This window comes from Lepidochelys olivacea (assembly GCF_965140295.1).
Source record: "Lepidochelys olivacea isolate rLepOli2 genome assembly, chromosome: 3".
Classification (NCBI taxonomy): Eukaryota; Metazoa; Chordata; order Testudines; family Cheloniidae; genus Lepidochelys; species Lepidochelys olivacea.
Window position 1 is genome coordinate 141514278 of NC_140413.1, and position 288358 is coordinate 141802635.

Consider the following 288358-nt stretch of genomic DNA (forward strand, 5'->3'; position numbering starts at 1 on the left):
TGTCCATTTGTACACATGAAAACAGCCCACATAAAACTCATCCACTGTGCACGCAAGTGATCAGGCTTAAACAATGTGTTTGCAAGCATCTGTGCACACATTTTGAAAATAGGGCCCTTAACATGTGCACAGAACAGAATTTTTAACAACTTGATGGCAGGAATGAAGATTTCTAGGTACAAGTAACTATTAAGTTGCAGTGGGGGAGGTTTAGATTGGATATTAGGAAAAACTTTTTCACTAAGAGGGTGGTGAAACACTGGAATGCGTTACCTAGGGAGGTGGTAGAATCTCCTTCCTTAGAGGTTTTTAAGGTCAGGCTTGACAAAGCCCTGGCTGGGATGATTTAACTGGGAATTGGTCCTGCTTTGAGCAGGGGGTTGGACTAGATGACCTTCTGGGGTCCCTTCCAACCCTGATATTCTATGATTCTATGATTCTATGATTACTGCCCCTAGATAAACTGTCAGTGCCAAGTCTAAAATACTCCCAGTCATTAAGATGAAATAAACTTCCCTCTCTCCTGAACAGCACCTAACTCTCTAGCACCAAGACAATTTATGTGCTAGCAGCTTTAGGAGAAAGCACTCTTAAGGCTAAACACACAATAATTGCAAATGGAGAGAGTGGGGGTGAGGGAGGGAAAGGAGATGAAAGCAACATTGGTGCTGCTGACAATGAAGACAACAGTTATGCAGAATTGGCTGTCAGGGATATGGAAATGTTGGTAAATATAACAGTGAATCTCAACAGCTCATATTGTGTGTGCGTGTTGGAGTTGTCACATTTATATGTTGTATAGCTACATTTTCCAAGACTGACTAAAATTAACTAAGGCTTGAAAAGTCTTTTGTACACTAAGCTGGATAGCAGCAAGTAAAATTCCTTAACATAATTAAAATGAGGAGGATGCGGTATTACCAACATAATTTTTTAAAAGCTAGGTCATGCTAGTAGCCAGAGTAAGAATCTGGGATTAAGCTAGTTTCCGGGGCAGATGTTTTAACATCTAACTCAAACGGCAGGGTTAAAACACCCTCTAGTGAATTAGATGCCATGGCAAGACCACATAGCATAATTCACTGGTGCTATTGAAAGGCAACAAAATACAGAACCTGTCCCATCTTTTCCAAATACTGGTGAGTCAATGTTTGTATAAATCAGCCACATTTCATTCCTTAGCTGACAGAGTAAATTACTGCTTAATTATGGCACGTTTGCCATAATTGCAGATTGGTCTGATTAATAAATGAATCTGACAATGAAATTCTGCTTTCAGAGTCGCAATACAGTGCTACAATATTTAAATTATTGCCTCAGTTTCCTTTATTCATTTCTGTTCTAAGACCTGTATGTATTCTAAGATCTGCAATAGCATGACCCAAGGACCTCTTGATGCCATCTCAGAGGGCCCCAGGGGTGCATCTGGGTTACAGGGATCCCCTGGGTCTGGTATTTAAATATTAGTTCACAAGAGTGCCATGGAAGGCTGTAACATGCTGCTGGGGTTACCCAGAGCTATTTTACCTCTCTACCTCAGCAAGCATAGATTTTGCTGGTGATTAGTTTGAGAGCTCCCTGCCATGCCAATCTCTTCCTCACCAGCAAACTCCTCAAGGCTCTCCCAGACCAAGCCTTGCCTAGCAGGTGGTAATCAATGAACTCCAGCCCCCAAGCTCCTCCAATGTTTCTCTGAAGTGCCCAGCCCCTACCACTGTGCATGTATAGAAGGTATTAAGTTTGCTGCTCTGTTAAAGTCAGTATATCACAGCTTGTTAATTTAACTGAGGTAAATACACCCTTCCCTTCACACAGCACTGAATTGGATTATAGTAAAAATAAAAACAGTTTATTAACAAAAGAGCATGTATTAAGTCAGAGATTCTCAAACTTGGGGGCATGCAGAATGTATTCTGGGGATGTGTGAGAAGCTTTTAGGGGGGGAAAACCTTACTGCACACATTCAAAGCTGGGCAGTTGAAGAGCAGCAGCTGCTGACTGGGCACCCTGAGGGGCATGGGTGTAAACCACTACAGACCCAGAAGGGGCGGCGGGGGGGGGGGGTAGGGGAGTGCAATCAAACAAATTTTGAGAACCACAGTATTAAGTGATATCAAGTAAAAGAGAAAGGTAGAGATGGTTTCAAGCAAATGAAAGTGAAAACATCCATCTAAAATTTAATCTAGAAAGATTCTTTGTTCAAGATGGTTTCTTTTACCCCAAGTCTCCTTTCTAGCTTTTTGTAGGCTAGCACCCATCAGAGATCGTAGAAGTATAGGCCTGAAAGGGACCTCAATAGGTCATCTAGTTCAGTCCCCTGCACTTAAGGCAGGACTAAGTAATAACTAGACTATTCCTATCAGAAGTTTGTTTAACCTGTTCTTGGAAAACCTCCAGTAACAGATTCCACAACCTCCTTAGGCAGTTAGTTCCAGTGCTTAACTACCCTGACCATTACGAAGTATTTCCTAATGCCCAACCTAAACCGCGCTTGGTTCAATTTAAACCCATTGCTGCTTGTCCTATCCTCAGAGATTAATGAGAAATTTTTCTCCTTCCTTCTTATAACAACACCTTTATGTATTTGACAGCTTATGTCTTCACCCCAGTGTTTTCTCTGGACTAAACAAACCCAATTTTTTCAATCTTTCCTCATAGGTCATGTTTTCAAGGCCTTTAAAATCATTTCTGTTGCTCTTCTCTGGACTTTCTCCAATTGTCCACATCTTTCCTGAAATGAGGCATCCAGAACGGGACACAATATTCCGGTTGAGACCATATCAGTGCAGAATAGAGCAGAAGAATTACTTGTCTATCTTGCAACACTCCTGCTAATACATCCCAGAATGATGTTTGCACTTGCTTCCCCAACAATGTTACATTCAGCCATTTAGCTTGTGATCCACTAGAACGCTCACATTCCTTTCCACAGTAATCCATCCTAGGCAGTCATTTCTCAATTTGCATGTCCAAGTGATTGTTTCTTCCTAAGTGAAGTATCTTGCATTTTTCGTTATCAAATTTCATCCTATTTACTTCAGCCCATTTCTCCAGTTTGTCAATTATTTTTAATTTTAATCCTGTCCTCTAAAGCACTTGCAACACCCTCCTAGCTTAGTACTGTCCACAAACTTTAAGTGTACTCTATGCCATTATTTTCATAAATGGTTTAGATATTGAACAGAACCAGATCCAGGACAGATCAGTGTGGAACCCCACTTGATACGCCCTTCCATCTTGACTGTGAACCGTGGATTACTCTCTGGGAATGTTCTTTCAACCAGTTATGCGCCCCCCCTCCCCCCCTTATGCATCTAGGCTATATTTCTCTTGCTTAAGGTCATGAGACAATATCAAAAGCCTTACTAAAGTCAAGATAGATCACACCTACCACTTGCCCCCTATCCATAAGGCTTATTACCCTGTCAAAGTTATTAAGTTGGTTTGACATGATTTGTTCTTGACAAACACATGTTGACTGTTACTTATCACCTTATCTTCTAGGTGTTTGCAAATTGCTAGATTTGCTCCATTATCTTTTCAGGTACTGAAGTTAAGCTGACTGGTCTAATTCCCCAGGTTGTCCTTATTTCCCTCTTTATAGACTGGCACTATATTTGCTGTCTTCCAGTCCTCTGGAATCTCTCTGGCCTTCCATAAGGTTTTGAAAACGATTGCTAATGGCTCATAATCTCTCAGTTAGCTCCTTGAGTACTCTAGGATGTATTTCATCAGGCCCTGACTATTTGAAGACCTCTTACTTGTCTAAGTAATTTTTAACTTGTTCTTTCCCTATTTTAGACTCAGATCCTACTTCATTTTCACTGGTGTTAACTATGTTAGACATGTGATCACTAACAATCTTTTTGGTGAAAACAAAGGTATTCAGCACTTCTGCCACTTCCACATTTTCTGTTTATTGTCTTTTCCCACTTATTGAGTAACAGGCCTATCCTGTCCTTGGTCTTCCTTTTGCTTCTAATGTATTTGTAGAATGTTTTCTTGTTACCCTTTGACTGTAGCTAGTTTAATCTCATTTTGTGCCTTGGCCTTCCTTTAAACTTGTCCCTACCTGATTATGTTAACTTTTTATGTGCAAAATAATGCCTCTTGGAAAACAACCCCAACTATACATACAAAATGATGGGATCTAATTGAGCTGCTACCACTTCAGAAAGAGATCTTTGAGTTATTATGGACAGTTCTCTGAAAACATCCACTCAATGTGCAGTAGCAGTCAAAAGCTAACAATGTTAGGCCCTATTAGGAAAGGGATAGATAATAATAAGACAGAAAATATCATAATACCACTATATAAATCCATGGTACACCCACATCTTGAATACTGTATACAATTCTGGTCAACCCATATCAAAAAAAATATTCGAATTGGAAAAGTACAGAGAAGGGCAACAACAGTGACTGAGGGCATGGAACAGCTTCTGTATGAGGAGAGATTAAAAAGACTGGGACTTTTCAGCTTGAAAAGCAGACTGGGGAATATGATAGACAACTTTCTCCATACCAGTCACAATTTTAGAGAAGAAATGTACTCCTTTACATAACGCAAGAACTAGGAGTCACCCAATGAAATTAATAGGCAACAGACTTAAAAACAAAAGGAAGTACTTCTTCACACAACACAGCTGAATCTGTTGCCAGGGGATGTTGTGAAGGCCTAAACTATAATGAGGTTCACAAAAGAACTGGCTAGGTTCATGGAGGATAGATCCATCAATGGCCATTAGCCTAGATGGTCAGGGATGCAACCCTATGCTCTGGGCATTATAAGGCCTCTGACAGAAGCTGGGAGTGGATGATAGGGGATGGATCACTTGATTGCCTGTTCATTCCCTCTGAAGCACCTGGCATTGGTCACTGTCGGAAGGCAGGATACTGGGCTAGATGGACCATTGGTCTGACCTAGTATGGCCATTATATTCTATATTCATCCTTTTGTAATTTGACCTATCACTTTTTGTAGAGCTTTTTCTTGAGCTTCAGATCATTGAAGATCTCTTGGTTAGGCTAGAGTGGTCCCTTGCTATACTTCCAATCTTTCCTACACCAGGAGATAGTTCTGCTCTTGTGCCCTTAATGTCTCTGAAAAACTGCTAACTCTTTCAAACTGTTTTTCTCTTTAGACTTACTTCCCATGATATCGTACCTACCAACTCTGTCTTCTTGAATCCATTCTTTATTCTGCTGTTTTCCCTCCTACCAGCCCTTAGAATCATGAACTCATCATTTCATGATCACTTTCACCCAACCTGACTTCCACTTTTAAATTCTCAAGCAATTCCTCCCTGTTTCTCAATCAAATCTAGAACAGCCTCTGCCCTAGTTGCTTTCTCCACCTTTTGAAATAAAAAATAGTCTCTAATGCACTCCAAGACCTAGTTGAATAATCTGTGCCCTGCTGTATTTTCCCAACAGATGTCTGGGTAGTCTCCTTCCACCTCTTCCCCTTCAAGTCCTGTGCTTTGCATGATTGTTAGTAGTTTAAAAAAAGCCTCATTCACCTCTTCTTCTAGTTTAGGTGGTCTATAGTAGACCCATGACATCACCATTGTTTTTTTTTTATCCCCACCCAGGGACTTTGAACAAGTCTGTCTCCTATTTCCAGCTCAGCCTCAGTGCAAGTGCATAACTCTGATATACCAGGCAATACCACCTCCCTTTTTCCCCTGCCTGTCCTTCCTTTGATGTAGCTGGTAAGCTGAAGCATACTGTTTCTTTGGGCGCAGAGGATCTGGTAATTCTGTGAGTGTCCACGGAATAAGGGACTGGGCACTTGGGGGGCTGCCCAGAGGACTCTGGGTTGTGGGGGTGGGGTGGACTATATCGCTAATCTGTAAAGGGACAGTAGAGCTTGAAAGAGTGCGTGTGTTGCCTGTGCCTAGTGGAGTCGGGGAGCTGACTCCTGGCAGGCACAGACAAGACTTCCTCATGCTAAGGGCAGGTGGTAGTGAGACTCACAACCTGGGTAGCTCAGGGAAGCATCCTAGAATGATACCGGGGAAGATCTTTTGTGCTTTTAAAACAAGCCCAACATTTTAAAAACCATTCATTTGCTTGCTAGCCTTAGCTTTTGTTCTTCAGTATCTTATTTTTCCTCCAGATATTTCCAGATAATGCCTAATTATTCCTTTTCTTCCAATATCTTAATTTCAATTTTTGTGCCCTAAAAAAGATTAAATTATTGACCCTGAAAGCAAATTGTCTTAAATATTTCAAGAGCTCCTTATTAAGAATCTAATATTTTTATGATCTCTTCCAGGATTTTTCCATGTCGTGCACAGCCATAAGACTACGTCAATTTATAGATTCTACACCCTACCTCCCTCCAGGGTAAGGTATCTGGACACAGAGAAGTCACATGTGCAAAAACATCAGGATGTCGGTGGCCAACCCTCCTGGATTGTCCCAGAGTCCCCAGAATCTACCTCAATCTCCCAATGGCTATTAAAATCAATCCGGGAGATTTTAATAGGCCAAAAATCTGGTTGGCGGCGCAGCGGGGCTAAGGCAGGCTCCCTATTTGCCCTGGCTCCACACAGCTCCCAAAAGTAGCTGGCATGTCTGGCTCTTAAGTGTAGGATGGCCACAGGGTCTCTGTGCACTGCCCCCACCCCAAGCACCAACTCCACAGCTCCCATTAGCCAGGAACTGCGACCAATGGGAGCTGCAGGGGCAGTGTCTGCAGCACACAGACCTGCCTGGCCACTCCTCCACCCAGGAGCCAGAGGGAGTGCCAGTCGCTTCTGGCAGCAGCCAGAGGTAAGCGCCACCCGGCTGGAGCCCAAACCCCCTCCTACACCCCTGCCCCATCCTTCAGCTCCCTCTCAGAACCTGCACCCCCACCCACACCAACTCCCTGCCCCAGCCTGGTGAGGGAGAGCGAGCAATGGAGAGAGGGGGATGGAGTGAGCAGGGGTGTGGCTTCAGAGAAGGGGCAGGCAGGGGTGTGGCCTCATGGAAGGGTCAGAGAAGGGGGCAGGGCAAGGGTGTTTGAGTTTGTGCAATTAGACAGTTGGCAACCCTAACAATGGTACAAATATTCTGTTTAAAACTTCTTGTGGTTTAGGAAAGGATCTTTGTCAAAATAGCCTGCCCAATGCACATTTTACAAATAAAAGCATTGAGTCTGTTTGCAGGTTACATACTGTATCTGTAGATTTTTAGTTTTAAGCCATTAATATCTGTGCAAGTTTCATATAAGACTTCACAGTTAACAAATTCTACTATATTCTTTCAACTATGTTCCTAAATCACTACATGATCAAAACTGTCCTTGTTTAGAATTACTCCATCTTAGATTCATCTGCCAAGCAGACTATTCCCACCTCCTTTATGTGCAGCGTGGAATTAAACATACAAGGAATCAACACCAGCTAACAGGGTGGGACCGAGGAATCCAGTCACTCTGTTAGGATCTGCATATAGAAAAATGTTACTTTACCTTGGGTAAAACTTGCCAAGCATTGATTAATGCAAAATGTAGTTCTTCTTTCTCCTTGCCTATTCTACTCCTCTCCCCGCTCTTCCTCCCTCTCCCTCCCCTCCCCTCCCCCAGCCATTCTTACCAGCCACTAAGGGTAACCTTTTCAAAAGCATCTATTGGGTTGACCTCACCCAGCTACATTAAAGTTAAAAACTACCTGTTTGTTATCTTCACTAGCACTTTATAGTGAGATAATTAACAAAAGGTAGCTATCCTGCTGTGGGGGTGGGGGAACCACACACTTTCTGGCAGAAGATATTTGCAGTGTTAGTGTAGTCATGTTGGTCCTAGGATATTAGTGAGACAAGGTAGGTGAGGTAATACCTTTTATTGGACCAACTTCTGTTGGTGAAAGACAAGCTTTTGAGCTTCATGGAGCTCTTTTACAGGTCTGAGAAAGGTACTCTATGTCTCAGCTAAATACAAAGTGGAACAGATTAAGTGAAACACACCTTTCAAGATACAGGGGTCCTACGCATGCCTATCACAACACATGGTGTATTTCATCTAGGGCACTAGATGCTCCAGTTACAAGTATGTGGGTGAAACAAGACAACTGCTACACTCTCAAATGAAACACATGCAGGGCTGCTGGAACAATTTGCATAGTGGGGGTGCTGAGAGCATGTAAACCTTGTATATGATGGAAATCACTTCAAGCCAGGGGGTGCTGCTGCTGTACCTCCAGCAGCCCTCATTCTAGCACCTATGCACACACTGAAAAGTGACAAGACAAAAACACCATCCCCTCTGGATGAATGAAGTGATCACTCTATATCTGACCCCTTGGATACTCCTCCTCAAAGGAAACCTACACAACACCTACAAAAGATGAGCACAGGGGGCTCAAATTCAGAACTTTGCCAAACACTAAAAATCATGGACTCCAAGGTACTGGATTTATGGCTTATTACCACAATCTGCAACCCTCCTTTGTCCTACAACTGCAGAAGTGTTAATTGCCCACATCACTTTGAATGGTCTTTTGCATCTTGAATTAACTCCTTACACTTAACAATCTGTTCAACCTTCTGTTTAGCTGTGACACTCCAAACTTGAAGAGCTCTGTGTAAGCTTGAAGGCTTCTTTCACCAAAAAGATTACCCATCTTGTCTCAGAATAGTTAATAACTTAGGCACCTTTCAAAAATTTACCTTGTCCCCACTGCAGCGCAAGTCAAACCATGTCCTGATTCAGCTTCCATGTTTCTAGCCACTCCCATATCATAAGTCCTGCAGTTACTCTACATACTAGCTTTTGTGCTACAAGATGGGATAAAGCAGTTTGCAAACTAATTTAGTTTATGCTTTCATTCCTCATGAAATGCATGGGGCAGAATGTCTGCTGGTAGCTTTCATTGTTGTAATTCTTGGGTCAAGAAATTCTGTGTCTCGTGTTATCTGCTCTTCCGCCTGCAACACCACTTATTTTGCATGTGTGTGTTACTTACTAGTACTGTTGTTCGTCAAGGAAAGGACATTCAAGGGTTCTATCCTGGGCAACTAGGACGGGTACATAAAGTATGCCTGCCTGAAACAGCTCCAGGGTAAGAGAATAGCTTTATACAACTTTTCCTAAGAGAACCTTATTCTGAAATTCTTATCATTCAAGTTCACTATGGGGAGTGGTAGTCACTTCCCGTGGTGCCCGGCCGATATTCCTTTTCAACCTTGACATTTGAAGAGAACCCAGGAAGAGAGGAAATGGTCTACTAGTCAAAGCACAGGATTGGGAGTCTGGAAATTGGGTTTATATTTCCAGCTTGGCCATACCTATCTATTTTTGTGTGTGATATCTTAATTCATCAGTGTTTGAGAATCCCCAATGAAAGCTGCTAGAAAGTGCAGGTGATTCTCCATTTTACTAGCACTTTTAATCCTTAGCTTCTCAACTGAGATTGCTAACCAGGTTACTAAACAAAGCAGAATTTTTTATTGAAGTATAACAGTAGGTTTTTTACAACAGAATTAATGAATGCAGTTTATACTGGTTAACTGCAATATTCACAGACCCACTCCCTAATTTCAAAAGTGCAGTGAAGCCAATTGAACAATACTAAATTATGACAGCTTTACTGTATGTAGTCATGCTGTTAATACCTATTAGATAACTGCATTATACTGAGTGCTCCATTTCAGCAGGAGATTAGAAAGAACATTTGTTGGCTACCCTAGGGTTAGTCAGTGCTATTCACATACCGTGTGTCAGCATGAGATTACAAAACTATTTATGCCTTTCATTTAGACCTTTCATAAAACTGCACCCAGCTCCAGTGCTGCATGAAGTTGAAACTCAGTACCAACATGACTTTGATAATTTAACTCTTACAAGGTATGTCCTTTTTCAAAGAACAAAGAAGGCAACTAATGACTGGTACAAGCAAACCATGTACAAACAAGAATTTGCACTGCCATTTTACAATATGGGTAAGTAGGCTTTACTAGTAATGTAAATCTTGGCTTTTTCTAGGAAGACTGACCCTAGTCTACTTATAGTCCTTATAAAATGTTTAACACATTCAAATGGATTAACTAATCCTTACAGCATCCCTGTGAGAGAGAAAAGTATTATCCCCATTTTATGATAGGGAAAAATGACAGATGTCCTGTCTACACTAGGTAAAGAAGAGCCAAAGTGAACAGTTGCAGTATGTCCAGTTCCAAAGAGATAGGAAGAAGGCAACCAATGAATTGGAACACAGCAAATCACATGTATAATTAGATATCAATCTGTATACAGCAGCTGCTCAAATGCACTGCAATTAGGTGCAACAAGCAGTTCAATTTTAGGTTCCTAAGTTATTAAAGTAACCCCATTACGAAGACACTTGATTTGATCTAGTCCGTTTAAAGCACTGTGTAATGCAACCTATGAACATGTTGGTTCATTTTGGGATATCTGAGAGACGAGACCTCTCAAATAAGGAGAGTCCTGTACTGAAGCGAGCAAGTACAAAGCAGTTGGTCACACTTCCAGTCTGTGTGTAGTAGGTATATTTTTTTAATACAAATAATAAAGACTAAATTTAATCATGGCACCGAGGAGCCCTAGTTATGGACCAGGACTCTGTTTGTGCTAGGTGCTGTGCAAACCCAGAACAAAAAGACAGTCCCTGGCCCAAAGAACTTATGATCTAAGTGTAACAGACAAGTGCTGGAAACTGAAAGAGCCATGGGGAATACAAGGGAACAATAAGGCAATACTGATCTGTGTGACAGGAATGGTCTCAGTCTAGCCCTTGTCAAGTTTTTGATAGCTTCATAGCAAAGGAGAGTATTTAAGGTGGGTTTTGAGGGAGTTAGTTTTGTGGCTGTTTATAAGGCGCTTCTCCTAACTATGAGGGGCAGCATGGGAGAAAGCTTTCCAGTTTAAGGTGCCTTTTTGTCCAACTTTATTATGCATTAAATGTGCTTAATTTGGTTTAGTTATTTATCCATGATTCTTTGTGCCAAAGCCAGTATTAGGGGAAATTCACTGGATACTTAAATTTTCATGCCAGAAAGACACTTACTGTTCTTGTTTTTAGAAAGGAGCTATGAGATACAGACCAGCTCCCAGGGGAAGGAAGATTTTTTTTTCCAGAAAGATAACCTCTAAGTGGTGCCTTTGATAAGCACTGGCCAACAACTTTGAATTTGCTGTGCCTTTTGTGAAGGCACAGGCTCTTAAGCCTCAATGGCCCAGTTCTGATTTGGATAATTGTTTTCAGCTTGAATTCCAGCTGCAGAGTCCTATGGAGATAGGAATCATGTAGGACAAAAAGAATACTAACAAAATGAAACCATAAGAACAGCCAAATACTGCAGTGCAGCATGAAGCAAGGAGCAGTGTCAATATGGCTGATAGAAACAGGCAGCTGGCAAGTTTAAGTGGCAGCAGTAATAGCTCAGAATGAGAGCAGACAACTTATTGATTTCTTCTAGCTTCCACATTTTGCAATACAAACATGATAGGAGGCACAGACTCTTGCCTAAAGGCTGCCTACTGCACTCAAGTGTAGTGAAAGCTAGAAGTGTGCACATGCTCTTCCTCCTTCCTCTACTCTAGGTTTTTTCTTTGATTTGAGAAAATATGGCAGAAATTGCTGACTTTCAAATCAAGGCATTTATTTTCTCCATTTTAACTATGAAAAACTGTTAAGTCCCTTTATTAAAATTTATGTGATTATAAAAACCTCTTCAGTTCCCCCAAATAATTTTTCTGGCTTCAGAAGAAAAAACAGACAAGACCTCTTGACACCTCTGCTAAAGGCCTGCACCCAAAAGCCCAATCTGTCTTCTACACCCAACTAGTTGGAATCATTCAACTTTTTCTAGAGGTAATTGGTAAAACTACTCTGATCAGTTTGTCAGGTCAGCCAATTGCCTTATCTACTCTGGTACCCTACCTCGATAAAGTGCCCACTTAATTGGCAGAAAGTGAACCCTTCTTTTTACACTACAGTAACATCTTGCCTATGTGTTGGGCCGGTGGATGGCTTTTTTTTAAACCACATCTTCAAGGTCTCCCTCTTGCTGCAGCTTGCTTATTGTGGACCACAGCTTGTTTAGGATTGCCCCCCTGGAGTAGGCTAGTTGAGGGGAGAACAACAGCATAAAGAGGCAGAGGTGGGTTTTTTTTGTTTTTTTTTTTAAGGAAAGTTGTATGATCCTCCCTGTACTTAAACATGTCTCTGCAAACATGCTGCTGTGAATAACGCTGCAGGCAGTTCCTGGAAATCCACTTTCCATCCTTGCTCGTGTGGTGTTCCTTACTTAGTATAGTTAGTCACAAGAACAGCTCATGCATCTAGGGCTATAAGCATAGAAAGCAGCTTGGCAACCAAGCTGCAATTCTGCTTTCACAACATTCAGCTCAGTAGAGAGAACAAATTCTAGTCTTGTAGAATGACCAGTGGACACCTCTCCCCCAAGCACTATTCCCATAAAGAATGGGAAGAAGAGCAAAAATGAATTTAAAAAAAAATAGAAATAAAGAGGCTAAACCCCACACCCCTCCACCAAAAAAAACCCAACAAAACCATGGAGAGCACAAGATAGGTTGTGGTGACATGCTACTCCAGGAAAAGAGGCTGGGAATCATATAAGGGCCACAGGAAAGCTTTAAAAATACTGAGTATTCCTGAATTTAGATCATAGGGATTCAGAAAGGAAATGCTTTATTTTTAATTTCAGACTGCGATGAGGATAAATACACACCAAGAACTGATCCTGGACCGCTGACAATCTGGAGAACCACTGCTGATCCAAAAAAGTATAACCTGCCCTTGCTTGTGAGAGAGAAGTATTTCAGCTGGCCTTTAGGAAAATAAAAGCAACCTGTTGAAGTTGATCCTATTTACATAAGACTTTCAGAAATCTGCTTCTGTTAAGCTATACTGTATCATTTTACAGTGTAGTTTGAGTTGGTGATGCTGCTTGGAAACTTTAATCAAGTTTTATCTGTGAATATGACTATATGGATTACTTTGTACAATGGAGTCAACAGTGGGGAATAGACATACTTAATTCCCAGTGCATGTTCTTGTTAGCTGTGCATCTTGGGAATATAGTAATCCTTATTTAGTTACATCAAGGGGAGAATCATCTATCCAGGGCAAGGACAATTGCCGAGACCACCCCTGGTATAAGTGGGGAGCTCCCATAGCACCAAAGGCCTCTAGCAGCCCTTTCCTGCCCCACACGGCTGTGAGAAAAGCAACAGTGCTGGCTGGCAGTTTAAGAAACCTCAAAGGTTGTGAAATAAAGATATCAGCTTTTTCTTTTTCTTTTAAATTGTTCTTCCACCACTGAGGGAGCAGGGAGGCTTATTGCACTATATAATAGTCTTGAAATCTAACATTACCCACCCATGCTACAAATTAAGCTTTCCATTGATTCTCATGACAGCTGAAGCTAGGGCCTACTTACCCCATTCTCCTATGAAGCAGCTCAAGGGAGTGTGTCAAAACTGCAGGAAAATAGAAGTGAACACGGGAGATCTTTCTCTACAACATACCCAGTAGAGTGAGGGGCTTTAGCAACTGAGTTTGATGGAGAGAAGGCCTCCAAATCCCACAAAACCCCCACATTGCTTAGTCCAGCAGCAATTGGGCTTTCTAGATGGATGGCTGCTCAATACAGCTCCACTGCAACCTTCTCTCTAGCAGCACTGGCCTGAATGCACAAAAGGAGCTAGGCCCTTAAGTGCCAGTTTTGGGAACACAGAAATGCCCAAGACTCCCACTGAAACCCTGTAGGTGCCTAAACTCACTTGGCTCTTAAGTTTGGGGGTTTTTTGGGCAGTAAAACATCCCTAGGCACCTATCTTTCTGCCTCTGGGCATGTACACTTCTGAGTCCCTGTGGTGTCTGGACACCTATCTCCCACCTACAGCCCACCATAATTCATGAACCAGGGAAGATTGGTGGGAGAGAGAGAAGGCACCTTCCCTCAACCTTTAATCCAATGGTTAGGGCACCAACCTGGGATGGAGGAGTTCTTCCTCCCTCCTCCCCCCAGTTCAAGTCCCACCTCCTTCTGCAAGTAGGAATGTCACTGAACTGGGGCTTGCTAGCTCTCAGGTAACTGCTCTAACCCTTGGCTGTGGAATATTCTGATGTGGGAACTTCCTCAAGCAGGAGTGTTGAAGCTGTTGCACAATGGATAAATAGTCATTAGAGCAGGGGTGATCCTGGGTTTCCCACAGCCCAGGTGAGTACCCTAACCACAGGGCTAAAAGTTATGATGGAAGTCCTCAAATCTCCCACCCCAGGCTTCTTGCTAAAATGGCATAAGACACCTAACTCCAAGGAGGGTTCCCATCTGTGAATTGCAGAAATGGGCACCAAAGGCTAGGCTGCAGGAAGGAGCCTATCTGAGACCGGGGCGGGATGGAGGGTTTATCACAGCTCCCCACTCAGCATCTCCCATTGGCTGGGCAGCTCTCTCCATCTCATGCTAGCTTTTGTGAACTGCTCTACAGTCTCTGCTGTTCAGCCTAAATCAGCCTTTGTATCACATGATTTTTCCAGGTGCCTAACTCCTTTTGTGTAGTCTGGGCATTGTTCCTTCAAAGTGCTTTACAAACAGTAAAATGGCACTTATTGCTCATATTGTGAAATCAGTTGCAACAACATTTACTGTCTTCAAAAGGGTTCTAAATCTCAAAATTCTCTCTCCTTCCCCAAAATGAAGTGAATTTAGACTAAAAACAAACCAAGTGTTTCAACTCCCACTATTAACTTTTACAGGATGATTTAATTCAATCTGCAGGGCTAAAGTTTGGGTAAAGACTTCATTCCTCTGTATTGCAAAAGTTTACAGCAGTTTAGGGAGGCAAGACTTTTGGATGGCCAAGATAGATGAGGAAACAAGAGGCCCTTTTACTTCTGCGTGCCTCTGACACTAGTTCTGTGGTGATTATCAAAAATCTCATAACTGAGGTTCTCTCTCTCTATTTTTCAGTCTTCTGTCATGCTGTGACTTCTTCACCCACCCCCTACATACTCATTACAGATTACTCTATGTAATGTCTAAACAGTTAAGCAGGAAGTGCTTCATGAATAGCAGTAAGATAAGGACTATCCTTCATAATTATCCTCCCATAATTCCCTCCCCACTTACTTTATCCTGGACACAACACATCCTTTTTCCTTAGTGATATTCTTGTAATACAGCACCCATTATTAAAATTACTTTGTTTCATTAATTTATTTTCTTCTGGGGAATATTCCTGCTAACTTTCTCAATCCAGAGACAAGTTGATCTTATTTGCCACTTATTGCACATTTAATTTTGTGATTAAGATTTGTCACCAACTTTGAATGTATTTGCCATATTAGGTGAGATTTTAGGTATTTACAAATACAATGAATATATTCAGTCTTTCACAAAATTTAACCACCTACATTTGACTATGAAAGCTATTTTCTTGTTGTTCTAAGTTTCCTATATTCCCCTTTGCAGCTTGATTCAACTAATCCATTACAGCAAAGTCAGTATCTAAATTTGACCAGTTTATCATTTGGAAATAAACTATGCTTATTTCCACCCGACTGAGAGGGGAGTACTCAAACTTCACAATGCAATGTGTGTATTTACCTAAAAAACAGAATAAAATCATGCTGTAAAGGCCACTTTTTTTTTTTTAAATTGGAAACTTTAAGACTCTTATTAGATCAAGTAAGTGTTACATACCACACTATCAAAATAAATAGGTCTCCTTCACTTGTTTACAGCTCCAAGATTATTCATGGAAATACTTCCAGGACGTAATCCAATGACATTAAGCAGAAACATTGCCTTCAATAGGTGTCAAAAGGTGAATTCTGAATCACATTTTCAGAATACATTAAATATCTCAACTGTGCCTTTGATTTATATGGTTTTTAGGGCTGTTGATTAACTACAGTTAACTGACATGATTAACTCAAATTAATTGTGATTAAGCAGTTTTAATTGCACTGCTAAACAATAGAATACCAATTGAAATTTAATATTTTGGATGTTTTTCTACATTTTCAAATATATTGATATAAATTACAACACAGAATACAGTGTCCAATGCTCACTTTTACAAATATTTGCACTGTAAAAACAGTATTTCAATTCACCTCATACAAGTACTGTAGTGCAGCCTCTTTATCGTGAAAGCACAACTTACAAATGTAGATTACATAACTGCACTCCAACAAAACAATGTATAAATTCAGAACCTACAAGTCCACTCAGTCCTACTGCTTGTTCAGCCAGTTGCTAAGACAAACATGTTTGTTTACATTCACAGGAGATAATGCTGCCCTCTTATTTCCAATGTCAAAAAAGTGAGAATAGGCACTCTCATGGCACTATTGTAGCCAACCGTGCAAGGAATTTACGTGCCAGATATGCTAAACATTTGCATGCCCCTTCATGCTTTGGCCACCATTCCAGGGGACATACTTCCATGCTGATGACGCCAGTTAAAAAAATAACGCATTATTTAAATTTGTGACTGAATTCCTTGGGGGAGAACTGTAGGTCTCTTGCTCTGTGTTTTACCCGCATTCTGCCATATATTTCATGTTATAGCAGTCATGGATGATGATCCAGCACATGTTGTTTGTTTTAAGAACTCTTTCACTGCAGATTTGATAAAATGCAAAGAAGGTACCAATGTGAGATTTCTAAAGGTAGCTACGGAATGTGACTCAAGATTTAAGACTCTGAAGTGCCTTCCGAAATCTGAGCGGGATGGGGTGTGAAACATGCTTTCAAAAATCTTAAAAGAGCAACGCTCCACTGCGGAAACTACAGAACCTGAACCACCAAAAAAGAAAATCAACCTTCTGCTGGTGACATCTGACTGAGATGATGAAAATGAACATGCATTGGTCTGCACTGTTTTGGATTGTTATCGAGCAGAACCAGTCATCAGCATGGATGCACGTCCTCTGGAATGGTGGTTGACGCATGAAGGGAATATGAATCTTTAGCAAATCTGCCCCAAATATCTTGTGATGCCAGCTACAATGCCATGAGAGTGCCTGTTCTCACTTTCAGGTGACATTGTAAATAAGAAGCAGGCAGCATTATCTCCTGCAAATGTAAACAAACATGTTTGTCTTAGCAACTGGCTGAACAAGAAGTAGGACAGAGGACTTGTAGGCTCTAAAGTTTCGGAGTGTTTTATTTTTGAATGCAGGATTTTTGTATATAATTCTACATTGTAAGTTCAACTTTCATGATAAAGAGATTGCACTACAGTACTTGTATTAAGTGAATTGAAATACATTTTTACAGTGCAAATATTTAGAATAAAGTGAGCACTGTACACTTGGTATTCTGGGTTGTAATTGAAATCAATATATTTGGAAATATGGAAAAAACATCCAAAATATTTATATAAATGATATTCTAGTGTTTATCATCATGATTAATCACGATTAATCTTAATTGCATGATTAATCACGATTAATCTTAATTGCTTGACAGCCCTAATGGTTTTCCTTTCATAAATTTCTATAGCGCCTTTGCCTAGTTGTGTGAAATCAAACAGTTCTAATCACTGATATACAAGAAAAAATTTAAAGTGGCACCTAAAGATTAAAACTTTAAACATACGAATAAACATGCTTCCTTCTAATTAGCAAGGAATTTACTTTTCTGTAATAGGCACTCAAAGTGGAGAAGTGCATAATTTTAAAACAATTTTAATTTAAAAAAATTAAATCAGAATAGTTCAATAACTGTAAATGAACTTTACACTATCAAATTTGGTTTTTTTGCACATTTTCTGTAAATTTGTCTTAAGAGCCCCTTGCACACTCCCAACAACTTGAATCACAAAGTTTTTGAACAAAAACCATCTCTCACAAAGTTTAGACAATGTTTATAGCATTATAAAATCATCAGAATCCCTCTTTAATCACTCACTACAACAGCAGCTATAAAGAATACAACATATTTAGGAGTACAAATAATGAGGATGTAAAATCATTTGTGCAAAACTGCATTATTTTTACTGTTTAAGATTTCAGGGAAGTAACACCGCCAGAAGCATGGATACAACAATCAAGACAAAAGTCAGGAAAATTTTACCTTCCATTTTCAAACATCAGGGATTATGTTATGGAGTAAATACTAGATGATAAAGAAAAGTCTGGTGGCACCATGTATAACAGTAATGGCAAGTGTCCTGGAGTTATTGCCAGTTGGATAGAGAGCTGATATAGGTAGAGGTCAAAGTCTTTCAGGAGTAGCAATCAGTTTGGGAGACCAACTCTAACATTTCTTTCCATGCAAGATCTATCCTTCCAGCATCTTTGCTTTGTAGGCTACTAATAATACATGTAAGACTAAGCAGTCTTTTATTGAGGGGAGTGCTTTCTTCCACGCATCTGAAATCTTTAAAATATCTGGATCATTGACTCTCTGGATTTACCTACTCCAATCCATTTAACTGCAAAAAAAGGAAAGGATAACAAAATAGTGTGCACTGTTTTACCATAGAGGAATTCAAACTCTAAGCATGACATTCTAGTAAAGGAGAAAAAAAAAGTTCTGTGGCCTAAGTAGAAGAATGTGTTGTACTGATAGTTGCTATTAGAGAATGACACTTTGCATTTCTGACAGGTTTCAGAGTATTTCTGTAGCACCACCACATTCACACATCTTTAAGCACTCTGAAGTGCCTGATCTTGTGCCACCGACTCCAAATGGAGAATGGCCTAAAATAATAATTTCTCAAAACCCTTCTGAAATATGGAAATATCAGTTTTACAGATGGGGAAACTAAGCATATAGAAGTTAAGTGATTTGCTGAAAGGTAACATTCTGTAACAGAACCAAGAATACAACTCATCTCCCAACTTCTAGTCCTATCCTTTGATCATAAAACCATCTTTCCACACAGTAAATAATTCGGTACTAGTTTAGGACAATAGTCTGCCCTCCTTACTAAGGAGTAAGATACTAAATCAGCGTAAGTCCCAAATGAAGTCAATAGACTACTCACAGATGAAAACACTGATAACATAAGGGTGGCAGAACTGAATCCTTACTATTATAACAGTGACTGAAAACAAAAGCTGAATTGCAATATTTGATTCAAGTCCTACAAATAGGACTTTTCCTATTGCACAAGAGTTGGGTTTTTTTTTAAACATGCAAACAGAACAGTGTGCATGTCAGTATTCAAAATCAGTTGGCGACTTAGGATAACCGAGCACTGCAAATTTAGACTACACGCATACTGAAATTGTTGTAGAGGTTGATCCTCTTCTAGATTTTGCAGCTAAAATGAGGCTCAACAGCATTAAAATGTCAAAGTACAAGAGTCACTTTAAAGCTTATAATTCTAGCTCTCTGGGTGTTCATTAAGTCCTTTTTAGCATCAGAAGGTCAAGGGACTTAAATTTAAATTATTTCTATTTCAGATAGGTTTCTTGAAGCAGAAAAGTTTGCTTTACTTACCAGGAATACCAAGCTCCAGTTCTATAAAGCGAACATAGTTCTGTGCATTTACAGGCAGTTCATCAAATGTTCTTGCATTTGATATGTCCGTGTTCCATCCTGGGAATGTCTCATACTGAACCTCTACTTTATTTAAGACTTCCTGGTTTGCTGAGGAAACGAAGAATAAGTACTTATATAGAATCATAGAATATCAGGATTGGAAGGGACCTCAGTAGGTCATCTAGTCCAACCCCCTAGTGAATGTTAAATTATCCAGAAGTTCTACATATTTTTTACAGAACCAGTCATACAGCTAGAAGTCATTTTATCAAGCGTCTTGTTTATTGATGGGGAACCTCAGAAAAGGAGCTTGCGTAATATTGCCTGAGCTTGAGAAATACTGCAACCACAATAATGTGAAATTGTCCATAGTTTAAAGGAGGTGAAATAATGGGAATTCTCTTAATCAGCAGTGGATTTCATTGGCCTACATTATTTTAAACCATGGGTGTCTGTTCAAGAATACTGAAGAGCTTATTACATAGTAAAAAGTTCTGGTATGTTGAAATCGAACCCACTCTAACACAAATTCAGATTTAAGGTGACCGCCATCCCGTATATACCAGTATTTCACAACGGCACAGGTATTAAAAACAGACTTGTATGTTGTTGCAAAATGTTGGGACTTATCTTCATTAGCATGAGGGACTGCCAGAGGCACCCCCTGACTTCTAGTGAGACACATTACAACTGAGATCAGCTGAGGCACTCGAGCTAGTAGCCCTCTGTATGAAACAAGAGAAGACTGTAGGTGAGACATTATCAGTGAAGAGCCCTCATCTCAGAGACTCACTTCCCCTATGAAGTTCAAAGAATCCAAATCTGTTAACATTTAGAACACACTGCAACACTCCTATTTTCCATATCTGAACCCAGCTTCCCAGGTGAATAAAGGTGCAGTGAAGTTAATGCATGTTAGGGACTTCATTTCATATTCTTTTATTTTGAAATTTTATAGGAAAGTTCTGGATGTCAAAATAGATCAACTTAGAAGAATTACATCATGCCTTTTGGAAAAATAAAGCACATTTTAAAGAACTGCTCATGTAGTCCCAGGTTTTCAGAAGAATTCAGTAAGGCCAATGCTGAGTGCTTTTGAAAACCCTTTAGTGTCAATCCAGCCAGACCAACTGCCTTTGTTCTGTCCAAAAACCAGCAAAGTTAGCTAAATATACTATTTGTCAACTACATCAATAAGAATGTGCTAGGGGACAGCATTAAAAAACAACAACCTACACTAACTAGATGCCCTCAATAGCTCAGAATTCCTAAATAGGTACATTTTATTTGTCTGTTACTGGCATTACTTTGTTCTCTAGAAGAGGAACAGAAAATTTCTTACCAATAATTTCCTTTCTGCTAGCAACGTCTCCCACAATTCTTGATGTCTGGGCTGCTCTCCTCTCACTGCAGCTCATGGAGGCGGATCAGAGTTTTGGACCCGCATGTTCTGGCCATGCCCCCTTAGCTCCTACTTGCCTCCAGATGAGTTATTCCCAAGCTGTAAAACTTTCATAACATTATTAACAAACGTTCTAGAGATAACAAAAATAACTATGTACATTAGACCAAGGAAGATGGTCTTATGGTAACAATTCTGCTTAATATCTGACTCTTGACTCATGAGCCATCCATGGTGAATAGAATTGTGGGAGATGATGCGGCTAGCAGAAAGGAAATAATCAGTAAGACATTGTCTGTTCTGCATCCGAGCATCTCCCACAATTCCTGACGTTTAGGAAGTAGAGAGCAGTGAACAGATGTAGAGAGGGTTATAGAAAAAGGTCAGAAAAAGGAAAATTGTATCCCTACCCTAAATATTTTCCTCAAAGGCCAAAATCATATCCGGGCAAGCACCTGCAGCACTTTCCTGCCAAAGGATGCCTCTGCAGAGGACAGGATGTGCAGTGCGTGATAAAGGTGCATTGGACCTGGTGGCTGCCTTACAAATTTCCGTTGTGAATTCATTACCTCTTTCTGCCCACGAGGTCATCAGGGATCGCATGGAGTGTGCTTAGATTCCTTCTAGAACTAGGATCTCTGATGCCTTGTATGTTTCCACAATGCATAGTCTAACCCACCAAGTAGTAGAGGACTTGGAAGCTCCTAGTCCTTGGAATTTTGGCTGAAAGGATATAAACAGAACACCTGATCTCCTTATGGAGTCCGTACCTTTGAGGTACATTTTCAGAACCCTTTGGGCACCTAAGGTGTGCCACATCTCCTCAGTGAGATGCTGTGGCCTTGGACAGAATGAAGGTAGAATCACCTCTTGGGAAGAGCGGAAAGACCACCTCACCTTCAGGGAAAAATTATTTGAGTTCTGACCACCACCTTGTCCTCATGAAACATGCAGTAAGATTCCTGCATAGGGAGCGCTGATAGCTCCAACACTTGTCTGGCGGGACGCGAAGGCTATCAGAAAGCAAGTTGTGATGGACAAATAAAATGCTGACATTGACATCAAGGGAACCACGGGACCCTTTGTCAGGGCTCTCTGTACAACGGCCCACTTGGGAAAAGAGAGGTCTAATTGCTGGCTTGGATAACTGGATCGCCCTAAGCAATCTGGCTACCTGGGGGTTCTCTGCCAGAGAACTTGGGAATTATATGAATATCACTCAATTAAGGGAAGACACCAGACATGCAGTGGTGCTAGGTTAGAGACCTTTGTCAAAGCCTTTTTGAAAAAAAGGCAAGAATTCTGGTTGTCTTGGATTTCTAGGGTTTGCTTCACATTCCTGGCATCAGCTGCAAAACTAGGTCACAGGAGAGGAGTATGCTTTCAAGTCAGTACTCTTCTAGAAGAAAGAAGTGTTCTGTTGGCTTTGGAGGACAGACACAATGATACCACTGCTTCCCTTTCAATAACCAGGCTATTAGATGCAGCTAATTTGGTTACAGATGAAGAAGAGGACCTTGTGAGAGGATGCCTTGTCTCTTTGGGAGCTGCAGTGGTGGTCCCAATTTCAGCTCTCTCAGGTCCGAAAACCAGGTCTCCTTGACCAATGGGGCGTTACCAATATTACTGTCACCTGTTCTTATTTTATTTTCTAGACCACCTTCCCTAATAATGAGAAGGGTGGAAATGCACAGAGGAGGCCCTATGGCCATTTGTGTGATTGGGTATCTGTCCTCAGGGAAGTTGGGGTCTATTTCCCTAGTGAAGTACTTTAGTCTCTTTGAATTCATGTGGTTTGTGAATAGGTTGGTCGAGAGCAGGCTGAATGACTGGACAATTTGAAGACTTCCTGATTCATGCACCACTTGAAGTGGTTCACCTTGCTCCTGTTGAGCCAGTCCACCTTCTGGTTCAGATCTCCCTTTATGTGAGCTGCCCTGAGGGAGAGGAAAGAATGCTCTGCCCTCTGCATGATTTCCTTTGCTTCAGCATGTTGCACTGCCCTTCTTGTTACCACCTTGGTCATAGACATGTGACAGTGATGGTGGGGTCTGACCTAATCAGGACTGGTTTCCTTCTAAGCTGAACTGGAACATTTGTAGCACCAGCTTGACAGCTCTTAGTTCTAGAAGGTTTGTGTTATAGGTCCCTTCCTCCAGGTTCCAGATGTCTTGAGCTATTTGGGACCCCAGGTGTGCTCCCCAGTCCTCCAGCCTGGTACTGGTTGTGAGGATCAGGGGAATCTGGAAGGCGTATGAGCACCCTTGCAGGTACTGCCCTAGGTTGATTACCATTTTAAGGAGTTGATCACCTGTGTCAGAACCCTTACTTGATCTTTATAGCATTCTGGGAAGTAGTACCATACATTTAAGATGAAGCCTGGAAGGCTTCTGATGCGTGATTGTGCCCAAGAAGGCTCAGTGCAATGGCTAGCCTCTTGCAGTTCTAAAACAATGTGAGAAAGTCTTGAATTTTCTGGAACCTCTCTAGAGATGGATGTATCCTTGCCATCAAAGTATCTGTGTCCATTTCCAAGTGAGTTATTTGGGTGGACAGATTCAAGGAACTTTTCTTGACATTGATAATAAAGCCATGAGCCTGCAGATTCAAGGTCAGAGACATAGCTCTGTGTGCAGCTGCTGGGGATGGAGCTCTGGTTAAGACGTCATATAGGAAGGGATACATGTGGATCCCCTGTGACCTGAGTTTGCTATGATTATCTCCAACATCTTTGTAAAGACCTAGGGGGGCGAGGACAAGCCTAATCAGAGATATTGATAATACCTCCTGCCATAAGCAAAGCTTACAAACCTGCAATGGCATTGTCTGATAGGGATGTGGAGGTATGCATCCACCAGATTCACTGAAGTCAGAATGGCCCCCTGGCCTGACATTGTAGAGGTTAGGGTCTTCATCTGGAACTTTGTTTTCTTTATCCACTTGTTGAGCTTTTTGATATCTATAACAGATTCCCCCGTACCACTTCTCAACAATAAAGAAGATGGAGTAGAACCCTAAGAATCTTTCTTCTCAGGAAACACTCTCTATTACTCCCATATCCAGGAGGTGAGAAATCTCATTCTGGATTAGACTGCACTTTACAGGATCATTCAAGATTGGGGACTCGATGAAAAATGGATTGGGTGGAGCCCATAACTTGAAATATTTCTGACTCACTATATATCTTCCTGACCCACTGGTCCATCCATGGTCAAAGTAACCCATTCCTCCAGGGCTTTCTTCCCAAGCCACAGTTCCAAGCCTTTTCTCTGGAGAACCTGCTGTCTTTCTGCTGTTATTTCCACAAGGATGAAGGCTGAAAGGAATGCCTTTGCCTGATGGCCAGCCTGTACTTCCTCTCAAAAGCATGGTGTGGCATTCGAGAGGACTGTTTAGATCTTGCGGCATTGTCTGCCACTACCTTGTCTAGCTTCTCTCAGAAGGCTTCCCATGAATTTGGCAGAGCACTGAACTTGCTTCAAGTGGCTATCCATCTTCCAGGGATGGTACCATAGGAGGCACCTGGTCACTGAGCTGGAGGCCATGGCTTTGTCCAAGAATGTCATTGCTTCTTGACGCTGTTGCCAGGGAAGCTTTCTTTAAAACAGAGCCAAGTCAGGGTGATTTTGATACTTGAGGGCTCCGAGATCTTCCAGTCAGGAGAAAGATGCTCTCACAAAACAAGCAGCTGCTAAGAGTGTCCTGAGGGAGGCTGAGACGACCTCAAAAATCTTTGCGAGAAAAATGGAGGCAACTCTCTGTGGGGTCTTTAGAACTCCACTTCTAAGGGGATAACTATATATTTAACCAGGGATACGATGCAGCATCAACCTTTGGTATCTCCGTAATCAGGACTTTTGATTCCTGAATCTTATAGAATATAAGATCATTTCTGTTAATGTGCTTGCCCTTGTCTGGCTTATCTCATTCATTCTCCTATACTCCTCCTTTGAGGAAGTAATTGGGAATCACAGCCTCGGGAGGATTTTGAGGGGAGAAATTTGCTCAGGGGCTTACTCTTGGAATTGGCCTTTAATTTCTCAGGGGGAAAAGCTTTGCCAAGTCTTTCCCTGGTCTGATTGGAGACAAAGTCTAACAATTCACCATTCTCTGTGGAGGAGGGGAAGGAAAAGGTGTCAGAGGAGTCATACCTTTTAGATTTTCTACACCTTTCCTTACCATTTTCCCACTTTGATTTATTAGCTTTTTTAGCTTGCTTTGAGAGCTTACAAGCTCTGTCACAGCTTTGGGAAGGCCTTTTGCAGCTAGCCGTGCTGAGAGCCTGAAATCCTCTCCTGAGAGCTCTTTCTGAGTCCTCGCCTGCTGGGTCCAATTCCGTCATGGAAGGGGAAGGGGAACCCTTTCCAAAGCCCTCCTGGCCAAACTGGGAAGGATAGAGAGAGTGCTTCTGAGCTCCGCTTCTTTTCCCAGGGTGCTCTAGACCAATTTTAGAATGGCGTAGGGGGGAGTGAGACACTGCAAGTCTGCCTTTTGTTCCCCAGGGGGCCCCTGGGGCTACCCAGAGTTGACTGAGGTCCTCCTCATCCTTAGAGTTCTTCCCTGCTCTGCCCATAGACTCCTGGTCCATTTTTCCCACGTTGGAGCTGCAGATGCTCAGGTGGGTAGAGGAGGAGTACAATTCAACATCTGCTGAGCTTGCAGTCTCTCAGATGGAGCACCATTTGGATTTCATTTGTTGCTTTTTAGACTGCTCTACTATATCTGGAAGGTGCAGAGGAGCCAGTATGGAGCACTGCAGCTGATGTTCCAGGTGTTCCAACATCTGGCTAAAAATGGCCTGGGGGAGTAGGGGCAGGGAGGAAGATCACTATTCACTACTGCCCCAAATTTTGACAAAAAAGCACCCCCTTTAGGCAGATGTGAAGGCAGCAGCTGTAAAAACCGCCATCCATATGCTGCCACAGAGAAACAGAAACTAGAAGCAAGCAGGAGTTGAGAGGGGGTGGCCTGACCATAAGGCTTAAAACTCTGATCCGCCTCCATGAACTGCAGAGAAGAGCGCATCCCAGATGTCAAGAATTGTGGACTGCAGAAAAAAAAAAATTCAAAACTATACTGGAATAAGCTGATCAATAACTATCCAAAGGAGATATTTAATAATAATGAGATAAAGTCATCAAGTAGAGTTTCTAAGCCTTTTCTTTAAAAGATTTTGTATCACATATCTGTAAGTCATCACATATGTGGTAGTGATTTCCTTATACATGATTCATGCAATTACATTCGATCATCTCACCTGCTACTAATTAATCTTTACCAATACTACATTAAAACCCCCAAAGCAGCTTCAAAACATTCTTCAGGTAATAACTTCTGAGCTTTAGTACTAGAACTATACACACACTAAAAAGTGAAAATTCCTAGCTCTCTCATTCCAGGGATAGACGCAGCCATCAATATCTGGAGATATTTTTCCATGCATAGTAATATTGCATTTTTAAAGTTTAATACTATTTTGAATAATTTATAGTATCTAAATGTATTAGTTCCCTCTGAGACTTGTACAGTTAGATTCATGTAATAAATCAGGCTGAATTAAAGGTAGCAAAATAATAAATAGTATCAAGAGTAAAAAAAATTAGGCATTTTAAAATTATTTTTTCTGCAAAATATTTGGCAGCTATAAGAGCTACAGGATGCAGTGTGAATGCCTTTTAGGCACTCTATGAGATGACATGTATGGCTTTGGCACTTGTGCAATCACAAGCTCATGAGGCACAGAAGTTTTATCTACATGTACACCCTTTTCAAAGTACTCTGAACACTTTATGACCTCTCAACACAGTAATTATAAAACAGACTCACCAGGAAAATGAGGTATGATTTCACCATTTAGTATGTAAGCAACTCCAACTTTGATTTCTGGAAATACATCCAAGATATCCAATTTTGTTACAGCCAATCTATTTTTTTTTTTAAAGAAAAACAAAAACAAAAACAACAAGCCCTTCCTCTGTTAATGGCATTTTATAGACTCTGAGTTATTGGGCTAAAACTTAACTACATTTCTTTCCACTTGTCACATGCAAAATTAAGCTCCCAAGCAACTATGAATCAAATCAGGAATAATTTTAGTATGTTTAATAACCGGAAGTTGGAATTAAAATTTCTATTGTTTTTCATTGTTTTAAAACAAAGTTCAAGTCAATAAAGAAAGATACAAACAAGAAAGCTATTGGACTGATACCAAATCTATTGAAATAAATGGGAGCCTCTGGACCAGATCCTGAATTATGCCCTATTTCACACAAATATGAAAAGATCATAATCCAAGGGACAGATTTCCCCCTCTCTTAAACAGAATGAATGGTCTACAGTTTTAGTGGAACAATTACAGTGGACGTGAAGCTGGATAGGAGTCAACAGTGTGCCCTTGTTGCCAAGAAAGCTAACGGCATATTGGGCTACATTAGTGGGAGCATTGCCAGCAGATCGAGGGAAGTGATTATTCCTCTCTATTCAGCACTGGTGAGGCCACATCTGAAGTACTGTGTCCAATTTTGGGCCCTCCACTATAGAAAGGATATGGACAAAATTACAGCGAGTCCAGCGGAGGGCATATGGGGTTGAGGCACATGACTTCGGAGGAGAGGCTGAGGGAACTGGGCTAATTTAGTCTGCAGAAGAGTGAGGGGGGATTTGATAGCAGCCTTCAACTACCTGAAGGAGGGTTCCAAAGAGGATGGAGCTAGGCTGTTCTCAGTGGTGGCAGATAACAGAACAAGGAGCCGTGGTCTCAATTTGCAGTGGGCAAGGTCTAGGTTGGATATTAGGAAACACTATTTCACTAGGAGGGTGGTGAAGCACTGGAATGAGTTACCTAGGGAGGTGGTGGAATCTCCATCCTTAGAGGTTTTTAAGGCCTGGCTTGACAAAGCCCTGGCTGGGATGATTTAGTTGGTGATGGTCCTGCTTTGAGCAGGGGGTTGGACTAGATGACCTCCTGAGGTCTCTTCCAACCCTAATCTTCTATGATTGTAATTACATAGGTTGCTCTGTTTACTTTTTGACTTTTAATAGTCACATTAACATCTCTCACAGAAAGCAATAGGACAATTACATAGATTGAATGAGATGAAAATAAATGCTGTGAGCAAAGGAGCCAAGAAGGGTAGAACAATATATTTTATGATCACTTCCATATTTTGTTATTTTAAATGTGTGACTGACAAATTGTGAGTTAATCTAGTGCGCTAATTAAAAAGTCCACAAAAAACTTAGCTATACATCAAATGACTTCACTAAGTAACAAATATGTGGTGATAGCATTAACTGATTTTGGATAAATTTAGTTCAAATGAGATAAAACAATCCTGAGGTCTAATGCAGTGGTTCCCAAACTTATTCTGCCGCTTGTGCACAAAAAGCCCCTGCTGGGCCGGTTTGTTTACCTGCCGCGTCCGCAGGTTCGGCCAATTGCAGCTCCCACTGGCCGCGGTTCGCTGCTCCAGGCCAATGGGAGCTGCTGGAAACAGCGACCAGTGCGTCCCTCGGCCCTCGCTGCTTCCAGCAGCTCCCATTGGCCTGGAGCAGCAAACCCCGGCCACTGGGAGCCGTGATCGGCCAAACCTGTGGATACAGCAGGTAAAACAAACCGGCCTGGCCCAGCAGGGGTTTTCCCTGCTTAAGTGGGAGAACAAGTTTGGGAACCACTGGTCTAATGAATGGCTTCTAATATATTTGTTCAGCAAGCTGTTATATAACAGAGCTGAAATTAAACATTAAAAGCACTATTCAAACATGTAACTAGATCAGGGGTGAAAGTAGGGGGGTACCGGAAAAAGGTAGCCGCCAGTACTGGCCTGTACTGCTGACTTTAAAGCACTGCCACGGCAGCGCTTTAAGAACTCTGCTTAAAGCATTGCTGCGGCAGCGCTTTAACATTGCTGCCCCTTTTGCACCCCCTGATCGGTGGCCATGCCGGGTCCCTACCAGCAGGGCTGCCAATGGGGTGGCGCAAAAGGGGCAGTGACGACCCGGCAGGGCCGCCGCTGTGGGGGGCGCAAAAGGGGCAGCAACATTGCTGCCCCTTTTGCCCCCCAGCCGCCGCCGAGGAGTGCGGAAAGTAGCAGCTGCCCCAGGGCCGCGATTTAAAAGGGCCCTGGGGCGGCTGCTGCTGCTGCTACCGCAGCAGTGCCAGCCGGAGCCCCGGGCCCTTTTAAATCACTGCTGGAGCCCCGGGCAGCCCGGGCCAGGGAGCACAGATGGACTGGCTGGGGGATGCTGACCCCCATCCCCGCCCCTTCAGCCCGAGGTCCCGCCTGCCCCTTCCAGGTTGGCCAGAGCAGCCCTGTACTGGTAAGAGCTGCATTTTACTTTCACCCCTAAACTAGATGCACAGATAACATTTAAAAAGTTGCCCAGATTTGGTTATTTGTCCAAAAGTAGGCAAGGACAAGGAAAATGAATGGGAAAATTTAAATAAAGATTTACATCTACACTGGTCCACCTTTTATGCTAGACAGTTTCATCTAAGCTTTATTTCAATGCTCCTTGATTTTTTTAATTAAAAATTTCAGAGGTAATTTGCAGTTTTAAATTGAAAATTTTGTATTCATTTAAATCTACTCCTTGGCATCTAGTACCATTGGCTATTATATATTAAGGCTCCCCAGCTCTGGAATCATAAAAGTGCCGGCAGATGCAGTTTTGTTTTGTTTTTAAAAGAGGGAGGAGTGGGAGAGAAGTGCTAAGTAATGTAAACCAAATGCAAGCAGTTCTTGGAATTGCATGAATAGCGAGTCACTGTGTACTTTTATTAGGGAGACAGGTAGGGAAAACTTTAAAAAGTTATGTGAATCACTGAAATATAGACAGATAACACAAATTCCAGCGGGGTGGGGGGAGGAAGGTATTTTAACCTCCATGCAGTTTTTCTGTACTTGTATTTTTCAGAGCCATTTCTGCTGCTAGTTGTGTGTTAAAAATTCTACGTCATGGGGAAGCAACTCCGAAGAGTGGGGACAGGGAGAAAATGAAAGATGTGTTCAGAATATCAGGGAATCCCATCTGAGACTGACAAGATATGATTAAGTATATTTTTTAAAAACAACTTGCAAATATGTGATATTTCCAGTGTCTTCTGACATTAGCACTAACTATACACTATACTGACAAGTAAGACTAATATTAAAGTGTTAGCCTATTTCTCATGGCATACAAAAGCTGGAAACAAGTTTAGAAAATGTACATGTTGGAGTGTAGACTGAAGTTATTTTATACCTTTACACAATTGTCATAAATATAAAGGGAAGGGTAAACCCCTTTAAAATCCCTCCTGGCCAGAGGAAAAATCCTCTTACCTGTAAAGGGTTAAGAAGCTAAAGGTAACCTCGCTGGCACCTGACTAAAATGACCAATGAGGAGACAAGATAATTTCAAAAGCTGGGAGGAGGGAGAAAAAACAAAGGGTCTGTGTCTGTCTGTACGCTGCTTTTGCCGGGGACAGAACAGGAATGGAGTCTTAGAACTTTTAGTAAGTAATCTAGCTAGGTATGTGTTAGATTATGATTTCTTTAAATGGCTGAGAAAAGAGCTGTGCTGAATAGAATGACTATTCCTGTCTGTGTGTCTTTTTTGTAACTTAAGGTTTTGCCTAGAGGGATTCTCTATGTTTTGGATCTAATTACCCTGTAAGGTATCTACTATTCTGATTTTACAGAGGTGATTCCTTTATTTCTATTAAAAGTCTTCTTGTAAGAAAACTGAATGCTTTTTCATTGTTCTAAGATCCAAGGGTTTGGGTCTGTGGTCACCTACGCAAATTGGTGAGGATTTTTACCAAACCTTCCCCAGAAAATGGGGTGCAAGGGTTGGGAGGATTTTGGGGGGAGAGACATGTCCAAACCACGTTTCCCAGTAAACCCAGATAAAGTTTGGTGGTGGCAGTGGAAATCCAAGGGTAAAATAATTTTGTACCTTGGGGAAATTTTAACCTAAGCTGGTAAAAGTAAGCTTAGGAGGTTTTCATGCAGGTCCCCACATCTGTACCTAGAGTTCAGAGTGGGGAAGGAACCTTGACAACAATATTTTAGTGCAAATATTCAAAGTATTTTAGGACAATCAAATATACCTTAAAACGCTACATTGGACCCAAAAATGGGAAGTGTCATATACAAGTTCTGCTCTTTAAAAAACTTAAGTATGGAAAATGGAGGTATCATATATATTCACAATTCACTATCACTTTGCACACACACACACACACACACACACACACACACACACAAAAAGATGGAATCAATTGCCAAGCTAACTCGCAAGGTAGGTAACTTTTTAGGCTGATTAAACTTTTATAGTGTTCATTTGAATAGAACCATTTTCTACCAATGCTGGTGAGAGTTTCAGAAGAATTACTTACTAGGAACTATACAATTTGCTATAATCCATGTTATGCTACATATGAAAGCCAACTTGTCAGCACCACAGAATACTCACGCAGTAAATCCATTAATCATGTGGGCGTATCTGAGTAACACAAGATCCAGCCAGCCACATCTTCTTTTTCTACCAGTGGTCACGCCAACCTCCTTACCTCGTGTCTGCAGCAATTCTCCAATTTCCTGATGGAAGATTTTCATGTCTATTAGCACAGTTAACAGAATATAGTAATAACCTTAAAGTCCCCCCATGATGCACAAAGCTATCCACCAAGACAAAAATACAAACAAGTACCTTTACTATTGCTAGTGTTTTGTTTTTTTTAAATATAAGAATGCTAATTAAGCAAGCCATTTTCTCAACACTGCATTTTCATTCAGCTACCTACTTCTTCACAACAATGTTGTGAAGCTTAAAGAAGTCTGAGATACTTGGCAACCAGTGCTGCAAATTCAGCTAAGGATCAAAAAGGCAAGCTGCTTTTGGTGCAGAATCTTTACTCCTGGTGGCTTGCCTTTTTACAACTTGACTGCTGGTGCATGTGACAGAATAAAATTAATCTTCCTCTCTGTCAGCTTCAACAGTTCTGCAGAACTAAAAAATACGCAACAACTTTATAAAATAAGCACAGATGGATCACTGCACCCAGGCAGCAGATTTGTTAAATGAGAAAGTTACTTTTCTGAGCATAGCTGTATTTTAAGGCAAAAAATGCCACTAAGTCTCACACAGAATCTGATGCTGAGGATAGTTTTGTACAGGCCACAATATGCCCTTAGCTTTAAGCAGTATTATTGGCTAAACCTATGAAACATATCCAGTATTTTCCCACTTGTTGATCATATGAGTAATGCTTACGTTATCTTGTTCTGTAGGAAAGGCACCGATTCCAACTCTGGTTGTATATGCTTTTACAACTCCATATACTTCCCCAACATTCTGAGGTGGCATACCCAAACCTGTGCAAACGCCTCCAACTGTACAATTCGAAGAGGTCACAAAAGGATACGTCCCTAATTAAAAACAAAAACAACCACAACAAAAAAATAGAAGAGAACTGAAAAGTGCTATCACACTTTCTGAGAAAGAAACACACACTGGACCTAAATTATTTTTTCAAGTTAACCAACCTGGTAATTTCATACCTATTGGGAAGAGCTCATTGGTGGATTTCGTAAAGCTATGAAGAACACCAAAATAAGTACAGTTTGCAGTTAGGTTCTCTTTTTCATATTTAATAAAATTCCTAATTTTCTTCTGTGCAATGTGCATTCCTGCCCCACTAAAACCAACAGGAGATTTACCACTGACATCAATTGGCACAGGATCAAGCCCAGATAGTGAAGCAACTTTGAAGGGACATGCAAGTCAAAAATTGGCTTGCGTCACCAGAAAGTATTGTCTGTGTCTCTACTACATAGTACATTCACACACAGCAAAAATATGAAGATTTTGAAAGGAGACTGAAGGCATGTCTACACTGCACACCACTGGCATCAACATACGTGTAACTACAAACTGCAGCGTCCACACTTGTGTGTAGCTACATATGGCCATGAAAGTCTCTGGTGGGGAGTAGACAGTTGGGAAAGGCTTTGGAAGTTCCCCACTGCGGGAACCTTTCCTCACCACAGGAAGCTGCTGGAGCCTTTCCACACTGTCTGAGTCTTTCCCTGCGGTGGAGGGCAGAGAGACACTACATTGCTATGGAGTGGCACTGCTTGGGTGCATAGAGAGCTGTGTAGGATACATACCCTAAGGGTTCAGAGATGTCTTCAATTTTCTCGCCTAAGCAATGCCTCACTGTCTACACTACTATTTATACCTGTGTTATGGAGGCGTGGAGTGTATGTACGCTACATGTCGCTTGTTAGGATATAGATATTCAGGCCTGTCTGTAAAGGCCTATACTCTAAGAATTTAGGTGTATTCTTATCACTTGGCTAGTGATAGAGGTATAAAAGAAAGAATCAAAACCACTGTCTGCCAGTGTAAGGGCCTTCTCTTACTGTGACAGTTTGTGGCCCTGTGCTTAGGCTCAGGCCTTTGGCTAAGCAGCAGAGGCAGCCATAAGCTGGGAAGCGAACGGTCACATCCTCGCATTCCAAACTAGTCACATTGAAATAAGGTGCTATTGGGCTGTTAGGCACTATCAGGACAGGATTGTATTCCTATCACCTCCAGAGAAAGGGAAGTGCCTAGAAAATGTAAAAGGAAACTTAGTTTGATAGCATCCTGTCTGGCAAGAACTCACTTATCAATAGCTGGGATGTGAAATCCTCACTTCTGTATTGTTTTGTCATTATAGTTCCCACTTTGCTGTTGTTTGTCTGTATAATCTCTGTCTGGTTCTGTGATTGTTCCTGTCTGCTGTATAATTAATTTTGCTGGGTGTAAACTAATTGAGGTGGTGGGATATAATTGGTTACATAATCATGTTACAATATGTTAGGATTGGTTAGTTAAATTTCAGGAGAATGATTGGTTAAGGTATAGCTAAGCAGAACTCAAGTTTTACTATATAATCTGTAGTCAATGAGGAAGTGACTGGGTGTGGGTGTGGGTGGGGGTGGGCGTGGGCATGTGAGATGGGAACAGGGAATGGGGGTAAGAAAATTGGAATCATGTTTTGCTAAAGGGGGAGATGGGAACAGGGAATGGGAGTAAGGAAGTTGGAATCATGTTTGGCTAAGGGTAGGAATGGGAACAGGGACACAGGTGTAAGGCTCTGTGGTGTCAGAGCTGGGAAGGAGGATACTAAGGAAAGAAACTGGAATCATGCTTGCTGGAAGTTCACCCCAATAAACATCGAATTGTTTGCACCTTTGGACTTCGGGTATTGTTGCTCTCTGTTCATGCGAGAAGGACCAGGGAAGTAAGTGGGTGAAGGAATAAGCCCCCTAACATCGCTGTAAGGAAATGCAGCACAGATGTACACCCTGAGAAAACACTTTAACATCCAAGAAAATATAGAATTTGCTATCTCAAATGTAGAGGTATAGCATGGAGAAAGTAGTTCTCTCAGGTAGATAGTTCATAAGCCATGTAAGTAAAAAACACTATCTTTAGTTTAATAAGCTCACAATAGCCTGTAATATTGCATACTTTGAAGTATTGTAGTAATTTACACTAAAAATATCTTGTCATACTGTAAAATAAATGTATATAGAAAGAACATCACTGCTAGGTAGCTCAGTTCTTTTCATAAAGTATTTTCACAGCTCTGCTCCACAACTGTGAGCTATGAAATATGACTTTTATAAATGCTAAGGAAAGCCCATAGTAATTTACTCAGCTTTTTAACAGGACTGCTATATGCAAATTAACTAGTTAATTGCATGTGATTGGTTTAGCCAACTATAACACCAACACCATTCAACAAGTTATTCTTAAAAATCAAATCAAGGGCCAATTCCTGACCTCATGTGTGAATACTTTTACTGACTTCCAAAACACTTTAGAAGAATTTCCTAAATGTAAATTAACACCTCTTTTTTCTAAGACCCAAAACTCAAAGAGTGGTTTGATTTTTGGGGGGTGGGGGGAGAGAATTTTAATGTGGAGTCAAAATCTGACCTAAAATAGGAAGTCTAGTGCTTCCTCATAATACAAAACACACATTTTCCACAAGAGCACCTATGCATGGCACAGCCACTAGACATTTTCCCTTCATGGCACATACATGCCACCGTGTTTCTCAGAAAAAGTTATACCTACCAAAATCAATGTCCAGTAATGCTGCATTTGCACCTTCTACTAAGATTTTCTTTGGTGGTCCATGTAGAGCCTCATGTATGAAATAAACACCATCTTTCACCATGGGTTTAATCCTTTCTATGTAGCCCTAAGTAATACCAAATAATTTTTAAAGATTGATTTTAATTAGTAAGTTATAAATCCAGAAAGATTAGGTGTACAATATACTCTAGTTATACGTTGCACTATGATAAAGCCAGCCAGAGGCCTTATGAGTAGTGCTCTGCCATATAAGTAACCAGGTTAGATTTGCAGTCCAAGTGCTACTGCCCATACTGACAACCCACTCATTCCTTTGGCATAGAGGAAATGAAGTGGGGTACACATTCAGAAATAATCCTTCATAGACAATTCTAGAAAGATACTGGGCTTTCCTGTGGTGCTGGTCATCCCCCAGTTCTATTTGATCAGAAAGATGTGAGGGGCACTGTGTGTTGGTAATGGAGGCCAAGGGCAGAGATAATGGATATGAGGATCTCTTCCCACAAGGACAAAAAGCAAGCAAAAAATGAAAATCTAATCCAAAAATTCTTAAACACAGCATTTTGAATATTTTACAAATACAAATCTGAAAGACCAAATTAATACTCAAACATGTAGCTAAAAAGAAACATTTTATTACATTCAGCAACTTATTTGCAAGTGTTTAAGACTTCCCACAAAAGCCAGTACTCTGAAATTCCATTAGTGACAATCTGGAACCCATGGCCTAATGGCTCTATATTTTTATGCTAATGGAGAGAGGGGTTGTCTTACTATTACCTATCAGGAACTAAGCATTTTGTAACATGCAAATTAGTACTGAGCATACGTCCTGTCCCCCCTAAGTATAAATAGATGCTGTCCCATACTAATGACTTGGTTTACTTGGAGCACACAGCTTTACTCTTTCAACATTTTAGTATACCACTGTAAAAAGCACAATAAATACAAGTCACTTCCCCCCAGGCACTGTGATGTTTTTATGTTTCCACTCCACACAGTAAATTGTTGATCTATTGGCTCCCCCACTCCCACCGCCCCAAATATAGTGCATATGTAAGTATAAAAAAAGGATTACAGACAGGTAATCTTCAACTTCAACATGTAACTGATTCTCGATCAATAGGGCTCATAGATTTCCACAGATAAAAAAAGTACATAATTTTACAGTTAACTGGAAGGGAAGAACTCCAAATGCTCCACTCTTCAACTTATCTGTGTGTCAAGAAACTGGGTCCAATGATAATCAAGAAACTGCTAAAAGGATAACTTTTTCTCGTGGATGTTTGGTAATAAAGTCTTTGCTCAAGTCTCTTTAGAATTCTAACAATTAACTGCAGTGTTCAGACTTATGTTCTCAGTTCTCTCCCTGTTCTTCATCATAACAAATTTGCTTTCAAAACCCCTAATTTTAACGCTTACTTTTTTGGCTGATATATGTTAAGAAACTTGGTGACATTTGTGTTCTAAGCACCCAATTCCTTTTTAATTTAAAATAATCTTCCTGAAGTAGAATGTGCCAACAGAGCACAAAGTAAGACTGACAGTCTTCTTAAAATAAGAACTAGAAATCTATTTAACAATTGATATATTATCAGACATATGTGGGTTATTTATCAAAATAGAAACTCACATAAATGTTTCATGATCTGCATTCTAGGGATTCACAATAAGAGCACATACAGTTAAATAATTTGTTGTAACACAAATAGTTTTACCTTGAGTTTTTTCAATTCCCCTTCAAGGTCTATCTCTAAGGTTGGATATATAGCTTTGTACTGGTTAGCTAACACTTTGAACCTGAAAGGCAAAAACAATTCTTTCATAATTTTACTCAGCAACATTTTAAGATTTCATTTGCCACCTCTTGATATAAAGTTACTTTGTGATTACACTATTAAAAGAAAATTCAGATAGATGCATCCAGTTAAGACTTTCTGGAATATAAATTAGATATTTACTGGAACATGCCAAAAATATACCATTAATATAATTAGGGTACTGTTAGTCTAAAGTTATGCTTGAAAGGTTACATTTCAAATATAAACTAGAATTACCTCTCAGAAAATTCACCGAAATCGGAAACAAGATCACACATTCTGAGGCCACTTCGAGCTGCTTTTGAAGAATACACTGGACCAATCCCTTTTTTAGTAGTTCCCAAGCTTTCAAAAAAGTAAAAGTCATACATATTACTCTCAAAATGAGAGGACAAAGAGCTAATTTTAACTGAAGTGACAAAAGACACAGGACTACATTTAAAATATGTATGTGAAATCTTTCAATAAACACTAGAAAAGACCACCACCACATAGGACCAAGAAGAACAGGAACATTGCTCGGTATCAGAAGAGGAAATGCACAGACTGAAGTTTCAGAGATATGAAATACCTTCAAGAATTAATTGGATTTGCAGAACTGCTAGCATCTGAAAAATTAAGCAGCTAGTCTAAAACAAGAAGGTATCTAAATTGTTTCTCCTGAAACAATGTAGGACTGACACTAGTCTTCTTTTATCTGGAAGTAGAACTGCAAAATACAATTATTTGTCTCCACTGCTTTCAGAGAGGAAGAACAACAGAAAAACCTAGACCTGATCAGAAGAATGAGAAACAAGCTAATAAAATGGTAGTCTGCATGGCACTCGTGGCAGTTATATAATCAAACAGATGGTATACTGTATTGAGAGATTGCAAAGCAACTTTATTCTCAATTTCCAATTAGAAAACAAAACAGGGCTTCAAAAAAATCTAATCTTGTATTAAGTACATTGATATCTACTGATGAAAAACTCTATTATTCTAAATGTATTATTCATTGGTTATATAAAACTTGAATTTTGGCAAAATCTGATGACTTCAGCAAGGATTCCTCATATACAATTTTGTCCTAATTTTTAATTCTAAAGTCCTGTCATGACATTTCACCAAAATGAATGGTTTTTTTTTTTTAAAGTTTTAAAGGCATTTCTGAGAGGCATCATAAGAAAGCTCACCTAAAATGGGCTTAGTACCTGTGTCTAAACCATTCTAATTGGACTAATATACAGCCACAATATACAGCCTTCTGAGGCATCATCCACTGTTAATTGGATAGGGACATTAATGTTTAGGCTTCTAAATTCACACCAGTATTACTTTTGTGTGCCCAGAAGTGCCTGAAAAACAAAACTGGTCAAGCCTCTGAAAGTTTGCAATGTAAAATTAAGACAGAACAAATCAAGTGAAATCAGTAAAAAGATTAAGGATGAATTTGGAGTGAGAAATAGGGGAAAGGGAGCACAGAAGTTACATAATACAATGTTAAGTTTGTAGGTAGACAAGATGTAACACGAGCCTTTTGCTTATCAATATTAATATTCTTATTACAAATTAAATAAAGCTGAAAGTGAATTTTGAGGGAGAGCAGACTTGAGCAAAGGAACGGAGGGTATGTTAAAAGGGGAGAGGACAGAGTAGATGGAGAGGGAAAGAAACTGGAGGCTGGCAGACATGATCGGGCCAAGAAGATGAATGGTTTATATAGAGCCATTGCATTTTCTGATAGAAAACAGTTCTGGGACGTCTAGTGTTGGACCCGATGCAGGAGAGGGAGGTTTTTGGAGTTCTGTCCCCAGAAAGTACAGTGGAGAAGACAGCAGTTGTTAGATGTTGCTGGGACTTTATGTCCACTGTCTGTGGTAGGAAAAAGGGTGAACAGGCTATTGTTTTATTTATCTCACAAAAACTATGGGATTTGTTTTTTGGTGGGCACTCACTGGAGTTGAAATGGGAGGAGGAATGGTGGAGAGTGGAAGACGGGAAGAGTAGGGAGGCTACCCTTGAAGGATGTGCAGATCTTGCACTTACTAGGAACATGGGTATCACACAAAGAGCAGAGCCACTGGGAATGCCTGTCTCTGATCAGAATAGCCACACAGCAGAAGAAATGGCCCCTTTTTAATCCAGCATTCCCATGGAAAAAATAATAAAAAAAGAGAGACAACCCAAGAAAGGGAAGTTCTAGCACTTCTAGTTAAATATATCAAAGAATAAAAGGATTTTTTTTTTAAAAGAGAAAAAGGAAAAAAAAAGGAAAAACTAAGAGGTAAGTAACTATAAACAATCTAAATGCTAAACAGGTAACAGACACGTGCTGCAGACTTCATCTCAGGCCAATGGCAGTTGAGAAGGAACTTAGGGTGGTTCACCCATGCAGCCCCATATAGCCTTGTCACAGGGCACAAGGATGTATGTGGAGCATGCACAGTCCAGGCACCACTATCAAAAGATGCAGGCATACCTAGGCGGAGCAGGTGAGTACACAGACAAATGGGAGAGCACAAAGAAACTGAGATAATACTGATCAATATGATAGGCAGGAATCTCAGTAAACCAGCTACCTTATAGTTAAGTTTTTGTAGGTACCACAACAGATATGAGTTTTAAAGATGGATTTGAAAAAGGACAATTAAGTGACTTTGCAAATGCTTACACAAAGCTCCTCCCATTTGCCAGAGGCAGAATAGGAGAAAATGCAAAGGTACTCATTTGAAATTTTAACAAGTGGGTAACAAAGGCTGGCATTATTGGTAGCATGGAGGCAAAAGCATGAAAGAGATGATAGGTATATTGTTGGTCATTATCAATCCAGACTAGAGTCAAACCAGCAATCTAGAAACAAAAGTTTACTTTCTGTTAGTGTTGAGACTGGATCCCTCAGGGATAGATAACAATACTGTCTTCAGCCTCAGGTCACAGAAAATCTGACCCCTAAATATATTGTATTTTATTACTCACTTAACTAAAATAGTGAGAATTTGACAAGCTTTGTTTTACCATCAGCTTGAAGCATTACATGACTGCTGTGAGATTTCTACAACATATATCACCAGAGTGATACAAAATAGAGTGAAAGATCTTAATACTCAGATTTCTTGTTTGTAAATTAAAAAGGAAAATTAAACTAATATGTAGTTTGTACTGTTAATTTCTTTGAATGCAGATTAACACGGGGAAAATAATCATTTATTGGTTAGGTAACATAAGCCATTCTATTGAAGTGTTCTATGTTTGCTATAGAGAGGTTCTCTCACAGCTAAGTGAGGATCAACAGTGTTTCTATTACAAATGTCATCTTGCAGTGATTTGTAAGTGGGCCATAAAAAATTGTTCTTAGCTAAAAGTTAGCATGCAGATATCTGCTCATAAAAAAAAAAAAAGATTTTTTTAGTTTGCTTTTTCATTCTTAAATAATTGGAAATGAGAGCTAGCTAGCACTGGACAAAGACAAGCATGGAGTTTTCAGCGTGACCATGGGCAGAAGTAACTGAAATCTGTTACCATCCAATAGCGGCTTATGTGCAATGAGATTGTCTCAGTGCATTTCCCTGAGCACAAGTGTCCACTTCATGAGGTCAGTCATGAATGATCCCTTTTACTGGCAGCAACAGCAAAGAGTTACTCACTCATTCGTCCATATAGACAAATCTTCCATACCTGGGCTGAAATATACTGGCACCTTAGAAATTCACATAATATGTTTATTTTCATTTGCAGATATATGTTATGTTGTTCATTCAGCCAGCTGCTTCCATCCCAGAGCTGGCAAGTTACTGAAACTTACAAAAATACCTTGTGATTAGGTTGTAAGTTTTAAAATTCATAAAAAAGCTCAGATAGAACAGAGATAGCAGGTGGCATATAATGCACAGCATGAACATTCATGTTTCATGTGCACTTCTGAACAAAGCAAAAATTAGTCAATGTTACTTCAGTTCTGCCAGTCTTCATAATTTCTCAGCCCAGGAGACAACACTACTCAAAGATGGCTCTTTAGAAAAAGACCTAATTTAAGTTCTGGGAAGCGTCAGCTTTTTTGTCCCTTTCTGTACCAAAAATATTGTGGTATGACCCATACTTTAAGACTGTGATCCTATTATTTGTCATTGGTGGGACACTTATGTTAAGATATGTCTAAAAATGAATCCCAGAAAACTTCATGCTACTTTATCATTATTTTATTGTTTTAGGGTTTGTCAAGCTTTGAAAACTGGATTTTTTTTTTTGTTTTAAACTTCATACTCCCATATTTTCACACACAAAAGAAAATTACATACTTCTTTCCTGCTTGCTCTTGTCTTTGTTGTTCTTGAATGCCATCTGCAGCCTGATGAAAGTCAAATACTAAGGAAATTAAAGAAAAACTCTTAAAATGCAAATTTGGACAAGACTGCATGTGCAACAATTTGAAACTGAAATTAATGATATCCACATGATTTTTTCTCAATTTCTTTGAGTGCAGATTAACATGGTGAAAATAATCATATATTGGTTAGGTAATATAAGCCATTCTATTGAAGTGTTTTATGTTTGTGATAAGAGAGGTTCTCTCACAGCTAGCTGAGGATCAACAGTGCTTTTTTTCCTACATGGAGAACAAAATGGTGAACTCCAAGTAAGAAGCATGCTGTAAAGTTTGGAGCCTTCTTCCTTTTTGTAAGTTACATCTTCTATTTTGAATGGTCTTCAGTAGAAAAAAGAAGCCTCTGAAGCATCTAACAAGTCTGAAATTGTCTTAGTGTTCTAGTTGCCAAATACTGTACCACAGACCTGTGTATGCTTTAAAAAGAAAGACTTTCAGAGAGTAATTAGCATTTATTCCAATTTTATACTTGCCCAAAGAAGGAAGGAAAACACTATACAACCCAACAAATAATAGAATACCTTTTATTTTAAATATTTTTGGATGTTTGCTACATTTTCAAATATATTTATTTCAATTACACACAGAATACAAAGTGTACAGTGCTCACTTTATATTTATTTTTTATTACAAATATTTGCACTGTAAAACAAAAAACTATTTTTCAATTCACCTCATAGAAGTACTGTAGTGCAATTTCTTTATCATAAAAGTTGAACTTACAAATGTAGAATTATGTACAAAAGAAACTGCATTGAAAAATAGAACAATGTAAAACTTTAGAGCCTACAAGTCCACTCAGTCCTACTTCTTGGTCAGCCAATCACTCAAACAAAGTTGGTTACAATTTGCAGGAGATAGCGCTGCCTGCTTCTTGTTTACAAGGTCACCTGAAAGTGAGAACAGGAGTTCGCATGGCACTGTTGTAGCTGGCATTGCAAGAGATTTACATGCCAGATGTGCTAAAGATTCATATGTCCCTTCATGATTCAACCACCATTCCAGAGGACATGCTTCCATGCTGATGATCGGTTCTGCTTGATAACGATCCAAAGCAGTGTGGACTGATGCATGTTCACTTTCCTCATGTGAGTCTGATGCCACCAGGAGAAGATTGATTTTCCTTTTTGGTAGTTCTGTAGTTTCCGCATCAGAGTGTTGCTCTTTTAAGACTTCTAAAAGCATGCTCCACACCTTGTCTCTATCAGATTTTGGACGGCACTTCAGATTCTTAAACTTTGGGTCGAGTGCTGTAGCTAGTTTTAGAAATCTCACATCAGTACCTTCTTTGCATTTTGTCAAATATGCCATGAAAGTGTTCTTAAAACGAACATGTGCTGGGTCATCATCCGAGATTGCTAGAACATGAAATATATGCAGAATGTGGATAAAACAGAGCAGGAGACATACAATTCTCCTCCCAAGGAGTACAGTCACAAATTTAATTGACACTTTTTTTTAAACGAGCATCATCAGCATGGAAGCATGTCCTCTGGAATGGTGGCCAAAGCATGGAAGGAGTATATGAATGTTTAGCATATCTGGCATGTAAAAATACCTTGCTCCGTCGGCTACAACAGTGCCATGAGAGTACCTATTCTCACTTTCACGTGACATTGTAAATAAGAAGTGGGCAGCATTATCTCCTGTAAATGTAAACAAACATGTTTGTCTTAGCGATTAGCTGAACAAGAAGTAGGACTGAGTGGACTTGTAGGCTCTAAAGTTTTACAAATGTTTTGTTTTTGAGTGCAGTTATGTAACCAAAAAAAAAAAAATCTGCATTTGTAAATTACACTTTCATGATAAAGAGACTGCACTTCAGTACTTGTATGAGGTGAATTGAAAATGTTTTTGTTTATCGTTTTTACAGTGCATTTATTTGTAATCAAAAATAATATAAAGTGAGCACTCTGCACTTTGTATTGTGTTGTAATTGAAATCCACATTGAAAATGTAGAAAAACATCCAAAAATATTTAATGATTTACAAATGATATTCTATTATTATAAGTGCGATTAATTTTTTTTAGTTAATTGCGTGAGTTAACTGTGATTGACAGCTCTAATTTTAAGCTTTTTGTAACTCATTGTGGGGAGAGCTTAAACCCCATAAACTATCTATCAGGAAGACATTTATCAACAGAAAAATGACTGGGAGAGGGGGAATTTTGGACTAGTAAAGCCATCCTAGTAAAGATGAAGAAGGTAGACGAGTTTTACACAGTTCATCGGCAAATGTTTGGGAACAATACATTACTCCTAAAACAAAGAGAGAGAGCTTACTCAAAACACTGATCATGCTAAGCCTTTCACATTTGCTTTGTATCTTGTCAAACAAACAAACAAATGGTGGGGGAAAACTCATGCCAAATATAATTAAGGTACGGCACTGCAGGGGACTACTGGTCACCTGATGTCACTGTGTAAGTATATTTTTCTTAAAAACAATACATTCCTGAAGGTACAATAATGATTGCATTGGACCTGAAATCTTCTACTCAATGCACACAGAGGAAGGATAACAAAAAAAGCAGACTCAGCTTTAATGAGTACTCTAGTCTTTCTGCAATAAAATTTGCTTTTTTGGTATTCCTACCTCTTCCCCATATAGTTTAAAAATGATCAAATTCCTTAGATTACCCTAAACAGTTAGAACCATTTTTTTTTTTAAAGAAAATTATTTAGATTGATTAAAATGCTTATACCACATTAAGGCATTATAATATTTTAAATTACAATACACAGAACATGAGTGGAGGGAAACAAGAGCCAGAAGGCTGGTCAATGGGTGAAAAGATACCTATTAAAGAGCAATCTAACACCTCATGTTGACATTTTAACTATCCATACTGTGCAAATCCCTTTCCTGCAAGCTGGGCATAAGCTTTTACCTGAAGTTAACTAAAACTCACAGAAAAGTACACCTAGCTTTATGTTTTGTCTTTTAATAAACACTAATTCATCAGGGCCTTATGTCTCCAGGACAGCCATGGAATATGACTAGTCTCATATCCAGTTACAGGCTAGAAGGACAACTCAGAGGCCATGTATCAATGTTCATGAGGCAACCCTACTATGCAAGCAAACCTCGAGGCTGTTTCCATTCAGAAAAGTTCAAAACATCCACACTAAGCAGACCGGTTTCAGAGTAACAGCCATGTTAGTCTGTATTCGCAAAAAGAAAAGGAGTACTTGTGGCACCTTAGAGACTAACCAATTTATTTGAGCATAAGCTTTCATGAGCTACAGCTCACTTCATCGGATGCATGCTCCGATGAAGTGAGCTGTAGCTCATGAAAGCTTATGCTCAAATAAATTGGTTAGTCTCTAAGGTGCCACAAGTACTCCTTTTCTTTTTACTAAAGAGACCAATTACTGATAATGGTAGTCAGCAACTGGTCCTTCTGAACTAGGATCTTGTCTACACAGGGGACGTTAACTGGCATAGCTGTTCCAGAATAACTCCCTGTATAGATTTATTCTGGAATAAAAGTGATTTTATTCATTCCAGAACGATTATTCTGCTTTGTGAGCAGTATAATTATATTGGACTAAAGTCGCTTTTTATCTAGACCAGTGGTTCCCAAACTTGTTCCGCCGCTTGTGCAGGGAAAGCCCCTGCCGGGCCGGGCCGGTTTGTTTACCTGCCGCGTCCGCAGGTTCGCCCGATCGCGGCTCCCATTGGCCGCGGTTCGCTGCTCCAGGCCAATGGGAGCCGCTGGAAGCGGCGCAGGCTGAGGGATGTACTGGCCGCTGCTTCCAGCGGCTCCCATTGGCCTGGAGCAGCGAACCGCAGCCACTGGGAGCCGCGATCGGCCAAACCTGCGGACGCGGCAGGTAAACAAACCGGCCCGGCCCGGCAGGAGCTTTCCCTGAACAAGTGGTGGAACAAGTTTGGGAACCACTGATCTAGACTACTGTCTACACAGGAAGCTATTCCAGAGTTGCTGTTGTGGAATAACTTTTTCCGCAGTAGCTATGACAGTCAAGTTCCCTGTGTATACAGTGCCTAGATCTCAATCACATTTTTTTACATTATCAAAACTTTTCAGTTCTTCTCCAGAGAGACCCATTGTTGCTGAGTATCAACACTTGGTCAAATTCCCAGTGTAGACAGACTTAGAGAGGTCTCTACATACATTCATTAAACACTATTGTATAGATTTAGCCTCTAGACAGGTGAAGATCATCCACACGCTGTAGAAGGAACAAATGGTCAGAGAAGTCAGTAATTAAAAGGCCTCCAGCATAAAAAGCATTTTTGGATGATTGGGAGGGCCTCTCACTTTAAATCTGATTTTATTACAGGGACACTCTAAATCTGATTTTACTACAAGGTCTGTGTTCAAAGGGTTATAACTTGAAGTCACTGTTTAATTGGTGTTCTCCAAAAGCCTATGTGATCCCCGAGAGAAGCAAAAATATAAGGCAAGGCTTCCTATGAAGAGGAGAGCACAAATTCTATATTGAAATGGGCAATGAAGTCTTCAAACATTCAAGTAACTTTTGAACTGCTTTCTGAGAAAACATGATATGCATTTGGAATCAGCTTAATGAGTCAAACTAAAATGTTTGAGTCTAGAGTGGCTCCACATTTTTAAAAATAAAAAAAAAAAGGTTAATATTAAAGAAGCTATAGTGCCTAACATAATTGAGCCCTGATCCCTAACTGGAACCTTTGGCCACTGCAATAATGATAAATTATAGATAAAATAAAATTGCCAGCTATTCAGTTTCTTTGAAAAGTCTGAGGAAATTCTTATGGAAATCAATAAAAATAGATTCAGTATGGCATCTTACCAATATGAGCTCTGTCAGAAATTATTAGTCGTTTTTCCCAGCCTTCTAGTCCTTAAAAACAAATGAAAAAAAGTTTAAATTATGTTTTGTATATCACTTTTATTTTCATGATGGAATAAGCAAAACTTCTAAAGACTAATTATAGATTTGAAAATGGAAGCCATTTAAAAGAAGCACCAAACTGAGTCACCAGAAAAAGCAAACAATTTCCAATTGTTAAGGTCTAACTTGAACCTACAAAGCCAGGAAATGCAGGCTGCTTATCACAAGTTGAAGCTTCTAGGCATTCTACATACACTAGGGAAATTTTTCAAGTTTCTCACTGTTGCTAAAACAAGCTCAGCTGTTCTGTTACCAATGTTAGAATTTTCTTCCTTCTGGGTTTCTTTCAAGACCATTTTCTTTAAAAATGGCTACAGAAGTTGGATAAATACATTTTCTGTCAGGTTACTATCTGGCATTCCTATCATTTGCCCTAAATCCATTATTTGAAACTTAATAAATGCATCTTTCTAGGAGGCTCTAAGGAGACTCCTGATGGGAGCTGCAGGGACTAACAGAACTCTGTGAGTCCTTGCAGGATTGCTGCCAGAAGTGAGCAAGAAGAGCTCTGGTAGGACATGCCATATGGTTTCTCCTGGCCTCTATGCTAGGCGTAGCACTGCTAGCTAGATCCCTGTGAGAAAGCATTTATGCCCCCTTTTAAAATAATACCTTTAAAGGTTGTTCTCACCTTTTCCTTTTTTTACATTTTTCTCTGCTTCTTCAAACAGTCCTGGCAAGTGAATCACCACACCATTTCCTGAAGGAAATCAGGAATACAGAGTTTAATGTATGACACCAGACATGAAAAACTAGTTTCTTACATATCCATGATTCATTTTTCTGCATAAAGAATATTTTAAGACATACATTTCAAAAACTGTTCCATTATACTACCTTCATCCTTAGGAATTTAAGGTATAAGAAACTCCCTGACCTACAGCTAAAGTACATAGGTCCCTAGCTGCATGCACTAAACTCCTCTAAATTGGAAATTTAACATTCTTATTTAACAATGAAAAATAACTGCATTCCTGTCTGTTGCACAGCAGTATTTCTCTTTCATCACCTCCAAAAATTAATTCATTTCATAGACTTACTTTTCCTAGGGTAATACAAGCTGTTTTTAAAATATTCTTATGGTTTTTACAAGCCTTTTTTATTTATTTCTATTTTCACTAGAGATATTGATAATCTAATACGTTATTCTCACCCTGTGATGCAAAAACAAAGCCAATGTTGTCATTGTGCTAGCAAAAAGAGAAACTGTATCAATCAGTGAGTTGAGGTTGCTCATAGTCATTCTTTCCTATCAGCAATTTGGATCACTGCACTTACCTGTTCCCTAAAAAGGCACATAGTACATAACTGCAACAGTCACTAAGGAGTGCTGAAGTATATTGTTATGGAATGGCTTTCCCCAGCACAAAAACTGAACAATCTTAGGGTCATGCTAAGCTCAGTAGATGTGAAGTTGTTCTTAAAACACAGAATGCCTTCAGCACAGTAATACTCTCCTGAAAGATCAGGGGACTAGTCACTACACACACAAGTCACTAGTGGCCCTGGGGCAGAAGGACATCTGAAAGGAGTAATATGGTAGCAGGTGCCTCTTTTGGGACCTGGTGGCCCTGCACTCACGGCCCTTCAATCCATGAAGAGAGGGAAAAAAAATATCATTACTTATAACGATTGAGGGGATTTTTTGGTGGTCACTCACTGAGGTTGAAGTGGGAGAAAGAAATGGTGAGAAGGGATTCTGGAAATGAGTAAAGAGATAGAGAAACTGGGAAGGTGGTAAAGAAAGGAGAGAGAAGAACAGAGAAAGGTTACAGTGGTAGGAAAAAGAAAAGGAGGACTTGTGGCACCTTAGAGACTAACAAATTTATTTGAGCATAAAGCAACAGCAATAAAGCAAATAAGAAAAAAAGTGACCAGAGTCCAAATTTCAAAACTGAGTGAGGACAATGCAGTGAGGCTGCAAAGACTCTCTGGACCCAGGGCCCAAGTCCTTCTGAGCAAGGGGAGAAAAGGGTTGAGCAGGAGTAAGAAGTTCCTGACTCACTATGCTCTGAGCTGTAGTGGATGTTGATGGCTTCAAGAATAGAACTCCAAGAGTCTGGACTTGTATTGGTGTTAAAATTGCAGTTTTGGAAAATGCCATACTTACCAATGAATGCAATGACTTTTGGATTGATGATCCCACTGGGTAAGAGATGAAAATCATATTCCACGGAATCTACAACAACAGTATGCCCAGCATTGTTGCCTCCCTGCAAAATCAAACATCGATTTATTGCTTTCAGTATAATTGAAGATCAACAAGTATGGAGAACTGGAGTTTGGGCTACCTTGGTTCCCCTCCCAAATTTGCAGCTCCCATGTGTCTATTAACATAGGAGGGAGTCCAAGTGAATCATCGTGATTAACTTGACAATTTCAACGGCTGTTCTTTTTCTATACCTGCTTTTGACACTTACATGCTTACACTTTTTTTTAAAAACATATGTTCCTCCCCCAACCCCTCCAATTATCCAAAAAGCTTTTGGATCAGATTTATAAAGGTATAGTCTAAAGGGTAGGTCACCATTTCCATGGTAGAAGCATAAATATTCTAGAATTAGTGATAATACACAACTGTTCTTTGCAATTTTGAAGTCACATATGAATAGCTCCGTTGAATCCAAAATTCCTACTATAAACGCATATAATTTTCACTCCATGCATCTGAAGAAGTGGGGTTTTTACCCACAAAAGCTTATGCTCAAATAAATCTGTTAGTCTTTAAAGTGCCACCGGACTCCTTGTTGTTTTTGTGAATACAGATTAACACGGCTACCCCCTGACACTATAAACACATATGCACATTGCTGTGGACACTTAGTTAAGTCTTTGAAACTGCAACATGAATGGAGATGAGGCTACAAAATCATCATTGGCACAGTTATATTTCAAGTTTTCTTAAAATCCTCAAGGTGGACCAGACCAGCAATCTAACATGTGAGTGCTCACAATTTGTATTCTGAGCTCTGTCCCGTACATGTTTTTCTGACCAATGCTCAGTATGCATAAACTAGCCAAGCCTATTTCTTCAGCCAGAAGGGACATCCTGCCTTTCAAGGTGAAGAGAACCGAGCTGTTAAGGGGTAGGGATCCATGACAAACCAAAACATGATCTTCCTGAGGAACAGAAAGCCTGTTTACATAGAATGTATTGGTATGTGATAGTCTTGGCTCTTTCTACTACAGTATTAAAAGGATTTACTAATTGGGAAATATGGAAGTCTGAGTCTTAAAGCAGTTTTGGGTACATTCAGCATCACAAATTATGCTGAATGGCAGCATTTTACCCTTTAATCCCAAAGAGATTTGTGTCATGCATCTTATTTCTTTCATTCATACAGAAAACTGAAACGAGTTAGCTACATTACAGAGTGTTCTCCGTTAGTCATTTGAAACTTTAAAAAATCCAAACAAATAACTCTTTGTGTTTCCAATGAATACTGCAAGCTTATCTACCTTAATGCGTGATGCAACAAATCCCAAAGAATTCATTTAAAAGCTATTCATTGGAAATCCTTGATAACATGGCACTAGGATAAATCCTAATCAGCCAAATTTTCTAGGTTGAATGTACACTTATATTTTGTGCCAGATATGGGGAATAAAGAGTCAATGCAGATTTACCTTTAAATCAGCAAGATTTTGGCCAAAATCTTCAGCAATTTTTTATTTAGTTTGCATCTGTACTTGACCCTAAATACGCTGGAATAACTTACACAGCTATAAATGGGCAGAACACATTTAAGAGCAAAGACACTCTAGTAAGAGTGTGTTTATTAAGAAGTTATCAACTCATTTATTCTATTTTTAAATTTCACATAACAATATCTGAATAATTGTTTTAACTGATCCAAGAATTATATTTTATAGAAAAGATATTTTTATAAAATGTTAGGCCCGCTGTCTTTCTCGGTTGACATTTACATCTTTCTCTACCATTTTGGCAGATATGCAATATAGTGTATCAAATAACTCATAAAACAGGGAAGAAAAAAAAAGAAGGGCATTTTAAAAGATATATAAATCCTGCATCAGTTTTTCTGGTCTTCAGAAGCTTCCCCCCACCCTTGCTTTTTGCATTACAAATTCAGGTCTTGTCTACTGTTTTTCTGGGAACATACTTTGGCTTATTGAGGAGCTAGTCAGATTAAGCAGTTCCTTTAAAAAACTCAACATTTTTGGTATTGCATTACAACTACAATGCAGGTGAAACCTGACAAATTTAAATAAATTACTTTTGTTTATATTGTATTCTCAATTAAATGTAAATACACTTAACTGCCCCACAAACAACAAAAAGAAAAATTTTTACTAACTTGGAAATTTTAACTTTCAAAAATGGAGCACATTTTACATGGATATCTTTGAGACACAACTTTGAACACTGTGATTGCATTTTTTCCAAAGTAAATCTGTAGAATAGAAACACTTCAAATTGTTCTAATCTAACAGAAATCTAGTGGATGCTACATATATTGCAGTTTTGTAAAGCAACTAAAAAATTTAATAGGTGAGACTTAGAATATTTTGCACTTCTACCTGTTTCTGTGTAGTGAAATTTAATATTTTAATAGTTACCCTCTTTTATAATATGATCTGGAAGCATTTTATAGTACTTCTCATCTATAAAGAAGAATTAACACTGCTGCTTCTTAAAAGATAAACATACACCATACACACCGATCCCAAATTATTTATTTTGATTTTACAAGACCTCAGCAGAAACCTGAAAGACTAAAATTTATATTGGTAATACTTCTGAGTTTAGAGCCCCAAACACCCTTTTTTCAAAAGCAAAATTATTTCAAGCTCCTTATGCTTCATGACAAAAGGAAAAAGGCCAAACCAACAAATTTTACTTTACCAAGACTATTAATGATAAAACTTACTTTCTTTTCTAGTTACACTTCTTTAACTGGAATACGGAACTTGATTAAAGGACAGTTTTACCTGTGGTTTTGCCTTTTTTTTTTTTACATACTTGAATTAAATTCCCTCCTGCTTATCTTTTTGCACAAACCTCTCCCAATTCAGTTACTGACTCTCCATTAAATTTACCTTGCTTTAAGTGCTTATTTTAATTGAGTAAAAAAAACTGGAATAAAAAAAATTAGGAAAAGCTGGGTGGACCTGGTAACTATCTTCAAATGTGTAAAGGGTGGTTATAAAAAGGATGGTGATCAACCGTTCTCCATGTTCACTGAAGGTAGGACAAGAAGTAAGGGCTTAATCTGCAGCAAGGGAGGCTTAGGTTAGATATTAGGAAAAACTTTCTAGCTATAAGGGTAATTAAGTACTGGAATAGATTTCCAAAGGAAGTTGTGGAATACCCACAATTGGAGGTTTTTAAGAACAGGTTACACAAACACCTATCAGGGATGGTGCACAGGGGGCTGGACTAAATGACCTTGAGGTCCCTTCCAGCCCTATATTTCTGTGATTATTTTTGTGGATTGCTGCCCCAAAAACTTTAGTCCCTGTTAGCCAATTAGTAAGAGTCCAGAAACTACTTCTAAACCTGTGGAGTTTTCTGCTCGATAACATTATGCCAATTTGGAGTGGGCCAACTGTATGTTTTTTTAATAAGACTTTGATGGCAGCCTATTAACATTTCAAAAGCTGATAGTTAGTCACTGATAATAAAGTTTAAGCATCACCAGAAAAAGGTGCATGGGCATTTTTGATATTCTGTTCCACTGCTGTCCTTCCAGCATTCCTCCTTCCCCTTCCCCGCAAATGCTGATGACAGAAGTAACCATTGTGATAATCTAGTCTGACCTGTTGTATAACACAGACCACAGAAATTCCCCAAAAATAATTCCTACCTAGAGCATATCTTTTAGAAAAACATCCAGTCAAGATTTAAAAAAAAAAAAAAATTTAAAAAAATCTTGACTCCACCACAACTCTTGGTAAACTGTTTCAAGTCACCTCTTAACTTTCTCTTTGTTAAGCTAAAAAGAATTGAGCTCCTTGAATCTGTCACTATATACAGGCATATTTCTAATCCTTTAAATCATTCTTGTGGCTCTTCTCTGAACGCTCTCCAATTTATTCACAAATCATGAAGAATGTTGACACCAGAACTGGACACCATATTCTAACAGCAGTCACACCAATGCCAAATATAGAGGCAAAATAACCTCTCTACTCCTACCCAAGATTCCTCTGTTTATGCATCCCAGGATCACAGCTCCCAGTGCAATGCTGATTATTCTCTATCAACCCCAAATCTTTTTCAAAGTCACAGCTTCCCAGGAGAGAGTCCCCCATCCTATAAGTATGGCCTACATTCCTTGTTCCCAGATGTATACATTTAGTCATATTAAAAACATGTATTTCTTGCTTGCTCTCAATTTACCATGTAATCCAGATTGCTCTATATTGGTAGCCTGTCCTCTTCATTATTTAGCACTCCCCCAATTTTTGGGTCATTGGCAAACTTTATCAGTGGTGATTTTGTTTTCTTCCAGGTCATTGATAAAAATGTTATATAGTGTAGGGCCAAGAACTGATCCCTGTGGAACCCCACCCGAACACACCCATTCTACTATGATTTCCCCATTTACAGTTACATTGAGACCTATTAGCCAGCTTTTAATTCATTTAATGTATGCCATGTTAATTCTGCATCTTTCTAGGTTTTTAAATCAAAATGTCATGTGGTACCAAGCCAAATGCCTTACAGAAATCTTAGTGCATTACATCAACACTATTACCTTTATCAACCAAACTTTGTAAGCTCATATATATATAAAAAAAAAAAGTTAGCGAGGATCTATTTTCCATAAACCTGTGCTGACTGGCATTATATTACCGTCCTTTAATTCTTGATTAATAAAGTCCTGTATCAGCCATTCCATTATCTTGCCCAATTTAGGGGTCAGGCTGACATGACTATAATTACCTAGGTCATCCTATTTGCCCTTTTCAAATATTAGCACAACATTAGCTTTCTTCAAATCTTCTGGAACCTCCCTGGTGTTTTAACATTTATTGAAAATTCACATAACTAGTCCAGCGAGCTCCTCAGACAGCTGTTTTAAAACTCTTGGATGCAAGTTATCTGGATCTGATTATTTTAAAATGCCTAACTTTAGTAGCTGCTGTTTAACGTCCTCCTGAGATACTATTGGAAAGGAAAGAGTGTTATCTGATATGGCTACATCATGTTTTTCCCCAAATACAGAACAGAAATATTTATTGAATACTTCTGCCTTATTATTGATAATTCTACTATTTCATCTAGCAATGGACCAATACCATTGTTGGGAACAAAAAAAAACCCCTAATATATTTTAAAAAAAAACAAACACAACCCTTCCTTATTGTCCTTAATTCAGCTGGCCGTTGATTTCTCCCTGTTTCCCTTTGCTTTCCTTATCAATTTTTGACAATTCCAAGCTCCTGATTTATATTTGTTACTATAAATTTCCCCTTTCTTCCTTTTTTTTTTTTTTTTTTTTTTAAAAATAGCTGCCTTCACTTCCCCTCTAAACCAAAGTCTGTTTGTTCTCTGTTTGTTCTTTAAACCAAGACAGGCTTCTTCTTTGATTCTGGATTTTTGAGGATCTAGTAAAGTGTTCCTAAACAACTCCCAATTATCATTCATATTTTTGTCTGAATTCTTCCTTCCTTCCAGCCTTTAATCCCCTCTTCCGAGAGAATAGTTACAATGCCTGCCTCTGCTTTTGCTCATAGCTTCCAAAAGTGATACCAGAATAAAACTGACCAGGATCCTTGTTAGTTTTACTGCTGGAAAGGATATGAAACATGGCAGTGGAAACTGACAAGAATCCTGGTCATTTGCACTCTGCTGCAGCTTGTGGAAGCTGCCTGCAGCAATGCAGGCAGTGGAGCCCTCTGTCAAGTTTGGAAGAGCACTTATCACCTTAACCTCTGTTGATAAATTACTTTTGCAACCATAAGCACTACAACTGTTGTTAAAAGTTTAGATGCTGAAGAAGATGGCAGTCAGCCAAGAAAGTTTTCTAATCATCCTGCAAGTGGATTTTTCAAGCCCTGGCTACCCAAGCTCTAAATATATACATATTATGTATACATAAAAACGCACATATAGCTCAGTTAACTTGATGGATATAGTGGGGAAGTTGTTTTTTCTTCATATTGGGGTGGACTGCTGGATTAATGGATATCATTTATGGCAGTTGGCAATATGATTTGATACATGGTTTTAATTTTGTGATGTCCTCTAAAGAATTTAATGGACAAACAATATTTAGACACTGCAGTGATTTTTTTTTTTACCCTAAAGAGGATATCTGAAGCTATCAGATCATAGTACTCTTTTAGAACATTCTTAAATTAATTATTACAATGTTGATGGAATTCCGTTTTACACAAAGCATAGGCACAATGTAATCACTAGTCTACACGCCTTAATTATTAGTTACTCCATCTACAATCCTTTACTCAGAGATCGTAGTTGCAGGATGGTCAATACTGAAGAGAAATGTTATTTCAACTCAACAACTGCAGTCTGCTTATATAACTACATGAAACATAGTATGATCCCTGATCACTAGCTGATAATCCTGAAATATCCAAGTTATTCAACAAGCAGAGCAGTTAAGTACATGAATGTCTGATAAGAGGCATACCAATATTTAGACAAATTAACAAAAATATTGCCAGAAAGAAGACCATGGTATTCATAATACGGTATACTATCCGTTTAGTTAGTGCTATTTAGTTTCTAGAAACTTCCCCCTTTAAGTGGTTCCTTATGAACCATCAGTATTAGAATCATGCTGTTCTAACAGAAAATTCCTCAAAAGCAGATCCAAAAGTTTTTGGAACAACTAGTCTTTTCCCTATTTTAATGGTCTTTTTCCTAAAGATAGCATTATAGTGATAAGGATTTTAGAGACTAGCTCCCCACTCTGGACAAATACAGCGAGAACTCATAAGATTTCTTCTACTGAGATATATTGGACTTTATCTACTAGACAGTCCCAGAATCTCTTCTGAAAAATATACTACATGGCAAATGTGTACAGAATTATTTACAGACTGCACAGATGGGATATAAGAGATAGCAGTGCAAGCTGGAGGTGTTGAACATCAGGGGGCTATTTGATAAACATGCTACAGGAACACCCTTTGAGCAGAAAACTTTGAGAGGTTCACGCCCTCCAGAATTAAAATTTGCAACCTGACCATTCTATCATCAGCTAACTTTTTTATTAGAAGCAAACCCTAAGGTTTAACAATTTAGACTAGCAGCTCCTATTGGCCAAGATCCGATTCCTCAGTGTTGGAAGGGGATATTTTTCCACAAAACACAAGAATGGTACAACGAAATGATTAAGATAGCAGCTTTGGAGAGCGTTACTTATGAAAGACTGGACAAAGTCTGAAAGAGGGGTCTAATTTTTCAATGTATTCATTTTACTGGAAATTGTTCCTAATACGGAATGAATGGTAAATTATTTTGAACACGAATGATTTCAATGTTTAATCAAATTGCGTCATGTGGCTAGCCTTCATCCTCATTATTCACTGACTTGAGGGATTTCTTCACTGACTTTCTTGTCAGCATGGCATCTTTTTGTGGTGAAAGTTTCCTGGAATTCCAGTGACCCACTTTATTTCTTCCCAAATCCGACAAACAGTCCTATATTGCAGTGACACACCAATCAAAGGGTGGCTACTCTATGGTCTTTTTTCCCCTCCCCCAAAAAAATCTTGATTTGGAGAGAAATTTAAATGAGTTACAGCATAATTACCAGAGATTAATTCTAGCTCTACAAATAGTTGGTCTCCAACAAATTTAACTGATAAAACCTATTTGACCAATCTGTTTACATCATAGGCTGTATTCTCAGAAAAAAAATGGTTAAGGTTGAAAGAATATTTCACTGAAATAAAACAAAACCTTAAGATCATAATTTCCCAGTTAGTCTTGAAATTTAAAGTTCAACTTTTCAACTATCAGCCAAAACATGTACATACTCTAAAGCACAGTTAAGATCACCCAATCAACTTGAAAAGGAGTACTTGTGGCACCTTAGAGACTAATCAATTTATTTGAGCATAAGCTTTCGTGAGCTACAGCTCACTTCATCGGATGCATACTGTGGAAAAATACAGAAGATGTTTTTATACACACAGACCATGAAAAAATGGTTGTTTATTACTACAAAAAGGTTCTCTTCCCCCCCCCCCCACTCTCCTGCTGCTAATAGCTTATCTAAAGTGATCACTCTCCTTACAATGTGTATGATAATCAAGGTGGGCCATTTCCAGCACAAATCCAGGGTTTAACAAGAACGTCTGAGGAACGGGGGCGGGGGGGGGGGAAGGGGGCCAGGAATAAACAAGGGGAAATAGGCTTGAAGAGAGACTGGGAATGGTTGAATCATTATAAAAAGTAACCTAAGTTAATTGTATCCAATTTGCAAATTAATTCCAATTCAGCAATCTCTTTGGAGTCTGTTTCTGAAGTTTTTCTGTTGTAAGATTACAAGCTTTCACGTTTGTAATCGCATGACCAGGGAGATTGAAGTGTTCTCCGACTGGTTTATGAATGTTATAATTCTTGACATCTGATTTGTGTCCATTTATTCTTTTACGTAGAGACTGTCCAGTTTGACCAATATACAAGGCAAAGGGGCATTGCTGGCACATGATGGCATATATCACATTGGCAGATGTGCAGGTGAACGAGCCTCTGATAATGTGGCTGATGTTATTAGGCCCTGTGATGGTGTCCCCTGAATAGATAGGTGGGCACAGTCGGCAACGGGCTTTGTTGCAAGGATAGGTCCCTGGGTTAGTGGTTCTGTTGTGTGGTATGTGATTGCTAGTGAGTATTTGCTTCAGGTTGGGGGGCTGTCTGTAAGCAAGGACTGGCCTGTCTCCCAGATTTGTGAGTGTTGGGTCGTCCTTCAGAATAGGCTGTAGATCCTTGATAATGCATTGGAGGGGTTTTAGTTGGGGGCTGAAGGTGACAGCTAGTGACGTTCTGTTATTTTCTTTGTTAGGCCTGTCCTGTAGTAGGTGACTTCTGGGAACTCTTCTGGCTCTATCAATCTGTTTCTTCACTTCCGCAGGTGGGTACTGTAGTTGTAAGAATGCTTGATAGAGATCTTGTAGGTGTTTGTCTCTGTCTGAGAGGTTGGAGCAAATGCGATTGTATCGCAGAGCTTGGCTATAGACAATGGATCGCGTGGTGTGGTGTGGTCAGGGTGAAAGCTGGAGGCATGTAGGTAGGAATAGCGGTCAGTAGGTTTCCGGTATAGGGTGGTGTTTATGTGACCATCGTTTATGAGCACCGTAGCGTCCAGGAAGTGGATCTCTTGTGTGGACTGGACCAGGCTGAGGTTGATGGTGGGATGGAAATTGTTGAAATCATGGTGGAATTCCTCAAGGGCTTCTTTTCCATGGGTCCAGATGATGAAGATGTCATCAATATAGCGCAAGTAGAGTAGGGGCTTTAGGGGACGAGAGCTGAGGAAGCGTTGTTCTAAATCAGCCATAAAAATGTTGGCATAGTGTGGGGCCACGAGGGTACCCATAGCAGTGCCGCTGATCTGAAGGTATACATTGTCCCCAAAATGTAAAATAGTTATGGGTAAGGACAAAGTCACAAAGTTCAGCCACCAGGTTAGCCGTGACATTATCGGGGATAGTGTTCTTGACGGCTTGTAGTCCATCTTTGTGTGGAATGTTGGTGTAGAGGGCTTCTACATCCATAGTGGCCATGGTGGTCTTATCAGGAAGATCACCGATGGATTGTAGTTTCCTCAGGAAGTCAGTGGTGTCTCGAAGGTAGCTGGGAGTGCTGGTAGCGTAGGGCCTGAGGAGGGAGTCTACATAGCCAGAGAATCCTGCTGTCAGGGTGCCAATGCCTGAGATGATGGGGCATCCAGGATTTCCAGGATTACAGATCTTGGGTAGTAGACAGAATATCCCAGGTCGGGGTTCCAGGGGTGTGTCTGTGCGGATTTGATCTTGTGCTTTTTCAGGGAGTTTCTTGAGCTAATGCTGTAGTTTCTTTTGGTAACTCAGTGGGATCAGAGGGTAATGGCTTGTAGAAAGTGGTGTTGGAGAGCTGCCGAGCAGCCTCTTGTTCATATTCTGACCTATTCATGATGACAGCACCTCCTTTGTCAGCCTTTTTGATTATGATGTCAGAGTTGTTTCTGAGGCTGTGGATGGCATTGTGTTCTGCACGGCTGAGGTTGTGGGGCAAGTGATGCTGCTTTTCCACAATTTCAGCCTGTGCACGTCGGCAGAAGCACTCTATGTAGAACTCCTGAAGGTTGAGACAGCAGACTGGATGAGTCCACCTAGAATCCTTCTTTTTGTAGTGTTGGTAGAGAGGTCTCTGTGGATTAGTATGCTGTTCAGAGGTGTGTTGGAAATATTCCTTGAGTCGGAGATGTCAAAAATAGGATTCTAGGTCACCACAGAACTGTATCATGTTTGTGGAGGTGGAGGAGCAGAAGGAGAAGCCCCGAGATAGCCCAGCAGAAGCAGCTGTCCTAAGAGGATAGCTGGATAGGTTAACAATATTGCTGGGTGGGTTGAGGGAACCATTGCTATGGCCCCTTGTGGCATGTAGTAGTTTAGAAAGTTTAGTGTCCTTTTTCTTTTGTAGAGAAGCAAAGTGTGTGCTGTAAATGGCTTGTCTGAAGTCCAGCCACGAGGAAGTTTGTGTGGAAGGTTGGTTTTTTATGAGAGTATCCAGTTTTGAGAGCTCATTCTTCATCTTTCCTTGTTTGCTGTAGAGGATGTTGATCAGGTGGTTCCGCAGTTTCTTTGAGAGCGTGTGGCACAAGCTGTCAGTATAGTCTGTGTGGTATGTAGATTGTAATGGATTTTTTACCTTCAGTCCTCTTGGTACTATGTCCATCTGTTTGCATTTGGAAAGGACGATGATGTCTGTCTGTATCTGTATAAGTTTTTTCATGCAGTTGATAGATTTCCACTCCATACGGCTAAATGCAGTGCCTTGCATAATGACATATTTCAGAGTAACAGCCGTGTTAGTCTGTATTGGCAAAAAGAAAAAAGGAGTACTTGTGGCACCTTAGAGACTAACCAATTTATTTGAGCATAAGCTTTCGTGAGCTACAGCTCACTTCATCGGATGCATACTGTGGAAAATACAGAAGATGTTTTTATACACACAGACCATGAAAAAAAATGGGTGTTTATCACTACAAAAGGTTTTTTCTCCCCCCATCCCACCCTCCTGCTAGTAACAGCTTATCTAAAGTGATCACTCTCCTTACAATGTGTATGGTCTGTGTGTATAAAAACCATCTTCTGTATTTTCCACAGTATGCATCCGATGAAGTGAGCTGTAGCTCACGAAAGCTCATGCTCAAATAAATTGGTTCGTCTCTCAGGTGCCACAAGTACTCCTTTTCTTTTTGCGAATACAGACTAACACGGCTGTTACTCTGAAACCAATCAACTTGAAGTAACTCTGGCATACATCTTTGCATTTTATAAACTAATGACAGCTGAGGACATAATTTCATGATAAATCAGCTGTACCCTAAAACATTTCCATCCCATAAATGTATTTTAGTGATAGTGATTTGTGTATTAGTGCATTAAAAACCAAGATATGAAGCTAAATGTGGGTAAAGTTATGGCTAGTGTCAAATATACTATTACCAATGAAATCAGGTGAACTGTTTGTAAGATGAACCCTTACCCAAGTGCTGTAGACGTCTGACACAATAGGTATTAACATACAACTTGCATTTAAGACAGAGAACAGTATTAGAACAAGAGTGTTCTGTGGGCATACCTTAATATGGACTTTAACTAATGCACTACATAGCATTTTAAAAGTCAGCATAGCAAGATTAAAAGTGAGGTTTTTAAAAACATAAAAGTTGTACTGAAGTGTGAAGTTTAAGCAAAATAGGCAGGAAATTCAGAGATATCGCCAAAAATCTGTCCAGTTATTTGTAGGTATTTTAGGTCTCCAAATACTAGGTGATTTTACATTGTGTTGTGTATGTTGTATAAAGATTAGATGTCAGCAAGAACACTGAAATTCCTCACTTTATTATGCATATTTTTTCATAGTAGCATGCAAAGGCCCCAGTCAGGAATTAAGATCCCATCATGCTAGGCACTGTACAAACAATACAGTAGCTGCTGCAGAGAGCTAACAACTGGTTTAAAGCAGACAAATTAGAAGAGATTAATTTTTTCTTAATCTTTATTTTAAAAAACAGGATTAGAAATAAGACTTCAGGTATTGTTTGACAGATGACGAGAGACTAAAATAACAAAGAAGTCATAATATATGGATGGAAATACCATACATTTCCTTATTTAAACACAGGATATTTCTAGACCCCAAGAGTCAAAATAGCAGGTTGAAGATTTATCAGCAGAAAGATTCCAATGAAATCCAACATTCCATCTCTGTTTTAAGAAGTATAGGTTAATGTTCTAGTTCTCTCTTCTTCAGAATCAAGAGAAAAGTGAATATTATAGCAGGTGTTTCGAGGCCTCCACAGACTCTGACCTACAATATGCTGAGCACCTTCACTGTCAAATGAAGTTAATGAAAGATGTTACGCTTTTCTTTGCATTCTTGGATGGCATTTTCAGGAATTTGGATACATTATGTCTAAAAGGAAACAAAACTGTATTAAATGGGAATTCATTTCCCCTTGTATTTGCTTGTAGCCATTATTGGGTCATTTCTCATGGACTACCAGACATCTAACATTAATGTCAATAGCAGGGGGTAGCTACATTAGTCTGTATCCACAAAAACAACAAGGAGTCTGGTAGAACCTTAAAGACTAACAGATTTGTTTGGGCATAAGCTTTCCTGGGTAAAAAACCTACTTCATCAAAAGCATGGAGTGAAAATTACAGATGCAGGCATTATTATACTGACACATGAAGAGAAGGGAGTTACCTCACAAGTGGAGAACCAGTGTTGACAGGGCCAATACAATCAGGGTGGATATAGTTCACTCCCAATAATTGATGAGGGGGTGTCAATTCCAGGAGAGGCAAAGTTGCTTTTGTTGCCAGGTTTATAAGAAACTGCATTGGATGCCCTGCCCACCTTCCAGAAGTTTTAGCAAACCAACCCCCACAACAGCTTACAGCTCCCTTTACCTCCTCCCTCTTTTCAACTTCCAGTGACAGTTTATTCCACCCACTACCAATGCTGCTGTCTTCAATCCATAAGTCCATCCATTCCCCTGCCCCCAAGTGCTAGAAAGATTTATAAATGTCTTATTTTTTTTAATAAATAAAAATCCAGTTTTCATCTTTTCTTTTTTATCTTTCCAGAGTAAAGTTTTCATTCACAGACTGAAATTAGAGATTAATTTTTCTAGTATGAAAAAGCTCTTATGTTCATGTAAATACTCACTTTAGGAAGGAAAAAAAATAAATGCACAAATACAAAATGGGAAATAATTGGCTAGGCAGCAGAACTACAGAAAAGGATATGGTGATTATGGTGGATCATAAAGTGAATATAAGTCAATGTGATGCTATTGAGAAAAAGGCAAATGTCATTCTGTTTTAAACAGGACTGTCATATGTAATCTTGGGAGGTAGGAGATAGTTGTTCCACTCTACTCAGCCATGGTGAGGCCTCAGCTGGAGTACTCTGGGCACCACACTTTAAGAAAGATGTGAACAAATTGGAGAGAGCCCAGAGGAAAGCAACAAAAATGATAAAAGATTTAAAAAACCTGACCTGTGAGGAAAGTATTGGGCATGTTTAGTTTAGAGAAGAGAAAAGAAGCCTGCGGTGGAATATTTTAACAGTCTTCTAATATGTAAAAGGTTGTTATAAAGAGGACTGGGGCATGCAACCCTCTGAAACATTCTGGCGACCCAATTTGGGGTCCCAAGCCACAGGTTGAGATACCCCAGTATAGAGGATAGGCTGAATTGGTGTAGTAATATTACTGCTTCTTTCCTGTCATACTGGTTAGAAACTACCATAGTAAAACTGCTCTATTTGAACCGTATCTGAGCTAAAGATCTCATCCCAGATATCATAACCAATTGGCATGACATATCATTACAGAGCATGTGGGACACATGGTGGACATACCACAAAGCATCAAAAGCTCTTAAGATTCTGACCTACAGGTTTTGCAATGTCTTGTCAACTGGTCCTCTGTAAAAATTAAGCCATATTAAGAGACCTGATTTTATGCTACTTTATATTAGATTATGAACTCTTTGGACAATCTTTTTGTTCTATTTGTACCGTTCTTAGTACAATGAGATCCTGGTCCATGCATGGGTGGCTGAGGTTCTGTGGCCTGCAACGTGCAGATCAGACTAGATGATTGCAACAGTCCCTTCTGGCCTTAAAGTCAATGACTGGAGCTCCTAGGCACTACTGCTATACAAATAATACTACATAGTTTGCTTGGCCACTTTGGATCAGCCATAGCAGCTTTACAAACCCTCTAGACAATGGTTTCTAAACAGTTTAATATTTTATGCAATATATCATGTATTGCAAAGAGGAGTGTCCTTCCCCAGAGATCGACAGCAAGGGAGGCTCAGATGCCCCCTGGTGGGCGGAACAAGGAAAGCCATGCCCACTACACCAGGAGCAGATGGGCAGGACAGGAACAGGAAGTATAAAAGATGGGCTCATTTAGGGAGAAACCACTGCAAGAGGCAGATGTTTCCAAACTGATATTGGAAACAGAGCCTGCTGAAGTCTTCTGCTGACTTGAGGACTTGTCTGAACTACCAGATGTGGCTGATGATGAGGAGTGACTGGGATTACTGCTTGCAGTGTACCCAGGGGAGATGGAGGACAACCCAGAGATCCAGGTGCACCCTGAGGGTAGTGGCCCAGGGACAGCTGACTACCCTCTGGTTGGGTTGCTGCCCAAGTCTGGTTCAGTGTGCTGCAGCTGGATCCCTGCTGACCCAGTGGCAGACCACTCTGCCACTGTTAGGGCCCTGGGCTGGGATATGGTGGAGTCAGGTGAGCCCGTGGCAGCCTCCCCACCTTTGGCCAGGAGGCCTCTAGGAGTCTGTCTGCTGAGCTAGGATCCTAGCCTGTTGGGTGCTTGTCCTAGCCTGAGCTCCCCTACATTGTGTTGAGTGCTTGCTCCAGTCTGAAGCTCTAGACTGTTGCTACCTTGCCGTGCTTGTGTGCCAGGGTCCCTGGATTATTCACTGCTCTGCCCTGCCTGAGGTTGGGGCCCTAGACTGTGCTTGGTACCCTGCCCTGTCTGAGGGCCTGGGTTCCCAGACTATGGCTGGTTGGGCTTTAGACTGTTTAGTCAATACCACTAAAAGTATAAGTCCTACCTCCACCCTCCTGTGGGCTGCCAGCACCATTTTTTACATTCCTATTGATTTGGCAACAGTCAGTCAGCAAAAAAAAAGACTGAAGGATAACTTCCTTCTCTTCCCCCACCCCAACCTATCCATTGCCAGATAACTGGAAGAAATACACAAACCTTTAAGAGGACAATTAAAAAAACCTCACTTTTTAGCCCTAAGGATAACTTGTACTACAAGTTTTGAAATTCTAATTAATTTTCACATGTGCTTTGTTCGGACAACAACAACAAGTTGATCAGTTTTCACCATGGTTCTCGGCAATTAGTAAAATGTTGCAGAGTTTGCAACATCAAAAGAATTCATTTACCAAAATAAGTGTATTGAGCACACTGTTATTCAAACACTTTATGTCTTATAAAATATATGCAAAGACTGAACTTTGGCCCTAACCTACTTGAAAGTTGTTTTTTTTAAAAAGGTAAGTCAACTTAAAAAAGATCATTTAGGTTGTCTAAAATTCTGTAGACAGAACTGTTTTAACTGAAAGATTAAGAAAAAATTCTAGGCTTTCTTTCAGTTTTATTTGGAGCAGTTGACTGTATGCAAAATGCTGCCAATCTTATTCTTTCCCCTTCCACTACCAGTTTTCCTTTTACTTGTAGGGTGGGAAAATGGGAGGAAAAAATATCTAGACAAAATAGTATCATAGAATCATAGAATATCAGAGTTGGAAGGGACCTCAGGAGGTCATCTAGTCCAACCCCCTGCTCAAAGCAGGACCAATCCCCAATTTTTGCCCCAGATCCCTAAATGGCCCCCTCAAAGGATTGAACTCACAACCCTGGGTTTAGCAGGCCAATGCTCAAACCACTGAGCTATCCCTCCCCCCATGTAATGGCAGTATCATAAAAGCTGTCATAAAAGCTATCATAAAAGCTGTCAACATTCAAGGGCATCTGTAATTGATTTACAGAATGAATATATTTTAAGTGATTATGAGCTGACCAGAGAAACTACATACTAACCCACACATATTGTATGGCTCCTAGTTTTCAATAGGAACAAATGGAGTAGAACCTGTTTATGTTAAACTTAGGCCTGCAGGGAGGTATGATGAGAATTCTAGATTATTTCATTGCACTGCAATTAACCAATTATAATTCTATGCTCAGTAACCCTTGTTGTTGGAAATATTCCACACTTTTCATCTTCAAGCACCTTAAAGGCACAGAGTTACTGTGGCTGTGAAAACAGATTCCAAGCCTATCCCTCTCTCCATGACACTCTGCACGTCAACCTTGTCCTACTAAGGCACCTTCTTCCTCTTCCCTCTAAGCAAAGAGTGCACAAAGGAAGGCTTAGCCACTGCAATTTGTAAAAAGCCTTTCTCGCCCAGAGGTGAGCCTGGCCTGGCTTGGCCGGCAGCGGTGGGCTGCCTCATACTGCCGCCCAGCAAACGAGGGAGCAGCGGTGATGGATGAAGCGAGGGCTGCTCTGCGGAGCCCCGAGAGCACACAGCGGGGCCCGCAGCACCCAAGAGCTGCTCGCCCGCTTCCCAGTGTGCGAGGGACCGGTCACTTCCTTGAATTTAGGCTGGAGGCGCTGCCCTGGCTCAGCCTAGCATGTGCGCCGCTTCCGGTGCGTGAGGAAAGCCGGGGGCCCGCGCTAACAATAGGGCAGGCAGAGGCGGGCACCCCGGCGCTAGGGAAGTACAAGGGGCGGCAGGGGAGCTAGTAGCCGGGCAGGGCGCACGAGGCAGAGAGCGGGCTGCGAGGGGTGACGGCGGGGCCGGGCCGCCAAGGAGAGCGGGATGCTGGGGAGCGGCTCCCGGCGGCAGGACCGAGTGCGGGGCAGCCCCTCTCGGCGGCGGCGAGGGGGACCCGGGCTCAAGGTGACATCTTGGGTCGCAAGAGGAGGAGGCGGCGCCGCCGCCGCGCCAGGCCGCCCTTCCGGCCCCCCCCAGGTGAGCCCGGCGCCGTTCCTCACCTGGCACCTGCAGACGATGTCCGCGTCCTGCGCCAGCAGATCCACCAGCTTGCCCTTGCCCTCGTCGCCCCACTGGGCCCCCAGCACCACGGTCACCTTGTTGCCGGGCGGGCGCGCGGCGCACTCGCCGTTGGGGACGGGGGGAGCTGAGGCGCCCTTCTCAGACATGGTTGCCGCCGCCGGAGGCTCCTTTCCTGCTCCCAGGGCAGGGTACACATGAGGCGGCACAGGGGCACGCTCAACGCCGCCTCCCCCTCCCCAGACCCCGCCTCCTCCACGCCGGGAAATACCGCAACTGCAGCCGCCGCATCCAGTGGCGACCGCTGGCTCCCGCCCGGGAGCCCCGCCCTCTTCTCTGCATAGACCGATGCCGCCCTCAACCCCGCTCTCGCGGCAGGAACTACGCTTCCCGGCATGCAGCACGACGCTTCCCCGCAGGGCGCCGCACGGAGTTTGCGCGATGCTTGATGGGGCGAGTAGTCCCTATGGGTCGCACCTGCGAGAGGGGCGGAACAAGCCTTGTTGCTGCGGCGGCCTGGGGCTGACCCAGAAGGAGGGACCGGGTGTGCTAGAGGCGGGCGCGCGGCGGCTGCAGATGCTGCCGCTGCCTCCCCCCCTTCGAGAGGCGCCAGGCAGTTTCTGTTGAGCACCTCCGCCGCGGGTCCGGTGTCACGTGATCGGATGGGTGGCGGTTTATTGGGGCCGTTATTAGGCGGGCCCATGGCGCGAGCGCTGGAGCCGCTATGGGGCACTCGAGGCCTGGGGCTGCTGCTGTGCCTGGGTGGATGCTGCTGCCTGTGGAGGTGGGAGGCTGGAAAATGGATGGGAACAGAATGAGATGGGAGGCCTGAGGGGGCTGCACCTGTCAGGGTGCCCAGCTCATCGTTGTGTCCCTGCCCCCCAGTCTGAGTGGGGGAAGAACCCCAGGGTGGGCACAGAGAGCGCCTGAGCCACCGGGCGCCTGCTTCTGGCCTGCCCCAGCCCACGCCATGCGGCCCACGGGGCAACAGCTTCCAACACGCCCCAGCACAAGCCACGCAGCCCACCAGGTGACAGCTGCCAACACACCCCGATCCAAGCCATGCCACCCACAGGGTGACAGCTGCCAACATGCCCCAGCCCTCGCCCCATGGGGTGACAGCTGCCAACATGTGTTGACCCATGCCCAGCAGCTGACAGGCATAGTGTAGCACATGTATTCTCTCTTGTCTTGGATCAAGATGGATCATCATATGCTGGGCTCAGGCGCCTCTACATTATGAGCTGGTTGTGTGATTTCCTCCGCTCGCATACACATGCACTTGCTGTCATCAAGCTTGATGATGATCTGCAAAGAGCTGTCTGATCACATGGTCTTAGCTTCTTGTTGTCTGCTGGTTCTTGAGGTCTCTGGGCTCTGTCTTGCAAAGATCCTTACAGTCTATAATAGTCACTGGAAATAGGAAAGTCTAGCTGCCTCTACTAAGGACCATGAATAAGGATACGATCCTGTCATGGATTCTGGGACTTTGCAAGATGTCCATGACTTCTCCTGGGGCAAGGCTGGAGCAGCTGTCAGTCCCAGAGTAGCAGCCACTTGAACAACTGACTGGTAGGGAGGCATGGAGCAGTGGCCACTGGAACTGCCGGCTAGTGATCAGCCCCAAGGCTACCAGAGCAGTGGCCCCCAGAACAGCTGGCCGGCAGCCCCCAGGGCTGCCAGAATAGCTGACAGTCGGCCTTCCGCCAGAGCAGTGGTCCCCAGCCCACAGAAGTAGCGGCCAGGGCCAGGTCAGCCTCTCTAAGGCTGGAGCAGCAGTGGTCAGCCCCTGTTGCAGGAGCAGCAGCGGGGTTGGAGCAGCTGCAAGTCCTGGCAGCGCTCTATGTCCCCCACCTTCACCCCTCCAGGGTGTTTTTAGTAAAAGTTAGGGACGAGTCGTGCGCTTCTGTGAATTTTTGTTTATTGTCCACGACATGTTCCTGACTTTTACTAAGAATACCTCGGACAGACTCTTGACTTAACCAAGAATATATATGTATATAAGGGAAATTGAAATGAATAGCCAAAGTAGGAAGCCTGATTATGTTTTTTCAAAAAGATTAAACACATTTTGCATTAAAGACAGCTGAAAATACAGAAATACTTTCATTAAATCACTCTTCCATGTAAGCAACTGCTGCAGTTGATGTAGAGATGCTGTGTGATTGTGAATAACAGGTGAGGTGATCCATGTAATCACAGATTGCGGGGGAAAGAATTGGTAAGACACTCTGTTGTCCACAGTATGAAAACGTTTTAGGACTCCTGTACTTAGGCCTGGTCTACAGTACACAGGTTGACATAAGGCAGCTTACATTGATCTAATTATGTCAGCGTCTATATGACAGCTGTGTCCCCCTATGTAAGTGCTCTACTACATTGCTATAATAACTCCACTTCTATGAGAAGCGTAGGCCTTATGTCGGTGTAGTTAGGCTGGTGCAGTGTCTGTATAGACACTGCATTACTTAGATGGGCTGTTAACGCTCTTGTCAATTTCACAGCTCCAGCCCCTACCAGCAGCCCCAGCCGTGAAATTGACAAGAAAGCTCACAATTTCACAGCTCCAGGGGTGAAATTGACAAGAAAGCCTGGCAGCTAGAGCCCACCTGCCCACCCCTCCCCTGGAGAGCTGGGCAGCTGAACAGCACTCCTGGCTGGGAGCTGCAGGCATCTAGACTCCACTCCCAACTGGGATCTGGGGAGAGAAACCCAGAGGCTGGATCCTGCTCCCAGCTGGGAGCTGGGGCAACAAACCCAGGTGGCTGACCCGCTCCCAGCCGGGAGGTGAGAAGCCCGGGTTGCTTTCCCGCTCCTGGCTGGGAACATTGTCTGTCTTGTCAATTTCAAATTGAGAAAGGCTGCCTGGCTCCTGGCAGGGTGGAGCTGAAAAGCTGGGGCAGCTGGACCCCACTCCCTAGGGGCAAGAAGCCTGGGGCAGCTTCCCCCAACACACCCGCTCCCAACGGGAAATGGGGAGGCGAGAAGCCCCAAGCAGCTTCCCTCCGCTCCCTGTGGGGAACAGGGTGGCGAGTCAGGGTGCAAACCACTTCCCTGTGGGGCAGCCCAGCTCCTGGCAGGGAACTGCCAGCGGAACTGAGACACTTGGCTCTCAGCTCCCCACACTGCCCCTCTTAGGTCAGTGGAAGTGTGCCTGATGAGAACGCACACCACCAACCCAAGGAGCATAGTGTGGACATGCACCATCTCAGTAATTACCTAATATAGGTCGACCCAAGTTTTTAGTGTGAACATACCCTAAGTAAGCTATGATTGCTCTACCTCCTGGAGGCTGTGAGCCTAAGTAATGGTAAGCCTGTAGTTACATATATTGGAGACGACCCAGGAACCTGCAGAGTTGCAGGAAGTTTCCAGATGGTTCAATTGGTGACAGTTTCCCTCTGAGCCTACTGAACCAATGCCCAGCATTGCGTTAGGTTGCACTGTTCTGCTGTAGGTGCCAACTTTCCTGTTAAATGTAAAGCTGAAATGGTCATTCACGATTTTATGGCATTTTTAACAAAGTAGGGCCGTCATCCCTGATTAGATGTCTTGATCTAAATCTAATTTGGGTATTTATTGTGCTTACATAAATTTTCACTGCCGTTTCAATTGACTACTATATTCTTCACTTCCGATCCTAAACAGTTGTATAGTTTTGCTATGTGCTGTTAAACAGCTGACACAATACATCTAAGAAGTGGTAACGTACCATTGGTGTGTGAGTAATTCTAGTTTGTCATATACAAATATAGTGCCAAATTTGGCCCTCATTTACACCAGTGTAAATCCAGAGTAAGTCTACTGACTTTGAATTGATCCATGGTTTGTAGACTGTAATCTTATGCTTTCACACAGCTATTCCCTGGCTTCCTGAAATAGCTTTGGGACCTCCAGAATATTGTCACAACATGATATTGCTTTGTGATGTTATTCTAATGCTGCTCTCTAAGGGGGTCATAGAGTATCACTGCTTTACTATTTTTATTTGGAGAAGAAATTAATTTTGACATTCATACCTTTGTGCATTTTCTTTGCAGGTATAAAACTAATGTAGAAAACTATGCTGTCTTCACTACCAGAACCACCGTAAGTGTTATTTAATAATGATCAAAACAAATCAGTCTTGATTTGTAATACACTGCTTCCGGCTTTTATTTGTGTATATTAGGGACTGACAATGATTTGGGTCTGATTTCAAAGACCCTTTATTTTGTAATGTCTTAATATTGCAAAGTAGAGTAGATTTTGCTGTATATAGGAAGATTTTTCTGTAAGGATGTTTCAGGACTAATTCAATCAGGCCGACATGTTACTTCACAGACCCATGGAAAGCAGACAAGCCCTCTGCTTAAGCAGACAAACCACTGCTTACACCAAGTTCTTAGATCCAAGGACCAGGTTTTATTTGCATAGGTACAGAGCACTACACCCAGTGATCAAATGACGTGTAGCAGGCCAGTGAACTGGCTATATCACAAGGGGAAAGGCATTGATTCTAGGTTCTGACGTGATCTTTTATACATAGTATTACACATTATCTTTATCAACACGCCCTTCTATTCATTTGCTGTCCCAAATTTTTTCTTCCCTATTGGGTAATATTTATTGCTGTACATCATGTTCTGAATTATACAATAAGTTGCAAAAAGCATTGTTCCCCTTTTTAGCAATAATAAAACTATCATACTATTTGACAGGGATTTTGCTTGTTTTCCCTAGTCTCCCCAAAATCTTAATAACAGAACGTTCAGATCTTAATATTTTTGGTCAGGAACCTTTGTTCTCACTTTTCCATCTTGAAAAGGTTATACAGAGGTTATAAAAACCACACTTGAGTATGCAGGCCTACAAAACCTGCACATATGTTGTTTATACTTCTACTTATACATTCCTGATCAATTATCCACTAAATAAGCATTGGGTCTTTACCAGGTTATATAGAGTAAGCTCACCTAACCAATGCTTTACTCCTTTACATTTTCTCACATGGGTTTAATTAACCATACCATTCAATAATATGGCTATAAAATATGCTAAATCTTGACAAAAGTTCAAAAAATACAATTGCTGATACCCATTGTCAAGAACAAGCACTTTTTGTAGTCTAGAGAAAGCCCTAGTGCAAAACTGTTCAGAGATTTCCGTTTGCACTTGTTCATTTTGTTTTATTATTTATTTTCACTTTTAAGTGAGAGAAACAACAAAAATATATGTTACATAATAAGTGTAATAATTTAGGTCGTATTGTCTTTTCAAATTTAACAAAATTATTGGCGGAAGATGTATAGCCAAAACAGTCATATCTATTTCAAATTTCACTTTAATTTGGACACACTAAAGCTTTACATGCAAATATACTTCTTTGGGGGATAAGAGGCAACTCTCATATAGGAACAGTTAGTAGATAATCAGTGATTACAAGTGGAGGGGGTGGAGTGTGTTCATCACATTCCATTTAAATATACTGAAGAGATATTTAGAATGGTCACATCTGTAGGCCAAAGTATGTATTTCTGGCAGTCAGGTAAGGACATCTCAAACCAGCATGATTATATATCTGTTTAAATTACCCAGTAAGTATGTGTCTGATCAGTCATCAATTCAACTTTAACCTGTTCAGGGTTCAGTACTGCCCATATTGAGGTCAATGGAAGTTTTGCTAGTTATTTCAGTGGGAACAGGGTCAGACCCATAAATCAGAAAGGAAAGTTAAGGATACAAGTGGGAATAAAAGAAAAATGCTGTAACACAGTGGTTCTCAAATTGTGGCCTGCAGAGCAATTGCTGGTCATCTACAGAGCTGACTGGTTATATGGTACAGGCTCTTCCTCCTTATTAACTGCTGCTACATTGCATTAAAAGACAGCTGAAACAGATTTAATATTTTTCTAATGTTGCATTTCCATGTTAGCAATTTATGAGTTTTCCATAGCTTGCACCAGTTCAGTATCACAATGTATGAATAAATGGTGCCATTCTCAAAATCATTTGCAGTCAGCTTTAGTAATTGAATTAGAATCATTTTCTTGGCAAAAAATTCCCACTGTTGCTACTACCAGTGATTGTGAACACACTTGTGCACGCACTGTTGTACACGTCAACAGTTTAAAAAGCAAATGAAGTTGAAAGGGTTAGTAATTCTCTGCACTACTTGGAGGGAAATTCAGATTTTATTGAACTGCCAGTCCTAGTTTTTTGTTTCTGTGGCACCAGGCATGGGAGTTCAGTGGAGTAAAATTATGCATTGAGGGGAGGGAATGCCTTGTCTATTGACAACAGTTTATCTGGCCCATTTAGGGTGACCAGATAGCAAGTGTAAAAAATTGGGACAGGGGGTGGGGGGGTAATAGGTGCCTATATAAGAAAAAGCCCCCAAAATCTGGACTGTCCCTATAAAATCAGGACGTCTGGTCACCCTAGGCTCATTGCAGAGCACCATCTAAAGAGCTCGAAGGCAGTTTTGAGTGTGCTTTTGTTGCGTGATGATGGCCTTGGCAATAGTGAACTGTTCCCAGGGGGGAAAACAGAAATCTTTACTGATGTATTGAACTAAAGAATAAAGAGCAAGATGAAAACTAGTTTACTCTCACTGGCGCTACTTACTGTGAGTGTCACAAAGATTGCACTTTGCAACAAGATTTCCTGCCCTGCTAACAGGGACTTCAGAAATGGTAGTTGTAATTCAAAACCTTATTTGCTAGTTTTATAGAAGACATACCATTTTATTTATTTGTAGTGTGCTTTACATAATTTAGTCTGTTTTTTCCCATTGAAATTATTGACAAAACTTTTTTTGACAGTGGCAGAAGACTGGGTTTAAATACCATAGTCATTACAATTTTAAGTTTGAAGTTGTCCCTAGGCATTTTTAATATTTAAAGAATTTAATCATTTCTGTGTAATAATTAAAAACCTGGTAAAAGAACATTATGGTTTTAAAACCACTATACAGTTAGATATATTGCAACAGATTATATATTTGTATGTACTACCATAAGTTCTCTACTCTTTGTTTAGATATATTTAGAGTATGAAGGAGCTGAATTTGTGCAATGGGAAGTTTCTACGTTATGTACTGTTGCAAATAAAAGGTAAGGACTGCAAAAGTGAATAATAACAGCACAATGGTAACTCACATTGACTTTATTGGGAGCAGAGTTAGGTCAATTCTGAATACTTTTGAAAATTCCACCCAAAGTTTGATAAGGTCATGTTTGTATACACATACAAATAAGATGGGCTTCTGTTAAGCCTGGCACATGCATTCATTTGGAGATCTGTTGGAAAACAAAATGTTATTTTTATTTCCCTTAAGAATTATGAAGTACAGATCCTTTGTTTCAGAATAAGAGTTGTGGGTTGAGATTTGCGGAGGAGACAGAGATGCAGGTCCTGAGATTTCTATATAATTTATATTGTAAGTTAAATATTTATTGATGTAATGGAATATAGAATTAGGCATTGACATATACAATATAAAGTAGTTCTAAGTATGCTATTTCTCCTAAACTTCCTTGCCTATGTACTGTACATGTGAGGAAACCTTGAGCCAAAAAGATTGATAAATACTTTAAAATATGTATCTAAATTAAGAATTGCACATTTTATGTTCTTGGGTTTTTTAATTTTTTTTATTTGGCCCAGTGCATTTATATGAACAATGCCATGTAAACAGATATTCTTTCTATCTCAGAGATGTAAAGAGTCTGTCATTGTAGAACATAAATGCTGAATTGTATTCTATGTTTGTGTTATTTTTAAGTTGAAACGTGTCTGATTCCTTACATTTGGAGCAGCTAGGGTCTTCAGGAGGACCCTATTTAAGACATTAGACTGCACAAAGGTTTCTAGACACATAATGTTCAGGTAGTGGGACGGACAGGACACAATCTTTTTTGTCTAGGTATTCTTATTTGATCATTTAATGGCCAAGATACCTAATGCATTTGTGAGCTCCAGATTAGATCCAGCTACACTAGGAGTAAGAAACCCAAAATACCACTTTTTTTAAAAAAAGCATCTCTGCCCCTAAATGACTGTTTAGCCAGGATATGGTACAACCTTTAAAAAGATTTCAAATTAACAGAGGGATGTATTACAGCTATTATCTGCATAGCACTGAGATCCAACACTATCTACAGTATAGCGGGAGTACATAAAAGTTATACTCATGCAGCATTGTGGCTGAAAGTTTTGATAAGCGAAAGTCAGATAAAAAGTTGTGGTTTCCACTGCAGCTTTAATTTGTCTATCTTGCTGTGTTTGTGTTTATATGTGTTATGTCTTTGAAATTATTGTATTGGTAAGCTTATTTGAATGTACAATCAGGTATCACATATTTAAATAAACATTTGAATGATTGCACATTCAGGCATATACATCTGTGTGTTAACGTGAGCGTATTATCATTAGATTGCAAATTCAAATCCAGATGCAAAATGCAGTTGTTACTCCCAAAATCCAGACTTAAGGCACCCCCACAATGGTTTGCCTATTTCAGTAACTCAATTGTCAATTGTTTGTTTTGGTAGGTGAAAGGAGATGGCCCATCCTAGAGGAATTGCCAGGGTTTTACTAGGGGTTGCCCTGTGACCTTCAGAAAACTCCCCAGAACAGACTAACTTTGTTTACGCTTGGGAAGACATGGATATAGCCTTCGGCTCAAAGGATTGACACTCAGGCAGTAATCTTTGAAAACAAAAATTTTCTTTATTTAATGTACCAAGATTCCCTGATACAATAAAATCTTTTAAAAGAACAAAAACATATATCAAGAAACATAAACATAAATTCTATTAGCACAAGTATTCACATTAAAGTACTCAATACTGCAATGTCATACATTTGGAAATGGCTCCAAGTGGTTACATTCTACATGTCATGATCAATCACATGTAGGATGCTGACAGCAATTCTAATTAAAGCACTAAACTTTTATACATATTAACATATATACAACTTTAGTATCTCAAACACACTCATATGTCCTAGCTCCTTCTTATACCATAGGTCTCATGCTTACTTTCTACAGTCTTCTTTTCCCTCTGATCTGTCAAAAGGTCCCTGTCTGTCTCAGTGCCAAACTCCTGCTCTTCTTCTCTGTCTGCTGCTGCCGCACCTCTGCCACCCCTTCTGCGCTACTGCTGCTGTTGCTTGAGGTGATTTCTTGATCCATCACAACAATCTAGCTGCCTTCTTCCCTCTTCAGTGATTTTTCTCTCTTCCTGCTTCTTCTGACTTTTCTCCTGCTGACAACCTCTTCCTTCCAGTCACTCACACACATCAGTACCACCAACACCAAACTTGTCAGCTCTCTGCCTTATATATGATTTTGGCCTACTTTGGTTATTTCCTCAATCCTTATCATTAGCATACTTCTCCTCCAATCATCTTTAAGTTCTCTCTGATTGCTCCATTCTTATGAACCAATTAAAGCCGCTAAACCTATCTGTCAATCAAAGCTGGATCTGATTGAAAACCTGCACCTGACCTGACTGACCCCTCCCTTTAGGTTTTGGAGTAATCTTTATCTGACCTCCGCCTGCCAGCTTGCTATAGGCCAAATTACTCCAAGACCGCCACTTTAATCTTTGTGCTCTGATTACCTGCAACTACCATTTTATTATTCCTGGCCCTAACTGCTTAAACCTGTCTTTATTAGTTATTAAATTCTTATAAATATAAATGATTCTTATTTTCTTAATACATCCATGTGCATCTTAATATTAGGATGCACTGTAACCACTCCAGTTTTTACCTAATTTTAGATCATTTAATTTTGATATTTCCTTCACTTCAGCTAGCGGTGGCACAGCAGTGTTCTTAATGCTGTATTTCATACACAGAATAGAGCAGCTGAAAGATCTCTCATACCACAGTGTGCCTTACAAAGGTGTTGAGCTACAAAACAGGTAGACCGCTATTTTAAATGTAGTGTGGTTTATAAGAGTGTAGCACACTCTCTGGGCTTGTCTACATATAGTTTTTATTCCACTTTAAATATATCAGTGAGAAACTAATATAGTTGAAGCAGTGCAACCCCATCATATGGACACATTTATGTTGATATAAAGGTGCTTTATATTGTGATGTACAGCTTAGGGTATGTCCGGGCCGGCCCACAACATTTTGGCACCTGAGGTGGGGATCTCAAATGATGCCCCCGTGCTCCCTCGCTTGGGCCAAAACTTTGAAAGGTCTCATTTCTGCTTTCTCCCTGTTCTACTCCTCTCATGGTACTGCTCTGCTACCTACCCCAATAAAGGAGAACAAACAACTTAAAATGCCTTGTTCAAAAATTTTAAGTGACACTTAACTTTCAAACGCCTGAACAGCAAATGTAATTTTTCTTGTCTGCATAGTAAACACTGGCTTCTTTAACAGTTTGAATAATCAAAGTGGTGCTTTCCGTGCCTTCTTGGTTGCAAAGATTTGAACTGCTTCCTGAAGGTCCACAGTCTGGGCCAGCTCATGTTCTATTGAGATGGTTGCAAGGCCGACCAGCCTCTCCTGTGTCATTGTGGAGCGTAGATGTGTTTTTATTAACTTTAGCTTGGAGAAACTGCGTTCTCCACGGGCAACTGTTACAGGAACTGTTAGAAGTATGTGCAGAGCAACAAAAGCATTTGGAAAGAGGGTGATCATCTGATTTGTGCATATATATTGCAGAACAGCCTTTGGAGTTGATCCTGCTGAAATGTGTCTTGAAGGGGCATTCAGTTCATCACCTAAGTCACTCGCATCAATATCGCGCATATTATCATGTGTCAACACTGTCTCTAGTGCCCTGCATTGCTGGTGTAGGTCTTCTTCAGGTATAATGAGGAGTTTTGGAATATTATACAACATCCCAAATATACTGCTGTGTTCCTTGAGCTGCATGAAACATTCTTCAACTGACGGTATTGCACAATTAGCACCTGGTTAAAGAATTCAATTTTGCATTGTTGTTTGGGGTCTCTTATGGGATTATCCCGTGCCTCGTAATCAAAACGTCTTCTTCTTCGGTGACTTTTGTATTCTTGAATGGGTGGGAAAATAGCTTCAGTGTGAGGTTCCTCTGCCAACTTCTGTGCACTCTTCAGAACGTTTTGAAATCCCTCATCTGACCGGTAAGACTGTAGGTATGACTTTGCTTTGTCCAGTTGTTCCATTGCTCCAGATATATCAAGTTCAACACCTTGGAGTCTCTTGCTTACAACATTTATTTCAAACAGTATGGCATGCCACAACACTAAGCCACACACAAATATGAAATTATGTATGATTCTGGTGATTCCATTTCCCTCTGCCACTGTTCTCCCACGAACAGTTCCTGTCATAGCGTTATCCTCCATAATGGCAACTATGGCATCATCTATCTTCCCAATCTGGTGTTTGATAGACTTTATCGCCTCCACTCAACTTTCCCATCGTGTGGCACTCAGTGGTTTCAGTGTCAGAGAGGATGTTCCCAGACGTTGCTTCAAAATTTGCCATCGATGAGTTGATGCAGAGAAAAATACAAAGATGCTTTGAATGACATTAAAAAATTCAGCAGCCTCACTAGAAGCTGATGCTGCATCACTGACCACCAAGTTCAATGAATGAGAACTGCATGGCACAAAAAAAGCTCGAGGGTTTAACTCTTGGATCTGTGTCTGCACTCCTCTGTTCTTTCCTCTCATGTTGGCACCATTATCCAAGCCCTGACCTCTCATGTCAGCTATCGCAATTCCCGTATCTTCCAGCTTTTTAAGAAGCACATTGGTCATACCAGCTCCTGTAGTATCATCAGTGTCAATAAATTCTAGAAAATGCTCTTTGACAGTCACCACTGCAGGGACATTTTCCCTAGGTGCTGTTGTTGTTACAAAATGCACCATTAAAGTCATTTGTTCCATATGGCTGGTGTCAGGTGTGCAGTCCAAAATAACAGAGTAATATCTTGCTGACTTCAAATCTGCCACAATCTTCTGTTTGACTTTTGTTGCCAGTAACTGTATGATCTCATTTTGAATTGTTTTTCCAAGGTAGTGGTGTTTGTACGTTTCTTGGGTGGTGACTCTTCTTAGATGCTCCTGGAGTACAGCATCAAACTCAGCCATCAGCTCCACAATTTTAAGGAAGTTTCCATTGTTTGGCACATACAGCTGACCTGAAGTGCCACTCAGTGCTAGATTTTTGGTAGCAAGCATTCTCACAATGGCAATGAGCCTTTTCAGAACATTTTGCCAGTAAAGAGACTCTGATGCAATCTTCTCTTGATGCTGATCATCTATGGTGGCCTTTAACCTTCGTCTCATTGCAAGCTCTTTTCACCTATGGAAGGCTCTCTGGTAATTTGCTGCCTTCTCATGGCATGCCAGATTTCTAACCCGATTTTTCCAGTCCTTTGTTCCTGTAGAACCCAATGTGGCTGGAACATTAGACTGGAAGAGTTTGCAACAAAAACAATATGCAGCATTCTGGGTTTTTGAGTACATAAGCCATGGCCTCTCCACTTTGTCACCATTGGGGATTTCACGCCAGTAATGTGTTGGATGGAAACTTCTATTTTCACTGTCTTTGGGGAACATGAAGTTTTTCACTTGCTGTGGCCCATGCAGTACAAGGAAGTCCCTCAGGCTACTGCTCAAGTGGGTCCACAGTCCTGGATCATCTAGACTTAAGGAACTAAACTCAGCAGCAGCTGTTTCTTGCGCCTCCACCACACTCTTCTCTGATCTACACTTTTCTTCAGGAATGTGCATGGTTACATCCATTTGAGATGGAGATATGGATACTGCAGTAGCTGCCAGGTCACCTGCACTCTGACTAACTGGAAAATCAGGCATCTCCTCGCCAGTCACATCCTCACAAGGCTCACCGTGAACATTTGTGTCTATGTATCTCAGGAGGGCTCCTTCCTGCTTAGATAAAAAAGCTTCCTTTGCTTTCTTTCTTTCTTTTTCTGAATGCTGCCCCGGAGGGGCGTTTTCTTCTTTCACTCATGACTGCTGTTCTGTGCCAGCTATAGTGGCTCTCAACACTCATTTGAAGGGGACAAATAAGCAGGCTGGTAGCATTGCCTGAGTGAGGGAAGATATCAGCATCTTAAGGGCCTAACTGGCTCCAACTACTTCAGTTGACTGCCTGTTCAAGGAAGCAGCAGGAAACAGGAAGCTTCTTGAGAAGCTGATGTTAACCAGTCCAGGCTCCTGGGGGTGCTAGAGAGGTACATCAGAGGCTCCTCCTCCTCTCTCTCCCTACAGCTCCTGCTGCTTTCTGTTATTCCCTCTCACCTTTTCTCCTACCTGCCTGCTATGTCTCTTGTGCCCTTCTTCCTCCAGCACAGCACTCCACCATCTCTGTGCATCTAGAGCAGAGAGCATACATATGCACCAGCAGCAGACACAATTTTCTACACTCTGGGTCCTAGTGGCGCCCCATCCCCCCCCCAGTCTGGCACCTGAGGCGGCCACCTCAGTTCGCCTCATGGTAAGGCCAGCCCTGCTGGGACCGCGGGAGGATGCTACCCAGGGTCCATGAGGGGACACTACTAAGAGACCAGGCACCACAGGGACATGGTCCATAGGGCTGCTACATGCCCCAAACTAAAAGGACCACAGAAGGAAGTAGCCCAGGGCAAGGAACGTAGACTCCCTGCTGGGAAGTCCCCTACTACAGGGTGATTTACACAGAGCCCTGGACTGGGACCTGGTGGAATGGGACATCCTGGATCCCCCCTACCTGAGAGGCTGAGGCCCTTTGTCCACAGAAGCAGGGGCAGGAAGCCAGGTACTCCAACCACTAGGCTGACTGGCCCTCCAAGCCCCATCCCCTTCGCCCTGCAGTGCTCTTCAAAGAACTTCCATGATAGTTGATGCCAAGGTTTTGGTCAGCAGCCAAGTGGGCTCCATGCTTAAAGAAAGTCTGATCCCTAGTGAGTCTGTGATGGTATCCCACAAAAGGAGATAGCCAAGGTTCATGAACAACCTCAATGGACACAACTCTGTAGAGAGTTTTTAGCTTGCACGCTAGAGGGCCTAGACATAAAACATAGTGAGGACCCATGAAGAACAAAAAAAAAAAAAAAAAATTGATAAAAAGCTAAATTTATTTCTTCCCCTCTTTGGGGTGATTTAATGAGTATGTTTAAGTGTTCTTTATTGTATAAAACACCAATTGTTAGTAGAAACTTTTAAAATAACCACATCCCACTGAGCTCCCTCCTCCCACAATACTGTATATATTCTGGATAAAATAAAAAAATAATAATCATAGTCAAATCCCAGGAACTTCATGGCAAACTTAACCAAAATTCTGTGGCAAGATCCCTGCAATCAGTGGTATGCAAATGCAACAGATTGGAGATTCTGTGAACGGCACACATAAATTTAGAACTGAGGCTTCTACTTAACTAAATATGCAAATGAATAATGCATTCACTACAGTATCACATCACATTATTTAATTTGACATTAGACCCAATGTACACTGCTCCTAATTTGTTAACTTTCTTTGTATTGCAAAATTGGATATAAAAATCCCGAACACAGTATCATAGAAATGTAGACACCCAGAGCATCGGGTTGCATCCCTGACCATCTTGGCTAATAGCCACTGATGGGCCTATCCTCCATGAATTTATCTAATTCTTTTTTTAACCCAGTTATACTTTTGACTAGAGCTGTCAATTAATCACAGTTAACTCACGCGATTAACTCAAAAAAATTAATTGTGATTAAAAAAATTAATTGTGATTAATCACAGTTTTAATCGCACTGTTAAACAATAGAATACCAATTGAAATTTATTAAATATTTTGTATGTTTTTCTACATTTTCAAATATATTGATTTCAATTACAACACAGAATACTAAGTGTGCAGTACTCACTTTATATTATTAGTATTACAAATATTTGCACCGTAAAAATGATAAACAAAAGAAGTAGTATTTTTCAATTCACCTCAAAGAAGTACCATAGTGCAATCTCTATCATAAAAGCACAACTTACAAATGTAGATTTTTTTTGTTACATAACTACACTCAAAAACAAAATGATGTAAAACTTTAGGGCCTAGAAGTCCACTCAGTCCTACTTCTTGTTCAGCTTAGCGAAACAAGTTCGTTTACATTTATGGGAGATAATGCTGCCCGCTTCTTATTTACAATGTTACCTGAAAGTGAGAACAGATGTTCGCATGGCACTTTTGTAGCCGACATTGCAAGGTATTTATGTGCTAGTTATGCTAAACATTCATATGTCCCTTCATGCTTTGGTCACCATTCCAGAGGACATGCTTCCATGCTGATGACACTCTTTAAAAAAATAATGCATTAATTACATTTGTGACTGAACTCCTTGGAGGAGAATTGTGTCTCCTGCTCTGTGTTTTACAGGCATTCTGCCATATATTTCATATGATAGCAGTCTCGGATGATGACCCAGCATGCCTTCTTAAGAACACTTTCACTGAACATTTGACAAAACGCAACGAAGGTACCAATGCAAGATTTCTAAAGATAGGTACAGCACTCAACTCAAGATTTAAGAATCGGAACTGCCTTCCAAAATCTGATCGGGATGGGATGTGGAGAATGCTTTCGGAAGTCGTAAAAGAGCAACACTCCGATGACGAAACTAAAGGACCTGAACCACCAAAAAAGAATATCAACCTTCTGCTGGTGGCATCGGACTCAGATGATGAAAATGAACATACATTGGTTTGCTCTGCTTTAGATCGTTATTGAGCAGAACTCATCGTCAGCATGGACGCATGTCCTTTGGAATGGTGGTTGAAGCATGAAGGGACATATGAATCTTTAGCGCATCTGACAAGTACATATCTTGCAACACCAGTTACAACAGTGCTATGCAAATGCTTGTTCTCACTTTCAGGGCCTAACTGGCTCCAACTACTTCAGTTGACTGCCTGTTCAAGGGAGCAGCAGGAAACAGGAAGCTTCTTGAGAAGCTGATGTTAACCAGTCCAGGCTCCTGGGGGTGCTAGAGAGGTACATCAGAGGCTCCTCCTCCTCTCTCTCCCTACAGCTCCTGCTGCTTTCTGTTATTCCCTCTCATCTTTTCTCCTACCTGCCTGCTATGTCTCTTGTGCCCTTCTTCCTCCAGCACAGCACTCCACCATCTCTGTGCATCTAGAGCAGAGAGCATACATATGCACCAGCAGCAGACACAATTTTCTACACTCTGGGTCCTAGTGGCGCCCCCTCCCCCGCCGCCCCCCAGTCTGGCACCTGAGGCGGCCACCTCAGTTCGCCTCATGGTGAGGCCATCCCTGCGGGTATATCTACAGTACAAACACTACAATGGTGCAGCTGCAGCAGTAGCATAGACACTTACTACAGTGATGGAAGAGGTTTTCCCTTCACTGTAGTAAATCCACCTCTCTGAGAGGCAGTAGTTAGGTTGACAGAAGAATTCTTCCATCAACGTTTTGGTATCTATATGGGGCTTAGTTCAGCTTAATTATGTTGCACAGGGCATGACATTTTTCACAGCCCTGAGCAAGGTAGCTAGGTCCACCTAAGTTTTAGGTGTAGACCCGGCTTTTGTCTCATAAATGTACGGGAATAAGCTATACTGGTATAAAGCACCTATACACTGGCATAACTGGGTTCACAGTTGGGATTGTACTCATTTAACTATTATGGTATAAAAAATATCAGCTCTACCTGAAATAGTGTGTAGATTAAGGCTAAGCTAAAAAACTGAGCACATTGGTTTTGGACTGAACGGGCAATCTAATGATAGTACATTTAAAAAAAAACTGTTGGAGAATAAGGAAGAGAAAGGTTTGCTCAGTTTGAAAGATGGAGATAGGGGAGGAATTAGGTCCTGAGTCAAAGTTAAGACTGAATGGACCAGTCAGAACACCAGTCTGGTGTTAATTAGTATTAAATACCTGGCTGTTTGTTTTTTAATTACTGTAGTTCACCTACAACAACACTGAACTGTCCAGTTCCTGGAACTCACACAATTAGACCAAAAGTTGACAATGAGGTAAGCTGTCAGTAATAACTATAAGAAATTCATAGTGCACTGTAGTCAGGTCCATGTGTTCCTCGTATTTTGCAGAATTTGCCACAGAGTCCACTTCAGTGGATCACAAATTAAATGTGAGTCAATAGTGTAATACTGTTGCAAAAAATGTTAATGATCCTGGGACGTATTAGCAGGAGTGCTATAAGAAAGACACTAGAAGTAATTCTTCCATTCTACTCAGCGCTGATCAGGCCTCAGCTGAAGTACTGTGTCCAGTACTGGGCACTGCACTTCAGGAGAGATGTGGACAAAGTGGAGAAAGTCCAGAGAGAGCAACAAAAATTAGTAACAGTCTAGAAAACATAATCTATTAGGAAAGATTGGGGGAAAAATGGGTTTGTTTAGTCTAGAGAAGAAAAGACTGATGGGGGACACGATAACAGTCTTCAAGTACGTAAAAGGTTGTTATAAAGAGGAGGGTGATAAATTGTTCTCTTTATCCACTGAGGACAAGACAAGAGGTAATAGGCTCAAACTGCAGCAAAGGAGATTTAGGTTAGACATTAGGAGAAATTTCCTAACTGTAAGAGTAGTTAAACACTGGAACAAATCACCTAGGGAGATTGTGGAGTCTCCATTATTGGAGGTTTTTATTGTCATCTTAGGCAAACACCTGTTAGGGATGGTCTAGATAACACTTAGTCCTGACTCAGTGCAGGGGACTGGACTAGATGACTTATCAAGGTTCCTTCCAGTCCCATGTTACTGATTCTATGATTAGCTTCATAGTATTGTTCCAGAATCAAATCTTTCTAGCCCTAATGGTTGTGAAAGAAACCTTCCAAATGTCAGCTGAGTGTAACCAATGCAGTGATGTGTTCCTGAGTCTGCTAACAGACTGAATCAATAGCTCAGAGATGTCTGAACAGCCCCCATTCATTATATTGAGGTGTGTGATGTGGTATACAAACACCACATTGGCCAAGGTTAATAGGATGATAGGTTAATAGGATCAAACAGCTCCACCCTCTTATCCTGCAGAGCTTTCAGTCTTGGAGGGGGGCACTTGAACAAGGGAGAGAGCTCGTTTGTGAATGGACTTGAAAGGAGAACAGACTGGCAGCTCCCTTGTGTGAGAAGCCTAGGGAGAGCCAGGAGCTTACTAAACACTGTGATCTGCTAGGACCTCCCTGTGGGAGATTAGGCCTGTCACTGACTATTAGTTTGTTTTTTTACCATGAACCTGTCGGTGGGTGGGTGTTAAGATGAGCTGCTGCAGGTGGGGTCCTCCTGAAAGGAAGGAGGCTGAAAACTGAGCCCAACAGCACTGAAGATTCTTTTGGTTTGTGTTTATGTTGAACTTTGACTTGGAGGTTCCACTTCTCTGGAAGGGACTGAACACTGTCAGTGACCTGGCCGGCATCTAAGCCACATCCACAACTCAAATAATGCAAATTTCATTATCAACATTACCATTATCATTACCTATTTTATTAAGGGGGGACATAAGTCTATAAAATCTTGAATGGTGTGGAGAAAGTGAATAAGGAAGTGTTATTCACCCCTTCACATAACACAACAACTAGGGGTCACCCAATTAAATTAATAGCCAAAACAAACATAAGGAAGTACTTCTTCACACAACATGCAGTCAACCTGTGGAACTCGTTGCCAGGGGATGTGGTGAAGGTCAAAAGAAGGGCTGTCAAGTGATTAAAAAAATTAATCGCGATTAATCGCGTGATTAAAAAAATTAATCGTGATAAATCGAACGATTCATCGCGCAATTCATTGTGTTGTTAAACAATAATAGAATACTATTTATATAAAATTTTTTGGAAGTTTTCCACATTTTCGAATATATTGATTTCAGTTACAACACAGAATACAAAATGTACAGTACTTTGTATTTATTTATTATAAATATTTGCACTGTAAAAATAAAAGAAATAGTACTTTTCAATTTACCTAATACAAGTACTGTAGTGCAATCTCTTTATCATGAAAGTTTAACTTACAAATGTAGAATTATGTACAAAATATAACTGCATTCAAAAATAAAACAATGTAAAACTTTAGACCCTACAAGTCCACTCAGTCCTACTTTTTGTTCAGCTAATCGCTCAGACAAACAAGTTTGTTTACAATTACAGGAGATAATGCTGTCCACTTCTTGTTTACAATGTCACCTGAAAGTGAGAACAAGCATTTGCATAGCACTGTTGTAACTGGTGTTGCAAGATATGTACTTGTCAGATGCGCTAAAGATTCATATGTCCCTTCATGCTTCAACCACCATTCCAAAGGACATGCGTCCATGCTGACGATGAGTTCTGCTCAATAACGATCTAAAGCAGAGCAAACCAATGTATGTTCATTTTCATCATCTGAGTCCGATGCCACCAGCAGAAGGTTGATATTCTTTTTTGGTGGTTCAGGTCCTTTAGTTTCGTCATCGGAGTGTTGCTCTTTTACGACTTCCGAAAGCATTCTCCACATCCCATCCCGATCAGATTTTGGAAGGCAGTTCCGATTCTTAAATCTTGAGTTGAGTGCTGTACCTATCTTTAGAAATCTTGCATTGGTACCTTCGTTGCGTTTTGTCAAATGTTCAGTGAAAGTGTTCTTAAGAAGGCATACTGGGTCATCATCCGAGACTGCTATCATATGAAATATATGGCAGAATGCCTGTAAAACACAGAGCAGGAGACACAATTCTCCTCCAAGGAGTTCAGTCACAAATGTAATTAATGCATTATTTTTTTAAAGAGTGTCATCAGCATGGAAGCATGTCCTCTGGAATGGTGACCAAAGCATGAAGGGACATATGAATGTTTAGCATAACTAGCACATAAATACCTTGCAATGTCGGCTACAAAAGTGCCATGCGAACATCTGTTCTCACTTTCAGGTAACATTGTAAATAAGAAGCGGGCAGCATTATCTCCCATAAATGTAAACGAACTTGTTTCGCTAAGCTGAACAAGAAGTAGGACTGAGTGGACTTCTAGGCCCTAAAGTTTTACATCATTTTGTTTTTGAGTGTAGTTATGTAACAAAAAAAATCTACATTTGTAAGTTGTGCTTTTATGATAGAGATTGCACTATGGTACTTCTTTGAGGTGAATTGAAAAATACTACTTCTTTTGTTTATCATTTTTACGGTGCAAATATTTGTAATACTAATAATATAAAGTGAGTACTGCACACTTAGTATTCTGTGTTGTAATTGAAATCAATATATTTGAAAATGTAGAAAAACATACAAAATATTTAATAAATTTCAATTGGTATTCTATTGTTTAACAGTGCGATTAAAACTGTGATTAATCACAATTAATTTTTTTAATCACAATTAATTTTTTTGAGTTAATCGCGTGAGTTAACTGTGATTAATTGACAGCTCTAGTCAAAAGTATAACTGGGTTAAAAAAAGAATTAGATAAATTCATGGAGGATAGGCCCATCAGTGGCTATTAGCCAAGATGGTCAGGGATGCAACCCGATGCTCTGGGTGTCTACATTTCTATGATACTGTGTTCGGGATTTTTATATCCAATTTTGCAATACAAAGAAAGTTAACAAATTAGGAGCAGTGTACATTGGGTCTAATGTCAAATTAAATAATGTGATGTGATACTGTAGTGAATGCATTATTCATTTGCATATTTAGTTAAGTAGAAGCCTCAGTTCTAAATTTATGTGTGCCGTTCACAGAATCTCCAATCTGTTGCATTTGCATACCACTGATTGCAGGGATCTTGCCACAGAATTTTGGTTAAGTTTGCCATGAAGTTCCTGGGATTTGACTATGATTATTATTTTTTTATTTTATCCAGAATATATACAGTATTGTGGGAGGAGGGAGCTCAGTGGGATGTGGTTATTTTAAAAGTTTCTACTAACAATTGGTGTTTTATACAATAAAGAACACTTAAACATACTCATTAAATCACCCCAAAGAGGGGAAGAAATAAATTTAGCTTTTTATCAATTTTTTTTTTTTTTTTTTGTTCTTCATGGGTCCTCACTATGTTTTATGTCTAGGCCCTCTAGCGTGCAAGCTAAAAACTCTCTACAGAGTTGTGTCCATTGAGGTTGTTCATGAACCTTGGCTATCTCCTTTTGTGGGATACCATCACAGACTCACTAGGGATCAGACTTTCTTTAAGCATGGAGCCCACTTGGCTGCTGACCAAAACCTTGGCATCAACTATCATGGAAGTTCTTTGAAGAGCACTGCAGGGCGAAGGGGATGGGGCTTGGAGGGCCAGTCAGCCTAGTGGTTGGAGTACCTGGCTTCCTGCCCCTGCTTCTGTGGACAAAGGGCCTCAGCCTCTCAGGTAGGGGGGATCCAGGATGTCCCATTCCACCAGGTCCCAGTCCAGGGCTCTGTGTAAATCACCCTGTAGTAGGGGACTTCCCAGCAGGGAGTCTACGTTCCTTGCCCTGGGCTACTTCCTTCTGTGGTCCTTTTAGTTTGGGGCATGTAGCAGCCCTATGGACCATGTCCCTGTGGTGCCTGGTCTCTTAGTAGTGTCCCCTCATGGACCCTGGGTAGCATCCTCCCGCGGTCCCAGCAGGGCTGGCCTTACCATGAGGCGAACTGAGGTGGCCGCCTCAGGTGCCAGACTGGGGGGGGGATGGGGCGCCACTAGGACCCAGAGTGTAGAAAATTGTGTCTGCTGCTGGTGCATATGTATGCTCTCTGCTCTAGATGCACAGAGATGGTGGAGTGCTGTGCTGGAGGAAGAAGGGCACAAGAGACATAGCAGGCAGGTAGGAGAAAAGGTGAGAGGGAATAACAGAAAGCAGCAGGAGCTGTAGGGAGAGAGAGGAGGAGGAGCCTCTGATGTACCTCTCTAGCACCCCCAGGAGCCTGGACTGGTTAACATCAGCTTCTCAAGAAGCTTCCTGTTTCCTGCTGCTTCCTTGAACAGGCAGTCAACTGAAGTAGTTGGAGCCAGTTAGGCCCTTAAGATGCTGATATCTTCCCTCACTCAGGCAATGCTACCAGCCTGCTTATTTGTCCCCTTCAAATGAGTGTTGAGAGCCACTATAGCTGGCACAGAACAGCAGTCATGAGTGAAAGAAGAAAACGCCCCTCCGGGGCAGCATTCAGAAAAAGAAAGAAAGAAAGCAAAGGAAGCTTTTTTATCTAAGCAGGAAGGAGCCCTCCTGAGATACATAGACACAAATGTTCACGGTGAGCCTTGTGAGGATGTGACTGGCGAGGAGATGCCTGATTTTCCAGTTAGTCAGAGTGCAGGTGACCTGGCAGCTACTGCAGTATCCATATCTCCATCTCAAATGGATGTAACCATGCACATTCCTGAAGAAAAGTGTAGATCAGAGAAGAGTGTGGTGGAGGCGCAAGAAACAGCTGCTGCTGAGTTTAGTTCCTTAAGTCTAGATGATCCAGGACTGTGGACCCACTTGAGCAGTAGCCTGAGGGACTTCCTTGTACTGCATGGGCCACAGCAAGTGAAAAACTTCATGTTCCCCAAAGACAGTGAAAATAGAAGTTTCCATCCAACACATTACTGGCGTGAAATCCCCAATGGTGACAAAGTGGAGAGGCCATGGCTTATGTACTCAAAAACCCAGAATGCTGCATACTGTTTTTGTTGCAAACTCTTCCAGTCTAATGTTCCAGCCACATTGGGTTCTACAGGAACAAAGGACTGGAAAAATCGGGTTAGAAATCTGGCATGCCATGAGAAGGCAGCAAATTACCAGAGAGCCTTCCATAGGTGAAAAGAGCTTGCAATGAGACGAAGGTTAAAGGCCACCATAGATGATCAGCATCAAGAGAAGATTGCATCAGAGTCTCTTTACTGGCAAAATGTTCTGAAAAGGCTCATTGCCATTGTGAGAATGCTTGCTACCAAAAATCTAGCACTGAGTGGCACTTCAGGTCAGCTGTATGTGCCAAACAATGGAAACTTCCTTAAAATTGTGGAGCTGATGGCTGAGTTTGATGCTGTACTCCAGGAGCATCTAAGAAGAGTCACCACCCAAGAAACGTACAAACACCACTACCTTGGAAAAACAATTCAAAATGAGATCATACAGTTACTGGCAACAAAAGTCAAACAGAAGATTGTGGCAGATTTGAAGTCAGCAAGATATTACTCTGTTATTTTGGACTGCACACCTGACACCAGCCATATGGAACAAATGACTTTAATGGTGCATTTTGTAACAACAACAGCACCTAGGGAAAATGTCCCTGCAGTGGTGACTGTCAAAGAGCATTTTCTAGAATTTATTGACACTGATGATACTACAGGAGCTGGTATGACCAATGTGCTTCTTAAAAAGCTGGAAGATACGGGAATTGCGATAGCTGACATGAGAGGTCAGGGCTTGGATAATGGTGCCAACATGAGAGGAAAGAACAGAGGAGTGCAGACACAGATCCAAGAGTTAAACCCTCGAGCTTTTTTTGTGCCATGCAGTTCTCATTCATTGAACTTGGTGGTCAGTGATGCAGCATCAGCTTCTAGTGAGGCTGCTGAATTTTTTAATGTCATTCAAAGCATCTTTGTATTTTTCTCTGCATCAACTCATCGATGGCAAATTTTGAAGCAACGTCTGGGAACATCCTCTCTGACACTGAAACCACTGAGTGCCACACGATGGGAAAGTTGAGTGGAGGCGATAAAGTCTATCAAACACCAGATTGGGAAGATAGATGATGCCATAGTTGCCATTATGGAGGATAACGCTATGACAGGAACTGTTCGTGGGAGAACAATGGCAGAGGGAAATGGAATCACCAGAATCATACATAATTTCATATTTGTGTGTGGCTTAGTGTTGTGGCATGCCATACTGTTTGAAATAAATGTTGTAAGCAAGAGACTCCAAGGTGTTGAACTTGATATATCTGGAACAATGGAACAACTGGACAAAGCAAAGTCATACCTACAGTCTTACCGGTCAGATGAGGGATTTCAAAACGTTCTGAAGAGTGCACAGAAGTTGGCAGAGGAACCTCACACTGAAGCTATTTTCCCACCCATTCAAGAATACAAAAGTCACCGAAGAAGAAGACGTTTTGATTACGAGGCACGGGATAATCCCATAAGAGACCCCAAACAACAATGCAAAATTGAATTCTTTAACCAGGTGCTAATTGTGCAATACCGTCAGTTGAAGAATGTTTCATGCAGCTCAAGGAACACAGCAGTATATTTGGGATGTTGTATAATATTCCAAAACTCCTCATTATACCTGAAGAAGACCTACACCAGCAATGCAGGGCACTGGAGACAGTGTTGACACATGATGATATGCGCGATATTGATGCGAGTGATTTAGGTGATGAACGAAAGCCCTTTCAAGACACATTTCAGCAGGATCAACTCCAAAGGCTGTTCTAGAATATATGTGCACAAATCAGATGATCACCCTCTTTCCAAATGCTTTTGTTGCTCTGCACATACTTCTAACAGTTACTGTAACAGTTGCACGTGGAGAACGCAGCTTAAAAAAAAAAGCCAGTGTTTACTATGCAGACAAGGAAAATTATATTTGCTGTTCAGGCGTTTGAAAGTTAAGTGTTACTTAAAATTTTTGAACAAGGCATTTTAAGTTGTTTGTTCTCCTTTATTGGGATAGGTAGCAGAGCAATACCATGAGAGAGGAGTAGAACGGGGAGAAGGCAGAAATGAGACCTTTCAAAGTCTTGGCCCAAGCAAGGGAGCAAGAGGGCGTCATTTGAGTTCCCTGTCGCAGGTGCCAATGGCTGTGGTGCAGCAGTGATAAGCTTGGTAGGGTCAGAAAACACCTCCCCCCACCGACCGCGGTCTCTGCTTCAGTTACGAGGGTTCCTCTCAAGCCAGGTGTTCCTGGACGTCTTTCTCCATCTCCTTTGCCAGGACAACATTGCTTGGTCCCTGGTGGCTGCCTCACCAGGCTAGTGACCCTTCCCTCACATGGAGAGATAGGTAGCTCCTGCCTCTTCGCTGATCAGCCCCGAACTGAGCCAGGCTCCCTCCATTTTTGCCTGCCAGGCCTAGCATTGGCTGCAGGAATTAATTTTAAATTCTTTAAAATTACAACCATTTTAAAGAAGCAAAAGTCACAAACAGTGCAGCAAATAATTGGAATGTCTTCCAGCAAATATTTTCTAAAGATCCAAGGGAGGAATGTGATCAATGATTACTAAGTCCCCCCAAAACAATCTAGTATTCGTAGGCAGGGCTGCCCAGAGGATTCAGGAGGACTGGGGCAAAGCAATTTCAGGGGCTCCTTCCAGTGGCGTAGCCAGGTGGAGCAAACAGGGGGAGCGGACATAAGAAAGGTGCCAGCCGCTTATACTCACCCGGTGGCGCTCCGGGTCTTCGGTGGCACTTTAGCAGCGGGTCCTTCACTCGCTCCGGGTCTTCGGCGGCACTGAAGGACCTGCCGCCGAATTGCCGCCGAAGATCCGGGACGCCGCTGGGTGAGTAAAAATTAAAAAGGTGCCAAAAATTTTAAAAGGCGCCACTTGTGCTCAGTGGGAGAGTGACCACTGCCCCGCTAGCTACGCTACTGGCCCCTTCCCTGTCTCAGACCTCAGACTTCAGACATTCTCGTTGGGGCCCCTGCAGGGCCTGAGGCCTGGGGCAAATTACCCCACTTCTCCCCACCCCCCCACCCGGCAGCTCTGTTCGTAGGTCACTCCAATGTAGGATCCCCCCAAAAATAAATCCATACATACTGGACAGTGAACACATATGGACTTTCGACAGTTAATCAGATTAACAGAAAAAAATCTCTTCCAGTGCAATGTTCCTTGGAAGGTGTCTCAGATCTGGTCATGCTCCCCCCTGCCAACCACCCACCAGAGTGCTGTGAGCGGAATCCAGTCCTTTGGATACCTAGGTGTTCTAATCTTCTGTGGGTTTCAGCAGGCTGCTGCACTATTTTCTCCCTTGGCCTCTCTGGCACATTTCTTGGGCACTAACACTCAGTCTACTATGTCTTAGCCTACCTGCCTTAAGGCCCCAGGGTCAGTGCTAACCTGCAAAATACCCCAGTAAACACACCCTCTCCCAGTATCCCAGTGAGGGTGTGAGACTTTTGGGTTATAGTTTAACTCTCTCAGGAGGCAACTGGTAGTTGTGACGTATGTAACACACATGGACATTTTGCACAGGACTCTAATACCATTGCTCTTTTACTTAACAGATAAAGCACAGAAGAGTACAGATCATTTAGAAAATAACAGTAGCTCTCCCTTTCTTTGGGGGTTCATCAGTGCACAAGAAGGCAGGTTTCCCCCTGCCTCATCAGGCTCCTACATGCAGCTCCTCTCAGCTTGATTTGGTGAAAAATGGCTGGGAAGTCCCCAAGTAGAGTAGCTCTTGTATTATTATACCTTCTGTGAAATGGAGATTGCGATTCATGCTCCTTTGGTGGCACCATGAGGTCTGGTTCATTTTTTATTGTTCGATGCTGAGGAAAGAGAGAGCTGTAAGAGGAAATAAAAAGGGAATAGATAAGAGGAAACTGTGTCATGATTGAACCGCTCCTATGTTTCTTTCTTCACCAACATTGCATTAAATTGTAATTAAACAATACATTAACAAATGTAACAAACATGAGATATAAAAGTCCTATATGTAGTTACCTGGACACACAAAATACTTGGAGTGAAATCCTGGTTCAACTGAAGTCAACGGCAAAGCTGCCATTGACTGAATCGGGTCAGGATTTCACCTTTGGCCTCTAGGGCCCTACTCCTGCAAACACATACGCACATGGCTAGTTTCACTGAATTCAGTAGGACTACTTGTGTACATAAAGATACTTACATATATAAATGTTAACATGATCAGAGCCTAAAGGTGGTAGGTATCATGTCGATCATATACAAACATGAAGTATGTTTTTTTTTTCCTGTTTTAGACATTTGAGAATGTGGAACGCTATATGCCTATTTCTGAACATTTGAATTGCTTTTTGTGGTATGTGGTGAAAAGTTCTCCAGCACAGAGGTAGGTGTTTTCATATGAGACCTTCTCTCCATATGTATATATTTGGAGATGTATAATCTAATTGTATTTGGATGTCTTTTGTGATTTGACACAAAAATGGTCAATAATAATTTGTTATGCTGCTCAGTTAAGTTAAAAAGTATGGGCCAGATATAAGGGTTTTCTATAAAAGAAAAGTGGTAGTTAATTCAGGCTTGCAGCTGCTTTGCCTTACTTGAGTAGTGCAAGCAGGCTGGAGTGTTCCAGTGAATCTGGTCCAAAGTGTATGCAAGCAGTACGTCAGGTAATGTCTTTGTATCTTCTCAGATTTCAGGACAGTGCAAGACAACAGTGAATGAGAGTCGTCGTAGATAATTTGCAAAAAAGTATCTTTTTTTTTAAAACATCCATTACTTAAAAATGGTTTGACTAACTGCCCTAAAACTTTAAAAGAATATCTATTTTAGTTTACCCTGAAAGTAACTTAGAAAAAAATATTTTTTCCCATGCAAAGTTATAAGGGAAGTGAATATAGCCATACACTAAAATTCTAATTACAACTTAAACCATGGCCTGGTCTACACGAGGAAATTAGGTCAGTATAACTGCATCGCTCAGCGCTGTGAAAAATCCACAGCCCAGAGTGAACCAGTTAAACCAACTTAACTCCCAGTGCAGACATCGCTAGGTTGACAGGAGAATTCTCCTGTTGACCTAGCTACCACCTCTTGGGGAGGTGGAGTACCTATGCCAACCTATGCCAACCCCTCCTGTCAGCATCTTCACTGAAGCATTACAGCTGTACAGCTGCAATGGTGCTGCTATGCCACTGTAGCGGTTTATGTGTAGACAAGCTCTATGAAACTGCTCTTGAGTGGCTCAATATTTAGGGTCATTTTTAATTACTCAAAGAAAGCTTGACCAGTTTTCTTCCTACTTGGCAGAAAAACAGTTGGAAACAACAGAGCCATTGTTATAAATGATTAATTAGTGGCTAAACCACACACATGCACAGCTGGGACTAGTACTACTGTAATTTAGCTCCACGAATATACAGGTGAAATCCTGGCCCCACTGAAGTCAGCCCGGTTGCCCCATTGACTTCAGTGGGGCTAGGATTTCTCCCCAGGTCTTTACTTCCTAAGCTAAGGGAAATCTGTTAGAGTTGTAATGAATAGACAGAACCTTTTGTTATCTCTAAACTGCAGCCCACTGCCAGAGAGCAAGCTGCTCATAAACACAATGTAACTATTAAAATTAGCTCTCCTGGGGGAATTCTGCGACAAAAAATTAAGAATTCTATGCACAATATTTTAAAATTCTGCATATTTTATTTGTCAGAATAACACAATATAATCACACCAGTTTCAATTATTTTTGTAATTTATTTCAAAATACCTGTCAGCAAGTATGTCTGTAACAATACAGCCAACGAAAAAGATTCAGGAAATGATTTTTGACAAATAGATTCCTTATTAGGCATATTAATACAGAACTTTGAGTAATAATTTATTTAAACTACAATACAGAAATGTATTTCCTGCTCCCCTCAGAAGCAGTGCAAATCCTTAGGGGAATCAGGAGTAATGGAGGAACTGAGGGAGAGGAAAGTAATTTCTGGGAATGAACCTGGAGGGTTTTGATTGTGGGTGGGGTAAGTATGGAACAGGGGTTTTTTGGGGTGGGGGAGGAGACTGTTAGGAAGTTGGGGAGACTCCTTCATGCAGACCCTGGCTGACCTCTAGCTTATCCCATTCAGTCAGGCACATCTGCCCCAGTCCCCATGTGTCTCTGCTCCCCTCTTCGGCCTCCCTTCTTCCCCCATCCCCATGTGTCTCTGCACCCCCACTTGGCCACCCCTCTTCCTCCAGTCCCCATGTGTCCCTGCACCCCCTTCCCCCCATCCCCAGGCATCCCAGCACCCCCACTCAGCCACCCTGATCCCCATGTGTCCCTGTACCCCCTCCCTCTGTCCCCAGATGTTCCTGCACCGCTCCCCATGTGTCCCTGCACCCCCACTCAGCCACCCCCCACCCCCATCCCCATGTGTCCCTATACCCCCACTCCCATTCAGCCCCAGCCTCAGTCTGTCCCTGCCCACTAGCCCAGTCTGTGTGGCTCCCCCAGAAGCCCCATGTCCCTCCCATATCCTGTGCCTCCTCACCTGGCCCAGCGGGCATATTGCTTTGAGAAATGCAGCCACTGTTCCACCCACTTGGGTGCTACCACCAGTGAGCCAGTTGCCCTCTGTTCTGGCTCTACAGTAGCCCCTGGTGGGAAAAAGATATAATTGCAGCACCTCTCTGACAGAAAGTATTTTCTGCAGAGAAAAAAAACCTGCAGGGGACATACATTCTGCATGTGCACAGTGGTGCAGAATTCCTGGAGGAGTAAAATTAGATAAAACATTAATTAATAACTTTACTTAATTACAACCGATTTTGTTCATATAGAGAGTGTCTTCTTACTATGTGGAAAGTTTGTCAGGGTAGTAATAAGCCCTTTTTATGCTAGTGGGACATAAAGAAATGCCAGATGTGAGTCAATGTTTCTTATGAGGGTGATATTTTAATGACTTGTAACTCAAAACCTAACAATAAGACAGCTTAACCAATTTTCTTCAAACTTTGCTGAAAAATTCTTCTTAGCTTTCTGAATAAAACTGGCAAGGTCCAGGTCAAGACAGTAGCCTATGTTGCCCCTTTTTGGGCTAAACAGTTAGCCCACATTTGAGGACTTGCCAGGTTGTTTCCATACTTCTTCTTATGTGGCATCTCTGTAACTAGATGTTTGCAACCATGTTAGCCCATTCTGTATGGTCCTCTGCTAATCACTTTGTGGATGAATAGTCCTTTTGATCCACCCAGAATACATCGTCCATCCTAGCTCTTTTTTCTGTCTTGCATTCTTCTACTATCAACTTTCTCTTCCAGGGCCTGAAAACATGCATCACCTATTGAACCTCTTAAAATGTGTCCTGCAAATCAAATCTTTTTTCATAAGATTTCCAACTAATGTTTGCTGAGTTGTTTTTGGTAGGAGGATACATTGATGATGATACTAGTTGTATATTTATTTGATGCTGTCCTGTTTATTTACAAAGAATGTACAAAAAGTCCTGTTTCCTTGAACATAGTAGAAAAACAACAGCAGGCAGTTTCCTGGCTCACATTTTCCAAGCTTGTCTTTCTTGAAGTAATGTACTCCAAGGAACTCTGTCTCTCTGCTCCCCATCAGGGCCACACTCAAACTGCTTGTCTGGCTTTCTGCCTCTCACACACCCAAACAAACATAGCTGCAACCAATCAATCTCCTAACTCTTGCTTTTGCAGTCAGTCCCAGGGAAACCAATCAGCCTACATGCCGTCTGAGCTTCTGATAGACCTCGTCATACAGCCTTGGGTAATGTCTTCCTATTGTTTCCAGTTGTCAGTACATAAAGGTTGTTTGAAATATTGTTGTAGCCGTGTTGGTCCCAGGATATTAGAGAGACAAGATAGATGAGGTAATATTTTTTATGTGTTAACTACTTATGCTAGACAGTCTATTTCACCTTGTATTTAGCTGTGACTTTCTGGGTATGTCTACACTGTGATAAAAGCCACAGCTGTGGCTGGCTCAGGTCAGCTGGCTCAGGCTTGTGGTTCTCGGGCTACAGGGCTATAAAATTGCAATACAGATGTTTGGGCTCCGGCTGGACCCTGGACTATAAAACCCCACAAGGGGGGAGAGTCAGAACCCAGGCTCCAGCCTGAGCCCAAACATCTACACTTCAATTTGTAGTCAAGCTCTATGAGCCCTTGTCAGTTGACTTGGGTGCCCTGGGTTTTTTGATCACAGTGTAGATGTACCCTTTGAGTACCTTTCTCAGACCTGAAGAAGAGCTCTTTGTACATGGCTGCGCGTGAACTGCTGGCTGGGGGAGGCTAGCTCCCAGACCTGCCCCTTCAGCCTGAAGCCTGCCCCTTCCACCCCTCCAGCCCAGGCTAGCTCCCCCAGCCCCAGAGTGCTCCCTCCCCAGCCCTGGAGCGGGCAGCACGGCCCCTCCAGCCCCGGAGCACTGGGAGGGCAGGCAACACAGCCACAGCCCACCCCAGCCCCAGAGCGATGGGCGGGCAGGCTGCACAGCCCCAGCGTCCCCAGCCCCAGAGCACCAGGAGGGTAGGTAGCAAGGCCCAAGCTGGGGCCACCCCACAGGGAGCCTGGAGCAGCCAGACAGAGCAGAAGCAGGAGGTGGGAACTGGGGGCAGAGTGTGGGCAGCTAGATTCCCTCTGCCCCAGCCCTGAGCCCCCTCTCACACTCCAAACCCTTCCGCCCCACCCCCGCCACACATCACCTCCATATTGGTGCACATAACAAAATTAATTCTGCACACGGATGTAAAAAATTAGAAGGAACATTGGAGGGCGGGGCCATGCCTGACTGTCTGGGGAGGCACAGCCTCCCCCAGCCTATGGTACCCGCCGCCCGTGTCTGTGTAGCTCAAAAGCTTGTCTCCTTCACCAACAGAAATTGGTCCAGTAAAAGCTATTACCTCATCCACCTTGTCTCAGTACATAAAAGGAAATTTAATTGCTCCTTCCCGTTAACCTGAAAGAAAGGTGATTAACACACACATCATCAGTTTTAACAAGGTCTCTGTTTGTCCTTGATGGCAGCCATTAACGCCTTCCAATACAACAACAAATTAGAGATCAAATTTGATCAAACTTTTTTCTCCGTTGTGTAAGGGCATGCCTACCCTTAATTTTGGAGGGTATGTCTTCACTAGCAACATTAAAGTGCTGCTGCAGCCCCAGCGCTTTAGTGTGGCTGTGTAGTTGTGGCACCAGCGGTGGGAGAGAGGTCTCCCAGCACTATAACAAACCCACCTCCACAAGGGGAGTAGCTACCAGCTCTGGAAGCACAGCTATCAGTGCTGGTGCACTGTCTACACTGCCACTTCACAGCGCTGAAACTTGCAGCGCTCGGGGGGGTTCACACCCTGAGCAAGAAAGTTGCAACACTGTAAAATGGCCTAAGTTGATCTAACTTATGTCGTCATACAGCTGCCACAGTAATTACATCACTTGCACATGTCTACACTTTGCTCCTTGTGTGCGTCCTCACCGGGAGCATTTGTATCAATTGTACTGTCAGTGTGGGGCATTGTGGGATGGCGTTTGAGAGCCAGTAACAATGGTTGTAAGTAACACAGTGTCTACACTGACACTGCATTGACCTAACTACATTACTGTTGACCTATGCCTCTCATGAAGGTGGAGTTATTAAGTCAGCGTAGTGAAGCAGTTATGTCGGCGGGAGCAAAATGTTATTATAAATACTTACATAGTTAGGTTGACGTAAGCTGCCTTACGTTGACCTAACTCTGTAGCGTAGACCAGGCCAGAGTTACCCTAACTAGTTTGTCTAGGAAATGTTGTGACGGAGCTCACGTGCCCCTCATTGATATGGAGAGGGTTAACTCCACTCTCTGGGCCGAGGAGGCCATGCCCTCACGGCCCTGCTGGGCATGCTCCAGCTGCGGACTATGTATAAAAGAAAGCAGCTCAGCTCATTCAGGGCTGGCCACCAAAGAGAGGATGCATGCTGCAAGCTCCAGCCCAGGAATCGCAGAAGCCCCAGACGACAGGAGCCAGGGATGCTGAGACTCCAGAGAACACCCAAGGCGAGGCGGAGCTGTTGGCAGCCGCCCTGAGCGAGGAGTCCAGAGCCCACGGAGATGCCTGGGACCCTGGCATCAGGAACCGGGTAGGAAGTAGCTCAGGGAGACTAGTTGTGGTGCCAAGTGGAGTCAGTGTGTTTTGGGCGGATTCCCCGCTGACATACTTGCTACTAGGCCACACAGTCCCACGGAAGGTGCAGTGATACTGACTCTGGCTACTAGGCCACACAGCACTGACAGAGGGGACAGCCCAACTGACTCTTGCTACTAGACCACACAGCATTACTGAGCCAGGGAGCCACCTCGACTCTGACTACTAGGCCACACGGCCCTGAGAGAGGGCAACCCTATCAGTCCTGTCTATTGGGCCACACAGCTCTGAGAGAGGGCAGCCCTGACTCTTGCCACAAGGCCATACTGCCTTGCTGAGCCAAGCGGCCACACTGACTCTGAACACTCAGCGATACACCCCAACCGAACCAGAAAGCCATTTTGATTCGGGCCATTGGGCCCCATGGCCGTGTGGGAAGGGGCCGTCACCCTGACTCTGACCATTGAGCCATACAACTGAGAGAGAGAGAGTAGCCATATTGACTTTTACCATTTGTCCTCACCACGGTGGTCAAGACAAACCAAGTAAGCATTCCACTGCGGCAAAGTAATTACTCCACCCCACCCCACCCCAAGAGGGGACAGGGTGCACTTGCCCCACAACACATGTCTACAGTACAAAATTATGTTGACCTATGTTACGTCAGCATACAGCTGCCGCAGTAATTAAATTGCTTTTGTGTGTTCACACTATGCTCCTTGTGTCAATGTTGTGCATCCTCACTAGCAGCGCTTGCATCGATGTAGAGAGCAGTGCACCATGGGTAGCTATCCCTGTGTGTAACTCACCACAATCTAGCGCAGGGTGTTTGGGGAATATTTTGCCATGCCACATGGGGCCAAACTGAGTCATCCAGGAGTGACTGGGAGCATAATTTCAACATCCCGTAATGCATTGTTTTCTATCCCATAATTTCATCTGCATCCCATAACATTTCGCAATTCTTTTCAAAATCCCTGAAAACGCGCATGTCCTTCCTGACTGTACACCATCTGTGTCAGAAACATGAATCCTGCACAGCTCTGCACAGTTGTGATAAGTGTTGTGAGCATGGGGAACCTGATCCTGCAGTATCTGCAGAGCTGCCAGAGTAGCCGTGGGGAACATGATGATTCCTTGGAGGCTAGATTGCTATGTGATATAGAAAGAAATAATTCAGGATTGTTGGTGGCATTCACGAGGCAGCGGCAGACGGTGGAGCGCTGGTTCTGAGTCTGAGAAACAAGCACTGACTGGTGGGATCGCATTGTCATGCAGGGTTGGGATGACAAGTAGTGGCTGCAGAACTTTCAGATGTGCAAAGCTACATTCCTGGATCTGTGTGCAGAACTTGCCCAAGCCCTCCAGTGCAGTGACACCAAAATGAGATCTGTACTGACAGCGGAAAAGCAAGTGACTACTGCTCTGGGGGAACTTGCAGTGCCCAACTGCTACTGATCACTCAGGAATCAACTTGGACCCTCTACTACACAGCAGCCAAGGTCCGTTCCCTGCACCTTGCTGACTTTCCTTGAGCTGCTTCCATGATTCCTGACCCTCCCCATTCCTCTGCATTTGCCAGTCTCTTCACTCCCTCCTCCTAGGGAGTAACTTTAGGCAACTCGTCTCTGCAGTCCCCAAACACACCTCCCTTCTCCCAGGGAGTGACTGCAGACTCCTTCCCTGCAGTCCCCTCTGCTTCCAGTTTCCTGATTTTTGTAGATGTCCCACCTATCCCTCACAGATGAGCTTCTCCCGAATTACCTGCCTTCAGCCTATAGCTCCCCATTTGCAACCTAATTAGCTGATTGAGCCCATATGGCCCAATTCAGCTCTTGCAGGGCCATTTGGGGGAGCACACTGTATCATAGGGCTGCAGAAGGAGGCATGCACAGGACTGTTGAACCTGAAGGTCAACAAGAGTCTGCAGCATGGCTGTTTACTGCTTGAGAAGTGCTAGAAACTCCTGCTGCACATCCCTCTCCTTTTCCTGTGCCTTTTTCATCTCCACTCTATCCCTGGCTACGCTGTCTCCAAGCCTTCTGTTCGGTGTCCGAAGAAGCAGAGGCTTGCAGGATCTCTTGGAACATGTCGTCCTATGTCCTCTTCCTTCTTCTCCTTATCTGGCTGAGCCACTCTGCTTGTATGGATAGAGGGACCCCATCCTGAAATAAATCTTTCCTTAACCTCCTCTTCTGGCCTTCAGACCACCCCCTAACCTCTCCAAGCTCATCATCAGAAGCAAGCTCCCCACAGACCAGGGCACACCAACTCCAAGTGGCACCAGACTCTGCCAGAACAACAGATACAAAACCTGCAGATCTCCTACAGTGCTCAGCACCCTGCACAACCCCCCTTTCAAGATCCCTTGAAAGGTCCCTTGAAATATGTGTTAACTACTTATGCAAAACAATCTGTTCCATCTTGTATTGAGCTCTGATGCTCTGAGTATGTTTCCCAGACCTGAAGAAGAGCTCTGTGTAAGCTCAAAGACTTGCCTCTGTCACCAACAGAAGTTGGTCCAATAAAAAATATTACACCTTGTCTCTCCAATATATGGAATGAAAACATAAAGCAATTGTTCTGCTCCCAGCATAGCTGTGGGCCCCCTGGCCTTTGGCAGTTTAGTGGTCAGGGTCTCCTCACTACCTAAGGACATCCACAGGGCCTCCCACCTGCTCGCAGTCCTCCACTGCACTGTCTGCAGTCTGGACTGTAATTACAGGAGGGTGTTCTCCTAGCATTCTCCTAGTCCCAGTCACCCTAATGAAGCTAGGCCCTCATCTATATTGCCTAGCTAGTAATCATCAGACCCAATCACCTGACACTGCCCAGGTGGATCTGATGATTCCCAGCACCTGCTTTGGGATCCACCCTGGAACAGGGCTGGCTGTTCCTTGGCCCCCTTTACTGTTAAAGGTGCAGATTTCCCTTCCGAACCAATGCCACACCAACCAAAATTGGCAACCTCTAGGGTCATTCCAGTACCAATGGCTATGGTACCATCCTTAATATCTACTATAGTACCCACTAGGGAGAGATCTATGATGGCACTGACCATTGCACTGGTACCAATGTATATGATCCCAGTACTGTCAACTTCTACAGCATTCACTGATTTGACAGAACTTAGAATCACTCCGAAACTAGTGTCACCCTTGAATGCATCTGCTTTATCAGATATTTCATGATCTGCCCTGATACTGGAGACTATGGCATTGGTTATGAAAATTTCCCTCCATTTATCTTCATCTCAGGGGAAGCCTGTCAGCCCTCCTCAAGTTCCAGTGATTCCAAGGGGAACTGCACCTCCAGTTGAACAAGTCTACTCTTCATCTGCTGCCTCTAGCAACAGTACTTTTCCAAGCTCACAGCCATACTCTTCTAACTATTCAAGAGTTCGAGATCACCGCAAGAGAAGTTCTTAATCTGAACAATATACAGGACATGCTACAGATGCTTCTCATGTGCCTTGGATGCCACTTCCCCAACATTAAATGCCATACCTTTGTGATTTCCAGTCATAGTTGTACTGGCCTTCCTGGACCCCACAATTTCAGTATCCACCCCCTTTGAAAGTTCCTTGTGCAAGATCAAGGGACAAGTCACCATCTGCACAAACTCACAGAGCTCCACACTTGCCTTGCAAGCAGAACATTTTAACAGAGGAACAGGAGCACAAGACCAGAACAGGAGACCAGTCATTCCTTCTACCCCATTTACAGAGGATGACTTTAGAGCATTCAGAGACATTCTGAAGAGGATGGCAGAGATGCTTGAGATTCCTCTTGAGGTGATGGAGGGAAATCTTGTACATTTTCTTAATATTCTTCAGCCAGTAACTCAGGGTTGTGTTGCAATGTCAATAAATGAAGGTATTTTGGACTTGACAAAAAATCTGTGGGCTATACCTGTGTCACTCTCTGCAATATTTAGGAGAGAGGACCACAGATATCAAGTCCCATCCAAAAGGTATGAGTATTTTTATACTCCTCCTACCCCAGGTTCTTTGGTTATGACTGCCGCACAGGTTTGATTGATTTAAATCAAAGTGACTTAAATCACCTATTTTAATAATATTTAAATCAGCAAGCAGGAACTTTGATTTAAATAATCAATTTTAATCTTTTTTTGAATTTGTACTTTTTAGTTATTTTCCTAAAGAAAGATTGATTCTCATTGGCTAAAAGTTTATTTGCAACTAAATATAACCTCATCTCCACTAGAATTAGAAAGAAGTGTGGGACATATTTGGGACATGTACTCTGGATGCCAAAACACAGACTCCCACATGAAGCTGTCAAGTAGAAACCAACTGGTGTGAGGAAACATGGGCCCCCAAGAGAAACCTAAAGAAGAACTCTGAGCAGGGAGGGCAGAACAGTCAATCTCAACAACATTGAGCAGATGGAGGCAGGCAGCAGTACATGAGAGAAGGATGGAAGAGACTAGTTTCAGCCCTGTGCACCAGTACTGACATGAGAAGGATATAATAATAACCTTTACACTAAATTTGGTACTTCTATTTTCTCACCAGAAGGTGTGACCCTAACAGCCCCTAAATGCCCACTGGCAAATGGTTCACTGTCAAGTAACAGCAGTTCCTATCAAACTTGACAAATTTACTATGCCTAACATATTGCTGTCATTATATTTACCTATAAAGAATGTGGTGTGACATATCAAATGAAAGCAGGTCACAAACTGGTCATTAATGGCATTGTGAAATGTATGTATTAACAAGGAATTATGGATACTTACAGATACTATGCTTTAAAGTCTATACCCAAACAAAGGGGGAAACAGGTTTTCTTCCAGACAGGAGGGAAGATAGTTATCTCCCTTTCTGTAATGTAAATTGAGCATGATGATGCCAGAGACAATGGACAGCTTATTTGCATCAGAGGTAAGCAGGAGGAACAAATTAACATGTGGATGTGAAGTGAGCATGGGAAGTGTCAAGGTTCCTTCCCCACTCTGAACTCTAGGGTACAGATGTGGGGACCTGCATGAAAGACCCCCTAAGCTTATTCTTACCAGTTTAGGTTAAAAACTTCCCCAAGGTACAAACTTTGCCCTTGGATTAGGCAAAACACTGCCGCCACCAAGTGTTTTAAACAAAGAACAGGGAAAGAGACCACTTGGAGATGTCTTCCCACAAAATATCCCGCCCAAGCCCTACACCCCCTTTCCTGGGGAAGGCTTGATAATAATCCTCACCAATTGGTACAGGTGAACACAGACCCAAACCCTTGGATCTTAAGAACAATGAAAAATCAATCAGGTTCTTAAAAGAAGAATTTTAATTAAAGAAAAGGTAAAAGAATCACCTCTGTAAAATCAGAATGGTAAATACCTTACAGGGTAATCAGATTCAAAACATAGAGAATCCCTCTAGGCAAAACCTTAAGTTACAAAAAGACACAAAAACCGGCATATACATTCCATCCAGCACAGCTTATTTTACAAGCCATTAAATGAAAGAAAATCTAACGCATTTTCTAGCTAGATTACTTACTAACTTTACAGGAGTTGTAAGGCTTGCATTCCTGATCTGTTCCCAGCAAAAGCATCACACAGACAGACCGAACCCTTTGTTCCCCCGCCCTCCAGATTTGAAAGTGTCTTGTCCCCCCATTGGTCATTTTGGGTCAGGTGCCAGCGAGGTTACCTTAGCTTCTTAATCCTTTACAGGTGAAAGGATTTTTCCTCTGGCCAGGAGGGATTTTATAGCTCTGTATACAGAAAGGTGGTTACCCTTCCCTTTACATTTATGACAGGAATGCACTGGAGTCTGAACCCCAGGGCTTCATCCTGACTCTGGTGACAAAGATGATAAATTTTGGTGTATATAAGAAGAAGCAAAAAGACATTTTAGTTATCCATCACTGAGGAAACAAAGAGGTCAACGCTCTTTGCATCCATAAACAGTAGATCTCCAGTCATGTGGGTTAGTGGCACTGAGAAGTGGTTGTGGGTGAGCAAAAGTGCTTTAGACAAAGACTGGAGCCTGATAAGGTTATATGTAGTCTCTTAGAAGTGTTTTATACTTTTGTTTCATTTGTAACCATTTATGTTTCTATTATTTTTGCTTAGTATCACTTAAATCTTTTGTTATTTATTAATAAAAACTTATTCTTGGTTTTGCTATAAATTCATCTCAGTGCTGTAATATTAAAGTAAAGTGAAAAGGAGTACTTGTGGCACCTTAGAGACTAACCAATTTATTTGAGCATAAGCTTTCGTGAGCTACAGCTCACTTATGCTCAAATAAATTGGTTAGTCTCTAAGGTGCCACAAGTACTCCTTTTCTTTTTGCGAATTCAGACTAACACGACTGCTACTCTGAAACCTGTCATTAAAGTAAAGTGTTTGTGCTTAGCTGAGCTAACAGGATGGTGTGCATACTGTCTCTTTGGAGACAGCGGACCTGGTAATTTCTGTGGTATCCAGTGGCAGGCAGGATACGGGAGAGGAATGCTCTTCAAGGGGGCCCAAAAGGTTGGGGTGCACCTAATGTTAACCTGCAAGGCAAGGGTTGGACTAGCAGAGGCCTGAGGAGAGTGCTTGTGTGGCTGAAAGGTTGATGTTGTACTGGAGCTAACAAACCCAGCTATCACAAGATAGACTCTTACGCTGGAGGTAGGGGGTAACAAGGTCACCCACAGTCCTGCGCATATTAAGAAAGTGTCACAGGAGGATACACTATATTTGTACACAATTATTTAAGCAATTGTGTATCTTAACTGACATTTATTCAGATTCTTAACTTTTAGGTTTTATTATGTTAGAAAATGGTGAACAATGCTTTTCTTATTTACTAGATGGCGATTTATTTCTACAGGAATGGTGTATTCTGTATCAAGTCAACCTTTATGTATTTCAGGGGATAACAACTATTTGGCAGATCATCTGACCAAAAGAGTGATGCTGATGTCTGAGTGGTCCCTAAAAGACTTCCTTGTGCATCAGCTCTTTCAAAAATGAGTAGTCTCGTGGGTAGATCTGTTTGCGACCAGGAAAAACAGGAAGTCTCACAGCTTTTGCTCTTAAGGGGTAATGAGTCTGAGGTCTATATCCAACACTTTTCCAGGAATGCATGCCTTCTCACCATTTCCGTTTAGTCCAAGGATCCTTTGAAAACTGAGGCAAGACAAGACACGTCTGATTTTAATAGCTTCAGCATAGCCACGCCAATTTTTTTTTTTTAGAACTTCTATCTCTCCTGACAGGTTTCAGAGTAACAGCCGTGTTAGTCTGTGTTCGCAAAAAGAAAAGGAGTACTTGTGGCACCTTAGAGACTAACCAATTTATTTGAGCATGAGCTTTCGTGAGCTACAGCTCACTTCATCGGATGCATACCGTGGAAACTGCAGCAGACTTTATATATACACAGAGAATATGAAACAATACCTCCTCCCACCCCACTGTCCTGCTGGTAATAGCTTATCTAAAGTGATCATCAGGTGGGCCATTTCCAGCACAAATCCAGGTTTTCTCACCCTCCACCCCCCCACACAAATTCACTTTCCTGCTGGTGATAGCCCATCCAAAGTGACAACTCTTTACACAATGTGCATGATAATCAAGTTGGGCTATTTATTTGGGCTACAAATATTTGGGCTACAAATACAAATACATATACAAATACAATATACAAATACAAATACAAATATTTGGGCTACAAATAGCCCAACTTGATTATCATGCACATTGTGTAAAGAGTTGTCACTTTGGATGGGCTATCACCAGCAGGAGAGTGAATTTGTGGGGGGGGGGGGTGGAGGGTGAGAAAACCTGGATTTGTGCTGGAAATGGCCCACCTGATGATCACTTTAGATAAGCTATTACCAGCAGGACAGTGGGGTAGGAGGAGGTATTGTTTCATATTCTCTGTGTATATATAAAGTCTGCTGCAGTTTCCACGGTATGCATCCGATGAAGTGAGCTGTAGCTCACGAAAGCTCATGCTCAAATAAATTGGTTAGTCTCTAAGGTGCCACAAGTACTCCTTTTCTTTTTATCTCTCCTGAACAAACCATGGATAACATTTCTATCTCTGCCAGACAGTCTCACAAAATCATGGTCTAGTCCTTCATGCAGACCTGTTGCTTCTACATCTGACAACATGGCTGTTGCATGGCTAACATCAGTAGACAGAAGTTGCTCTGCACCGGTCTGAGATTTGCTTTTACAGAGCAGAAAGCCCTCCACTTGGCACACATGTGGTGCAGAATGGAAACATTTTTCCTCTTGGGCAGCTCAACAACAGCTTAGCCCATTACGATCTTCGATTCCTGATATATTGAATTATATCTTTAATGCATTCAGGACAATCGATTAGCTTGATTTAAGTGCATTTAACAGCAATATCTGCTCTTCACCAACCCATCCAAAATTACTCTGTCTTTTCACACACTGCTGCTCAAAGGTTCCTGAAAGGGTTATTACACATTTTCACACCTGATACTGTTGCGGTTCAATGACAAGACAGCACAGAGCTTTAAGCAAGCAAACAGGCTCGTCTGCCAACGGACTTCTGCCTGTCAGCTTTCCACCCTCTCCTTTATTCTTTTTCTCTCCCCCCGCGCATTACATTCTCCAACAGATAAAAGGAATACACTGGCTTTGTTTAACATTCTTATTTACCAATTTCTATTTACCGCATTCCTTGCTCTCGGGCCTTGAGCCCAGTCCTGGGAGGCTTCCCACGGTTCATGTCATCTGGGCGAGATTCCAAGGTTCATGCCCTTGAGAAGAGCTGTGTGTGCACAGCTCCTGCACAACACTCCGGGTGTGCCCTGAATGTTGCCAGGCGCATGAACCTTGTATGAATCCTACATGATACGAAAAGTTTTCGTACTTGGGATCTGAATTTAGTACTTACCTTGTTGATTGGTTGGCTATTTGAACCCATGCCATCGTGTTCACTTAATCACCTGACCATCACTATGGTGTTCCCAATGACAATCACTTATGCATGGAAATTGTATGAAATTCAGGCTCTGATTGCTGGTCCCCTATAGACAGTCTTCCATACAGACAGAGTAATTATGAGTATGACTACACTGCACACAAAAAAAAAACCTGTGTCAGCATGCCTCAGCACCTCAGCCAGGCTCACACAATGGGGCTAAAAATAGCAGTGTAAATGTTCCTATTCTGGCTGAAGCTTGGGCTCTGAGACCCTTAGCCCCATAGTGCAAGCTTTGTGAGCCCGAGAAGTGGACCTGGGCTTTAAGACTTGCTGATGTGGGTTGTTTTTATTTTTTGCAGTGTAGACATACACTTCATCCAAAGATTAAATTTAAGGTTGTCTCCAGTTTTCACATCAATCACATTGTCCATCTACCAGTTTTTTTACATAAGAATGGCCATACTGAGTCAGACCAATGGTTCATCTAGCCCAGTATCCTGTCTTCTGACAATGGCTAAGGCCAGATGCTTCAGAGGGAATGAACAGAACAGGGCAATTATTTAGTGATCCATCCCCTGTATCCAGTCCCAGCATCTGGCAGTCAAAGGCTTAGGGACATCCAGAGCACAGAGTTGCATCACTGACCATGTTGGCTAATAGCCATTGATGTAACTGTCCTCCATGAACTCTAATTCTTTTTTTAAACCAGTTATACTTTCCCCTAAATCTCATTCCTTTCTGGTAGAGGCAAGACTTCATAGCCTGAACATGAAGAAGGCAGCACTGTCCTATTATCTCCCCAGGACAAAACAATTTTGTAAACCCTTAAGACTCTTTGTGACATTTGGGGGCAGGTCCAAAGATCAGGTGGTTGTGAAACATAGACATTCTAAGTGGATTTCAAGCTGTATTAGGGTGTCCTATGATACTAAGAAATTGACTCCTCCCTCTCACATTAAGACATGTTCTTCCAGAACTCAAGCAGCCTCAGCAGCATGCCTTACCAGAGTCCCTATAGCTGAAATTTACAGAGCAGCTACATGGAGTTCTGCCCACACTGTCGCCAGCCATTACATCTTGGTGTAATCTTCCAGATTAGATGTTCAATTTGGTCAAGCAATGCTGCAATCTTTGTTTCAATAAGCTCCAAACTCCCACCTCCTAAAGGAGTTGCCTCCTAGCTAATCACCAAGAGTGGGATCCACAGGTACAAATACTCAAAGAAAGAAAGATTACTTTCCTTAAAGTAACTGTAGTTCTTCAAAAAGAAAAGGAGTACTTGTGGCACCTTAGAGACTAACAAATCTATTTGAGCATAAGCTTTCATGAGCTACAGCTCACTTTAGAGACTGGGAGCTCCCAAAAGCTTATGCTCAAATAAATTTGTTAGTCTCTAAGGTGCCACAAGTACTCCTTTTCTTTTTGCGAATACAGAGTAACACGGCTGCTACTCTGAAACCTGTAGTTCTTCAAGATATTCTGTACATGTAGATTCCATATGTGATGGGTTCGGTCACAGAGACCTGCTTGGTACTGTTACCTGATGTGCTGAAACTACCTCTGAGCCTGTTTTCCCTGTCAGCTTGGGACCCCAGAACCCTGTCTTGTTGAGCCTGACACGCTAGCCTGCTGCAACACAGACCCAGGGTCTGAACCATGTCCCCAAAGCTGCAGGCTTTAGCTGAACACCATTCAGCAGATACTCCTGTCTCCAGCACCCAGATATCCAGCTCCCAATGGGATCCAAACCCCAAATAAATCCGTTTACCCTGTATAAGCTTTATGCAGAGTAAAACTCATAAATTGTCTGCTCTCTATAACACCGACAGAGAGATATGCACAGCTGTTTGCTCCCCCAGGTATTAATTACTTACTCTGGTTAATACTCTGGGTTAAGCAAAAAGTGATTTTATTAAGTATAAAAAGTAGGATTTAAGTGGTTCCAAGTAATAACAAACAGAACAAAGTAAGTTACTGTTTGCTCCCCCAGGTATTAATTACTTACTCTGGTTAATACTCTGGGTTAAGCAAAAAGTGATTTTATTAAGTATAAAAAGTACGATTTAAGTGGTTCCAAGTAATAACAGACAGAACAAAGTAAGTTACTAAGTAAAATAAATCAAAATACGCAAGGCTAACTTAATACACTAAGGATCTAATTACTAATACTAACTTCTCACCCTAGATGTTATCTCAGGTACAATCCTTTTCAGACCAACGTTGTGGTGTATGGCCTGGTCCAGCAATCACTCAGACCCCCGTAGTTACAGTCCTTTGTTCCAGTTTCTTTCAGGCATCTCTGGGGTGGAGAGGCTGTCTATAGACCGAATTCTCTCTCTTGTGGGCGGAAACCTCTTTGTTTTTCTGTGCAAAGTCACAACAACAAGATGGAGTTTGTAGCCACCTGGGCAAGTCACATATCCATGAATGATTCAGCTTTTTGCAGGCCGATGCCATTGTCTACATATTAGTTTGAATGTTCCCAGGAAAGCTCAGATGTGGATTGGTGTCTCCCAAAGTCCATTGTCGGTTAAGTGTTTCTTGATTGGGCACTTACTGAGAGTAGTCCTTTCTCAAGAAGCTGACCAGATGGTTCACTGAGAATCAAACACATTGGGATACTTAGAATCCCAACACATTGGCAATCAAACACATTGGGATACTAGTACATAGCCAATATTCATAACTTCAAATACAAAAATGATACACACATATAGATAGCATAATCATAACCAGCAAACTACAGCTTTTCCATAGACAACCCACTTGACCTCCTTTCTGCAAGACCTTGTGCAACAATGATCTATACAGTCACAGTTCATGTCAATAACGTCACACCATGATCTACCCTTCATCTCTGTAGCTCTTGAGTCTTTAACTGGGATTCTGTGCAGTGAAGGAACACTGGGATTCTGTGCAGGAGTGGGGGGTGAAATTCTGTGGCCTGCGTTGTGCAGGAGGTCAGACTAGATGACCATAATGGTCCCTTCTGACCTAAATATCTGTGAATCTATGAAATTGAATGGTGGTTGTGGATGCTCTACCCTTTATGTGCTTGTGGAAGGGAGTGCACAAGGGCATCCAGGGCACATGTGCAGTGCCAAATGGACACTGCTGGTTAAAACATTCCGAACTCCAGCATATGGGGTGCATGTATGCTAAGAGTGGGGTCAACATGTTCAGAACATCTCAAAGAACTACAGTTACTGTAAGAAAGTAACCTTTATTTTCTTTTAAAAAGCAGTGGTTATTACTTATACTTAAAAATAACTGTTTTATTTTATTTTATTTTTTGCAGCTCTATTCCATCCTCAAAAAATGATAGCCAGGTAAATTTTATTTTTCAGTGCTATCTTTGGCCTAATATTTTAACTTACTTCAACTCAGAAGTTATTTCTCACTTCTCCAAAATAGTGATTTGATACAAATTTAGTCCAGTCAGAAGGAAAGGTCAATGGACTTCAGCCAACCCTTTCTTTATTCTTTATTCTTCTATATATTTGTGTTTTCTGAAGCTTTGTGAAATGCATGTTTCATGTCCAAGCTAGGGTTTTTTTAGTGAGTTTGGTTAAAAATTTCAATATACCGTAAAATGTTATGGCCTATCATTCAGTCTGTAAAATGTGTTGTTATTTCACAAAATTTGCCAAAGTTAGTATAAACAAATTACATATTTAATCATTTCTCATGCCCTCCCTCTTTCTTTTTTCTATGAGAGAGATTGTGTTTGGCTCAGAAAATATGGAAACTAAAAGAACATTCACCTTTATTGATTATGGACCAAATTCAGGGCACAGTTGCATCTGTATGTGGAGCCTGCCAAACAGGCACAGCCTGGTTGGATTCCACAGCAGTGGAAGTCTACTTATGTCCTTGGAATGAGGGGTATTGTGCTCAGCCGCCTCTGAAAGAGCAGCTTCACAGTTACCCAAACCTGCCCCTCTACTCAGGGACAGATTCCAAGATCCTAAGGGTACTTCTTCACTGCAGTTATACATCCTCGGCTGGCCCATGTCAGCTGGCTCAGGCTCGTGGGACTCAGGTTCCTGGGCTGTTTAACTGTGGTGTAGATGTTCAGGCTTGGGCAGGAGTCTGGGCTCTATGAACTCGTAAGGGGTTGAGTTCCTCCGTGGCTGACTGATATGGGCCACATGGTTGATCAGAAATGGTTGTGTCTTTGAGGAGCAAAATCCAAGGACAGTCAGGCTGAAGACCCATAGGAATCATGGAGGCAGGAGAAAAAGATACATATATCTTCCTGCTAAGAGACTAATTTGTTGTTTCTTTTTAGAGTTAAGTACTCATTTCTGATCCCTCTTTCTCCATACTGCAGTAGGATTGTAAAGTAGCATGGCCCCAGTAGAATAAGAGAGACTATGGTATGTGAAGTATTGCTGAGGGACGAATAGAAGAACTGAAAGGAAATAACTCCCTTTCTATGAGGAGTGGATCTGGATCCCCTCAGTGTCCATTGCCCACTGAAGTCAATGGGAGTTTTGCTTTTGTCTGAGTAAAATCAGGCTCAAGACTTAATTCTGACATTGTCCAAGTTAATGCTCCTTTATATGGTATTGTTACTACATTCTAGTATACATCTAGTCACCAAAAGAAATCAGACCACGGTGACAGAATATTAACGTGTTTATTAACAAAATATTATCATTTGCCTTTTTTATTTGCTAGGAGTTAATCTTATGGATATATGATCCAGAAAGTGCAGAACCCTCTGAATTGAATCACACTGCAACGTCTCCTCCACGGGTATGTTAAAATAGCTCTATATTTTCTTTTAAAAACATGGTATTGAAAGTGCATGTCTACTGTGAAAAGTTACAAATTAAAACTGGCACTGTCTTAATCATTAGATATGCTGCCTATATGCATCCATAGTCATTTCAACTTAAGGTAGTGACAAAAATAAGTTTTTGGTGCTTTTTGTTCCAGTTAATACTGCAGAGGTAACACAGCTGGGGGGGAGTGAGGTGGTTTTGTTTCCATCTCAGCATTAAAAACAGAATTATTAGCTAAATTTCAGTAGCAGAGCTAAATTCTACCATCAGTACACTTGTGTTAGGGTCAGAATTTAGCCCACAGCCGTTTTGCTACTGGTGGTAGTGGTGAGAAGGAAAGATCCAAGCTTGACTTTCACTTCCTAGAGTGAGTTTGCATGGCTGACACTCAGAAAAAAACTCTTTACTTTTTGTCTAAGTAATGATGATATGGCAGTAACAAGACATAATAAACAGTGAACCCATTATGTCATTTTTATAGAGCTGCATTTAACAGTAGAACTGAACTTTACTTTTTAAGGAGGTACATTATGGCCCTGATCCCACAAGCGTATATGTGAAGACGGATTCTTGCACCCAATGGGAATCCATGTGAGCACAAAGTTCTTCCCACATGGATCAGCTTGCAGGATTGGTATATGCAGTAAACGTTGTCAGAGTATGCACTCCTGATGCCTTTGTGGGGTGGTTGATGATATTTAGCCGTTGGCATCATACCTTACCTGAGGTGTGCATCCATGACCAAGGGATGCCCTTTAGGAGTTATTACTTTATTATAAATTGCCATGCTGGATTGCTTCTCTTTGGCATCTTTTAATATTCGTTTCATAACTGTGTTGATTTGCGTCAGAGTTACTAGAATTAAAATTATATTATTAATTGAAGTACTGGAATTTGGAGAAGAACATAATATTTTTATTATTAGATTTCTATGTGTCATTTTTTTAATTTTCTGCTATATATACTTTAGGAAATATTGCAAAGAAAGTTAATTTTGGTTCCAAATATACTATATTCTAGTGTGGATAAAATGTGTAAATGTGTTTAATAATGCGCCCTTATTTGGAAGTGTACTTTAGAATGTTATTTAAAGAATATTTTAACCCTGAGATTTCTCATATACAGCCTTAGGCTATATTGACATCAAAATGTATGATAACTAACAGCCTTTATTTTACTTTATTTTTACTTTATTTTAAACAGAATTCTAAGACACTTAGCAAGCAGTTTTGGAATTTGGGACAGGAACCTGTTGTTGAGACCTATTTTAGAAATACCAAATACTTTGCTACTGCATTTCCAGAGTTGGGGTACTGTATTTCATTTAATTTTTTCTGAACAGAATTTCATTTAAAATATTTTTTCACACACCCATATGATTGCACAGATTATGGCTATGTAGATATATTGTAATGTAAGCATCTTACAAAACACTTGGCTTAGTTGAATGTATAAATAAGCCATTCTGGCCTGTTTTTGTTAATGTATACTGGAGGAAAAGATACTGAAAGTTTATTATTATGACACCAACTAGTACAGAAATAACTAGTGGCCATATTGTACATGGTAGCAGAAAAACCTATGGGGAAAATAGCAGAACTTCCAGGGAACCTAAGGGGGTGTCCTTCTAGTACTCTTCTCAGTATGGAAGGGGTTGGAGATTTGCAAAGAGGGCAGTAGCCTCCAAGCCTGTTTGGATTCTGGGAATCTGTTGGGAATTCTCCTTTCAATTTCAGACTCTGCGGGGAGAGCTTGCCCCTCTGCAATGAATTATATATAGGCCCTTCTGACCTCCTCCGTAGGTGCAAAGTACTTTGGTGGCTTGGTGCCAAAGAACTCAACTGGAAAAAGACTTTCAAATTCCTTTGATCCAAATGTATAGTAATCACTGATGTACCTTGCCTGGGGAAGGAAGCCCACAGATGCCTACACAATATGGCACGTCTTTCAGTGGCTTTCACTGTGAGATCACAGTGCCCCAGCTCCCCAAAATATGAAAGCTCACTTAATGCTGTTGTGACACATCATTGGATAGAGACAGTGGCCCCATCCGGACCTCCTTTTCTAGTTTTAGGTAGCTTTTATGTGTGAGTAGTGAATACAAACTGTATATCCTTTCTTCCTTGAGGGAAGAGCCTGTCATATCCCAGCATGGTTAGTCAGCCGTTGCTCTCCCCCAAACTTAGCAGTTAAATCTAAATTATAATTTCATTTAAATAAGGAATTGTTTATTATTTTAGAAAGAGAGAAGAAACATTAAAAATAAAACATATGTTGGTTCTCATGTAGACCATGGCTCAGTCCAACACAAATGCACCACTGAACATGCATGAACACCATTGGGCAGTGTATTGCAGAACTGGGCCCTAAGATTGCACAAAACTTCACTATAATGGGCCGAGAAGCTTAATTATCAAGCTTATGGGTAGTTAGCATTTCAAAGGACCATTTTCCTTCCCCCAACTCATGTCAGTTCCCTGGAGCTCACAGCCTGTTTGTGGTGCTCTGCTGAACCCACCACCTTCTTAAAAAAATAAGTTATCTCAGTCAGATACTCCTTCCTTTTCTCTTTCTTACAAGTTATGTTTCTTTCCTTATTGGCTGGTTTCCAAGTCCTGTTTGAAAATAGGGATCATTCCTTCTCACTAGGGCAAACCTGTGTGGTGAGTAGGTCATCATCTTCTCTCATCCCTCCAGGAAGAATTGTTAGCTCAATACACACTCTACAGAGCATGTCTTGGCTGTTTCTTCTTTCCAGCAATCCGCTGAGACTCCCTGTGAAAGTAATATAAAGTTTCTCCCAAAGACATATCTGACATTATAGAAAACTTCTAATGGATGAGAATATCCAGATAATAGTAATTCATATGTCCAGGCATAGCTGACTGTTAAGAATACTTTAGGGACACTGCTTAATTATCCCCTACCTCTTTCTATTCCCCTCTGTGTAGTAGCAATATGCTGAATCCACAATGAAGCCCTTCTGCAATATTTCTTCTGGTATTTAGTTTTTTGTCAGTAGAAATATTAATCTTAACCCTAGAACTCTCCAACTGTCTATTTCTCTACTTTCTTCACTGTTTGCTCCATCTTCTGGCAACATATTAATTTTAATTTCTAATGCTATAATATTTACAAAACTATATAATTTATAACAGAAACACTAAGAGCCAAATTCAACAGGGATGTAAATGATAATATAATTTATACCTTGGTGTGAGCTGATCAGAAAATAGATATGTGGTGAAGGAGAATAACTTGCACTGATTTTTTTATTCAGTGGATGTACAAAGCAAGTGTGTTTTCCATCAATGTGGTACTCTGTAGTAACAACATTCTGCCCTGCACAAATGCTCATTGAAGTCAGTGGGAATTACACAGGCTTACCCCAGGGCTAGATTTGGCCCCAGGAGTATTGAGGATGATTCTGTTTTAGATTAGTGTAGCGGGCTCTTTTGTTAGCTTCATTTCCTGAAACATGTGCCCCATCTGTCCCTTTGACATTTAATTTGCAGTTGTTTTTACACACTCTGAATACCATATTAAAACAAGTTGCACTAATTTTCATCTTACTGCCTTTTTCTAACCAGTTTACACTCAACTAGTAACTTACAGCACTGTTTACATCACTGTTACATTTGGGTTAGAGACTGAATTTGGCTTACTGTCATCTCTGTCAGACATCTTTTTCAGTTGGATCTCATCCATTTCATCACTAGGTGGCAATATAGCAACATATCATTATATTAAAGAAATTTGTCGTCAGATAAAGCCTTTCTTGAATATTTCCACTTACTTAACCAAAGGAATAGAAGCATTTTTGGCAAATTGGGTAAAATCCTTTTATAAATGATGGCAGTTTTAGTAAATTGCTGTTATAGTGAAGTAAGTTGTAATATCTATTTTCTGTCTTATTTTTAACCTCTTCTTTCTCTATACAGCAATAGTATGAAGAACCAAATAAAAGAGAGTAAAAAACAAGATTGCTCATCATATAGAGTAATAGCGTTTGTTTCTCCAGTAATGCTAATGCATGCCCACATAGAAAGTTTTACTATTACAAGCCATTTGCAACACACACTTTGCTTCTCTACAAAAGAAAAAGGACACTAAACTGTCTAAATTACTACATGCCACAAGGGGCCACAACAGTGGTTCCCTTAACCCACCCAGCAATATTGTTAATCTATCCAACTATACTCTTAGCCCAGCAGAAGAATCTTCCTATCTCGGAGCCTCTCCTACTGCCCCTCCACCCCCACGAACATGATACAGTTCTGTGGTGACCTAGAATCCTATTTCCGACATCTCTGACTCAAGGAATATTTCCAACACACCTCTGAACAACATACTAACCCACAGAGACCTTCCTACCAAGACTACAAAAAGAAGGATTCTGGGTGGACTCCTCCTGAAGGTCGAAACAACAGACTGGACTTCTACATAGAGTGGTTCCGCCGACGTGCACGGGCTGAAATTGTGGAAAAGTAGCATCACTTGCCCCATAACCTCAGCCATGCAGAACACAATGCCGTCCACATCCTCAGAAACAACTCTGACATCATAATCAAAAAGGCTGACAAAGGAGGTGCTGTCGTCGTCATGAATAGGTCGGAATATGAACAAGAGGCTGCTAGGCAGCACTCCAACACCACTTTCTACAAGCCATTACCCTCTGATCCCACTGAGGGTTACCAAAAGAAACTACACCATCTGCTCAAGAAACTCCCTGAAAAAGCACAAGATCAAATCCGCACAGACACACCCCTGGAACCCCGACCTGGGGTATTCTATCTGCTACCCAAGATCCATAAACTTGGAAATCCTGGACGCCCCATCATCTCAGGCATTGGCACCCTGACAGCAGGATTCTCTGGCTATGTAGACTCCCTCCTCAGGCCCTACGCTACCAGCACTCCCAGCTATCTTCGAGACACCACTGACTTCCTGAGGAAACTACAATCCATCGGTGATCTTCCTGAAAACACCACCCTGGCCACTACGGATGTAGAAGCCCTCTACACCAACATTCCACACAAAGATGAACTACAAGCCGTCAGGAACAGTATCCCCGATAATGTCACGGCAAACCCGGTGGCTGAACTTTGTGACTTTGTCCTCACCCATAACTATTTCACATTTGGGGACAGTGTATACCTTCAAATCAGCAGCACTGCTATGGGTACCCGCATGGCCCCACACTATGCCAACATTTTTATGGCTGACTTAGAACAGCGCTTCCTCAGCTCTCGTCCCCTAATGCCCCTACTCTACTTACGCTACATTGATGACATCTTCATCATCTGGACCCATGGAAAAGAAGCCCTTGAGGAATTCCACCATGATTTCAACAATTTCCATCCCACCATCAACCTCAGCCTGGACCAGTCCACACAAGAGATCCACTTCCTGGACACTACGGTGCTAATAAGCGATGGTCACATAAACACCACCCTATACCAGAAACCTACTGATCGCTATTCCTACCTACATGCCTCCAGCTTTCATCCAGATCACACCACAGGATCCATTGTCTACAGCCAAGCTCTACGATACAACCGCATTTGCTCCAACTCCTCAGACAGAGACACACACCTACAAGATCTCTATCAAGCATTCTTACAACTACAATGCCCACCTGCTGAAGTAAAGAAACAGATTGACAAAGCCAGAAGAGTACCCAGAAGTCACCTACTACAGGACAGGCCCAACAAAGAAAATAACAGAATGCCATTAACCATCACCTTCAGCTCCCAACTAAAACCTCTCCAACGCATCATCAAGGATCTACAACCTATCCTGAAGGATGACCCATCACTCTCTCAGATGTTGGGAGACAGGCCAGTCCTTGCTTACAGACAGCCCCCCAACCTGAAGCAAATACTCACCAGCAACCACACACCACACAACAGAACCACTAACCCAGGAACCTATCCTTGCAACAAAGCCCGTTGCCAACTGTGTCCACATATCTATTCAGAGGACACCATCATAGGGCCTAATCACATCAGCCACACTATCAGAGGCTCGTTCATCTGCACATCTACCAATGTGATATATGCCATTGTGTGCCAGCAATGCCCCTCTGCCATGTACATTGGTCAAACTGGACAGTCTCTACGTAAAAGAATAAATGGACACAAATCAGATGTCAAGAATTATAACGTTCAAAAACCAGTTGGAGAACACTTCAATCTCTTTGGTCACTCGATTACAGACCTAAAAGTTGCAATTCTTCAACAAAAAAACTTCAGAAACAGACTCCAACGAGAGACAGCTGAATTGGAATTAATTTGCAAACTGGATACAGTTAACTTAGGCTTGAATAGAGACTGGGAGTGGATGGGTCATTACACAAAGTAAAACTATTTTCCCATGTTTATTTCCCCCCTGCCACCCCCCACTGTTCCTCAGACGTTCTTGCCAACTGCTGGAAATGGCCCACCGTGATTATCACTACAAAAGGCTTCTCCCCCCCCCCCCCGTCCCGCTCTCCTGCTGGTAATAGCTCACCTTAAGTGATCACTCTCCTTACAGTGTGTAGGGTAACACCCATTGTTTCATGATCTCTATGTATATACATCTCCCCACTGTATTTTCCACTGAATACATCCGATGAAGTGAGCTGTAGCTCATGAAAGCTTATGCTTAAATAAATTTGTTAGTCTCTAAGGTGCCATCGGTACTCCTTTTCTTATTTCATTATAGTTATTCCGTATGGACCAAATTTTGCCTTTGAATATGTGCATACAATTTGCATTGAAATCAATAGCAGTTGCATGTGTATATCTAAGACAAAATTTGGCTGTTTTTTCTCATATTCAACTATCTTAGCTCCGTTATTAAAACAACCCTATTTTTATAGAATTCTGGAAGTTTTGATAATTCTGTCACTAGCTAAACATTGAACCAAGTGAGTTTGTGACCAAATAATTCATATCCTGATATTAATAACTTAACTTTTTCATCCACTGGTGTCATCAGTATCACCTAAAGTTAGGAAACTCATTTTGTAAAGTAATGCAGCTTTTACTGTTCATGGCAAAAGTGACTATAATAATGGGTCTATCTGCTGTTGCCACAGTAATCCATGATGTCATAACCAGTCCTCGTTCTCCTAGCTCCAGAGCACGTACATTTCTTGCCTGTTTATGTGAGACCATTCAGAGATTTTTGATTCCCAGCATTTACTGAGGCACTGAACATTAGAGGCCTGGCTGCTGTTGCAGGTTAAAATCCCACTGGAGGCTGATTTTGGTCTCCTCCCCCACCCCCATTTTATTTTAATTTTATATTTTACATTTGGTGGGAATGGGGGAATAGCAGGAAACAATTTGGAGGAGCGGTATGAAATAGAACAAATAGAAATGATCGTGACCAGGAGTGCACAGCTTGTCTGTAGTAACAACAGTACAACCACTCTAATAGTTGCTGGTATATGTGCTGAACACTGTGATTGTAGGGTGTGCCTGAGAATATTGTGACTTGAAAAACGTAAAAGGTTTAGAGAAATTGTTAAAAAGAAATGGGAAATAAATTGTTTTGGAATTGCTACAAACTCTGAAATTTGTCAAGAATTATTTTGCTTAATGAATCTGATATAAAGTTTAATTCTTGCCAATTTATCTGTAATTTCTTCCATTTTCAGATTCTGGAAAATTAATGTACCTTCAATGTCAGATGACATCATTACTAATATCCATGGAAAGGCAATAGCTTTTCAGGATTGTTTTGTTCTAGATAGTCCCTTTATCATTTCCAGGCCTGAAGAGCTATTTCCAAACAATGTAAATGATAATTCCCTCTGTTCCGCAGCTGGTAGTGAGCCCTACATTGAGTGGTCTGCATGTATTCCAACAACTGCACTTTTGTTGTCAGAATTTGGAACTTTCCATACAAATGATGGATTCGTAACTTATAAAGAAATCAAAGCTCCATCACACATTTTGGACTTTGACTTAAGTCACAAAGTAACTGATATTGTTTTAACTGATGATGGAATCTTATTTTTAATAATCGGGACAATTTACAAAAGAGAGTCCAATCGTTTTTTTAAACTTGGACCTGAATACAATCTACCAGAAACAGGAATAATTGGAATACAGTCAAGAAGTTGGTGTTCATCTGCATATCCAGTACAGGTAAGTCTCACACAATTCTTGTTTTACATTTTGAAATATGAAAGTTCTTCAGTAGGCCTGGGGATTAACCCATTGGCCCCCTGTCGCCCGATCTAATAATAGGTTTGGAATTAGAAGTGCACTGAGTGCAACAAATTAATTTTCAGGTCATTTAAAAATAAGTACCTGATGCTGCAGTTGGGTCTACATGGATCAAGAGGAGTACCCACATGGAGCTAGTTCCAGGATGAGGACTTAAGTGTGTGACTATGATGTCCCAGGTCTAGGAACCCAGGCGTAGGAGTCCTCAAACAGCAGCTGCCTGCTGGTCTCCACCTAATGTCTTCTGAAATCTGATGGGCCAAGAAGTAGTAGGACTGTATCCTCACCCAAGGCACTAATATTGGGGAATCACCCAGCTCCACCAATTGGTCCAACCATGCTATTGAAGCCAGAAGGAGGCACAGGAAGTTTGTCTGAGCAACAAAGTGATTTCCTGTTGTGGCTGCTTTGGACCCTGCTTGTGCCTGCCTCCTGCACCCATCCCTTTTCCTGCTCTGCTCCCGGCTACTGCCTGACCCCTGCTTTTGCTCCTGTTTACACCATGCTCCTGCACAGTGCTTGATCCTTGCCTCTCCTCTAGTTCCTGCCCTTATGTCTTACCTCCAATTGTCAGTTATCACTTTTGGCTCTGACCCCAGCGTCTGACTTCAGACCCTGACTCTGCTTTGACCCATGGCCCTGGCATTTGGTCTCTGACCCTCAGCTTCAATTCCTAGTTCTGGCTCTGGCTTGACCCCTGGCTCTGATAACTGGCAGTTGACTCTGGTGCTGACTCTTGGCTTCATTATCCAAGCTGGATGCCTGCTCTGCCCACTAGACATGACTCCTGCTCTGACTACTAGGCCAGACCACCTACTTCCGAGTCCATAACAACAACTTCACTCTAGTGGAGCTAGGCTAATTACATCAGCTGAAAATCCTTTTTACTTTTTAATGGAGATACTGGTATCATTTATGCAAAGTTTGAGAGGGAATAGTTTGTACAGTATCTGAAATGTACTATTTATCTAATAGCTTTGTTCAATTTTTTTATTTTTATTTTTTTACAGAGTGGAAGAAAATTAAGTACAGTAGCAATATGGACACCAAGTGAACAATATCTAGGATATGGTGGCAATGTGTTTATTAAAATAACAGATACAACAAAGCTAAAGAAGGTCCTAGATTTGCCAGTGACTGCTTCTTTATCTATAGGCACTGTTTGCTATGACTCACGCCCATCTGAGGTTGTTTTGCTCATGGCCTGCGTTGGGTGCAGCTCCTCCAGGGTGTTTTATCTGTCAGCGTATAATGAAGACCGAGATTTGTGGGTCTTAAGAGACTTTTCCTTAAGTGCTCCTCTGCAGGGTTTTATGTTGATGGAATTTGTATATTCAGCATCACCATCTATGCTGCTGTGGGACAAGCAAACGGTCTATTATAGCTATAAAAACAACACAATTAATGGATTTCTTATAATACCTGAGTCAGTTAAGAGACAAGCGGAAAAAGCTCAAGGGAGCACTATTCACCAGCTGCTTATTGGTTAAGTATATTACATTTGAATACATAATAATTTGGGTGTAAGACAGCAACTTCAGAAATAAGAGGGTCCCTGAAGATATCTCTTTTCTAGATGATTATATTAATTATTTATTTGATTAAATTAATGGGTTCATAAGGACTGAAATCTACCATTTTTAGATGGATAGGCATATTTAAATTATAGTTAACAAAATTTTGCCCTTCAAGTATTGCCACATGGATCCCCATTCTTGAGAGTTGCATGCCGCAAGTAGGGAAGCTTGAAATCTTCCAGCCAACAGTATTTGTTTGGGAAATACATACATCTTTCTCAAGATCAAGAGTACATAACGGACTGCCACCACCCCTCAGTTCCTTCTGATTCCCTACAAACAAGGACTTAGTGGTATCTTGTACACATTTTTTCCATCATTTCTCCACCTTATTAGTGTTTTTAGTATTATTAAAAACAAAAACCTTTTATGTGCCATTGTGGGCATAATTGGGCAATTCCTCCCCCTCCCCCACCAACACACACACATTCACTCTCTGCCATGCTGGTTTTATTTTGGCCCAACCCCACTGAACAGTTTCTTCTGACTGATGGTACAGTTGGTTCTGTGGATTCTATTGTCTTAGCCACCACCAAGAAAATTGGCTGTATGCCTAATGTGTTATGCAATTTCATAATGTCACACATTGATGTTCATGAATGATGGCTGAAATGCCTTAGTGTGAGGCACAATATAGGCAGAAGTTGCATGTCTTTTTCAATACTATTCCCCAAAGGTTTAGAGATGCGAGTGTTGCCTTAAATTCTTACTGTTGAAGAGTTTAAGGCCAACTTGAGTAAGTGTGGTGCTGAGTGTCTGGCTACATTCACATTGAAAGGCACCTTGACACCATAGCTATTTTTGCCTAAAGTAAGCACCTAGTAAAATTGGTGTAGAGAAATCCCTTGACTATTTCTATCAAAACCAGATTATAAAAATTTGAAGCTAAGGCTTCCTCTGCATTGAGCTCTACTAAGAAGGCCCAGAGGTTGAACCAAGTGACTTTCTGGTGCCTAGACTTTGTCTTGTGAACAATGGGAGAGAGAAAAAGTACAGTCTACATTAGAAACTTTTGCCAGTATGATAAAATGTTAAGGGTGTGATTTTGATTGTTATTTTACGACATTCCTATACTGGCAAAAATCCTAGTATGGTGCAGTTATACCAGCATAAAAATGCTTTTATTTGCTTGGCTTCTTTTTTCCCAAGGAACCAGGATAAGCTATACTAACAAAAGTACTTTTTTGCCAGTATAAACTGCATCTACAGTAGGAATGTTTGCTGGTATAGCCATGCAAGCAAACTTTTTCTAGTGTAGATCTGAATTTAGACACAAGTCACTAATCTAATCGTAAAAACAAACATAAAAAAGTATTTCTCCTCATTCATCATAACTATTTGTTCTTCGTCAAGTGATTGTCTTTGATGGATTCGTCTCTTGGGTTGCATGTGCCCAGTGCTTGCAACATTGGACTGTTTTTGTTCAGCAGCATCCACTGGGGTCACAGCTGCATGCCAGATCCCTCATGCCTCCCTCACACCACAGCCTGAGTGCATAAAGGGCAGAGTGGGCCCAGCCATCCTCAGTTCCTTCTTACCAACTGTGGCAGCAAGATGGAACTCTTTCCAATGTCTGCCTGCTTCTCTGTAACTCTGTTGCAGTTAGTGTTCGTGATTAGTTAGTAGAGTTGCAAGTAGGTAGTTAATTTTTAAAGCTTCTTGGCTTTAAAAAAGGAAAAAATATTCATTTTTAATAGATAATTAGTAGACTTGGAGCTCTGTCCCTCCACTCCTTCTGCTGGGTCTTGAGTGGAAACCAAATCTCTGGGATATAAGATGCTTCTATGCCACTCAATTATAGGCACTCTAAGTGCCTTTTTTGTTGTTGTTTGTTGTTATTTAGGCAGGGGGTATATCCCTGAACATTGGTCAATCTGCTGTTTTTTTTCCAGATCAACTCAGAAAGCTAGGGATTTTTGCCTAAATTTATTTCTTCTGGAGCTCTCCATGAAAGGACTAATAGGTCAGATATAGAGTGATTGCTTTGTAAAAAAATGTTCAGCCACAGGTGATATGGTGGTTTTAGTCTTTTATCAGTTTCAGTTCTGAGTTCATTTGTGAGCATAGTAATTGTCTGGTTTCACACCACTATGTTGGAATACCTTTCCCCACCCCCTCTCATCTCCACTGGTATTTGGCATCCCTACCCCCTGCTTAGTGTGTGAGGTTCAGTTTAGGGTGACTCCCGCAACCAGGGGAAGCTAACTACAGTTCTGCTGCCTTTCACTCATACAATAAGGAGAACAACATTTTATTACCCCCACACTAAAGTGATTTGTAACCCAACGCCAGCCAAAAGTGATCATTTTGACAAAGCAGAGCCATCATGCTGTGCACCTAGGCAGAGTAGGTGTGTATATGCAAATATGATCTGTTCCTGAAGTCTTTTCCCACAACTCATCACTAGATGTCAGGGGGGAGCTCATTCACACCCTGCTTACATCCTATGTGGATGAAAGCAGCACCAGACTCTGCCAGAACAATGGATGCAAAACCTACAGACATATCTCCACTGCTACAATGATCAGCTCCCTCCCCCAGACTTCCCCTTTCAAGATCCATTGGTCCAACACATGCCTATCACAACATGTGCACTAAATCACATCACACGGTGCACTAAATGCCCCAATAGCAACTATGTGGATGAAACAGACAATCACTATGGTCTCAAATGAATTCACACAGCAAAATGATAAAAGACAAAAACACCATATCACCTGTGGGTGAACACTTTTCACAAATATCAGAAGGGTAGCCGTGGTTGTGTTAGTCTGGATCTGTAAAAGCAGCAAAGAGTCCTATGGCACCTTATAGACTAACAGGTATATTGGAGCATAAGCTTTTGTGGGTGAATACCCACAAAGTGATCCCTCTACATTTGACCTATCAGTCCTCATCCTCAAAGGAAACCTTCACAACACTTTTTCAAAAAATAAGCCTCGGAGCTTAAATTCATAACGTTGCTAGACACTAAAAATCATGGACTGAGTAGGGACACTGGATTTATGGCTTATTACAACAACCTATAACCCATTAACAACCCCCCCCCCTCCCCCAAGAGCTTCCTTCCCCCCATTTCCTTTCTCCCCCATAACTGGAGAGGTATTAATGGGTCACTTTACCTTAATGGTCCCTTGAAATATGTGCAAACTACTATTACTAAACAATCTGTTCCACCTTGTATTTAGCCATGACACTGAGAGGTTGTCTACACTTGCAGCTGTAGAGCGCTTTGGGTTAAATCAGCCTTCGGAGAGCGCACCACGGAAAGCACTCCAGTCTGTCCACACTAACAGCTGCAAGCACACTGGCGTGGCCACGGAAAGCACTCCAGTCTGTCCACACTAACTGCTGCAAGCACATTGGCGTGGCCACATTCGCGACGCTGGGAGCGGTGCATTTTGGACAGCTATCCCACAGAGCACCTCTTCCCATTCTGGCGCTGTGGCTTATGGGCAGGGCACATGGGGTGCGGGGCATTCTGGATCCTGTCCCAATGCCCCATGATGCATCGTTTCACATTCCAGCAATCCCTGTGTTTCCGTCCACATTTGGCACCATCTTTCAACGGTTTCTGTGCGGCGCACTTCTGTCTTCCCTTTCGGTCTGCGGGAATGGAGCCCGAACTGCTGAGGAATATGCAGACGAGTCTCACCAGCACGTCATGTTTAGCATTCGAGCGACTTCTTAAGATCCAAAGTGACAGTGAGGAGTCCAACGAGGATGTTGAGTCGTGTAACACATACAACACGAAATTGCTTGTCTCATTCATGGACATGCTCTCCACTGTGGAACGCCGCTTTCGGGCTCGGGAAACAAGCACTGAGCAGTGGGATCACATCATTCTGCAAGTCTGGGATGTTGAGCAGTGGCTGCAGAACTTTCAGATGAGAAAAGCCACTTTCATGGGACTGATGCATCCGATGAAGTGAGCTGTAGCTCATGAAAGCTCATGCTCAAATAAATTGGTTAGTCTCTAAGGTGCCACAAGTACTCCTTTTCTTTTTGCGAATACAGACTAACACGGCTATTACTCTGAAACCTTTCATGGGACTGTGTGCTGAACTCGCCCCACACTGCGGTGCAAGGACACAAGATTGAGAGCTGTCCTGCCGGTGGAGAAGCGGGTGGCTATTGCAGTCTGGAAGCTGGCAACTCCAGACAGCTACGATCGGTTGCTAACCAGTTTGGAGTGGGAAAGCTGACCATTGGAATTGTGTTGATGCAAGTTTGCAGGGCCATTAATCGCATCTTGCTCAGAAGAACTGTGACTCCGGGTAACGTGCATGACATTGTGGCTGGCTTTGAACAAATGGGTTTCCCTAACTGCAGAGGGGCGATAGATGGGACCCATATTCCTATTCTGGCACCAGACCACCTGGCCTCTATGTTAACCAAAAGGGGTATTTCTCCATGGCTCTCCAGGAGCTTGTGGATCATGTGGGCGTTTCATTGACATTAATGCAGGCTGGCCTGGAAAGGTGCATGACACACACATCTTTTGGAACACTGGCCTGTTCAGGAAGCTGCAAGCCAGGACTTTTTTCCCAGACCAGAGGATCACCGTAGGGGAAGTCAAAATGCCCATTGTGATCCTTGGAGACCCAGCTTACCCTTTAATGCCGCGGCTCATGAAACTCTACACAGGGAGCCTGCACAGCAGCTAGGAACGGTTCAACTACAGGCTGAGCTGGTGCCGAATGACTGTGGAATGTGCTTTTGGCCATTTGAAGGGCCGCTGGCACTCTCTTTATGGGAAGCTGGACTTGGCCGAAGACAGCATCCCTGCGGTTATATCCGCGTGCTGTACCCTTCAGAATATTTGTGAAGGGAAGGGTGAAAGCTTCACTCAGGCATGGGCCTTGGAGGTTCAACACCTGGAGGCTGAATTCACACAGCCAGAGAGCAGGGTTATTAGAGGGGCCCAGCGTGGGGCTGCAAGGATTAGGGATGCCTTGAGGGAGCAATCTGAGACTGAAAGCCACCAGTAATGTCTGTTGCTCTGCACAGGAGTTAAGTGCAGTGGCTGTGTTTGGTACACTGAATTGTAGTGCTTGTTGCTTTCCTGGGTTAAGGTATATTTTGCTTTATGCACTAATAAAGTATGTTTTCAAAGTGAAAACTCCATTTATTGAAAAGAAAATTCATTTATTGAAATAAAAACAAAGTAACACAATACCACAACGGCAAGGGGATGGGGTGGGGACCAGTTCACTGACAGACTTGAGTATGTCCTGATTTCATACTCTGGAATCCTGTCTGGAGTGCTGTGCACTGAGTGCTGCACTTCAGGATGGCTATAAGGCATGCTGAGGGGGGTTGAGTGCGGTGGATAAGGGTCGTAGTTTTCATGGGTGGATGGTGAAGCTAGGGGTGTAGGAGGCAGCTGGGGGCGGTAAGAACCCAGATGTTGGGGAAAGTGGGTTGGAGGGGACATGGGGAACATGGGAAAGAGTTCTGGGACAAGGGCTGCGGAGGGGGTGGGGAGGGCCGAGTGCAGTAGTGCTCCACCTGCATGGCGACGAGCGCCTGGATCGAGTCCGCGTGGCGCTCCATTATGCTAATCAGCCAATCCGTGCTTTGCTGTCAGAGCACCACGTTTTGCTGCCGACACTCCTCATTCTTCTGGCAGATCCTCCTTTCACTCTCCCTCCACTTCTGTGCCTTTCAATTCTCTTCCACAGATTGCCGCATTACTTCCTGCAGCATGTCTTCTTTGCTTTTACGGGGCCTCTTCCTGAGTGCTCTCAGTCTGTCGGCTGGTGATAACACTGGCAGCTGAGATCTCAAGGTTGCACCTATACAGGCAAAATGCAACACTTAACAGAGGAAGCATTGTACACACCAGACAGAGCAATGATTCCCCCACACTTAAGGAGGGCAATCACAGTCCATACAAAACCATACTTTGCCTGTCCCAAAGCGAGCGCACATAACCCATGGGAGCCCCAGAAATGGTGAGTAAACACAGGGTCCAGGGGGACTGATTGTTTCATGGATGTACTGTCCTCTGGGTTTCTGTGCCTTGGGGAGAGCCAACAGCTGCAGGGGAAACCTACACTGAAAACTGTCGCAACATTCTCCACAGGAGATCCACAGGAGTCCTGGAAGCTATCTCGCTGCTGAGGGTGACCGGGGAAGCAAGGGAAGGTCTTCTACTACAATGCGGCTTCCGCCCTGGCCCATATACAGCTTGCCTGTGTGTAGCAATGATCCCCCCACCCCTTGCGGCACAGTGGCGCGGACACGTTAGCCTGACTGGGACAAGAACCATGCTGGCTCTCCCAATAAACCTGTGCAGGCTCATTGCCCACGTTCTGTCTGAGACTTTTGAGGAGATCACCAATGTCAATTACCGTGATGTGATAGACCACATCAATGCTCTATTCCACATCTCGGCATGCATGCATCCCAAACCCTCCTCGCCCAAAGAGCCCGCACCAAAGAACTTCCTTCCTGAAAAAAAAAAAAAGCCGCTTACCAGGAGCCTCCTCTGGTGTTTGTCCTTCCCCAAACACCGGATGCCGTGACTGGCTGCCTTCCTCCTGGCTCGAGAAGAGCTCCTGGCTGCATGCATCTAGGGATTCCGGGGTGTCTCCCCCCACCTCAGCACCCTCGCTCACATTTTCCTCCTCCTCCTCCCCCTTTGCTGTGCTGGGCTCCAAAGTGTCCATGGTGGTCATTGGAGTGGAGGTGGGGTCGCCCCAAGTATCGCATCCAGCTCTTTGTAGAAATGGCAGGTCGCAGGGGCAGCACCGGAGCGGCCATTTGCCTCACGGGCTTTGCGGTAGGCATTCTGCAGCTCCTTTACTTTAACCCTGCACTGCACGGCGTCCCGGTCATGGCCCCTTTCCAGCATGACCCTTGATATGTTCCCAAACGTATCGTAATTCCTATGGCTGGAGCGCAGCTGAGACTGCACAGCTTCCTCCCTCAAACACTGATGAGGCCCAGCACCTCACCATTGCTCCATACTGGGGATCGCCTGCTGCGTGGAGCCATGGTCACCTGGCTGAGAGCACTCCACGCCTGGCTGAGAGCACTCCACGCCTGGCTGAGCAAACAGGAAGGGGATTTTCAAAATTCCCAGGGAATTTAAAAGGCGGGTCTGACGATTGGTCACCTGAGGATAGGGCAGCAGAGTTCAAAAGTGATGACCAGAGTGGCTAGAACATGCATTGTGGGACACTTCCGGAGGCCAATCAGAGCGCATTAGGTGTCCACACTAGCGCCGTTGCGCTCCAGCGAGAGCACAACAAACGTTATTCCTCTCGGGGAGGTGGAGTATGAGGAGCGCTCCAGCTGTGGAGTCAGAGCGCTCTACGTGCCTTGCCAGTGTGGACGGGTAGTAAGGTAGAGCACGCTTGGCAGCTTTATTGCGCTATAACGCGCAAGTGTAGCCAAGGCCTGAGTACATTTCCCTGACCTGAAGAAGAGCTCTGTGTATGTTTGAAAGCTTGTCTGTCCCACCAACAGAAGTTGGTCCAATAAAAGGTATTACCTCATCCATCTTGTTTCTCTAAGACATAGATCTCCTTCTCCGGGACCCTAAGAACCGGCACACAAGAGTCGATGTGTGTCTGACAAGTTAGACTCATGTTAAGCTCCACAGACGAAGGGCAGCCAATGGCCTAAGATGGGTTATCTAGTCCTTCATTTCTGGCTATGGAAAGAGTGTCTGTGGAAGTAACTAAATCTGCTGACCACCTTTCCTATGACACTAACTCATCACCACTAATGGTACTTTTTGGCACCAGGGGGCGCTACTGCCCCTGAAATGGATCTTTACTGGCTCCCAGTAGAGAAGATTACTGTCATACCAGTGAAAAAGGTCCACAGCAATTATCTTCAATGCACAGCAGTTTATTGAGAAGGAATTACACAAGCAGTAAAGGGTTACATTAAGCACATAACTCCTATATTAAACATTAAGAACTATACATTACGAGCTATACATTCCTCCTCCCCCCACTTCCTCAGACGTTCTTGTCAATTGCTGGAAATGGCCCACCTTGATTATCACTACAAAAGGTCCGTCCCCCCCCCCGCTGGTAATAGCTCACCTTATCTGATCACTCTCGTTACAGTGTGTATGGTAACACCCATTGTTTCACGTGCTCTGTGTATATAAATCTCCCCACTGTATTTTCCACTGAACGCATCCGATGAAGTGAGCTGTAGCTCACGAAAGCTTATGATCAAATAAATTTGTTAGTCTCTAAGGTGCCACAAGTACTCCTTTTCTTTTTGCGGATACAGACTAACACGGCTGCTACTCTGAAACCTGACATTCCTCTTAGCGAGCCTCTCTTTCACAAACATACACAAACAGGCTAGCTTCACGCAGTCCCTGCTTGGTAAACAGAGAAGGTGGTTACCAATTCTAGGGACTGATTCTTCTCTCCAGCTCTGGTCTCCTCAGCCCTCTGGTCTGTCTCGGATTCCTCGAGGCAAGGCCCTGGCTGCCTGGAAACCCCTCTGGTTGCAGTCCTACATGAGCCCACGGAGCTGAGTTTTGGCTACTCTGTCTAGCAGCTTCTTCAAGCATCACTTAAGGAATTCCCAACTCCAGTAATTTACTTTGCTTGATTCTTATACTCTTTTTCCTCAGAGGAGTTACATGTCTCAAAAGCATGCTCAGTGGGTGTGTGGTTATTAATTTTATCTGATTAATACTTTAGAATGTGTTGGGGGTGTGGTATCGATTGAAGATCACACCACGTTTACTCACTCATCAATCATTCACTCTGGCTCTCTGCATGGTGTCCTTGCTATAAGGTCACTACAACCAGGTCGACCTATGCTCCGTGCTGGAACTTTATACATGTGATATTTACTTTTGCATGGGCCCATATTTGCCGACCTATAGGTTCAATATCGATCACACATGCAGGCTTTGCCAGTCCTTTATCAAATCTGCTTCTGCTTAAAGGGGACCCTGCTCCCAGGATCCTCTTCAGCCATGTTTAAGTCATGTGAAGTTATGCTCACACCATTCATTCAGTATGGCCACACCAATTTGGCACCATCCCAACCCAGCACCTTGGTGGACAGCACATTGATGCCTGAAGTACCTGGCACCCATCTATGGCCTATTCAGCACCAAGTGACCTGTCCATGGGTCCGGTAGTGAAGTCCTTCTTGCTGGCTCGTACAATGTCAGCAGTGCTAACTAGGCTTTCAGTCTTCAAAATCATGATACCACATAGAGCAATTGAGACATCAGTACCATTTACCTCACTTGTTCAGCCACACTGGGAATTAGAGAGGGAGTCCAGAGATTGCTCTTTGAGCAGGAGAAGGCATGCGTCTTTTAGGGAGCAGCCCTTCTGATATCCTTTTCTGTATCCACCAGTCCAGTATCCATATACTTATCAGTCATAGTCCTACTGGGTGCCTTGGGGTAGGCAGCCATGTGTCTGCAAGCCAACATTCTCTATCCTCTTTCTAGGGTTATTTCCTTTTCCCTGAAGAGTGAGAACAATCAACAGGCAGATGTGGAGGAACAATTGATCCCAGCTGCAATTTTGTCATCCTTCCCTGATGAGGCAGCCAATCCCTCTACACCTTGTCCTGCAGACAACTTAAGGTCTTCCAAGACCTGCTGATGAAACATGTCTGAAACCTTTGACATCCTACTGAAAGTAGTGCAAAAGAAGTTACACAAACTACTAGACATTCTGCTCCTTTCCATGCTTGGTAAACTTTCCATGTCTATTCATGGGGGATTGTTACAACCTGCAAAGGACTTGTGGCAGAGTCCAGCATCAATAACTGCCACTTTCAAGAGGGTGGATAGATAGTACCAAATTCCTCCTAAGGACTCAGTGTACTTTATTTACATCAAGTGCCTGGCTCACTCATAGTGGCTGTTCAGGAAAGATCCAAACAAACATCAGTGAAAAAGAAACTGGGTGCGTACAGCAAAAAAACCCGACTCCTCTGCCATTCTTCAGATGCACATTTTTGACCAGGCACTTCAGTCTGTACTAGAAGAAATTGTCTCAGTTTTATGGAAAGGCTCTGGCAGGAGCACACAGAAGAATTAAAATCAATCATGTTTAGTGGGCAACTGATATCTAGAACATCCTTGCAGACTATTTTGGATGCATCTGAAACAGTGTCATGGCTAATCTGTACATAGCCAGATAGGTGGCAATACGATGATCCTCCTGGCACCAGTCAGCAGGAATACATAAGGAGAGCCAAACCATAGCAAAACATCTTCCATTCGAGGGCTGCAACCTCTTCAATTAAAAGAGCTAGGAAGCCCTCAACTCACCAAGGAATTTTAGAGCCACTTTGCATTCTCTGGACTTGCTTCCTCCTTTGGGTTGGAAAGTGCAAGTTGGACCTCAAACCTCCTTCAGACAGCATCCTTCTGTTCCTTACTATTATAAACCTGTAATAGGATTGTCTGCCCCTTTAAGGGCCACGGGGCCTGTGGCCACCCAGCCCTTTTCAATTATCAGATCCAGTTGGGAAGGGGTCGAGTGTTCTCTATAAAGGGCTGAGAGGACTCAGCTGAGAGGGAGTGGGGACTATAAGAGCAAGGTTGTCTCCTGTGACTAGCCTTGGAACAGAGAGAGGGAAGCAGAATGAAAGGCTTATGAGTCCCAGTATCCAGCTTTGATGTGAGTTTTGTGTTACTTTGCAAGTTTTGTTATATCAATAAAGTGGTGCTTTGGAAGAAGGGCCTGAAAGACTCTGGGCATAGAAGTGAGTTCTTCCTGGGCTAGAGAGACAGTCCAGCAACTCACAAACCCACAGGGGGCATTGGAGCTCCCAAGGGAGAAGCAGATGTTTCAACACAGATGACCCATCACCTCTTTCTCGGCTATGGTGCACTTGATGTTTTCCTCTCGACAGCAATTTACACACCACAGTCTAGAGCCTAGTAGAACTTTTGGAGGATCTCTACCCTTTTCCCCCAATTTTGGCAACTGCTATTATTTTTTCAGGAAGCATGGAGTAGGTTCAATATGGAGCAGTGGGTCCAAGAGATGTCAGCAATGTGTATTGCATACAATTTCAGTCCCGTCCTATCTACCACCCATCATCCCTGTTCTTCTTCAACAGTCCCTGTCACAAAATACTGTTGAAATAAGAGGTGCAGGCTCTTGCTTCATGCATGTCAGAACAGTGGAAGAGAGGCTCTTAGAGTTCAGGGGCAGGGAGTTTTATTCCCATTATTTTCTCATTCTAAAGCAGAAAAGGGGCTGGTGGCCTATTTTGGACCTTCGACATCTCAACAGCATACATCCGGCTCACAAGAAATATCCTCCAATTCCTACCAGGAACATCTCGCTACCTATACAGGGTCCTGCCCTTTGATCTTTCAGTAGCACCAAGGTTATTCACCAAGTACTTGGCAGTCATAACAGTTCACTTAAGAAGATAAGAACTCCAGGTCTATCCATATCCTATTGATAGTTGATCCAAGGAGCCACCACACCAGGTAACCAACTCGGATCAAGTAACCTTCAAGGTCTTTGCCATACTAGGCCTCAAAGCCGGAGAAAAATCCACACAAAGTATAAAGTTCATAGGAGCCGTGTTAGATTCCATGTAAGCAAGAGTTTGTCTTCCACAAGAAAGATTCCAAATGATAGTGGACCTCATCAGCCAACTTCAGGCTTACACAAAGACGTCTGTAAGAGCATGCCAAAGGCACATTGGGCATATGGCCTCATGCATCTATGTGACACAGTTTGCCAGAATTCGCCTATGCTTCATGTAAAGGTGGTTGGAATCAGTTTATCTACCCAGCAGGCACTACATGGACATGATGGTCACAGTCCCACAAAGAATCCTTTTCTTTTTAAACTTGTGGGAAAAGCCTACTTCAGGTGTGAAAGGAAATACCCTTCTTCTTCGAGTGATTGCTCATGTGTATTCCACAATAGGTGTGCGTGCTCGCCACGTGCACCGGTGCCGGAAGTTTTTCCCCTAGCAGTACCCGTAGGGGAGAGCCCTAGCGACCCCTGGAGTGGTGCCTCCATGGCGCAGTATAAGGGGCACTGTGTGCTCCCCCCACCCTCAGTTCCTTCTTGCCGCCAGTGAAGGTGCTTCGGAACTGTTCTGCTCCAGCTTGTCTGCAGCTTTCCTCCAGAATTCTTGTTCGTTCAGTGTAGTAGTACCTGTAGTTGAAGTAATTAGTGTAACTTAGTTTAGTTTAGTGTGCCCAGGCCGGGGCATGCCCCATGCCCAGGTTTTAAGTCATGCAACACTTGTAGGCAACCAATGCCAGTGGGTGATCTACACACGGATTGTTTACACTGTCTGGGCGAAACCCATCTCAGCGATCGCTGCAAGATTTGCAGGTCTTTCAAGCCTCGGACCAAGAGAGAAAGAGACATTTGGCTCTGGGCTATCCTGATGGAGTCAGTGTTGACCCCAACTCTGGCACACCGCTCCGAGTTGGCACTGGGTACCGCGGTGTCAGTGTGCAGTGACTCCTCGGTGCCATCTACCAGTCAGCACTGCTCCCCGTCTGTGGGGCATGCCAAGAAGGCTAAGAAGAGGCCTCCTCTGCCGCAGCACAGGAGCAAGACCGGGGGATAGGCTAGACCCATGTTGGGCAGTCCTCGGTCCCCATCGGCCTCCAGGCCTCCAACTCAGGTCGAGTGGAGTAGGCTGGCCCGTTCGGAGCAGGCTTCCCCGGATGTCCAGATGCCCTCCAGGCCCGAGGCCCTGCAAGCGACCTGGGACTTCATCTCCGAGGCCTACTGTAGCCGGTCGCAACACGAATGTCGATGCCTTTCCCATTAGTCGTCTTGCTCCAGGACCCTGCCATGGCACCACTCCCGCAGTTCCAGGCGTCGATAGCCGGAGCCTCGCCATCGCAGATATACCCGCCGGAGCCAATCGTGGAGCAGTGCTACCGGCGATACCATTCCTCCACATTGGGATCGCGGTCTCATGGTCGGCACTGTTCCCGATGCCACCACTCCTCCCGGTCCAGGGACAGTGGCAGGTCGTACACCAGCCCGGCCTCCCTTCGTAGTCGTCGATTGATGGAACAGGACAGTCAGGCTGAACAGCCTGCTCCGCCGGTGCCACAGCAGGTGCAGTGGTACCAATGGGCCCCGTGGTCCCTGATGCAGCCCCCGGTGGGAGCTCACTCAGTGGCCGGAGCCTTGGAACAGCCGTCAGCCTCCCTGTCCCAGCCTCCGAGAAAGGAGTCGGTGGGACAAGCATCGTCGGTGCCGTTCCCGGAGGGCAACCAAGTGGTGGGTCCTCCGGTACTGGCGGACATGCAAAGTACTGCACCTGCCTCCTCACCCTCCCCTGATGTGGCGATTACGGCCCCTCCTCCCTCCTTCCTCAGGAGGACTCTAAAGCCCACCAGGAACTATTGAGAAGGGTGGCATCAAGTCTCAACCTTCAGGCCAAGGACAGAGTTACTCTCAACACTCATCCCAAGTTTTTGCCCAAAACTGTTTGAATTCTATATGAAACAGTTTATTCATCACCCAGTTTTCTTTCCCAAACCTGACTCAACCCTAGGGGAAGCTAAATTTCATGCACTTGATGTAGTAAGGGTACTGTCATACTACCTGAACAAGACAAAATCATTCAGGAATATGCCTAGACTGTTTACAGCCTTTGTTGATAGGATTAAGGGTCAGGCAATAACCTCACAGAGATTATCAAAATTGGTCTCTGTCTGTATAAGTGCATGTTTCAAACTTGTCAAGTTACAGCCACCTAGCCACATTAGAGCTCATTCCACTAGCATCCAGGCAGATTCTGCTGCCTATTTGAAGAATGTCCTTAGCTCCCCTAAAAAATTCAGAAATACGTGGAGCCTGGTCCACACATTCACAAGATATTGCTCTTTGGTAGAGGCTTCCAGATCAGTCCATTTTGGTAGGGCTGTCCTTTAATCATTGCTTAAATGGAACTCCTTGTACACACCTCCAAATAAAAAGACAACTGCGTGTGAATCACCAAGAGTGGAATCCATGTGGACAATCATTCGAAAAAGAGAAAATGATTATTCATTCTACAGTAACTGGTTCTTCAAAATGTGTCATCCACATGGATTCCACAACCTACCCTCCTCTTCTGCCAGTACAGAATCCTACTGCTCTGAGATAATGTATTGGCAAAGGAACTGAGAGATGTTTTGGTCTACTCCGCCCTCAGCGTTGGGGGCATGAGGACATATAGAGCACAGGCATGACCTGAATACGTGCAGCTGGCCAAGAGAATACAATCTCACACATAGGGTGTATGCACGTTCAGAGGGGTCCATGTGAACTACATATTTAGGAGAACCACTGTTACTGTAAGGTAAGTAACCACTCTGTGATGGAGAAAAATGTTCATCATCAATTATACTTGATGACAAATGGATGCACGGTATCTAAGCTTTCATTAATTAAAAAAATAAAAACTTGTCTCTTCATGTTTGTGAAGAAAATGTTGAAAATGCGAATCAGGTGTTGCTCATCTCTGTATCACCAGGGTCACCATAAACCTGGTTGTTCACTCCTACTCTTTCTCCCACCTCCACACAGTCTCACTCATTCCCTGCTCCAATGCAGCACTTTTCATCCTGAAAGATCCTAAAGCACTTCATTGTTTAGACACTTACAGCATCATCTGTGTGGTAGAGGACAGCACCCAAAAAGCACAGATCACACTGCATGACAATATAATGAGCAGGAGAAATTTTGGCTAGGAACAAATGTGGAAAGTACAATAGAAACAGAAAAACAAATCTGTATTTTTTTAAAGAATTAGTATTTTCATCATCGGTCTGGAAATTTAAACTACACAGGAAAGATGACTCTTCTTTTTCCTTCCTGCAGACTATTTCGGGAACACTGTGATAAAGATGAAAAACAATGTCATGATTTTTTTAAAAGTTGAAATGAAAGATGCTGTGGTGCTCCCTCGATGGGAAAAGGAAAGCAAAAACATAGTCCTTTACTTGAATCCATCTGGTAACCTATATATACTGTATATCAATGGTTCTAGAATACACCGTGAGGACTATCCCTTGAAAACTGAAATATTTAGTTCCATACATGATTCTCAAGATATTTGCCCGTATCTCGTATTTAAGCACAGCATGGATTTAAATGTCTATTATCTGGACATGGGAGATGAAGTGACATTTTGGGCTCAAGTAGTCTATGTAGAGAATCTGGGGTTATTCACAGATGTGGAAATCTACAGGCCAGAATTGCTGATGCAGACAACAAATGTCGAATATGAAATAGCTCATGGAATCTGTACTAAAAACCAAGTAAGTTATACTAAAATGGTTCCTGTATACAATACAATTTGCTTTCTAACTACAATATATTTAGCATAATTTGCAGTATATATCTTCATATAGACTTCCATTCTTTGCTTTCTTTGGGCAATAGAGTGTGAGTGTGTGTGTGTGTGTGTGTTCGTTCAAGGGTGGGTGAGGGGCTGCTTCTCATCCCCACAAATTCCTTCCTTGGCAGATTTGCTGCTGTTGAGGCCCTGTGACAGCTCCTGCCAGCATAAATCCAATCTGAATCAGCCCTTAGTTTTCTGCTAGATTAGATATATTAAATAAAAATAATCTTTGCAGTTTAAAATATAATTATTAGCTTTCTAGTTTAGTAAGAAAAGGAACTAGTTTTGGAATCTGAATTATGGGATTCACCACAAGTTATTGGAAGCCAAATATCTTGTAGCTTTGCAGAAGTATATTTGCAAGGTAGGGGATAGAGCTTTAAAGAAGCTTGTTCCCCAAGAGAGGAAAGGGACTGATGTAGTAAAAGGTCTTATTTGAATAAGGGCTTTTCTACACAGTGGGGAATGAATGCTACCAGGTTGAAAATTCTAAAATGTACTAATGTGTTGTGCATTAATTGGTCGATGTAGACCCTGCTGGTGCGCACTAAAGGTTTCTCATGCACTTTAATGAAGTACTATGTTAAAACACTCTAGGGAACCTTTAGTGTGCACCAGCAGGGCCTAAACGGACCAATTAATGCGCAACACATTAGTACACTTTAGAAATCACACCCCTGTAGTGCACAGACGAGCCCTAAGAGAAAATTTAAGACAGAATTTGTTCGTTTTTTTTAACATTGTAAAACAAACTGATCGTTGTTTGTTTCACAAATAACATAAAATGACATTTTTTTTAATATTTGTTATACATTTATTCAGTAAGAAAACAATAACTTTCATTGCATTTAATCAGATGTCTATTTGTGTAGTGTGACTTGGGTGAAAAACAAGCTAGTATTCTTTATATCATTCAGAAGAGATAGCAAACTAGTGAGCTCATAATGTTTCAGACCTTCACCAGGAACACAAAGAGCCCACTGAAATAGTATCTTTAGTGCTAGATATTATGCCATATATACTGTTGTGGTAGGTGCTTTACTAGACAGAGCCTGGTTTTCATCCCTGCTCATCTTTTCTAAGGTATGCTCTGTTTATCATGAAAATGTCTGTGTTCAAATCAAGGATTTTTAAAGCATTTTTCTTAATTATCATTCCTCTTCATTCTGTCTCTTTTAGACAATGAAATTTTACCATAAAATGGACTATAGTCTTGAATCTAATTACACAGAAGCATTGTAAGTACTGTGTAATTGCTAAAGATACTTAAGATGTAGATGGTAATTTATACATATATTGAATATCACAGTCCATTGGTTCTGATGAGTATAAATTAAAAGTATTTTAAATCCGTAGAGCTGAAGACAAGTGTTAAATGATTTTACTGCTTTGCTTTTGAAATGTGAAATTGTATATTTCAATTTTATTTTAATAAGGTGGGCCTGATTTTAATCTAATGTACACAGTATAATCTCATTGATTTCAATGGAGTTGCATCTGATTTCTGATACAATGATGTAACTAAAGCCCCAGTTCTAAAATCTCAGCCTTTTTCTCTGATGTCGTTAGCTAAAGATCAGCCTGGCCAAAACAAAGCTCTTAACCTTTCCCCACAATCCCTCCGTGCTACTCATTTCTCAGTCACCGTGGTGGACAGCATCACCATCTTCCTGTCACTTAGGCTTGTACGTCTTCTTTTACTTGGCCCTCTTTCTAGATCCTCACACCCAGGCTTGCCTAAATCTTGCTGCTTCTTGCATAATATCTCTAAGATGCAGCCTTCCTCTATCCACACAGCTAAAACACTTGGCAAGGCCTTCATCATCTCAACTGTTGCTACCTCCTACCCTCTATCTGTGACAAATGCAGTCTTGTCCCATTTATATTCATTCCAAACATGGCTACAAAGATCATATCCCTAGCTTTTTGCTTTTTCCATGTCACCCTTCTCTTTGCATCCCCTCCAATGGCTCCTCTTTCTCTAAAACCTAAAAACATAAGCTACTTGTCTTTGCTTTCAAGGCCCTTTACCACTTATCTGCACCCTACCCGTCATCTCTGATGTGCTATCAAGATGTGACTTCCACCTTTCCTCTGTTAATGGGGCCAGCCTCCATTTTTCAGCTTCTTAAATTTTCAAACAAGCACCTTTGTGTTTTCTCCTATGCTGCCCTTCACATATGGGAGGAGCTCCCCGTAAACCTCTGAGAAGCTACCTCATTGTCCTCCATTTAAATCCATCTCTAAAATTCTCTTTGCTGTAATGCCTACAAAAAACTTAATAATGGTAAGGCAGCTGGTATGGTGAAACCACTGCTTTATCATGCCTACAAGTATTGTCTTATTATTTCCTTGTGCTCCCCTATCTGTCTGTCTCTACCCACACATTGTCTTTTACGCTTAGGTTTTAAGTTCTTTGGGGTAGGCACCATCAATTTAGGTATGTCTACTTGAGTTGGAAAGTATAAATTCCAGCTCATGGAGACATACCCACACTAGCACTGATTGAGCTAGCACGCTAAAAATAGAAGTACAGCCACAGCGGTGCAAGCAGAAAGAGGGGCTAGCTGCCGCAAATATTCGCTTAGGTTCTTAGATTGGATCACACTCAGAACAGCTAGTCGTTGTTCACATTGCAACAGCTACACTTTTAATTTTAGCACAGTAGCTTGATCAGAGTTAGGGTGGGTTAGGTGTCACTTTTGGAATTTACACCTTCCAGCTCCAGTGTAGACATATCCATTATTATGTGCTTGTACAACACCTTCAAAAGGCAAGCCTGGGAACTTAAATTCATAACTCTGCTAGCCACTAAAAAACAGACTCAGATCACTGGTTTTATGGCACATTACAACAATTTGTAACACACCCCACTGCCTGCTAACCCTTAACTGCCCACTTCATTTTAAGCAATCTCCTACAGTAGATGTGAACCCCTTATGCTTAACAGTCTGTTCCAACTTGTATTTAGCGGAGACACTCTGGTTACCTTCCCCCGACTTGAAGAAGAGCTCTGTAAAGCTCAAAAACTTGTCTCAGACCAAAAACTTTCGTCCAGTAAGAGATATGACCTCACCTATCTTGTCTCTCTCGTATCCTAGGACAAACACGGCTACAACAACACTGCAAACAAAGCATCCTTAAAATACAAATGGCTTAATGGGGGCTTATACTGATGCTAAACAAATACTTTGCTACAGTGCAATTGTGTAGTTCGTTTAGTTAGTGTATGTCTACACTGCAATAAAACACCTGCGCCCAGCCCATGGGCTTTCAGGGCTTGGGCTGCTGAGCTATAGATTTGCAGTGTAGACATCTAGGCTCACTCTGGAACCTGTGCTCTGTGACCCTGCAAGGGGGGAGAGTTGCGGAGTCCAGGCTCCAGCGCAACCCTGGATGTCTACACTGCAATTTTATAGCCCCACAAGCCTGAGTCAGCTGACATGGGCCAGCCATGGGTTTTTTATTACAATTTACAGTGTAGATATATCCTTAGTTTAGTTAGTTAAGTGCTGTTACTGATTTATTTTCAAACTTACGTAAATCTTAATATTAATTCTTGTTGTGGGTGGGGTGGGGTCCCATTTAGAATTGCATCCACAGGTGTTATGACAGTTGAACTGCAACCTAGTATGTCTGGGAAAATGTGTTCAACAAACAATAAGGTAAGTTTTTTTATCTTGAGAAGCTTATTTGGCTAAAATATAGTGGTGTTACATCTTAGATTCTTATGGTGAAATTCTGACCCCATTGATATTGATGGGAGTTTTACAGCTGAGTTCAGCGGGGCTAGGATTTCATCTTTAGGCTATAAATGCCAATTAATGTAGCTCCAGTTAACTAAAGTAAGGTTATATCTTCCAAGGGTTTCTGTATGCTGCCTAAGTAGAGCTGCAGAAGAGGGAGGGTTCACAGCAGGGTGCTGGTGAGAAAGTGTTCAAGACAGGGAGAAGGATTGATGTGTCCTGGACAAGGAGGAAGCCACAGAGAGAAGTAGAGTTCCCCCTATATCTAGATGAAGCTACTGGCCCGCATTAGCATCAATGCCTCCATTCAGACTCCTCAAGTCTTAAGGACAAAGACCCATTTTTGGAAAGCTTAAAAGTTCCTCAGGGCTTCTGAAGCTAAGCTCCTGTGGAACTTTTAAGCTTTTGGAGTGGAACTCCTCATAATTCAAACTACTGATTATCCAGATAGTTCAAATGTGCTCTTATACAGTTGGAATCAACTTATATAATTGAACTATTTTTTAATAATAAAACAATATTAAACATTTTAGGCTTAAGACTTGTTTTTTAATGATAAAAAAGCATAAACACATTTACACACTGCAGGTTGTATTGCAACAGATATACATTTTGACTCATATCAAATTGATTTACCCTGTTTGCGCATATGCATGTATGTAATTCTGTGCTAAAATCCATCACGGCTCAGCCTGACCTTTTTTCATTGATTAAAATTATGTAAATTAATTATGTATGTAGTAGATGTACATTAATTATGTACATGGTAGTATATACAAAAATATAGATATAGATCTATATATAATATAATGTATTTCTTTTCAGCTAACTCATTTATTTGTTGGTTGTCCTCCATCAAGGCATATTATCATTCAAAGGCAAGTTTTAATAATATTTTATTACTTCTGGTTTATTTAATTTTACAACAGAAGTTAAAATAAATGCTAATAAGGTAGTATTGTTAGCCTAATATGCCTCAGTTATCCCATTTGTAAAATGTTTCTTACTTTATATTGGTTTTATACATAATTAAAAGCAAAAACCTCTCCCATGCTGTAGACATCTTTTAAAAAATGTACATGACAAAATACATAGATTCAGCTCATTGCTGCTTAGTGCAAAAAACCCCCCAAAACAAACAAAAACCCCAAAATAAAAAATAGCTTTAAAATACACATTATCCCCTAATATACCAACTCTCAGTCACCTCCTCCTTCTATAGAGAAATTAAAAATAGATGAGCCTTGTAGCATAACCAGAAACTCAATAAATGTTAAGTTCCATAGTCAAGGAGATCTAATGAAAAAACAGCCCAGCTAGGTTTGCCACTGTGTGGACATCTCCACCACTGCACCAGTCTCCGACACTGGTGGGAGCAGCACTACTCTTGTCACTGGACAGAGATTCATCATCTTCCACGTCGGAGATCAGGTCTTACTTCTCCCACCCGAGGCGCTGTTCTTGTCACTCTTCTAGGCATTTCCACTTGTCCATGGTCCCAGGCACAGGAGTACCATCAAGTGATTGGGCAGGAACTCACTGGGGGCAGCAAGAGCAGAGCCAGAGGCTGCACCTGCCCCAGGTAGGCCCACTGGGCATTCCAGCAGACCAAGAACTCACTGCAATGGCACAATTGATCTGGAGCGTGGAGTCCCCAGGACAGAAGCATGTGCGCATGGTTCTCCCACTGTGGACTGGCCTGGCTGCTTCACCCAGGGGGTGTGCATGGCTGTGCAGGGGGCAACGCGGTGGGGGGCTGTGACCACTGCTCCCTCAAGGACCTGGGGATGAAGTTAAGTGTTGAGCTCGCCTCCCTTACTCCAGCTTTACTGCTCTGTGTGGATCCCAGACACAGGGCTATGCCACCAGCTGAGGCCCCGCCTGGCAACAGCCCAGGCTCTCCCTCTTTCTTTCTTCCCTCCCCCTCCAGTCTCGCACTGAGCTTCATCTTCTCCTGCCTGGGTGAGTCTGAGAGGGGAGGCAGGGCCAGATTGAAGCCTGGTGAGTCTGGGGGAAAAGGGGCCTGTTGTGGGGTAGGTACACCCCGCCACGGGGTGTCAAGTGATGTATGGTCCAAAAGAACGGAAAAGGCTGTACCACAGTCAGTTAGTTCTTATAATAATAACCTTTATTATGGCTGTGGTAGTTTGACCTACTGGCTGACATCAATAAGGCGGCCTTTCTAGTCAGGGTAACGTGGCCTAATGGCCAGAGTCAGAGACAGCCCTTCTACAAGGGGCAATGTGACCCAATGGCCAGAGTCATCATAGTATCCTGCCTCTGTGGTATTGCATGGCTGTTGGCCCATTGGGAGAGTGGGGTACCACTCAAGTGGATGGCGCCCTGGGTAAGGGGACTCGGGCCCTCCCTGCTCCTCCAAGTCCCAGCCCAGGTAGGGGTGCTGACCTCTGAGTCAGCAATGATCCCCCCAATACATCCTGACTGGTTCCCCAGTTCACTCACTGACAAAAAGTTTAAGTCCCCTGACCTGCTTCTTACCCTTTCCCCCCAGTTCCGCTGGGTCTCTAGGGTCCTCAAATGGCCAAGCTTCCACCAGTGCAGCCCCTTCTCAGGGCTCATCGGGCAGCCTAGAGTCTGTCTGGTGCTCTGCAAGCTGTGATTCCACAGTCAGGACCTGTAGCAACTCCCTGGAGAGAGCTCGCAGCCTGTGCCCTTCCTCTCCAACAGCCTGCCCAGACTGAGCTGGGCTGCTACCTTTTATATGTTGCCTCCCGGCGGGACTTCCTCAGCAGAGTTAACCCTCTTGGGGCTGGTCCTATTGGGATCCAGGAAGTGGGCGAGCTACTGCTAAAGGATCCCCCCTTCAGCCTAAGAAGGGGATCTACAGGACCTGGAAACCAAGTAATTCCGGGGGACAACTAATGAAATAACAGGGACAGGAGTGCGGTCAAAGGGTAAAATGAAGGGAACCAGACGGGGACACCGATAAGAGAACCCTGGACAGCTCTTGGGGCTGAGTCACAGGGCCCCAACTGGACCCTGGGATACAGACCAGACCCCCTTGCCCTATTGGCACCTCAAGATCTCGGCTCCCTGAGCTTCCATGGTGAGTGCCTCAGTGGGAGGGGACTGTGGCCCCTAAAGCTCTGGGGTGGGATCTGCTTTGCTGCAGAAGCCCCTCCTCTATTCAGTGTGTCTGTGGGGCCATAAAGGGGTTGGGACATGGTGCTGTCAGTGCTGTCAGTCTCCAGCGCCTCAGCCATGGTCAAGCTGTGATGGGGGCATGGAGGGGATCAAGGTGGCTGCCCAGGCCTAGGGGCATTGGGTCACTGAGGGAAGCATTGAGGGCAAGTTTGCCCAGTATGCCATTTTCCCTAAGGCTGGCCCTCATTACAATTTTGAATTGCAAACCAGCAGGTGCTGCTGGGCAGGTATGATTTTAACATGTGTGACTCCATGCAGAAATTGAAGGATTTGTTCCTACAAGAGGCCATGCAAGAGTTCTCCTCTCTAGTGGACGAGGGAGAATCAGCAGCTAAGGCTTCTTTACAATCTGCTTTGGATGCAACTGACTCGGCAGCCAGGTCCATGGTTTTGGCAGTTGCCATGCGCAGGAGTTCATGGTTATAGTCTTTGGAACTCCCTCGGGAGGTCCAGCAGACACTTCAGAACCTGCCTTTCGAAGGAGCTTCACGTGGTACCACACGCAAGGCTGCACCTCAGACCCTTCCAGACATGGCTGGCCTGCATGTACTCGCCAACATGCCACCATCTGTACTCACAGGTACCTCAACAGGCTCTCGTCTCTCTAAATTGGTGGTTGGATCCACTCACAGTTTGTGTGGGAGTCCCTTTTAAGCGCCCTCAACCATCAATGACCCTGGTCTCAGGTGCGTCAGTGCTAGGGTTGGGAGCTCACGTGTGGCCCCTTAGAATGCAAGGTCTTTGGCAGAGAGATCAGTCCACATCAAAGTCAGGGAACTCAAAGCAGCTTACCTTGCCTGTCAGGCCTTTCTGCCCCACATTATGGGCAGAAACTTGTTTGTTCTCACAGACAACACTGCAGCCATGTTTTATTTCAACAGGACAGGAGGAGCTAGCTCTTCCCTCCTTTGTTGAGAAGCAATACAGCTATGGCTATGTAAAACTGCCAATCAGTCTTGAGGCCTCTTACCTTCCAGGAATACAAAACTGACAGATCACCTTAGCAGGTCTTTCTCCAGTCACCACGAGTAGTCCCTTCGCCTGGATGTGATGAGAGATGTTTTCCAACAGTGCGGGACTCCCTGGATAGACCTATTTGCAAATAAGTACAACAGAAAGTGTCACCAGTTGTGACCCCCTAAGAAGCCACAGTTCAAGTTGTATCACGGATGCCTTTCTACTACCTTGGACGGGACATCTTTACTATGCTTTATCTCCTAGTCCAGTCATGCACAGGGTGCTGCTAAAGATCAAACAGGACCACGCCCAGATTATTCTGATGAACCTATCATGGCCTTGCCAACACTGGTTCTCTGCTAGACATCTCAGTGGCAACTCCAATCCCACTTCCAGGCCCAAGTTGGCTGCTCCACCCAAACCTGAGCCTCCTTCATCTAATGGCTGGAAGCTCCAAAGCTAAATCTCAGAGATCCTGCTAGGTAGTAGAAAGCCCTCCACCAGCCCTCCTGTCTTGAAGTGGAAGCAATTCTCTGAGCATCCCATCATAGAGTCTCACCCATGCATACATCCATACAAGACATATTTGAATATTTATGGCACCTGAAACAGCAAGGCTTAGCAGTCTCCTCTGTCAAGGTTCACCTTGCAGTGGTATCAGCTTTCCACCCTTGGGTGGATAACAGGTCAATTTTTTCAGATGACATGTCTGTCCAATTCCTCAAAGGCCTAGAAAGGTTATACAGTACCCTCGAGTAAGAGCCTGTTCCCCCCCTGGGACCGGAACCTGGTCTAATAGAAGCTTATGGGGCCACCGCTTGAACCTTTGGCAATGTGCTCCTTGTTATCTCTCTCCTGTAAAGTGGCTTTCTTAATTGCCATCACTTTGGCCAGAAGGGTCTTGGAACTCCATGCCTTCCCACCAGAACCTCCATTAAGGATAAGGTATATTTATGTCCTCACCCCCGTTTTCTCCCAAAAGTGGTTTTGCAATTTCATAGCAATCAGGCAATCTACCTACCTGTCTTCTACCCAAAGCCTCATGCAAATAGGAATGAACGGCTTTACTCATTGGATGTTAGACAAACCCTAGCTTTCTACATAGAAAGAACTAAACCATTCTGAAGGTCCACTCAACTGTTCATAGCTGTAGTTGACAGGATGAAGGGTCTCACAATCTCTTCACAGATAATTTCATCCTGGATAACTTCATGTATTTGCACTTGTTACGATCAGGCAGGTCAGCGTTTCACCACCAACAAACCTGACTGTTCATTCCATAAGGTCATAAGCATCCCCAGCAGCATTCCTAGCACAGATTCCTATTCAGGACATTTGTAAAGCAGCAACCTGGTCATTGGTGCACACATTCTCCTTCCATTATGCCATCACTCAGCATTCCGGAGATTATGCCAATTTTGGTCGAGCTGTTCTGCAGTCTGTGGGTCCATGAACTCCACGCCCTCCACCTATTCAACTGCTTGGGAGTCACATAGTGTGGAATGCACATGTGCAATAACTCAAAGAAGAAAAAACGGTTACTAAAAAACGGTTACTTCCATAACTGTTGTTTTTCGAGATGCACTGAACATGTCCATTACACGACCCCCCCTCCTGTCCCCGCTACGTTGGAGTTTTCCAGAAAGAAGGAACTGAGGGGATGTGGGGTCAGCTGGATGCTTTATACTGGTGCTGTTTGTGCACACTGGCAGGGGATGCCCTGATGGGTTCCACTGAGAGAAACATTTCCAGTGATTGTGTTTGTAGTGCACGTACCTAGAGTGGAATGTACATGTGCAACATATCTCAAAGAACCACAATAACCAATTTTTATCATTGAAATAGGTGCTCAATGCAGATGAGAAGTTGGGCCACCAAGGAGCCATGAAACTTTGCCCTGCACAGCTCCAGCTCTAGGTAGATTAGAGCAGCACTAGGGCTGCTCTAATATATGCCAGCTGGCAAAGGCCCCTGAAGGCAGACCACAGTGGCACTCCAGCTTCATCCCTTTCCCCCACTTGGCATGCTCCCTATGACATAGCGGGAGAGAAAGTGGAGTAAGAACCAGTTATGCTATGCTGGCTCCATGTCAGTTCAGAGCTTCTCTCTGCGGAGGGAATTCACAGCTGGCCAAATGTAGCCAGTGTATGGCCCATTTGCACTGCCAGAGTGGTGAAGAGGGGCCAGATTGAAAGAGAGAATCTGGCCCATATTTAATGTATCAAAGCTATTGAGAAAGTTTTGCTGAATAGAGGTCAAAATATAGAACAAATATTGGACTATGATAATTCTCTGACAATACTAGCATGATGAGTTCAGTCATTTACACTTTCATGCACTACTTCAGTAACAAATAAAAACCTTTACATTATACTGATTATTTGTTTTATTTCCACAGACCTTCATATGTAACCTGTATGAAACATAATTTTACTACTTACAAAATACGTGGGTAAGAAACTTGATTTATTAAATGACCATAAAAAGAAATATAGGGTCTTTTAGATATAATTTATATATGGAAATGCAGGAAGCCATTTATATATATACACAAATTATTATTCTAAATATCTGTAAAGAGACATTCTCAACTTGAAAGCTAGTCAACCAAAAAAAAAAAAAAAAGAAAGAAAATCTAGTTAAAAGTAGTTTGTTACTACACCTGTCCTTTAGTCCCTGAAACAGGGTTTGTGTTTGATCCAATCACATCATCCTATTTTTTAAAAATGTTTTTCTCTCCAATAAGAAAAGGAGGACTTGTGGCACCTTAGAGACTAACAAATTTATTTGAGCATGAGCTTTCGTGAGCTACAGCTCACTTCATCGGATCTCCAATGTTGCTGTCTGAAATATCCACACAAACAATAGGGGAAACAACTAAGGGCCCAATCCTTCATCCATAGAAGTTAATGGGAGTTCTGTTATTGGATTTCAATGGTAACGTGATCAAGCCTCAAATGACTATACAATGAAAGTGACTGTACAAAAAGAGTGAAATCCTGGCCGACTGAAGTCAAGGAGCAAAACTCCCATTGAATTCAATGGGGCCAGGAGAGCACCCAAATGCTCAAAGGGAAGAAACTTGGGATGAGGGGAGGAAAAAGAGCTACTGTAGTTACTAGTTATAAGTAATACTTATAACAGTAGTTGCTTACAGATTGTCAGATGCAAGTGTTATTTTTAAGTTGATGTCTCTTTAAGATGTCCAATGATATAGGAGAGTTTACAACTTTATAGCAGGAGGATTTGCAAAAGCTTGTTTCACATGTTTTTAAGCCATGAAGAAAAATTGCATGCTCAGTTTTAAATCTTCCTACTTAAACAATCCAATCCATTTTATACCAGAAAAGAGGGGAATATGGTTTTAAAAGGTGTAAAACCAACAATAAGTTTTTCCTTACACTAGGAAATATCTGTGGGTTCCAACAACGGAAGACCTGGTAAGAGAGTTACAGGGTTTTATTTTAGTTGATGTGTGTGGGCATGCAAAGAAGAAATATAGAGAAATATACAGTATATTACCACAACTTTTCTTTTTTTAGGTGGTAAATTATGATTGGGATAAGTATGGTTGCCTAATGGATCTTCATTATGCAATACCTTTTCACCCTGATATTGCCTTGTAAGTATAACGCTGAAATATTGTGTGGCAAGAGAAGGACTCCTTCCCACAGCGCTGCATAGTTCTCTGAAGCTGTAGTGGCTACTCCAGCTGAATGGCAAGCATAACAGTAGCAAGCCCAGTGCTGGAGGCAGGAATATCCACATTGCAGCAGAGCCTTTGGTCCCACCCATGATGCTGCATCCTATTTGCTCATAGTCCACTGTTGTGCAGGGAGTCCTCGGAGCAAAGCCTCTGGGCTGTACATTCCCTGCTTGTCCTTTTCTCCTTTTGCACAGCAGCACCGCACTGTCCATGTTTCCCTCCAGGGCCACGGAGTGAGAGGTATTTGCCCATTTATATGCTTTTACCAAAGCAGTATTTAACACCTGTATTGTTTATAGATATAATGGCAGCACATTTGTTAAAACAGTTGAGGCAAATTTTATTTTATGGGAGGTTCATGGCAGAAATGACTACAGCTACAACTCATCTATGAAGCAGGTATGGCATCTTTTTATTTAGATTATATTTGTTGCTATATATTGTGTGAAGTTGGGTAAATGCAATGCTTGATTTTATACATGTTCAGTCCTCTTCTGTCTGAATCACCCTATTTGAATGGAGATATTGTATAGTAGTTGTAAATTACATTACTTGTAACTTTCAGCGTCTAATGTATTGGTTTTAACAGCATCCACTGTTCAAAATGGAACACATGAATCAAAATCAAGAGGTAATCAAAGAAAAGAAAAAAGAACTCTGTGCATGGTAGTATGGTTCAGGAAGTGAAACTTCAAAACCATCTTTAAGTTTAGTCTGCCCTCTGTTTGGGGGAAATGGGAATACAGGACTATCCATACAGAATCATAGAAATGTGGGGCTGGGAAGCCCTTAAGAGATTTAGTCCTTCCTGCCATGCTGAAACAGGATTAAGTATACCTAGACCATACCTGATAGGTGTTTATTTAGCCTGTTCTTAAAAAGAGATTCTTTCAATCTCTGAAGTCAAATTCTGCCCTCAGTAATACCCATGCAATCCTATTGAAGGCAATTTCTATATAACTGAAAGCAGAATATAGCCTTTCATTTTTAAGCAGAGTGACATGCTCCCCAGGACTCTCAAAGCCAGATCATGCTGTCAAAGCAATGTGTAGAAGGCTGGGAAATGGAATTATTGCTAGACTAGGCCAGAATTTGGCAAAAATAGGGATGAGCCTTAGCAGAACTGAGGCTTCACAGTTTGGAAGATGGAAATGGCTGGCAGTGGAAAAGCCAGGGCTTGTGTGGCGTGGCTGCTCAACACATCATCATCCCTACCCTTGTGTAACGTTGCTGCCTTTGGTGGGACACTTCTGAGAATATCAATTCAGGACAAATTGCTTAGAGCAGGGCAGTTACAGCCCAAGGCTGGGGTTTCTTCACCTCTAAGGTGAGGAGCCAGCCAAACCAGCCAAACAGAGAGGACTTTGGTTTTACTGCACTGGCTAACCATAAGTCACACCCGCAATTCCCTCAGACACTCCAGTTTCCCAGTATCACCACCAGTGCCACTTGTTATGTGGACGAATGGTTATGAAAACCAATACCCCAGTAAAAGAAAAAGGTTCTCCTGATCCCAAAGGACCAAGCCCCAGACCCAGGTCAATATACAAATCAGATCTTACCCACAAATCATGCTGTTGCCAATCCTTTAGAATCTAAAATCTAAAGGTTTATTCATAAAAGGAAAAAGATATAGATGAGAGCAAGAATTGGTTAAATGGAATCAATTACATACAGTAATGGCAAAGTTCTTGGTTCAGGCTTATAGCAGTGATGGAATAAGCTGCAGGCACAAATCAAGTCTCTGGAACACATCCACAGCTGGGATGGGTCATTTAGTCCTTTGTTCAGAGCTTCAGTTTGTAGCAAGGTTCCTCCAGAAGTAAGAAGCAGGATTGAAGACAAGATGGAGGAGATGCAGTAGCCTTTTATATTCTCTGCCCTCTGGAAGATCACCGCAGCAAGAGGGAGTTAGGAGTCACATGGGCAAGTCACATGTCCATGCATGGCTCAGTTCTTTACAGGCCCATGCCATTGTTTACATTCAGTTGAACCTTCCCAGGAAAGCTTTGAAGTGGATTGGCATCTCCCACAGTTCATTGTCAGTTAAGTGTTTCTTGATTGGGCTCTTACTGAGAATAGTCCCTTCTCAAGAAGCTGACCAAATGCTTCACCGAGGCTACTTAGAATTAAAACACGTTGATATACAAGTACATAGCCAATATTCATAACGTCAACTACAAAAATGATACATGCATACAGATAGCATAATCATAATCAGCAAATCATAACCTTCCCATAGACACCTTACATGACAACCTTTGTACAATATTTGCTGCAAATATATAACAGTGGTTGTAACAATGATCTATACAGTTACAGGTTATCTCAGTAATGTCACGCCCTGCAGAAAGATACTAAAGCAAGATAGTACTAACATTGGGTTTGATTTAAAAAAAAAAAAACTATGGAAATCAATCGTTTACTTCAATGGCTTTGGGTCAGGCCTATTACCTTAATTACCTTTTGCTGAATCTTCATCCATAGTATGGGATTGTGGGAGCTCAGAGAACAGCAGACTGGATTCCTCTGACAACAGTTCATGAAAGAACCATAATGTTATGGGGACTGAAGTCTTATATAAGTGAAGTCAGACTATAGTCCTAAATGCTGCAATTGTCAGTACTTGAATGATCATGATTGATGAAAGAGCACCTGTGGAGGGTCACTGTCTGGCTCCTCAGCTGTGTTGCATCCCTCTTTGTTTTGATGTCTCATTGTTTCTTGGACACCATACGTTTTGCCTGAGGATATGTCTACACTGCAATTAAAAACCCACGGCTGGCCTGTGCGAGCTGACTTGGAGTCATGGGGTTCAGACTAGGAGGCCGTTTAATTGTGGTGGAGACATTTGGGGTGGGTGGACCTGGGCTCTAGAACCCTGCGAGGTGGGAGGGTCTCAGTGAGAGCTCAGGTTATAGCCCGAGCCCAAACATCTACACCCTATACCACAATTAAACAGCCTATTAGCCCAAGCCCTGCGAGCCCAAGTCTAATTGCAATGTAGACATATCCTAAGTGCTTCTTCTTCAGAATGCACAGCTCAGACATTGTAGATGCTGTAAGGGCTACAAGTCCACTTGTTCCTTTTCCTTCTCAGAATGTATTTTTGTTATGGCTACAATTTACATTAGTGCTATTTACATACCATGGTCAAGTCAAGCCCATTTTATTTGGCTCCCTTCATGGAGCATTTATTTTATTCTCATCGGTGCTGCCTACTTCACTCAGTACAGGTAGCTATTGAAACTTGACGCACCACTGGATGTTAACATTATTATTGCTAATATTACTACCCCAATATTTTATTTTAAAACAATGTACTCCCTAAGGGCAGAGTCTTTCCCCGAGTATGTTTTGTTGCCTTAGATTTATACTGTGGTACTTTCACTATAGCAGCTATATAAGATAAATAAATATACAGAACCACAATGCCCAATACCTATGTAAATACTGTATTACCCTTCAGAAAATAACAAAGGGATAGAGAACTAATATTTTTTTTAATTTGTACATTTGAATGATTTTGAATAGGTGGGTTGTTTGCGTGAAGCACAGACTTGGATTTCAATGCTTAAGGGACATGAAAACAGTACATTAGATGAAATATGGGGGCCACAGGTAGGAAATTATATATTTACAAATTGTTTATGAAAAATATGAATGAACTCTGCAGCTGTCTTACTTGGCATTCTCACACTATTAGTATCTCGAGCAAGTGGAATACAAGACAGATGGCAATACAGTAATGATCTGACAATGCTATGAAAGGATATTGTTATTCCGAAAGACACTAATCCCTCGTTGTCATGTGTCTGGTTGAATGAAAATCACAAACATCATTAAAATAAATGAGTGTACTAAAATATTGTATAGCTTTAGGAGCAACTGAAATTCTTTTGTAGTGGTAAACAGCTGGACACAAGGGAGGGGCTAACCCTTGAGAGATATGACAAGCCATGTGGCCAGAGGGAAAGTGTGGAACTAATGGAGGCTCCCCAGGCACAAATGCAGGGGCTGTGGGCTGTGAGAAGTTAGAATCAGTAAGCAGTGGCAGGGTGACCCTGTTACAGCAGTTTCTTGGGCACAGGTCTGGAGTCTGGCTTGAGATTTCTCCAAAAGCATGTGTGCTGTATGTTCAGAGAAACAGAACTTTGGGTGAAATCCTGGCCCCATTAAAGTCAATGAGAGTTTCATTATTGACTTCAGTGGGACTAGGACTTCACCAATATATTCTATGTATAAAAGAATTACCACCAAGGATTACCTCAATTTTGTCTCACTGATTTCTCATCCAAACAAAATCCTCTTACAAGGCCCCAAATTGGCTTTCTGCTGGGCCAAAGGGGCATTCGTATGATTCCAATTCACTAAACTATTGTAATCAGCACCTAAGCGTGAGCAGCCTAGTCCTGGAGGATCAATGGCCCAGAAGGGCAAGAAGCTGGAGGATTCCTGGACAGTTGGGAGGAACTTGGGGGCAGGCACTATCTTGGCAGGAGTGTGTGGTTGGAAGAGTGAGGGCTGTGGGGAGGGCTCAGTGAAAGAAGGAAGGACTGTGTTGCTCTAGGTGGGAGGGTGCATGAGCCTGGGGAAAGGACTATGATTGAAGGGAAAAGGTAGTGAACACTTTGCACTTAGACTAGCATGTGTTCCAAGAGAAGGTGAAGGCTGAGGAGCAATATATTCCACCAGGCCAGAGGTTCAAACTGAGCAGCCACCTAACAGCCACATCACCAGGCTGAGCATCTCATCTTAATGTGCGCCCCCTAGTGCAATTAGAGGCCTCAGGTTGGGGGTAAAGGTTTTGGACATCTTCGGATGTATGGGAAGTTAGTTCAAATTTTTTTTTTTTAACATTTCAGTGTTGGTGTTGAATGCCCTTATGTCCTCATGCCTTTTCAGCCCGTTGATCTGTTTTACCACGAACCCTGTAACTCTGGGTGCCTTCAGTGCTCTGCTGCTGTGGCTCGTAACCTGGACACTGACAGCCAACAGACAAGCATGCACTGTCTGTTTGTTAAGCAGCTCTGGCTCAGCACTCTGATTCCAGTAGCTGGCTTGTTACACCCCAGCCTCATTCTGGCATCTACCAACTTTGGTTACCATTAGCCAAGTGACTCCAACACACCCCCAGTCCTGAAATTTCCCAAAACTATCTGCTCTGAAATGTCCAGATCTTTCCTGGAGTATTCAGAGGGCTAATAAGGTTTGCTTGCTCCTTTAAAGAGTAAATACCCAGCAGCTTGCCACATTAACTGGAGTTAATGAATCCCAGTCACTTCAATTCAGATACAACATTGGGTTGGTTTAGATTTAAACGAAACAAGTTTATTTTAGGGTGCAGACTGTTTGAAACAAGGCAAGGAATGTGTGGGAACCAGGCTTCTCCCCTCCTTGTTAGCCAACATAGCTGACTAAGTATAGAGCTTGTGAGTGTGCTGTACAATCTCCAAGGAGTTATTCCTTTGGGATATATATAGAGAGAAAGGGAGAAAGAGAGAGAGAGAGATAATTACAAGTCCAGAAACCCAGATAAGTAGGTCTAATTGTTTTTCAAAGCTAGTTTAAAAAATCTCCTTTATTGTTTCTAATCAGAATTACAGATCCTGCTTTGAATCTGAACTTGGACGTCTAGGAGACCTAAATCAGCTGTATCCAATTTTGAACCACTCTGGTTACAATTCTCTCATTTGGCCTACTGAGTACAGTGGCATTTATGTGTTCAGAGTGAAGATAGTGGACCCAAATTTCAGGTTATCTATTTCTTTCTTGACATGTAAAAAGTATTTTTAATGATTGATTTAGGATTAAGATGAATAAAGTAACCACTGTTGTCATTTTAAAAAATTATTTTGCTTGAGGTATCACTTGGCCATAGATGTTGCAGGTATTTTCCACTACCAGTTCTAACTCATGGATGGTTCAGATATGGCTCTGAGGGTCCTCAACCCTTTCATAGTGCAGCTATTATTTTTCCTCTTAGATTTCTACTCATTTTCTGTATAGACTGCTAGAAACATAATGTTTATCCTACCTCTATGGAAAGGAAGGCAAGAGGCCTTCAACATGTGGATTTGACGACAGGACCCACAGGGCCAGATTGTAATCTCAATTTACATTAGTGTAAATCTAGGATCTGACAGTCAAACCAGTTTTTTTTCTAAAGTGATTGTAAAAATGTCATCTTAACAGATTTTCTCTTTGCATATATTCAGAGTAATCTCTGTAAATTTAGGCTAAGTGACTAAAAGAAAGTTATTCCTGTTAGCACTGTAGAACTAACCCATGTAGGAGTTGGTGAACTGGATCAATGGATGACAATTCAACTGCATAAATGCCACTGAGGGTATAATCTGAAGACAGTAGGGTTGCACAGCTGTAACGGAGGGTCTAATTTGGCCTAAAGGTGATGATACATGTCTGAGCAAGAAAAACCCCGGCTTGGTTCTCAGAGCTCAGGTTGAGTTTCTAGGGCTGGTATTTGGAGAAAAATATTTTCTGTGTGAACTGAACGTATTTGATGTGGCAACCATTGAAAGACAAGAAATATTGAACTGCACAATGACTTTTTACAGTCACTTATCAAAGATTAGCCACACCTTAAGGATATTTGCCTTCCCTTTAATAAACCATTTCAAAGTTTCTCATTTTATCCACCCCATAATGTAAAGAAAATTTTTAATAAACTCCATAGGGGATTTCATTTAGGAATATGTAGTAACACGCATCCTACATATTTTCTGAAACATTGTGAGAAAGACCCATGAATACCAAACACTCATAGAGGTATTTCATTGATGAAACATTAAAAGAAGGAATTCATCACTGCCTTATAGCCCCTTTGTGCAGGCTGCACCCCCTCCCCCCCTCCCCCGAAGGAGGCCCTGACAAAGGGATGTGTTTCCCAGGATACACTAGCACAGGGGATGTGTCCCCCAATGCAGGAGCCACCAGTGCAGGTGCAGATTGAGGGCAGGATGGGCACTGACCCAGCTATTCCCTGGCTGCAACTTGAGCACAAATTAGGCCTTTCACCAGCCCTAATGCCACTGCCAGGATGAATCTTGTCCAACACGTTTTTTTCCAAAGCAGGGAAGGTGTCAAAACTCACCCTAGAATGTTCCTGACATTTCTGCTCCCCATTATCCTCTCCCCTCCTGTGAGAATGGCTTCAGGTTGCTGAGGGTAGAGGGAGAGTGCGCTGCTTGCTCCTGCAGCAGCTCTGATTGGCTGCTCTTCGCCAGGAGGCAGGCAACTGGAGAAAAGAGCCAGTCAGTGGGTTTTCCCCCCCGGCGGGCTGAAATTCACTAGAGAGCTAAAGCAACTCACATCATTGCCAGATTGGCTCCAGCCCCAGGTGAAATCCCATCACTCACAAAAAAATCAGTAGCATTGACAACACTGCATTACATTATGAAAGTTACATAAAAGTACACCATTTTTAAAAATAATCGGAATGTCTTTATTGAAGTTTAAATAAAGTTTTTAGTTCGTACATGAGGTGGGGTGAATGTGGGCACCAGTTGGTTTCATTGTGATTCTGTATTTTCATTCTGAATATTTTTACAGTTGAGAAAATATTTAAATCTTTTTTTGTATTCCAGTTTTTGTGACTTAAATACAGTCTTTGCGGTCCGTACATATGGCATAGTAGAAAGGTAATTGCTAATAGCCACAACTAAACATAATTTATTATTATTTAATATTTATATAGTGATAAAAATATTGTTATCCTTTGGCGACACTCCCAATCTTACAGTTGGGTAATGAAATCTTAGAGATAATATCCAAATCCAAGCCTTTGGCCTGCTGGTAGGATACAATTTCATTCCAGTTCGAACGGTATTCTCCATTTTTAAGTATAGGTGATATCTCTGGAACCAGTAATATTTCTAAACCAGAATGAACGTCTGTAGTGTGCCCATTGTACTCACTCACTTCTTTATAAAGTGTTTGATCCTGGTCCCACTAAAATCATAGGGTCTTGCCATTCACTTCTATAGAAAACCATTTGGATTTTGCCCTTGAATTCTATATCATCATGACCGTAAAGAAGAGTAAAAGAGAAACTTAATCATTAATCAGCCATATTTTCAAGAAGATGCATATCATTTTTAAGAGTTTTCAGAAGACATCATTCCAAATAGAGTTATGTCTTCTGTCAATATAAAGTCAAAGAGATTCTTGACTAAACAAGGGGAGAATTTGAAAATTTACCACATCTATTCTTAATCGAATCTCATTTGTATTTCAGTCCAAACATTGGTAAGGTTGCTGGCTTTTCAGTCCTCATACTGTCCATTTTTGGGGGCATCCTTGTTATAAGCTACTTCAGGTATGTGAAGATTTATCGAGCAATCATTTATGTTGATCGACTGCTATCTCATCACCAACAAGATCAAACAAGAACAACAGTACATGAGTTGAAGAAGGACCAATAATTTATCTACCATACTGATGGCATTCTGTGTAAAGAAATTGTAAAAGTACATTGGTTTTTTAAATAATTTCAATTTTGTTGGATGTGTTAAGGGTTGTTTTCATAAACCGCTTTTCACCTTTCATATAAGACTAATGTGACTTGTGTGTTTAGTTCCCAGTTCTCGTTTAGTTTTCAGCTCTACCGCTGAGCTTAACATATCCCATTGGTTTCTTTTGTGTGTATAGATGGAGGGCAGTTTATGGCCCCTTTAATAACCACCTCTCAAACCAAATTAAATTAAAATACATCTATGATCTTTAGGCTTGATTTAGCCCCAATTTATGCTGGCTTTCATCAGCATAACTAGCATGCACGACTTTTGGTAATTTGAAATCTGGGTCACGGCTGCGTCAGTACAAAACTCCCACTCTATCAAGAGCCTGTATGCAGCCACTGCAGTCCACAAACTGAGCAGCACTGTCTAGGGCAGGAGAACGCCCAGGACCAGCAGGGAGATATGCTGATTCAACATATTGTTTTGGATGGTGTATAGTGACTGGGCTCCTGTGAAACTCCAGTTGCACTTTAAAGCTGCCTTTCCCCATGAGTGGGTAACAATGCCTCCCCTTCACAAGTATCAGTCAATGAATCCCCTTGTCCATAAGACAGTCAGGACCAGATTGTCAGCTGGTGAATGTTGGAGCAACTCCATTGACTTCAGTGTAGCTACACTAATTTATACTAGCTGATGATCTGGCCCTCAGATTCTAATAATCACTTATACTTTGAATAGATCAGAGCCTTGTATAAAAAGTATGTTTCAAAGACTTAGTAGATAATGCTACTTCTAAAATATTCTGACAGCTGTAATTCTCAATGCCTATTATAAATTTTATGGCAAATAGCAGTTACTCAAATCTGAAAACTTCTGTGATCACACCTTCAATTCAAATATATTATTGGTTGTAATTTACTGAATGTGAATCTGAATGTACATGCAACTGAATGCAAAATGTACTAGATTTCTGTTTACAAACTTGAAACAAATTTTGTAACCTTTTAGTGAGCTCAGATGTTCAACAGACCCCATCACAGCTCCTTCAGATAACTAGTATATTTTGTAAATCTTCAAAAGAGAATCAAGTTACATCAGCTACTGTAACTTAATACATTCAGACACAGCAAATTGAATGTTTTTATTACTAACCTAACAGGTATCGTTTGAGCATTTGAAATAGAATTTACATTGTTTAAAGTTGCAATTGATTTTATATTCCTGAAGGAATTTTACTCGTATGATTTTTATTGGTGCTTAATAAAAATGTTAATTTATATAATAAAAATGTAGAGTGACCAAGTTTATCATAAGAGTTTATCATCTACTTTAATAGTTAATCTCACAAATTAGTTGAAAGACATGATGTGGCAATTACAAACCATAAAAAACATTTAAATCCATTTCCATAGCTCCATTGGAGGACATATTTCCACTGCTAGTCAAAATTTTCTAGTTGTCAAAGTTAGTTATTTTAAAAAGCTTATATTTTTAATGCATTGGTTGTTTTAGTTGGTGTAAGATGATTGGTGCAATTACAAATCCACACAATTTAATGAATAAAGATAGCTCATTGGTTGAGCCTATGGACTGAGTTACAATCACTTTCTTTCATAAAAAATAACAGAGCCACACTCTGCTGTGCATGAAAATCATAAAGGCTAATACAGCGATGCAAAACTGGCTCAAAGAATTCATGAGCATTTGGCACCTCTGACATTTAAGTAGATTAGAAGTTTTGCATTGAGGCATATAAAAAATCATAAAGCCAATTTTGCTTGAAAATTTGCAGCTGTGAATTTTTGACCTGAAGTGAAAGCAGTCCATTCCTACTGAAAACATAAAAGTGATTATGTATGTCCTTAAGATAGTATGGTGTAGTTTGTGCATTGAATTCAGAGTGGTAGCTAAGAACTCCCAAGTTCTCTTTCTATCTCTGCCAGTGACTAGCTTTAATAACACTTTGCACTTACATAGCTCTTTACATTCATTATTTAGGCAGACTTCACAACACCCTGTGTGGAAGATATATATCACTATTTCCATTTTTGAGATGGGAAAAGTGATGCTTAGAGACCTGCTTAAAGACTCATAGCAAATTAGTACCAGAGCCAGCTTTAGAACTGACGTCTTCTGACTCGCAGACCCTGCCTAACTCAGAAGCTCACAATGCTCCTCTCTTCCCCTGCCATCAAGTCACTTAATTTTTCTGTCTCTGTTTACTTATTACTAAAATAGGAATAATAACACCTAGTATGAGAGGATTGAAGGGAACTTTTTTTAGCATTCTACAATTTGCTAGTTACATCTCATTGAGCATAGTTTGCACCTAGACTATACATGCTTCCAACAGTGCCACTCCATTCCATCTGTAGACTTCAGATCTTTAACAGATTAAACTGCAGATCTAGTTATGTTTCCAGACCTGGTTGATTTGGTCTTGATAGCCCTGGGAGGTACTGCTAGTAGAAGGTATTTCTTACTACATGGCTCTAATTTCTTAGTATTATGAAACAGGTAAGAGAGATTCCTCCTCAAAATGCTGCTCAGAGATATGATTATATATATTCTAGGATCTTCAGTATTTCTGAAACAAGGAGCCATAGAAGTTCTGATTGAGTTCTCTGACTGATTATTCTGAAATTTAGCTGAATCCAATCCAATCCTTCTCATGATTAAAAGGAATGAGAATGAGCTGGTGTAAGCAGAGTTCATCACCATTCCTGCAGTCCAGAAAATACACAGCTTTCCTCATAACATGACTGCCTTTTGGATAATTCATTTTAGTTTCCTCTGCAGAGAACTGTTTCTTTTCTCCAGCCTTTCTTTTTGACCTAGTTACCAGTACTTCTTTGGTCACCATGTTTGGTGACTAGTCTGCTTTTCCTTGATTATAACTAAAGTACCAAATCAAACCTTTGGTTTGTTTACGTCTCCAGTGCAATCCAGAGCTGACTACTACCTATGCAGTTCCATGCCTGGAGTTCCAAATTCTTGTTGTCGTGGGACTCCAACTCTCACTACTTCAGTATATGGTTAGAAGGGATTTGAACAGGGATTGACCACCTCGCAGGTGAGTACGTACTCCAACTACTAGGCTATGGAATATACTGATGCAGGGCTGAGGGGTCTCCCTCCGTCTGTCCTACTGAAGTTTTTCTACTTCAATTAAATATTAACTGGGGCAGTGACAGATTTAGAAAGACTCTATAGCAGTGGTCCCCAAACTTTACCTTGCCCCCAAGAGCCAGGAGTCGGGCCGCAGCTCTGGGAGGAGGGGATGAGGACAGGGATAACGGGGCTGAGGCTGGGGCCACAGCTGGAGGCAGGGGCGGGAGCAGACCCTCAGCCAGGGGCTGAGGCCTGCAGCTGCAGCTGGGTGCAGGGATGGCAGCCAGGGCTGGGGCCAGAAACGGAGCTGGGCAGTGCTTCCTCCCTGCCCCCTGTGGGGCTGGTCCAGGCACCAGCCGTGCAGCCCCACGAATGTTACTATGCTCCCGCCTAGGGGCACACCCCACAGATTGAAGACCTCTGCTCTATAGCATAGTGGTTAGGGTACTCCCCTGAGAGGTAGTCAAATCTTGTCTTCCCCTCAGTAGGAGTGGGATTTGAATTGGGGACAGAGGGAGTGTCTCCCACATCCTGGATGAATACATTAGGCTAAAGGTTATGTGGGAGGGCCTTCCTGCTGTTTTGTGTGAACTATTCTGAAGGGCCCAATCCAGTAGGCAGCTTCTGACCATTCCTAGCAGATTGGACCTCTGCAAATGATTTAGGCAGCGGAATGCCTATCTTTCCCAGTTTTTGAATCACTCTGGAGTTTAGGCAGGAGATAGGCATCCAGACACCTAATGTTGGGGAGTGCTCATGCTCAAGCAGGTGATAGGAACCTGAAAGCCTAGAGGAAGGCAGCAGCATTCATACCCAGAGGCAGAAACTGAAGTGCCGAGTGAGGCTAGGTAGCAGCTGAGCAGGATTTTTTTTAATCGCAGTGGTGCCCAAAAATGGGACTTATGAGAGTAAGTACCTTTGTGGATTGCAGCAGAGTACATTCAGCCGGGGTGAAATGTACAATTTACTATAGTTGAGAATAACAGTCCTGAAAACTCATTAGTCTAAGATGTTCCTGCTGAGTCCCAGCAGATGGCACAGACCCAGTGTGATCTGTTAGAATTGGTGGGCTTATTTCTCTGTTACAGTGGTTTACACTGAGGGAATTCCATTGTAATCAGTGGAGTCACACTGGTATAAAACCAATGCACTAGAGTGGAAAATCAGGCCTGATATCTTTAGAGAAGTATTATTACAGGTAAGTACTTTTCTTTTTTCCTCTTTTCTTATTAACATGTTACCTTTCCCTCTTTTATTTTTCTAGGAAGCACAGTGTGCATTAACCTGTATAATAACTTTTATTCTATATTAGAAAAATAATAGAAATATGCTTTTAAAAATATGGTAGGAGCAATGAGTCCAGAGCAAGAAAGACGTCACCTGCACATTTTTAAAAATGTTTACTTTTCATTATGTTTACCTAATTGTTTTTAAATATTGAGGCTAGAACTACAATTTTGTATGCAAGAATACTTTTTGAAAAAATCCGATCACTGCAATAATGTAATAAATACACAGTGAGTGTTAAGGGATATTACCGGTGCTCAGAAAATTGTGTAACTCAGCCTACAGCATTCATGCCTAACCTTGCCTCAGATATCCAGCATCACACTTGTTCTGTCTTATTGCTCACTAGAAGGATTTTTCTTGTATTCTTTTTAGTAACAGATGCCTGAATTGCAGAATGCACGTAGAAGAGCAAGGTGTGGTCTCAGTGCAGTAATAATACCTGTTATGAACTACTGGAAATGCATTTTTTAAACAACATAAATGGCACTTTTTGCTTTAATTTTCAGCTTTATTTACATACTCCATGTCTTTCTTGCAATTACAGGCTGGCTGGAAGCTATGTTTTTATCTCACTTTCCTTTTCTCCTGCCAGAGGCTCTGATGAACACAGTATCACCAGCAAGGAATAAGGAAGTGAATCATTTAGAGTCCCTGCAGCACTTCGTATTTCTATCCCTACAGGTAGTATGCACTGTTAATGAAAGACAGCACCTTAATAGGATAGAGATGGGAAACTGTATCCCCTGAGTTTTCAGCCTTTGGCTTTGGCCCTTGTAGTTTATCATCTAGGCCTGTTCATGTGACCCTCAACATCCCCTAATCACTCCCACCCGCCCCCCGACTTTGAAAAGTGTTGGATAGTTGCCAGTTCATTTACTGCAACATTTACTACAACAAACTGCAACTTGTGAACCAAAGGAGTTAAGTCGTGTCTAACTGCCTTGATCCTGAACATGCAGTGCATAAGATTACAGTTCCTTCACGAAACATATTATAACTGCTAATAGTCCTGATCTAGCCCAAATTGTCCTGGGTTTGACAAACCTGTCCCAGCTGTTCAAAGTCCCAGTTCGTGTTCTGGGGACTGACAGCTGAAGCCTGACAGGTTTTCTGCAGCAATCCTGGCCTGGCCTCCTATGACCAAAGGCCACTGTGCAAAGTTGTCAGGATAATAACTTCTCTCCCATCTATCTCAGCTGTTCCTCTTGTGCTTCTGCTGGTATCTGTGTGCCGAGTACTGAGATGGACTCAGAGACAGGCAGGAGAGCCTGTAGTGGAGTGCTCAGCAGTTGTCATGTGCATGAGAGATTTGAGCCTGGAAGGGAGCACTAAGTAGACACTATGTGTTGAGGGAGGAGAAAAGCATGGAATAGAAATAATCAACTGTGGAGAGACAAAGGAGATGTCCTTTCACTTGGAAGGGGAGAAAATGGGACCTGTTTTTTGTTGCTACAGGTGGCAGAGGAAATGTGAGTACCCGTTTCATTCTCCCTCTAAACATACCAGAAATGGTAGTGGGCCAAGGAAGGACACTGGTGAGAAGCAGCAGAGCCCTGCTGCCTCTATTCCCAACTAAGAGGAAGCTCTTTATCATCTCACCAGTGTGCTGTTCCTGGACTCTGTTGAGGACTGTATCTTTCAAAACTTAAGGGAAGAGGAAATAGATGTCTGATTACATTTGAATTGACACCATGGATTAGTTGCAGGAAGAGAAAAGGGTCATTGTCTGTTCTGTCCTACAAAGCCTCCTGACTTTATATATTCTCTTCCCTTACCTCATAGCCACCTCTGAAGGGAAGATCTCTGCTATTCTAACTGTCCTGCAACCTATCTGCTGTTAGTGTATGTGTATGGGGAAGAAAAGGTTTTTGCTACTCTATTCTTGTCCCGGTCTCTGTCTTATAGAGCCTCCTCCCTTCTGAATAGTTCCAGTACCTGTCTCTGGTTTTTGTTCCTAGCTTTCCCAAGCAGCAATAACATTGTCAACAATCATGTGAGTTTTACAGCTGCTCACTGGAATAACAACAGTGCAATTAACCATTTTTGTTGATTGCATTCTCCTGCTTGGCAAAGCTATGAGTTCCAACAGAGGCCCTGAAGCTGTTTGCACCCTTGAAAGATAGTGCTGCATCCATTTATACTCATTTCACTTTTAAGTTAACAGCAGAACCCTAGGGATTAAAACTTAAATTTTATTTTTATCATGAAAGTTATGAAAATTATGCAGAAAGTGTTGGGTTAGCCTCTTCCCCTCCATTCTCTAGGGAAAGCAAGTGGATTCTTTCTGCCTCATATATTGATGTGGAGACATGCCCCGTGGGTATATTCCATAGGTGAGTTGAAGACAAATCTCTCTACATTTGAAAATTGAAAAGCTTGAGGGTGGTTCTCTTTTTGATGTGCCACATTTCATCTCTCCCACAATTTGCTTAGTCACAAAACACTGGACAATTTTTCCGGCAGTGGAGTTAAAAGAACAAATGTTAATCAAAATGTCAACGTATTTGTGTGTTTGTAGGTGACTGGGATGTGGGCAAGGCACCAATACTGCACACCCTTCCTCATGGTTGCAGGGCTCTCCTGATTACCCAGAGATTATGATTCAGGAATGCACAGAAAACTTTATTTTGTGAATGTAGCAGGGGAGGAATGACGTGTGTATCTCTCTGCATTTGGCACTGCCCCACCGAAGTTAAAATAAAACGTTGGCGAGCAGCCCCTGCTAACTGTAGCTCAGGTACCCTGCCCCAGAGGCGTCGCAGCCTGCTAACGGGTGTTCCTATGGGCTCACTCCCCAGCTCTCACAGCTACGCCGTTTGCGTTTCGGGTTGCGCCCGCCCCCCCCAACAGAGGCCGGGGCGACGTTCGAACCCGCGGGGGCCCCCGCGCCTGCACGCTCGCTGCGTGGAGTGCCGGGAGCTGTAGTCTCCCCGCCGCGCTGCATGCCGGGAGTCGGTCTCTAGACTCCGTGGAGGACGGGGGCGGGCTCGGGCTGCTCCATTTTGTCCCCATTGGAGGGTCGGCCAGGCCGCGCGCGGGCGGATCCCGGCGCTGCCCTGCCCCTGCCTGCCTAAGGAGCCGGGGTGGGGCTCCAGCGGGAGGCGGTGCCGTAGCCAAGCCCCGCCCCAGCCGCAGCCCCGAGTCCCGGCTTCTTCCCTCTGCCTGCCGCGGGGCGAGCGTCTCTCCCGGGGGCGAGGCCCCGTCTCCCCGCGGCAGCGGCTCCATGGTGCCTGCAGCAACAGGCAGGACGCGGAGGAGGCGCCCCCCGGGGGTCCCGCCCGCCCCAGCTCCGGGCGCCCCGCGGCCGCCGGCCTGACAGGCCCCAGCGCGGGGCGCGGCGGCGGGAGGATGGCGGGCCAGCTGGTGATCCTCAACGTGTACGACATGGTGAGTGCGGGCCGGCTGCGCCGCGCCCCGGGCGGCGCCCCCAGCCCCGGGATCTCGCTGCTCGCCTCCGCGGGACTCGGCTTCCGGCGAGCGCCGCGGGGCCGGAGCAGCGCCGCTCTGCGCTCGGGCCCCCACGTCAGCCCGGCCGGGCGGAGGTTGCTTCCCCGCTAGCAGGGCGCTGTGAAACGCGGGCAGCTGGGGTCGGCGCGCCACTTCGGCGGGGTGAACTGTGCCAGGAAGGAGGGGCTCGCCGGGGCATCTACAGGTGGGAGAGAGTCGGGCGGGGGGCGGTAGGCTTCGCTGCTGGCTGAATGTAGGAGCCTTGGGAGAGAGGACACCGTCTGTTGGCAGTAACAAGGGCGACTTGTGGTCCTATCTGACATAAAACTTTGCCGTTCTAGTGTTGTATTGAAGAACATAGTATTAATTTGGGATTTAGACTCCTCTTGACTTACCAAAAGAACAAACGAGGGGAAATGATTAAAATGAAGAAGGTGGGGGGAAGAAACAAAAATGATCAAAGAAGGAAACTGGAAAAATAGGAATGACTTCAGAGCAAAGCAAACAAATCGGTACTGGTATAATTATAAAAAGAACAGGAGTACTTGTGCACCTTAGAGACTAACCAATTTATTTGAGCATAAGCTTTCGTGAGCTACGGCTCACTTCATCGGATGCATATTATAATTATGTGACTTTGAAATGTGATGAAATGATGAGGCTCTAATGAGTTTACTTCTGGATGGGGTGAGAGAGAACACTTGACTAAAAACATCAGACTAGTTCCACATGAAGTGGAAGCTTTCTGAGGGCTTGTCTATACTACCGCGTGGGGTCGATCGAAGATATACAACTTCAGCTACGCTATTCGTGTAGCTGAAGTCAGTGTACTTAGATCTACTTATCGCAGTGAAGACACCATGATAAGTCGACAGCTGACGCTCTCCCATCGATTTCTGCTTGCACTCCTCTTTCTGGTGGAGTACCGGAGTTGACAGGAGAGCACTCAGTGGCCGATTCATCGCGTCTATACTAGACGCGATGAATCAACCCCTGCTGGATAGATCACTGCCTGCCGATCCAGCAGGTAGTGTAGACAAGCCCTTAGCCCTGATCTATGCTGGAGGGGTGGGGGTCGAGCTAAGATATGCAACTTCAGCTACGCGACTAGCGTAGCTGAATTTGGCGTATTTTAGGTTGACTTAACCTGGCTGTGAGGATGGCGGCGAGTCGACCACTGCCGCTCCCTCGTCGACTTTGCTTCTGCCTCTTGCAAGCTGGAGTTGACGGGGAGCATGTTTGGGGATCGATTTATCGCATCTAGACGAGACGCGATAAATCGATCCCCGAAAGATCGCTCGCTACCCGCTGATCTGGCGGGTAGTGAAGACCTGCCCTTAGAGTGAAAGCTGAGCTTTCAGTTATTTGAAAGCTTGCATCAAATTTAAATTCCTTTATATAGGGCTCTAACCAGGAGAAAACCAGTTTTGTGGCTGCTGATTCACAGAAAGTAGTCTTGATATTTGGGAAAACAATGAACATCTGAACGAACAACAGCATCTGAAGAAGTGGGCTTTTTACCCACAAAAGCTTATGCTCAAATAAATCTGTTAGTCTTTAAGGTGCCTCATTGTTTTTGTGGCTACAGACTAACCCAGCTACCCCTCTTATACTTATTTGGGGGTGCTCTTAGTACACTGGATGTTCTTGGTTTGTTTGACCCAGGAGAGTAGGCCTGTCTTTCTCAAATAAAGACTGGTCTGGTAAAGAGTCAGTTGCCACATCTTCTGAAGTATGCGTTTGGGATCACTGGACTAGATAAGACTTAGTGTTCTAACTTCTAGGGTGACAAACCTCGGAAGCTGACTGACTCTGGTTTCTCCTTTTGCCCTGCATCTCTTTTGATTTCTTTATTTAAAGAGAGGATTATTATTCTGTGGGGTTTCTTTTCTCTTAAAAGGGATGGATGCTGAATTGGTGAGCAGTTGGTTCTGGTTCCTGTAGACTCACCAGTTCTGAATTTCCTGGATTATTTGTGCCAAAGTTTAGCATTATTTTCAAATTCTTTTGTATATTTCCTTATTTTTCTTAGACTGTGCATGATGATGGAGCTACTGTTCTTCACTAAGTTGCTATTCATTAAAAGTTTAACAAAGTACTAAGAATAAATAAATTCACCTGTAAAGCTGTCTTTTCTAACGTAGGGACATTAAGTTGTTTCTTTGATGTTTTTGAAAGTTAAATTGAGCATTCCTTTTCAATCTGTCATAATACACAGGATATGTAGGGGGAGGTTGGTTTTTTGTTTTTTTTTGCTATTTCTGAAGGATCAGAAGTGCATAATACTCTTTCAGTATCATACCCGTTTATTTCTTTAGATCAGGAGTTCTTAAACCGTTTCACGGTGTGACCACAACTTAATAGAGATTGATTTATGAACCACTTCCATCCCCTTTGCAGGCCCGTGGAGACAACTCTCCCCTTTTTGGAATTGTGTAATTTTCCATTTGACCTCAACAGCAATTGCTAAGTTGCTTAATGCTTTATTGGAAGGTACTCGGATACTATGGAATCAAATGGTATGAGAAACTATATAGAATAGGAGACATGGATAAGTAATATGAGAAAACAGAGTGTGTTTTATCTGGATTTAAGGCAGTTTCCAGCTAGAAATAAGAACCAGCACCAGCCAGCTTGCCACAGACCACACACAGCTTGAGAATCTCTGCATTATCCTATAATCTTTTGTATTGGAATAGCAGGCATAGTTAAATAAAACTAGCTGGCAAATATTTTGGATAGGCTTTTCCCTAACACTAGCTGCTGTATTGGTTTAAAGTGCACTTGTGAATCACTGAGTATCAGGGTTGGAAGGGACCTCAAGAAATCATCTTGTCCAACCCCCTGCTCCAAGCTGGACCAATTTTTGCCCGGGTCCCTAAATGGCTCCCTCAAGGATTGAACTCACAACCTTGGATTTAACAGGCCAATGCTCAAACCACTGAGCTATCATTCCTTCCCTAAATTGTTTGATGCTCTAAGGATGAAGGCTCCTGATTGGGTTTTATTATTTGGGCACCATATAATATATGGTATTATATAGCCACCATATAATTTATTATTTGGTGGCTATATAATACATATTTATTATACATATATTACATATAATATATATTTATTATTTGGGCACCACAAATAATGAGGGGGGATTTGATAGCTGCTTTCAACTACCTGAAAGCAATGGCACCAGAGCACCAAGCCGGCGAGTACATAAACCGCAAGGGGTACTTTTCGATAGTGCTGCAAGCTCTGGTGGATCACAAGGGACGTTTCACCAACATCAACGTGGGATGGCCGGGAAAGGTGCATGATGCTCGCATCTTCAGGAACTCTGGTCTGTTTCAAAAGCTGCAGGAAGGGACTTTATTCCCAGACCAGAAAATAACTGTTGGGGATGTTGAAATGCCTATAGTTATCCTTGGGGACCCAGCCTACCCCTTAATGCCATGGCTCATGAAGCCATACACAGGCAGCCTGGACGGTAGTCAGGAGCTGTTCAACTACAGGCTGAGCAAGTGCAGAATGGTGGTAGAATGTGCATTTGGACATTTAAAGGCGCGCTGGTGCAGTTTACTGACTCGCTTAGACCTCAGCGAAACCAATATTCCCACTGTTATTACTGCTTGCTGTGTGCTCCACAATATCTGTGAGAGTAAGGGGGAGACGTTTATGGCGGGGTGGGAGGTTGAGGCAAATCGCCTGGCTGCTGGTTACGCGCAGCCAGACACCAGGGCGGTTAGAAGAGCACAGGAGGGCGCGGTACGCATCAGAGAAGCTTTGAAAACCAGTTTCATGACTGGCCAGGCTACGGGGTGAAAGTTCTGTTTGTTTCTCCTTGATGAATCCCCCCCCCCCCCCTTGGTTCACTCTACTTCCCTGTAAGCTAACCACCCGCCCCTCCTCCCTTCAATCACTGCTTGCAGAGGCAATAAAGTCATTGTTGCTTCACATTCATGCATTCTTTATTCATTCATCACACAAATAGGGGGATGACTACCAAGGTAGCCCAGGAGGGGTGGTGGAGGAGGGAAGGAAAATGCCACACAGCACTTTAAGCACAGCACTTTAAAAGTTTACAACTTTTAAAATTTATTGAATGACAGCCTTCTTTTTTTTTGGGCAATCCTCTGTGGTGGAGTGGCTGGTTGGCCGGAGGCCCCCCCACCGCGTTCTTGGGCGTCTGGGTGTGGAGGCTATGGAACTTGGGGAGGAGGGCGGTTGGTTACACAGGGGCTGCAGTGGCAGTCTGTGCTCCAGCTGCCTTTGCTGCAGCTCAACCATACGCTGGAGCATTCTGGTTTGGTCCTGCAGCAGCCTCAGCATTGAATCCTGCCTCCTCTCATCACGCTGCCGCCACATTTGAGCTTCAGCCCTCTCTTCAGCCCGCCACCTCTCCTCCCGGTCATTTTGTGCTTTCCTGCACTCTGACATTATTTGCCTCCACGCATTCGTCTGTGCTCTGTCAGTGTGAGAGGACAGCATGAGCTCGGAGAACATTTCATCGCGAGTGCGTTTTTTTTTTTCTTTCTAAGCTTCACTAGCCTCTGGGAAGGAGAAGATCCTGTGATCATTGAAACACATGCAGCTGGTGGAGAAAAAAAAAGGGACAGCGGTTTTTAAAAAGACACATTTTATAAAACAGTGGCTACACTCTTTCAGGGTAAACCTTGCTGTTAACATTACATACATAGCACATGTGCTTTCGTTACAAGGTCGCATTTTGCGTCCTCCCACCGCGTGACTACCCCCTCAACCTTCCCCACTCCCTGTGGCTAACAGCGGGGAACATTTCTGTTTAGCCACAGGCAAACAGCCCAGCAGGAACGGGCACCTCTGAGTGTCCCTGAAGAAAAGCACTCTATTTCAACCAGGTGACCATGAATTATATCTCACTCTCCTGAGGATAACACAGAGAGATAAAGAACGGATGTTGTTTGAATGCCAGCAAACATACACTGCAATGCTTTGTTCTACAATGATTCCCGAGTACGTGTTACTGGCCTGGAGTGGTAAAGTGTCCTACCATGAAGGACGAAATAAGGCTGCCCTCCCCAGAAACCTTTTGCAAAGGCTTTAGGACTACATCTAGGAGAAGCGCAAATGCCAGGGCAAAGTAATCCTTTCACATGCTTGCTTTTAAACCATGTATAGTATTTTAAAAGGTACACTCACCAGAGGTCCCTTCTCCGCCTGCTGGGTCCAGGAGGCAGCCTTGGGTGGGTTCGGGGGGTACTGGCTCCAGGTCTAGGGTGAGAAACAGTTCCTGGCTGTCGGGAAAACCGGTTTCTCCGCTTGCTTGCTGTGAGCTATCTACAACCTCCTCCTCATCATCATCTTCTTCGTCCCCAAAACCTGCTTCCGTATTGCCTCCATCTCCATTGAAGGAGTCAAACAACACGGCTGGGGCAGTGGTGGCTGAACCCCCTAAAATGGCATGCAGCTCATCATAGAAGCGGCATGTTTGGGGCTCTGACCCAGAGCGGCTGTTCGCCTCTCTGGTTTTCTGGTAGGCTTGCCTCAGCTCCTTCAGTTTCACGCGGCACTGCTTCGGGTCCCTGTTATGGCCTCTGTCCTTCATGCCCTGGGAGATTTTGACAAAGGTTTTGGCATTTTGAAAACTGGAACGGAGTTCTGATAGCACGGATTCCTCTCCCCAAACAGCGATCAGATCCCGTACCTCCCGTTCGGTCCATGCTGGAGCTCTTTTGCGATTCTGGGACTCCATCATGGTCACCTGTGCTGATGAGCTCTGCATGGTCACCTGCAGCTTGCCACGCTGGCCAAACAGGAAATGAGATTCAAAAGTTCGCGGTTCTTTTCCTGTCTACCTGGCCAGTGCATCTGAGTTGAGAGTGCTGTCCAGAGCGGTCATAATGGAGCACTCTGGGATAGCTCCCGGAGGCCAATACCATCGAATTGTGTCCACAGTACCCCAAATTCGAGCCGGCAACGTCGATTTAAGCGCTAATCCACTTGTCGGGGTGGAGTAAGGAAATCGATTTTAAGAGCCCTTTAAGTCGAAATAAAGGGCTTCATTGTGTGGACGGGTGCAGGTTTACATCGATTTAATGCTGCTAAATTCGACCTAAAGTCCTAATGTAGACCAGGGCTTACTGTGTCCTCCAAGGAGAAGGTGTCATGGCCCTATCCAAAATTTTTACCTAGCATTTTTTTTCTCAGTTCCACATAAACCAGTTTTTTCTTTTCTAAGCTGAAAGAGTCTACACAGCATCTGCGGCTGGGTCAGACCCACCCCCAGATTTCTCCCTCAGCTGCAGGAAACTCTGCAAACTCTTTCCCCCTGCTTCCTGCACTCATCGCTCCTTAGCTGAAGGGGGAGGGATCCCTGTACAGGGAGCTGCTCCCCCATCCATACAGCCACCATGCATCCAGACCCTCCCACTGAGCCTCACCCCCCCCTCCTCTCACAACCCCTCCCCCCAGTGAGCCCCACTCCCCCAGCACCTGGACCACCCTGACGAGCCACCAGGATCCCCACCCCACTGAGCCCCACTCTTCCAGCATCTGGACCCCTCCCCCCCACACTGAGCCCCAGCCACCTTCACCTGGACCCCCCTGCAGAGTCCCATTACCGTTGCACCCAGAATCCCCCAGCAAGCCCCTGTGCATCCTACTTCCTGCCCTCCGCCTCATACCCAGATCCCCCACTGAGCTGCCTGCACCCAAATTGCCCTACACTAAGCCTCTCCATACTTGGATCCTACCTTGCTGAGCCTGCCTGCCCACACCTGACATGGAGGACCCTGGGGTGTTTCTGGGGTAGTCCCTATCCTTGTTCTGTGTCAGGGTTGGGTGCAGCCTCACCACTGAGCCCATGTCCCAGGTGGGAGCTGCACAGTGATCTCCCACCTCTGTGCAGCCAGTGGCCTGGGCTCCCTAATGCTATGCTGGACCCTCCACATTTATTTGACAAATCTGCAGAATTTTAAAATTCTGCACACAGTATTTTAATTTTTTTTGGCACAGAATGTGTGCCCTCCGGAGTAATCTTAACCTTTTCTGCAATTGTAATGAAAATGTAAACTTTTGGGAGTCTTTTGCTTATTGTTTGTGTCCAAAGTAACATTCTGTCTCTTTCTGCCAGTTAAGATTTAAATGATTAAATCTACAGTTCTAGTATTGATGGGAGCTATGAAGAAAGTAGCTACAGCAATGTAACTATAGTATTGTTTTGTGATGCAATGTCTAGAATTTTTCCCTTATCCCAGTGGCAACTTCAGCTAATGTGCATCTACTAGAAGAATTCTTAATAGAGCTGTTGGAACAAAAATATTGAATATTAACCCTGCTAAGTTGATGTAAATCAGCGTTGGTGTTTTAGAATACAATATTCCTTTTTTACTGTGACAAAATACACTTCCCTGAATGTGAAAATGAATCAGGCTCATATAATGGAGGTGAGGAATTATATTTATTGGATTGTTTTGGGATTCTAGAATTTACAAGGACACTCTGAGCAGTCTTTGACCATTTTTCACCCCATATTTTAGGTACTTCGAAAGGATTGTACACAAGTTATTTAACACAGGCTGCCAACAGCTTTACAGTACTTTGCAATCCCCCACATCTCATTTACTCTTCTTCATGGGAGTTAAAAGGAATCTTGTTCAGGCAGAAAATGTGACCAAGCTTTCAATGGCAGGTAGAGATAAGTAGTAATTATGCATAATTACTATTTCTGGAGAAAACTAATTTTATCTTGCTGGAAGTCTTTAATGGAGATACAAGAATTTCAATAAGACTGGAGGGAGGTAGGGTAATTGAATTACAAAGTGCTTTGAGCAGTTTTTGTAAAACTCACAATTGTGCAGGTAATCACGATTGCTCAATAATTGTTGTTAGAGCACTCGACATTTATAAAGTTTAAGGTACTATAACTGTGCTAAGTGAGGTCTGCACAATTGATAGGATGCTTGACAGACCGAAAGTATCTAGGATGCAGCCATAACGAGGTCATGCTGCCTACCTGTTTTGCAGGGGCTGGTATTGAAGCCTTGCAATCTGATTCTATTTTTGTCTTCCACTGCCTTATACTAGAATATGGATGAAAGTCATTCTGTGTGATGGTTTTCGTTATGCTTGCAATTTAAACCGCAGCTTACGGTTGTATCTCAAAAAAAACTGTAAAGTCACCCTCTTGAACACTAGAGCAGCCTGTTTGTTTGATCATATTGGTTTTATTTTGCTACAGTTTTTCATTTAGTTTTTATTCCTGTTACCCGTGTAGAGCACAGCTATGAGAGAATGAGATGAATTCTGTTCTGGCCTGGACACCAGAAATGTTAACTGAACTGTGTTTGCAAAATCTTCCGTTGCTACTGATAGTTGGACCTGCTTGACACAGATCTCATAGCAAGTTTTACAGGGTTGACCATTTCAAAAACATTTACTTGTACACAAATATGGCTGCTTACTGCTGTGTCTTTTGGTGAGTGCCACATTTCAGCTTATTTGTGGCCAGAAGTGCCGTTTATGTTAATTTTATCCTGCCCTGCGCAAAAAAAAAGTGCAGATATCAGTATAAATGACAGTTGAGACCAGTTTGTCTTGACTGTAGAAATCAGCACAATCCTACTTTTGCTCATGCTTTTCCTTAACAAGAAATATGACATCATGACCATGCTCATACATGCCAGTTTGTATAAAAACTCTAACTGCTTCTAGCACATTCCATCTGAGAGGTTTTTATCTACGTGCAACACAGTGGCAAGAGAAACTATTTAGATCTTGGAATTTTGATTGCTCACACATGTCCTTTTTAAAGTAGAACTTAATGGAATTGGTCAAATCCATGGCTGTAAATTTTAATAGTGTGTTCTGTAGTTGACTTTCCAAAGAATGATTACATAGGTTCACTGAATGTTCAGCTTTTGTGCTTTGGTAGTCAGGACAGATAATTCAGATCAATTTTGTACCCAAATATAAATTATTTGTACTGGAAACTCATTTGAACTTTTTTTGTTTTTTCAGTATTGGATGAATGAATACACCTCCTCCCTTGGAATTGGAGTATTCCATTCAGGAATAGAGGTATACGGCAGAGGTATGTACATTCAGGAAACTTTAAATTTACTCTTCATTCTAGGTAAACACTTTGTATCCAAAACCATCTTTCATGTATGCCACCAATGAGGCAGAAGTATTGTCTGGTTCCCATATGTTGTTGGTCATATTTTTGTTCTCTCCCTGCAACAAACCTTGAACACCAGTCATCTGGCTATCCACTCACGTGCTTCCGTGTAGCTGTGCAGCTGTTAAAAAATAAGGAGCCAACTAATTATAGTGGTATTAATTTGGATTTAGAACTCTTAATTGTGATTAATGTTAATACAGTCCTATCATGTGTTTCCTTCTTGAATAAGATAAAAATTCTCCAGTGTGATAGGCCATGAACGGACTAGGACAATAGATTGTACTTTTAAAAGTGTTAACAAACGGGGTTTTTTAAACAGGACTCTCATCTATTGTAGACAAAGCACTTCTTATTTAAAAATGTCATATGATCACGGGTAACCATAAGATAAGGGTGTGTTGTGAGTTTGGGGGAGAGGACGAGAGCATGAGGTTACAGTTTAGTCTCCCTCAGAGCATAACATAGTCTTTTGTGTTGTGTACTGTATAGCATTTTCTTTATTCTGCAGAGACAGAAGGAAGTTCCTTGTGAAAGATAATGGAGTTTCACTTAGTGTGCTATGTAATATTTTCCTTTTTAACTCTGTGTTTATGCTAGCAGATATGAAGCACAGACTTTAGATCTGGGTTTTGTTATCTTGTTTTTCTTCTAGTTAAAGAAAAGAAATTTTAAATGTAATAAAGTAAAGAATTTAAATCCGTAAATCAAGAGATTCAAACACCAAGCTTGGTACAGTAATGCTAACTGCCAAATTACATTTCCTTTGTATCTTGTAGAGTAAGGCATAAATAATTTGAGGTGCCAGTTGTCCAAATATTTATGCACATGCTTGAAGTTAAATATATTTTTAGGTGTTGGTGAGATTAGGATGTGAATATTACACATGCCAGTGTCCTAGAATACACTGTGCAAATTTAATGTGAACATATTTTAATTTTGATTCTTTCTCTTAGTTAAAATTGGGAATCTTAAGTATTCATTAGTAGATCTCTGCACTTATTTCTCTTGCAGGCACGATGTTTGATTTTTTTCAGTTTAAGATCTTTATGAAGAAATTGACCTTCACTTACTGGTCATTCAGTAATCTGGGCTACACATCTGATTATTATTTATTTGTGCAGGCTGTATTAAATTCTGAATTTCTCTTTCAGAATTTGCTTATGGTGGTCATCCTTATCCTTTTTCTGGAATATTTGAAATTTCTCCGGGAAATGCTGCTGAACTAGGAGAAACATTTAAATTTAAGTAAGGAAGGTGTTTTTGTTTTGACTAAAAAAGTGGAACAACTAAAACTTTGCTTTATTGCATTAATTCCTGAGTTTTTGTCAGAGGTCTAATCTGATCACCCAGGGTGGATAGTATTTCTCTGCAAGGGTGTCATGAAAGGAAGCTGGGGGGAGTTGTGAGGCATTGAAATCTTAAGCAAAGAATCTCTTACCTGTGTACCCCTATTGTTCAAGATAAAAGTATTCTTCAGTCCTCTCAAAATACCCATTATATAAATGTATTGTTAAATATTGTACTTGCGTAGTAAATATAAGGTGTCATATAATTCTTTTGCTTTGAATAAGGTGTAGCCAACTGTCGTAGTAGTTTCTTCAGCACTGACTTTCAAATCAAGATTGAATGCTTTTCTAAAAGAGATGCTCTAGGACTTCTTTTGGGGAAGTTCTATGGCCAGGCTAGATGATCAGTGGTCCTTTCTGGCCTTGGAATCTGAAACACTGAGAGGCTTCCCACCTCTTGTCTCTATTCCCACAGTACTGTCAAGGTTTCCTTGGCACTACCTCCAGCAGCTGGCTCTCATCTACTGCTCACTTGCTGTGTGCTAGCTGCCTTTTAAAAGATCTGGGAAACAGGAATTGTATTCTACTCCAAAAAGAGTGGAGTCTCAAAGACTATAGTTCTGCTTAGCTTAATGAGAGGACTGCTACTGGAGAAGGGGAGACCGTCTGTATGGAGGACATTAAGAGTGGGGCATGGGAGGAAGAACGTAATGGAGAATAGAAGGGTAACCACACACAACTTGGGTACGCTACCACCTCACCCACGGAGCAGTGGGAGAACAGTAGTTTGTCTTGTGTCTTAAGTTTTGGAAGCATTGTCACCCTGTTATCTCTTCTTGTTTTTAGAGAAGCTGTAGTTCTAGGCAGTACTGACTTCATGGAAGATGACATAGAAAAAATTGTAGAAGAGCTTGGAAAAGAATTTAAAGGAAATGCCTATCACTTAATGCACAAAAACTGTAATCATTTTTCTTCAGCTTTATCAGAGGTAAACAAACATGGGCTTTGTACCTTTCCGCAAAACTGATTTTTAAATGGTTGGACAGCATCAGTATTTTCTACCTGTCGTGTAGCTTGTGTATACCTTTATTTGCCAGTTTATTTTTCTAACATTTTTAGGTAAATCTCTCCCTTGTTTCAGGCATAATGATTATGCTTATGTCCAAGACTTTAGTGCCAACAGAGCTCAGTAAATTAACTTCATTTGAATGCTACCAATGTGCTTATCTCATTATGAAAATAAGACCCAGTCACTACCCCAAAGAGACTACATTCCCAAGTCCAATACATAGTACAGTGGTTGTAAGTATAGGTTTGAAATGGCTTAGGAGTCTTGAGATCATTGCTGAAAATGGGATGGATGACTTTTAAATTAAATGAATTGCAACAGCAAATCCTCAAACATGGAACTCTTACGTTTGAAAAGACATCAAGCTTATCAGAAATGTGCTGGTGTGTTTCATATTAGAAATGAAATAACAAAATATTTGAAGTTCCACAAAATCACCTTCAATCTAATGCTGTCTCCTCAGCCACTTATAGGTCAGAAACTCCACTTTTATCCTCTATGAACCAGATCCTCCCCTCATCCTCCCCTCACCCTAAACTGGTGTTATGTGAGTATAAATCCACTTACTTCAATGGAGATACTCCTGATTTTCACTGGACAGAGATAAAGGATCAGAATTACATTGTTTATGGAATCTTACCTCAAAATTACTTGTTTCCATCACTTAGTTTTCTGTGCAACCTTCTACTGAGGCTTGCATTTCAATGCTTAATTATTTTACTGCTAATCAAAGCGCTCCAAAAGAGGAATAATTTCCTATATAAACCCTCGTGGAACTTATTACTTTTTAAAAGACGAAACTTAATAAAATCTGCAGTAAAACTGTTCCAGTTTCAAAATGCAACTGGGAAGTCAAATGTCAGTTATTGGTGTATATGCAGTCTTAACTGTGTCTGCTTGTGCATGTATGGAGTACAATCCTGGCCTCTCTGAAGTCAATAGGTGTTTTTCTATTGACTTCAGTGGGACAAGGATTTCATCCGTAGTCTTTAATTATATGATCACATAACTTGTGCTGCACCCCATACAGTGTGCAGTGAATAAGACAAAGGTATGTAATGAAAAGCAGGATTTAATTAAGACAAACACTGTTCAGTTATAATAGTGCAAATCAAGGTAGAACTCCTGACAGAAATTAACTTGTTACAGATTTTCACTGGAGGAAGTGAAACCAGAATTGGACATTGTGAATGAGATAGAGCTCCTCCCATTATATAGTGAGGATAAAAATTTAGTATAGTTAACTTTATATTAAAAATGCTTATTTTTACTGAACCTTCATGAGGAAAATAACATCTGTTGACAGTAATTGTGTGCTGTGCAGCTCTCGTCTTCTGTTTTGATAAACTTTGCACATATGAATCATTTACTGGGCAGCATTTAGCTTATTCACTGAATGAGACAATGGTCCTCTGTATGATCATGTCACTGAAAGCTATCATAATAAATATATGCAGCTGGGCAGAGTTAAATTTAAGTATACAAATATAGCTTTGACGTTTTCTGTCTCTTGTGAGCTTTCTTTTGTGACATTAATTGGTGGCTTTAATTTCTTTTAGTTTTATAGAAAAATGTATACGATAGTGAGCTTTTTCTTTATCTTCTACCTTACTTCTGAGGAATTCTCTACAGATATAAAACTTACACTAAACTCTGATATCATTACAGTGCTTTTTGTGTGAGATTTCTGAAAAGATGATTGGGTATTTTTGCCAGTTTAGACAGATTCAGCTCTTAAATGAGAAGCATTACTCTTGTTCGAAGTGACATGGGCGTCTACACCATCCACAGGAATGTTGTTCTTGATCTGCCTACTAAAACAACTTCCTTGCTTTAGTGTGTGTGTGTGTGTGACTGACTCATTAATGTTTTTGATGTAAGCCTTTAGGATGCTGTAGTTGGGACTTGAAGGAGTTCATTTTTTCTATACAACAATCTATCTACTTTAGTCCGTTAGTGATCTAACTATAAGGCAAACCCTAATCCCCTCTTTCTTTTTAGATTCTATGTGGGAAAGAGATTCCACGTTGGGTGAATCGCCTCGCCTATTTCAGCTCTTGTATACCATTTCTCCAAAGCTGCCTACCGAAGGAATGGCTTACTCCTGCAGCTCTTCAATCTAGTGTCAGCCAGGAACTACAGGAGGAGCTGGAGGAAGCCGAGGATGCTGCAGCAGCTTCCCTGTCAAACTCTGCATCGGGATCTAGAACTGGACGCCACACCAAACTATAAATCTCTCTCCAAAGTAACACATAGTTCTAAACACTTCAGTTGAATATCTCCAGCAATTGACTTCATTACTCAAAATTAGAGAGCTGACTTTAACATTCCTTTTGTATGAAAAATGGCTCTCTCCACCTCCAAGACCCAGTTATTTCAGCTCAGGATTATATATGTAGTGAAAAGAATCACTGGGAGAAAGGGGAAGACATTTGTTTGAAGCCACTCTTTTTTTCACTTTCACCTGTTCTATGAACTTGAATTTACATAACAGATCTTGTATAAAACAACTGAAATTATTTGTTTACAGTATTGTGTACTGCTGTTTACAAGTCCTGTGTGGACTCCTGCCACCATGAAAGAAGAGAAACTCTGAGCTCAGTTCATTCCTGGTGTAACTCAAAAGGGCAGTGGAGTCACACCAGTGATAAATTTTGTCCAGTGTCTTCATGAATTAGGAAGGTAAACTTCCTCCACTTCCGACAGTTGCCAGAAATAAATATAGCAGAAATGGTTAAGTACTGTATATGTGAACAGGGTACCGTACATTTAGAGTGATTGATATAAAAAGGTAGATTGGCTTAGTGTGTAACAAACTGTTACTAGAAGTATGACCTCCACATTAACTAAAGTGTGGAGTTTTGCACATACGAGGGGAGAGTTTGTGTAACTACAATCCGCGTTGTGTTTACACATCTGATCCATAGCATCATATTTCAATCATATAGTCATTACATTTCTAAAAGGTGCCCCATATTCCTCTTTATTTTAAATTCTGTTTGAGTAGAGATGTAGAATCATTTTAAATATCACAAGTTCAAACTGTCACACATCAGGTCACACTGTCTGGTTTATTTAATTTAAAATGTGGAACAATAGGATTAAGAACGCTAGTACTTTGAATTGGTTTGTATGCTTCATGTAACATTGGACAGTCTAATACATAACACGTGGATGGGTTGGGAATGGCCATACTTCCCTTACTCATGATTGCTTTATTTGAATTCTGTAACCATTCCTAACTCATGAAAACAAAATATGAATTATTCCCTGCTAGATACTCATATTTCCATACACACACGATAAGGAGAAGTTGATTTTATTCATTATCTCCATCTGTGGCATTAACTTTGTCATATGCATTGAAGATTACATACACCTACGTATACACATGGCAGAACTCCACTAATCTGCATGTGGTGTTACTCACGTCTCAAGTTGGCAGATGTAATACTTAATTATTTTAGAAAATGACAGACTCTTGCTGGTACATCATGGATTATAATTAAAGCTGGATTATAATTAGTGATCGGCATATGTTATGGAATGCCTTATTCTTTTTATTGTTCACTTACTGCATTTTGAACGTTAATTAGAAACTTGCAGTGGTTCCCCCAGTCACTAGTATAAATCAGTGAGGTTCTACACTATATATAGAAATACAGTAGCAAAAGATGGGAGTGTGACTGTTTTTTATTAGATTTGTTGCCTTAAGGAACTTTCAGTAAACTACAAAAAAACCAAACCCAAAACTGAACACCATTTATAAACGTATCAGTTCACACAGACCTGCATTAAACAAACTTTTATAAATTTTTCAGGGTGTCACTAGATTTGCTAAATGTAACTGTTATGTTAGCGTAAGGACTTGTTGCAATAAGCTAAATGAAAATGCTGACTTTATTTTTGTTAATAGCTGAATCTGCAGGTGCTGGGACAGAACCATACTTTAGGTTACAAATATAAACCTTTAGCAAGTAGTGCCACTTAACCTTTCAAAAGTGCAGATTAGGCTACATCATTCTATTTATAACTTCCAGGAGGACCCAGTCCAGTTCCTGTTGAAGGCAGTGGAATTGCTGCTACTGGCTTCAGCAAGAGTTGGTTTGTTTTTCCATAGGGCCTAATTTGCAAACTTGAATTGGGTTCCTGTTTGCGGTAATTATGTGTTAATACCATCAAAAGAGAGGCCAGATGAAATAGCTTGTAAAAAATTTGATGTGTTCAGTTCTGAACACAATCTATAGAAATCACACACAGCTACTTCTAGAGAAAATGAGGTGCCATAATCTCATTTAAAAGTAGTGTTTTGTTACATATTTTACTATCTCTCTCAGGAAGTAACAAGTGGTGGCAGCTGACAAATCTACTCTGACAGCAATTTCCCTGAGTGACTAGTCTGAGTATGATTATTTAGACTTCAGAAGACATAAATTGACTTTCCACGTTGATTTTTTTTCATGTTTAATTCTGAATTGAGGTCAGTGTTACTTTCTCTAGTGAAAGTGAATAGGGTGGTTTCTAGTTGATTAAGGATAATTGAAGTAAATAAAGCACTACAGACATTTAAGACACTAGGAAATTGGTGGTTTCTGCCTCAGATCTAGAGCTGAGGTGGTAATCTCTTGGCAAAGCAGGTTCTTGTTTTCAGCTCAGGGTTGAGGCCATGGGTTGTTTGTTTTTTCCCGATCTAGCATGTATTGTAGCTTTTCTTAGGGTTTGAAAGAAACACAACTGGTTTTCATTGCTACCTAATTTTTATGTACCAACATCAGATTTTTAGGCTTCTGATATACCCACAGCACTGCCACAAATCTCTCTACTTTCATAAAGTGACAACTGCAGCATGTACAATGCAAGAAACAAAGTACAGATACACAGCACAGTTTTTATTGGAGTAAAACTTAATATTTTTTATAAAGCAGACTGGTTGGAAAGTTTGTTACAAAAATATGCTCATGTTGTTGGTAGTTGTACAGATGAAGATATCATCATGTGTTCGACTGTTTTTGTTTTATTTCAAGCCATCCATTCACTTTTTCCATCCTTTGGAAAAAAAATTGACATCTGAACCCTGATGTCTATTCCGTATTGCATCTTAAAGTGATGGTATTGTTATCTCTGATCATGGACTCTAAACTCAGTCTCCACTTGATGCCTAAAAAAACCACCCTGCCAACAGTTGCTCTCATTTGTTAGCAATAGTGCAAGTTACCTTTCACCAGCATTACTGCCAAGCAGGGAATTACACTTTTAGTCAACTAGTGATCACACTGTGTACTAGGAATTGAACACTCCAAAAGGCTGCGAGAATGCTGGACACCTGGAGTCTTTCCATCATAAAACGGGTAGAAAAATAATTCATTGCATCAGGGTTCTAATCGGTTTCCTTTCTGGTTTTTTAATTTTCTGAAAGATAGTACTTTTGATACATACTGTATCTTTAATTACAGAAAGTCACTTTTGTTTAAGATGCCATTTTTTCAGTGAGCCAAAAATATCCAATGTACTGTCAGTGCACAACAATAACTTCAGAATGATTTGATAAAAATGCAGTTGGTTTTCTTTTAAACTTTGCAGCGCAACTCTAATCACAGGTGAGACGTGAAAAATTTCACTCTTGGAAGGTGGTTACAAGTTGTTGAATCTTTACAGACAGATTTTTGTAAACTTGAATTCAAGTTTACTGTAATTCATAGTGTTTGTATAAACTATTCAGAGATTTGACTTTTGTTAGCTTCTTGACATGTCAAGGTGTCTATCATGTTAAACTTAGTCTTCAGTTTATTAAAAATACTTTTATAAAAATTACTGTTTATCGTATTCTTACATTTTCCAAATATTTTTGGTCGAGATTTTGTCTGATCAGTACTGCAATATTAGCTCATCACTTTCTGACAACTTGCAGGAGAAGAATATTCTACTCAATGGGTAAGGACCACCACTTTTTTTTTTTTGTTATACAGGCCCTGATATTCTAGACTACTTATGATTTAGTACAGGGGGTGCATTTAAAGTTCATTCCAGTTGGAGCGATTACCAGTTCAGGCAGTGTTCCTCACTAGATAGAAATAACTTCTGAAGCTGTAATGTATCAAACTGAAATGAAGTTAAATGTGCCCACTGTATCAATGTTGCTTCTATGCAACCACGAGTAGGCAGGTTTATTTTTTTAAAAAGCCGCAGTAATATTACTGCAGCATCTGTAGGATTTCCTCCAAGGATAGAAAATACAGCAAATACCACAATAAAGCCAATAGACAGAGTAATGGTTCTGTGACAATGGGAATTTTCTGTAATATTTGAGTCCTATGATGCAATCTTGCCTATTGAGGGGATAAGATGTGGCTGTTGGAAGGAGTCAGGGCTCCCACCTGGAGTGTGACCAAGGAGGCTAGACCAAGAGAAGACAGCTTGAACAATGGGGTTCACCTCAGCTTGGCTAACCAGAATGGTCTATGCTTTAACCTTCAGTTGTCTACGCCAGCTGTCCCCAAACTTTTCATGGTAGTGACCCCATTACCCCTGTCGGCATGCCCCCAGGAGTAGGGCCATGGTTCCAGGGGTGGGGCCACAGCTAGGGGCAGACCATGGGCTGGAGCCGGGAAAGGAGCTGAGGGTCAGGGCCAGTGGCTGGGAGCCAAGGCAGGACCAGAGGAGAGTGGGGCTGGGTGATCCTCCCTCCCCTGCTTCCCCTGGGGGCTGGCCCAGGCTTTTCTGTGCCCCCTGAATGTTCCTCTGTGCCCCCCTAGGGGGGCATGCACCACAGTTTAGGGGCCGCTAGTCTGTGCTAACTGAAGGACTTCCTATGCTGTGTTCCAGTTGACTAATAAACCCAACTGTTTTGACAACAGAGTGTCACTGCAATTGCTTTGGGAAGTGCATTAATCCCTGGAGAGTGTACAAGTCTCTCTCAGCTGGACTCTGAACAGAGCTCACCATGTGAAATAGGAGTGCTGACAGCCCAGAGGTCCAGTCTTTGGAGGCAGTGAAGCTGCACGGCTTACAGGGGAGGAAGAGGTGAGACCCTTAGGGAGTCTGGCACACTGAAGGGATTCCTCTGATAGACTTCCAAAGCTGGGGCTGTACTGATCCTATAGATCAGTGACAGGTTCCCAATCTAAATGTACAGCAGACATAATTCCTTCAGCACTAAAGTCATAAAAGCCAAATGAAGATGTCCCACAAGTTTTAACTGGTGGAACTTTAGAGGTCGTGGTAGTTAAATGTGAAATCTGTTCAAAATCTTTGTATGTATTGCCTGAGAGGAGAATGCAGTTACATTTCTGAGAAACAGAAATTGGTATGTGGCTCCACATTTTAAAGGTCTGTTTATTAGTATTGGGATGTGGCATTGTCTCTTGATATGTGGAGTTTTGTGAAGATCTCTACTTTGAAAAGGGATGTAATGTGACAAAGTTCCTCCTCTGCCTTGGTGGGTCCTCTGCTTTTTTGGGGGATTTGCTCGCCTCAGAGGTTCACGGCAGCCCTCAGTTTGGCCATTTCTGCTAGAGGTTCAAACCTGCCATTCACTCAGCTAACCTCATCACTGGCCAGCATGGGGGAAACTGAGAATGATCTCTGTTGTCTCAGGAACAGGCCAGATCCCTTTCCAAGCTAGACCTTCCCTTCTGGTGTTTCTCACAGACCAGGTCAACTGCTCCTGTGTCAGATACGGAGTTGCGGGGGCCCACCCTCTACACTGGGTTCCAGCCCAGGGCCTTGTGGATCACAGCTGTCTACAATATCTCCTGGAACAGCTGTGCGAAAGCTACAACTCCCTGGGCTACTTCCCTATGGCCTCCCCCCGGCACCTTCTTTATCCTCACCACAGGATCTTCCTCCTGAAGCCTGATCACGCTTGTACTCCCCAGTCCTCCAGCAGCACACCTTCTCACTCCCTGCTCCTTGTGTGCCCTCCACTAACTGATGGGTCCTGATTTAAACCAGGTGTCCTGATTATCCTGCCTGCCATAATTGATTCTAGTAAGTTCTTAATTGGCTTCAGGTGTCTTAATTACCTTGCCTGTCTTAATTGGTTCTAGCAGGTTCCTGATTGCTCTAGGGCAGCCCCTGCTCTGGTCACTCGGGAAACAGAAAACTGTTCATCCAGTGGAGAGTATATTTGCCTTCTACCAGACTTCTGTACCCCCCTGGTCTGGGTCTGTCACAGTATATAAATGTAATACAGGCCATACTTGGTCAGAACAATGGTCCATCTATCCCAGTTTCCTGTCTTTCAGCAGTGGCAAGTTCCAGATGCTTCAGCAAGAATGAACAGAACAGGGCAGTTTTAGAGTGATCCTTCCCGCCATTCTGTTGCAACTTCCAGCAGTCAGATTTAGAGCCACCCCAAACATGGGGTTGCATCCCTGACCATCTTGGCTAATAGGTTCATGGAGGATAGGTCCATCAATGGCTATCTAATATTTTTTTAACCCGATTATTCTTTTAGCCTTCACAGCAACCCTTGGTAATGAGTTTCACAGGTTGACTGTGCATTGTGTGAAGCTCTTCCTTATGTTTGGTTTTTAAACCTACTGCTTATTAATTACTAATTAACCCCTGGTTCTTGTTAGTGATCTTTACCCCTTCACATCTCTCCACACCATTCATGATTTTATAGACTGCTAGCCTATCCCCTCCCTCACTCCTTAGTTGCCTCTTTTCTAACCTGAACAGTCCCAGTCTTTTTAATCTCTCCTCCGATGGAAGCTGTTCCATTTCCCTAATAATTTTTTGTTGGCCTTCTCTGTACCTTTTCCAATTCCAATAAATATATAATATTTTGAGATGGTGCAACCAGGGTGGATTTGATTTAAATCACTAGTCAGGAAGACTATTTAATCATAGATTTTTTTACATAAAAGTGCATTCTTATAACCTTAATACATATTCTTCACAACTCAGACACAGATGTAGGCTTCATTTTTAGAAGGTACACACTATACATTTTAATAATTATTTATTTTGAAAACTTTTCAGATTAGTTTTACAGCTCTATCAGAAAATGAATGATTGTTTGTTTTTTTTTCATTTACCAAAGGTAACTGAAGCAGATAGTTCACCTCCCAATGACTTCATAAATATCTCTAATTCAGCAGGTTAATCACTAATATTTGCAGGATTTTCTTTCCATACTGTATTCAGAAGAGAACACCACCAAACAGACATTTACATTTTTTTATTTAACTAAAACAACGTTAGGTATTCTGGATTTTTTTTCTTCAACAGCAAACATTTTAACAAAATAAGCATATGAATTTTTGAATTTAGTTAAACATTCAAGTTTTTTAAAATCAGGTATATTTTTGTTAATTGTTTTTAACTAAAATAGTTAAATGAAATATTTTGTTAAAAAAAACAAACAAAAATTAAATTGACTGTCAGGCAGGTCCACGTGAGAAACTTAAAATATTGGCTTCTGCAGCTAACTCAGTCATCTTCACCTTCATTTTCCTGTTTCTTCATAATCTGGAAAAGAAAAAACAAGCTTTCCTGCTTTTCCAGGTCCCAAACGATTTCTCAATTTGGAATGAATTAGTCCAAAGGAAGAAAAATATTCTTTCTACGCCAGCAGAAGTAGCTACTGCTGTTTAAAAGTGAGATCACTTCAACAGTCTTTGAATCCAAGTGCTTAAGTGACTTTCACCAGTTCGGTGGTGTGACTTTCTTTAAAACATCATCAGCAAACATATATTTCTTGAATGGTTCACCCTTAGTGCTGAAGTTTATTATACTTGGCATTATGGAGAAATGATTGCTGGATGTCCATGTCATAGCCATCTCCTCTTCTTCAGCAGTTAAGGTTTGACCCTGATACCAAGTATTGAGAATATTTGCAAGAAAATGAGCTGGAGATAGTGCTTGTACCATTTCGGGTTTTTTAATGCTTGTAATTTAACTCGGTCATTGCATATTTCTCTTTTTAAGATCTCAGTCAGTTCCTTCCAAATTTCAACCGTGTCAGCAATAAAACAGCTATTTCCCTGCATTTTGTTCAAGGCTACGGAAATAGGCTTCAGGGTACTCAGCATGTGTTCAACATTTCTCTTAAGCCCAACGTTGAGAACTTTGGCTGTGACAGTGACATCTATTTTTTTCATGATTTTGTTCACAAACTCATCAGATTAGGCCAGTTCTTGATATAGTGCTCAAAACAGTCCACTACTGAGTTCCATCGAACAGCTTGTGGGAGAGTTCGCTTGGTTCATCCCACTTTTTTCAGAGCAGCTGCTGCAAAGTGGTTAACAGAAATATTTTGCAATTTTAGTAACATTAGCCTTTATTTCTGGAACACTGAAGTCTTTGGCTAGGAGGTGCATCAAATGAGCACTGCAATCATATGTTATTAGCTTGGGACTCTCTTCTAAATCATTTCTTCTCATCTTGGATACGTTTTCAGCATTGTCGGTGACCAAACTGCGTATTAGACATTTGAATTTTTTTCACCATTTGTTATAGCTTTTACTGCTACTTCTTGTAAGTATTCTGCTGTGTGTGCGCATTTCCTGATGTATCGTTTCTGTAAGGAAGACATTCCCTTCTTCTGTTCTCTCTCTCTCTCTCTCACACTCACACACACACACAACAGGATCATTGTGGATATTGCTCCACCCATCAAGACTCAGCTTAACAATTTCACCCTCTAGACCTTTTGCACACTGCTCAATTTCTCTATTTTCATATGGAAAGGAGAATTTGTTGCATAAACAAACTAGGCAATTTTTTCATCAATTACCTCTTTTTGTAATCTGTTGGTTCTTACCACAAACTTACCTATGGTAGTTTCTGGATGATGGAGATACACCATAGGTACAGCTACAGCTGATATACTGTGGCTGTGTGACATACATGATGTGACTGAATTACTATCATTAGCAGAGAACTCTGAAACTATAGAAAATGATGGTGAACTTGAGGGTGGATAGTCTTCAGAATACTGTATGTTGAGGATGGATTCTGCTAAACAAAATAAGTCCATTACCATACTGCTCATTTAGTATTACTCATTACATTCACTGACACTCAGTACTACTTTAAAGGTGAAATTGTAAAAGGAAGATCTGCCTATTTCAGCTATTTATTTTTTTTATCACAACTGCATCTAAAATGATAGTACCATAGAGAAACTATATTTTTTGCTCAACCATGAGAATTCAAGAATAGTCCAGAAGGAAGACAGGCAGTCCTTAAGAAAGAAGTATGAAATAAAAAAGTTTACCAACCTGAAGATCCTGCATGTTCAGACATGTTCCTTTCATCATCTTCAATGCAGCTTCCTCCTGAGAAGGAACACTTCTCATGATGTTGTTTTATTCGGGCAACCAGGTCTTGCATTTCTTTGTTGCACTGTTTGCATTTTGCACACATGCCTGTCTTACCCACAGGTAGAGGAACATCATTAAAATATTCCCAAACAGGGTTTCTTTTACAGCCTGCTGCTGTTATAGCTTTTTCCTTCTAGTGAGAGAGTGGTATGGTAGATCTCAAATCAATGAAGGCTACACTCAAAGACCTCAATACTTATGGAGTATGCTGCTCAAACAGTGTCACTTTTGTTTCTACTTCCTGTCCCTCCCTTCTCACATTTATCTCCAGACTTCTCCTCCTTGTCCAGATCTATTGCGCCCCCAACAATCTTCTATTCATTGAACTTTCTGAAACTTTGCACTTTTAGAGAGAGGTAAGGGATTGACTCTGTGTACACAAATTTGCAGAGGGACAATAGGGTTGAGGTCTTATTTTCCTCAAAGGGCATTTTATCAAAAAAATCCGATTTAAATAAAAATAAATCATTTGATTTTTATCCCCTCTGGGTACTACCAGAATTGCATATAGTATTCAAGGTGTGGCCATACCATGGATTTATATAGTGGCATTATGAGATCTTCTAGTAGTGTCCCTATGGATGCTCTGCTTTAGGTGTGCCAGCATCCCTGTGCCTGGGATTGGAGATCTTCAGTAGCAATGCCTGTTAGGCTGCACATGAGCTCCTGTCCATCTCGTCCTGTGAGTGACTATATAGTGCTGGGCGGTCCAACCACACTCAATTGCTTCTCAATCGCCCTTGGTCTGGGATGGAATCCCTAGCAGAGCCCTTCACAAGCATTGTGAGTGCCTTTAGTGTTAAGTTTCTGTTCAAAGTAGATAGTTGTCATTTCCTCCCCTTATTTTCTTGAAAGAAAAAAAGCAAACTAAACCTTTTCTTTCCCTTCTTTCCTCTCCGTTAACTCTAGTTTAGTATAGATCTTAGGGATCCTATAGGGAAGTTCTCCCTGGTTGGGGTTATGCCTGGCTCTCCTGGGTTTAAGAGATGCCTCTCTTGCCGTGAGGCCATCCCCGTCAGTGATGGACACTCCTGGTGCATTTGTTGTCTGGGCAAGGGGCACGTACCACAGAAGTGCACCCACTGCCTCAAATTGCAAATGCAAGCCCGAAAGGTCCATGAACTGAAACTAAAATTGATTAGGATGGAAAGCTCATTGCGGCCAGACTCAGACCCTGGCCCCAATATCTTTCTTGCACAGTGATCTCCGTTAGCACCATCATCTGCTGCCCCACACTCTCCATGTGCTGCAAAGAGAAAATCTGTAGTCGCTCAGGATGACAAGAAACACCCACCAAGGAGCCACCTTCCCCCCCCCCCGACCCCCAAAAAGGATCCCCCAGCATAGGCTGTGATCTACACATCTTCTGGAATGAGACCTGGCTTCTTTGACTGCCTGGGTACTTCCAGTATCGGTGTTATCGATAGGTCTAAAAGCCCTAGGGTGGGACCACATAAAGATTACCATCGCATGATACTGACAAAGACAGAGCAAAAATCTCAAAGTCGGTACCAGCTACCTCAGCTAGGGTCCAAGTGCCTTAGCACCGGCAATTGGCACCTATTGGCTACTTGACAGACTGCACTCTGAGCTCGGCACCAACAACATCTGCACCGATATCTAGACCTTCTACAGCATCAGTGCACTCACACCATATGGTACCAATGATGATCATGCCGGTACCACAAGAGTTCAGATTCCTGAGAGATCTGGTCATTTCTGAAATCCTGGAGTTACTGCTCCTCCCATACTGAAGTACCAGCAATTCACGTCTCTTCCCCGGAGATGGAAATACTACTACACTCTTCCTCACCACCTGGACCTGCCCTCTCCCTTCTCCAGTGAGGAGAAGGAGAACTACTCAGTTGCACCCCACACACCCCATTATATCTCAGGACAGTGTAATGTAACCCGTATATGCATCCTCGATACCAAAACACTAGAACAGAACCAAGTCCTTAGTAAAGGCATCCTGGATGCCACCTCATAATCCTATTCCCCCCACACTAGCCATCTTGGGACCTTTGGGTGGCGTATAGATGAGACTTTCCTCAACTACCCACTTATCAGAGGGACCAAAAGACAGTCTCCATCCTCATCAGTCTCTAGGCCTCCTGAACCAGAGGTAGAACCTTTCAAGGAACACAAGGAAGAACTGGAGGAAGAAATCATACCTCCAGCTAACATCTTCTCATTCTCCCCAGAAGAAGCAATCATACCACCATCTCCCAGAGCTGTGGATGATTTTAGGCAATTTCAAGGACTCTTTTGCAGAATAGCGGACTCTACAGATTCCACTAGAGGAAGTTTGAAAGCAGCCATATAAGTTATTACAGACCTCCTCACTGGTAAAAATTGCACTCTTGATCAATGAAGCCTTATTGGACTCAGCCACAGTGGTCTAGCAGAACCTGGCATCTCTACCACTTACCAGCAACAGTGTGGACAAGAAATACTACGTCCATGTGAAGGGAATTCTTATTCTCCCACCATACTCCAAATTCCCTTGTAGTCAATGCAGTGAATGAGAAGAGAAGAGAACATTCCCATATGACCCCATATGACAAAGAATGGAAGAGGCTAAACCTCTTTGGTTGCAAGGCTTACTCATCCACCATGCTCCAATTCAGGATTGCTAACTCTGAGGTGCTTGTGCTCCTATCAAAATATAACCATAAAAACTATTCCAAATTCACTTAGTTTATTCAGCATATCCCAGAGGACAAACAAGAACAAGTCCAGGCACTAGTGCCTGAAGGTCAACTACTGGCATGTACTGCGCTGCAGACCTCCCTGGATGCTGTTGACACAGCGGCCCAATCCATAGCAATATCTGTGGTCATGAGATGGGCTTTGTGGCTACCCCTATCAGGATTACCCAGAAAATTACAGACTACTGTGGAGGATCACCTGTTTTAAGGCCCCAAACTCCTTGCCAAGCGTAGTGATGAATCCTTTCATTCACTGAAGGATTGAAGAGCAACGCTACGCTCACTTGGCCTTTAAATACACCGGCGCCAAAGAGATGACAAGGTAGATACCAACCTGTCCCGAGATCTCAACCTCCATCTTTCAGTCCCCAACAGCACTATGATCCACAACGCAGACATCAGAGACCCCCTCCTAAACACAGGCAGACATCAATGCAGTCGGCTATAACTCATCCATCTATCTTGAAATAACTGTTTTGAAAATTTGGGCGAGGCCCTGAGATGTCTCCCCCTAGACCAGATGCTGCAACCATCAATAAAATCCATCAGTTTGGCAACCATTTGACCCCATTCTACCCAATGTGGTGAACAATCACCTCTCACAAGTGGGTGTTGGAAATTTATAAACAAGGGGTACGCCATTCCGTTCCTCTCCCTTCTGCCCCCACAACCACCTCCCCATGCCTCTTCAGGGACCCTTTTTATGAGCATCTTCTAGGAGAAGAGATAAGCTACCTTTTTCAACTGGGTGCCATAGAACCAGTGCTGTTCCAACACAGAGGGAAAGGCTTTTACTTCAAATACTTCATAATCCAAAAGAAAAATGGCAGATGGAAGACTTAGCCTCGATTTGAGGAACCTCAATGGTCTGTCAAACTGCAATGGTTCAACATAGTCATGTTACAACAATAATCCTAGCACTAGAACAAAGGGACTGAGTGTCGGCCCACGACCTCCAAGATACATACTTCCACATCTCCATACACCCGTCACACAGGAGATTTCTCAGATTTGTCCTGGGGACAGACCATTATTAATACAGGGCAATACCCTTTTGGCCTTTCCACAGACACCAGAATTTTATCCAAGGTCCTACCAGTGATGGCAGCACCTCTCCGCAAACAAGGGGTGATGATATTCCCATATCTAGACGACTGCCTCATAAAGGCCCCATCGCAAGGTGACATGCTCGAAGCGATAAGGACAATGAATATTTTCTTGAGACTGGGCCTAGAACTGGACATACACAAATCAATACTGACACTGGTACAACTACTGGAATTTATTGGGGCACAGTTGGACACAGTAGAAACCAAAGCTTTCTTACCAACCTACAGATTTGTCATGATAGCCTAATTTCCAACGTGAGAACCAGCCCACAGATCTCCTCCAGAGCTTGCCTGCAATTGCTTGGTAAAACGGCATCAACCACATTCATTGTAAAACACACCAGGTGCCATATGCGCTGCCTCCAAGGATGGCTTCAAACAGTTTACCTGCCACACAGACACAGCCTGAGTAAATCTCTCTCTGTACCGCTCAAGATCAAGGACTCATTACACTGGTGGACAAAACCCCAGAATGTCTGCAGGTGAGTTCCCTTCCTTCACCCCCCCACCCCCACCATCCTTAAGACTGATGACTGACACCTCCCTCCTCGTTTGGGGAGCGCATCTACAGAACCACGCATACAGGGCAAGCGGTCACTATCACAGTCTACGTTGTACATCAGCCTTCTAGAATTATGTGCAGTCCACAATGCATGTCTCCACTTTCTACCAATCAGGAACAAGTACATGAGTAATGACGGACAACACTGCCTGTATGTTTTCTATCAACAGACAAGGGGGAGCAAGATCTCAATTCCTGTGCATCAAAGCCCTAAAATTGTGGAACTGGTGCGTCTAACATGGAATCACTATCTCTTCTGCATACCTACCGGTCACCGGAATGCCACAGCAGACTCACTGAGCAGGAAGTTCTCACAAGAACACAAGTGAGAGATAGACAAGGCAATCCTACAGACAATATTCAGTCACTGCGGAATCCCAACCATAGATCTATTCACCACACCAAGAACACCAAAAGTCCATGATTTTTTTCTCCAGAGCAGATCTGGGTCATCAATCCCCAGGCGACACCTTTCTTATCACATGGAATGCACATCTCCTCTATGCCTTTCCACCTTTTCCCCTACTATTCAAGGTGCTTCACAGGATACAAGTAGAATGAGCCAGAGTCATTCTAATAGCCCTAACATGGCCACGACAAATATGGTATCCTTACCTCTTGCGCATGGCGGTTTATCCTCCAATAACTCTACAGCCAAATCTACACCTCCTCTCTCAGAATGCAGGTTGTATTCTCCATTGGAAGGCCTGGTTCCTTCAACGTTCCAGGCTCCTGGGATGACCTGTTAAGATGAGGTAAAAGAAATCCTTTTAAATAGCAGACACTCAACCACATGCCATACTTACCTGCACAAATGGAAATGATTCCAGACCTGGTGTAACACCAAACAGGTTTAATCGCAGAGCGCTCCTTTACCACTCATACTGGACTACATCCTCGAACTCAAGAAATCAGGACTCCTTGAGTTCCATTTGAGTATACCTGACTACCATTTCTGCATTCCATTCTAAGACGACCATTAGGTTTTTACCTACCCAATGACAAAAAAAAAAATTCCTTAAGGGCCTTCAAAACTTGTACCCTGAGGTATGATATCCTACACCACCTTGAAAAAAGAAAAGGAGTACTTGTGGCACCTTAGAGACTAACAAATTTATTTGAGCATAAGCTTTCGTGAGCTACAGCTCACTTCATCGGATGCATACCCCACCTTGGGATCTCAGTCTAGTTTTACACTGCCTCCCCATTTGAATTCATGGCAACCTGTTCCTACATGCACCTATCTATGAAGACTGTCTTTCTTGTAGCCATCACATCTGCCCAACAGGTAGGCAAAATAGGTACCCTCATAGCATACCCTCCCCCCCATACAGAATCTTCTGCCAGGATAAAGTCATGTTATGACCCCACCTGAAATTCTTATCCAAGGTACCATCATCCTTTCACCTAAACCAACCCATCCACCTTCCATCCTTCTTCCCCAAACCTGATATGGAAATCAACATGTGGCCACATGATGCACCTTAGACGTGAGAATGGCATGGACCTTCCCCCTTGACAGAACTAAATTGTTCAGTCACCATGTTTATTCCTCTCTATGGCTGAAAGACGATCTGCCATATTAAAACAAAGGCTTTCTAAATGGATATCTGAGTGCATTCCCCTTTGCTACTGACAATATAAAGTATGACTGCCACTAGGAACTCAAATCCATTCCACTTGATCGCTGTCCACTTTGATAGCCTTTCTAAATATCGTGCCGATTGCGGACATTTGTAAAGTGGCCACCTTGGCATCAATAGACACATTCATACAACATTACGCAATCATCCACGACTCAACATCAGATACCATACTAGGACACACTGTCCTGTCTTTACTAATCAATACAACTCCAAAGCCACAGCCTTCCAACTAGGTAACTGTAGAGTAGTGCCCCTAAAGGGGTGCACCCATAGGGACACTATTAGAAGAAGAAGAGAGGGTTTCTCACCCTGTGCAGTAACTGAGATTCTTTGAGATGTGTCCCCTATGGGTACTCCACTGCCTACCCTTCTCCCCTCTGCTTCAGAATTCAAACGTTGACTCTATGGTAGAGAAGGAACTGGGAGCGTTTGGACCACACAGTACTATATAGACACCGCTCATGGCATGAGATGGGGAGAAGCCCATGTGCAGCCCAACAAGCACTGCTACTGAAGATCTCCGATCCCAGGTGCAAGGATGCTGGCACACCTAAATTGGAGCACCCTCAGGGGCCCCCATCTCGAAGAGCCTCAGTTACTGCACAGGGCAATTGTCTTATTATCTATCCCTTTTCAAATGGCTCCTAATATTCTGTGTACAGCTATGGAGCTCTAGCGTAGAATCTGCTGCTTTCCTGCTGCATCTGGAGTGACCCCCATTGCTCGCTCAGCCACAAGAACTAGGGGTCACCAAATGAAATTAATAGGTAGCAGGTTTAAAACAAACAAAAGGAAGTATTTCTTCACACAACGCACAGTCAACCTGTGAAGCTCTTTTTGCCAGAGGACGTTGTGAAAGCCAAGACTATAACAGGGTTCAAAAAAGAACTAGATAAGTTCATGGAGGATAGTTCCACCAATGGCTATTAGGCAGGATGGGCAGGGATGGTGTCCCTAGCCTCTGTTTGCCAGAAGCTGGGAAGCGGCGCCGGGATGGATCACATGATGATTACCTGTTCTGTTCATTCCCTCTGGGGAACCTGGTATTGGCCACTGTCGAAAGACAGGATACTGGGCTAGATGGACCTTTGGTCTGACCCAGTAGGGTCATTCTTATGAATCCAGGGAGCTGGGGGCACTGGGTCCTGTTGTTCTGCCATTCCCAGTCAATCCCTCCTAGATGGCGAGATGCAGACCAGGGAGCTGGGGGAGGCTTTCCTCTGCGGATAGGCTCTGATTTCTGGATCAGATACTTGTCATGAGTGGCCACTGGCTGTGTGCCTGAGCTGGTGTCACGCTGCTCTCTCGGAAGAACTCTCCCAGGAACTTCCCATTTTCACTCTCTGGGTCTGGGCAGCGGTCACGGCTGCCTCGAAACCACAGCAATGGGTGTGGCAGAAATGCCTAGATAGCTAGAGGTGTTTGTCTTGGGATGGAGAGAGACAGCATTCAAAGTCCTAGCCTCAGCTGCCTCAACAGAAAAAAATGGAAATTCACTACCAGAAGGCAGCAAACTGACAAAAAATAAGATTGGACAAGCTGCCTCACTTCAGTAAAATAAAAGGAGCTGATGTTAAGGACTGAACATTAAATAGACCTCTGAATCACTCACTGAATATGCTCGGTGTTCTCAACTCTAAGCTTCTTAGTTAAAATTGGAGACCATTTCTCTGTTGTCTTCTGTCCCCCCCCCCCCAAAGTGCCTGTGCCCTCTCCATTGCCAGCTGGTGGCTCTGCAGGGCTATGAAGCTTGGGACCCAGCTGTCTCTGCTGCAGTGCATTTCCCTTTGGAAGCAGCATAAAATCTACCTGTGTCCCAGCACAAGCTAAGACCATGAGTCAGCAGTAACTAGCACGGCACCGAAAGCTGCTGTGCTCCCAATGAGCACACCCTGTGACATGGGCCCATTGTGACCTGAGGTGGGGTGGGGAAGTAGTGTGACTCATTTGTGTCTACAGGATCCAATGAACCAATTATATTTTTAAACTACACAGACTCTTCATTGGATCAGAATATCCAAAACAAACAAACAAAATGGAGGGGGGGAGAGGGAGGTGTAATTAAAGCCTAGTTAACACAGTGGATGGGCTCTTACCAACTGCTTCCAGCCCTCCTTCATTCAGTTTCTAACTGATGTAAGCTGCAACTGCTTCCAAACAGTTTTTTAACTTGGCCAGAAAGAAAATTCCAGACTTTAAAAGCATAGTAACCAGTTGCCACAATTCTTAAAACAAAACATCACACTCCTCCTGTGTAACTTTAAAATTATCAATATTATTTGTATAGAAGGTATGGTTTTTATTTTGGTTGGAAGTACCTAATAGGAAGAGCAGTTGTCACTTTCTTCACCAGTTCATTTACCCCTACAGATCAAGTTTCTATGGTAACACCTGTTAGTTTCAGTTTAAACCCTGTTTAATCATCCCAAATTAGTGACAGAAGTTGGGTTTAAAGTCTGTGTATTAAGAGGCCATCTTGATTTGGAAAAAGAACAAGGTAACCTCCGTTTTGTGTTAGGTTCTTGTTCCCCTGCGCCAAGGAAAAGGCAGGAAACAGAAAGAGCGGGAATCTGTTGCTAGGCAACAGGCTCCCGTAAAGGCAGATGAGGGGAGGAGCCAAGGGGGTTCGTTGGTGGGCTCTGGAGCTTGGAAGTTAGAAGGCTCAAGTGTCCAATGCTCTCTCTCGTTGTTGTGTGGTACATTCTTTCACCGTGGTTGCTGGCCTGCAGTAGCCACTCAGTACACGTTTTGCATTGGTTTGTTATTTTATTTTGGGAAGCAGACTTGCACACGCAGACTCAGTCCGGTTACTCAGCTCAGACCTTCACTCATAGACGACACAAAGTGGGACGGGGGGGCGTGGGTCTAAGATAGGTCTACCTACCTGTCTGTGACATCTGTGATCCACCGCTGGTGTCCACCGTCGATCTCGTCAATCCAGAGTCTGCAGCCTCTACATCGCCAGCACCTGGAAAAAGGTAGAACACCACCTTTGTTTTACTGAGTGTGTGTGTGTGCATGTGTTTTACTCCGAATCTCCAGTGTTTTAATCCATCCCCCTCTTCTTCCCTTTCCCTTAGTAAATAAAAGTGTTGTTAATTTTACATTTGCGTGTGATGGTTTATTTGGTTTCAGCTCTGATAGATGGGCTTAAGGGGGGACCCAGCAGAAGGTAAACTGTAAGGCTCCTTGAAGTCTTCTGGTCAGATAGGCCCCCAAGAGAGAAAAATCCTTACAACACCAACATTCGTTTCAAGCTAGTGAAAAGACTAAGCTGTTTTTTTGTTTTGTTTTTTGTTTTGGCTTTTTTTGGTAAATATGTGGTCAATGTCAATTCAATTGTTTTTATTTTCTGAACGCTTACTTATAAATCTGATGTCTCCACTATTTCTCCATTTCTCTGCCACACGTGCCACTGCTCCCAATATGTTTCTTAAAACATCCTTTCCTGGCTTTCTCAGTTCCCTTTCCAACTTTGATCCAATAGCATTTGGTCTAGGCATAAATAGCTGGGAGGTTTGTGGTATGGGTTTCATACTCTATTCTTTCATCTAGTTCTTTTGCCAAACCTATTCTAATTCTTAAATGATTAAGAAACTCTTGCAGTTTTCTGTTTGGCAGCCTGGAAAGTAGAACAAGATGCTAAAAGCTTTGCCAGCCAATACAGCAGAGGGCTACCTAGTTTTCTGGAATGCCACTTTAAGTGCCTACACAATGTTGTCCTAATCCATTTCTTGCTAAGTGGTGAGCAAGCAAACTTTCTATTGAATTGCTCTTGAGGACAAACTGAAGTTCTCCAAACAAAAGGCGCACTATCAATCTAGGCAAATACAATATGCTGTTCCTCACAGTTTTGGCAGAAGTTTGTCGTAGGTACCACTTCTACAAGGAATATGCATCACCTACAACTGCCCATTGGCTTCTCATTCTCTGTGAAATCAAAGGGTTGTCTTTATTAAACTGTAACAGCTGCTTTCCCTGGATGACAGAGTAGCTTTTGGCATGTTTCAGTGCCTGGTTCTGAGTTCACATTAACTGCAATGTGCAGGAGGTCAGACTAGATGATCATGATGGTCCCTTCTGACCTATGTCTGAGATTTCTCATTCAATATCTTGTTCCAAATCTGGTCATTAAAAATAACTTCTAACCAAGCTTTGTTTTAACTACCTTGATGTTGAGGTGCTGACATCTTCCACTGTGACCTTCATGTATTAGTTACCTTCAGACCTCATAGGAAACAATTGTACTCTACTAACTGAGTAGTTCTTCTGGATTAAGGAAGGAAAAAATCCCATCTGTTGTGATTGGGCTAGCCAGAATCAGCATATTACATAACTTACACCAAAACAGGATTGAACAGCAGCAAGAGTAATGTAACCCTTCTGCCTGTCAGAGTTGGCAGCAACAAGGGCCAGGTTCAGTATCTAAGGGTTCCTTTTCAATAACGCAATGCAAAACCGGCTTGAGCCCCCACCCAGTGACCTGGGACAATTACATACCACCCCCTGGGCACCTAAGAGGCAATACTTCCCCTCTTGCAAGCACAGAGTCTGAGTGTAGCAAAAGCCTTTTAATAAAGGAGGGAAACCATATGGCATTATATTGGGGAAACACCACAAACAGGATTCATAACACAAACCATGAGCAAAAGACGTACCCCCAAGTAAGTTGGGCAGTGTCCTTTTCCCTTCAGGGTGTTAAGTCCAGCAACCTAAAAGTCACCCAACTCACAGTTGCTATCCTTGGGCAGTGCAGCCCCAGAGTTCAGAAGTTCATCTGCAGAGTTCACCTCCCAGCCTGGGTGGAAGATATGGAGGCACCTTATACTCTCTGCTGCTTGGGCCCTTGATAGCCAATTGCCACACCTCTCTGTGGGGTTCTGCTCCAGTCCTCTCTACCAGCCACCCAGCTGGCCACACCTCTCCTCTAGCTGCTCATCAATAGGTCTTCAGCCCCCACCCCCTTCCAACACAGCTCTCAGTGATTTCAGCTGTTAGTAGGGGAGCCTCACTGCTGGTGCACCTGGACAGTCTTCTTGTATCAGAACCCCTAGCCCAGAGTAGGTTTAGTGCTTAAATATAGGTAACAGTGATTTCAGCTCTACAGCACATAACAAGACTCTTATTTGAATCTAAATTAGCTCTATTACACAGCAGAGAGAGGAAGGCTCAAGGTAGCATTTGGGGCTTATACTACCAGGTACACAAACCTATCCCCAACCTCTCTCAAGTCACTGGGCTTGAGAACCCATGTCCCTTGCCCAGTGTGTGATGCTTAGTTGAGGGTGAGTCCCTTAGTCATAAAATGCCAAGTACAGTTCTACTGTCCTTGATTCACATAATGAGGATAACAACTTTTTATTACTCCTACAAAGAGACTGGGGATGCCACAGCAGCCAAAGTGACCATTTGGGCAAGCAGTCCCATCATACTAGGCAGGGTGGGTGTGCCCATCCAAATGAGATTAGCCACTGAAGTCCTTTTCCACAGCTCACCACCAGATGTCAGGAGAGAGCTCATTGTGACTCTGCTTACACTTAAAAATTGAATGAGGGCATATTTTGATTGCCTTTGAAAGTGGAAATAAGAGAGCAATGCAAAGCAGTTTTCTGTTCAGCACTCGGGAAGGTATAGTGTTGTGAATGTCTCCAGTTGGCTGCTTACGTAACAGAAGTCATTCACAACAGTTTCACTCCGAGCATGTCCATTGAATGGAATGCTTAGAAACCAGTGATGGCTTCCTCCCTTTCAGTGATTGTGTGATTCAGTGATTCAGCCATACCATAGCTCCCCTTCAGTGCATGAATTAGCATGTCTATGTAGGTATTTCTAATATATGTGTCTCAAGGTACATGTAACCCAAACTACTACTCCTTCACTAGATAGAACATCAAAGGGGTTTCCAGAGCCCTTTGGTTCTGTTGCTCTCTCTCTCTCTGATGGGTGCTGCGGAGATAAAGGAAGAAGGAGGCACGCCTTGGGGCCCTAATTTATTCTGGGGTGTTTGCTACTTTCCACCACCCAACACAGATGTAATGAGGTTAAGTGGTGGCCGTATAAAATAAGTAAGAACTACTAATTATTCCTCAAGGAAGGTTTTTAATGATTTTTTACTATAATAACAGCCATAAACAAAACAAAAAAAGGAAAACCAAAGACCAGCACTGAATAAGAATTAATGCAAATGGCAGATTATATTGAAGACAAGCACAAGTACATGTAATATTGTGGACCATTTGCGAGTTCCTGAACAATGACTCTACATATGCTGGTCCTGGCAGGTCATAATAAAAGCCCCAAAGACAAGCATAAGTAAAGCTCTTATTAACCAGTTTTATATTCCTGGTGACAAAATATTTTAAAGACAAACACAAATGTACATATAAGGAGCTAATGAATGACAGCATCACCTGCATCCACTGGGACTACTTGAAAGACAAGCACAAATACATGCAAAGCTATTATGCATCAGCCACCTACTATTGGTTTTATTCTACAGTATCAATACAACTATGATCAATTCGGCTCGAGCAACCAGACTTACTTACCCTGCATTCGTCCGAAAATACATTACCCTTCAGTCAGCCGCTTTCCGCACTGGCCAGGTACAGACAGTCGAGAAGTGCACGTCCTTTTGGGTCAGGGGGTGTGGATACCGATGACACACACACAGTCCCGTGCCTTTGTCCTTTTTATCTGATCTGACGGCCATGTTTTAGAACAGACCAACCAATCAGGGTGGGCCACATTGTTTATGTGGCTGCCCTAGTTGTATAATTGATGCATATTTAATTTTTATATCCAATTGTTAGTTGTTCGTATAATTTAGGCCTATTTATTTTCTGTAGCCAATTGGGTCTTAAATGTGAGTAATGTGGGTTTGATAAGTACATAGGAGTCAGCATAAAATGTTATCTGGTTGCAGCGCATCCTGACCACAAGCTCAAGCTTTATTTTTGCAAGGCTTGCATTTTGAAGTATACGGAAGTTTGAGGCCTAACATTTGCAATACTTCTATTCCGTTCAAGCTTGACAAGACAGTTGTTCAATTTATTCACAGGTGCATAGGCCTGTAAGCCCCCAAAATAAAAGCAGACTATTACACTTTAAGAATTACTATCTACATTTTTCAATCTGATGTAGCGATAGCATGAGAGGAGATGATCAGTCCGTATTGTTGCCTGTTAAACCAAACCAATGCAATTCTGAACTAGGAAGGTCTGAGGTGTCTATCAACAGGGACCAGCTGCCACCATGAAACTGTTGTCATCTACCTGTGAGTCTCAGAAACTATTCTGCCATTTTTAAGGCCATTGGGGGCGATGGGCTTCAGCCCTAAGATCATTCTTTTAGTTTGTCATGTTATGACCCAGCTATCCCATGTCAATTTCACATGAACTCAGATTCAAAGACTGAAAAGGCTTAGACTTGAGAAACTGTCATGCAGGCATCAGGGTGAAGCTCTTTCTAGAATGCAGTGTGACCAACCAGTTTATAAAGCAGGTGTGTAGACGACTTGGAGGGTAGGGGGACTAGAGTTTAAAAAAAAAAAAAAAAGTGTTTCACTTTAATTAGTAATTCTCTACCATGACTAAATTTGTCCCCTTTTATTAAAATGAAATAAATGAGCTGCTGTTCCTGACTGTTGCTTGTATTATTTGTATTATTGTAGCACTTAGGAGCCCTAGTCATGCACCAGGACCCCATAATACTAGGGTTGTACAAACACAGATCAAAAAGATGGTCCCTGCTTGTGACGGGGTGTGCCTACCCCGCACTGGCCCCACAAGGCTTAACTGTGCATTGCAGACTGAGGAAGCCATGCCCCTTCACCTCTGCTGGGTATGCTCAGTCTGGAGGCAAGAAATAAAAGGAAGCAACCCAGCTCAGTCTGAGAAGGCTGCTGAAGGGAGAGGATGTAGACTACAGGCTGTCTCCAGGGAGGTGCTACATGCCCTGACTCCAAAGCCAAGGCACGCAGAGCCCCAGACGGATTTCAGGCTGCTTGTGAAACACAGGGAGGAGGCTGCGCTGTCCGGAGCTATACCCCAGAGACGAGTGGGAACCATGGACCATCACTGGTGAAGACAGGGTAGGAATCAGCCCAGGGGACTTAGACTTTGCTCTGGTGGGTGAACCGGGGAACCAGTCAGCATGTTTTGGGAGGATCAGCGCTGACTCAGTGGTGAGTAACCCCACCCCTGCCAGGGCCCTTGGCTGGGACTCGGGGGAGGGCCCGAGTCCCGCTACCCTGGGCACCACACACCCCTGAGTGGTGTCCCATTTCCTCAATGGGCCAATAAGTCACACAATTCCACAGAGCGGTGTGACTTATTGACTCTGGCCATTAGGACCCACTGCCTTGACTGTAAGGGTTGCTTTATTGATTCTGGCCATTGGACCACGCTGCCCTGAGCGGAAAGGCCACTCTACTGACTCTGGCCACTAGGCTGTACTACCACATTTTATAAGGGCATCAGCATAGGACCTAACCTGGTTGCAGTACAGCCTCTTCCTTTTCTTTTGACCACACGTGACCTGACACCCCATGGCAGGGTGTACCTTCTAGGGCTGTCAAGCAATTAAAAAAATTAATCCCCCAATTAATCAATAATAGAATACCATTTATTTAAATATTGTTGGATGTTTTCTACATTTTCAAATATATTGATTTAAATTACAACACAGAATACAAAGTGAACAGTGCTCACTTTATATTTATTTTTATTACAAATATTTGCACTGTAAAAAACAAAAGAAAGTATTTTCAATTCACCTAATATAAGTACTGTAGTGCAATCATTGTATCATGAAAGTTGAACTTACAAATATCTAATTATGTATAAAAAACCCCCTGCATTCAAAAATAAAACAATGTAAAACTTTAGAGCCTAAAAGTCCACTCAGTTCTACTTCAGCCAATCACTCAGGCAAACAAGTTTGGTTACATTTGTAGGAGATAATGGTGCCTGCTTCTTGTTTACAGTGTAACCCTTCTGCCCGTCAGAGTTGGCAGCAACAAGGGCCGGGTTCAATATCTAGGGGTTCCATTCCAATAACACAATGCAAACCGGCTCGAGCCCCCACCCAGTGACCTGGGACAAATATATACCACCCCCGCTGGGCGCCTCCAAGAGGCAATACTTCCCCTCTCGCAAGCACATAGTCTGAGTGTAGCAAAAGTCTTTTAATAACAGAGAGAAACAATGTGGCATTATGTTGGGGAAACACCACCAACCGGATTCATAACACAACCCATGAGCAAAAACAACCCCACCCCAGGCAAATTGGGGCATGCCCTTTTCCCTTTGGTTCTTGAGTCCAGCAACCCCAAAAGTCCAATGCCCCAAAAGTCTCTGTCCCTGGTCAGGGCAGCCCCAGAGTTCGAAAGTTTATCGGCGGAGCTTTACCTCCCAACCTGGGTGGAAATGGGACGGGGGTAAGAGGCACCTTACGTGATCTGAAGCTGACCGCCCCATAGCTCCATAGCGGCGCTCCGCTCCGCCAGCTGCCCCACAAAACTCCTTCGCGCAGCTGCACTCCGCTCCACCAGCCGCCCCACGAACTCCTTCGCTCAGCTGCACTCCGCTCCACCAGCCGCCCCACGAACTCCTTCGCTCAGCTGCGCTCCGCTCCACCAGCCGCCCCACGAACTCCTTCACTCAGCTCCACGGCCCACAAGCAGCTCCTGCCATCCACACACTGCTCCGCGTCGAACTGCTTCACCAGCCGTCCCGCAAACTGCTCCACAATATATCTTCAGGCTCCCCCACTACTTAACACAACACTCAGTGATTTCAGCTCTTAGGTGAATTCAGCTTATAGTAGGGGAGCCCCAGTGCTGGTGCACTGTCAGCCCAAAGTGAGCTCAGCAGCCTATAACTAGACTTCTAATGAAATCAAAATTAGCTCTGATATTCCACAGTGGAGAGAGGAGGAAGTACAATCAGCATGTAAGGCCCTCACCAAGGGGCCCATGCCACCAAGTATTAATACTTGTCCCCAGCCTCTCTCCATTCACACAGTTTTGGAACCCATGACCCTTGCCTAGCGAGTGCTACTTAGATGATGGTGAATCCCTCCATCGTAACAAAAGGCCACGTACAGTTCCAAGCACAGTTCCCATAATCAGGGTAATAACAATTTATTCTTCCTGCCCCAATAACAGAGACACTGGGGATCCCACAGCGGCCAAAGTGACCATTTGGGCAGCTATGGTCTCATTCTAGGCGTGGTGGGTGTGCCTATGCAAATGAGATCTGCCCCTGAAGTTCTTTTCCACAACTTGCCACACCTCACCACCAGATGTCAGGGTGGAGCTCATCCTGACACTGCTTACATCCTCCCCCCAGCCAAGACTTTGTCGTCCCGACAAATCACACTCCCTTTATACCAACTCATTGGTTTCCTCCAAAGGGCCTCAGGAAGCCCACTTTAGCTTCCACAAGCCTGTGTGCTAAATGTATTGGCTCCTCACTAGTCACCCCAGGTGCATCATAAGTTAACCGTTTCACTGGTCTTATCACCCTGTCTCGTCTATTGAGAATCTCTGTTGCCGAAGTAAGGGGAACATCCTCTTGAGTGACGGATGGAGAGGCTTCCCTGGAGGGTCCCTCGGCTACTGGCGTAGGCCCCTGCACTCCTAGTTCTAACGCTGGAGGGTCCAAGGTGCCCAGGACATCCTCTACCTGTCTGTCCCCATTGTCCAATAACCTGTGTGTGTCATCACAGGGGGGTCTCATCAGCAGCACCGGGGTATCAGAAAAGGGCCTAAATAGTTCCGCCATTGGGTTTAGGGCGGAAGAGGGAAAACTCTCGTTTGGTTCAGCTGATCGAGACTGAAATCTTGTCTCCATCCCAGGATACACCAGGGTTGTGTCTTCCTCCTCAGACTCACTCTCAGATGTGCAGAATAGGGGTAAGTTAGCTGCAGGGGGCCCACTGTCTGTGTTGGATGGCGGCTTTGGTCTAGCACCTCTGTTCTGCCCGGCGGCCCTGCCGTGGCCCATCTCACAAGGGGTGCTTACCAATTCCCCCACAGGGAGCAAAAGGTTTCTATGCACCGTCTTTATTTGCCCTGGACCGTCTTCAGGTTTGATCTTGTAGACCGGCAGATCTCCCAGCTTTTCCATCACCAGGTAAGGTATTGCCTTCCATCTGTCAGCTATCTTGTGTTTGCCAGCAATACCCAAATTTCGCAGCAAGACTCTGTCCCCCGGCTGGAGCTCCTGCGAACGCACTCTAGCATCATATCGATGTTTGTTGCGGTCTGCGTTCTTCCGAGCCGCAGCGGTAGCTAAGCGATAAGCATCCCGCAGCTTTTCTCTTAGTCGGGATACATATTGCTGATGAGTTTCATAGCTATCTCCATCCTCTGATACACCAAAGCACAAGTCTATGGGTAATCTTGGTTCTCGCCCAAACATCAAGAGATATGGGGTGACTCCCGTAGCATCGTTCTTTGTGGCATTGTAGGCATGCACCAGAAATGCGACATGCTGGCTCCAGGTTGCCTTCTGCTCTGGTCGCAAAGTTCCCAACATATCTAATAGGGTTCGATTGAACCTCTCTGGCTGAGGATCACCTTGGGGGTGATAAGGCGTTGTCCTAGACTTTTTAATTCCTGCTATCTTCAGCACCTCCTTCAGAAGGTGACTCTCAAAATCCCGCCCCTGATCAGAGTGTATCCGAGCCGGGAATCCATAGACTGAGAAATATTTGTCCCACAATACTCGAGCAACGGTGGTGGCCCTCTGATCACGTGTGGGATATGCTTGTGCATACCGTGTAAAATGGTCAGTCACTACTAGAATGTTTCCAACATTCCTCTTGTCTACCTCTACAGACAAGAAATCAATGCATACCAACTCCAAAGGTTTGTTGCTGGTGATGTTCTTGAGATATGCAGCCCTCGTGGGCAGAGTTTTCCTTTGAACACATCGAGCGCAAGTCTCACATTTCCTGCGAACATCTTCAGCCATTCGGGGCCAATAGAACCTACTACGAATAAGTTCCAGGGTCCTCTCCATCCCTAAATGCCCAAAGTCATCATGCAGGGCCCTCATGGCCAGGGCTCTGTACTTTTTTGGCAGTACTAGTTGTGCTCGTTGTTTTTGTAAAGGGTCAGTGGTCATTCGGTGTAGCACTCCCTGAATCAGTTTTAGTTTGGTCCATTCTCTCAATAGTAGTTTACCCTCCGGGTTAGGTGGGACAACCGCAGTTGGGCTTCGCCCCTCCCTTTTGGCAAGTAGTGTATCACGAATGTCAATATCTTGCCGCTGGGCTTCTTGCCAGTCAGCCGCATTGAGCATGGGCAAAGGAGATTGGTCTAATGCAATATAGTTCACCGAAGCAGAAGGCATGCATTCAGGGGGCAGGCCCAAAGCTTCTGCAACACATCCCTGAAAGTCTTCACGGGCCTCTGGCTCTCGGCGACTCACACTGCAAATAGCTCTCACTCCATCTGTGGGTATCACAGCAACTTCTGGAGCCTGCGGACGCCTGGACAATGCATCTGCATCTACATTGCTTCTCCCTGATCGGTATTGAATGCTGAACTCATAGCTAGCCAAGGCGGCCACCCATCTCTGCCCTGTAGCATCCAGCTTAGCACTTGTTAACACATAAGTCAGTGGATTGTTGTCTGTCCACACCTGGAACTGAGCACCATACAAGTAGTCTTGAAATTTCTCAGTGATGGCCCATTTCAAGGCCAAAAACTCCAGCTTGTGGGTGGGATAGCGAGTTTCACTATCAGACAATCCTCGGCTGGCAAAGGCTACAGGTTTACATTTGCCTTCCACTTCCTGGTACAGGACTGCTCCCAGACCCTCCAAACTGGCATCAGTATGCAGGATAAATGGTTTGCTTGGGTCAGCAAAAACTAGGACTGGAGCATGAGTTAGGCAAGTAATGATTTCTTGAAAAGCCCTTTCACATCTCTCATCCCACCGTGGCCCAAATGGTGCAAAGGGGCCATTGTGTCTCTGCACAGGAGGCTTTGGGGACCTCCCCTTATTCTTGGACTTAGATTTGTTCTTGCTGGACTGATGTCCCCTGGTAAGATCATTCAGAGGCTTTACAATCGTAGCATAGTTTTTCACAAATCTGCGGTAGTAGCCACTAAATCCAAGGAAGGTCTTGAGTTCTCTGTAGTTACTTGGACGTGGCCATGTAGTGAGTGCTTCTATTTTATCAGGATCAGTACTCACACCTTCTTGGGACACAATGTGACCCACATACTTCACTGAGGTTCTGCAGAACTGGCATTTGTCAATTGAAAGCTTCAGACCATAATCCTCCAACCTATCAAGCACTTTAAGAAGTCTTTCTTCATGCTCCTCTAAGGTTCTTCCAAACACAATCAGGTCATCCAAATAAACTAACACTTGCAGTAAATTCATGTCTCCCACAACTTTCTCCATGAGACGTTGAAAAGTGGCAGGTGCTCCAGAAATCCCTTGGGGCATGCGTTCGAACTGATAAAACCCTAATGGGCAGATGAAGGCTGTCTTCTCCTTATCTTCTTCTCCCAGAGGGATCTGGTAGTATCCACTTCGAAGATCCAACACAGAGAACCACTGGCTTCCCAGCAAACAGTCTAAGGCGTCTTGCACTCGAGGCATAGTGTACTGGTCGACCACCGTACGGCTGTTTAGGGTGCGGTAGTCAATACACATCCGGATTTTCCCATTCTTTTTGCGGACTACCACAATGGGTGAGGCGTATGGGCTGCGGGACTCTGTAATGATGCCATTCGCAGCCAGCTCCTGAAGATGATGTCGCACATCTTCCATCTCAGAGAGAGCAATCTTCCTAGATCTCTCCCTGAAAGGTCGAGAGTCATGTAGTCTGATATTGTGCTCTACTCCTTTTGCACATCCCACATCCCACTCATGCAGTGAGAACACCTTGGATCTTTCACAAAGTTTCTTCCTCAGGCGATCTTTCCAGTCCTCGGACACTGGTGAATCTCCAAAGTCAAACTTTGCTGGGTCTATTGCCGGAACTGGAGTTTCATACTGGGGTTTTACAATCGACTCAGGCTCAAAGAGGTCTGCTATCTTTTGTCCTTGCTTCACAAAAATATCACGACTCGTTTCATTAGCAATCAGTATAGTCACCCTTTCCTGGGCTTCAGCAGGTAGGGTTATGACTCCACTGGGGACCAGCACTCCTTCAGGGAGCTCTCCTCCCATCGGCTGCTCTATCATTGCTAACGTCCCTTTACTGCCTTTCAGACAGGTACTCATGACAAGCACTTCTTGCTCCGTCCTTGCAGGCACTACTAAGGGGGTTGTGCCCGCGTACTTCAGTGCCCCAAGCGGTAGCTCAGATGTGTCCCTTTTAGCGCTCTCAATTTTCCTATAGGCTTCAGCACAAAGCGTATGGATCATCAGGGTATTCAGGTACTGGTCTCCAGCCCGCCTTCTGCAGTAATCCGCGAGTACCTTGAAGAGACTGGAGTTGGTCCCTATCAGCACAGACACATCAGAAGTCCCTTTAGGGTCAGGGCATATTAAGGCAGCTGTGTCTACCTCTTCTCTTACCCCAGCAACCTCCTCTGGGAATTCCAGGTGCACTATGACATACCCTTGATAGGGGTATTCATCCATGCTGAGGCCACATAGGCCAAGGCCAGTCAGTGGCTGTATAGGCAGGTGCCTAAGCATCTGTTGGTAGAATGACTGAAATATAATAGTCACTTGAGATCCAGTGTCAAGCACTGCTTTACACTCCACCCCTTCGATCCTCACCATGACCTCTGCTCGAGGCCCTATCAGTCCTGCAGGGATCCCAGCTGGAAAGTCTTTTCTGGGGGAATCTTCAAATCCTGCAGACCTGGGGGGTCCCCGTCCCCAGACCCTCTGGCAGCTACCGGATCTCTCCCAACTGATCCTCAGCTTTCCATACACTAAGGAGGGGTTTTCTTCATTACGGCACTTGGCAGCACTGTGTCCATCCTGACCACATCGGTAGCAGAAGAATTGACCTTTCCCCCTTCGCCTGGGGGGGATGGTGGCTCTAAGTGCGGGCTTCTCAATCGCCACAGTTTGAGGCTTCTTATTCCTAGAAGTCTTAACTCGGTCAACGGTACTTTGCAGCTCAGCTATCCGTTCCGTCAGGACCTGCATTTGTTGGGCAAGTTCCTCTCTGGTGCTCACCATCAGTACACTGGCCATTTGCAGTGGTGTTGTGCTGGCTGGCTCCGATGTTTGGGCTTCCCAAAACTCACTGGCAGCCTGCCTTTCTTCCTCCTCTCGGACCTCTTTTATCAGCTGGGAGTAACTTGGGGGATGTTCCCGTCGTTCTCTTAGCCGGAGATGAAGTAGAATCGGGTTCTGATACTGAGTTCCTCTTACAATTTGAGCCAGTCTGGTCTGATCCATCTGCTCAGCAGTCACTGCTCCCCTCATGACAGCTCTCTGAAGCAGTCTCTCCAGTCTCTGTATGTAGGCTGAAGCCTTCTCGCCCTTTTGTTGTCGGGAATTAAGGAACTTACAGTAGCTGTCTTCAGGGCCCTCTACGCTCCCAAAGTTGTGTTCAAGGGCCTCTAGGCAGTCCTTCACACTGACCCCAGGGTCAATGAGCTTCAGGGTGCGAATCACATCTAATGCTGGGCCGCCAAGGCTCTCTATAAGGCATCTTCGCTTTTCTGCATCTGGTACGGCCCACTCTTGCAGCATTTCAGTGGTATGCTCTAACCAGGGTTCAAACTCCTCCTCCCCAGCAAATAATCTTAACTTACGACAAGAGTCTGACTCAGCATGGGGCAGCACAACCTTTTCCAATATTTGCCCCAGAGCTTTTGTCCAATCATCAGCCGAGGCTGCAGCCTCCGAGCTAGAAGCTGCTGAGCCAGGGCCCAACAAACCTGACATATTAGCCATTATACAAACAGTAATTTCCTCAAAATATAAGCACAAACAAAAAAAATATATAAATTGTTTCCCAATGTAGTGGATCACTCAACAGGTGCTTGCGAGGGGTACTGACCCAGGCGATCCCGGACGAGCCCCCAAAAATGTAACCCTTCTGCCCGTCAGAGTTGGCAGCAACAAGGGCCGGGTTCAATATCTAGGGGTTCCATTCCAATAACACAATGCAAACCGGCTCGAGCCCCCACCCAGTGACCTGGGACAAATATATACCACCCCCGCTGGGCGCCTCCAAGAGGCAATACTTCCCCTCTCGCAAGCACATAGTCTGAGTGTAGCAAAAGTCTTTTAATAACAGAGAGAAACAATGTGGCATTATGTTGGGGAAACACCACCAACCGGATTCATAACACAACCCATGAGCAAAAACAACCCCACCCCAGGCAAATTGGGGCATGCCCTTTTCCCTTTGGTTCTTGAGTCCAGCAACCCCAAAAGTCCAATGCCCCAAAAGTCTCTGTCCCTGGTCAGGGCAGCCCCAGAGTTCGAAAGTTTATCGGCGGAGCTTTACCTCCCAACCTGGGTGGAAATGGGACGGGGGTAAGAGGCACCTTACGTGATCTGAAGCTGACCGCCCCATAGCTCCATAGCGGCGCTCCGCTCCGCCAGCTGCCCCACAAAACTGCTCCGCGCAGCTGCACTCCGCTCCACCAGCCGCCCCACGAACTCCTTCGCTCAGCTGCGCTCCGCTCCGCCAGCCGCCCCACGAACTCCTTCGCTCAGCTGCGCTCCGCTCCGCCAGCCGCCCCACGAACTCCTTCACTCAGCTCCACGGCCCACAAGCAGCTCCTGCCATCCACACACTGCTCCACGTCGAACTGCTTCACCAGCCGTCCCGCAAACTGCTTCACAATATATCTTCAGGCTCCCCCACTACTTAACACAACACTCAGTGATTTCAGCTCTTAGGTGAATTCAGCTTATAGTAGGGGAGCCCCAGTGCTGGTGCACTGTCAGCCCAAAGTGAGCTCAGCAGCCTATAACTAGACTTCTAATGAAATCAAAATTAGCTCTGATATTCCACAGTGGAGAGAGGAGGAAGTACAATCAGCATGTAAGGCCCTCACCAAGGGGCCCATGCCACCAAGTATTAATACTTGTCCCCAGCCTCTCTCCATTCACACAGTTTTGGAACCCATGACCCTTGCCTAGCGAGTGCTACTTAGATGATGGTGAATCCCTCCATCGTAACAAAAGGCCACGTACAGTTCCAAGCACAGTTCCCATAATCAGGGTAATAACAATTTATTCTTCCTGCCCCAATAACAGAGACACTGGGGATCCCACAGCGGCCAAAGTGACCATTTGGGCAGCTATGGTCTCATTCTAGGCGTGGTGGGTGTGCCTATGCAAATGAGATCTGCCCCTGAAGTTCTTTTCCACAACTTGCCACACCTCACCACCAGATGTCAGGGTGGAGCTCATCCTGACACTGCTTACACAGTGTCACCTGAAAATGAGAACAGGCATTCACATGGCACTGTTGTAACTAACATCACAAGATATTTACATCCTAGATGCGCTAAAGATTCAAATGTCCCTTCATGCTTCAACCACCATTCCAGAAGTTATGCATCCATGCTGATGATGGGTTATCTGCTCGATAACGATCCAAAGCGGAGTGAACCGATGCATATTCATTTTCATCATCTGAGTCAGATGCCACCAGCAGAAGGTTGACTTTCTTTTTTGGTGGTTCGGGTTCTGTAGTTTTCTGCATCTGAGTGTTGCTCTTTTAAGACTTCTGAAAGCATGCTCCACACCTCGTCCCTCTCAGATTTTGGAAGGCACTTCAGATTCTTAAACCTTGGGTTGAGTGCTGTTGCTATCTTGAGAAATTGGTAACTTGGTAACTTCTTTGCATCCCCATACAAAAGACAGCTGTAAGAGGAGCACCAAAAGGGGTCGGTGCCTATGCCCTGATGCAGTGGGAATAGTAATGGGGTGTGCAGGGTGTATAAGCTATCTGTATCTTATCTCCACAAGGATTTTGCAGTGATAGGTAATGTGTATTATCATCTCACTAAAATACCTTTTGGGGGGCAGTGAAGATATAGCCTCAGTGTCAAAAGAGACACACTGGAACAAAGATGGCCGCCATATAGCCTGCATCAGGGGCTGCAGGTTTGTATAATTTTTGGTGGTGCCCAGAATGGGTCCAAGTCCACTCCTCCTCCTTCCCCCCCGCACACCTGCCTTTTAAGCTGATATATATATATTGTTTTAATAATGTAAAAATGGACTGGAAACGGTAAACATTTAACAGTTTCCCTATATTGCACAATATCACTATTGTAAGAAAAAATTATTTAACTAAGAATATCAACTTTATTAATACTCTTTTGAATATGGAAAAAACCAAGCACTCTTGGATCACTAACCCTCAAAAGCAAATACTTTCTAAAATTAAAAAAAAATGTAGCCCCTTGTTTTGCAATGTTCTTCAACCAGTTATATACTTTAAAGAGTATAAAATAATCAAGTATTGTGCTAAACATGATCATACCTCAAACTGACTGCTGAATTTAAGTTGTGTTTTTTTTCCTTCAGGCGCTCATACAGTATACAGCAGTGTTCCCTCTAATTTTTCCCACTCATGTGCAGAATGAATCTTGTTATGTGCACCAATATGGAGGTGATGTGTGACAAATCACCTCCATATTGGTGCACATAACAAAATTAATGGGGTGGGGCCGAGGGGTTTGGAGTGTGGGAGGGGGCTCGGAGTGTGGGAGGGGGCTCAGGACTGGGGCAGAGGGTTGGGGTGTTGAGGGGGTGAGGGCTCGGGCTGGGGCTGAGGGGTTTGGGGTGTGGGAAGGGCTTGGCTAGGGCAGAGGATTGGGGTGCAGGGGTGAGGGCTGGGGGTTCAGGGCCCGGGGGCCTGCCTCCACCAATGTTTGGGGCCGGGACTCTACCCCGGCCCCAATGCTGCCCCACGCGCCTCCCCTGGAGTGTCCCTGCCTGCACCCTGGGCAGTAGGCAGCTTCATGGTGCAGGAGGGGGCTCAGGGTTGGGACAGAGGGTTAGGGTGAGGGCTCGGGCTGGGGGTGAGAGCTCTGGGGTGGGGCAGAACAGGGGATGATAAGTTTGGGGTGCGGACAGGCTGCCCTGGGGCTGGGGCCAGACAGGAGGACTCCACATTCTCCCCCCTCCCCCCCTGGCAGCACACTCACCCAGGACCACCACTGTAAGTGCTCCTAGGGGCTGGGCCCCTCTCAGGTCTAGGAAGCCCCTCACCTCCCCTGTGGTGGGTGCTGGGGAAGGGGAGGGCCGCCATCGCATGTGCGCCTCCTCCCCTCCGCCACCTCAGCCTGCCACCGGCGCCGCTCCCTTTTGTAGCCAGCAGTGGCCAGTGAAGGAGCGCAGCGCAGAGCAGCAGGGCAGCTGCCTACTGCCCAGGGTGCAGGCAGGGACACTCCAGGGGAGGCGCGTGGGGCAGCATTGGGGCCAGGGTAGAGTCCCGGCCCCAAACATTGGTGGAGGCAGGCCCCCGGGCCCTGAATTTGCTGGCGCACAGGCACCACAGGCCCATATAAGTCGTTGCCCCGGCCTGCATGGGTGAAGCTGATAAGAGCTATTAGATACAGCTTCAACACTGCCACTACATGTCCTTTCCTAACAGCAATGTTTGTGGCTGTAACACCAGCAACTAGTCACCCAGACTACCCAATTTTTGAATTCAGTAGTCACGACCTATTAGTGGTAAAGGGAAGCTTCCATTTATTTTTCTTATAGGAAGTTCCCTACCAGATGGGTCCCCATACAAAGGACAGTTGTAAAAGGAGCTGCCTTTGAACTTTTAGAGCAGTGATGCTTTTCTGTCCACTCACGACTTCAACTCTTTGATGCTGGTGCCAGGTGCCAGGCCCTGGCCACTGCAAAAGTGATGACTGCCAAACACTACAAACTTCCCTCCCTGATTTCAAAGGCCTGCTTGCACAGTCAACTTTGTACATCAACTTCACAGTGCCCTGCCCCTGGAAAATGTAATCTGAGTGTAAAAATACCTTCAAGATTGGAGGATAATCTAGCCAGCTGCACTGGAACTGTAATTGCCAATTAAGTTTGTTGAAAGTCAAATATGTGACTTGAATGGCAGATGGTCAACAAGCCTTCAAAGTCTTTAGGACTGTTCTGAGCATTTTTCTATGAGGCAGGCATGCGGATTGTAGCCTTTACGCTGTCCCTATTTGAATTACAAAGGTACCTGGTGCCTCTGCAGAATATGGTGAATCCATTCAGTTTCTACAATAAAGCACAACCCAAACCTTGGCTGAAATGCAATCTGAACACTTTGTTTCAGAAACATTCAGTTACCTCATTTCATGTTCGTGTATTTCCTAGTTTCAGCAGGAACTAGGACTGATGTTATCCATGGAAAGATTGTGCCAGCAGCTATTCTTGCAGTATTTCTAGTCTGGATGGAAGTGTCAAAATCTTGCAAGAAAGATTGAGTTTTATGACATTTCTAGCTTACCTTCCTGGCCCAAATAGGTCCAGCTCAATGCAGCTGATCTTCAGATAAGCAAATCAACTCTAAAATTTTAACAGAGCCAAACCACTTGAGGTTCATCATGTAGTCTGGCTGCATAATAAGGTTTCAGAGCACCAGCGTCAGATTCACAACTATTGCCTGTTATATACTGGGATGGAGATTCACTGGTACTAACTGATACTGTTACTGATGGGGGATTTTCCTGAACTGCTCAGTGTAGACAAAGACAGACAAACTTGCAAAAAAATTTCCTCACATGTGGAAGCGCACACATTCTTATTTAGGTTAGATTTTACCCTTAAAAGCTTTAACACTTGGAATGTTAAGCAATAAACACTTAACATTAAAAACTCAATAATGACCTTATGATACCAAAGTTTAAAAAGTAAATCTATTACTCTGCACTAAAATGGTTTACATTTTCTTTTACTAAGAAATAAATGAATAGTCTTTATTCATGCAGCAGGAAAATTAGAGAAAATATACGTAGGAATGTACTCAGTATCAGATAATGCACATTTTCAGTTCTACTCTGTGTTCCAACGTATGCCTAATAAATCCAAAGCAATCAGTTCCTTAGCTTCATCTTTTTCTCCCTCATACTGTTTTCTCCAAGTACTCAACCTTCTAAACAGTCCCAGAAAAGAGGCATTTTTCCCACTGTTTCTCTTTTCCTTGACCTGTTCACCTGCCAGTCTGTATTTCACAGTCTTCCGCCACCTGGTCTGTTGGGTTTTCTTCTTGAAAAGTTTCTTGAAGTACCAGCAACTGTCAAAACTAGCATCTCTTTTCGTCTCCACCTTTGTTGTTCTTTGCATTTTAAGTCTGATATTTAGAAAAACCTTGAATCTGTCATTCAATTTCATGCAGTTTTCTCTTAACTGTGGTAGTTTTTCTGACAGTTCTTTCCTACTTAGATGAAGACCACTATTAATATATTCTACCATCCTTCAAGAGGGTCTTGATCATCAAAGACCCACCTGTTGTTTTTCAAGTTGTCTGTGAGGAAAAAGGTAGTAAGATTAGTTAACTTAAGTCAGCTTCATAAACCTTAACAATTTAACTCAATAGCAAAAGACTGTACATGTACTCTTACTGACTTTGTCACCCTATTTTTTGCTTCTAAAGGTAAAGAAATTACATAGACAATGACATATTTGTCTGTAAAGATCAAACTACTTGGCCAACAGCTGTTCTGTTTTGTTACTATGGAAGCATGTGCTGATTACATCATTATTACCATGATGATGTCACAATAATAAATAAGACCGTAGACCTCCCTTTCAACCAAGTGACTAGTGGCCTGAAAAAGGCCATCAGTGCTATTGTCCTAACAGTAACTAATTTCCTAGGGCTATTATTGTGAAGATTAATTATTTGAAATGGTAAGTTATTGACATTTGTCTGAAGCTTCATAGGTGTGCTGTAGAGAGAGAGAGAATGTATGCTCATCTACAAATAGACAAATGCAAAAGCCTGTGACTAGCAGGACAGACCTTCTGGGACCCATAGGGGGCCCTCAACAGCCCTGATACAACCCCTCCTGTGCCAGTTTTCTTAACAAAGGAAGGGGACAACAGCTAAACACCCTTACTCAGGTTAAGTAGTGTCTTACTCCACCAGTAGTCACATTGATTTCACTGGGGCTAGCTATAATGTAAGGTACTATCAGCATGCATTAGCATATCACAATCTAGGCCAAAGAAATTAAAGACAATGTATTCTTCATAGTTCAAAAACAAAATTAAAAAAAATCACATCCTTTACGTTGCTTAAAAAGGGGCATGTCTCATTGGCCTCGGGAGATTTCAAAAATGAAATCAAAAGTCTAGCGCAGGCCATCAGTCAGAAGTATTTCCTTTCACTGCCCAATCTAATGATGAAACTCTCCAGTCATGTAAATTAACTGATTTTGGTTCACATTTTTAATACATTATTTAAGAAACAAAACACATTTTGTGAAAATATTAATGGGTGGCATACGTGGAGAGAAGGTTTGAAAAAAATGAGGTTACTAGCCTCTAACCAGACGTCCTCTGCCTGAGTGGAGTAGCTGCTAAACATTGCCATTCTTGGGATCATCTGATAAATCATACTGTGAAATGAGGAAGGTGGGAAATAGAATCCTAATTAAATAGTGGCCAAAATACTGCTACCAAACTGTGCATCAGCCCTGGAGGCTAAATGTTTAGTGAATGTGTAGCTAGAGCTCCAAGCTGCAGCGCTGCAGATTTCAATAATGGGGACAAGTTTAAGGCATGCCAAAGTGGCTGCCTTCAGCATAGTAAAGTGTGCTTTAACCCTTGCAGGAAGAGGGACAGTTGCTAGCCTGTTGGTCGCTTCTATACATAGCCTAACTCATCTGGATAATCATTGAATCATAGAATATCAGGGTTGGGAGGGACCTCAGGAGGTCATCTAGTCCAACCCCCTGCTCAAAGCAGGACCAATCCCCCACTAAATCATCCCAGCCAGGGCTTTGTCAAGCCTGACCTTAAAAATATCTAAGGAAGGAGATTCCACCACCTCCCTAGGTAACGCATTCCAGTGTTTCACCACCCTCCTAGTGAAAAAGTTTTTCCTAATATCCAACCTAAACCTCCCCCACTGTAACTTGAGACCATTACTCCTTGTTCTGTCATCAGCTACCACTGAGAACAGTCTAGATCCATCCTCTTTGGAACCACCTTTCAGGTAGTTGAAAGCAGCTATCAGATCCCCCCTCATTCTTCTCTTCCGCAGACTAAACAATCCCAGTTCCCTCAGCCTCTCCTCGTAAGTCATGTGTTCCAGTCCCCTAATCATTTTTGTTGCCCTCTGCTGGACTCTTTACAATTTTTCCACATCCTTCTTGTAGTGTGGGGCCCAAAACTGGACACAGTACTCCACATGAGGCTTCACCATGTTAAATAGAGGGGAACGATCACGTCCCTCGATCTGCTGGCAATGCCCCTACTTATACATCCCAAAATGCCATTGGCCTTCTTGGCAACAAGCGCACACTGTTGACTCTTACCCAGCTTCTCGTCCACTGTAACCCCTAGGTCCTTTTCTGCAGAACTGCTGCCGAGCCATTCGGTCCCTAGTCTGTAGCGGTGCATGGGATTCTTCCGTCCTAAGTGGAGGACTCTGCACTTGTCCTTGTTGAACCTCATCAGATTTCTTTTGGCCCAATCCTCTAATTTGTCTAGGGCCCTCTGTATCTATCCCTACCCTCCAGCGTATCTACCTCTCCTCCCAGTTTAGTGTCATCTGCAAACTTGCTGAGGGTGCAATCCACACCATCCTCCAGATCATTTATGAAGATATTGAACAAAACTGGCCCGAGGACCGATCCTTGGGGCACTCCACTTGATACTGGCTGCCAACTAGACATGGAGCCATTGATCACTACCCGTTGAGCCCGACAATCTAGCCAACTTTCTATCCACCTTATAGTCCATTTATCCAGCCCATACTTCTTTAACTTGCTGGCAAGAATACTGTGGGAGACTGTGTCAAAAGCTTTGCTAAAGTCAAGGAACAACACGTCCACCGCTTTCCCCTCACCCATAAAGCCAGTTATCTCGTCATAGAAGGCAACTAGATCCGTCAGGCACGACTTGCCCTTGGTGAATCCATGCCGACTGTTCCTGATCACTTTCCTCTCCTCTAAGTGCTTCAGAATTGATTCCTTGAGGACCTGCTCCATTATTTTTAAATCATTGAGAAGAACTAGGGTGACCCTTAGTATTCTCTTTAATGGATATGAAAAGATATGGGGACTTTCTGAAGTATTTGGTACTGTTTAAATAAAAAGTGATTGTGCTTTTAGTAAAAAGAAAAGGAGTACTTGTGGCACCTTAGAGACTAACAAATTTATTTGAGTATTAGCATAAGGAATGCATCCGATGAAGTGAGCTGTACTCACGAAAGCTTATGCTCAAATAAATTTGTTAGTCTCTAAGGTGCCACAAGTACTCCTTTTCTTTTTGCGAATACAGACTAACATGGCTGCTACTTTGAAACCTGTGCTTTTAGTGTCTTGCTGTGGAGTCTCAATTTGCCTGAGTGTATGTGAGACCTGGGAAAGACTCCTGGTAGTATAACTGACTGGCTGAGCTGGCAGTCAGTCACCACCTGGGGCAGGAATTTAGGATATGGATGGAGGACCACTGTGCCATTGTAGGAAATTGTGAAGGGTGGATCCATCACCATGGCTTGTTACAGAACAGTGTTGTTAATTGCAAAACATACAACTACGGAAGCCGTCCATGTGATGTCACTACTCCAAATTTCTGTTTCACTCCACAGGCGCGCATTCTCCTCACACAAGCAGTTGTTCCACAATCAGAAATAAAGTGGAAGAGTTAGATATCAAAGAAAAATATTAATAATTTGCACAACATTGCTATATTGTTTAATCAGACCCCCCCCAATTAAACAGTTAATATAAACAACACATAGGCTATAACCAGCACCCTAAATGATTTGAAATGAGATAGAATCCCAAACATTATTAAAAATGATTGTCCTTAAATTATATTGTCCAGTATGTCCCTAAATTGTGTAAGGAAAGGAAAAATTGTGTAAGATCCTGGGAAAAAATGCCTTTAGGACTACTAGAAACTTGGGATCAGTGACACCATACCTGAATCAAGGCTCATGTTATTTGAAAAAGTCATGAACAGTCTCTGGCTCTTTGTATGTACCATTCACAGTATTATTATCCATACTAGTTCCCAACACACTGTGGTGTTTGACCAATTGCAGCTGTCCATTCAGTAGCTTACCTTGAAGACAACATCTGCAAGGAGCACTCAAACCGACCGCAATTACCGATCTCTCATCACCGCACATTGTCATGGAGGGCTCCACACGAGGCTTGTTTTTCTGTAAAGGGGACTAAGGTAAGGATAACTGTTGGGGGTGGCAGTAGGGTATACTGAGATGTAGGTGCAGTTAATCAGTGTAGAGAACCCATGTTCAAACAACTAAGTTAATACTTGATCAGGAGCCCCTCTACATTGTCCTCCTCTTGTCAGACATAGACGCTGCCTCACATCTCCTGATAGCAGGGAGCTCCACCAGTGGGTAGCAGTTAGGCTATAAGCCATACTCTACAGTCCACCATTTGCATCATATACCTGTACATATTTATATTACTTATAAAATGACTCCTTCCCATTGGACCTACACAAAGGCAGACCACACTGACCTCTTCCCCAGGCCAAGCCCATCTGTGGCCACTTGGCTGCAAAAGCTTTTATGCAGAATGGTGAGTATTCTACAGTTCCGCAGAATTTGTCATAGAATTCACTCAATGCTGCACAAATGTGCTCTGGAATGTTGGCTTTCATTTTAATAAAATATTCTTCTTCAAGTGCTTGTTCAAGTCTATTCCAATCAGGTGTACGTGCACGGTTGTTGGAAACTTTTTCCCTTAGCAGCTCCCGTTGGGTCGGCTGGGGAGCCACCTGGAGTGGTGCTTTCCTGGTGCTCAATATATGACCTTGCTGACCTGACCCCCCTTCAGTTTCTTCTTACCATCCATGGCGGTCGTTGGAACTGTGACTTGCTTGCTTTGCAAGTGCTCCCTGAGCATAGTTACCTAGTCTAGTTCTTCTTGTTTTCTTGTTTTGTAGTTGTTAGTATAGGTGTTTGTGAGCGGGATCTTTCCCTATCCCCTTACCCCTTCTTGGGCTCCGGGGCATGCTGTGAGCCCAAGGCTTTAAGTCTTGCAGTGCATGCCACAAGCCCATGCCAAATAGTGACCTCCACGACTCTTGCCTGAGGTGTCTGGGGGAGCACATCAGATCGAGCACTGCAAAATCTGCAGGGCTTTTAAACCTAGGAAGAAAAAGGAGTGGGATTTCCATTTGAAGCAGCTGCTCATGGAATCTGCACTTCGTCCAGCGGCTTTAGACAGCCAAGGCTCGGGCCCAAGCGCTTTGGTGCGGAGTGCTCCAGCATCGGTTTGCGACTCAGGGCCGAGGAAGGAGTCTAGTATGAGAGACCCTTGGCACTGGCAATCCCCGTCACCACAATGGGGAGCAGCTTTACTTCCTTGGTGCTCCGTAAGTGACATAAGAAGACTGAGAGAGGGTGCTCTCCTCAGAGAGCTGTGGGACTGCCAGGGGACACTTCACTGCCCCTGAGGAAGGACCCAGCTCCCAGACAGCGAGAGTTGGTGCCATTGATTCCAGCACCCCAGAAGGCACGGTCGAGTCTGGCACACAGCGACTCTCCGGCAGGGCAGTGTCCGGTGGAGGTGTTGGAGCCTCCCTCCACCCCAGACACTTTTGAAGCCGCAAAAGATCTCATAGAAATGACTGCAGTTCAGCCCCCAGTTACTAGGGACAAGCCTCCGGTACTGTTGAGACCAGTACCATCCAGAGGCAAGCCCGCCACGATATGGTGCTCCCAGTGACTGGACTGGCACCATGCCCAGCATCGTTCCTGATCCCAGTCGCCATAACATCATTCCCCAGCACTGAGTTCAGCAGGAACATGCCCGGCATCAGGGACACGGTGATCTATCTCCCTGGCACCAAGGACGGATCAGCACTGGTCCACAACACCTTTGCAGGAGCGGCACTGACAAGCGGTACCGGAGCCCAGCAGCCAATCGCTGGCATTGGTCCCCATCACCAGATCGCCAGCACCAATCCTCGATGAGATAATAGCAGCACCAGTCCCCTGCCTCTTCCACTCAACACCAGTGGCCAGCACATGGGGCTTTGGCTCCGCTGTGGTCATTGCCCTCAGGCTCTTCAGAGTCTGATGCAGACTTGTATTATTTGAGGCGCAGTCGACACAGGTCAGGCAGGCGCCGAAGGGATGCGGGTGGCCTAGCAGCCACAGTGGCAACCCCCACGCACAATGGCTCTTTTGGACCCCCTGGGCTTACCATTAGGGCTAGGGTCCCCCTGTCCTGGCTCTAGGTCTGTGACCTCGGGATGCTGCCCTTCCCAGTCACCTAGAGATACGCCTGCCTCTCGGGGAGCTGAAGCTGCCCTCTCCAGGCCACCCCCTCAGACTGCAGAGGCGGGGCTGGAACCAGCTCAGGATGTGCCACTAGGCCACCAGGCAGTTGCCCCTGCTGAGCCAGTGGTGGAGCCTGGTACAGTCCAGGAGCAACCCAGGCAGCTCGAGGGCCAGGAGGACCCTGTACCACCACTTGCCACCTCATCTTCCTTCCCCAATGAGGCGGTAGCAGGGGCATCAGCTTCAGGGCCCCCGCCTATTAAGAACATAAGAACAAAAGAATGGCCATACTGGGTCAGACCAAAGGTCCATCCAGCCCAGTATCCTGTCTACCGACAGTGACCAATGCCAAGTGCCCCAGAGGAAGTGAATCTAACAGGTAATGATCAAGTGATCTCTCTCCTGCCATCCACCTCCACCCTCTGACATACAGAGGCTAGGGACACCATTCCTTACCCATCCTGGCTAATAGCCATTAATGGACTTAACCTCCATGAATTGACAACAGGGCACACCAGGACCTGCTCCATCGCACTGTTCTCAATGTGGGCCTGCAGGCGGCGGAAGTGGTCGAGGCAGTGGACCCTATGGTAGACATCCTTGCCCCAGAAGGTCCTTCCTGGGTGGGGCTACCGCTAATAAAGACCATCCAAAACACTAACAACACCCTGTGGCAGACTCCAGACTCCATTCCATCCACCACCAGGGGCGTAGAGAGGAATTACTTTGTCCCTTCCAAGGGCTATGAGCACCTCTTCTTGTACCCACATGCTTGCTCACAGGTGGTCTCGGTGGTAAACAAAAAGGAGAGTCAGGGACAACAGGTACCGGCCCCAAGCATGGACCTCTTCAGCAGGAAGATCTATGCCGCAGGGAGCCTCCAGTTGAGGATAGCCAACCAGCAGGCTATCCTCAGCAGGTACAACTTTATTTCTTGGACTTCTATGTCTAAGTATAAGGAGTTGCTTCCAACGGAGTCAAGGGTGGAATTTTCCACCATAATCAAGGAAGGGAAGGCAACAGCGAGGACCTCCTTAAAGGCCTCCCTTGACTCAGCTGATTCAGCTGCCCGTACCCTCTCCTTGGGGGTGGTAATGAGAACTTCCTGGCTCCAAGTGTCCGGGTTACCTCCAGAAGTTCAACAGACCCTGCAGGACCTTCCCTTCAAGGGCTCAGGGCTGTTCTTGGACCAGACTGACTTAAAGCTGCATAGCCTGAAAGACTCTAGGGCAACTATGAAGTCTCTGGGAATGCACATACTGGAAACCCAGCTCAAGCATTTCAAGCCCCAGCCACAGCAACAGAGGCAGTACCAGTCCCACCCAAGGCAGGATTTCTACCGCCAGAGGGGCAAAAATAACAGGTGCAAGCCTTCAAACCTGCCTTCAGGGCAGGGAAAGGGCCCGACCAAGCATCATTGGGCTCCAAACAAGGTTTTTGAAGGGACGCCCAAGGAGGGCATACCTGCTGTGATGGCGGATCCTTCCCTGTGCTTCATGAATCGTTTGTCCCACTTCTACTGTGCTTGGTCGCAAATAACGTCGGACCGTTGTGTGCTCCTCATGGTAGAAATGGGATATTCCCTCCAGTTTTGTTCCTGCTCTCCCTTCCACCCCCCTTCCCCATCCCTCTTCAGGGACCCTTCTCACAAGCAACTCCTTATCTAGGAGGTGCAATCGCTCCTTGCCATAGGGGCAGTGGAGTAGGTAAGACATTGAACCCCATAATGCTTTATAGAAATATGCTTAGAAGTGTAAATATGACATAACTGGAATGTTTTATGCTAGATATGCCATGTAACATATCTTTGCAAAGGTTATGTTCTACTGAATGTATTCATCCTATTCGTATTCATGTATCATTTTTATATCTGAAGTTATGAGCGTTGGCTCTATGCGTCTATTTAAAGCTGTAGAAACTACCTAAGCCCTGGTCTACACTAGGACTTTAGGTCGAATTTAGCAGCGTTAAATCGATTTAAACCTGCACCCGTCCACACAGTGAAGCCCTTTATTTCGACTTAAAGGGCTCTTAAAATCGATTTCCTTACTCCACCCCTGACAAGTGGATTAGCGCTTAAATCGACGTTCCCAGCTCGGATTTGGGGTACTGTGGACACAATTCGATGGTATTGGCCTCCGGGAGCTATCCCAGAGTGCTCCATTCTGACCGCTCTGGACAGCACTCTCAACTCAGATGCACTGGCCAGGTAGACAGGAAAAGAACCGCAAACTTTTGAATCTCATTTCCTGTTTGGCCAGCGTGGCAAGCTGCAGGTGACCATGCAGAGCTCATCAGCACAGGTGACCATGATGGAGTCCCAGAATCGCAAAAGAGCTCCAGCATGGACCGAACGGGAGGTACGGGATCTGATCGCTGTTTGGGGAGAGGAATCCGTGCTATCAGAACTCCGTTCCAGTTTTCAAAATGCCAAAACCTTTGTGAAAATCTCCCAGGGCATGAAGGACAGAGGCCATAACAGGGACCCGAAGCAGTGCCGCGTGAAACTGAAGGAGCTGAGGCAAGCCTACCAGAAAACAAGAGAGGCGAACAGCCGCTCTGGGTCAGAGCCCCAAACATGCCGCTTCTATGATGAGCTGCATGCCATTTTAGGGGGTTCAGCTACCACTACCCCAGCCGTGTTGTTTGACTCCTTCAATGGAGTTGGAGGCAATACGGAAGCAGGTTTTGGGGACGAAGATGATGAGGAGGAGGAGGAGGAGGTTGTAGATAGCTCACAGCAAGCAAGCGGAGAAACCGGTTTTCCCGACAGCCAGGAACTGTTTCTCACCCTAGACCTGGAGCCAGTACCCCGCGAACCCACCCAAGGCTGCCTCCTGGACCCAGCAGGCGGAGAAGGGACCTCTGGTGAGTGTACCTTTTAAAATGCTATACATGGTTTAAAAGCAAGCATGTGAAAGGATTACTTTGCCCTGGCATTTGCGGTTCTCCTAGATGTAGTCCTAAAGCCTTTGCAAAAGGTTTCTGGGGAGGGCAGCCTTATTTCGTCCTTCATGGTAGGACACTTTATCACTCCAGGCCAGTAACACGTACTCGGGAATCACTGTAGAACAAAGCATTGCAGTGTATGTTTGCTGGCATTCAACCAAAATCCGTTCTTTATCTCTCTGTGTTATCCTCAGGAGAGTGAGATATAATTCATGGTCACCTGGTTGAAATAGACTGCTTTTCTTCAGGGACACTCAGAGGTGCCCGTTCCTGCTGGGCTGTTTGCCTGTGGCTAAACAGAAATGTTCCCCGCTGTTAGCCACAGGGAGGGGGGAAGGTTGAGGGGGTAGTCACGCGGTGGGAGGACGCAAAATGCGACCTTGTAACGAAAGCACATGTGCTATGTATGTAATGTTAACAGCAAGGTTTACCCTGAAAGAGTGTAGCGACTGTTTTATAAAATGTGTCTTTTTAAATACCGCTGTCCCTTTTTTTTTCCTCCACCAGCTGCATGTGTTTCAATGATCACAGGATCTTCTCCTTCCCAGAGGCTAGTGAAGCTTAGAAAGAAAAAAAAAAACGCACTCGCGATGAAATGTTCTCCGAGCTCATGCTGTCCTCCCACACTGACAGAGCACAGACGAATGCGTGGAGGCAAATAATGTCAGAGTGCAGGAAAGCACAAAATGACCGGGAGGAGAGGTGGAGGGCTGAAGAGAGTAAGTGGCGGGCTGAAGAGAGTAAGTGGCGGGCTGAAGACAGGGCTGAAGCTCAAATGTGGCGGCAGCGTGATGAGAGGAGGCAGGATTCAATGCTGAGGCTGCTGCAGGACCAAACCAGAATGCTCCAGTGTATGGTTGAGCTGCAGCAAAGGCAGCTGGAGCACAGACTGCCACTGCTGCCCCTCTGTAACCAACCGCCCTCCTCCCCAAGTTCCATAGCCTCCACACCCAGACGCCCAACGCGGTGGGGGGGGCTCCGGCCAACCAGCCACTCCACCACAGAGGATTGCCCAAAAAAAAAGAAGGCTGTCATTCAATAAATTTTAAAGTTGTAAACTTTTAAAGTGCTGTGTGGCATTTTCCTTCCCTCCTCCACCACCCCTCCTGGGATACCTTGGTAGTCATCTCCCTATTTGTGTGATGAATGAATAAAGAATGCATGAATGTGAAGCAGCAATGACTTTATTGCCTCTGCAAGCGGTGATTAAAGGGAGGAGGGGAGGGTGGTTAGCTTACAGGGAAGTAGAGTGAACCAAGGGGCGGGGGGTTTCATCAAGGAGAAACAAACAGAACTTTCACCCCGTAGCCTGGCCAGTCATGAAACTGGTTTTCAAAGCTTCTCTGATGCGTACCGCACCCTCCTGTGCTCTTCTAACTGCCCTGGTGTCTGGCTGCGCATAACCAGCAGCTAGGCGATTTGCCTCAGCCTCCCACCCCGCCATAAACGTCTCCCCCTTACTCTCACAGATATTGTGGAGCACACAGCAAGCAGTAATAACAGTGGGAATATTGGTTTCGCTGAGGTCTAAGCGAGTCAGTAAACTGCGCCAGCGCACCTTTAAACGTCCAAATGCACATTCTACCACCATTCTGCACTTGCTCAGCCTGTAGTTGAACAGCTCCCGACTACTGTCCAGGCTGCCTGTGTACGGCTTCATGAGCCATGGCATTAAGGGGTAGGCTGGGTCCCCAAGGATTCATATAGGCATTTCAACATCCCCAACAGTTATTTTCTGGTCTGGGAATAAAGTCCCTTCCTGCAGCTTTTGAAACAGACCAGAGTTCCTGAAGATGCGAGCATCATGCACCTTTCCCGGCCATCCCACGTTGATGTTGGTGAAACGTCCCTTGTGATCCACCAGAGCTTGCAGCACTATCAAAAAGTACCCCTTGCGGTTTATGTACTCGGCGGCTTGGTGCTCCGGTGCCAAAATAGGGATATGGGTTCCGTCTATAGCCCCAGCACAGTTAGGGAATCCCATTGCAGCAAAGCCATCCACTATGACCTGCACATTTCCCAGGGTCACTACCCTTGATATCAGCAGATCTTTGATTGCGTGAGCTACTTGCATAACAGCAGCCCCCACAGTAGATTTGCCCACTCCAAATTGATTCCCAACTGACCGGTAGCTGTCTGGCGTTGCAAGCTTCCACAGGGCTATCGCCACTCGCTTCTCAACTGTGAGGGCTGCTCTCATCCTGGTATTCATGTGCTTCAGGGCAGGGGAAAGCAAGTCACAAAGTTCCATGAAAGTGCCCTTACGCATGCGAAAGTTTCGCAGCCACTGGGAATCGTCCCAGACCTGCAACACTATGCGGTCCCACCAGTCTGTGCTTGTTTCCCGAGCCCAGAATCGGCGTTCCACAGCATGAACCCGCCCCATTAGCACCATGATGCATGCATTGTCAGGGCCCATGCTTTCAGAGAAATCTGTGTCCATGTCCTGATCACTCACGGGACCGCGCTGACGTCGCCTCCTCGCCCGGTATCGCGTTGCCATGTTCTGATGCTGCATATACTGCTGGATAATGCGTGTGGTGGTTAATGTGCTCCTAATTGCCAAAATGAGCTCAGCGGCCTCCATGCTTGCCTTGGTATGGCGTCCGCACAGAAAAAAGGCGCGGAACGATTGTCTGCCGTTGCTCTGACGGAGGGAGGGGCGACTGACGACACGGCTTACAGGGTTGGCTTCAGGGAGCTAAAATCAACAAAGGGTGTGCCTGTACATCAAGGAGTATTTCAGGCAGGACTGCATGGAGGGTTCCAATAAGAAATGGTGCACCTAAGTTATCGTTGTTATTGGAACAAGGAGGTTAGCCTGGCCTCTGATTGATACATGGCTAGATTTACCTCGCTGCACCTTCTCTGTGAGTGACTGCAGTGTGATATAGACAGGGGAGGAGGAAAATGAGTACAAAACAAATCTGGTCTATTTCTTGTTCTGACCCACTCCATCTATCTTTTACATCTTTGGCTGGCAGCAGACGGTGCAGAAGGACTGCATGCCATCCACATCTCATGGCTGCTTGGCAGAAGATGGTACAGTACGACTGCTAGCAGTCCGTATCGCCTGCCCGCTCACCATAAGACGGTTCAATAGGACTGCAGGACTAAAGAGAATGACCTGGTCAAGTCACTCCAAATTTAGTCCCTGCGCCCATGTCTGCCCAGGCGCTCCCAGCCGACGTGGCCAGGAGCACCTCGGACACGACGAGGACGACTACCAATCGTATTGCACCGTCTGCTGCCAGAAGGCAATGGGTTGCTGCTACTGTGCAGCAAAGCCGTACCGCGTCTGCCAGCACCCAGGAGACATAGGGTGACGATTACCTGAGCTGTCTCCATGCTTGCCGTGGTATGGCGTCTGCACAGGTAACTCATGAAAAAAGGCGCAAAACGATTGTCTGCCCTTGCTTTCACGGAGGGAGGGAGGGAACGGGGGCCTGACGACACGTACCCAGAACCACCCGCGACAATGTTTTAGCCCCATCAGAGTGCTCCATTGTGAGTGCTCTGGACAGCACTCTCAGATGCCTGATTGTTTGCCATTGCTCTGACGCTGGGAGGGGCGCTTACAGGGTTGGCTTCAGGGAGCTAAAATCAACAAAGGGGGTGGCTTTACATCAAGGAGTATTTCAGGCAGGACTTCACGGAGGGTTCCAATAAGAAATGGTGCACCTAAGTTATTGTCCTTATTGGAACAAGAAGGTTAGCCTGGCCTCTGATTGATACATGGGTAGATTTACCTCGCTGCACCTTCTCTGTAAGTGACTGCAGTGTGATCTAGAAGAATGAGTCCCCTAGACAGGGGAGGGGGGGAAGCAAATGAGTACAAAACAAATCTGGTCTATTTCTTGTTTTGATCCACTCCATCTATCTTTTACATCTTTGGCTGGCAGCAGACGGTGCAGAAGGACTGCATGCCATCCACATCTCATGGCTGCTCGGCAGAAGATGGTACAGTACGACTGCTAGCAGTCCGTATTGCCTGCCCGCTCACCATAAGACGGTTCAATAGGACTGACTGCAGGACTAAAGAGAATGACCTGCTCAAGTCACTCCAAATTTAGTCCCTGCGCCCATGTCTGCCCAGGCGCTCCTGATCGACCTCACAGAGGCGACCAGGAGCACCTCAGACATGACGATGACGGCTACCAGTCGTACTGTACCGTCTGCTGCCACAAGGCAAGGGGTTGCTGCTACTGTGTAGCAATGCCGTACCGCGTCTGCCAGCACCCAGGAGACATAGGGTGACGGTTACCTGAGCGGGCTCCATGCTTGCCGTGGTATGGCGTCTGCACAGGTAACTCAGGAAAAAAGGCGCAAAATGATTGTCTGCCCTTGCTTTCACGGGGGGAGGGAGGGAACGGGGGCCTGACGATATGTACCCAGAACCACCCGCGACAATGTTTTAGCCCCATCAGGCATTGGGATATCAACCCAGAATTCCAATGGGCAGCGGAGACTGCGGGAACTGTGGGATAGCTACCCACAGTGCAACGCTCCGGAAGTCGACGCTTGCCTCGGTACTGTGGAAGCGCTCCACCGAGTTAATGCACTTAATGCACTTAGAGCATTTTCTGTGGGGACACACACACTCGAATATATAAAACCGGATTTCTAAAAAAACGACTTCTATAAATTCGACCTAATTTCGTAGTGTAGACATACCCTAAGGCAGATTTGATCAACATAGTGTGAAGGGGTTATTCAAGTAAATGGAAGTACTTGGCTAACAATGGACCTTGATAGATGCCAATCCATATCTGAGCTTTCCTGGGAATGTTTGGGCTAACATGTGGGCAGTGGCTTGGCCTGTAGAGAACTGAGTCATGCATGGACATGTGACTTGCCCATGTGACTCCAAAACTCCATTTGGTAGCTTTGATTCTACACAGGGGGAGAGAGGAGTTTCCACCCACAAGAGAGAGACTATATAAGCCCCTGGAAATTCCTTCATTTTGTCTTCAGGCTCAGCCTGGCTCAAGGGATAGCCTCTCCACCCGAAAGAGATGCCTGAAAGGAACTGAAACAAAAGACAGTAACTGACACTTGGAGCCAGGAAAAAAAGTAAAGTAAAAAAAACAGGGGTGTGAGTGATTGCTGGACCCAGACTAGGAGAAAGTCTAGCTTTGCGAACAGGGACCGCTAACAGGGAGTTTCAAGAGGGAGTTCTCCAGGTGAAGGAGGAGCAAATACGGGACCCTTGGGGTAAGTAGCTGTCTGTAGTGTGTGTTTGTGTTTGAGGGTTACTTGCTGTGTGCTGAGCTTGTTTGTCTGTTTGTTTGCTTGTTTTTGTTTTGTTTGAAGGATCGTGTGCTGTGGCTGGCAGTTGGAAGCTGTGAGCTTCTAAACAAGGTTTGAAATCTGGAAGACTTTGTTCACTGGTTGAGCCTTAGTCAGGGGGCGGGGCTATCAAGAAGGCCAGGGCTTTATAAAGCAATGAGCAAGCGACCAGGGACTGCTAACAGGGAGTTTCGAGAGGTAGTTGGGATGGGGGCAAGGTATACTTGCCATTCTTTAAAACCCTTAAACTAAACTATAATCTATAATCAAAACTAAACTATAATCAAAACTTCTTGATTTAAACAAAACCCCTATCATTAACCTAGGTAACTGTAGGAGAAAATGCAGTCAGAAGCCCAGCAGCAGAGTGGGGGCTATCCTGTTTATTACACTCAGTGTAGCATGTATGATTACCTGCCCTGTGGGTGGGTGGCGTATGTGTGCATTTGGTGCAAGGAGCTCCTGGCCCTCAGAGACCGTGTACGGGCTTTGGAGGCCAGGGTGGCGGAACTGGAGGAGCTAAGGGAGGCAGAGAGGTATGTTTATGAGGCTTTCCGGGACACTGTAGATTTGTCCCACCTCTGGTCAGACAGCCCCTGCACTGTTAAGGAGGATGAAAGGCCCAGAGAAGGAGAGCAGTCAACGGGAACAGAGGGAAACCTTCCCATAGTTGGGACCCTCCTTCCAGATGATGCTGGGGTATCCTCTCGCACTGAGGTTACCTCTCCGGGGGAGGGAACTCCAGTCACTAGGAAAAGGCAGGTGTTAGTAATGGGAGATTTGATCATTAGAAACATAGATAACTGGGTTTGTGATGACCAGGAGAACCGTATGGTGACTTGCCTGCCTGGTGCAAAGGTTGCAGATCTCTTGAGGCATCTAGATAGACTTATCTGTAGTGTGGGGAGGAGCCAGTGGTCGTGGTACATGTAGGTACCCAATGACATAGGGAAGGCTAGGAGAGACATCCTGGAGGCCAAATGTAGGCTGCTAGGAAAGAGACTGAAATCCAGGACCTCTATGGTGGCATTCTCAGAAATGCTTCCAGTTCCACGCGCAGGGCCAGGCAGGCAGGCAGAGCTTCAGAGTCTCAATTCGTTGATGAGACAATGATGTAGAGAGGAGGGGTTTAGATTTATTAGGAACTTAACACAATATTAAAAAGGTTGCAGAGCAGTTTTTAAACTAAGAGATGGGGGAAAGCCAATTGCTGCAGAGGCGCACGTGGATCAGACAGAGACTTCTCTTAGAGGAGTCTATTGAAAGAGATTCTCTAGGTTTTAGTCAGGAGGTGAGGATGGAAGAGGATAAAGTGTGGGCCAGATCAGACGAGAAACATTCACATAAAGAATCTGACACCTCAGAAAAGGGCAGACAAATAAATAGTAACAAGTTTTTAAGGTGCTTGTACACAAATGCTAGAAGTCTAAATAATAAGATGGGTGAACTAGAGTGCCTCGTCTTAAAGGAGGAAATTGATACAATAGGCATCACAGAAACCTGGTGGAGTGAGGACAATCAATGGGACACAATCATTCTGGGGTACAAAATATATTGGAAGGACAGAACAGGTCGGGGAGGGAGAGGGGGCACTATATGTGAAAGAAAATGTAGAATCAAATGAAATAAAAATCTTAAATGAATCCATATGTTCCATAGAACCTCTATGGATAGAAATTCCATGCTCTAATAAGAATATAACAGTAGGGATCTATTATCGACCACCTGACCAGGACAGTGATAGTGATGATGAAATGCTAAGGGAGATTAAAGAGGCTATCAAAATAAAAAACTCAGTAATAGTGGGGGATTTCAATTATCCCCATATTGACGGGGTACGTCACCTCAGGACGAAATGCAGAGACAAAATTTCTCGATACTTTAAATGACTGCTTCTTGGAGCAGTTGGTACAGGAACCCACAAGGGGAGAGGCAACAATCGATCTAGTCCTGAGTGGAGCGCAGGATCTGGTCCAAGAGGTAACTACACAGCTTGGAAATAGTGACCATAATATAATAACATTTAACATTCCTGTGGTGGGAAGAACACCGCAACAGCCTAACACTGTGGCATTTAATTTCAGAAAGGGGAACTATGCAAAAATGAGGAGGTTTAGTTAAACAGAAATTAAAAGGTACAGTGACTAGAGTGAAATCCCTGCAAGCTGCATGGACACTATTCAAAAACACCATAATAGAGGCTCAACTTAAATGTATACTCCAAATTAAAAAACACAGTAAACAAACTAAAAAAGAGCCACAGTGGCTTAACAACCATGTAAAAGAAGCAGTGAGAGATAAAAAGGCATCTTTTAAAAAGTTGAAGTCAAATCCTAGTGAGGTAAATAGAAAGGAGCATAAACACTGCCAAATTAAATGTAAAAATTTAATACGAAAAGTGAAAAAGGAGTTTGAAGAACAGCTAGCCAAAAACTCAAAAGGTAATAACAAAATGTTTTTTAAGTACATCAGAAGCAGGAAGCCTGCTAAACAACCAGTGGGGCCCCTGGACGATCGAGATAAAAAAGGAGCACTTAAAGACGATAAAGTCATTGCGGAGAAACTAAACAAATTCTTTCCTTCAGTCTTCATGGCTGAGGATGTTAGGGAGATTACCCAAACCTGAGCCGTCTTTTGTAGGTGACAAATCTGAGGAATTGTCACAGATTGAAGTGTCACTAGAGGAGGTTTTGGAATTAATTGTGAAACTTAACAGTAACAAGTCACCGGAACCAGATGGCATTCATCCAAGAGCTCTGAGAGAACTCAAATGTGAAATTGCGGAACTATTAACTATGGTTTGTAACCTGTCCTTTAAATCAGCTACTGTACCCAAAGACTGGAAGATAGCTAATGTAACGCCAATATTTAAGAAGGGCTCTAGAGGTGATCCTGGTAATTACAGACCGGCAAGTCTAACATCAGTACTGGGCAAATTAGTTGAAACAATAGTAAAGAAAAAAATTGTCAGACACATAGAAGAACATAAATTGTTGCGCAAACGTCAACATGGTTTCTGTAAAGGGAGATCATGTCTTATTAATCTATTAGAGTTCTTTGAGGGGGTCAACAAACATGTGGACAAGGGGGATCCAGTGGACATAGTGTACTTAGATTTCCAGAAAGCCTTTAACAAGGTCCCTCACCAAAGGCTCTTACATAAATTAAGTTGTCATGGGATAAGAGGGAAGATCCTTTCATGGATTGAGAACTGGGAAGACAGGGAACAAAGGGTAGGAATAAATGGTAAATTTTCAGAATGGAGAGGGGTAACTAGTGGTGTTCCCCAAGGGTCAGTCCTAGGACCAATCCTATTCAACCTATTCCTAACTGATCTGGAGAAAGGGGTAAACAGCGAGGAAGTTTGCAGATATTAAAATGCTCAAGATAGTTAAGACCAAAGCAGACTGTGAAGAACTTCAAAAAGATCTCACAAAACTAAGTGATTGGGCAACAAAATGGCAAATGAAATTTAATGTGGATAAATGTAAAGTAATGCACATTGGAAAAAATAACCCCAATTAAACATACAATATGATGGGGGCTAATTTAGCTACAACTAATCAGGAGAAAGATCTTGAAGTCATCTCGGATAGTTCTCTGAAGACATCCATACAGTGTGCAGCAGCAGTCAAAAAGCAAATGGATTGTTAGGAATCATTAAAAAAGCAACAGAGAATAAGATGGAGAATATCTTATTGCCCTTATATAAATCCATGGTATGCCCACATCTTGAATACTGCACACAGATGTGGTCCCTTCATCTCAAAAAAGATATACTGGCATTAGAAAAGGTGCAGAAAAGGGCAACTAAAATGATTAGGGGTTTGGAATGGGTCCCATATGAGGAGAGATTAAAAAGGTAGGACTTTTCAGCTTGGAAAAGAGGAGACTAAGGGGGGATTTGATAGAGGTATATAAAATCATGAGTGGTGTGGAGAAAGTGAATAAGGAAAAGTTGTTTACTTGTTCCCATAATATAAGAACTATGGGCCACCAAATGAAATTAATGGGTAGCAGGTTTAAAACAAATAAAAGGAAGTTCTTCTTCACTCAGAGCACAGTCAACCTGTGGAACTCCTTGCTTGACGAGGTTGTGAAGGCTAGGACTATAACAGGGTTTAAAAGAGAACTGGATAAATTCATGGAGGTTAAGTCCATTAATGGCTATTAGCCAGGATGGGTAAGGAATGGTGTCCCTAGCCTCTGTTTGTCAGAGGGTGGAGATGGATGGCAGGAGAGAGATCACTAGATCATTACCTATTAGATTCACTCCCTCTGGGGCAGTTGGCATTGGCCACTGTCGGTAGATAGGATACTGGGCTGGATGCACCTTTGGTCTGACTCAGTATGGCCATTCTTATGTTCCTCCCATACAGCAGCTTGAAAGGGAAGAACCCTATGGATTCCTGGGGCACTTCCCTGTACCACAGGTGGGGCAGGTACTTGTCCCAGTCCTCGGATGCTGATTCATAAAAATCCTCAGCATCATCCTCAGGGTCCCATAAAATCTCTCCACCAGCCCGTTGGACTGAGGGTGATATGCAGAGGCTCAGGTAGGCCAGACACCACATTTCTCTCACAAGCCCCGGAGCAGGGCTGATATAAAATTGGACCCCTGGTCTGTAAGGACCTCACTGGGGACCTTCACTCTGCTGAAGATGGTCAGCAGCATGTCTACCACACTGTCTGCCTCGGTGGAGGACAGAGCCACCCCCTCTGGATAGCGGTGGCGAAATCCATCACCACCAGGATGTATTTCTTCTCTGACTGGGCGTCGCCTTGCTGAGGGGCCCCACTATGTCCATAGCCACCTTCTGGAAAGGTTCCTCTATGATGGGCAGGGGTCTCAAGGGAGCTTCACCCTTATCCTGGGCCTTCGCCACCCTCTGGCAGGGATCACAGGACCTGCAGTACTGCTGGACTGCATCACAGACTCCAGGCCAGTAAAAGTTCTGCAGCAGCTGCTGCCCGGTGCGCTACATCCCCTGGTGTCCTGAGAAAGGGACATTGTGGGCCAGTTACAATAGCCTGCAGCAGTACTTCTGGGGGGCCTCCAGCTGCCTCCTGATTCCCCACAGTTCTACTTCCCCTTGGGGAGCCCATTCCCAGTCCAGGAATCCCTTCTCCCACAGGAATCTCTTCCTGCAGCCTTCCCCAAGGGGGTTTGCAGTGCTGTGGCCAGCAAGTTCCCTCAGCTTCTCCAAGGAGGGATCTTTCTGCGGTTTGGTCTGGAATTCAGCTTCTGGGGAAGGGAGTCGAATCTTTTCCCTCTCGCTGGCTGGGCCTGGGGTCACAACCCCGCTGAGCCCTGTCCCTGGTAGCTCCCTCCCTGCTGTGGAATCACTTCCCAGAAGCACCTCTAGACAAGGCAAACCTGGTTGGCCGCTGTCCTGCCCTGGCTGTGTCCCCATCCACTCAGCTGGGGTCTCAGCTCCCACCATGCTCAGTGCTGCCCTTTTTGTCCCAGTGGGGGTAGGCAGCGAGCTCATGCTTTGGTCACAGGATCAGAGCCAGCATGAGCTCCCTCTCCGGTGTGCAGGGGGCAGGGAGCATCTCCTTGTCCCACTCAGCCCCAGGGGCTGGTTACAGACAGGCAGGTATCCTGAGCCTAACAGCTCCTCCCCCCTGCCAGCCAGGTCATTTGCATTTTCACTGACTGCTTCAGTCTCAGACGATTGGTTCCCTGGATTCAAATTCAAATCCTCGGCTGTTATAGGAGCAGGGCCTGGATCCCCTGGGAAGTCCGCTATGCCTCTCCACTCCACCATCGCCAGTTCATGCTGCTCCTGCTGCTTCTCCTGCTGCTCTTTCTTGGGCTCTCGCTGTCTCTCACGGTCCTCTCGCTCTTCTCACTGTCCTCCAGCTCTCTCGGACTCAGCTCCAATCCCATCCATCTCTGATCCCCTGATGGGGAACCCGATCATGAAGACCCCCGTCTGGTTGGGGACAGAAATCTTGGGGATGCCTGGCTATCGCTCCAGCTGCTCCCAGATCCTCTTGTAGCCCCATTTGGGTCAGGAATCTGCTCCTTAGAGCAGTCATCGTCCTCCAGCTGCACGATTAACTGTGTTTTGGTGAACTTTCCAATGTGTAACCCTCTCTTTTTGCACAGGTTTACAATGTCCTTCTTAACGAGATGGTGATAGGCCATCACTTCGCTGTTCCCAAGTTGTTGTGGACTCACAGGCCTGTGTGCTCTCAGCTCCCCACGGTTTCCAGGAAGAACCCCTACTGTACCAGCCCTTCTCCAGTTCACCACCTCTCTTACAGGGTCAAGCCGCAGACTCCTCTGCCCCTGGAACCGCTCACCACAGTCCCCAGGGGAACCCCGTTCCTGCAACAATCCTTCTCACTGGTCACACACTCCCAGGGGTTAAGCGTAGCTCCTTCGCCTCCTGAAACTGCTCCTCTCTGAGCCTTCAGCACGCCCAGTTCTCGTTAATCCCCCTTCTTTTTACTGCTTCCTAGTCACTAACTGCAGGAAGCGCCATCCACAGGGTGCAGAACATTCCACCTCTGCCACTAGTTGTCACAGAATGTTGGGGAGTAAAGGTCCTGCACCCCGCACTTCCTGCGATTCACTGTGACTCTCAGCCAGCCAGTAAAACAGAAGGTTTGACGACAGTAACACAGTCAAAACAGCTTGTAGGTACAGAAAACAGAACCCCTCAGTCAGGTCCATCTTGGGGGATAGGGAGCCCAGACCCCGGTTCTGGGCCTCCCTCAGTTTCCCCAGCCAGCTCCAAACTGAAACTCCCTCCAGCCCCTCCTCTGGCCTTTGTCTCTCTTCTTGGGCAAGGAGGCCACCGATCCCTTTGTTCTCCAACACCTTCAGTTGACACCTTGCAGGGGAGGGGTCCAGGCCATCAACTGCCAGGAGACAAGGTGTCTGCAACAATCACAGACCCTTACCCCACCACCTAGATATTTAAGAAATAAATAGGGGAAACTGAGGCACCCACACAGTATTCAGAGAAAACATTAAGACCATTCCCATTTCATCAAAGCTGGAATGCTTTTCCTGCAAGGTATGTGGTTAACTTCTCCTTTATGTGAGTATGAGACAGTAGCTTCTTCATTGTGACATTGGAGATGTTCATGGAGCCAGTGATTTTGTATTGGACAGGTGCAATACCGCGAAGTCTCTTCTTACCAGTAATATTTGTAATTGATACATATCAAACACAAGGTAGACATCATCATAGGCTAAGTACAACACCTAGCACAATGGGGTCCTGGCCCATGATGAGGGTTCCTGGGATCTACAATAATACAAATAAATGACAATAACAACATTATTGTACAGTAGATGATACTACAGTATTTTAAAGCAAAAAAAACTATTTTCCCATTCTGTTATTCCAAAATAGTCACATTCTTTATTTCTATGCATCTAATAACAGGTTCTATCTTGTATAATGTTTCCAGCCTGATGAAGGAAAAATGTATTTCCAAAAATTTGCTCTCTTTACTAAAAGGACAGTGCTTGCAATTTGAATCCACTTTCCCGTTAAAGTTTATTTTCAACCTTGTAACGTGTAGCCTCGTTACTTCCCAACAATTAATGTTGTAGAACAGCGATAGCACGTACTAACGCTACAGCACATACAAATTTCATTGATATATCTATATTAAAGCATTTTTGAGATATTAATTAAAAACTTGGAAAATATTTTGAATATTTTTACCAAAAAATTTCACAAGAAAAACTAACTTGCAATTTATAAATAAAAATTTATATGAATTATGTCTATTAAAATACTTCTTGCTTCATTAAAACTGCAAGAAACATGTTAAAATATTAAAATATACTTTAATAATAATTTTGTGTAAAAAGAAAATGCGATCATTTTTGTCCAGAAAATCCAAAATAAATTCGAAGTACCTGAAGTGGTTAAGATATCACAAGCAGGTACATTATAAAAAAATGTAATGCTTTTGTTCACTGTTTTTCGAAGATCATAACAAGAAACATTTGGATGTGGTAGCAGCACAAGAACATTTGGCCATGGCTTCAACAAAAAAATCAAATCTGCCCCCCAAGATAGATAGCCGATTTACACAAAAGGATCTCAACGACGTCTTTACTTTTGAATTTGAAAAGCCCAAATTTGGGCTTTTGGGAAAAGCAAAACAAATAGGCAACATGCAAGGTGGAAAAGGAAGTGAATGGTGAGCTCAAACCATGTAGCTTCAAGACAAGTGAAGCAAGTGCCGTGAAAAGTTTCAGCCTTTGGCTGCATGTAAAACATAACCATCCTGAAAACTATGCGGCTCTGGTTACAAAAAAGGACCAGGAAGATGAGGCAAAACAGAAAGCTGATGCGGCTAAACGACGTTCATCTGGCTCTTTTAAAACTCCTGGAGAAAAGATTTTTTGCGGAGCTTCATCTGAAAAGAAACCCAAAATTGAGCAAACAAAACTTGACTCATATTTGAAGTCCTCAAAGGTTACAGTCACCATGAATGCCAATACTTTCCCTGAAGGGCTGATGGAAATGGTTTGCTTGAGTTCAACACCGCTCACTACCTTCAGGCTCAAGAACAAAGGATTCCAAAAAACTACAGGTGAAATGGGTCGGCAGCTTGGCGTTTCAACGGGGCAAGATGCGGTTTGTCATTTAGTTGTCAGCACAGCTGAGTCTGGTCGCAAAGAGCTCAAGAAAGCTTTGGAGCAAAAATTGTGCTACCTGAAAATGGATGCGGAAACCCGTGGAAGCAGAAATTTCCTTGCAATCAATGCTCAGTACTATGAAGAAGGAAAAGATAAAGCTGTTGTAAAAACCTTGGCCATAATCGACACTGAAGGGCGTCACAATTCTTCGTACGTGAAAAGTCATGTAAAAGCTATTTTAGAAAAATTTGGGATCAGTGAAATGCAAGTGCTGCGCATCTACGTTGACAATGCAGCAAACGTGACGTGTGCCGTCAAAAATTTCAGCAAGGACAATGAAACCATTTCTACCTCCTGACAACAGGGATGTGGACAGAACTGAAGCTATTTTGCCTGATGAAGGAACTAAAGGAATGGATGAAATCAAACTCAACATGGATGCTGCTGCGCAATGGGTTAATGACCCTAGCCTCATACTTCCAACATGGCTTCATGAGACAACTCAAAAGTCGAACTGATGAGGTGTGGTATTCACACTCTTCAGTTTTGGCAATCTGGGATGGATTGAACAAAGAACATGAGAAGAAATTTCTGGCAAAAATTCGACAAGTTGTTATCAAACTACGAACCCCAAGTATTCAAAGTGTTCTGCTTGATCTACACGGGGTAACTCAATCACTGGATACTGGGACTCGCTGGGGTTCAACATTTGTGATGATTGATCAGCTTCTCATTTTTCAATCTTACTGTGAACAAGTGGCTGCTGCTGGAAGAAGAGAACTCAAGTTAACAAAAGCTGAATGGGACGAAGAGAAGAACCTGTGAGACCTCTTGGAAAAACCAAACCAAACAACCGTGAATCTTCAAGCTGTCGATGTAACCCTGGGAGTTTTAATGAAGGAATGGCGAAAACTGTCAAAATCCTTGCAAGAAAATGGTGGGCAAATTGCAGAAGGAATTCTATCCTCCATGCAGAAACGCGAAGAGAAACTTTTTGACACTATTCATTTCCTTGCTGGAGTTTATGTTGATCCACAGTATCAGATTTTTCTTACCTCAAGGGAAATACCAAAGGCAAAGAAAGGGCTCCTTGATATTGCTCGACGACTCAAAAAACAAAATCTATTGCTACATTTGAACTTGGTGAAAGAGGTTGAAGAAAACGAAACACAACAAAAGGAGTCATCAACAATCGAATTTGCAGTTTTGGAAAGTTCACATCCTTCAGAAATAGCAGGCTGTTCTCAAACTTCCGTCTCCACTCTGAACTTGTTCGAGCATCCATCCCTCAGATGTCTTCAACCATCACAGGGAAATGGAGATAATTCAAGCACCAATTCTTTAGAAGATGACGCCTTCAAAAAGGAATTGGATAAACAAGAAAGACGCCGGCAAGTTTCTGCAATTCATAATTGTAATGAAGCATTAGTCGAGAGAAATTTTCGGGAAGATTGTGAAGCAATGGAGTCTATTGGTAGGCTAAAAGTTAAGTCTGTTTTTGAGGCCATTCACAGCTACCCACAACGCATTCAGGCTGCCTGTAGAATTGCTTCGAGCATGCCAACAACTCAAGCTAGTGTAGAGCGACTGTTTTCAGCTTTAAAGTTAATTTTAAATTATTTGCAGCAGGCTATGAAAGATGACTTGATTGCTGCAATAATTTTTTTACAGAATGAATTATGAATGATTCTAGGTTGTATCATTGTTGATGACATTTAAATTGTGTTAAAAGTCTGAATAAAAATAATGTTTTTCAAAATTACAGTATGCACTTTTTTATTTAGTTAAAAATTAACTTGAGTCAGAGCACGGAGCGGAGCTGGAGCAGTCACTATTCAAAAATTTGATTGCTCCAAATCCCTGATATAACTAATAATAATCACTACTTGAAAATATTTAAAACTAACCTATACCTATCAGAATTCAAACCATACTTGTCTGTCTTGAATTGATTTTTAAGAAACTTTTAACCAGTGCATTTTAGTGATATACATTCCATTAATTCTTTCTGAGCATACTCTGTGGACAACAAATTAGTGAATAGAGCAAAGAGTAGACTACACTTTTAGTCCAGTAAAGAGACTCGGCTCTCAAACACTGAAAATTTAAATCAGTGGTATTTCCTCAATGAGGGAAGATTTTTTTAAAACTGATAAGCAATATTACAAATATTTTGTTGAAACAACACAGTTCTTCATCACCAAGAAGGAGAGGATTCTATTTTTTAAAATGTCCTAAAATGAATCTCCATACAATTGTAGTGTTAGACAATGAATCGTCCCAACAATTCATTGTCTATGAGAGTGAACCTCTATTTTCCTTAAAGCAAAATAGCTTCAATATTTCCATTCTGTCCCATTGGAAAACTCTGTTCTATGTCATTCAACAGGGTTAAAAAGTTTATCACGGTTTATCTCCCCAAATACTACTGTTATTGTTTTCATATGTATGTAACCCTTCTGCCCGTCAGAGTTGGCAGCAACAAGGGCCGGGTTCAGTATCTAGGGGTTCCATTCCAATAAGACAATGCAAACTGGCTCGAGCCCCGACCCAGTGACCTGGGACAAATATATACCACCCCCGCTGGGCACCTCCAAGAGGCAATACTTCCTCTCTTGCAAGCACATAGTCTGAGTGTAGCAAAAAGCTTTTTAATAACAGAGAGAAACAATGTGGCATTATGTTGGGGAAACACCACCAACAGGATTCATAACACAACCCATGAGCAAAAAACCCACCCCAAGCAAATTGGGGCATGCCCTTTCCCTTTGGTTCTTGAGTCCAGCAACCCCGAATCACCCAAAGTCCCAAAAGTCCAATGACCCAAAAGTCTCTGTCCCTGGTCAGGACAGCCACAGAGTTCGAAAGTTTATCTGCAGAGTTTTACCTCCCAACCTGGGCGGAGATGGGGAGTGTGGGGGAAGAGAGAGGTAAGGGGCACCTTACATGATCTGAAGCTGACCACCCCACAGTTCCACTCTGCTCCACCAGCTGCCCCACAAACTGCTTCGCTCAGCTCCGCTCCCCACAAGCAGCTCCCGCCACCCCACAACTGCTCCACGTCCCACAAGCAGCTCCCACTGTCCTATGAACTGCTCCACCAGCCTGTCCACAAGGCACTCCAACCATCCCACAAACTGCTCCACAATATAGCTTCAGGCTCCCCCACTACTTAACACAACACTCACTGATTTCAGCTCTTAGTCAGTTCAGCTCTTTGGTGAATTCAGCTTGTAGTAGGGGAGCCTCAGTGCTAGTACACCACTAGCCCAAAGTGAGCTCAGCAGCCTGTAACTAGACTTCTAATGGAATCAAAATTAGCTCTGATACTCCACAGTGGGGAGAGGAGGAAGTGCAATTAGCATGTAAGGCCTTCACCAAGGGGCCTATGCCACCAAGTATTAATACTTGTCCCCAGCCTCTCTCAATTCACAAAGTTTTGAAACCCATGACCCTTGCCTAGCGAGTGCTACTTAGGTGATGGCGAGTCCCTCCATCATAACAAAAGGCCACGTACAGTTCCAAGCACAGTTCCCATAATCAGGGTAATAACAATTTATTCTTCCTGCCCCAGTAACAGAGACACTGGGGATCCCACAGCAGCCAAAGTGACCATTTGGGCAGCTCTGGCCTCATTCTAGGCCGGGTGGGTGTGCCTATGCAAATGAGATTGGCCCCTGAAGTTCTTTTCCACAACTTGCCACACCTCACCACCAGATGTCAGGGTGGAGCTCATCCTGACACTGCTTACATGTACATAACTTAATAATAGTTAAGGATGGAAAAGACCAATTACAGTATGAACCACCTCATAACCATTTCCTATTGTACATTTGCTTGTATTTTGCCTAATTTAGTTGGAAAGTCCCAACCAATAGTACTTCAGCACTTGCCTTGAAAATTCAAGTTAAGAGTCTATTCTAGTAAATCTCATTGTCAGGATGCTTTACTTCATTCTGAAGGTACATTTTCTCTTCATCATATCCCATTATTCCTAGTTGTTTCCCATTGTAACCCTAAATAATCCCTCTCCTTCCACAGTGTTCACATCATTCAGTTATTTATATAGGGTTATGCATCACTTTCCCTCTTCCTCCACTTAGTCATTGCTCAACCAGCATATTTAGCATGTTTACTCTTTTGGGTTTTAGTGCCTCTTAACACTCTTAGTAATTCAGGTTGCATTGGTGGCAATAGGAGTTGGAGCTGGTTGTTAACTTGGGGCAAGGCCTAGCTTCATCTTACGTATTGTACGGCGCACCAAGCATATTACAAGGTCGTAATTACATAAACTGCAAATTAGATAACTTTGATGGCATAACTTCTACTGCAGGGACTGGGGCTTAGAGACCCCAGAAATGGGCCTTTGAGGCTGGAAAGGAGATGTAGAAAGGGGCTGTGTCACTTTCCCCTCATGCCCTTGAGAGGGGTTGGAGGCTTGTCTCTTGTTGGGGCGGGTGTGTGTGTCCAGAAGTGCTGCTGGCCGCTGCACCCCCGTTGTGAGGCGACACTAAACACTGGCCAATATTGGCCCCTAGGTCTGTGTCCCCGCCTCAGGGAAGGGCTGATCTCCGCCCTCCATTTTATTCTCCATCTCCCCCCTCCCGCAGCTCTGTCACGTCTCTCGGGGACACCAGCCCCAGCCCAACCCGCTCCCGTGCGCGCTGCCTATGTGTGTGCGGGTGAGAGACTCAGCGAGAACGTGCGCGCGCGCGGCGGTTGGGCCGGGGAAGGGGGAGCCGCGCGCGTTCCCGCGCGCGCCCCCGCGCTGCTCCGTGACCCATTTCAGTGAACAAAGGATTTCGCTGGAATCTCTCAGCGCTATACCTAAAATGGCGCCCGGCGCGCTCATCTCGGGCACCATAGAGATGAGGCGGGGCGCGGCGGCTAGAGCGGCTCCGCTGGCACTTTTCTCTCGTTCTTTACACACGGCCCGGTTCGGCCTTACTGGTAGCGTGAGGAGGGCGCTGTGAGCACACTGCCATGGCGGGGGAGGGTGAGCCCGGCTCGGAGAAGGTAAGGGTGGGGGCAGAGGAGAGCGGCGCCTTCTCCTCGTGGGTTGGGCTCGTCGGGAGCCGGCACCTCCCCGGAGCAAGTGGGGGAGGGGCCTTGCCCACCCCGCTAGTGGCTGTGTCCCCCCTCGCCCCCCCTTCCTCAGCGCGAGGTGGCGGCTGCACGGGAGGGCCGAGCTCTTCTCCCTCCCCCCCTCGCCGGGGCGGGTCCCTGGGGCCCCGGGGTGGGGCGTCGGCCCCCGGCGAGTGCCTGGTCCCTGCGGAGTGAGCGCAGAGACAGGCGGCGGCGCCCTGGGTGGGAGCCGCGCCCGCTCCGTCGCCGCCCCTGCCCTAGAGCCGGGACCCCCCACCATGCAGGGCTGCAGCTCGGGGAGCCCGGCCGGGTGTCACGGCGGGTCTGCCGGGGCAGGCGCCGGGAGCGACGCGCCTCGCCCAGCTCCCACTCACCGCGGGGCTGCCAAAGCTAATTTTAGATCCTCTGCCCTTGACAGGGGTCTTCTCAAGGTTGTCAAGTCAGTACGCGGGCTCGGGCCGGCCTTTCCCCGGTTGCAGCGATCGCCTCCTACCTAGGCTGTCAAAGTCCGTGATTTGGGTTTTCATAATTTTGCCCGATCATATGGCTAGGGGTTTTTAAGCATTTTTAAAAAGTTGTATCTATTTAAATGTTCACAATTGCAGGAAATTAGGGCAGGCCCAGATAATTATTTTATGATGATTGATGTTGCAATTCAAAAAGATAAAGCTTTGTAACTGTTAAAACACAAATTGTCAACATTGCATGGTAAAATAAACACAGTAAATATCCTCGAAAAGAAAAGGAGTACCTGAAATTAAACTGTAGTTCTCAAGCAGCACTCTTCATAATTTACTTAACTGTACATTTCAGTTATTATTGATGGAATTTTTTATCAATTTTTATGTACAGTGAAATCAATGTTTACTGATGCATACCAATAAAATCTACTCTTTCTAAGCTTATTTCTTATGCATACAGTTTATATGTGAATATTCTAAAATAACCAATAATACTAAAAAGCAAAGAAGGTACATGCTGGTAAGTGTCATGTGCTCTCTTTGACCTGACTGTCTTCTCCCTTAGATCTGGGTGTGGCTCTTTGGGTGACTGGGATCCTTTGTATATTTAATATATGTCACAGTCTCTGCTGTATTAATTATCTTTTCTGTAGAACATGCACTGGTGACATACGTTGTAAGGTAAAGAGTTCTTTGTACCAAGGCTCCAATGGAGCTGCCCTACCTTCAAGATGCTGGTGAGGTACAGGGCATCCCAAGGAGCCCCTGGAATCTGCCAGGTTTGGGACAAGACCTGGAGGGATGGTAACCTATCCAAAGGATGGTGTGTGTCAGGGGAAGACATGAATGAAGATGGCCAGATCCCCTTCCCCACAGATGTTTCTATGGGATGTGATTTAGGGTTCTTCTAGATTCTGAAGACCCTGGTGATTGCTATGATGCAGTGTCAACCATTGAAAAGCAGATGGGAAAAACTCATGGGAATTTGAAGGAGCTTGAAGGTTTCCTGTGATTTTTTTTTTGTCTTTTTTTAATGGATGGCACCATTGTGTACACATATGCAGCATATTGTTTACCAAAAATATTTTTGTATTAAAATGCATTACATTTTTATTGAAGCTTCTTACATGCTCTTAAATTTTACTTCCAGTTAATTTTAATTGAATATAACTACTCTAGGACAAAGGTTCTAAATCTGTGGTATGCTGAAGTACTTCCTGCTGAAATACAGAGGTTGCTAGGTCATATGGTGCTGGCTTTCATTCTTCTTTCCAGCTGGTGAAGTGTACTAAAGATAGCTAAAAATACAGTAGATGCTTTCCTAATATCTCTTTTCCACTTAATCAGGTGATTTAATTGTCACAGGAATGTTATGCAATCATAGTCCGTACAATTCAGAGTGGAAGGGGAGATGGTCCATGAAACTTATTGTGTGGACCACAACTATGAAAAAAAATTGAGAATCCCTGTTCTCTGCTTTAGGACTAGTTTCAGACAATGATTACTTTAACCTGAGCTGCAGACATTGTTTAAGCAGGCAATTTATAGTTGCAGTGGACCCTGAAAACAGCTGGTCTTGTCAACCAAGGCCCTGATCTTGCTAGCTGCTCTGCAGTCAGTGGGACTCTGATAGTCACAGGCCGCCACTTGTGCAGAGCCACTTGCAAAATTAGGGCCTAAGTGAACGTTCATTAAGAGGTGTCCTCACTTAAGAATAGTTGTTAAGGGGACCTTTTAGGTACAAGTCTTTTGAAAGTTTTTTCACTGCACTGTGGTAACTTCAGAAAGTTCGGCAACCAATTCAGCTATTCAGGTCTCCAGAAACACACATTTAACAACTTAAAATTACCTTTTCCTGTCCTCTTTCTGTTTTTAATTAATTATTTTAATTAACCAAAGAAATGGTGGTCTCACCTTTTCTCCTACAGTTTTGAAGACCAGTATTTTTCATGTTGATATTTTGAGAATTTTATAGGTTTTTCATTGTGCAAGGCTTTACTGTCTGTCATATACAGTGATAGGAAAAGTAACATCTTAAAAATGTTATTTCTTTCTTCCCTTATTCTTTTTCCCCTTTTCATCTGTGTTGTAATCTGTGCCTCGTACTACTAGACAGTCTATTTCAGACTGTTCAAAAATCTGTACACTAGAAAGTTAATCTATTAAATTAACATGCTTTCTCTTTACTTTAATTCTTTACTTCTCTTGCATCCCCTCCGAATCCCCATCAAGAAACAGTTTCACCAAATTATTCACAGCCTGTCTTGAATTGGTTTTTCGATGAGCAGACTTGAAAGGCGGGATTAATATCAACGGCGAGTGGCTCAACCATTTCAGGTTCGCAGATGATATAGTGCTGGTAGCTGAAAATACAGCCCAGCTTGAGAGAATGCTTAAAGAATTGAACGCAAAAAGTAGTCAATTCGGATTAAAAATGAACTGGTGGAAAAGAAAATACGTGAAATCATATGTTCTGCCAAGAACCCAAATAACTCTTGGAGGAGAGCAGATCCAAGAGGTTGATAAACATGTTTATTTGGGCCAGGAAGTTAACATGTGCCACGATCAGAAAGGCAAACTGTCGTGCAGAAAAAAAACTGGATAGTGTGCATTCAGTGACATCAAGGACATCCTCCAAGGAAAGATCAGCAAAACAACTTGTGCGAATCTTTTTAACTCGACCGTGCTTCTAGCGATGTTATATGGCAGTGAAACATGGTCGCTGACAAAGATTGAAGAACATCAATTGTCTGTCACACAGAGGGCGATGGAGCAAACATTTTTGGGCATTTCACTCCGCAGTTACGTCCCCAACGATATAAGTAGGGAGCAGTCTGGAGTGTGGGACGTTTTTGTTGAAAGCAGGCTCAGCAAAATGCGGTGGGCGGGACATATGGCCCGATTCAGCGACAACAGCTACATGGACCGCAGCTATGTCCAAGTGGTATCCGTGAGAGCAGAAATGGCCACGCAGTGAGCCTCCAAAGAGGTGGGGTGATTTCCTAACAAGGAGATATGGACAAGCATGGCGAAGGATAGCCAGAGCGAGAGAAGATTGGAAGATGTGTTGTGATCAGCTCAGTCTCAACTGATGAAGGACCGACCGTCTACCCAGTCTACGCTTTCTCTTTGCCAAGAGAAATATCTGTAAACAGACAAAGCCTCTTAGACAAATTCTTTATTTCTCTTACATACAGACCTATGTAAAGCAATAATTTTTATAAGAAGTTTGTGTATTTGAAAGGTTTTTACTTTTTCTGTAGCATGTCCTCATTACAGAAAATCTTGTAATGAAAATTGAATGTCTTGATCCTGTGACAAGGAGTGTGCTCCTGTGAGGTGCTGACCAGCTCCCTTTGACATCAGTGAATATTGAGGGTGCTCAATACCTTACATAATGAAGCCTTATAGGGACATTTTTGCTATTCTTACCAATACGGTTCTCTTAGTAGGCCTACTGATTTCAGTGGAACTGCTTGTGGAATAAGGTACTAAACATAACTAAGGATGACCTGAAAAATGAAATAATAAAGATTTTTCCACAGAGCATTTTGTCATGTAAACATTATGTATGGGCTTGTCTCTCTTCATATTTTTTTTTGGACAAACTGATCAGCTTCCGTAACATCCATACTTTCTGGTGTTATAGTTGGAGTTGTAAGCAAATTATTTCAGTATAACAGTAGTTGAAATACTGTTTTGAAAGTATGCATCATGCAGCATATACATAGTGTGGATACAGTCTTTGAAAACAACAGCAACTCAAATGATTTTTCCACATATGAGCTGTTGAAATTATTCCTGATGAGAATACATGAGTAAGGGACAACTCCTTTTTATCTCAGTTGCATGAGTAGATTTGGTCCTAAATCAACTGACACTTATGTATTTAAACTTTCTGCAAAAAATTTTGATAGTTGTGTACAAACTCTAATCTCATATGTAAGCCGGCTGTCTAATACTACTCGTAAGTGTTGCATAAGAACCTAAATTATGTCTCTCAAAAGTAATACAATAGCATAGCATCTTCTGTACCATCTTGTCACAGGATAGTTGGTTCCTGTGGAGGCCCAGCTCCCCTGGATCAGAGCAGGTGAGTCCAGCCCACCTAATTAAAGGGGGACTTGAATACACCTGACCCTAAAAAGCTGCTAGTGGGCAGGAGGTAGAAGGGTGAATGATTGAGAGAGGGTGAAGCCACAGTGGAATGGAGCTGACTCCCATGGTAGGTCTCCTGGAGCAAAGAGCCAGATCCTCAGGGAGACAGCCCTGAGGCTGCTGCCCAAAAGAGGGGGCAGAACTGGGAAGCTGTGAGAGACCTGTGAGTGAGATAGAACTGAAAGTGAGGACTGAGTTAAGACTGTTTTTCTGTTAAGAAAACAAAACTCCTTGAAAGAGATGGGATGTGGCATTGTATATTTTGGAGCTGGAATGAAGCCCCTGTTCAGTGATATATCTAAAGTGTTCAAGAACAGTATCATTCCAAATTAAAAAATAACTAAAAAAAAAAATAAAAACGTAAAGATACTAAGTGACAACATAGCTATTGGTCATAACATATGTAAAACCTAAGGATTTAAAAGCAAGAGAATTAATAAAGACAGAAATGTACCTTCATAATGAACAAACACATTCCTTATCTGCAGGAAATGCAGATTTCATCACAACAATAGCACCCTTAACTCTGAGCCATGTGTTTTTGTGGCCTTTTATGCATATTTTTTCAATCTTGATTTTGATATCTAAATAGATTTTTTTGGAAGAATACTATTAAGTAGGAAATACTATCAGTTAACTATATTCAGAGCAGAGGCTCTAGAAATGCTTGTAGAGGCTTTTATAAATCTGAAATAATCTATTGCAAATTGTTAGATGTTTTTCTTTTGGTAATGTTACTTCTAATTACTGTTGGAGAATAATGTAATAGAAAAGTGAATAGCTATCAGTTTTGGGTAAATTTTATGTATATGGACCAGCATTTGAGGCTAATCAATATTCAATAATGTTTATTGCTTTGATTTTTTCAAAGGGATCTAAGAGTAGTAGGCGCTCAATTCCCTTAGAAACCCTCGGCTACATATATAACACTTTTTTTTCCCCCAAAAGGATTGTGTTAATGATTACCGACAAGGACGATATTTATTTATTTATTTTTGGTCAGAGTAAAGGTTGTTCTGTGGTTGAAATATGCATTTCTGTAAGAACGTATGTTTTAAAAACATAATTCTTTTTGGATTTTGTAAAAGACCTACTATTGTTCTTTTGTGAATATAAATGAAGGTATATAGCTTTTTACAATTTTAAATGGGATGGACTGGTCATCAGATTATGTTAAAGGATTGTGGTGTGAGTAGTGCTGCTGAAACAAATTGTCTCCTGCAGTGCCTGCCTGTCAAAGATACACATGTTCTCTGTGTGATTTAGTCACATTTTCATGTGCAGCACAACGTAACTAAAAGCTGAATGATGGTAAAATATGCTTTAAAACATCTCGGTAAATTAAGTGTCAAAATCAGGGTTAGAACCTTGGTCTGTTGACTAAGCATATAATGCTTAATATACTAGTTCTCAAAGCCCTCCTCACTAATTTTTCGAATTTCAATGCTTCAAGATAATGCCTCTGAAAAACATAGATCTTTTTAATCTGTACATCTCCAATCACTTTACAGAGTGGGTAAATATTCTCCTTATTTTGCAGCTGGCCAATTAAAGAAATATAAAGCAACTTGTTTGAGCCTGTATGGACTGGTGGGTAGACATGAGTCAATTAATTTAGAAACTTAGAAATTGGGGTTCTGTTTCCAGCTCTATCACAAATACCTTATATAACCTTTAGCAAGTTACTTGAGGGCAGATTTTTTTAAAGGTATTTAGGCACCTAAAGATGAAAATTAGCCTTGGTGGGTTTGGAGGATGACAAGAATATTCTTCACTGGTTTTTTTGTTTTGTTTTTTGCCATTTTTTTTCATGAAATAATCATTCTCTACCTTTTGAATTATACAAAACATTTTACTTTTTCCTGAACGCTTCCTCTTGCGTTAGCCCATGTCCAGAGTCTACCTATGTCTCAAATTTTGTGGGGTAATGTGACTCTCTTGGGCAGGTAGGATGCAGACATCTCAGAATTGAGCCATTTTAAGTCTTAATCTCGAAAAACACTTCCTCAGTTTGACCACGTTTTAGTTGTCATGGAGACAACCCTAATCTGAAAGATACCGTGGTGCTGTGTGTGTGTACACACATGCACCCTTGCGCGCACACAAACACTAAAGGGGGATCAAGTCAGCCTTGTGATAGAGTTGAGACTGACGCCTCTGCATGGAAATGTATCCTTTTTCTAGATTTTAAATTGAAGTGATGGAACTAGTTAGCAAATGTATAATCACTTTATTAGCCCCAGTCTGGTTTTCAAAGGCACTGATGATTGCTTATAATGAATGAATATTGGTAAAATTTTCAGAGTTTACTTCATATCACTGAATTACATAGTGGGCCAAATTCATCCCTGACATAATTCAGTAGCAGTCAGTGGACTAACAGGATAGATTTGGGATTAATTTAGCTCCGTCTACTTTCACAATCTCGTGTTTTGTATGATCAGTGCATTATTTGCACAAAAACAAATATAGCTGAAAATAATAAGTCTTATGGGGTATTTAAAATAAAACCAACAACAAATTAACTGTTTTGTGCTAACGACTGAATCTATAGGGGACCACTTTTTTTTGTTTTTTGTCTGAAAATCAGAAAGAGGGATGGAGAATGCAACTCTAATGTATTATTTCTTTTTTAAAAATTTATCTGAATTAAGATAGTCATAATGTAACGATATATTTTTTTTTCTAGACCTTTAAGCTCCTAGGAATCCTTGATGTCCAAAATATTCCCTGTGCACGAGAGTCAATACTCTATGGGTCACTGGGTTCTCTAGTTGTGGGCCTTGGACATTTTTTAGCAACCAGTGAGTGTTTTTTATTGTTTTCCTGTAATTTCTTCAGCAAGAGAGATTAATTTTTCTGCTTGATTTTGTTCTGCTAGTTGAGAGAAATAAAAGTAGTTTGGATAATTGTTTTCATTATCTGTTTTTTGTTTGTTCTCTTTCAGGTAGAGTTAGAAGATCTTTTGACTTTGGAATGGGAGGCTTTGTTTTGACAACGTTAGGATGCTGGTATACAAGATGTTTCTTGAATTTTGACAGACCAGAGTTGCAAATTTGTACATATATTCCTGTGCTGTCCTCTGTTACCTTTCATACTCTTCTGGGAAGACCTTTCATTACTCTAGCCATGCCTCCTTCCTCTCCTTTAAATTCATTACCAAAACTTATTTTTGCAAGGATGTTCATAAACCTTAAGCTATTGGACTTCATATTTTTAATTAAAATTAAATTAAAAAAAGCATTCTGCTACATGTGGCTTAGTCTCCCAAGAGACCATGCAGTCCTCTTGTCCTTTCCTTTCTTCATGTCTCTGTTTCCTCCCACTTTCAGTTAAAATTTTAACTTAGGCCATAATCTTGTAAACACTTAAAGATGTGCTTATCTTTAGGTACATAAGGAGTCCCACTGAAATCAGTGAGGACTGTTCACATGTTTAAAACTATGCAGGTGTGCAAGTGTTTGCAGGATCAGGACCAAATCCAGATCTTTAAAAGTACAAAAGAATTATATGTTTAGGAACCAATTCTGTAGCTGCTTGCAAATAATTCCTTGTGGAAAGTGGCTGTAGAACCATGCCTTAGAGAATTAGCCGCTGTGCTAATATTTACATAAATGCTTGTAAAATGTCCAGTTATGATGTGTAGAATTTACAGTTCATACATTTTAACTAGCTGAACAGTTGATTTTTTCAAATGTACTTTGTTTTTTTTCTTCCTTAAGGATATATTGCAGATACAATCGTGCAAAACTAAGGATCCAGCAAAGAATTATTCAAGAAGGGATGAGAAACAAGATCTTATATGAAAGTAGTGTGTTTGATCCAGAAAGAAAACAAAACAGCAATCGAGGAAGCAATTCTTAGCTTATCACAGAGCAACCCAACGGTCAAATACAACCTGTGGCATCTTAAAATGGAAGTGCAAAGGTACACTCTGCCTGTAAGTGTGGGATGAGAACAAAACTGATAACCCACACAATATTTTTCCTGCTGGACTCAAACTACTCAGTCTGTTAAAGAAGGCCCTAACAAATGTTAGGGTTGTGTATAGATTTAAAAATTGTGTACATTTATATACAAATCAGTTATGGCCTTCCAGTTTCTGTCCCATTGTGTTTGAAAATGATACGTTTAATTGCTGGGGATTAATAAGTGTTTCAGAATTGTTTAGAACAATGCTGCGTAGCTTTTCTAAAATGACTAGAGGTTTTGGCATTATTTTACAATGAAAGATTAACCTAGGCTTTTAATTTTTAAATTTTCCCATATCTAAACAAGATCTTTATAAATTATTTAAAATGAAATGAAGTTTATATCTCTATGCTGTTTCATGTTTAATGTGAAAAATTATTCCTAGTAATTACTATAATAAAAAATATTAATCTGGTTGACTGAAACAAAATGAATAATGTAAAGATCCCTCTTATCTCTGTGAAACATACAGAATAATGGGCAACTTTTACTAGTGATGTTGGCTTTAAGACTGTTAATAGACACTTTTAAATTGAGGATAAAGATGGGATGTTCTTTAAACTAAAAATGAAATAATTTACTAATAACTCTTCAAGAGGGCTATTTGCTACTCTTTTGTACCTTATGTTTGGGATACTTTATCTCATAAGTCCCAGTCTTCCTCTTAGAGCACTTCTTTGCCGTAGCCTGTACTATTTACAGTTTAATAACTGGGTAGAGAGGTACCTGCTTGCCTTGATTAATTACATAAACCACTGCTGGGTCAATAGTTTATTTTAAAATATGCACAATATATTGTAAAATTGGTGTTTTGAAACTGTACCCTCAATTTATCATTTCTGTATGTCATAAAAATGTAATAAATTTATTTAAAAAAAAACAACACTATGAATTGTTCTGTATTACAACCCCCTGGAGATGGTATTGCATCGTTTAGCAGTAGTGTATATTGTTGAAACTTCGCTCTAATTCAGGGTTTCTGTTTGTTTGTACGCTGTGCTTATCTATATTCTGCAATTAATGTCAGTGATGAGGGTGCTTTGTACCTCAAAGTCAAGCCCGGTATTGTTCTTTATAAAGTGCATTACCCCATAGACTGCTTTTGGTCCAAAGTAGTTCATCCTTTCTAGTGAGTAAAATACACCTTTTTTTCTTATTACCCTGTAGACTGAAAGGGGTTTGGATTTATTTGCACCTCAGGGCTATAATAACTTTATAAATCGCTTGATCCTGAGGGAAGTTTTACACAAAAACCTTCTGGATGTTAACCAGTGCACCATTTTTTTTAATGCATTCTAATTCAGGAAACGCCTTGTCTGGGCCAAAGCACTTTTTTTCTTTAAAATTATTACCTGTGATAGCATTGACAAGCTTACAGTGTCTCTTACTTAAAATTAAAAGTTAAGTAAACATAGATTACTCTCCCAACAGACCAAAAAATCCTATTTTTCCTTTCCATCCTTCTCTTCACTTCCTGTGTGGTTGAATTCTCCTGTTCTGATCTTGTATGGGAAAAATAACAGTAAAATGGATTTTATTCAGGAAGAGAGCTTTTTGTTTTAAGAGATTTTTGTATAAAGTACGAAATAATCTCTGCAGGACTCAAGTAACCTTTGCTTCCTTCCTTAAATCTTCCATTGACCAGAGAATCTGTACAAACTCATAAGTCAGCTGCCATACACAACTAATCCAGTTCAGAAAGGAAAGTATTTCCCCTGTAGTGGATTCCCTCCTGCCCCACCCCCAGTTTCTGTCCAACCCAATTACCACATACAGTATGGCAATTGGGAGTGACGCTGGGGAATTGACAGTAGTGAATAATGCTCAGCAAACTCCTATTTTAATACATGTCTGAGTTGTTCTTCCTCATCTGACAGAATAAGAATTGTGATGGAATTACAGCCTAATTAAGGGCTGAGCATGTTTGCTGGCTGAAAGATCATAAATGAGTAAAGAAAACAATCACAGATTACAATTTACACCTTTCTTTGCAAAGAAATGTTTAACTCCTTCTCCACATGCACGTAAGGGCTATCAGGAATGAACACACTGTCCCATCTGGAAGGGAAACCAGCAAAAACTTCAGTAGTAAAAGTAAGCAAGTTAAGATTCAAATCAAGGAAACTTCAAGTGTAGATTGACATTCAGTTCTGTCTTATGCTATGTCAGTTTAGGGACGTTAGACCCCGATGCTACAATGTAGGGGTAAAGAGTATTACACAAGACTGGTGTGTCAGCTCACATGCCTGTGTAGTGCAGAATTGTATCTTTTTTGGACTTGCCTAACATTCAGACTAAGGTTACATATTGCTGCTGTTAGTACTGTATTTAGTTCCTTTTTATATTTGTTTTAAAATAACTGACTTCTGTGGGGTTGGGATTTTGTAAAATTTTCCTCCACTAAACTGAAAATTATGTTTTACTAGAAGATTAACAGAAAATAGGAGGGAAAAGGTTGAAAACATCAATAGTTTTTCACTATTTTTGCATATATATCTATATTCAAATTTTGGGAGGAAAGTGGTGTTAATATTCCCTGCTGCCCTTTCAGCAGTGGTGTCAGTTTTAAACTGCTCATTTTCCTCCCCCAGATTGCCAAGTAGCTTTTCAGCAGCTGTCCATGGCCCTACAGCCATGATTTTATTATTAGCTGTTGTAAAAACAAAAACTGCAAACTGTTCAATGATCTAAATTTACTCACCTGAGTCATCCCATTGAACTCAATGTGGCAACTCAAATGTACACATCTTGGTCGGATCGACACCTTAGTTTTCATGATGGATTATTTATTTGAATTACAGTATTGCTTAATAACACTTATGCTTCAGAGTAGTAGCTGTGTTAGTCTGTATCAGCAAAAATAACAAGGAGTCCTTGTGGCACCTTAAAGACTAACAAATTTATTTGGGCATAAGCTTTTGTGGGTTAGAACCCACTTCATCAGATGCTTGGAGTGAAAATACAGGAGCAGGTATAAATACATGAAAGGATGGGAGTTGCTTTACCAAGTGTGAGGTCAGTCTAATGAGAAATCAATTAACAGCAGGATATCAAGGGAGGAAAAATAACTTTTGAAGTGTTGAGAGTGTGACCCATTACAGACAGTTGATAAGGTGTGAGTAACAGTAGGGAGAAATTAGTATTGGGGAAATTAAGTTTAGGTTTTGTAATGACCCAACCAGTCTGTTATGGTGGTTGCCTTGTAGAATTTACAACCTAGATGAGATAAAGGGTAGGGGGACCAGATGTCACATACAAGCCAATAGATCATCATTGTTCAGAGTGGTTGGTTATTTTGTTTTTGTTTTTTAAAGGGGGGTTTTGCTGGGAGGGAGTTAGCTAAATGAAGCTGGAAAAGGAAGAGGGGACACACTGAAGAGGGAAGTAAGTGGAAAAACAGGAGGAGGGAGTGAAGAAAGGAAAGGAGCATGAGTTAAGTTGCAGTGAAAAGGGGGATGGTTTGGAACAGGCAGAAGAGGGGGAAGAATATTCAGAGTGAAAACTATAGAAAGCAGAAAGCCCTCTGACATCATCTGTGTCTCAAAGTGCCTGCTGCAGCTGTTTCTGTGTCAACAATAGAAAATAAACTGAAAGTGATTGGTCACAATGTACTGCTGCTGAAAGGGCTGCTGGGCTGAGGGACAGGAAGAGAGAGGCTGGAGGTTATGGAACCTATGCCAAAATACTTAGGAAGAGTTCTTTGTAAGTTCCCTATTATATCCTAATAGGAACTATTTATCACCATGGCAATTGATTAACTTTATTTTTCCAAAAAATACATTTAAAATTAATGAGCCATGCTCTTAACAGCTAGCACTAGTAACACACATGGTGTGTGCACTAGCAGCCTACTAATCCAGACCCTATTGTGCCTTATCTATTTAAGACTATGGAGCTAGGGGTCTCTATAATGAGAGCTAGCACAGCTATCTTTGTACAAGCTGGGGAACCTCTTAGTCTCTAAGGTTCCACAAGTACTCCTGTTCTTCTAGCTCTACGTGTAGCTGTGGGTTTTGTGTTGTACATGAGATCTGTTTCAAATGTCAATTCTGGCTGTATTAAAGCTATGGCAGTTGTCACTCTAGAAAATCATTGGTTTCAGTGTCATGTTTGTATATGGGCTACCACATTCATATCAAGTGTGAAGATTTTAGCTTAAGTGCCTTCTACATCAAACATGAGGGCTTACTCAGTCCTGTCACCTTTACAGCTTTGAATCAAGTGTGCAACTAGTTAGTGACATAGATGATTTTTTTAAAGACATTTACCTCTATACACAAGCTAGTTATAGTGGGTTAATATGATTGCTAACCCTGTTTTTTTTTTTTTTAATTGCCAGGGGCCTAAACTGATTGTCTTCCTGTAACTAGCCTGTAACACTTTTGCTATGTGAATAGGAGCCGCTAGCTGTAACTCTGCAGCTCATTTGATCAGTCCTCCTTCCTATTTACTGTACAGAGAGTTCCCATAGGATATGTACATGGTAACATGGGGCAATGCTCTAATTCCCACTGAGGCAATACAGGATAGCTGCCTGGATTTTGCCAGAACACACAAACACAGGCACCATGAACATGAACTGACACATGTCACCACCAAATCCTGCTACAGTAGAATCTTCAGCAGATGTCACAAATAGCCTGCTACCTCCCCCAATTACCCACAAGTAGCGGGATTCTTTTAGAGGAGGCTGCTCACAGGTCAATCTGTCTTTAATTAGAGTATATTTATGGCTCCCTGAAGCAGCAGGGATATATAAGTAAAGCTCATCTCCCTGTAGATCAGTATAGAAAGGCTGGTCTTACTGTTAAGGCATTTGACTAGGATGCCAGAGATCAGAGTTTAATTCCTGGCTCTGGCACAGACTGTATGACTGTAGGCTTGTGCATCTGTGAAATGGAAATACTGATACATGTAATCAGATAGGGAAGTAGTAATTGTGAGATGCACAAATGCTATTGTGATGCAGGGGAAGATCACCACTGTACAATCATCAACCCCCATGGAGACAATGGATGCCATCATACCACCCAAGGCAACCAAATACCATGTCACGAAAAGACTCAGGTACAGCAGAGGACCCCCTAGCCTTTCCCCTCCACAGCAATGCACAACACTCCTATAACACATCAGCAAAATTTGTCAGAAGTGTTGGGAATCCATATTAGATCCAGTCCAGAGCGCATGATTTTTGAACGCCACCTTGTACCATTCCACCAGATGTGGTCTGCCATGACATTTTGTACAAATGGGTCTAGAGGCTCATCACCCATGGCTACACCCTAGCCACCCACCCTTCCCCATCCCTCTTCAGGGACTCTTCTCACAAGAGCCTATTACAAACAGAAGGGGTCTTAATGCTTTATTTAGGAACCACAGAGGAGGTTCCATCAGAGTTCAGGGGAAGAGGTTTCTACTCCCAGTATTTCCTGATTTTAAAGAAGAAAGGGGTCTTCATCCTATCCTAGATCTGAACAAATTCAACAAATATATACACCATCTAAGGTTCAGGATAATACTGTCTTCATTATTCCATCTCTCCAAGCTCAAGACTGGTTCATGGCTCTCAAGCTGTGTATTTCCATATAGCTATCCATCCAAAACCCCAGGAAATAGCAAAGATTCACAGTGTCCCAATCTTTACCAGCAGAGGGTTCTGCCCTTCAGACTCTCCACAGCACTGAGTATTCACAGAATGCCTGGCAGTGTATTTAAGGAGACAGAATCCACATCTACGTGTTACTGGACAACTGGCTGATCAGAGGTAGGTCCCAACAGGAGACTGCAGCAGCCTTGGAATGCGTCCTTTCCCTGTTCTCTCAATTTGGAATCCTTGTGAACTACAAGAAAGTTTCCCTTGTACCATCACAGACAACAGAGAGCATAGGAGCTGTGACCAACTCCTGCTTGACAAGAATTTATCTCCCAGAGGACAGATTCTGGTTGCTCTAGTTGATGGCAAGCAACCAAAAATCAAATCCAACAACCGTGCATGCATGTGAGTCTCGGACTCTTAAGCCACACATCAGCGTATATATATACACACACATAACCTCACTTGACAGACTTCACCTGCAACCTTTACAACTCTGGCAGAGGTCTATAGATTACACATCCAGACATCACATGATCAAGACAGTCACAGACCCATCTCAAGTCCTGCAAGAGCTCACTTGGAGGGTAGACCCAATGAACATACAAAAAGGGGTACCCATTCTCTACCCCCTTCCTGAGAATGGCACTTATCAGACACTTCAGGAACAGCCTTGAATGCCCATCTGAATCATGGTGCATGGAACAGGGTCTCAGGACAGTCAAACTATATATGAACATCCTATAGCTGAGAGGCATCACAGTGACCTGCATAGCATTCTTGCCTGCTCTGTGGAACACCACTGTGCAAGTCCCCATGGCCACAGAGCATTGTATAAACAAGCAAGGAAGTGCTCAAACTTCCCCTCTGCCAAGAAGCCATCAGGCTCTAGCTATGATGTTCTCAACAGAATAACCCTGCTGGCGCTACATCTCTCAGGCATCAACAATGACATAGCCAGCTTTTTTAGCAGAATGGATAGTTGTTGTGGAAGTCCATCATACAGCCAATATTCCACCAATGGAGGACTCCCATAATAGACTTGTTTACCAGAGGACACCAGCAAATGCCCAATTTTTGCCCCAGATGGGTGTGAACCTGGCTTTGTTACCAGATGCCTTTCTCCATCGGTGATCTCAAAAACTCCTATAACTTTCTGCCAATTTCCCTGATCCCCAAGATCAGATGGGACAAGGTTACATCATCCTGAGACCCCCCCCCCCTTATTGGCCAAGGCAGTTCTCTCTATCAGGCTATTGCTAATGTCCAGGAGGCCTCCCATTCACCTCTCAAGCAGCTCAGACATAGTATCTCTGAACCAAGGTCAAACACTGCCCCCAGACCTGCAGTCATTGCACCTGACAAATTGGGTAATAGCTGATTCAGTGCTATTGACAGAGATTGGTCCCTACAGATTCAGGGAGTTCTCATACAAAGCAGGAAACCTTCCACCAGGAAGGCTCACGCCTTGAAATGGAAAAGATTTTCCACATGGGCCCCCCAAAACAATCTAGTACAAGTAGCAGACCCAATACTTAAGATCCCCAACTAGCATTTAACTCCTCAAAATTCATGTTGCAGCAATATCAGTGTGTCATGTTCTGGTACAATCATATTCGATCTTTGATCCGCAAGTATCTAAATTCCTTAAGGGCCTCCTTCATTCTTGCCAGCTGGCTAGAGATCTAACTCCTACCTTGGATTTCAATATCATCCTCCTAAAACTCATGGAGTTGCTCTTTGACCCATTTTTGGGGTGCTCAATACACCACTTGACCATCAACATGGTTTTTCTGGTGGCCATTGTCACAGCTCTCAAGGTAATTTCAGCTTTGACTCCTTCATGGCCTCATTGAGGACACCTCAAACAGGTCTAAGGTCTCTAGCCATCACCTTTCTCAGGACAAGAACTCACATTCCTCTCCCTCCAGACCTGGGATTTAGGCTGTAATTCTTATTGCCCTCCAATGCAATCACCTCAGCAAATTTGAGTTTAGATCAACACTGGGTGTCCTCTCTCAGGGGGAAATGACCAACAAACCTTCATAAAACAGAAGATTTGATTTAGAATAAAAGTATGACAGAGAATACTTATCTTGAAAACAATGAACAGTTTATACACGTGCCTGTTTTACCAGATGCCAATCATCTTCCACATGGAGACCCTGGTTGGTTTAAACTTTTTCAAGCCCTTTCTGCAAGGTCTGTCCCTCTTGGTCACAGTATTGTATCCGTTCTTGGATTGTGTGAGACTGCCTCCTCTCTTCTGGATCAGGATGCCCACTTTATACTGTAGTCAGTTATTTGTTTGCTGAGTCTCTTGAAACTGATCAAAACCAGTACATGCAATTCCCTCCAGGGCATGATACTTCTATAGACTTGTTTAACAGTCTAGGGATTTGCATTAAGTCCCCCCACCCCAATGATTTTAGTTTCTGATAGCTCATTCATACCAGATGACTTCTCTTCAGTTGCTGTATTGCTTGTCTTGTGTCAAGAAAAGAAATTAACTTGGTCCTTTCTGTCTAGTAACAATACAAGATGAGAGAGAAAACTAAGTCACACCTACTGTTCTATAAAAACAAATTAAAAGTTTCTCAATTTGCCACAGCCATCGCCTCAGCAGTCAGTGAGCTTACTCCTCCTTCCATAGGGACACAGGTGGTTGAAACCACACTCAAGTTCATCTCCAAAATTGCCTCTGAATTCTACCTGAACTGATCAGTTACCTTGTCAGTCATCTTCCTGGAGCCACACTTGACACTAGGATAGGAGAAGCTGCGCATACTGTACACATCCAGACCTTTGCTCTAATCTCCCCATCTCTTTGTGGCTATAATCTAGCCCATCAAAAGGCCAAGCTATCTCATCTGAGAACCTCTAAATGGTCCTCACAGTGCATTTCCAGCTAGCCTCTCCCTCTGAATGTCACCAGGACACATGCAGCATCTTCTGCCTGCTTCAGGAATATCCCAAACTCTGAGAGCTGCAAGGCTTGCAATGTGAAGCAATCCACTGACTTCTGTTAAATTTTATGCGTTTGACATGACAGCCAGGTCAGATGCCAAGTTTGGGAGAGCAGTACTTCAATTGCTATTTGACTGATACAGCTGAAACACCACACCTTCCAGGGAGGTTACTGCTTGTCAGTCACCTACAGAGGGATCCACATTAACATATACTCAAAGAACCAGAGTTACTGGACTGTAAATAACTGTTCTTTTTCCTGATCTTAATTTTTAAATTAGTTGTAGTAGTGTAATTCTTGCTGTATTATAGGGGAAGCTGGCAGAGATCCCTATATTTAGGGGCCTAACACGTTCCATTAGAGAAGATTCTTGGGACCTTTTTCAGAGGCCTCATTTCACCTAAAACTTCAGTCCACCTATGTATGTTAGTTAGGGCTTCAAAAATTTCACACCCTAAGAACCATAGTTAGGTTGACCTAAGCAAGGCATGGAGGCGGCTAGCTCAACAGGAGGATTCTTCTATTGACCTAGCTACCACCTCTCAGAGAGGTGGTTTAACTAGGACAGAAAAACTTCTTCCATCAACATAGGAAGCGTCTACACTATGACGCTACAGCAGCACAGTAGCTGTGCCACTGTCAGAGCACTAGTGTAGACATAGTAAGAAGCTCCAACACTGCCATTGTTTGTAGCAGGTAAAGCTCTCCAGCTAGAGAAGTGGATTTCCTGTATCAAGATTTTGCTGAGATGTAAACTGCTGAAAATTGCCATTTTCCTTCTCTCACTTTACATAGTGTTGCTCAGGTGGTAGCAAACGGCCAAAATAATACTTAAACAACATTTCAAAGCTGGGCTTATGCCACTACTAAAGCAGCAGAAGTCATTACACTGAGAATGCCTGGGAGCTGCCGGGCAGCTATAGCCGGGGGAGCCAGGGTGGGCTTCCCCACGATCCAGCACATGGCCGCAGCTGCCCTTATTCCATCCCTGAGGACACCACATGGGGCAAGATTTCCCTCAATGCCCAGATATTGGAGAAGAGTCATGCTAGGCCAGACTCAAGCCAACCACTCATTGGCCCCCAACAGTTGATTTCCCCCACTTCACTCCCAAGATAACAGTCTTCTGATGCTCCCTGTTAATGTTATTAGCCCAGTAGTTCAAGTCTGTGTTGCAATGCTGAATATTCAAGATTGAAACCCTGACGATGATGCACAATAATTTTTTTTTTAAAAGAAAAAAATAAAGACTGAAAATCTTACACAAGAAACTACACTAAAAGAATATTTTTGTAAAGTCAAGCCCTTGAAAGTTAGGAAATGCCAGCATTACAGCCCCCTTGGGCATTGCATTATAATAGTCACTAGTTACATGATCACATACAATCTTTCCTATAGGACCCCGGTCTCATTCACTGCACAGGATGGAGATGCAAAGGGCAGAATTAAAGATATACAGGCAACCATGTATCTGGCATTTCTTATCTTTCCAGTGCTTGACTTTGCAACCTAAATGTTTCTAAAAATAGGAAGGGGTTTTTTTTTTGTACCAATAGTATATGATATCTACAAGCACACATATAAAGCCTGATGCTGCACAGACATGCAAAGCCAATGAGATTATTCAAATGAGCATAAGTCTGTTCCTAAATTTTTAATAGGATCAGGTCCATGTTCTGGAAATAAAAGTTTGCCAGTTTAAGGGAGCTTATACTTTTGTCTAAGAAAATACTAAAAACAAAATTCAGTGGTGACTATATCCATGAGTTTTTTCCAGAGCAAAAGTATTTCTAACTACTAAAAGCAGCTGGTACATTTCTCCCCCACTCTTGTCATAAAAGCAAAGTTTTTCTACAGGGGCTGATGTATTTTACCAGTTTATCTAAAGATGAACAGCAATGCCTTCTTTGTAAAAATCAAATTAACAACAGAATATATACAGACTACTTATAAAGAAGTCCATATGAACAATTTCTTTTTTAGGTCCTGATTGTGTGAAGACTTACACAGATGCTTAACTTTAAGCATGTGAGTAGCCCCAGTGGAGTCTCTTCGGCGTATTCCGGGCACTGTTTACTTTAAACTAGTCTTTCGGATACCCATGTTCATATCAGAATATTTAGAACATGCCCCTCACTCCAGCCTTGGTCTTACACCTGTCCCCTGCAAGTGTGTTTCCATAGGACACTGTGAAAGTTTCTGAGTGTGAAAGAGCCCATGGAAGAACGAATGCAGCTTAAAGCTAAAAAAACTCTAATGCCACTTTATACTACAAAAAGGTATTTTTCCACCAAAGTAGCTAGCACATAAAATCCTACTATAGATGGGCCAAAGCATAGCTTTACCTTAATGTAGTTGGGATGAGATAAACCCTAGACTTCCCATTATAGTTCACCGTTACCAGCTACATCAAGGAAAAACTACAAGTAGCCCCATCAACACTAGAATTTTACAACATCTTAGCTCTCTTATTGTAAACTTCATCTATTTTTCCTAGACAAGGCCTCAGTTGGTGATACTCACCATGTGGAGACCCCCCCAGCACATGAAGGCACCTCTAGAAGATGCAGGGTAAGAGGCATCATGCCACCGAGGTGATAACCATACCCTTAGTCCCCATTTACCATCCAATGAGGTCCAAAGTAATTCTTTTTATACTGTGATTGCTCATCTTTACCACCACTCCTACCACAGTGTAAACAGTGGTTACAAAACATTTGCAAAGGTATTCTTTTTAAAGAAAGTTGTCAGAGCTATTTTATCTCATACAATTTTAATACTATTCACTTATTTTCAAAGAATTGGCTCAACTGCTTTTCCTCTCCTTAACCAGAAAGGATTAAAAAATGGCTTGTACAATATTGGGACAAGGAGTGGTAAAGAAGAGGTTACTGGGAAACACCTGTTGAAATGAAAAAGAGTTTTGTTCCTGGTGTTCCACTTTCAAAAATATCTATTAAGAATTTTACTACAGTAGCTACTTCACTAAGTGAAAGTGTTCAAGCAGCTGCTTGGTGTTTATTCCGGTGGTTTCCTGCCACTCCCAATGTTTGTGAAATGGAAGACTACAGGCAAGAGGTCAAATGAAAATTCATTACTGTCCACAATCACTTTTCCAGTTGGCTGATTCTGTACAACTGTTACAGCCCCCAAAAGGCCAGTGAATGGACAGCTGCTGCCTCAATCTCTGAGTAGATGAAGGAGAAGCAGCTATATAAAACTGGGAAGCACCATGGCTTAATCGATCTTGCAATAAAATACCCTCTCCTCCTCCCAACCAACCACATGCAACCAGTTGTGTAGGATTTAAGTGAACTTTGCATCACAAAAAAGGGCTGTGTGCTGAAGAGCTAGCATGCTTCCTTTAACCCCACCATAGCTGGTGTGGTAACACCTTTACACTGCAAAGCAGCACTCCTCAATTTCAACTTTCCCTCCATAAGCTTTTCCTGGCATCTTCCTAATACCCCTCTCCCCTCAAACCACCACTAATGGACTACATTACCTTTTGTTATTCTTAAAACATACTCCACTGGCCCTAACCCAAACTAGGCTTCTAGCACACTTTTAAGTGGCAGTGGGCACTCCAACTTCAGGCTGCTACGCCTTGTAGTAATATCTAAGAAATACATGCTCTGTTATGGACTTAATTTGATTTCTCCTAACCAGATTTGAAGTTGTGCCATTAGAAAACATAAACTGAGAGATTCCTAAAGGGCTGGGATTTTAAGAAGAGGTATGGACTTCAACAGACATGTCTATCAAACCAGAGGACTCATGCCTCTTTGGGAGAGAGGGATTGTTACAATAAGTACAGATTTGAGATCACAGAATTGGACTGAATCCACCCCCCCCCCCCCCCATTGAAGCAAGTGGGAAACAGACTCGCTCAAAAGCAACATGTTTTATGTATATTTCAGGAACCAACAAAGTGTTTTATACCAAAATGAAAGGTGTACTACATTAATTCCCACAAGTCAACTGAAGATAAAAGAAAAAGGAGAAAGGAAGAAGAGATTTGCTGCCATTAGGTATGCCAGCAAGCTTAGTCCTTATCTAAACAAGAAAACAAACAGAACTGTAACAGAACATTTAACCAGTAAGCATAGGCCAAGACAAACCCTGGTCAGTGAGCTATTTGTGTTTAGCTCCAAGTCACCTGAATTGTTTGCTGACAGCTATGCTCAGTAATGGTTCTATTTCATAGTGTATACAAGGCCCCAATAGGGCAGATGAGACAAACCAGTCTGGGTTGGGAGCAAGAGAGTGGTCCCAAAAATCTAGTTTCCTATTTATCAGAGTTCAGTTAAAAAAGAAACACACACAGAGCTTATTTCCAAGTCAGGATTTTAAACAGAATTTCAAAAAGGCTTATTTCACACTAACTTCTACTAGATTTGCTATGAAAGTGTGGTGTAGTAGTACCACCTACCACTTCCCCAGCACATTAAAGAGCGAGTAGTTTCTTAGAGCCACCCATTGTGAAATCTTCAGGGCACAGGGTGCCCACACCAAGTATTTTGGGATGTCTCCTACAATTGCTTTATCACTATGGCTGCATTAGAAAATGCTGGTGGCTGTCCAAGTTCTCTCTATACTGGCAATCCCAGTTTCTGACACAAGTGGAACTCCTTCATTGATGGTACAGAAGACAAAACGTCAGGGTACATTGAAACCAGAAAAGTGAGTGCCCATATTACAGCACCTAGTAGCTACAGTTGAAGTTCTAGTGCAGAGAAGACTCCAGCAATTTTACCAGACAAGTCATTAAAGCTTGGACACTATGTATGGTACCAGAACTGCTAACAGGTGTACAATGAAGCCTTATCTACACACTATTAAGTATACCAGTTACACCATCACTGCAACTCCAGTACTTTTCATGACATGGAAGTAAAATAGGAACCCATTTTATGAGTACTCACAACATAGCTAGCAGCAGTGCAACTGCTATAAAATGGGCACTGTTTTTTCTAGTGTAAACAAGGACTTATAACATGCCGGTGGTTACTTAATATACCAGATGGCAAGCCCTCTTTGGTGACAGCATACAGCTGTGGTTTATACTCTGCTGAAACACTATTACTTTAATCTATCAACCCAACTCCATACAAATTTTCTATTGCTTTTCCTTAGGCATAGGTAAGCGACAAATGTGTTTTTTGCCTTTTTTTTTTTTTGGCAAGTCATTTTGGAAGCAAAGGGAGGGAAATAATCACATTTTTGTAACCCAAGAGACCAGTAAATGGGGGGGGGGGGAGGGAGTAATAATTACATTCTCTCTTTTCCATCTCTCATGAATGTGTTCTCTTTAATTTCTTTACTCAGACTAGAAATTTAAATGCAGAAAGTGTGGTAACAGTCATATGAGAGTCTCTATGACCTAGCTATATTTAAATCCAACTTAGTTTCCATTTTCCCTCTCCAGTTAACATTCCAGCTTCATACACTACTTTAGCCAGCCCAATAAATGTATACACATTTTTTGAACTTTCAACAAGATCCCCTAAAACTATAGAAAAAGCCTCTCCTTTGCTGGCTAATAAAAAAAAAAAATCTATTTAAGACTAGAACTTTGTAATCAAAGTAAAGAATCAATTTCTGTAAGTTTTAAACAAGTTTGCATTTTTTGATGGAGATTTCTAAAATCTAGATTAATAGTAAAAATGGCACAGCTATAAGAATCAGAAGAGATGTCAAGAGTCAGCACCTCTTATACCCATGCTCAGATCTTAAGCTAATTAGAGATGTTTGTTCCTACAGCTCAGAATTTTTAGAGAAATCATTTTTACTGCATATGTAGTCTTCAATACTACTGAAATTGCAGCATGCTCAAAGGTATCTTACATAATCAGACTAGTTTTCTAAATGAAAACAATCCATGTCTACTTTTAAAATACATGCTGATGTTTCATATTTAAGACCAATAGAAGGAAAATCATATATATAGCAAAACATGGAGACAGAACAAGAAGTTAAACAGTACTAGAGAAAAATGGTGTCGTCTCAGACCACTCAAAATGCTTGATTCCCAGTCAATGAGGGATACTGTGGTTACAGAGTTCCCATTTGGCTTCAGTGACTAGTGTCTTTATGGGAAAAATTGGTTAATGATTAATAAATTTGTCTTCCCTCAAAGCAATTTTATTACTACTACTTACCACCACCTCAGGGAAGAGTGTGTGTGCGCACGTGTGGGGGGGTTATTAGTACTCAGTTGTCATCTGCTGCTATGGCTACAAGTTCTTAACAATGAAACAACTGAAGTATTTTCAAACTTCAGCATTACACAGGACTCCTTTTACTAGCCAAGTGACATTTTAAATTAAAACTGTTTTGTTCAAGTGCACCACACTGCCTCTACATCGGGACAGAGGACGTCAGTTTCTGCTATAATGGTTTTTAGTTTTAAACACTAGAACATGGTGATCCAAGTCCCTAGCTCTTTGTTCTAGTGGTAAGGTGTATTAATTCTAGCTTTAGGTCAATAGTATCTATCTTGCCCATATAATATGGCCTATGCAGGCCAAGAATTAGCTAGCAATAACATTACAACAATTGTATATATGCTTCTAATTGAACACGGCTGTTAGAGTTGGCCTTGGTTTTCTTCCCTCCCTATTTTCTATTTCACAGCAAGAGTGGGATTTCTTTAAACGGATTTACACAGCAGTCAGTACAATCCACATCAAAGGCTAAATCTTTACATATTAGTGAAGTAGATTGTGGAATTATACATGGGATGTATATTTTCCATATTAGGTCTCCTCAACCCCAGGACATTCAAATATTTGATAGACTAGTCTAAGAGGCAGTCCTTTTTTTAAAAAAAAGACTCTTCCTTCAAGATCGGTGGAGGGTTTAAGGATCATATGGTAATGTTAGCTCGGAACAATTTACTGTCATATGGAAGTTTAATGAAAGACTTTGTCAGCTAGGTTAACATTTGTCTTATGAGACTGAAATGTAGTTCCTTTACAAGCAAGTTTACAAGCAAGAAAATCCCACTTCAATATTTCTACTATAGCAGCCACCAGTTTTCACTTCAGTGTTTTTAGAGTGTACAGAGTAAAGAATTGGAGCTGTCCAACAGAATAGTTTGTACATTTTCTTCTTCCTCTGAAGAGTTTTAAAAGGGATTTTAGACCTTGATGGCGAGAATCCCAAAACAAGAGTAAAATGAATTTATTTTATTGCAAACAAACGTCTAAAGTTAAATTTCTCCACCTACTTTTTTAAAGAGAGAAAGGAATCAGCAGGCTAAGGAGATACACCCATTTGAGAATTGACATGATTAAAAATTAGATATAAAATGGGTGACTCACAGTTTCATTAGCTTACAAAAATGGTGGAGTAACTACTACAAGCACACTAGGTATACAGTATTTTGGGGGAAAAGGGTTATACAGACACACAGCTAACTTCATATAGATCCCATTAGACAACTGGATTTACAACAAGTTTTGTTTAATAAGAAATGGGCAAAGCCAGCTTCTTTTCAGAATCAAAATGCAGAACAAATGGAAAAGAATTCATGGTGTTGTACCTTCACAAGTTTGAGCCTTCACAATTAATGCAACCAAGTTTTACACTTTAAGAGCTCTTCTACATGCACTCCACCTTCACTATTTAGCTCCAGGTTTCCTCTTTGCACCCCGTTTTGCTGAACTTCAATGTTATAAAACCTTTCTAGTTATTGCCAAAAACTTTTGCTTTCCCACTCCCTCTACCCAGAAGCCATATAGAGAGGATGGAGTGTAATATGAGCATTACATAGTCTCATGATATCCATGAGGGCCACTATGAGCCTCCACATGAATCTGGTTGCTAACATTTCTATTCAATTGTGACAATGACTCACGACTGTTTCCTAGAAATTGGGGGAGGGAGGAAAAAGGAGAAAATTCTTTAATAAAAAGACACCAGGTACAAAGCAACGTTTTACTTTTGTTGTGGTAAAAAAAAAAAAAGTCACATTTTACAGATAAAATGTAGAACCCTGAAATACTGACACATTCTCTTATCGTGCACAATGCTGAGGTTCTCTTACGAATCACTTTAAAACTGCAATTAAAAATGTACAAAAAAAAGAAAAAGAAAAAAAATCAACCCACAAAGCTTCTAAAAAAGGAACCCGCAGGCACTTCCTCTTGTGGAATGTTTAAAAAGTTAGCCTACTAAAGAAAAACAGTCGACTTCTTGTGAAGGTTTTGGAGAAATATGTATCAGTTCGTTTATTTGGGTATTCAATAATATCCTTGGTGATAATGCTGACTCCATGGCTTCTGACCCCAGAATTGCTGCAATAGATGGGATAAATAATTAATTTTGAATTGTAACCAGACATTACTCACAGCTCACTTTCCTACATTAAAAATATTTACAAGGAAATTAGATGACACCTAACTAAACAGGGAAGATTACAACTTTTCAGTTAGCAGTAATATCTAAAATGTGTAAGAAACAGGAAGTTTCATATTGTTTAATGTAATGCCATATTGAGAAGAAACCAAATATACTGACAGACATGACAACCAATAAGCCACAGCTGAAATGCAAGATATCCTAGACTTTGCCCAGCATATCTCCTAGACTTTGAGACAACTTTGCACAGCATTTTCACACATGTAAATGAGCCAATTCCTAAAGACTTAAAGAAAAGTCTCAGAGGTTACTTACACCCTGCTGCCACTGGTTGTAGCCCTGAGATTGGTTTTTGTAGCCACGATTATTTCCCCTTCCTCTGAAATTCTGTAACAAGAAGGTGTTTTAGAACACAACTGCATCTGTTGTAGGCCACATTCCAGAAGGGTATGCATGAGAATCCAAGACTTACCAATGCACCTGTCATGGTACAAACCTTGCAAAGACACTGAAAAGCTCTTAAAATGCTTACACTTCTCTCCATTGTTTCAGAGATTTATATTTGGTGAGGGTTTTGGATTGGATAGGTTTCATAAGCCAGTAGTTCTCAAACTGCTGCTGCTGGTCTGAAGAACTGACTAATCCAGTTTTGACTCGTTTCCAGCTGGCTAATTCTATTAAGACAACTATAAATACAAATAATGCTCCCATTCTTTCATGTAAGCAACTGTTGCAGTCACCACAAGGCTATTTTGTGATCAGACAAAGATATGGTTCATTTAATAATGAATGAATGAGAGAAAAGGTGGTGCACAGAGTTTGGGATACAAGCCACACTATGGAAGTGTACTTAAGAATTTTCACTATATTGGAAGAAATGCAGCAATCTGGCTTAACATAAGTGTTTGGGAAGTTTGTCAAGTCAGTCTATTAGCTTGGGCTCCATCTGCTGGCTCTTTGACAGTCTAGATAATCCAACCTAACTTTTGAATGCCTCTACTGAAATTTGTCCATTAGAAAAAGTAGCAATTAAGTTCCTGGTGCTGTTCAGATCCCAAACAGCTATTAGGAGATCCTCAAAATACTTATGGAACATGATGTCTAGATGAGGAAGTTTCAGCTTGAACACCTGTTCCTTTGCTTTTCAGTTAGCATTTCATTAATACATTACAAGAATATCTGGATGACTTACTACAGCCAGACAATAGATATTGCTATTTGCCATTTGGAGTAACAAGGAACCAATGCTTTCACTACTTATCCTCACTAACCTGCCTAAATGAATGCACTGTGCTTAACAGATGTATCATGTACTAGATCAGCCCCCAAAATTGGGATAAATTTGTCCTCCCACATCATACAAGTGACATGGCCAGTCATAAGGAGGTCCCATGGCCACCCCCCAAACCATGAGCAGTGTACACTTTGGGTTGTAGTGCTTGAAGCAGTTAAAATTTGTATTTCTTTTTGCACCCCTTTTCTTACTAAAAAGTTACTCCTTCAGTTACATTTCACTTTACTTGCAATAATGTGAGGGGAGCCTTGCATATCTGTACATCTCGGGAGCTACCAGGGACTGTGAAACATGGAACACAGTCCCTAGTGTTATTTTTCAAGTCTTGGTAGTCTGGATATGGTAGCTCCTCTAGTTTTGAGCCTACATATGCCTCCAGATATTCCATAAAGCAAGTACATTCATTTACTGGGTTACTGCTATTAAAGTTGTGAAAATGCTCTCTCAGTTATGTATGTTTTCAGGAGCATTTTACACAGGTGCTGTCCCTTTCACTTAACAATTCTATGTCAACATTTCTATTAAATCAGTTAACTGTTACCTTTCCTCCTCAGGTGTGGCAGGGGCACACAAGCCATGAACTGCCTTAACTGCTGTTGGGCACCAAAGAACTAGCGGTGGAAGAGCAGATAGTGAAGTACTTAGACTAGTGCTTCTAGCTTTCACAACACACGGAAAAAATCTCGTGGGAACATAATGAAAAATTCTGCTGCAGTGCGCTTAGACTGCAAACACAAGAGCTTTAAATTTCTGATTTAACAGGAGCAAGCAAAGGCGTAAAGTCTTGCCAATTATACCAGATGCATTAGCTCTAAGCACATTTAATAAAGGTTTGGTACCATGTGTATTAGCAAGCATTCTAGATGCTTGCACCAATATTAAAGTAGACAGGCCTTTTAACACAAAAGCTCACCATACCACTATCAAAGGAGAGTTGTTTTTAAAACTGTGAATCAACATGCTTCAACCTGCAAATTTGTAAATTACTACTGTAACCTTTCAAGTAAGAAATTGCCTTAAATACCTGGTAAGTCAGCTTTAGCACACCTACAGAATGCATTACCTACCTGGTTGTAATTCCCCCTGTTGGGCATTCCACCTCTGTTATAGTTTCCTCTGTTTGAGTAACCACCTCTGCTTGGAAAGACAGGACCACGAGGATATGGATAGCCAATTGCCCCACTGCCACCACCACCGCCACCACCTCCTCTCTGAGGCATATTGCCACCTCTCCTGTTGTATCCACCACGGTTCCCTGGGACTGTGGAAAGAAAAAATAAAAAACATGCATTTGTTTGACAGCTCTTTCTTATATGAGAACTATTGTCTGATATAGCTGACATATCTCAAATCCTATGTTTTACACCTACTACATTTTTAAGGAAGATTTGTTTTGCCTAATGGATTTGGATTTCAAGCCCACTGGCTTCAAATGAAAAAGAATGCCTGAATAGGAAATTTCTGATCTAATTGAGTAAAACATCTAGAGACACATCAATGTAGTACAAAACCAAAACACCAAATCCAAATGTGAAAATTCAGAAGCAGTGCCCTTGACAAGCCATATGAATACAGTACAGGATCTCTAGTTCCCTCTAAATTATGGACTAATGTAAGTTAGTTAGCAAACTCTTTTTTAAATGCCTTGACTTCCTCTTCAAGTGTATCTGGAGTTGGAGTCAAGCTTTCCCCAGCATAAAGGTAATGAAACAGTTACAGTCAAAAGGTTAACACCAAAGCCAGAAACGCCTATAAAGTTAACAGGTCTGTTTCTAGGCCTACCTCCTCCTCTGAAGTTGCCACGCATGTTGAATCCTCCACGTCCTCTCTGGCCACCTCTGTTAAACTGATTTTTACCACTTTTTTTGTTACTCTTCTTTGAGCCAGTGTTCTGTTTCTTTTCAGGAGGAAGAGACTTTTTACTTTCTTCTTTATATTGTTCCAAGAGCTTCTCAGCCTCCTCTTTCTGTAATTCTACATAGGTTATTTCATCAAAACATTCTGCTACCTCCGGCAGTGTGAAGTTTCCTATAAAGGAGAAAACCCTGGATGTTCAGAATACCCATTCAGATACAATAAAACCCTTTACTCACTCCTCCTACAACAGCAGGGACAAAATTCCAGAAACCGAATCACTGAATATGAAGACAAAACTGAGGAGTGGTAAGTGAAGCAAACAGTCCACCAAGAAGTTGCTAACACTATCCAAAGCTAGAAAATATTCTGCCTATTAATTTTTTGAACCCTGCACTCAGAGCAAACATCAATGTCTGCCAAGCATGTTTAATGTTTTTTTTAATAGGGCACTTTATGCCACGACAGCTTTGTGCATCTGCATGGAGCATATCAGCATGACTGAGTAGTGTTAAGGACTGCAGCAGAGGGAACACACAATATAGTGTTGTCTTACAAAGCTATGATAGTCTTCCAGTTTCTAGGTTTTAGTGTAACTGTTTTAAGGTAAGCAAATTTGAATTCTAAAAATTTACATTATCCCTTTAAACAGATACTCAACATCCTAAAACACAGTATAGGATTATGTTCCATGCCTTTCATTTTGAGAACTGCATGCTCTGGAAGATCTTTTCCCTCCACCTCTGCCTTCTTTTGTGTTCTTTGCTTGTAGTCTTCATCTTTTGGGCAAACAACAACTGCTTTGCGCTGGAAGCCTGCAAACAGGCACATTTTTCTCCTCTGCGCAGCTGCAGACACATTTGTCTGAAAAAAATGCAGTAACTTACTACACGTAGCTGTCATTGTCAGAACTAAAGGAAGTTAAACTTATGGTGTATAAATTTCATCTCTACAAGAGCTTGCAATGACTTTTACATGTAAGTGGAAGGAAAGATGTAGCATGGTGCAACTTTACAAAATCTTACTCTTTTTGGATGTGAACACTATTTCCCTCAACACCCCACAATTTTGGAAAAATTGTAGATGATATATGAAGTGATTAAAAATGCTTGTCGTACAATTCAACCTTTGGCCTCCTCAATGAGGTAAGCAGGAAAAGTGGTAGAGCACAACAGCTGCTAGATTCTAAACCTGAATCCCACTTAGTTATTTCCATTCTAATTTAAAATTAATTTCATACTCTGTAGCTTATACCTGATCCAAAATGAAGTTCCGCTTCTTACGAGCGGCAATCTCAATGAACTTGCCAAGACACTGCGGAGCTCTCTGCAACAGTGTGTTAAGTTTTCCAGTGTCAGCCATCTGCCTCTTAAAACCTGCAACCTACAGAAACATATTTTCCAAAGTTATAGTAGTACCGATCTGGTTGCTGACCTATTCCTTTGTTAAGTGCTTTTATCTGACATTGAAGACTTAATTTTTTTAAGACAAGTGAACCCCTCAAAACTCATTTGAATTGGTGTTCTTAACATCATCCCACAAAAGGAATGGTAATTCTTTAAAAAGTGTGCTGTGGCAAGTGAGCAATATTTCTCTTTATAATCACCACAGACATCATGCAAAAGCAATAACTACTACATTAAAATCCATGTCAGAATTTAGAGGTGTAACCCATCCTCAAAAAGTAATACAGGACTAGAACAAAAATAGACAGACATTTCATAACTAGCAGGTCAACCAAAGAAATCTGATTTCTACTAAGAACATATACTACATAAGCTTTAGAAGCCTGCTGTAATTCATGCTATATTTACTTTGTTTAATCAAAATTCCTTAAGGCTCCCAAAAGGCAAGGAACTAGTCAATACTTTGTGAACTTAAATATCAAATAGTATGGGAATGAAAAAAAATCCAAGTAACCTTTCAACTTTTATAAGTCTACGACAGACCTCAGTCCTGCCACTACTTACCATCATTTTGTCCATAATAGTATTTGTTCCAAGGATATTGTATTTTCCAGGGTTTTCTGCTGCATGTTTGGAAACCCATGTCGTCTTCCCAGCTCCAGGCAAGCCAATCATCATTACCACCTATTATGACACAGTTTAGATGTTATAGTTTAAGTGGAAAGCCAAATTAGAAGCTGTGCTAACTGGCAGCTTATCAAAAAATGCTGCCATATCATGCCAATTATTGCTTTAATTGGTTCATTTAGTTAAAATATGGAGAAACATTAGAACGGGTCCAAACAAACTGGTAAACTTCATAGAATGGCCAATCGTAAATTACCCGTTTTAAGAACTAACATCCACACAGATGGCCAAAATGAGTTGTGTAGTAAAATTTTCAATCTGATTACTGCAGTTAGATTAATATCACACTTACTTCACAGTCTCTCTTTTGTTCAGGTCCCTTTGGTCCTCTAACCCGATCTTCTAATGGAACCTTCTGGATGAAGCTATACTCTTCAGGTACGGGAAAGTAGGGTTCATCCTTCTGACCAAAGTTGAATTCAATTGCACAGTTATGGCAGAGAACATGTGGGAAGAGTGGTCGCCCATCAAGAACTTCCTTACTGATTTTGAATGCAACACCAAGATCCTGCCCATTCTTGGAATATGAGAGTTCCACTTCATCGCCTTCAAAATTCTGTTAATACATAAAACTAGTTTAACTTGCACTAGTATAAAGACCAAATTAGTAGGAACCCAAGTACTCTGTATATAATCACTTCAAGTTTCCTTTTATCAAGACTTCATGATGGAATCTCAGTTTCCATCTTTTGTCCGCAATACAAGTAACCAAACTTATCTTATTTAAGGTTTTGCTAGACATAAGAAAAATGCAGCCCTTAAGATAAACGTAGATAAAAATTATCAAACTTTGTATAATGTAAATGTCTTCCATGTAGAAAATGGCTTTAACTCAGTTAAAGCAGCATCAAGTAATGTACCAACACTAAGAAAATTAACCAGAATGTTTAAGATAAACTATCTTGCTCCATTTTTTTTGGAATCAGGTCAGTCCTTCCCACATAACTAAGCCAGAAAATTCAAGTTTCAAAAACACAGAAATAGTGGAAAACTTACAGCAAAACACGCAATCACATCATTTTCATCAAACTTCTCACCAAAGTCTTCAGTCTCACAATTGCATGTCTTTATTGCTTTTAGAGAATATCCGTAAGAAAATTCTTCTTCACCTGGTGAAAGACCAGACAACTTAGAGGAAAGCTACAGCAACTAGCTACAATCTTGCGTTCTAGATTACTTACTTTAAAACATTCTAAAAAAAGTTTAAAAAGAGTTTATATTCATTCAAACGAATAGTGCTGTGTCTCATTTTGCAGGTGCTTCACCGTAGGCTATTATCTAGTAGGCGTTCCAAAATAAGAGGAAAAAAATGCAGCTAGACATCAAAACAAAGAAATCAGATATTCCAAATTACTCAAAGTCTGTCCTTCAGCATTGTTTTTAAATATTTCTAGTCTTAAAAAAAAAAAAATTTACACCATAGATTTTATTACATCCTTGAAGTTCTTGACCTTCTCTACTCACTCCAGGTACTGTAGCTCATTATTGAATTCTACCTTACGAACTGTAAAAATGGACTACATCTTTAGTTTTTAAAAAGATATTTGACTTTTACTGAAACGAATTAGGTGGCAGCTAAGAACTATCTTTTAGAAGGAGCCAATACTATCAACAGATACTGCTCCAGATTACCATTTGTTCAATAGCAAACATTTCAACAAGCACAGTAGACATAGGTATGAAAACTGGATCTTACATTCTAATTGTTTGTGCACCAGCACACCTTTAAAAATATTAGTTTACAGCTGCTGCAGCAGAAACAGATGGGAACTCAAACATTATCTACAAAAAAGGCACCTCACTAACAATAGTGGGTGTTTAAATATTTAGACAGCAGAATACTAGAAGAATAATTTCCTTTCATCCAGCAGAGTATTCTTTCCTCCTGCCCACTTTCAAAAGTGAAATAATTTTGGTAGAAACATCACAATTCTTTATTTTCCTATTAATAATTCTGAGTGTAATATCTGTGTTTCTTTCTCTGGACTTGTGCCAAGATACTTAGCAATCTGCTCTTCAAGGAAGTCTTGTGCTGATGGCACACAGGTTATATGCAGAGCAAAGATTATACAGAATTATTCTACACAGCTGATGTTTTTATCATTAAGAGGGAAGCACAGTTCTTGCAAAGTCAAATAGCCCTTACATCTATAATATTCAAAAACCAGCTTGTTTTGGCTGAAGTGTATTCTTCTTTCAAAGCCACGGTCTTCACAGAATCACTTGATACAATGCCTATCTTACTGTGGTTAAGAGGCATCACCAACAGCAAAAAAGCCTACACAGATTCAGTTACTCCATAAGAAGTAAAGCAGTCATCAAAAACAGGCTGAATGCCTTTTAGATAAGTTTAAGTAATACTGACTGACATATTTTGAAGTCTTACCAAGCAACATTCCACTTGTACTCAGTGACCAGCCAACCCGCACTTCATGAATGTCAATGTCTTTTGTATACAGATGTTTAACAGGAATCTTCTCTGTAACCTGTTTTTAAACAAAAATTGATAAAGTGAAATGAAATATCAGGTTCAAACAAGACAAATTCCTGAAGGAAATATTTTGAAGCCTGTATTAAGAGGTGATGCAAAATATTAAGTATGAATAGGAGCATACCACATTTTCAGGTATGGGAGGGGAGAGAAGGGGAGGGTTGAAGTGGGGAAGAGTTAAGTAGTCTTGAGTTAAAACGTTCTGGAACTACAAGTCAGCTACCAAGTACTTATATCTTCTGGCTAAGGATGTAAAGGTGTGTGTGACTTCAAGGAACTTTGTTTATGGGGAGGTTGGGGCATTTGAAGTACAAGGAGCCCTTTTAACTTTAAAATTAGTATTATGTTGAATACACACACACACACACAATCACTCGACTCTTCTGTATGGTAATATGTCAGTACCCTGCATGCATAAGAGAGTGAACTAACAGTACTCTAGCCAATACGATACAGATTAAAGTGCAGTATTACATGAAGAAATTAAGCCAGTGTTTTGATACAACAAAACACTGTTGTAGTGATACAAGGACAGTTTAAAGCTTAACAATATTTCTTTTATAGCAAGCGACTAATAGGCAAATGTTATCAACTTTTGCAGAACCTATTCTTTCTTTAAAGACATATTACTTTTATGATTACAAAGAAAAAAAAAAACACCCTTAAGTCCCCATAAATGTGTAGACAGCTAGCTGCCATATGTTTGCCGCTGCTCAGAGCTTTGCCAAGCTGTATCAAGTGAAAACCAACTAGAATCCTGTGCTCTTCAAAATCATAAGCAGAATGACACTGACTTGAAGACAGACAAGACAATTGGAGCTGGAGCAGTAATGGCAATGGCAGCAGGCACCAAGAATAATTCATTAAGGGAGCCTGGGTAAAAGGAGATACCCACCCACCAACCCTTGCAGGAGCCAGGAGGCCTAAGGGCACTGGATGAAAGGAGAACAAAAAGCAACTAGAATTGTGCCTGGGGTGCATGCACAGAAAAGGCTTAAGAATTTAAGACATAAGCTGGAAGCAGTGAGCCAAGACAAGGACCAGCACCTGCTGGTAACTTCAGCACCCACCCCTTTCCCAGCAGGTGGGAGGTGCTGGCTTTGTACATGGTTGTGGACCATCTACAGCACTGCTGCTTCTTTCCCCTTCCCACTCTGATCAATGCTGGCTTCAGCTAGAAGACAGAGTCCCGACTATTAGTTGTCTGGTAAAGTTACCAACTCCTGTGGCAGGCATACATGACTGGGTATGGCCAGGAATGAGATTGCTGGGTTAAATTACAATTAAATACAGTACCATTTTATTCCTTCAGACTGTAGGTGGCATGAAGTGCAATCCTCTTATCTTGGCTAGTTGGCGTTAGATCTAAGTTTTTCAAGCCTTGTTTATAGCTATATGTATGTAAATCGCTGCATTCTGTAGACTCTTTGTATAAAAGGAAGTCATTTTGTCAGTTAAGTTATTTTTCATGTTTTAAATAAAAAGTTCTCTCTACGGACCAGAGGAACAATTTAAAAATCCCTATGCTTTGGATTTATCCCATCTGATGTAGCTACAATTGAATGGAATTATATTTTTGTAAAATTCCAGCTATACCAAGATGAGCAATAATTAAAGTCTTTACACATGCTCAAGATTATTCCCCACTAAAACAGTAATAATAGGATTTACCTTCATTTCAAAGCAGACTTTGCCTGTAGAAACTCCATAGGAGGCTCTCCCTCCAGCCCAGAGAAAGGCAAAACTTTCCATGGTCAGAGAGGAAGCACTAAAACGGTCTCTTGAGATTTTAAAATGTAGGTCGCAGTTATCTGTCAATATAATAAAAATCATACTTTTTACTGCTTTTCATATGTCGTCTGAAATTTAAACAGATTAGTTTAAAACAAATGTTGGGCACTTAAATAGGTGATCTGACTTTCAAAAGTGCCAAGCTGTTGATTACAAGTGGTCTTAGCACTCATGAAAGTAAGCCAATTATTTGGATGCCCGGATATGGCTTTCAGTGTAACTTTCAGGTTTCAAAGTAACAGCCGTGTTAGTCTGTATTCGCAAAAAGAAAAAGGAGTACTTGTGGCACCTTAGAGACTAACCCATTTATTTGAGCATAAGCTTTCGTGAGCTACAGCTCACTTCATCGGATGCATACTGTGGAAACTGCAGAAGACATTATATACACAGAGACCATGAAACAATACCTCCTCCCACCCCACTCTCCTGCTGGTGACAGCTTATCTAAAGTGATCACTCATGCTAAAAAGTTTCGGCATACACCTTTAAGTTACAATTAACTTCAGAAAGTTCTCAGTATTGTTTTCAGTATTTAACTTATTCAGTAAGTTATTCCATATGAGGCATGACCGGAACACAGCTCTCCTGTTCCTGGATATGGACACTTCGATAAGCCAACTGGCTCGCTGAATATTGGTGGTTCTTTCCCAGCTCAAGGTTTCAGATAGCTGATCAACTAGAAAGTCCTGAGGAAGCCTGATGAGTGTTACGAATCAGTGTTACACATTTATTGATGTTTCCCAATTTCCTATAAAAACCTGTTGCTAGTGAGTCTACACGTCACCGTTTAATTTATTTCTATTTACCATATGGTGTAACAAAGTTAACTGTTTACAGGCAGACATCAAAAATAGCCTTAAACACGGATAGGTGCTAACAGTTTATACAACAATATTAAGATACAAACAGAGTACCAAAAGCTATATGTGGGGTGTGTGTGTGTGTGACTGGCTTGAAATTAAGATGGCTACTTGTTAGTAATGTAGACAATTAAAATAAAATACTCCAAATCAGATATAGGTAGCTTACACAGGGAGAGCATGGCAGGAGATGATCCTTCAAAATGAGAAAAAAGCGCCATGGGGGGGGGGGCAGGGAGGGAGAGACAAACAAAACACCACCCTGGTGCACAGTTGGAACCTCAGTCCCAAAGAGGATGTCAAAACTGAAGCCAGTAACACCATGGAAGCCTCTTGAGGGCAAAAAAAAGCAGATCTTAAGCCATAACAAACCAATGTAACACAGGGATGCGAGGTGTGGGATGCAGCCCTTGAAGTGCCCAAGAATGTACTAGAAACCACAGCCACGCTGAAATTTAGCGAATATATTATCCTGCCCATGTATAAGACTTGCCTTCCCCACTTCTAATTAGAACAGCACATAAGATTTAAAAGTTAACAGTAACCAGTCTATGCACACACAAAGGAACTGAACTATTTTACATGCTGCATCTTGTGATAATCTTAAAACTAAGAAGTCTCAACAGTACACATATACTTTAGGTCTAAGATTTAAGGTGCTTAGTATTATCAGAATTCTTGGTTTGTATGGAATGACCCTGTCTACTACTACAATGTTTGCAACTGAAATTTATTTTGTACTACTAATAATACTTTCATCCACGGTTCTCAGAACACTTCCGATACCCTCCACACATTATTGCATACAAACCAGAAAGTGAAACTGATTAGAGATAAGCTTGCATAGTTCTGCTTACCTGTTTTATAAAAACATTTACAATTTAAAAGAAAAGTTAACACCCCTTTGTATGGAAGTGTCAGGAATATATAATCTGGATCAATGTTGCCCAGAGGCTGACACAAGTAGAAATATAATGCAATCTAAAAACTGGTGGACTCTAGGAAATACAGGCCACCAATGCACATGTAGTGTTTCCTCACTTCACTGGTCATATTAAGTTGACATCTGTGTAAAATGACTGGACTTCAGTGGCATAACTACTTGTGTTCAAGAAAACTAAGCCACTACTAGTGGTACAAAAAAGCCACAGCTATTATTTAGGCACTCTGAAAGCTCTATCATTAAAAAACAGCTGCTTACGACTAGCAGTTTTCAATTAAGAATGAAATCCTGTCTATCAAGAAACACTACCAAACTGAATTAACTGCTAGCACTTTCCAAAAAAATAAATAAAATTATAAGTTTCATAAACTACACCTAACCCATATTGTCTGTTGAGGTGACCGTGAATCCATTTTCCCAGTTTTAAAAAGTTTCTCCACAAAGAGCAGAAACCTGATAAAATGATGTCAAAATACACAGAGCAAACAAGCTGAAATATGAAACACTTCTATACTTTCAGCTATAGTAATCATAGGCCTGGTCTACGGGGGGGGGGGAGGAGATCGATATAAGATATGCAACTTCAGCTATGAGAATAGCGTAGCTGAAGTAGACGTATCTTAGATCGACTTAGAATCACTTACTTTGCGTCCTCACGGCACGGGATCGATGGCCACCGCTCCCCCGTCGACTCCGCTTCCACCTTTCGCCCTGGTGGAGTTCCGGAGTCGACAGAGCAATCGGGGATCGATTTATCGCGTCTAGTGTAGATGCGATAAATCGATCCCTGATAGAGCGATCACTACCCGCAGATCTGGCGGGTAGTGTAGACGTGGCCTTAGCATTACTTGTAAACTACTACTATGTATGCTACTTTTAGACAAGTGTGATCTAAACTGTTCTCCCTTTAATGAAAGTGAAGGATATAATTTGCAGCTGTCTAACAGACTGGATAGTTTCTTTTTAAATTGACACGGTAACTATCCATTGGCTCAAGGCACTGTAGAAAATATGGTACTGCTTTACACAGAGACCATTAAATGCTAGTGACATATCATATCTGGAAAAACTAACCCCCCCGCCCCTCCCCACACACACTTTACGCTTAGGGGCAGCACCAAGGGCTCACAAGTTGGTAATTCTCTCCCCTTTACAAATTTACTACTCTGCATAAGTCAATCACATACATGGTTGGAACTGGACATACTAGTGCTCAACCAATTCTGAGTCTAATGTACAGCTGACATTACAAATGACTGATAGGTAAGACTTTACAGCTGTACAAGGTTTGTACACAAGTAGGTAAGAATTCTCCATGCATACCAACACATTTCTACTTTGCACTGATGACTGACAACCAATCAGAAATTAAGTAATGGTTTGTTCTAACTTAATATCTACGCAAAGACTGATCGTTGCAGAATAGGGCCTAAGCGAACTAAAAAGCAGGGTTACTTCATCACAATATGTACTCTCATCACTTTTTTTAATTAAGGTAAGCTGCCTCTTCCCTCCTAAGTTAGAATGGCTGTACAGTATAACAGAGCCTGTACGTACCATTTCATAATCAAGTTCTCAAAATAAACCAGCCCATTGAGTTTCTTTCCACTTCATTTATACCTTCTCCCAAATTTTGAATCTCATTTGTTAACACCTGTCAGTAATTGGTGAACATTTTGGAAAGGTCTTAGTTACAGATCTGACGTACCCCTTTGCAATATACATCCTGAAACCCCTCCCCCCATTCCCTAGTTCACCAGCAAAACCAGGGATGATATTTAAAAAAAAAAAAAAAAAAAGTTTTAAAAAAGCACCATACAGGGAATAAAACCAAGTAAAGCCTTTCTGTCTCTCTTCATATATCATAAAAAGCAGAAAAATGGCACAAGCCAATTCTGAAGTCCTTCACAGGTCACTTTCACTGATGAGAGTCAACCTGCATGTTCCTACTACAGTTCGGCAAGCTAGTTTTAAAAAATAAGGAGGTGTGTGTGAAGAGGAGGGCAGGGAATTTGTCACTAGAGTCAAAAAAGCAGAAATACTTACAAGTATCAAGACAGACCATTGTGTCATCAAACTGTTCATCTTCCTCTTCAACGGGTGGTTGAGGAGATTTGGCCCTAAAAACCAACGTAATAAATTTCGGTATTTTCCTTAACAGTGGTTTTTACAAAGCGTAATTAATACCTAACTTTTAGTGCTTTTCATTGATAGACCTCTAATACTATTTAGTGGTTTGAAGTTTCTCTACCTGCTATACTTGTTTTCCTCAATGTATTCAAAATATCCCCGGCCATGGTCTTCACGTGGTCTCTTCACACCTCTCTTTTTATCACTAGCTTTTTGTTGTTCTGTTTTAGTATCTCCTACAGAAAGTAATTTAAATGAAAAATATGTTTAAGGTAGGTCCTGTTGAGAAATGCATTTTAATTTGTACAAGTTAGTATTTCCCTAAATGTTAGGTTTCAAATTAAAGTTTAAGAGCACACAACCTAGCTGCCAGAAAATAATACCAGCGTCCTGCATAGAGATCTCTTAACATTATTTTAAAAAAAAATTAAAAAAAAAAAAAGCAGAGTTGTCCTAGCTGCAGCACTAAGCTTCTGACAATGATGTGGTCCGAAAATTACTTCATGAATTGTCAGATCTGTAAAAAAAAAAAAAAAAAAAAAGGTGGCAAAAATAATATGAGCTCATTTATACTGTCCCTGCACAGAGAAGACACCTGCTGGGTTCAGGGCCCAGGAAAGTTAAGCAGCTAAGAGACCAGTAACTCACTGCATTCAATAGATCATTTACAGCCTCCTTCCCCTCCCCCACCCCGTAGGGCACACTGGAGCTGCGCACAAGGGCGCTACGGAACTGCAGCGCCTCCCTTTCCGCCTGGCCCGGCGCAGCTTGGCGGCGGGGGCCGCTCCGCATGGGGCCTGGCCGCAGGGAAGGGGATTCCGCCTCCATTGTACCCAGCGTTCCAAAAGCGCGATCCCGAAGAGCAGCCAGGCCGGAAGCAACGTCACGCCGCGAAGCGTTCGTTTGCACAATACAGCGCGCCCCAGCGGCCCCTCCGGAACCGCCCCTCCCCCACGGCGCGGCAACCCCTTCCCCCTCGACCCCCCGCCGCGCTCGCAGACTGGCGCAACGGTCCCGCGCAACCACCCCACCTGCCCGAGACCCCCGCCCCCAGCACGGGGCCCGGCGCAGCCGCCGCAGGGAGACATGCGGCGGGGATTTGGGGGGAGGGGGGGGGCCGCGCGCGCGAATCCCGCCCCCCCACCCCCCCATCGCCGGCGGGGAAGGGCCCGGATCTCGTGCTAAACTACGAATCCCTCACCCCGGAAACCGCCCCCCCCGTCCCCCGCGCGCCCGGCCCCTCAGCCCCGGGGAGGCCGCTGCGGCCCGGCCACGCACTCACCCCCGACTGCCTGGGGCCCGGGGCGGCCGCCTCCGCCGCCGCCTTCCGCTTTCTTCTTGTCCTGCTGCTGCTGCGGCTGGTACTTGGCGGGGGCCGCCGCGCCGGCAGGAGCCGTTGCCGGGGGTCCCGAGGCGCCGCTTTTACCGGGCGCCTCCTTGGCGGGCACCCGCTGCTGGGGCTGCAGGAGCGGCGGCGGCTGCGGCTGCTGCTGCGGGGGCTGCTGCCCCCCGTGCCCGTTGGCGTCGCCGGCCGCGGCCTCCTCCTCGTCGGCGAGCTCGTCCTCCCCCTCCTGGAAGCCCTGGTCGTCTCCGTTCTCATCCTCCTCTTCCTCCTCCTCCGAGCCGGCCGCCTCCTCCTCCATCGGGCCGCCCCCGGCCCCCGCCCGCTCGCCGTTCTCCTCGCCCAGCTCCATGGCGTCGCCATCGGCCGCCTCCATCCCCTCCTCGTCGTCGTCCTCGGCGGTGGAGGCCGCGGCCTGGTCGGGGCCTCCCTCCTGGCCGATCTCGGCCGCCTCCCCCTCCATGCTGCCGTTGCCGGGCTCGGCGGCGCTGCTGGCGGGGCCTCCCCCGCCAGCCTCCTCTTGGTCTAGCGCGGCCTGGAGCCGCTCCATGAGATCGGCCTTGAGGCCCTTGTCGGAGAGACGCCGCTTTTTCAGCTCCTCCTTCAGCTCCGACACCTTCAGCTTCTTCACGTTGACGGGCGAGCAGCTCATGGCGGCGGCGCGGTGCCTGGCGGCGCTGGGCTCGGTCGGGCGGCGGCGCTGGGTCGAGGCCCCGGTGGGACGTGGGTGGGTGGCGCGGCTGGTTCGTGCGGCTGCGGCAGCTGCAGAGCGGACCCGCCTGGCGCCAAATCCTTTCACCGAGCTCGCGAGGGAGAGGCGCGCCTCGCGGGGCCGAGCACGCAGCTCTGCCTGCCCCGCCCGCGCACGCAATATACCCCCTCCCTCCCCATTTACCGTAAGTGCCGCCGAGCGCCTCTCCAACCCCACTACCGTAAATACCCGCCCCAGCGCATTCAACCTTGCCAACCCCCAGCTTTTCCAGCGCCACAAAGGGGCAGGTATGAACCCTTCACGGGGCAGCAGGAACCCGACTAGTGCTCTTAGCAAAGAGCTACTGATGTTACTTGTGCCTGTACCACTGGCTGGGTATGACCTTGGGCAAGTCCCTTCCCTGCTCTGTGACTTGGCCCCCATCTGAAATATACAAAGGTAGGGAAGTATCATCATCCTTAAAGCACCAAGCGCCCTGGCCCCGAAGTGCTATATAAATAGTAGCTATCAGCACTAATTGATAAGGATTATAGACAGGCACAGTGGAAGCGTGGCTGACTAGCTAGTAAACTGCAGCCTACAATCCTGCAGTGTCCATTTAAACCTGACCTGTTGCCTAGCGGGGAAGGGAGGCTGTAGTCTCCCCTTCCAGAAGGGTGAGTTGGAGTATTGTCTCCCTGCCCCAGGAAGCTGTGTTGTCCCTATCTACATCATCCATTAGAATAAAGAAGAAAATATAGAGTTAGTCTGTCGAACTGAAGGCTCCAATCTTGTGAGCTGATCCATGTCCATGAACCTCTGTGCCTGCAGGGATGTCATAGAATCATAGATGATTAGGGTTGGAAGAGACTCAGCAGGTCATCTAGTCCAACCCCCTGCTCAACCCGCCAACTAAATCATCCGAGCCAGGGCTTTGTCAATCCGGGCCTTAAAAACCTTTAGAATGGTGATTCCACCACCTCCCTAGGTAACGCATTCCAGTGCTTCACTATTTTACTAGGAAGGTGATGTTTCAACCTAGACCTCCCACACTGCGACTTGAGACCATTGCTCCTTGTTCTGTCATTAGCCACCACTGAGAACAGCCGAGCTCCATCCTCTTTGGAATCTCCCTTCAGGTAGTTGAAGGCTGCTATCAAATTCCCCCTCACTCTTCTGCAGACTAAACAAGCCCAGTTCCCTCAGCCTCTCCTCATAAGTCATGTGCCCCAGCCCCCTAATCATTTTCATTGCCCTCTGCTGGACTCTCTCCAATTTGTCCACATTCTTTCTGTAGTGGGGGGGGGGGGAGAAGCTGGACGCAATACTCCAGATGTGGCCTCACCACTGCCAAAGAGAAGGGAATAATCACTTCCCTCGATCCACTGGCAACACTCCTACTAATACAGTCCAATATGCCATTAGCCTTCTTGGCAACAAGGGCACACTGTTGACTCATATCCAGCTTCTCATCCACTGTAATTCCCAGGTCTTTTTCTACAGAACTGCCGCTTAGCCAGTCTGTCCCCAGCCTGTAGCAGTGTATAGGATTCTTCCATCCTAAGTGCAGGACTCTGCACTTGTCCTTGTTGAACCTCATCAGATTTCTTTTGGCCCAATCCTCCAATTTGTCTAGGTCACTCTGGACTCTATCCCTACCCTCCGGCGTATCTACTTCTCCCCCGCAGCTGAGTGGGGGGAGAGGTTATTTAGTTAGATTCCCTAAAGGGTCTGCCTGCACATATTGGCTCACAGGATCAGAATCCAAGTGCGGACTCCACAGGCTACACCTATTCAGTATGCAGAGCTCACACAAGCATGCTAGGAGCCAAGCTCCTGGATCTAAGACCTTGTCTACACACAAAAGTAGTACCCCCTTAATCATACCAGCATAGTTATACCAGGTAACCCTTTTTAGTGTGGGCAGTTATACCAATATGAAGGTGCTTAGTTTATAGTTTAGGCCTTGTCTACACGAGAAATGTTATACTGGTACAACTCAGGGCTTGTCTACACTACCGTGTGGGGTCAATCTAAGATATGCAACTTCAGCTACGTGAATAGCATAGCTAAAGTCGACATACTTAGATCTACTTACCGCGGTGTCTTCACTTTGGTAAGTTGACAGCTGACGCTCTCTCGTCAACTCCGTTTGCGCTCCTCATTCTGGTGGAGTACCAGAGTCGACGGGAGTGCGCTCAGCGGTCGATTTATCGCATCTTGACCCCTGCTGGATCGATCTCTGCCTGCCGATCAGACGGGTAGCGTAGACAGGCCCTCAGTCAGTTACTGTTTATTGATACAGTTATGATAGTATAACCCCTAATATGGACACAGTTATACTAGCATAAAAGTGCCTTATACTGGTATAGCAGATTTTCTTTCCTGAACTAGAATAAGCTATATAAGCTTTTATACCAGTGTCAGTGCATCCACTCTAAGGGTGTTGTATAGTTAAAACGGAAGTGGTATAATTAAAGCAGTACAATTTTTGTTTTTATAAAAGCCCTCAGATTACTGCTCTGTCTTCAGATAAATTAAGTCCATCCTGGTGGGAGAGGACTCTGTACCCACCAACCCAGTTGACTCAGTCAAAAGGCCTTGACATCATCCCCCCACAGACACGTTGAGGTGGCAACAGCAAGGGCCGGCTCCTTCATACACACAGTCTATAAAGATGAGAAAAAGATCAGGGCTACCACAACGTTTTACCCTAGTGTTGATGAAGGTTAATATATTTTACATCAATTTAGTAGCTCTAAGTCAATCCTAAAATGGGTGCCTTGTATTAACCTGGACCAGCTAAAGAGAGGTAAAAGGCGTTAGCCTGCATCTATACGAGGGGAAAGGTCATTGTTTGGTCAGGGTTAGCCAACAGAGATAATCTAACCTTAATCTTTTCATCTAGACAAACCCAGGTACTCTGCTGAGGTAGTATTGGTGTGACACTACTGTTCTGGGCAAGGTGGTGGTGGGGGTTCAGCATTAACCTATTAAAGTGAATGGGCAGTTCAGACCTTACAGAGGCTATGTCTACACTACAAATTCCTTTGATAGAATTTAAGTCACTCAGGGGATGTGAATAATCCACATCCCTGAGTGACATAAATTATACGGATCTAAATGCTGCTGTAGATAGCGCTATGTTGGCAGGAAAGCAGGAGCTATGTCTTCTCCTGCCAACATAGCTACCGCCTCTCATGGAAGCGGGAGTTATTAAACCGATGACAGAGCTCTCTCCCGTCAGCTTAGAGCGTCTTCACCAGAAGCACTGCAGCGGCGCAGCTGCATCAGTGCAGGTGTGCCACTGTAAAGGATGTCATGTAGACATAGCCAGAGCTATTGTTTCAAATGCCTTCCTGAAGTTTGCAGACAACACTGCATCAGTTTACAGGTCATTTCCCGGGTTCTCTTTGCAACCAAGAATCGTAGAAACTTCTATAAAACGAATTAAGTTCTGATATCACGTGACTCTATTGAGCGGGGCCCTGTAAACTAAAGCCATATTCATGTCCTAATCTGGCTGCCCATTTAAACACACAAATCATAGCTTCCACCAGGACTTTTACTCCGTAGCCTCAGATCCAAGCTTTACATATTGATGGGCTCCTTCTAGCCTAGGCTCTAGATCCTGCCTTAATCCACCCATCAGCACATACTTCTATATTTAAAAGGTACCCTCATTTTGACTTAGGGTATAGTCGTACACTGAAGACAATTGTAAAAAAGCATCTGCATTTCTCAAGATATCTGCTCCCTTTATGTATTCAATCATGTCTGCCAACTTTAGTCACACTTTCTTACTGCTCTACACTCGTGTAACCCTGGAGAATCAAAACAGCTAAGAGCTTTCATGCCCATCAAAAGATTTACTTACCCCACAATTTTTAAAATTACGTGTCTAAAGTTAGGATCCTAAAGTAATATTTAGACACACAAAGTCTAGTTTTACACAGATGCTTAACACATGCAGCACCCATTGGGAGGTGGGTTGCTCAGCACCTCTGATCATTGAGCCACTTTTACTTAGCCCTGGTCTACACCTAAAACTTAGATCAATATGGCTACATTACTTAGGGTTGTGAAAAATTCTGACCTAAATCCCCGTATAGACACCACTAGCTACTGCCTCTTGGAGTGCTGGATTAACTATAGTGGGGAGGAAAACCCTTCCAACACTGTATCCACACTATGTCACTGCAGCAACTGTAGCTGTGCTGTTGTAGTGTAGACAAGCCCTAAGTTTGGGCCAGTAATAAATGCAGGGTCAATTATGCCTTCAGTTACACCTGTGCAAAAC

General features: G+C 42.8%; 6 protein-coding genes across 9 annotated transcripts; 4 read left to right on the forward strand and 2 right to left on the reverse strand.

The window, feature by feature from the left end:
- Positions 1 to 6289: 6289 nt before the first annotated feature.
- SPMIP3 (sperm microtubule inner protein 3) lies at positions 6290 to 15126 on the forward strand (the record flags this gene model as incomplete). The annotated part of the gene is made up of 4 exons (XM_084622907.1): positions 6290 to 6351; positions 8958 to 9050; positions 9749 to 9930; positions 12679 to 15126. The coding sequence occupies 4 exons, from the start codon at positions 6290 to 6292 to the stop codon at positions 12813 to 12815; spliced, it is 474 nt and encodes a 157-aa protein (XP_084479033.1). The 3' UTR covers positions 12816 to 15126.
- Positions 15127 to 17961: 2835 nt separating this feature from the next.
- ADSS2 (adenylosuccinate synthase 2) lies at positions 17962 to 65712 on the reverse strand. The gene is made up of 13 exons (XM_084625200.1): positions 65383 to 65712; positions 48218 to 48320; positions 46739 to 46807; positions 46006 to 46056; positions 41118 to 41184; positions 37078 to 37185; positions 36739 to 36820; positions 35000 to 35126; positions 32141 to 32295; positions 31340 to 31464; positions 26708 to 26805; positions 19438 to 19587; positions 17962 to 18424 (listed from the first exon to the last, which is right to left on the reverse strand). Exons 1-13 carry the CDS (start codon positions 65548 to 65550, stop codon positions 18372 to 18374), a joined length of 1356 nt encoding a protein of 451 aa, XP_084481326.1. The 5' UTR covers positions 65551 to 65712; the 3' UTR covers positions 17962 to 18371.
- A 351-nt stretch (positions 65713 to 66063) lies between these two features.
- On the forward strand, positions 66064 to 156978 carry CATSPERE (catsper channel auxiliary subunit epsilon; the record flags this gene model as incomplete). Its single annotated transcript, XM_084625199.1, has 22 exons — positions 66064 to 66185; positions 69442 to 69490; positions 72422 to 72495; positions 82321 to 82390; positions 92273 to 92361; positions 110313 to 110343; positions 111698 to 111775; positions 113008 to 113114; positions 119453 to 119945; positions 121037 to 121511; positions 136423 to 136862; positions 138125 to 138183; positions 140535 to 140610; positions 141517 to 141569; positions 147212 to 147265; positions 148220 to 148253; positions 148356 to 148435; positions 148819 to 148918; positions 152054 to 152140; positions 154118 to 154275; positions 156127 to 156180; positions 156777 to 156978. The coding sequence occupies 22 exons, from the start codon at positions 66064 to 66066 to the stop codon at positions 156961 to 156963; spliced, it is 2970 nt and encodes a 989-aa protein (XP_084481325.1). The 3' UTR covers positions 156964 to 156978.
- A 7452-nt stretch (positions 156979 to 164430) lies between these two features.
- DESI2 (desumoylating isopeptidase 2) lies at positions 164431 to 182126 on the forward strand. The gene is made up of 5 exons (XM_084622675.1): positions 164431 to 164787; positions 173839 to 173911; positions 175153 to 175246; positions 176134 to 176275; positions 178358 to 182126. The coding sequence occupies exons 1-5, from the start codon at positions 164749 to 164751 to the stop codon at positions 178586 to 178588; spliced, it is 579 nt and encodes a 192-aa protein (XP_084478801.1). The 5' UTR covers positions 164431 to 164748; the 3' UTR covers positions 178589 to 182126.
- A 60453-nt stretch (positions 182127 to 242579) lies between these two features.
- COX20 (cytochrome c oxidase assembly factor COX20) lies at positions 242580 to 251962 on the forward strand. Of its 4 annotated transcripts, none has more exons than XM_084623506.1 (5): positions 242624 to 242650; positions 247563 to 247607; positions 250362 to 250476; positions 250620 to 250683; positions 251395 to 251961. In XM_084623506.1, the coding sequence occupies exons 1-5, from the start codon at positions 242639 to 242641 to the stop codon at positions 251534 to 251536; spliced, it is 378 nt and encodes a 125-aa protein (XP_084479632.1). In that variant the 5' UTR covers positions 242624 to 242638; the 3' UTR covers positions 251537 to 251961. The 4 variants fall into 4 exon arrangements, with proteins under 4 accessions (XP_084479634.1, XP_084479632.1, XP_084479631.1 ...); XM_084623505.1 differs by lacking the exon at positions 242624 to 242650 and adding an exon at positions 242750 to 242984 and having other exon boundaries at positions 251395 to 251962; XM_084623508.1 differs by lacking the exon at positions 247563 to 247607 and having other exon boundaries at positions 242580 to 242650; positions 251395 to 251955.
- A 15693-nt stretch (positions 251963 to 267655) lies between these two features.
- Positions 267656 to 284096, reverse strand: HNRNPU (heterogeneous nuclear ribonucleoprotein U). Its single transcript, XM_084623019.1, has 14 exons — positions 283308 to 284096; positions 282147 to 282261; positions 281942 to 282015; positions 277973 to 278112; positions 276197 to 276296; positions 274807 to 274919; positions 274103 to 274366; positions 273688 to 273807; positions 272972 to 273100; positions 272413 to 272581; positions 271646 to 271891; positions 270931 to 271124; positions 268885 to 268956; positions 267656 to 268505 (listed from the first exon to the last, which is right to left on the reverse strand). The coding sequence occupies exons 1-14, from the start codon at positions 284017 to 284019 to the stop codon at positions 268452 to 268454; spliced, it is 2502 nt and encodes an 833-aa protein (XP_084479145.1). The 5' UTR covers positions 284020 to 284096; the 3' UTR covers positions 267656 to 268451.
- Positions 284097 to 288358: the final 4262 nt, after the last annotated feature.

What these genes read in the sequence shown, in the direction of transcription:
- COX20 (XM_084623505.1), top strand. Translation starts at nt 242,952, where the DNA reads ATGGCGGGGGAGGGTGAGCCCGGCTCGGAGAAG. An exon ending in TGGACATTTTTTAGCAACCA is followed by an intron (nt 250,477 to 250,619) that starts GTGAGTGTTTTT and finishes GTTCTCTTTCAG; the next exon opens with GTAGAGTTAGAAGATCTTTT. An exon ending in TTGACAACGTTAGGATGCTG is followed by an intron (nt 250,684 to 251,394) that starts GTATACAAGATG and finishes TTCTTCCTTAAG; the next exon opens with GATATATTGCAGATACAATC.
- ADSS2 (XM_084625200.1), bottom strand. Translation starts at nt 65,550, where the DNA reads ATGTCTGAGAAGGGCGCCTCAGCTCCCCCCGTCCCCAACGGCGAGTGC. An exon ending in TTCTGACAGAGCTCATATTG is followed by an intron (nt 41,185 to 46,005) that starts GTAAGATGCCAT and finishes TAATTTCCTTAG; the next exon opens with TATTTGACTTTCATCAGGCT. An exon ending in CAAGAGCAAGCAGGAAAGAA is followed by an intron (nt 37,186 to 41,117) that starts GTATGTAATTTT and finishes CTTTTTTGAAAG; the next exon opens with CTTGGGAACTACTAAAAAAG.
- HNRNPU (XM_084623019.1), bottom strand. Translation starts at nt 284,019, where the DNA reads ATGAGCTGCTCGCCCGTCAACGTGAAGAAGCTGAAGGTGTCGGAGCTG. An exon ending in CGGGCCCCAGGCAGTCGGGG is followed by an intron (nt 282,262 to 283,307) that starts GTGAGTGCGTGG and finishes TACTTTCTGTAG; the next exon opens with GAGATACTAAAACAGAACAA. An exon ending in CTATTATGGACAAAATGATG is followed by an intron (nt 273,101 to 273,687) that starts GTAAGTAGTGGC and finishes ATGTTTCTGTAG; the next exon opens with GTTGCAGGTTTTAAGAGGCA.
- DESI2 (XM_084622675.1), top strand. Translation starts at nt 164,749, where the DNA reads ATGGCGGGCCAGCTGGTGATCCTCAACGTGTACGACATG. An exon ending in TCCTCAACGTGTACGACATG is followed by an intron (nt 164,788 to 173,838) that starts GTGAGTGCGGGC and finishes TTGTTTTTTCAG; the next exon opens with TATTGGATGAATGAATACAC. An exon ending in TTTCTTCAGCTTTATCAGAG is followed by an intron (nt 176,276 to 178,357) that starts GTAAACAAACAT and finishes CTTTCTTTTTAG; the next exon opens with ATTCTATGTGGGAAAGAGAT.